This window comes from Schistocerca serialis, chromosome 8 (assembly GCF_023864345.2).
Source record: "Schistocerca serialis cubense isolate TAMUIC-IGC-003099 chromosome 8, iqSchSeri2.2, whole genome shotgun sequence".
Taxonomy (NCBI): domain Eukaryota; kingdom Metazoa; phylum Arthropoda; class Insecta; order Orthoptera; family Acrididae; genus Schistocerca; species Schistocerca serialis.
In genome coordinates, this window is record NC_064645.1 from 169,690,725 (window position 1) to 169,979,082 (window position 288,358).

The following is a 288,358-nucleotide window of genomic DNA, read 5'->3' on the forward strand; positions in this document are numbered from 1 at the left end:
AAGCTTATGACACTGGTTGTTTAGTTTATAGCAAATGTGGTCACAGGGAAATGTTTACAGTTTATTCGTGGATGCAAATCCGGTATAATAATATTTCTCATTTTACCATGAGATGACAGGTAACTTGCTAAAAGATTATTTAAATAGAGCAAAATCGCACTGTTACTTTGACATTATAGTTGTATCTGTATCTTTTATCATGTTTGTAGAATGTCATAATTTGCCTGGGGCAAAAAAATGCATTTGTTGGTTAATTTACTGTCATAGTGGAATGTAATTCTTCCCATATGCCATAATGAAATATTTATCAGTGTGTGCATCTCTAGAGCTGTAGCTAGTGATGAAGCACTTTGATTCAAGTTATAGAGAAGAGTACATTTGACAAATATGAGGCACATCCATACATCAACTTTCCTTGGGGTAGTGAACAGACACAAAACACAATTTGATTGAAAGATTTATTGGAACAGATATAGGAATAGTTGAGCTATTTTTCAGCAGATTCATCAACCAAATTCCCTGTTTCATAGAAGTCTGCCACCTGAGATTGGAACCATTGTGTGAGGACCATGTCTGCCTCTCTGTCAGTCTGAAAATGCTAACTCTAACTGAATACGAATTTCTTGAAGTTCTGGAACAGCTGGAAATCATTGGGAGTGAAGTCCAGGCTGTAGGGTGGGTGATCAAATACATCCCAGTCAAATGTTTCCACGAGCTCTGTTGCCTGTTAAGTCATGTGTGGCAGAGTGTTACCTTGCAGAAAGACATAGCCAGCATTAAGTATCCCATGCTGCTCATTTTGAGTGGCCCGTCACCATTTCCATATTGTTTTGCAGTAATGCTCAGCATTTACCACCTCACCTCTGGTCAGGAATTTTATGAGGAGAACTATCTATCTGTCCCAGAATACTGAACACAGCACTTCCCACTCTGACAGTCTGCTTGAATTTCATCTTGCAGGAGAGCCATTGTAACACTAATGCACTGACTACTGCTTGGCTTCTGAGTTATTGTATGCAGTGCACATCTCATCACCTATGGTGATACAGTCCAGAAACTTGTTGCTGTCATCTTGCTACTACTATAGAAAAGTCAAAACTTCTCTAATGAACATTGCCTCGTGTTCCCTCATGAACATTGCCTTTAACTAACAAATGCGTTGTTTTTTTTTTAGGCAAATTATGACATTCTACAAACATGATAAAAGATACAGATACAACTATCATGTCAAAGTAGCAGTGTGATTTTGTTCTATTTAAAGAAACTTTTAGCAAGTTACCTGTCATTTCTTGTAAAATGAGAAATATTGTTATACCAGATTTGCATCCACGAATAAACTGTAAACATTTCCCTGTGACCATATTTGCTATAAACTAAACAACCAGTGTCATAAGCTTACTTATATTGATTATTCCTTTCATCATATGAAGCATTTCCAATTTAAATAAAAATTAATGTTTAAGGTACCCTCAATTCATTCATGCATTTATCATATTCCACCTGAATCACAATTTCCAGAATACCAGGTGTCTGTCAAGTTACATGATTGTGAAGCGACGATTCTCAGTAATGTGTTCCCACACTTGCTCCACAAGGTCACCTGTAATTATGTGTAGCCTTCTGTTGCAGTCCTCATCATAAACATTGTGGCGACCTGCTGCATAGTCTCTGCATCAATAATGCATCATTTGCTTGCTCATGGTGTTAGGCCCATAGAACTGGCACAGCTGATGATGAATTTCAGTCACCAATATTTTCAAAACTGGAATGCATCTACAAACCTGCAGGAGAGACAAAACATGAAAATGCAAGCGACTGCCACAATCTGGAGACTGGAATAAACAATACTCAAATGTAAATATTATCGAAGTAACTAGTGATACTCCACCTCCATCTGTGCCTGCACCCACTACAAATGTGACGATGTCAAACTAAAAACAGTCACTACTGTGTGCCAGGTCACGGCCATGGAAGATTTGGGGGGCGACTTCAATTTAAATTTATTATTTGACACACCCACTTTGCAAAGGCACAATAATCATGTACCTGACAGAAGTATACAGCAACCATTATTATTCATAAGGTATAATCACGACGAAAACTTGTCTGATGAACTGTTACGAGAGAACATACAATGTCGTTCATCAACCAATGAAATTGTTTTGGCCTCAACTACTGGGGTTGTGGGTAGTGTTCCCACTACTATTATTCTGTACACAGGAGCAGCTGTTAGTTTCTTGTGTTGTGATTTTTACAAGAAAATGTGTAAGTTTGAATCCCTACCAGAGTATCCTGTCAAGAACTGTAAAATTTCAACTGCCGTAGGCAATAAGTCTTCTAGGGTTAAGAAACAGGTATTTGTGACAGTCAAGGTAGGTAATGGAATCGTACAACGGTCATTCCTTGTCATCCAAAATCTGGTCACTAATTGTATTTTAGGTGTAGATATATTGCGCGAGAAGGACAGCACTATTGACTTCTCCCAACGTAAATGTATACTTAAAGATAAGGGCGGTGAAATTTCAATTGACCTGGATACCAGGACTCTGAAGCACGATATATATTGTACAGGGTACAAGATTCAGTTAACACAAGACACTGATGATGTTGACACACAGACACATGCACCTGATGCCGAGTTTGAGGACTTAAAAACTTTAATTAGTAAGAAGTTATCAGAAACAACAGCTGTCACACATGATGAATGTAATGAACTTTATGATTTTTTGTCCAACTACATACAAGTATTTAGCAAACAACCAGGTGTGATCAACACATATATGTATAAAACATAAGTTAACCCTCAAAAGATTTTCTCCCACAAAACCAGTAATGTGCCACTATCCCAATGATCTGCTGTGTGGCACGAGTTGAAACAAATGTTAGAGAAGAAAATTATCGAACCTTCCACGTCACCTTACTGCAGCCATTTACTTGTTGTAAAGAAACCCAACAGGAATATCAGAGATGTTTTGAATGCTCTTGCAATTAATGAGATTATTTTACCTGTTCATATGAAACCTGAGAATTCAGAGGAGCAACTCCCGAAATTTTTAGTTTCTAAGTATTTTTCCATGATAGATCTGACCAATTCATTCTGGCAAGTCACAATCATGGCAGATTCTAGATGGTATACTGCATTTACATTCAGGGGGCAAACCGATCAATTTTGTGTCCTTCCCTTTGGTCTGAACGTCAGTTCAGGCATGTTTATCACCACATTGGATACTGTACTTGGTGAAGAATTGGTGAATCAGTTACTCATTACACTGATGACCTGCTCATAGCTAGTAAGACTTGATCTGAACACATTGATACTTTGCAAAAGATTCTGCATAAATTTGCACAAGCTGGAGTGACAGTGACAACTAATATAAAAAAGTTGAAATTTGCTTGCAGTGATATTAAGTAGCTTGGACATATTATTAATGCTCAGGGTACATGACCTGAGCCAGATAAGTCCACTGACTAGAAAGCAATTGAAATCTTTCCTTGGACTCTGTTCTTTCTTTTGACAATTTTTACCACACCAACTTTTAAACAGCAAACATCTACGGAACCTACTCAAAAAGAATCAGATATGGATATGGTCTGGCCAGTGTCAGAAAGACTTTGATAGTCTTAAGCATGCTTTGATTAACGTAAACATTTTGAATCATCCTGATTTTAACTTAGATTTTTGTATGACATGTGAGGCCTCATCCTATGGCTTAGGCTGTTGTTTGTTTCAAGTTGTAAAGAATGGAGAACAAGAACATGTGAAAATTATCAGTTTTGCGAGCCACACACTTACTGAATGTGAATGCACTTACTCTACCACAGAACTTGAAATGCTCTCTAAAGTGTGGGCCTTTAAGAGATTCAATTATTATTTGTATGGTAAGCACACAAAAATTTATACTGACCACCAAGCTCTCACATTTCGGTTAACTTGTAAGCTTGTACATAACAGACTGTCACGCTGAGCTTTACCTTTGCAAACTATTCCTTTGAAACTGCATATATTAAGGGTAAAGACAACATCATTTCCGATGCTTTGTCTCATCTGCCTCAAGGCTTGAATGAGTGTAATTCTGACCTGGAGAATGTGAATAATTACCAAATACTTCTTATGCTGGATAAGCTATATCATCAGTATTATATCGACTTATGCTGTGGAATGGGAATCCACTGGTCTTCTATCAGGTGATGTACGATCTATGGCAAAAAGCAGTGACATCAGTCTAAATAAACAGTGCAACCAGTGAAAAAATATAAACTGTGCTACGAGCGATCGCACACACGTATCTGTATCAAAATTGCAAACTGTTACATTTAACTGCCACAAGCAATGCTCACCTTTATAATGTTATTGTATGTTTTTGGTCCATGTGACTGTGAACAATGACACATTGTGAAAAGATGTTATATCTGAAACAAAAAGACATTTCAAGTGCAATACTGTGTGGAAGAGACTATCAGCAATTAGAATTTGTAATTTCATGTTAACAAATGTTGTAACTTTAGGATTTTGTATCTGTTTTAAATGTTAAACCATATTTGTGAAATCCATGGTGATAAATGTTGTCTCTGTGGTGTCATGTGCACATGAACACACAGACTGAGTAGAAACTACGAGTCGTGTGATGAAGTCGCTTCGCAACGGCCACACTAGTACTGAACTTTACTGTTATAGGCACATGCACCACATTCTAACATTGAAAATCTGTTCTGTGTAAATATTATGTTATGATATGTGTGTTACATATGATACATATGTGTATGTGTAGACTTATGTATGCAATGAGCTTTAGTGTGAGTTGCTCACCTGCAGGTGTGTCCTTTTGCCCCACAACTCAGTTCAAAGGCATATTTGCATGCTGAGCTTTTATTAGCAGAAAAAGTAATTTTAAGTAATGAAATAAAGAAATAATTTGAGACATAGATATAGTCCATGGCTGTATAAATATTGTATGCAGCTGCTGGAAACATTTGAAGATTTTTGATCGTCACATCATTAGCAAAATAAGAGGCACATTTTGTTTTCTAGGTCTTGTCCAGATCAGACGTATTTTGGCACACCACCATTAATGCTACATTATTTTATTAATACATTCATGAGTTGCAACCATTCGGCACTCATAATTGCATAATGTAAGTGTCATAACTTAAATCGTGTTTTTATTTCAGAGTATACTGTTACTATTAACCTATGTATGTTTTATTTTGTATCTTTAGTCATTGTACGATTCTTGGGTGACTTGGCATGGCAAAAGGTTCCATACTTCTAAGCAAAAAGTCATCCAGCTCAATCCACCATCATCTTCGGGTGCTGTCTTATTACAAAGTCTGATTCTAAACACAGAGAGAAGAAACACGGTTAAAAAATATATGAACTGACCTATAAAAAAAAGCCATGTTCAAGTGCCGAGAGTTAGCATGATATTTAGTATTCATTACTATAATTCAATGTATTGTCTCAGTCCTGAAATGAATGAACCAAAAAAAATTAAAAGCTTTAGCAATGCTTCCAGGAAATGCATGTTGTTTCAGCATTGCCATGAGAGAAGGCATATGCGATGGCTCACATTTTGACCTCCTATAAACCTTCTGCTGTAGTAGACAGACAGAAGAACAAACTTTTTGTCCAGTTAAAGTGGCTCATAAAACAATGATATTTCAATTAGACACTGGTGCATCTGTCTCCCTGATCAATAAAGACACATATGAAAGGATCGGTAGCCCATCACCAAAGGAGCCTACTTCTGTCTTGTCTGCATACAACAGACATGAAATTACAAGTACTTGGAGTGTGCTGTTTGTCGGAAACTTTTCATGTCATTAAAAAATGTGTCTTGTTTCATGCACTTAGTTCTAGGAACAGAATAAACATTTTTGATTTAGACTTATTTGATACGTTCAGTCTCTGCACACAAGACAGTGTGTTACAAATCAGTGTTTCAGTTCCTCATGCTATTGTTTCTGCTTATGTAATAAGAACAGTGAACTGTCTGAACCAGTTTTAGAAAGGGCTGAATATTTTGAAGGAGAGATAACTGTTAAAGACAAAGCGCAACCACAATTTTTTCATGCAGGGCCTGTCCCTCTTGCAATATGTGAGCAAGTTGCTCAGGAAGTGCAACAATGGAAAGACAGTGGGGTTATACAATCCCTTTCTACAAGTCAGTGGGCATTGTCCTTGGTCATTCTCAAAAAGCCATCAGGAAGTTTACATCTGTGTGCTGACAGGGAAAATTCTTTTCCAAGACTGATTTACATGAGGCACACTTACAGTTACTGCTGGATGAGCAATCTAAGCAATATTTTATGATCAACATTCAGCTGGGATTGTTCCAGTTTCAAAGACTGCCTTTTGGAAGTGCTTTGGCTCCTCCAATTTTTCATAGGTTCCTGGAACAATTAAGAGCATAAATCCCTTCATGTACAAACTATCTGAGTGATGTTGTTGTTATGGGTTATACGCCCGCTGAACATTTAGCAAATTTAGACTGCTTGTTTTAAGTTCTTTCTGTGGTTGGTTTAAAGTGCAACATGGAAAAGTGCTCCTGTTTCCACTCAGAACCTGAATATTTAGGACATGTTATAAATGCACAACGTATTCATCCTGCTAATTCACACTTGTCTGTAATTAAAGATCTGTTCGGTCCCTATAACATGGCAATGCTGGAAAAGCGCTTCCTTCAAATAGTCACAAGAACATTAGAATGCATTTCAGTACTAAAGGACATTTATTCAATTGTCATTGTTTGATTCATTTTGATCCAGCTAAACCTGTTGTGTTACCTGTGGACACATCTTCTTAAGGTATTAGAGTTGTGCTCTCTCATACAACTGGTTCATCTAATAGGCTCATTGAAAAACTTGCAACGAAGTGCAGTGCAATTAGAGGTAACTTGAAAAAGAGGCACTCAACATTATCTTTGGTGTTACCAAGTTCCACCAACACTTGAATGGTCAGAAGTTCTTTTTTACCGCAGATCATCAGCCTTTAATGGTTTTGTTCAGTCATTCTAAGCCTGTCCCACCATATTATTCAGTGCAAAAACTGCAATGTTGAGCTCTGATATTATCTAATTATCAGTGTTATCAGTATGAATTGTTGTACAGGCCCAAAACCCAACATTAGAATGCTGACTTGTTGTCTCAGTCAACAGTTGGTAATGACATGGAGTTTGATTCATCAGAGGAATCATGTTACCAAATTGATAACCACGATTTTGAAATTCTTCAAAATTTCCATCTCGATTTTTGGTGTATTGCTGCAGCAACTGCTTCTGATCCAGCCCTTCAGGTATTCCTGTGATATGTGTGCCATGGGTGGCCATGTAGTTTGAAAGAAATTCCCCATCCAGTGACATGTCATTGTTTTCCACATCATTACGCACTATCTACATAGTCAAAAAACAAAGATGATGTGACTTACCAAACGAAAGTGCTGGCAGGTCGAAAGACACACAAACAAACACAAACATACACACAAAATTCAGGCTTTCGCAACAAACTGTTGCCTCATCAGGAAAGAGGGAAGGAGAGGGAAAGACGAAAGGATGTGGGTTTTAAGGGAGAGGGTAAGGAGTCATTCCAATCCCGGGAGTGGAAAGACTTACCTTAGGGGGAAAAAAGGACGGGTATACACTCGCACACACACACACATATCCATCCACACATATACAGACACAAGCAGACATATTTAAATATGTCTGCTTGTGTCTGTATATGTGTAGATGGATATGTGTGTGTGTGCGAGTGTATACCCACCCTTTTTTCCCCCCTCTTTCCTGATGAGGCAACAGTTTGTTGCGAAAGCCTGAATTTTGTGTGTATGTTTGTGTTTGTTTGTGTGTCTTTCGACATGCCAGAGCTTTCGTTTGGTAAGTCACATCATCTTTGTTTTTTGATAAATTTTTCCCACATGGAATGTTTCCCTCTATTATATTAATATCTACATAGTCAGTTATTCTGCTGTTGCATACAGAGAATAATGATGCATGGGTTGTGATTCCTCACTCCTTCCAGTGGAAAGTTTTATCTTTGTTGCACCAAGGTCACTGGGGTTTAGTTTGCACAAAGCAACTCACCTAATTTCATTGACACCCAGATTGAGCAAATGAGCTCCTGTTGTAACATTACTGTAGAACATCAATCAGCTCCATCACAATGCTATCCAGAAAATATCAATGCATCCATATTGATTTCTCAGGTTCATTCTGGAACGTGTGACACTTGTTGGTGGTAGACACATACAATAAATTTCCTTTTGTTCTCCTCACGACATCCACCACTACTGCAAGTATGTTAGTGGCTTTGTCTTCTATTTTTTGTTTCGAAGGTCATTTAGAGGTGCTTGTCTTGGACAATGGACCACAATTCACATCAGCCTATGCTCAAACAGATTATTGCTGCCATCAGTATATGCCTTGTGACTGCTGCTCCTTTTCACACTCAGTCTAATGATGAAGCTGAACAGTTTGTTCAGTCATTCAAAAGTCATATGGAACAACTCTTCTCCTCACACACACGGGGGCAAGTCTTAAAGATTTTCTTTCCATCTACTACTCCTTACCACATGACAGAAAGTCATCAGAAGAATTATTATATGGCCATCATCACATCGTCACTGTACCCTTTTGGATCTTATGCAGCCACTGCAGGAACAAAAAAATTCATTCTGCAGGTCAGACAAAGTCTTAGCCACAGGATGAAGTCTTCTTTAAACTTTTTGTCAAGGAACAGTGTCAGGAGTATGGTGTCATTACATACATCTTGGGATGTTCATCTTACATCATCCAAGGTGCCACTGGGCTGCATCAGCATCACCAGAACCAGCTGCGGTGTTCTTATGTCAGTTATTCGGCTGCAGAATTTTTGCCCACAGACCCAGTACACCACTGGGGTCCGCAGCAACAGACATCTCCACCCCTCCACCAGTAATGGTCGGCACCATACAGAGTGGTGCCAATGCAGATTGACATCACCCCACCACCTCTGTTGCTGAAGTCAGAGGCCTTTCTGCAGTCTGAGTCAATGCTTGTGGAGACACCGCTCCCAGACAGTCACCATACAGCCCCTGGAGTTCCACTTACTATGCATACATCTTGTGGCTGGTTTTTCGGCAAGCAGGATAACAGGGTGCAGACAGGGAGGTGCCATGAGTAACCATTTCACATCCTGTCTCCTCCTCTATGCCCACATTCAGGTCTCTGCCCCTTCTTTGTCACATCACACAGCACTATGCAATGATGGTGCTGAGGTTTGGGGGTGGAAGGTGGTGTCGTCCAAAGAACAAGGTCCCAAGGCAAGGTTGGTACCTTGTGTCAGAACCACAAATAAGCACAGTAGCTGCCAGCTGTAACGAAGAATGAGAGACATCAGCGTAGACATGCTCTCAAGAGTTCCCATATGCCACCACTGGAGCATGCTCACTTACATCAGAGTGGAGTACCATTTAGCCCAGTCTGCAATCACTGAAGACGACAGCATCATTTCAGTAAAAGGGCCACCAGGGTGAGTTATATTAGACAGATGATGTATCAAAGTTTATAATCAACTGTACTCTGATCCTTATGTTATATTGTTGATGGCATTTACTTAAACTTATAGTCTGACTCTTTTGGGTTCATAGACATTTTATTTTTATCTGTTATTGCTTTTATGTTGTAATTTCATATATTGACATGTTCCATGAACTTGGAGATTTGCTCCTCAATTTGGTCCTATGGAACTCGATGTGTAAATAAAATAAATAAATAAACTCTGAGAGAAGACACTATCCTGTACTGCATCAAGTGATCCAATAGCATTCAGTAACAGTAATAAATATACATGACATTCTTGTGTCAAGGGATTGTTGCGAAGTTAAATATTTCATTTGGTTCAAGTTATAATATAGTGATCTAATATTTTGTGTGTGTTGTAGTACCAACTCAGTCTGCACCAAAGTTAAATCTAAGAACCCACAGCTGAGCCGGCAAGTGTTACCTCCTTCAACACAAAACATATTTTACATTGAAGATGATGTTATGGGAACAGGATACGATTATCGGTTGAATGCAATAACTATCCCCATTAAATTCCACATAGAGATATATTTCATAGTTAGTCATAAACGTGTACACTGCTTGAGATACAGAACAGAACTAAAAACTGACATGGAGGCTTGGCAGAGCGTTAAGAGTCCAAAGATGATGTTAATCATAGTCAATACGACCTATCAATGCCACACAGCCAAGCCCCCCCCCCCTCCCCCCCACAGTACGGAGTACCACCCAATAGGCTTGAGTGGAGGTGTAATGTGGGAGTCGGCGTCAGTACTAGTTGTGCGAGGCAGCAGGCGCACGACCGGGATTTTCATCTCGGTTGAGGCAGAGTGTGGAAGTGGAGTGATTGGCGGCAGGTCCACCTCGTAGTCCAGGGGTGGGCAGGAATCCTGCACAAGTGCGGTGCACTTGCTCGTGTGCAGTTAACAGGTGTTCTGCATGCACACAGGGGCAAGCTGACCACCTGCTTCTCTCCCCTCCCCACCATAGCTTGCTTTATTGAATGAAGGAATAAGGTTAGCAGGAGTGCTTGAAAGAAATCATGGTTTGAAAGAGTGCCTATTACATACGATACATTTTATTTAATTGTTACAGATGGGGTTTACAATACATTTAATGTCTGGAACAAAATTTCTACATACAGACAAATGCAAACAGTTACGTAAATTTTCATCACTGATGTTTGCTCTCACAAACGAATGTCGAGCCAAACACTGACATTATCTTCGCAGCTTCACGATGGAGACGAGGAAACTCTTGCTGTGGAAAGTCATGATAAAAGTCTATTACACATATCGCCATAAGGAACTTGTCTCTCAGGTGAGAATTACACTGTAGATCTATTAATTCCATTTGCAAATTGGGATGAATATCATCTACAAAAACAGCAAATGGTTTCGAGAACCATCCAAAAGCTTGGGATAAATATGATATATCCCCAAATTGCTTGAGAAATTCCTCTTTTATTGCACTAAGTATGGAAACATATTCTATTGTCGCACAGTAGACAGAGTAGGGAAATGTACTGCGTTCCCTGATGAGAGCTGTCATTCCCACAGTTTAAGCTTGTTAGTGAAAGCTTGCACCTTTTCAGCCATTTCACAAATTAGCTGATTTTCTCCTTGCAAACTTGTGTCCAATGTATTCATGTGTCCGGTAATGTCCACTAAAAATTCAAGGTCGGTAACCCACTCTGGATCTTCTAACTTGGGATCGTACCTTCCTTTGTCCTTTAAAAACTGATTTATTGGTATTCTCAGCTCAAAAAATCTTTTGAGTGCATTACCACAGCTAAGCTAGCGGCCTTCACTGTGGTATGGTATGTCACCGTACTCTTCCCCAATTTCAGCTAAATATGTGTGAAACTGTGTATGTGTAAGCCCGTGGGATCTCAAATAATTAACTGCCCGAATAACCAATTGCAAGACGTCCTGCAGTTTTACTGCTTTTGCACAGAGTACTTCTTGGTGCAAAATGCAATGGATGCTGTACAATGATTCTTCTGTATGCTGTAGCTTTTTTCTTAGTAATCCAACAAATCCCATTTGTTCCCCATTCATTGCAGGTGCTCCGTCTGTTGTCACTGACACCAAACGTTCCCAATTTAAGCCAGCTGAATCAACAGCTTCTTCAACGGCTTTTAGGATGTCAGCGGTGGTGGTTATGCTTGCTTTTTAAAGATATCATATCTAAAAAATCCTCTGTTATGTGCAGAGCAGTGGCCACACCGCGCACATAAATCACTAATTGCATGGTGTCTGAAATATCTGTGGACTCATCAAGTACGATGGAAAATACAATAAACTCCTGCACTGCACTCATTAATTGACAGTAAACGTCACCTGCCATGGCACTTATTCAATGACTTATGAGCTTGAAACTGATTTGCATTCAGTAGGCAAAGTAAATCAGCAGCGTCACTGATGCACTCCTTTATAAACTCACCTTCAGCAAATGGTTTTCCAGCTATCACTATATTAAGCGCAATCTTAAAACTTGCACGTACCACTGGGCTATCATTGTTGTCCTGAAAAATTGAAAACAGTGCTCCATAAAATTTTAAATCAGTTAGATGAGAGACATGACGAAAGAAAGTCACAGATCTCTCGTGACAACAGCAACTTACATCAGATTCATCTAGTATCGTCAGATCGCTCTTCTTAAGCTCAGTCAATTTCCCCATCCGCTCAGAATCCGACAATAAATTGTACTCGTCCTTGTGAAATTTGTTATAATGGCTTTCAATACTAAACTTCTGCTGAGCAGCGAGAATACTGCCATATATTAAACATTTTGAATTTTCACATTTTCACACAAAGAAAAAATGATTCTCCCATTACTTTTTAAAAGAAAGCAAATTTCCACTTCTCCATTTCCTTGATTCACTCTGCATTTTCCGGTTCTTGAAATACAATGTTCACTACGTAGCAGTCGCTTCGCATCAATGTTCACAGCCTAGCCTGGTACTATACATAACTACACTACCACACTACCGCAATCTGCCGGCTGTCGCCACTGCCCTGGTCGACGATTGCATGCGAACAGCACACATGAGGCGCTGTGCACTCATGAGCCACGGTGATGTTGGGTAAAGGAACAGCTTCCACCCAGTGAGACATGTGGTCGATTGTGGATAGAATATATCTGTGGCCCTCCAACGGTGGTAGTGGACCGATAAGGTCGATATGTACATGACGAAATCTTCCTTGCGGAATGTCAAACTTGCCTAGTGGAGGGAAGGTGTGGCGGGAGATTTTGTTGTGTTGACAGGAGATGCAGCTGACTGCCCAGGTCTGACAGTCCCGTTTAATATTTTTCCAAATAAAATGCTCAGATATGAGCCATGTGGTGGTGCAGACGCCAGGGTGAGCGAGGTTATGTAAGGTGTCAAAGGCTCGCCAGTGCAATGTTGGCAGGAGCAATGGCCGCAGGGTGCCAGTAGAAGAATCGCACCACACCTCGTCGAAAATGCCAAGGAACTTGGCTTTGGTAAACACAAGAGATGTTTGAGGATCTGTGAGGAGAGCTTGGGATTCCTCCTCAGAGACCTGGAGAGCGGGTCAGGTTGGATAAGTCAATGATGCGTGAGACAGTATTGATTTGTGATAAAAAATCAGTGGGGATGTTTTCTGTGCCTTTGATGTAGCGAACGTCTGTTGTGAATTGAGAGATTAAATCAAAGTCGCGGAAACGCCGTGGGGGTAGGCCCTTGGGAGGGTTGCAGAAAGCATCCTCTAGTGGTTTGTGATCAGTAAGGATGAAGAAAGAATGGCCCTTGACGTTGGGGCAAAAGTGTTTGATGGCTTCATTCATCACCAGAAGTTCCCTATCAAAAGCGGAATATTTCTTCTGAGCTGTAGACAGTTTTTTAGAGAAGAAATGAAGGGGAGAAACCATGTCACCTTTGCGTTGCTGTAGTACTGCCCCCACTGCGATGTTGCTGCTGTCCATAGTGATGAACAACTTGGCTGCCAGGTCGGGATGGGCAAGTGTCACGGCGTGAGCTAAGGAAGTTTTTAGAGCCTTGAAGGCGTCCAGCATAGGTTCAGTCCAGCGAACTGGTTTAAGGCCTGAAGTCTGTTTGCCCAAGAGCAAGTCTGTCAGCGGGGCCTGCACAGCAGCGGCAGAAAGCAGATGCCGACAGTAGTAATTTATTGTACCCAAGAATCGTCGGAGTTCTTTGTAAGTAGCTGCAGGCGGCAATGATGTGATGGCCTGCACACAGGATTTGGGAGGCTGTATACCATCTGTGGAGACTGTGTAACCCAAAAATGTGACAGAAGACTGGCGCAGTTGGAATTTGTCCTTGTTGACCTCAACGTCATTGGAGTCAAGGTCTGGAGGACTTTGGATAAATGATTTTCATGTTCCTCAGTCGAGTTGCTGAAAATGAGTATGTCATCCAGATATACAAAGCAAAACTTGAACTGTTGTAAGATTGAGTCGACGAAACATTGTCATGTTTGTGCCACATTTTTCGGGCCGAATGGCATGAAGTTGTATTGGAACAAATAATAGCTGTCTTTGGAACGTCTTCCAGTGCTAAGGGAACCTGGTGATAGGCACGTTTACAGTCAACAACACTGAAGATTGTGGCGCCCAATAACATAAGAGTGAAATTGTTTATGTTTGGCACTGTGTAATTACCCATGATGGTACGAGCTTTTAAGCATCTGTAGTGACTGCACATTCGGAAAGAACCGTCACGTTTGGTGACGAGGTGAATGGGTGAAGACCAGTGCTGTCTGATCGTTGCAGGATACCTGCGTCCAAAAGTTTGTTAATTTGCTGCCGGGCCACACACAACTTAATGGGTTTGAGGCGTCTAACCTTGTGCCTAATACGAGGGCCAGCAGTGGTAACTGTCTTGTGTGTCATTCCGTCAGTGACAGAAGAAACTGAGAACTGCACATGAGACTGAGCAACGTCCTGACGTGAAGTTTTTGCACGAGTGGGGCGCGACAAGGCGTAACTGCTAGCGCAAGTGGGAAAAGGCAGCACGAAAGTCACATGCCAATTACGTGAGCATGGCGTGCGCTTATTTGGAGAAGTCAGTTGCACGCACAATGCGGAGCGTGTCAGGATGCACAGCGACTGTCTGTTGTCAGCCTTGCCTTGCATAACCAGCGCGGGCGAGAGAGGCTTTGGCGTCATGCGGTGAACAGCGATGGCCGCCAAGTCCTGTGGCTGGCACACGAGAGAGGAGGAATGTTTATCAACACACGGGACAGCTGTCTGTGCAGTGAGCATGGTCGTATCATGCACATGACTGTCAGTAGAAGCACTGTTTGAAACACATGGCACTGAACATGGCGAGTGCGCCTGGGTGCGGTGTCCATCGGACGGGAATCTTCACATGCAATTAATGTTTTTGGACTAAACTGCTGAGTGTCCGAGCTGGTGTCTGCTGGAGAAACACAATTAGGTGGTGGCACTGTGGACTGCAATTTCAGCAGCGAGGTACGAGCTGTGATGAGCTCGTTGTTTCAGCTCGTCGTTTTCCCAGCAGAGTTGTGCTGCCAAGTCGTATTCTGACAGTAGGCTAGTGACGCAGGTGACAATGTCGCCCACGATGTCGGAGCACTCGTGTACTAACTCACATGTCACAAGAGAAACAGAACATGGAACATAAGTGCGGGAGCACAGTATCTGAGTGTTAGTGGAATGATGTAGCACTGAGCCCTGCACCACGTTCGGAGAGAGTTTGTAATGTGAAAAAAAAGAAACATACAGAAAATTGGTTCATCAATGTAGTAAGTCCACAGAAAACAGAGAGAAGGAGATAGGCGATCCGTAGCTTTGACAGAGCCTGAGGTTTGTAACGATGACGTTTTGACAGCTTATAGAAGTGACCTCATGGGTGAAAAGGCAGGAGGAGCCAACGATGTGGGTATGATAGACACGTCAGTGCCTGTGTCGACTAGGAAGATGAGCCATGATGAAATGTTGGTCACATATAAATGACCACTCCACCGGGTGGACGGAGTGCAATGTGTGAGGATGCCTGTGAGGTTCCCCACAGGACTCGGTGTCTTCTAGATCCTGTGGTCAGTGTTTGGGTGCTGGCAAGGTAATCAACACTTCTTGGTATCTTTGCTGATAATCTTGTGGTACCAACAATATGGATGAGCTGGATGTGGTAGTGGCGGCGACTGCGGCAGCGGAGGAGGCTTGTCCTCATTGATTTGTTCCAGGATGTATACTGGCACGTATGGTGCATGGGCGATTCTTGAGTGCTCGGATGGAGGATCGAGCGAGCGGATACTGCCAGGCAGTGTAGACACTGCGGAGGTGGAGCAAGCTCTGCCTCTGCCCACATACAGCCAGTAAACAGGAGCAGTTGTGCCAGCCAGTCGTGAGTGGTGTGCTGGTTGGTGTTGTCGCAGCAGTGCATACAGCTGGTCTGCAAGGCGAAGGTGGTACTTCGTACGACAACAGCGTGAGTTTTCTGTGCACATCAGGAACACACACCGTGTGGTCGGACTGTAAATTACTGGTGAAACTTGCTGAAGATCACATTGTTATGGTACAACGTTCCTGGAAGGCGAAGCGCCGTAAGATGTACTCGAGCCCACGTTGTCGAAAAACTGAGCAACAGGTCTGGTGGGTGAGCAATGGGAATTTAGTGCATGAAAATGTCCATCGTTAGTTTGTGAGTGAGGCAAAACCGGAATAGGTTGATAGCATGTGAGTTTTGCATAAATGGTGGCGTTGCACACGGCACGACTGTAACCGACATTGCAGCCCATTGAGAGTCAAAGTACGTGTGCGAATGTAGATCACTTTGAACATTACACGACCAATCAGTAGTTACACAGATCTGAAAATTATCCACTTCACATTTCACATGTTGGCGAGCACAGTCTGGTGACATGAAACCTGAGTCCATTGTTTGAGTTAACGGTGTAGCACTCGACCATTGTAGAACAACAAAGTTTGAGGTTAACTTGGTTGGAGATCATGAATCACTGTCGATTACCGGAGAGCCGGCCATCGGTGAAGGATTGGAGTGGCCTGGTTGTCATAGTTGGGCCTCCAAATCTTCGAACAAAGCATTGGGTGTGGTAGCCATCGCGTCTTGCACATAACCTGTTGATTTACAACACCCGGCACATAAGTCGCAGAAGACATAGAAACTTCGGGGTCACCAGTATGGGAATGGGAAATGATTATCAGCCAAATGCAATGACTATCCCCATTAAATTCTGCATAGAGATATATTTCATAGTTATTCATAAATGTGTACACTGCTCAGCAAAGCAATAAGAGTCCAATTATGGTGTTAATCGTGGTCGTTATGACCTATCGATGCCACAATGTTATAGACTCACTAGTACTTGACGAGTACCTTTCAGTGGTGTGTATTTGCTCTAGAAGTTTATTTTCATTGAGTATCAAATTGTAAAAGCCCATACAAGGGAGGCTAACAAATGTGGTTTTTATCATTGTCAGCACTTTTACTGTCTCTAACTTGTGTCTGTTTCTTTAATCTGTTCACAAAGCTTTAATTACTGGTAACATTCTTTGAATAGATACATTAGAGACTGGAATAACAAGTGGAAGTTCAACCAAGTTTCAAATATTCAAGTTCAAATATATCACTCATTGTGAAAATGAGTAAAAATTTCCTGCCATTTTTCACTAAGATTTGATTTCATATCCAGTTCATAATTTTACCTTCACAGAATTTAGTTATACAACAGTAGTCGCCAAATAATTCTCTCTCATTCACAGTGAAGTTTGTGACACTATATTTCACAAAACTGTACAATTCTTTAATGCTAAATCAGTTGATTGTTTTATTTAGGGTGGTACACTACACTGGCTGAGGTTCCAGAAATGGCTCACACCATTCCTGAATATATCAAATGCAGTTACAATAGAAAGCTGTAATAATATGACTAAATCGATAAGATGTCACTAGTACATCACTTTCCAGCTCAAGAACAGCTGTTTCATTGAGATGCCAAAAATCTCTTGGATTTTCTGGCTTCTAGTTTGTTGAGCAAAATATTTATTTTGTCAGAAACTACAATTGTAGATACAACTTCTTTATCTAAGTACAGAATACAGTTGGAGAAAATACTTAAATGGCCTGAAAGGAATTGAAGGGTGATGAAGGACAGCATATTTTTGAAGAAAAATTCTTCACAGTGATAGGACACTTGTCAAGAGATGGGAAGTAGGATTTTAATGCTTGAAAAACACCGATGACTCTTTCAACAGCTGCTACAAAAAAAAAAAAAAAAAAAAAACATCTATGACCTGGAAGTTTCTTGTATTCTACTTCGACAAAATCACAGAACGATTTTAGTTTTTCAAAACATTTTGCATTAATGTGGAAATGTTGATAGGTTTTACTAGTTATGAACTGTATATCAATGGATAAACTGTCAGCACCAGTTTCAACAGAATTATGCACAATATGAGCTGGATGTACGATAACTATTAAATTATTTTCACTCTTTTCTTGCAACTTAATATGAAGATTGATTTCACCTTTCCTTTTCTTTCCTCCATAATTGGTATTTGTATTGTCAACCAAAATTACTATAATACTATTCTTAAGACTGTTGTTGTTGTTGTGGTCTTCAGTCCTGAGACTGGTTTGATGCAGCTCTCCATGCTACTCTATCCTGTGCAAGCTTTTTCATCTCCCAGTACCTACTGCAACCTACATCCTTCTGAATCTGCTTAGAGTATTCATCTCTTGGTCTCCCTCTACGATTTTTACCCTCCATGTTGCCCTCCAATACTAAATTGGTGATCCCTTGATGCCTCAGAACATGTCCTACCAACCGATCCTCTCTTCTGGTCAAGTTGTGCCACAAACTTCTCTTCTCCCCAATCCTATTCAATACTTCCTCATTAGTTATGTGATCTACCCATCTAATCTTCAGCATTCTTCTGTAGCACCACATTTCGAAAGCTTCTATTCTCTTCTTGTCCAAACTATTTATTGTCCACACTTCACTTCCATACATGGCTACACTCCACACAAATACTTTCAGAAACGACCTCCTGACACTTAAATCTATACTCGATGTTAACACATTTCTCTTCTTCAGAAACGCTTTCCTTGCCATTGCCAGCCTACATTCTATATCCTCTCTACTTCGACCATCATCAGTTATTTTGCTCCCCAAATAGCAAAACTCCTTTACTACTTTAAGTGCCTCATTTCCTAATCTAATTCCCTCAGCATCACCCGACTTAATTAGACTACATTCCATTATCCTTGTTTTGCTTTTGTTGATGTTCATCTTATATCCTCCTTTCAAGACATTGTCCATTCCATTCAACTGCTCTTCCAAGTCCTTTGCTGTCTCTGACAGAATTACAATGTCATCGGCGAACCTCAAAGTTTTTATTTCTTCTCCATGAATTTTAATACCTACTCCGAATTTTTCTTTTGTTTCCTTTACTGCTTGCTCAATATACAGATTGAACAACATCTGGGAGAGGCTACAACCCTGTCTTACTCCCTTCCCAACCACTGCTTCCCTTTCATGTCCCTCGACTCTTATAACTGCTATCTGGTTTCTGTACAAATTGTAAATAGCCTTTCGCTCCCTGTATTTTACCCCTGCCACCTTTAGAATTTGAAAGAGAGTATTCCAGTCAACATTGTCAAAAGCTTTCTCTAAGTCTACAAATGCTAGAAACCTAGGTTTGCCTTTCCTTAATCTTTCTTCTAAGATAAGTCGTAAGGTCAGTATTGCCTCACGTGTTCCAGTGTTTCTACGGAATCCAAACTGATCTTCCCCGAGGTTGGCTTCTACTAGTTTTTCCATTCGTCTGTAAAGAATTCGTGTTAGTATTTTGCAGCTGTGACTTATTAAACTGATAGTTCGGTAATTTTCACATCTGTCAACACCTGCTTTCTTTGGGATTGGAATTATTATATTCTTCTTGAAGTCTGAGGGTATTTCGCCTATTTCATACATCTTGCTCACCAGATGGTAGAGTTTTGTCAGGACTGGCTCTCCCACGGCCGTCAGTAGTTCCAATGGAATATTGTCTACTCCTGGGGCCTTGTTTCGACTCAGGTCTTTCAGTGCTCTGTCAAACTCTTCACACAGTATCATATCTCCCATTTCATCTTCATCCTCTTCCATTTCCATAATACTATCCTCAAGTACATCACCCTTGTATAGACCCTCTATATACTCCTTCCACCTTTCTGCTTTCCCTTCTTTGTTTAGAACTGGGTTTCCATCTGAGCTCTTGATATTCATACAAGTCGTTCTCTTATCTCCAAAGGTCTCTTTAATTTTCCTGTAGGCAGTATCTATCTTACCCCTAGTGAGATAGACCTCTACATCCTTACATTTGTCCTCTAGCCATCCCTGCTTAGCCATTTTGCACTTCCTGTCGAGCTCATTTTTGAGACTGAACTTATCCAATCCCTCAGAGACATACAAAGTCAAATGTTCTGTATTTTCAACACGAAGGTTCATCATCTCCGACATTCTCACTACAATTCCTTTGTCTGGGTGATAAAATCTAACCATTACAGGAACCAGTTTGCAGTCTGTGTGGCTGGAAGAATACATCACCATTGAAGCAAACTGCATTTCTTTCAGTTCCTCCATTATCTGTTCTATCACAAACAGTGCAATCACTTTTGTGATAACTGATCTTGTTTTAGCCTGTGAGCATGACAACTTCTTATTAAACAATAATTTAATTATGTCAGTCATGCAGTCCATCTTTGGTTGTGCATAACAGTGCGATATGTAAATGTGGGTTCTTGCATCGAAAGTTGCTTATCCATATCTGAAACTACCTTCACTAATAAGCATTTATCAGTATTTGTTATCAAAGAGTTGAACAGCAGCACAATTTCATGTTTGGTTGACTTTACATGAGTTACTATGTTTTATGCATCATCTGTTTCCAGTGCTAAATTTTGCTCTACAAACTGTACACTCAGCATTCTCACTGCGTCCTGTAATAAGTGGGAATTCTCACAGAATCTTACTGTTCAGTTTGCACTTATGTTTTCCCACGATTAACACAGGTAATATTAAGATAAATTTTATCAAAGTCACTGCAGCAAACAGTGGAAATGGTATGAAAACATGCGGTTGTTCATTGCAAGAGAATCATTACAATCGAGCTTGACAACTGATACAGTTTAGTTTCCCCTTGTGAATGAAATACAGCCAACATTCCAAACCCGGCAAAAAACATTGAATTAGGACAAATGATCTAAATAAATAAATAAAAATTAAAAAAAAAACACAAGCTAAGATGAAAATCTTGGACAAAGAGGCTTTGGGGATATCATGACATTTTATTAAAATCAGAACTGTTCCAAAAAATTGGAATGAAAGAGAACCCTACTTATGCTGATGAATTATTAAGAAAACTGCTACTTTGAAAAAAGGCTGCTATCGCCTCAGTTTTATTATACCAGGTGCCAAGGAGGGATAGTCAGTATTCAAGTATATGACAGGAATGATCATTTAAAAGAAAAAAGTCTTGTAATCATGGGCTCTAAGCTGCATATGTTAAGAGCTACATATTTTGTAGTATCAAAGATGAACAAGTGCTCATAACTCATAAGTTTTGTTTTGTTTTGGTTTAGGGCACAAAAACAACTAAAGCTATACATGCCCATGTCAAAACTGTAGAACATGAAGACCAAGAGAGGAGTTAAAAGTGACTACACATCAATCCCAATTGACGGAAGGGAAGACAGCTCGAAACAGGGACATGGAGGAAGGTCTATAAAATACACCATAGGGAAATGGAGGTCCAGAACTTAAATAGTCTTTGCCATATTCCTATGATGGATAAAAAGTAAATGTAGTCAACAGCCCATGCCTCGTTCACTGAAATGGCTGATAGCTCATATGTCAATCACAAACAGTTAAAAAAAGGGCATCCTGTTAGCAAACGGTAAACAGTCAAAAGTTGGGTGCAATGTGCACAAAGTTGTGGTGGACCATCACTTAACAAATGCCGATGGCTAAAGAGAGAGTGCCCAATATGCAACCTATTTAAAATGATCTCCTTGCAGCGAGAGGGCTGAGAGAAGGTGGTAGAAGCCACTGCAAGACCCATAGCTTGTTTCCATGAAGGGAGGACAGGTGGTGATGCCAAAGTGACACCATCTGCTGACAGATGGCAACACAGAGCTCATCAGAGGGAATTTAAGAACTAGAAGGCTGACATATAAGGACTGCTGCCTTTGCAGCAATGTCAGCGGCCTCATTTCCTGTTGTACCGACTTGACCAGAACCCCACATAAACATCACAGTGGCTCCATCAAGAATGAGTAAGTGACAGTTTTTCTGGACCCATTGCACTAAGGGATTGATGGTGATCAGCAGACAGAGGCTTTGAAGGGTGCTGAGGGAATCTGAGCAGATGATGCCATTGAAATGTCTGTGTCACCAGATTTACTGCTTGGCTTGATACAGGACAAAGAGCTCTGCTGTAAATACTGAGCAGCGTTCCAGAAGCTGATACGAAAATACGTCGGTGTGAATGATGGAAGCACACCCAATACCACAGTCAGTCTGAGAGCCATCAGTGTACACAAAGGTACTATCAAAAATTCCATGCAAAGGTCATGAAACTGAAGGCAATAGAGCAAGGCTGGAGTAGTGTCGTTAAGAAGAAAATGAAGGCCAAGGTAAACACGGGCCACCGTATGAAGCCAAAGTGGTGAGGGTTTCACACCCACTGGGAAAGTTGCAGGTAGCATGAAGTTAAGCTGCTAGCAAGAGCCAAAAGTGAACTCCAGGAGGTAACAGAGAAGGGGGGTGCTCCCCATACTGGTGATCAAAGGAGTCATCAAAGAAGGAGGCCTTGAATGAATGGCCACGCATGGCAGATAAACGGCATGCATATATGCTAAGGAGAAAGTCACGGCAGTATAACAGCGAACCGGGCTAGGGTAGAAGGCGCCAATGGCAAAATGGATACCACACAAATGGATAGTATCGAAATGGCATAATAGGGATGGACGTACAGATGCATAAACAAAATACCGATAGTCTAGTTTTGACTGGACAAGGGACCAGTACAAATAAAGGAGGGTGGTTTGATCTGTACCCCAGGAAGTACCACTGAGGACACATAGGATATTGAGGGCCCGCACACAGCAGCTGGCAAGTAAGACACATGGTAGGACCAAGAAAGTTTCCTACTGAGCATGAGCCCCAAGAATTTCACAGTTTAAGAGAAGAACAGCAACAGACCCAAGATCTAAATATAGTGGAAGAAAGAAGTTGCACTGCTAGAAATTCATAAAAATGGTTTTGTCAGTGGAAAAATGAGCCACTGTTGATGCTCCATGAGTAGAGATGATCGAGACATTGCTGAAGATAGATGGCAAAATCGTCAACGAAAGGGGAGCCAGAGATTACCAGCAGGACACAGGGGTTAATGGCGACAGCAAATAGGATGACGCTCAGGGTGGAACCCTGAGGCACACTGTTTTTCTGGATAAAGGTGTCCGACAAGGCAGAATCCACACATACCTTGAAAACTCGGTCTTTTAAAAATTCCTGAAGCAAAAGGGGCACAGAAGCCCCATGTGTAGAGAGTATGGATGGTACCAGTCCTCCAGCAGGTGTCATAAGAAAGAGAAACAGCAGTTTTAGTACTGGCTGCTTGCTTTTCAAGAGTTTTGGATATTTTTCTACCTAATTTACAAATTCCTTTTGCAGTAAAGACATTTGCTACCCCAACTTGAGTTACTATGTCAATTTCCCTATCAGCTGTGTCACTGTGTAAAATTTCTTGTTTTCTTTTTGTTTGTAATCATATTATAACTTCTTTTGATCATCTCCACAGCCGAATAGACAGTTCACCTTCAGTGCCGAAGCGGTGCAGGTGGAGCTGTTTACGTCCTCACCACAACATGTGCCTCATGGTTGTTTACTTCACAGTGGTATTTGCACATGTTACAATCAATGATAGAATGGGTAACTCCTACTATGGAACCACACTGAAGTTCACCTTTATGGATGAATATGTGTGACCAAAAGCACTGACTGTTGAACAATTCCTACACGACAAAGTGAAGATCCTCCAGAAGACTTGATTAGAATACACATGACCATTGAAAATAGCATGGTTTATGTGAAAGTGACAAATGAAGTAGCTTGCAACAAAATCTTAGAATGGATGAATGATGGCCTCAGATTCCAGCACTGGACAGCAACACTGGCCCAGTAGTTGTTGAACATGCCAGTCTGGGATTATGCATGATCCGTGTCTTTAAAATTCCATTCGAAATGCTGGTAGAAGATGTGATGGCAGGACTGCATCCTCCAGAAACAGTACTTGGACATATAGCAGACAAATAGGCACACTGCACTACAAACCGATAGAGGTACTCAAAGCACCCTCCGCAACACACCACCAGGGGGCTTGCAGACTATGCATGTAGATGTAGATACCCAGTTTTGAACGGAATGCGGCAAGTCTGCATCGAGCTAAAGAAACATATCCCATCCTACCTCTTCACTGATGGTTGCCGAGCCATAGTCATATATGATGACAGCCAAAGACCTGTTCTGGATGTGATGAAGAAGGGCGTGTGTGAAGTGAACGCCTCCAACACAGAATTACGCAGCTGTGGACTGACAAAGCTTTCCTCCTTCCGGCTATGACATCCCTTCCATACACCTTTGTGGTAGCACTAAGACCCGATGCCTGCACAGCAACTTCTGCATGATTTTCCACAACCTGCAGGGACGGGACGAGATAAGGTCAACCACTTCCTCCCCCAGAGATCACGATGCCAGATGAAGATCTTATGGATGTGAAGGTGACAGGGTTCTCAATGCCATGGCTGTGCCTACTGCCGCCTTCATTCTCAAATGTTGTGACTCCATAGCATCATCCAACTCTGAACCACAACCCCACAGACAAAGCTCAACAAAATTATGCAAGAAGAGCAGGATGATATAGACAGAAGAGTTGGAGACGTACTTCCAGGATGAAACCGTCATGCGTCTACCAGACGTTTCCCAGGAGAAGGACACATACACAGTTGCTGGTACCCACTCCCCTCCTGGGTAGGACAATTTACTCAGTGACTCTGGAACACAACAACACCCAGAAGACCCCCATGGCAACATTTCGCATGCCATCAACAAGGAAACCCTTATGACAACAGATCTTCCTGCGTTAGCGCTAATCGGACTTGACTGCTCCATTTCATGGGCAGACTAGACTGTTCCTGGACCCTCGCCAGATGAAGAAATGCCACAGGCTGCCCTGGTGAACCGGGCATTATCAGGAGACAGACAATGCTTAAGACACCATGACATGTAGACACCACGACATATTTTCTTACCAATATGAGAGCGCACGGCAATGTGGTGCTGATGCAGGCATACAGAATTGCCACCATCAATTTAACTCTGATCAGTTCCTATGTTAAATTTCAATTGTTATGCGACATATTATGAACAGTAGACATTGACATGGCCCTGTTCCTGGAGTTATGGACAGAGACTTAGCCGATTTTTACGGTAATGCTGCATACTTCACACCAGCCACCAATGGAGGCAGTGGAGCAGGAATTATCATACACAATGGCATTGCAGTAGAAGACATCACTTACTTGCAGCCAACACAAGGGCTAACACTAACACTCCATAGGATCAGACTACTGAATGTCTATGCACCATCTGGCACAGACCAATGATGAGGGCACTCATAGTTTTATTCTGAAAAAATTAAATCACTTTTTATGTGATGATATAATCACATAATTATCCGCAGAGATATCAACTATGTTCTCAAGAGGAAGGACCAATATCCAAATTTTACTACCTCTCCCAAACTCCTTTACACAATACTTCAACTCACAGAAAAGTGGCCTTTGACCTTCTGAGATCATAGTGTTTACGTGCACACAATCAACCTCCAATTACAAACAATATGGTGCAGTTGGGGTCAATACACACTTAATTATGCCTACTTACAGAAATTGGAATTTTGATTAATGGTCATGACCACATTGGATTCTTGCGAAAGATGCATCACACAATACTCGTCCATACTTCTGTGGTGGGTATAATGTGTAAAGCCAGCCACATGCCATGCACTGGTCTAGTGTGGCAAGGAATGAAAGCAGTAGCACCAAGACATGGCAGAATTTTATTACCTGATTCTTTAGGATCTTATGGAGCACCCACCAGGTCAAGGTTCATTGCATCAAGGCTAAGATTTTGGCCCTTAATTGGCACCGCTTGCAAGGCATAGTTGTCTGAGTGTGATGCCAAGACAACATCAATGGAGAAATGTCCTCAATGCATCATGTCATCACAAATCTCAGACACTGTCAACAGTCACTGGTCCATTCTTTAGATTTGCCTGACAGCCAGTGGCTGGTATCGCACGTGTACAATGCAACAGCCTTCAAAGCTCACTATCATCACTTCCATCATGAAGAAGACTCTAATATTGAGGCACTTACAGACATACTACAGACAGTCTGGTGAAAGCTTGATGGCTAGGCGGCAGACACTCTTTCAGCAAACATCTTCACTGAAGACACCACAGATCCACTCGCCAAGGGGCTACAATTGATTGCTTAGACCAGATGACCTACTGTCAGAATTTTCAAGGACTTAATGTGCCATAATGTAAAGAAATGCACCAGAAACTACTGTCCCCTGAAATGCCATCACCACCAGAATTTCTGGAAGATCTAATTATTCCAATACCCAAACCCTCTGGAGGCACACAACCTGACAGCTATCAGCAAATCACTTTACTCAATTCAGATTTTAAGATTTTTACAAACCTCCTTGCAATGTTTCTCAGACAGGTCTTGCACCAGGCCCTGTCACATGCACAGATGCCCTTGGGCAATATTCTAATATACAGTCAATGCTATGAGATTATAGATATGTCATCACCACTGCAACAGTCTGTCAACTGCAGGGAGCCATGACTTCCATTGATTTCAATCATACATTCAATAGCATGAACCACCCCTTCTTCACGAAGGTGATAGAACAGATGGCTCTCTCACCAGCCTTTGTCCTCATAATTATGCGGTTACCTAGTGATGCTTCGTTGAGCGTGATGGTTAACTGATGGGTGACGATACCAATATCAATCGCATGGTCAGTCTGACAGGGTTGTCCCGTTTCAACAACCTTGTACACCATCGCACTAGAATGACTTCTCTGTGGCCTGCAACATTGTTTATCAGGGATCACCCTGCAAAGACTCACAAGTGCTGCACCTATGCAGACAACCTTGTCTTTATTGTATGTACCAATTAAGAGGTTCAAGAGGCAACACAGTGGATCGAATGATACAGGAGCGGCGTGGTGTCACCAAATACTGTGTGATGACCATTGGAAGGGGACTACCTGATGATAGTGTGGCTGTGTTGAGGATGGGGGGACTCAGCAACATATAAGAATAGTTTTTACTGAGACAGCCATTGTACCATGGTGATCAGCTTCCAGCATCTACTTCAGAACATCAGGATGGCCATTCAAAGTCAGTAATTGTGAGAAATGGACTTGTTAAGAATGGTGCAGCTTATTAACATTTATATGGCATCCCACATAACACATCATACAAATTTAACCTGTCTCTACAGTGATAGTGTGTTGGATTCAAGCAGTCTTCAGTTATTGTGTTCGTACTGGACACATATTCAAGGTCAAGTGTGACACCCTCACAGTTTCTAAGTGAAGAGAGGGTCTTGCTCCGGTCAGTGTCCATGCATGTGCTACTGATCTTTCCATACGTACAATCTTGAAGTTATAGAATCATAACCTCAACAATATCACTGGACATTTGGTAGAAGAACTCACACAACGCTCTTGTCAACTGTCGATCGCCCTCACCCACAATGCACCAGCGCAATTACATATCACACTTTTCCATGAAGACATTCCTCGTACTATGGCTCCCACTATGTGGACTCTCCACAGGAATGCTGTTGAAGGACATCACCAAGAGGTTAGGTGGCTGGCAGTGTGGCCAATAGCTCATCAACCATACTTCACCACAGAAACAAGTGCCACTTGGTACAACGTCATTACCAGTAAATACCTGACATGATGCAAACTCCATGTCATTGCCCTGGCAGAGAGCCCCCTCTGTCAGAGGTGTAACATGGATGACACAGACAAACACCATCTCCTCTGCAGCATATGGTTGCTTCGTCAGCAGATACTGGCCCTCTGTCTCTGGATCCACACATTATTGTCCCCAGTATGCTCCTCTGTCTGGACAAGACATATTTTCCACCATCAAAGATGCATAGTGTTACCTGGATAAAGGGTATGTCCATCTTTTGTCTCATCAGAAATAGACCCAAGAACGTGATTGATTTTTGGACATTTTTGCTAACACAACACCACATACTGAGACAGCACATTAAATACCAGTCCACTTTTGCTAATTATCTGGGGAGCATTTTTTCCAACCTGCTCCACCGTTGGAATCTCTCTGATGGGCAGGGTTGACAGATGAAACTATATTCTCATGACCATCAAAGGCTTGGTGTTCACTTTCTGAAGGCATTTCCCCAACTGGCGACTTAAAAATGAGTAGTTGTAGATTCATTTTCACACACCAGAAGCATCTCTGAATTATTTTTTCCTGTTTCCCATGTTAAATAAAGGAGTTTTCTAGTATTCTTTTTACACTGAATAACAAGAAAAGACCCACACAAATTTATTTTGCTAGTTACCAGTGTTCTGTAATTTTTAGTCAAAGGATAAAAGTTAATTTAGAAGTAAGTGCTGTTTAATGTAAGAACTATGATTATTATGTTCATATATATAAATTTGTTTTGTTATCAGCATTCCTAACTGAAATATTGTATTTTGTAATGCTGGAACAGCATTCTTGTGAAATTTAATTGCAAAAGTTGCTAACACATGCCTGCATGGTGAAACTTGATTCAGAGGGGTAGGGGGAAAGGTTAGCATCACTATCTTTAGTGCTGAAGGACCCAGGTTCAATTCCTGGTACTGCCTCAGATTTTTCCTGAGTTAGGGAGATCTGGTATTGGGTCCACTCAGACCTTCTGAGGCCAAATGAGGAGCAGCTTGAATAAATAAGCAGCAACATCATCATCGGGATTTATCTACTAGCAATAATGACTGAGGGATTGGTGAAATGCTGACCACTTGTTCCATGATCATAGACTGCATCTCATAGTGCCTTGTAGGCAGCAGATGACCACTCAGAACAGGCCTGACACCTAATCCATGAGTAGTGTTTACATTTGCTATAATCTATTTTCAAGACACTATCCAATCCGTTCAAATGATATACGATGTCCTTTGTCACCTCTAGGAGAATTATAATCTCATTGGCAAGGCTTAAGGATTTTACTTCTTCTAACAGAAATTCAGACAACCTTAAAAACAAATTTATTAACAACAATTCTTTCTCAACAGTTATTAGAAAACACTGTCTTTGAGCCCAGTGCAATTATAACACCAATTAAAAGTTTCATCTCAAGCTCAATGACTAAAAAAAAAGCTTAAAATGTCCAAGGCTGTTTCAAAATGCATGTAGTAACCTTTAAACAAATTTACAATAATAAACTGACAGCAATTCAAACCTAAAAACAGTAGTCAGATAAATCCAATTTAGCCAAAGCACTTGAAATACACAACAAATTACAAATTACAGTGAACCTTCTTATCACAAGTTTTTTACATGCTTTTCTTTTTTTTTGGGGGAGGGGGGGGGGGAGTGCCACAGTTTAAAATTTGTTCATTTACTGTACAGGAGTACCGCACAATTTCAAACAAGTTTAGGTGTAAACCTCTTCAGATGAAAGCCCAATTGACATGTGTGAATTATTCAATCACAAAGGTAATTGCTTAACTCAAGAACAAATCTGCAGCATTAGAGTTCATCTGCTGCTACCTCAGTGGGTTTACGGAGCCATAATCTCGCCATCTTATTTTATTTCACGCATCAGTCTTGTGCACACTTCCTGGCAATACATTACACACATCATTAAATTGGTGTGATAAGACCTGAAACATAAATCAGTTACCACTGGTCCCACACATGCATACAAATAATGGGACACACTAGGGCAAACTCAAAGACAACCTTGTAACATGAACAGTTAAAACAAACAAATGACCAGTCATGAAATAGTGGAACTAATAGCATCCCACAAGAGCAGATGCAGTAACAATTTTGGAAGATGAACAACTAAACACACAGATGGGCAAATACTCAATAATAAGGTTACACAGGTTCACATGGAGTTGTCAGTACTCATGTGTCAATGCAACCAGGGTGCAACGACAGTATAGTGACAGATGTACAGACCTCCAACAGCTGCTTTAATTCCTTCAGGCAACATCAGTATTCTGCATGCAAAATGGGAGCTCCTTTCCAAATTACAGAGTCCCAAACAACGGCCCTCAACTACAACTAGACCGCACTATCATTCCAGCTGCAGCGAAATTATTTTCCAGCACATACATAGACTGCTCCCAGCATAGAGCCCCACTTGCCACCTTCCTTGTGCCACTGCGAACTCAAGACCCCTCCACTGCCTGAGCCATGCCACCTTGCGGACCATGTTTACACCACAAGACTCTCTTGTAAAGAGATTCTACACAATCAGCAATTCCACAAGAGAGGCACAAAGTCAAAAAATACCAAATTTTGCGGAAGGTTTTGATGCACAGCACAACAAACACTAATTACTCCAAAATAATACATTTGACAGATCAAAATGATAAGCACTCCTTGTAAAGGAACAATCTCTGTACTTCTTTAGTATATCAGAGTTTTCTATGGTCATACTATTTTCCTTCCATTAACTCCTATTTCAAATGATACTGTATCATGAATGTCACATAGCAGTTGCTTAATTCAATTGAAGGAATTTGCCAATATCTACTTAAATTGACCCATTTTGTGGACAGAACCTTACAATACGTCGAGATTAATTAATCCACACAAGCTATCTATCAAATGGCAGTGATGTTTCACAGATTATGAAATGAGTTAAAATAACCTTCTAGCTTCCATATGCCCCACTTATCTTAGGAACATGAAAGGTGTCTTGTAAACTCCTGCTGATCTGGTCAAGATAATGACATACCACTCAGATTTCATCATTGTAATACCTAGTTACGAAGGTGGTTTGGAAAGTTCTCAGAATCACCACGAGAGGTCAGTGCTAGCGCAACAAGTTGTTCACATGATATTCATTGGAATGTTGCCTGTAAACACATGCCACATCAGTGCTCTTGGAAGAAAGCTGTGGCAGTGACATGGCTCTGTTGTTGTTCCCGTGTAGTGATTTGCAAAGATGGGAAAAAATCGAGATTCGAACAGTGATTAAGTGCTTTGTAAAGAAAGGTATGAAACCATCAACTGTTGCCAAGTGGACAAATGAATTTAAATTTCGTCGGGAGAGCTTAGATGATGATCCTCACAGTGGGTGTCACTACTCCAGAAATCATAGCAAAAGTGAACAAAACGGTCATGTAGAATCACTGATTGAAAGTACTTGAAATTGCTTGCACTTTCCAGATGTCATCTCAGAGGGTATATCACATTTTAACTGAAGAATTAGAAATGAAGAAATTATCTGCAAGGTGGTTGCCGCGACTCTTGACACTGGATCAAAAACATGTGGCATCGCTGTGGCAAAATTACATGAACTAAGGCATGAATTGTTGCCATGCCCACCTTATTCACCTGATATGGCTCTGCCAGACTTCCATCTCTTCCCAAAACTGAAAATTTTTCTTGGTGAATTAAGATTCACTTCAAATGAAGAACTGACAGCCACAGTTGACAACTATTTTGCAGACCTGGAGGAAACTCATTTTCAAGATGGAATCAAGGCACTGGAACATCATTGGACCAAGTGCATTAATCTACAAGGAGACTACATGGAAAAATAAAAAACATTTCAGTGATGTAAGTACTTTTTTTCTATTCCGTTTCGAGAACTTTTCAAACCACCCTCATATTTTGCATCAACTTTCACACTCTCTTGTATCAGGGCATGGCAAAGCCTTTCTCTGTTATACATTTCCTATTAGTAACGTCTTCTACAAATTACCTTATTGTTCACACTCAAGGATTTTCATTAACTTTGTGAGAAGAAGCAATGTTCATAATAATTATAGTCATATCTTTAAACAACATCATATTCGCCATATCTTTCTATTTATTACAATATAAATTGTTGCAATTATGACCTTAGGTCATTTTCAAGTGGTTGTAACTGCAGTCAATAGATATATTACTAATGAAGACACATATATGTTTCACTATACATCAGTGAAAGATTTGGCTTAAGAATTAACTAAAAATTACTCACATCCAGAAAACACAGAATTAGCCAAAAATTACTCAAGTGCACAAAACCAGAATCAGAAACAGCTCACCTGGCTCCGATTCACTGATGACATCTTCATGACCTGGACAATGGGTGAGGACACCCCATCCACTTTTCTCTTGTCCCTCAACACCTTCCCTCCCATTCGCTTCACCTGTTTCTCCTCAGCCCAACAAGCCATCTTCCTTTATGTCGACCTCCACCTCACAGATGGCTCCATCACTACCTCCTTGCACATGATACCTACCAGTCACCAACAATACCTCCATTTCAGCAGCTGTCACCCATTCCAGACCAATAAGTCCCTTCCAAACAGCCTGTACACTCACGGTTGATGCATATACAGTAATAAGCAGTTCCTCTCCAAATATATTGAGGTTCTTGCTGAGGCAGTCACAGACCAAAATTACCTTCCACATTTTGTTGACAAACAGATCTCCCGCAATTTGTTTCCTCCAGGCACTTACCATTCCCCCCCACCTCCAGTACTCACTCATTGGCCACAAATGAGTGCCCCCTTGTAACTCAGTACCACCCAGGACTGGAGCAACTGAATCACATTCTCCATGAGGGAGTTGTCTACCTCTCATCATGTCCTGAAATGAGAAATATCCTCCACTACCCACAATGGTGTTCCTCCACTCACCCAGCCTACTCAGTATCTTGTCAACTTGTTCTTCCCTAGTCCACCCAAGCCGATGTGGCTGCTAGCTATTCACTGCAATTGGGAGATGATGAGGGTTTTCTGTGTAAGAGTTGTACACGTATGAATGTGTATGTGAGAGGTGGTGGGAGTGGCCCCTCCCACCTACATCTGAGAAGGACTTCGTCTGATAACTTAGTCTACTTTTAAATGTAATTGCACCTGACTGTTGCTCTGTACCTCCTCTTTGTTTAAACTATATTACTGCTTGTATTTTAAAATTAGTTGTATCCTAACACCCCAATACTTCAGATCCATATGTGAGCTGTGGCTACACCACTACAGAACATACAATAATCATTTGATTATAAATATGAACTTGTGATAAAATATTTCACTGTATAAACTGATTTGCTTAATTTTTGGCACAGAAGACCATTGTGATGCTCCCAAGACAGATGCCTGGCTACATTTCATAAAGGTTGATAGTAGGGTCATCTGTTTTTATTTCTATTAGGAGTAACCTTTTAACAACAAAAATACACGGTATAAATAACACACAGAGCCATTCTGGATTTTGCCAGTAATTATTTGTCAATTAATAGGCTGTTTGATTTCAAAGAAAAGAACATATTCTTCAAAAAATTAAATGCTGATTCAAAATCACTGTTCTTTGCTAAATGTGATCATAAAGTAGTGATTACAAATTTCCCTAACACAGTCAGTTAAACGAATGCCTACAGTTTAATAGGCGATCCACATCACATTTGTCCTTCTCTCAGTGAAAATTATGTACCCATGTCTATTGGTAATGCATGCCTGTGCAATGGCTTTCGATGCTGAGGTAAGCTGGTTCGAATCCTGGTGCTAGGAAAAAATTTAGACTGCCAATGTTTGGCAAGGAGTAGATTATGTGCCAGCATTGGGTTTCACCCTCTCCTTTCTCTCGTTATCATCATACAATGGAAAATACAGTATGGAATGTAACAACATTATGAGAAGGAAAGTTGCTACTCATCATATAGCAGAGATGCTGAGTTGCAGATAGGCACAATGAAAAGACTTTCACACTTAAAGTTTTCGGCCAATGGCCCTCATCAACAATAGACACACATACGCATACACACACACACACACACACACACACACACACACACACACACACACACACACACACACACAACTGCAGTCTCAGACAGCCTCAGTTGCCTGAGACTGCAGTCATGTGTGTTAGTTGCATTTGCATGAGTGTGTGTGTGTGTGTGTGTTTATGTGTGTCTATTGTTGATGAAGGCCACTGGCCGGAAGCTTTAAGTGTGAAACTCTTTTTGTTACGTCTATCTGCAACTCAGCATCTCCGCTACATGGTGAGTAGCAACTTTCCTTCTCCTAATATTTTACCATCATATAATATACACACACACACACACACACAAAATACATATGTGTTACAAATATTGTAATGGAGCATATTGCAAATAAATAAACAAAAAAAACATAATTACATTAAGGACCAGAAAATCCACTGGATCCCTTTATCAACAGTCTGGAAGTTGACAAACTGGACTATAGATTTAAGGGTTTAAAAACATTTAAAATAAATGAATTTAGCTTAAAGAAACTAAGTTATGTGAGGAGATCATAAAGAAAATAATGGTGCTACTACAATAAAAACATATAATGATGATTAGTTCAAGAATTCGAGAAAAGTGTTAGCAGACTTGTCCACTCATTTAAATAACAGTTGACAAAGGCGGTCAAAACATATCCAATCATGTCAGCCCTCACCCTATTTTTGAGCACCTATGGTACCACGCCAATTGATGGACGTAGTCCGGTGGAGCTCCTCCATGGGCAACAGCTGTGGACCCTGATCCATTTGCTGACGCCGTCCCCCTCCTGCTCCCACTCCTGGCCCTCTCAGCATTACACCCCCGGTGTCATCGACTATCCAATGGCTTCAAATATTTTTGGCCTGGATGCATTTCAACTGTTTGGCTTTTCAATTTCTGATGAAGTTAAGGTCGTTTCCACAACTGTTCCTTTTCAGGACTTGGAAGATCTGTGCTCCGCTTTTGCGTTGTTGTTTGTGACGGATCTCGGATGTGCTTCCGATTTTCAGGCACACATCACACTTCGGCCAGATGTGCAGCCTCACTTTTTCTGGGCCCAACCCCTTCTGGTGGCCTTATGGCTGGCAGTCAAGCAGGAACTTGATCAGCTCCAGGCCGCTGGTGTTCTGGATCCTGTGACATACAGTGCCTGGAAGACGCCATTGGTGGTCATATGGAAACCCAAAGGGTCCCTTTGGCTATGTGGGGACATTGACGCTACTGTCAGTGCTCAGTTCGTCATAGACACTTACCCCATTCCCCGACAGGAAGACCTTCTCGCCAAGCTTGCCGGGGGAGAGTACTTTTCCTGGCTGAGGCATACCACCAGTTACCATTGGATGCCGATTCCCAGAACATCTTGGTTATCAATATGCCTTTCAGACTGTACAAGTACAAGTGCCTTCCATTTGGTGTCTCTTTGGCACCGGCCATTTCCCAGCAGTTCATGGAGCAGCTTACACAGCCTATCCCCGCCTGCATGAATTATCTGGATGACATCTTGGTCACCAAGCATTCCCACCAGAAACATCTGCAAAACCTCAGTGCCTTATTGCACGCTCTCCAATCTGCAGGTTTACGCTGTCGGCTGGACAAGTGTTGATTTTTTCAGCTGGAAATGGAATACTTAGGCCACTGGCTTAGCAAAGATGGCATTCGCCCTTTGGATCGTAATGTCGCGGCCATTGAGGCCCTTCCTCGTCCCAAGGACTTACCTGAACTCCAGGTGTTTTTGGGCATGGTTACTTATTACTTAAAGTTATTACCCCAGGCTGCTTCCATTGCTCAACCCCTCAATCACTTGTGTCACAAAGGGGTGCCTTTTGATTGGACTCCTGCCTGTGACCAGGTTTTTTTCCATTTAAAGGCGATGCTGAAGTCCGTCCCTTGCCTTACTCCCTTCTCTCTAGACCACCCTTTGGTTGTGGAGGCTGATGCGTTGGCATACGGCATTGGGACTGTCCTCACACATCGGAATGCCGATGGCTCAGAACAACCCATCACTTGTGCATCTAAGACGTTGACCCCAGCACAATGGAACTACTCCCAGATTGCAAAGGAGGCCCTGGCAGTCATGTTCATTGTCCAAAAATTTCACACCTATCTCCTTGGGAGAAAGTTCACCCTCCTGACGGACCATAAACCCATAGTTAGGCTTTCCTGACCCCACTCTCACCTTCCAGAGTGGACGGCTCAACATCTCCAGCGCTGGGCATTATTTTTACGAAATTATGCTTACAGCATCCAGTATAAGCCCACTGCCCACCATGCTAATGCAGACACTTTGTCACGTCTCCCAGCAGGCCCCGATCCTGCATTTGACCAACAGGATGTCCTCTGCTTTCACATCGATTCTGCCTGCTGGGATGAGCTGCACAGTCTGCCTCTTATGGCTGCTCACATTGCCACAGCTACACGAGGTGACCCTATCTTGTGGCAGGTTCTCTGCTACATGGTCCACGGGTACCCTCCTACATTACTCATCGGATGCATACCGACTTCAGCCCCGGGAACCACCTGTCCCGCAGGCTCTCCGTGGTTGATGATGTCCTTCCGTTGGCCACAGAGTCGGATGCCCATTGGATGGTCATCCCTCCAGATTTGCAGCATCAAGTGCTCAGTTTGTTGCACCACGGGCACTGGGGTATGTCCCATATGAAAGTTTAGGCTCACTGCCACGTGTATTGGCCCGGCATTGGTGGCGATATCGACCACCTGGTCCACAGGTGCACTGTTTGTGCGCATCACCAGGCAAGCCCCCCTCAGTCGTTCGCACCCTGGCCTGTGCCTCACCAGCCCTGGGATCGCATCCATCTCAATTTTGCAGGACCGTATTTGGGGTCTGCGTGGTTACTTATCCTTGATGCCTACTCCAAATACCCATATGTCGAACGCATGGCATCCACCACCATGGAGGTCACACTCATGGCCCTGGCCCAGGTTCTTGCCACTGAGGGCCTGCCTCACACACTGGTCTCCAATAATGGCCCCCAATTCACGGCATCCCCCTTCCACGACTTCTGTCAGGCCAACGGCATCAGTGGTAGCCCGCCTTTCCACCCTTCCTCCAATGGCACAGTGGAGAGGCTTGTCTGCACATTTAAACAACAGTTGATGAGGCGGTCGAAACAACTCCAACCATGGCGGCCCTCACCCTATTTTTGAGCACCTATTGCACCACACCAATTGATGGACGTAGTCCGGCGGAGCTCCTCCATGGGCGACACCGCGGACCCTGATCCATTTGCTGATGCCATCCCCCTCCCGCCCCCACTCCCGGCCCTCTCAGCATTATGCCCCAAGTGCGGCCGTGTGGGCCCGCGTGTACATAAGCAAGGTGGGTTGGACGGTCATCATGGCCCATGGGTGGCGTGTGACGTCGGTGCAGTCATCTAAAGGGTTGGAGCACCATCATCATATCCAGCTCTGCCTGCACACCTCCACGGGACTCCCGCTGCCGCCTCCTCCTCATTCACCTCCTCCGAGTACAGACATGGTCCTCAAGTCACAGTCGCTGCTTCCAGTTGCTGCCTCCCTGCGGGCCTGTCACCAGCCTTCCCTGCCCCCACGTGGATCGGCGGCTCCGTCCGCCGCCCCGGCCTCTGGGTCAGTTGTCATGGACATCTCGGACATCCCTTCCTCCCTGCCAACGGCAGTTGATGAGCTAGGGTGTTCTCTCATCTGCCGACCACTGCGGCACTGTACGGGGTGTTTGCCCCCCCAAGCACAAGTTTTAGGGGGGAGGGATCTGGTACTGAGCACTGCGGGTTTTGAATCTGCCCCAGACAGCATGGACCTCGATTATCACTAGAGGTCTCTGCAGCCATCGCGCCATAAGCCGTGGCTGCACACACGTATAATGTGAGGGCGCCACGGTGGAGCACGTGTTCCCTGCTGCCAATAGCGACATACCCTTCCACGTACTTAAGTGCCTGCCTCTCGCTCAGTGAGGCAGTCTGATATTCGCATGAGTTTATCGACATCTTGCCTACAGACAGTGTGTTTACTTTACTTTGTTTCGATGTACGAGTGGACATTGTCGATTTGTGAGGTTTTCTCTTGTGACACTGTTGCTTTTTGTGTGTTGTTGTTGGTAAAGTCTTGCCCAGTCATCTGTCGTTGTTCTTGTCCGTCCTTTCCCATTCGTTTTGTTTGTTCACGGGTCGCTCCCATTTGGTCCCACCACGCTTTTGTTCTCACCCCCCCTCCCCATGGTCACAACAGTTATCATGATCCCTTACTTGAGCTTTCCATCTACTACACCCTTTTTTCTGCAGGTTCTCCCTCTGACTCCCTGGATTTCCATGTAATATCATTTTAGTTATATTCTCATCCAGGCCACATGCCCACCCATCTCAGTTTGAATTACTTCAATATTCTTTGAATAAGTGGATATTTACATATTTTGTACAGTCAGATTTTACCTAGTCCTTCACAGGTTTCAAAGCATCTTCCTCTAATAGGCATCTAGCATTCCAATATCTTTTGATCTTAATGGCAAAGTTTAAAACACTTATAAGTGTTTTATAAATCATTAATTTGGTGATATGAGTTATGGGTGTTGGGGAAAAAGGTTTTTTTAATGCAACATAGGCAACTGGGTGCTATTAATTTCTTATTTCTTACGAGGTGTCATTAGAGATGGCGACAGTTGATCCCTGATATTTAAACTGCACAGGTATCTCAAAAGTATATTTGTCCAATGTTACTGAGGATAGCATGATGTACTTAATTGCTTTCCCAGCAGCCATATATTATATGATTTTCTGTTGGTTGACATTGAGTTCCATGTCCCTACTGGCCTGCAAAAGTGCAATGAATGTCTCTTCCACTGCTTTCCTAGTTCCAAAGAAGTCAGATGTATTTGTTTTCAGTAACAAATTACTAATATTATGAAGTATTATGATACCTATTTACATTGGAAACTTTACAGACAGGAAAGCCATGCCTGCCATGTATCAAGGACGAATATTTTTCCCACATCTGTGTCAGGTATGTGACAAAAATAATCAACAGAAGGTATACAATGGCAAATGTAGAATACAGTTACTATACATTCTGCACAGAAGAAATTCACAGGAATTTGAATTAACAATACTGTGGGAGTACCATGACTACAGGAAAAACTTCTCTGATGGTAATAAAGGCTTTGTCGGTACTCCCTGTGAAAGAAAGTATGAAACTTTAGCTGTCTTAACTGTTGTATGATCTTCTCAATTATTATATGTCAAATAGCTGAATCTCACTTAATCTATGCTGTACGTGTCTGAGCAGAGCTAAAAGAAATATTCTTGTGAACAAAATCAAACATCAGAGTCCCTATTTTATAACAGAATGTCAAACTATGCTGAATTATGTGAAAACAGGAATTTACTGCCTTCTTTCATTTAATATCTTACGTATATCTTGAAGCCATCAAAATCTGAAGAAAGTGTACTACTATAGGTCTACTTCAAGATCTGTAATACACGTTGAATATACTCTCACAAATCTCTCTGGAATTCAGTTAGATGTGATTAATCTTTCAACAAATCACACTGTGGAATTATTGTCACAGCTAAATAAGATTCATCTATGGAGAGTAACATATTGCTTTTAACATGTTGTATTGTAAATATTGTAATGGAGCATGTTGTAAATACAGAAAAACAACATTGCTTCGAATGGAATTTTTAGCTAATGCTGATATCATGAGTACAGACAATGGTATTTTTCAGTTCTCCAAGTACTAGCTTAAATCTCTAACTGCTATTAAAAGTCAGCTAAATTAAACAGATGCTGCTGTTTATAACTACATAATTGTGAAACTTTAATTTGCTGCAGTAAAAGTTTCCTCGTATGAAGGTTGAATGAAAAGTAATGCCTCCACCTTAGTTAATTGGGTTTGGATGGGAATATTTTAATAAATCAGATGTAGAGATAATCCTTAGAATGTGATCTTTAATTACCAATATTCACTTTTCCACATAACCACAGCCAACTCTATACTTTTCTGCCAACAATGAAAAAGTTTTCTGAAGCCGCCACAGAAGAAGTCGAAACTTTGTTTCCGCAATCACAGTCTCACAGTTCTCTCAGTGTCTTCATCAGAAGCACAGTGATGTTCCTGCAGATCATCTTTCATTATCAGGAACATATGGAAACTATGCTAAATCTGGACTGTATGGAGTATGCCACACAGTGGTGAGATTCAGTCGCAGAAGTTCTGCTGTGCTGCCACGTGAAGTGTGTGGGATAGCATTGTCATGCTGCAGGTAAACATTTCCCTTTTCCTTTCAGACCCTTGTTACCTGTCATTTCAGAATTCACAGCGTTGTGATGGAATGCTCTGAATTTATTGTTGTTCCATGATCAAGGAAATAAACATGGATAACACCATCTGCGTCCCAGAACTCTGTGGCCATGATTTTTCCAGCTGCGGGCTGCATCTTGAATTTCTTTTTCTAGGGCGAGTCTTTGTGTTGATATTTCATAGAATGACATTTCGTCTCCAGGTCATAATGGTGTATCCACCTTTCATCTCCTGTCACAAGTGAATGGAGAAGGGCATCACCTTCATTCTCGTAACGCGAGGAGTTCCTGGCAATTTTCAAGTCTGTGCACTTTCATTCCAGGATACCCATCATGCACAGATCTTCCGAGAGCCAAGCAAAGCAATAATGTGACCTACATGTTCTTGTGAAATGCCGATAGTTCTTGCAATTCCTCTCTGAGTGATACGACGATCATCCTGAATCAATCTGTCAACATTTTGCTTGTGCAACTCAGTGGTTGCTGTCACAGGCCATCCAATTCTTTGTTTGTCACGCAGGTCAGATGCTCCCGCCTCAACATCTTTAAACTTACTCGCCCAACGACACACAGTACTCACATGAACACAATCACCATAAACTGCTTTCATTCTCTGATGAATCTCCTTTGGGGTGACACCTTCTGCTGTCAAGAATTCAATGGCTGCACATCGCTTAAATCACATTGTCTGACCATCTGCGCAGGGTTCCATACTTTACACTGTAACAACACAACCGTTCAATGCTAAGGCTTCCTGCCAACTGAAGCTGTAGAGAAGAGGCTATGTAACAAGCCAGTACCTGCCGCATACCAACGCTCCCAACTGTTGAAGAGTTACAAAGGTGGGGGCATTACTTTTCAGTCAACCCTCATACCTATGTCATATAGATGTTGATATAACAAAAATGTTAGACTACTGTTCAAAACAAAATGAAGTTACTTGGCATCATTGGTGAACCATCAAGTTTCTTTCAGAAGATTGACTTTTTTTTACTACTTTCCTTATGTTACTTTCTAGTATGGGGAATAATGTGAATAATCTCCACTGACAATGAAATGTGAAAGCTTGTTTACTTCAATTTTTTCACTTTATTATAATTTATTAATTCTCAAGGGATATTCTTCACTCAGAAAAATGCAATAAGAGTAATATTTTAATGTACATTTTTTAACTTTGTGCAGGATGTCGTTCCAGTGTAGTGAAATTCTAATGCTACCATCCCAAAACCCTGATTGTGGGTTCATCACTGTCCCTGCACAAAGTTATACACAAAGCAACATGGAAGTCTCCACATAAGAACATTTTTAACCAGATGATCATAAGTTGATTGATGCCAGGCACAAGTTGGACCCCTTGGACATCAGGATTCTCAGAGGCCCAAATGTAGTTTCGAGCCATATTCTGCTGTGGATATGACTGAGGGCTAAAATCTCCAATGCATCTAATGGAACCCAAACCAACAGAGAAAAATATAATTTAACAGCTCTAGAATCATCTGCAATTATAGAGCAATAGCAGGAGTATCACATATCATTGGGTTTCTGAAGATGTTACAGCATCGAGGATATGAGGGAAATGACAAAGAATGTGGGGGAGATGTCAGCAAATGAAACACTGAATACTGAGGCAAGGTGCATAAAATTTGCTTAGTCTGATATCGTGTGAGAGATAGGAACAGATGAAAAGAATGTGGCATGCAGAATAGCATTGCAATTCAATTGTACAAGAGCACTAGTGGAACTTTATAAAGAAAAAAGTACGACTGAAGAGAGGATGCATTGACAAAGGAAAGAGGGAGTAGATGAAAGCAAACATCAAAGAACTGGAATAAATGAGGAACCAGATGAGTAAATTTTATATGGAGGTAAATGCTGCCCATAAGCCCTTCAGTCATTAAACTAGCTTGTTAAAGTATGAAACAGGAAAATCATGTGTGAGAAAAGCTATCTGTGGGAATGGCACCACAATTTTGATAAGCTCCTCAGCTCCAGAATGATACCAAGAGGGAAAAAACTATCACTTACAAATTCCCATTCCTCTTACACAGTAATATGAAGTAATTGCAACTACAGTGTGCAAGGAAGTCTCTAAGTGCTTGATGCATAGTTTAAAATTCTTTGAAATTGTTATGTTAATTGCTTTTGAATAAACAAATTGTAAATTATTATCATGGGCACAAGAACAGAAAGTAACTTCTTCTGGATCTGGAGAAGTATCTCACATTGTGAAATGTATGACACTTTAGCATGCTAATGGCCAGCGATGTGTGTATCATATAATCTTTTTAAAAGATGGAAAAATTTATAACAAATTCTGAAGACTGCAGGCTCCATTTGCAAGGCCACGAACACTCAAACAATTCCATCCCACATTAATTGATTGATCCTGTGAAATTATATTTTGTACAAAGATTGTACTGTAATGTAAAACAGGTCAATTAATGCAATGTTATGTGGCAAAAAAGAAGAAAAAGAAACAATACTATAATCAGTATCAGTACAGGATATACAATATTACATTCAAGGTTTCAATAAAAACAACAGTACTGCAGGCAGTATTGTACAAGATATAGTAATACACACATTGGAATACAATTACATCACTTATGTTATAATACATCTTTTACAAAAATTATAGCTCTAGAAATTCATTTAAATTATATACAATATGGTTTATGAGGAACTGTTTTAGTTTCCTCCTGAATACATGAAGATTGTCAATGGCCTTTTCTATACTCAGTGGGAGATTATTGTGAGTTCTTATTCCTGCCTGGATAATTTTTTTTTTTTGTCCTACATTAAGAGTAGCTGAGCCTCTGTGAAGGCTTTGCTTCTGCCTTGTGTTATGACTGTGACTGTCATAGTTTGTCCTGAAAAACCTCTAGTTGTTGATTACAAATGAGTAGATGTACTGACTTGCAAGTGTCAATATTCCAAGTGTCTTGAATAGCTGCCTACAGAATGTCAAACTTGAAACACCATAGGTCAATCTCACAGCTCGTTTATGTATATGAAAAACGTTTTTCACTTTTGCAGCATTTCCCAAGAATATTACATCATATGAGATGGAAAAATGCTAAATATGACAAGATTATTGTCTCCTTATCAAAATAGCACAAAATAGCTCTTGGAGGAAAACGTGCTGAGCTTTTCTTGAACAGGTAATCAATGTGTTAATTCCATCTTAATTTATTAACTATTTGTTAAATCATATGTGTGAAGTTTCATTTATTTTCTGACCACTGAAGCCTTTAAGCTTGTTATTTGCTGTCGGAAATTGTGTTGAATTTGTTTTTGAAAGCTTAATGACAGACTATCTGCTGTGAACCATTTGTATATTTGTTGTGTTATTGCTTCAGTTGTAATTTGCATTGAGGATTCAGCACCCTTGATCAAGATACTATCATCATCAGCAAACATTACTACATTTGCATTTTTATGTACTGATATTGGTAGGTCATTAATGTGCTCTAAGAAGATCAGTGGACCAGGGATTGGGCCTTGGGGAACATTGTATTCAACAGTTGCCCACTCTGATTTTATTGTTTCAGCAGCACCTGTTAGGGCAACCCTGTTTCCTTTACCTGTGTATGGTTCTTGCCAAGCTAATGATTGGTTTTTGATGCCATTGTGAGAAAGTATTGTAGTAATTTGTTTTACACAGTTTCTGATTACACATTTAAGATTTTACAATATATCTTATAGTGTATTTTCTTTGCTTTGTGTGTACTATTCCTCTATCCTGAGTAAAGTTCTCTTTTTCTGACAAATGATATTCTAATCCCATATGTTACCCATTCTTTCTGCCTACTTAGATTTGATTTAGTTTTGTCTTTGGAGGAAACTTGCTTCAAAGTGTTTCAGAAAAAGGTTTAAAAATAAGTAACAGTTTCTTATCCATAATGTCTTCATGGTAGGCTTCTTCCCATAGTTCCTGCTGTAGACTGTTTCTACAAATGTTGGAGGATTCATTGTTTATTATTCTGATACACATAACTTGGTTTTCTCCATAAAATGTTTTTCTGTTCCTGAATTTTAAGATTGTTATTTGACCATCAAGATCAGATTGGCCTTTTACTACAGCCTGTATATTTACATCATAGTACACTGTGGAGTACGGGGAAGCACTGTCAATCACAGGCTTACTGCAGTCATGCACCCATACACATACAAATCCTTCTTGAGAAGGAGTTGAAAGGGTAGAAGTTAAAATAGACATCACTGTTCCTAATTTATACAGTTACTATTGGTTGACAAAAAGCCAATGTTAAAAACGCCACATTAGGAAATTTTACTGTTACTCTTGTAAAGTATTGTACAGACTCTTTCTAACTGAGAATGAAACTTTGGGATATCTCCTACTGGTGCCCTATAGATGATATGATTATGTCGTACTGCTTCTAGAGATTTAGTTTGACTGCCCAGTTTTCACAATCTTATTCAGTGCAGTATTAACTTACACCTACAACCTGTGACCTAAGGGTGTTGTGAATAAAAATTGCAACATCTCCTTTTTTTAAGTTGGTTCTAACTCTCGCAAAAGGATCAGGAATGTCATTAACTTAAGATGAAAATCGATAAGAAAACTGTAACACTCTCGCCAGCCTCCTATTTTATTATTTTGTTCTTCATATACATGCAAAATTAACACGTCTCGTGATCTTGCGAACATTTTCTAAAGATGGCTGAATCTAATAGTGGTCCTACCTCGATTCTAGTCAGAAGCTCACCATACAAGTCCCTACGGATATGCTTTTCTTGATGATGCCACAAACGGAAAACAATTGGACGGTAGTAGTATCGCAGATACAGTGTGCGCTCATTACTAAATCGGCCGATAAACATCTACTCTGATTAAAGCTAACAGCTAATTAATATAAAAGAGACGTTACAAGAGGCCGTAGACGTACAAGAATGAAATGACTAACGAAAATCCTGGCTACAATCTCTGGAAGAAACAAATACGTCCGAATTGTTTAAGTACGTATGAAAAGAATAACGAAGAAAACAACAACAGAGAGGAAAATACGTACATGTGACTGTGCCAAACGTTCACACAGTCACTCCTCTAAACAAGCACAAGCAACAAAAGCTATCAGTTTCGGAGACCCGTATACAGTGACTAACCACCTACGCCGTAGTTATACTACACCCTTAAAACGTATTCACATTAAATGCTTCCATCACTTATGTTCTAAGGAGTCTATCTAACCACTGTGGAAGAATAACATGAACTGTAAAGAATCACGTACCCTCCTTTTTGAACTTCCCTCGTCGGCGCGCAGCAGATGACAGCTACACCAGTGACACCTATCGCCACTGTTTCCAGACACGACCTTCCTGAAGGTGACTATCCCATTCGCGGTCTGTGTTGGTTAGGGCTCGGAAGCAAAGTGTAAGGATGGCATTACCTCAGTCTGATATCGAGAAGAGGAAGCAGATTAGCGTGAGAGGAATAGCACAAGTGGAAACTGTATCTACACTAAAGAAATCGTTTAATCGGCATCTGCATTACACTCTTGTCAAAGACCGAAATGTTTCGACACCAAGGGACTACTATTTTGCTTTAGCCCATTGTGTTAGAGACAATTTAGTCTCAAGATGGATCAGGACACAGCAGTATTATTACGAAAAAGACCCAAAGGTAAGTGTCTTTTTTATGTATGTAATTTAATGTATACTGAAACATGCAAGCGTTGTAGCTTTGTCGTCTGCTTCTAATCCACATTTGTAAATAAACAAACAGCTGATTGTTGTGGGTAAACACCCTTTCTCGTGCCGTAAAAAACTTACATAAATAGCAGCATTAACACTTTCAAAAACTAGGACTGATTTTTTTTTTACTGTATGTTTTCGCTTGTATATACGATTAGCATTGTTCATGAGTAGTTGCAAATGAATATATCTTTCTAGAAAACTACGCAAAAACCCTTCTTTCTTAAGGAAAATAATTAAAAACTGTAGATGTGACATGCAAAAATTTCTGTTCGAATAATTTGATTAAGTTATAACCTAACACCATAGCCTCGAAATTTGTTTCCAACGAAGTCCTCTTTATCATCAAAAAGGAAATGTAGTTGTCAGAAAAAATTCCACTAAAACACAATTTTCAATTTTGTACGCGGTTTTCTAATTGTTGTTAAATGTAAGACAACGTGTTTTTTGCGCTAGATATTGAAATAAAATCTTACAGTACTACATGAATCTCGCGCGCCGGCGATTGTGAAATGATACCAACGTTTGCATTTTCAGATCGGTGATATATTCGCATTATTCTTATTTTTGTGCTAATGTATAGTTCCTTTACCCATCGTTCTAGACTTAAAAATAATTGATATTTTGACTCTTGCTTTCAAGTATTTGTGGTATATTCCGATCTATGTGGTATTAAGCGTAGATAGCTTCGTAAGTGGGCGTACAGAGGACATCTACTGTTACAGTATAAACGCTGTCAATTCATATGATAGCCTCCATTTTTACTGTTTATATTTAAATCCTGTTGATATGTCGTTTATGGAGAACTGCCCAGAGTCGTAAGAAAGGTCATTAGAGAGCATCCCGTCATTAAACGCGGAAGTACCTCCCTGTCCTCGAGGCTTCAAGCGTGAGACTGCCAGTACTTTTCTCAATACTTTACATTTTAATTACAGTCGCCAAGGCAGAGATATAAATTTTTTGGCCTGTAATTTATCGTTGCTAATCAAAACCAAAATGGAACCATTGGAAATGATTGTTCTGTGACGGTATTTGACGAAGGTACTTGTATTATCTATGGTCATTGTTGTACTAGTGAACATCTAAGACTCTACAGCTCACAGTTTTTTTGGAGATCTTATGTGGAATGTTAGAAGAAAGAAGGGATGACGGTTAGAGCTGAAAATTCTTCCAAGGCCACAAGGAACGCAGCACTTAGTTTGGATATGGGTAGGGATAGAAACCCGTGGCGTTGTCAAAGAACCTTCCCGGCATTTGCCTGGACCACGGAAAGCGTTAATCAGGTTGGCTTTACAGGAATATTAACAGCTGTCCTCCTGAATGACACCCAGTGTCATAACAAATTCTCCACTTCGGTCTATAGAGATGTAAAAAATTACGTAAAGCTTGTTTGAAAAAATGTAAGGTCAAATATACAAACGAACGCGACATGAAGCAAGACATCTGGTGAAAGAAGAAAAGCTGCTAACTTATACTATTTAGACGTTGCCCCAATATGCCAATATGTTGTCGATAAATAATGGTCATTAAAAGCTTCGGTTCTATTAAAGAAGCTAAAACACACAACTGATGTGTTAAAGTTTCCGCAATTCTAACGCATAATTTTTTACATGTTCATGTTATTCTGTTGCGGTCGTACGAATACAGGTTTGCGTCTGTTTTACTCCTATACTCTGCAAACCACTGTGAATGCATAGCAGAGGGATACTTCAAATTGTACGACATAGGGCTTCGTTCTATTCCATTCGCGTGTGGAGTGCTTAAACTATGATCGCTAAATCCGGGCGCGCTTAATCATTATGTCTTCGCGGTCCTTGCGGGATGGATTCACGGGGAGTTGTATATTTCTCGATTACTAACTTAATACTGTTCCTTTTTTTTACAAAAAAAAAAAACTCCTTACGTAGGCTTTCGCGGGAGCTTTCCTATGGGTCAAACCTGTGACCATATGTGCTGCCTTTTGCAAATGCCAATCTCCACTGACAGTCATATTTGGCATGGAACCTGCACATTAGGGCTACATTCTAGCATGGGTCGTACGAGTGTTCAGTAAGGAAATTACTTCGTAGGCCCAATGCATTTTTCAAGTGCCCTGTTTGTTAATCGAAGTCTGCCATTTGATTTACCCACGACTGAGCCTGTAAGATGATTCCGTTTCATAACCCTACAAACTGTTCACCCATGTATCTGGATGAGTTGACTGATTCCATTTGTGACTTATTGATATTGTAGTTTTCGTTGTGTGAGGTGTAGAATTTTACATTTTTGAGCATTTAAAGCGAGTAGCCAGTCTTAGCACAATTTTGAAATCTTATCAAGACCTGACTTGAATATTTCTGCGGCTCTTTTCAGACAGTACATCGTTTGGATAACGACGTCATCTGCAAAATAATTGCCAAGTCATTAATATACAGCATCAACAGCATGGATCCAAGTATACTTACATAAAGCGCGCCGGAAGTTATTCTTTATGAAGAGTACATAGTGCGTTCGCCTTCGACCAAGAGATCCTGAGTCCAGTTGCGACAGCGTATAGACACAATAGCGTTGTGCTATGTAATCTCTTTAGAATCTCATACCTGTGAAAAGGGGGAGGCAATTTTGAACTGCCAAGTGCCTGCCAACTGACATTCGCATTAGGGAAACAAGCGGATTAGGACCACTTATCGTTATGGACTAGACCGTTGGTTCTTGTTTATTTTAGACCTTAAATGCCTGGCTATAACCTATGGCAGTGGTTCACAACGTGGGGGATGTTACCCCCTTAGGGGTCAAATGAAACTTTCTAAGGAGTAAAAAATAAAAGATTCTATTCTGTTTCAGTCACGAAACTAAAATATTTTCAAAAGATCCTTACTATTATCACAATTTTGTAAGACTCTAATATTGATTATACAAATTATCAATAATTATTTCTTTTCAATTAGTAGCATTAATACGATTTCTTTTCAATTAGTAGCATTAATACGATATAGGTTACAGGCTCTTTAGATAGTCAACCCACTGCACATCTATGTTATGCTCTGTCCCGTATGTCGCTGATGATAAAAATGAGACATATACGTAACAAATGCGAAATACCTCAAGAAAACGTTTTCTCCATGTTGTACATAGGACCTGCAGGAGTCCAGAAATTGCGCCGAAAGAGATAAATGAATTAATTGACAGCACGACACAGCAGGGCTACTATAGTGCTGTACAGAGTTTTTTTACTAGAGTGATCAGACGGAAAGCAATAACAGCCTGAAGTCGTCTTAATTTCTGCCATTTCAGAAGTAAGGACTGCAGCAACAACGTGATTTACGAACAGTAAGTATACTGCGCACATCTGAACTTGTTTGATTTTAAATGGGTTGCAGTGTGCAGCTCAAGCAAGTTCAAATGGCTCTGAGCCCTATGGGACTTAACTTCTGAGGTCATCAGTCCCCTAGAACTTAGAACTACGTAAACCTAACTAACCTAAGAACATCACATATATCCATGCCCGAGGCAGGATTCGAACCTGCGACCGTAGCGGTGGGCGGTTCCAGACTGTAGCGCTTAGAACCGCTCGGCCACCCCGGCCGGCCCCAACCAAGTGTTGCAATGGAGAGGAATAATGCAGGGGAAGCATGTTTTGTAACAAATATGTATCCTCAGTGTGGATAGTTAGTTTGCTTTTCTGAGAAGGAGTTGTGGGTAGCACTTGCGGTGCACCACACAGAAACTAAATATCATTCATCTTTCATCATTTTAAAAATGTGTTCGAAGAAAAGTCATTGATTCTAAAGTTTAGTTGGGTGCTAATGTTGGTGATTATGAGGGGGAGGGTGGAGGTACTATCTAATGTCTAATTGCACTCAGGGGTAATGGTCGAAGAAAGGTTGGGAGCCACTGACATATAGCCAGCCAGAAGACAATCATTTGTCAACTGACGTGGAATCGGATTCAGGAGAATGTGTGATTAAATCCCCCCCCCCACCTCCCCCAGGCTATCTGGATTTCAAATTGCCTTGGTATCCCAGAGTTACTCAGAGTAAAAGCTGTGATGGGTGCATTCCCTTTCCAGTCTAGACGAGCAATTGTTTCTTCTCTATAGTGATCTCATAGTCCGGCTGACGTTAAACCTTAGTCTTGCTTCCTTTTTCTTTTCAGTTGTAACACATCGCCATTCTAAAATTCAGTTACGTTAATCATCGTAGTCAAAGACAGACACGTATAATATGTGTAATTCTTGTTGAGACTTGCACATGCTGCGAAAGTCGGCAGAAAAGATTTAACATAAGTCCGTATCGTCCATTAGGAGTGGTCGTATTAACATCTCTCCTCACTCCATCATGTATCTCTTGCGAAATTTTTAACACATTTTTTCGCAGCAGTCGTAGTTCACCCCAAATGACTAACTAGCTTCATACGTCCCATTAAAGTAACTTCGTCTGTCTCGACAGTGATGTTGTTTCTGAACAACTGTAGCATACTTCCTCTTTCATGACATAGTGACTGGGTTTCACGTGCATCTACTGTTTTACACATATTGTGTTACAAATTAGAGATCCTTGTATAATGCGTTGCTTCGTCACTTCCGTGGCGCCACCTTATTCACTTTGCTCTCGTACTGCACTTTGTTTTCGGAGCGCATAGGGATCTCCTTATCGGTGTAACAGTTCACAGGTCTATCGCTGTCCAATTTTTTTATGATGTCAGTCTATGATGATTTCTTGTTATTAACAAGGGCAGGGGAGTATCACTAAGGCGTCACCTAGAATATTTGGAAAATTCGTGGAGAAAAAGGTTAATGTGGTTGGAACCAGAAAATAGTCCGACTCGTTACGAAAATAGTATTTTGGGAATTCGATTGTTTTCCTAAGACATAATAACAGTTGCAGTTAAGCTGACCTTGATTGATCCTGCAGAGACAATCTGCTACGCATTGTATCATCTCTGTTTCCAAGGTGCTTAGTTGACGCTCTGCCTTCTCCGTAGTAGGAGTTCCATCATTGTAGGAAACGACATGACGGTGTGATAATCGATCGGTCTCAGGTGTCATTGGTTTGGGTCGCGCGCGCACGTGTGTGTGTGTGTGTGTGTGTGTGTGTGTGTGTGTTATCAGAGACTTTTCAAAACCGAGGTGCAGCATGAAATTTCTGTGTTTCTTCGTATTCACCAGTGTGTCTCTTCATTGCATTCATGTCTACATCTTCGACAGATAGATCCTACGTACAAAAGCATTTTAAAAAAAAATTTGCAGGGTTTTTAGTTCCATTAAGCCATTAAATCTCCTCTCGTGTCTTCAACTGTTTTCGTCGGGGTTAGTCTGAATGCCACGCCCAGTATAAAAGATAAGTTCCAAGCTAAGCCTATAGCTCGCTCAACTTACATAGCGATAATATCAACCTTTCCTCGCAAATGATCTGTTTAACTGTATTCAAAACCAGTTTTTTATTACTTTTTATATCGAGAACTTCCGTCGACTGAAACTTACATTGTTGTAGAAAGCAGATAATTACTTTGGATGGAAATAGTATTGTAGAGCAGCACCTTTCCGAAATCAAAGAACTGTTGAATAACGCATTCATCAAGGTTACATTTGTTGAGAATTTACAGACAGGTTCAAAATAGTTCAAATGGCTCCAAGCACTATGGGACTTAACATCTGAGGTCATCAGTCCCCTAGACTTAGACCTACTTATCTGAGGTCATCAGTCCCCTAGACTTAGACCTACTTAAACCTAACTAACGTAAGGACATCACACACATCCATGCCCGAGGTAGGATTCGAACCTGCGACCGTAGTAGCAGCGCCGTTCTGGACTGAAGCGCCTAGAACCGCTCGGCCACTGCGGCTAGCTTACAGACAGGACATGCGAAATTGTTAACAAGCGAACCGATGTTCGCAGGAGAGCTTCTGTAAAGTTTGGAATGTGGGAGACGAGGTACTGCCAGGAGTAAAGCTGTGAGGACGGGGCGTGAGCGAAAGGCAAAGGTCCCGTGTTCAAGTCTCCGCCCGGCACACAGTTTTAATCTGCCAGGAAGTTTCATATCAGCGCACACTCCGCTGCAGAGTGAAAATCTCATTCTGTGTAAGGCGTTATTATGTGACATCAATTTGAACTTGATGCGCCAAACTGATAGAGAGAAAAATGGTCGAAAGAGACAGACAGACGGATAAAAAATGACGAAAGAATATTTTTTTTCATTTTATACATGGTGATTCACGAAGATATGCAAATATTTTAGTATGATATTCTACAAGTAAAACTAAAGGAAAAAGTTCCGATAAACCTAGGTCCGCAAATGTTTAGTAACGAAGTTACGACCAATAAGAGATTTTTCCTGAAATTTAGCAACTTCGCTAATACAATGCCATCGCAAAACTGTACGAGGTTAAAGTAATGCACAATTTCCGTTTATTTTATTGTTATTGGTCTGATGAATCTAATAAAACAAGTCCCGGATCTGCAGTAGTTTTCGAGAACATCCAGAGAAGCAAAGACGTAATTTCGTAAAATTTTTAATTTATTAAGTACTTGGCTCAAATTGTTTTTTAAATTCCAGTCAATTGCACAGTTTTCAACAGAAGAACATTTGCCATAAATAAACACCATATCGGCGTATTCCTATGTCGTAAATTTGAAAGGCATCCCTATTTCACAAGTAAACTACAACAGTTACTATGTGGTTTCACTTAAATGCACTGTTGTTATTATGTTCTTTCACTGAACAACAATAAAACTAGCACGTTTGAAGGTTAAGAAACGACTGAAACAGCTCACTAATGGTTGCCAATAACGACATAAACATTTCTACATTCTTAATGGAAAGTAAACAAATTTACTTGTAAGTAATCTTTGCTTTTCTAGATGTTCTGGAAAACAACTGCAGATACACGCCTGGGACATGTTTTATTAGATTTACCAGACTAATAACAACAAAATAAATGGAAATCGTGCTTTACTTTAACCTCGTACAGTTTTGCGATGGCTTCATATTGGCCAAGTTGCTAAATTTCAGGAAAAATCTCTTATTAGCCGTAACTTCGTAACCAAACATTTGCGGACCTATGTTAGTATGAACTCTTGTCTTTAGTTTTACTTGTAGAATAACATATCGAAATATTTGCACATCTTCGTGAATCACCCTGTATAATTACGAATTCAGAATTTTCGGATTTTTTTTTTCCTTTACTTGTAATGCGAAGCCTTGCTTCATGCCAAATTTCGTGGTTCTAGGTGAACGGAAAGCACCCTGTAAGTCTTGGCGAGGGAGTTTCCGAATATAAAAATATGTGACGTAAATGGTTATATCTTTTGATTGCATTGACTTAATAGCTCAAAATTTTTACGCCGACGAGCGACTGTAATTCTTAATATACGACATACGAGGGTCACTCCAAAAGAAATTCACGGTATATTTTTTTTAAATCCATCATTTATTCTACATGTTTGAAAGTTTTACAGTGTGTTGATACATCCTTTAGGAACAATATTTTCGTTTCTCCACATAATTTCCATCCCTCTCAACTGCCTTACGCCATCTTGGAACCAGCGCCTGTATATCCGAACGGTAAAATTCTGGACCAACCTTTTGGAGCCACTGTTTGGCAGCGTTCACAAGGGAGTCATCATCTTCAAACCTTGTTCCACGAAGAGAGTCTTTCAGTTTCCCAAAGAGATGATAGTCACATGGAGCCAAGTCAGGACTGTAAGGCGGGTGTTAAAGTGTTGTCCATCCGAGTTTTGTGATCGCTTCCATGGTTTTTTGACTGACATGTGGCCATGCATTGTCGTGCAGCAGCAATACATCCTGCTTTTGCCGATGTGGTCGAACACGACTCAGTCGATCTTGAAGTTTCTTCAGTGTCATCACATATGGATCACAATTTATGGTGGTTCCACTTCGCATGGTATCCAAAAGCAAGAGTCCTTCGGAATCGAAAAACACTGTAGCCATAACTTTTCCAGCAGAAGGTGTGGTTTTGAATTTTTTTTTTTTTTTTTTTTTTTTTTTTTTTTTTTTTTTTTTTTTTTTTTTTTCCCCTTGGGTGAATTTACATGATGCCACTCCATTGATTTCCTCTTCGTCTTTGGTCAAAAATGATGGAGCCATGTTTCATCACCTGTCACAATTCTTCCAAGAAATTCAACTCCACCATTCTCGTACTGTTCCAAATGTTCGCTACATACCGTTTTTCTTGTTTCTTTGTGAGCCACTGTCAACATCCTGGGAACCCACCTGGCACAAACCCTTTTTTAACGCCGACACTTTCAGTATTCTGCAAACACTTCCTTCCCCTATCCCAACGTAGCGTTTCAATTCGTTCACTGTGATGCGTCTGTCAGCACTCAACAATTCGTTAACTCTCTGCACATTGTCTGGAGTGCGTGCAGTACGAGACCTGCCGCTGCGAGGACAATCGTCAATATTGCCGTGCCCGCTTTCATCACGTAACCTGCTTGCCCACCGACTAACTGTACTGTGATCGACAGCAGCATCTCCATACACCGTCTTTCAGCCTCTTTTGGATCTTTCCCACTGTCTCGTTTTCACAGCTCAGGAATTCTATGACAGTACGGTGTTTCTGACGAACGTCAAGTGTAGCAGCCATCTTGAAGACACGCTGTGACGGCGCCACTTACAGGAACAGGTTGAACTAACAAGGAGATGGCACGACCGTGGGGACGGGGATTTGCCCGCAATTTTGTGTGGTGAAAGAGGACCCCTAACACCTCACGTGGTTAAAATATTAGGACGCACTACTCGGAAAATCCCGAGAAAAATCGAACCAAAGTTTCTTAGGTGCCGAATGAGTATAAAATGTTAGTCCATTGCCGAGCCGCAGTTTGGCCTACATGCCGGCACGGTAGCTCAGCGTGTTCGGTCGGAGGGTTAGCAGGCCTCTGTAATAAAAAAACTGAGTTAATGGATGAACAACGAACTGGAACGGGTGTCTTGCGACGTCCGCTCCGAGCAGATGCAACGAACAAAATGAGATTATGAAAAAAAACCATGGTTAGCGTTTGGACAATTATGCCAGAGGTCTCAGGTTCGATTCCTCCTCCAGCACATTTTTTTTCTTCTGTTGCTTGCAAAATTGCAGCGCATTGTTACAGGAGAATCGTGAAATTAATTCCCGGGAAGATTGTATAAAAATTCATTCTATAATTCACCATCAATCGTCGTCACCAATATTTCGAGACATGATTCAATATTCCTGGTTTGCATCAAAATTATCAGAAACTCAAAACATTTTCGTAAATGTTAATGGGGCATGTTTTTGTACAGATTTATTGCAAATGCCCTGTGACTGTAAAAAATCCGTTTTCATATGTTGCGCAAGATGTCGCAAAAACTATTGCTTTGTTTGTTTTTACGATAATTACCATTGCAGTTCTTGTTTATAATTATTATATGTATAAAATTTGAATGTTTCCCAATCGACTTTGTTATTCTGATTAAAACCCATTGTTTCTTCTCATATACTTTACAATAAAAAATGGAAAACCCACTGCCATGAATTGTGTTGTTGGACAAAAAGAAAATAATTTTTATTCAATAATGTAACTAATTTGTTAAAGATAATGCAGGTTTGGAAAACTTTCTGAGTAATTGGTGGAACAACAAAAGAAAATGAAACAGAAGTGCCGGAGGAGGAATCGAACCCGAGTCCTTTGGCGTAAGAGTCCGAGCCCTAAACATTTTTTTTTTTTTACAAAACAAAGTTTTTTACGATACAAATCCATCCTGCCATAGAACAGCTCCAGTAGTACTGAAATAATGTTTATATTTATTTCTAACAGTTTCTGCGCTTTCAAAAATTTGTCCACTCCTTCCACGTTGCAGGGCGTGCATAACTTCTTCGTCACATCTTTCGCCCAGTTCAAGAGAACATTCGTTGATATTTTCGCGATCCATTGATTCATATGGTGTGTAAAATTGCGGGTTTTTTTCTGCGCAAAAAGTTGTGTAAAACACAGCAAGTTAATATCACAGTGTCAATATTCTACAACTTCAAGTTTAAGGTTGTATGGAAAATGCGGAACCTTGATGCCAATATTTCAACTGTATTTTCAAGAACTCTGCGTGCCCTAGAGCCCGGTAATTAAAGATCCTTTCTTCCTTGGATAATTTTTCTTGACGATATGGCTTCATTAAATTTTTGCGAATTGCGAAGACATAATTACCAACAAAAACATACTCCATTAGGCCTATTTCCTGCGAATTTGCAATTCGTTGAGGTTTCTAGGCCAGACGGCGCCTCGGCAATGCGCTAACATTTTATACTCATACGGCACCTAAGAAACTTTGGATCGATTTTTCCCGGGATTTTTCGGGTAGTGCGTCCTAATATTTTAACCACGTGAGGTGTTAGGGGTTCTCCTTCACCACACTAAAATTCGGACAAATCCCCGAACCCACGGTGGTGCCGTCTCCTTGTAAGTTTGAAAACAAGCGGGAATGATGTATCTACACACAGTAAAACTTTTACACATGCAGAATGAAAACTGTATTTTTACAAAAATAGTATGTGTTTCTTTTGGAGTGACCCTCCTACAGTTGAACGTTTCCTGAGAAAAAGGGTTCTTGACAGACACACACACAACTCCTTTTTTCGTTGCACGTGGAGTGCAAGGAGAGGAAGATTTGGAGGTCTGCCCGGTGGTGCAGTGCCAAGCCAGACAGCTGATCGCTCGCCAGGCCCCTGGCACCTGCGTTTTAATTGTGCCGTTTCGCAACACGTGGACGAGTCCTAGTAGAAAAGTGAGCGTCTGCATCTATGACCAGCACCACCAGCCAGTGCGACACGTGACCTATTCCACTTTTTTCGCGATCATTTCCGCGCCTAATCGATGCTCTACCGAGGTGCAAAGCTCATTGTTTGTTTCGAAAGTAAAGCTCTATGTACTGACTTGGCAGAAAATCGTAAGAAATTTTGGTCTTACGTCAAAGCGATAGGTGGATCAAAACAAAATGTCCAGACACTCTGTGACCAAAATGGTACTGAAACAGAGGACGACAGACTAAAGGCCGAAATATTAAATGTATTTCTCCAAAACTGTTTCCCTGAGGAAGACTGCACTGTAGTTCCTTCTCTAGATTGTCGCACAGATGACAAAATGGTAGGTTCGAAATAGACGACAGAGGGATAGAGAAACAATTAAAATCGCTCAAAAGAGGAAAGGCCTCTGGACCTGATGGGGTACCAGTTCGATTTTACACAGAGTACGCGAAGGAACTTGGCCCCCTTCTTGCAGCGGTGTACCGTAGGTCCCTAGAAGAGCGTAGAGTTCCAAAGGATTGGAAAAGGGCCCAGGTCATCCCCGTTTTCAAGAAGGGACGTCGAGCAGATGTGCAGAACTATAGACCTATATCTCTAACGTCGATCAGTTGTAGAATTTTGGAACACGTATTGTGTTCGAGTATAATGACTTTTCTGGAGACTAGAAATCTACTCTGTAGGAATCAGACTGCGTTTCGAAAAAGACGATCGTGTGAAACCCAGCTCGCGCTATTCGTCCACGAGACTCAGAGGGCCATAGACACGGGTGCCCAGGCAGATGCCGTGTTCCTTGACTTCCGCAAGGCGTTCGATACAGTTCCCTACAGTCGTTTAAAGAACAAAATAACAGCATATGGACTATCAGATCTATTGTGTGATTGGATTGAAGAGTTCGTAGATAACAGAACGCAGCATGTCATTCTCAATGGAGAGAAGTCTTCCGAAGTAAGAGTGATTTCAGATGCGCCGCAGGGGAGTGTCGTAGGACCGTTGCTATTCACAATATACATAAATGACCTTGTGGATAACATCGGACGTTCTCTGAGGCTTTTTGCGGATGATGCTGTGGTATATCGAGAGGTTGTAACAATGGAAAATTGTACTGAAATGCAGGAGGACCTGCAACGAATTGACGCATGGTGCAGGGAATGGCAATTGAATCTCAATATAGACAAGTGTAATGTGCTGCGAATACATAGAAACAAAAATTATCATTCAGCTACAATATAGGTCAGCAACTGGAAGCAGTTAATTCCATAAATTATCTGGGAGCAGGCATTAGGAGTGATTTAAAATGGAATGACCATATAAAATTAATCGTCGGTACAGTAGATGCCAGATTCATTGGAAGAATCCTAAGGAAATGCAGTTCGAAAACAAAGGAAGTAGGTTACAGGACACTTGTTCGCCCACTGCTTGAATACTGCTCACCGGTGTGGGATCCGTACCAGATAGGGTTGATAGAAGAGATAGAGAAGATCCAACGGAGAGCAGCGCGCTTTTGCTACAGGATCATTTAGTAATCGTGAAAGCGTTACGGAGATGATAAACTCCAGTGGAAGACTCTGCAGGAGAGACGCTCAGTAGCTCGGTACGGGCTTTTGTTGAAGTTTCGACAACATACCTTCACCGAAGAGTCAGCAGTATATTGCTCCCTCCTACGTATATCTCGCGAAGAGACCATGAGGATAATATCAGAGAAATTAGAGCCCACACAGAAGCATACCGACAATCGTTCTTTCCACGAACAAAAGGAGACTGGAATGGAAGGGAGAACCGATAGAGATACTCAAAGTACCGTCCGCCACACACCGTCAGGTGGCTTGCGGAGCATGGATGAAGATGAAACATTACTGTTACGTGTGTAATTGAACAGTAATTTCCTCTGTTGTTATGACGCTTGGTAAACTGCCCTCAACACGACAGTTGAACACCACGGTGGTTATTAGCCATGGACCTTTTGCGGCAGGTATGTTCTTCCCTTCCTCTAACATTAGAAACGACTTAACGAGCCACTTATAGCGAGGCCTGAAGTTCAATGTGGTCGCAGAACCACTCTTGGGCAAAACATGTTCGTATAAATGTGTTGTGTGTGACAACTTCTTTGAGTCCTCAGTCTTCTGGCTCGCATGATGTGGCCCGCCAAGAATTCTTCTTCTGTGCCAATCTTTACATTTCATATCAACACGTGAAACCTTTGTCCTCAGTTTTTAACTGGTTTTCTTCCAATTTTTGTCGTTCAAATGGCTGTGAGCACTATGCGACTTAACTTCTGAGGTCATCAGTCACCTAGAACTTAGAACTAATTAAGCCTAACTAACCTAAGGACATCACACACATCCAGGCCGAGGCAGGATTCTAACCTGCGACCGTAGCAGTCGCTCGGTTCCAGACTGTAGCGCCTAGAACCGCAAGGCCACTCCGTCCGGGTTTTGTCGTTCTCTACAGCTTCTACCCTCTACAGCTCCCTCTACTGTCTTGAAAGTTATTTCCTGATGTCTTAACACATGCCCTAAGCGCTGTCGGGCGTGGTCGGCACTTGGATGGGTGACCATCCACGCTGCCATGCGCTGTTGCCATTTTTCGGGGTGCACTCAGCCTCGTGATGCCAATTGAGGGGCTACTCGACCGAATAGTTAGCGACTTCGGTCACGAATACCATCATAACGACCGGGAGAGCGGTGTGCTGACCCCGCGCCCGTCGTATCCGCATCCTCCATGAGGATGACACGGCGGTCGGATGGTCCCGGTAGGCCACTCGTGGCCTAAAGACAGAGTGCTTAACACATGTCTTACCATCCTGTCCCTTCTTCTCGTCAGTGTTTTCTATATATTGCTTTCCTTGTCGATTCTACAGCGAACCTCCTCGTTCCTTACCTTATCAAGTCACCTAATTTTCAACATTCGTCTGTAACACCACATCTCAAATGCTTCGATTCTCTTCTATTCTGGTTTTCCCACAGTTCATGTTTCACTACCATGCAATTCTGTGCTCCAAACGTACTTCCTCAGAAATGTGTTCCTCACATTTCATACTAGTAGCCTTCTCTTGGCCTGAAATGCCCTTTTTGGGAGTACTAGTCTGCTTTTTACGTTCTCCTTGCTCCGTCCGTCATAGGTTATTTTGCTGCCTAGGTAGCATAATTTCTTAACTTCATCTGCTTCGTGATCACCAGTTCTGATAAGTTTCTCGCCGTTCTCATGTCTACTACTTCTCTTTACTTTTGTCTTCCTTCGTTTCACTATCGGTCCATATTCTGTACTCGTTAGACTTTTCATTCCATCCAAGAGATCGTGCAATTCTTCTTCACTTTCACTCAGGACAATAAGGTCATCAGTGAATCTTATCATTGATACCCATTTACCTTGAATTTTAGACCCACTCTTGAACTTTCCTTTTATTTCCGTCATTGCTTCTTTGATGTATAGATTGAACACTAGGGGCGAAAGACTACATCCATGGCTTACTCTCTTTCTAATCCGTGCACTTTGTTCTTGGTCATACACTCTTTTGTTCTCTCTTAGTTCTTGGACGTACTATTTATTACTCATCTTTCCGTATAGCTTATCCCTATTTTTCTCTGAATTTTGAACATCTTGCACCATCTGACATTGTCGAACGCTTTTTCCAGGTCGACAAATCCTATGATCGTGTCTCGATTTTTGGCTAGTCTTGCCTCCATTATTAACCGCATCGTCAGAACTGCTTTTCATGTGCCTTTACCTTTCCTAAAGCCAAATTGACCGTCATCTAACAGATCCTCGATTTTCTTTTCCGTTCGTCTGCATATTATACGTGTCAGCAATTTGGATGCATGAGCTGTTAAGCTGACTGTGCTACAATTGTCGCACTTGTCGGCTCTTGTAATCTTCGGAACTGTATGAATAATATCTTTCCGACCGTCTGATGGTATATCGCCAGTCTCGTACAATCTGCACACCGACGTGAATAATCGTTATGTTGCCACTGCCCCCAGTGATTTTAGAAATTCCGGTGGAATGTTGTCAATCCCTTCTGCCTTATTTAAGTCTTCCAGAGCTCTAATAAATTCTAATTTTAATTCTGGATCCCCTATCTATTCCCTGTCGACTCCTGTTCTTCCTCTATCACGGCATCAGACAGACAGACAGAATCACTGAATTTCTTTCGCTTACAAGTTATTCACTGCCACGGATGCGAAGTGAAAAACGTGACTCTTCTTAGCGTCTTCGTGTCGCATGTTAAGACTTCAACGTACAAGGGGACAGCGCCTACTTACTGTCATCGATTTTGTACAAACTTATGGTATAAGCAAGGCTTGACCAGAAATGTGAAAGGAGCGGGAACTCCAGATGGCCAAGCGTTTAGGAAAAAAAAAAAAGCAGTTTTGGTGCTGATTGAACTAGACATGGGCCATATATATATATATATATATATATATATATATATATATATATATATATATATATATATATATATATATTCTCTACGTAGTCGCCGTTCTGACTTAGACTTTTGTCATAGCGTTGTACCAACTTTTCAATAGCCTCATCATAGAAGGCAGCCGCCAGTGCTTTCCGCCAATTCTCCACGCTGGCCTAACCTCGTTGTCTGTGTCAAAATGTTGTCTTCAAAGATAGCGGTTCATGTGACCAGAGATGAAACTCAGGGGGAGACAATTGCGGACTGTATTGTGGGTAATCTAACATTTCCATTTGAAAACGATGCAGGAGCATCTTCATTGCCCCTGCAGAATGCGGCTGAGAATTGTCGTGAAGACGAAACAGCACGACAGTTATGTAATGTTAGCTGCATAGCTTCAGGCGAAATTTCTCACCAGGCCCTCGTACTTGGCGGCAGACACTATTTTCTAGACATCTTTACGCACTCACTGCGAGCTCAGAAATGAGAAGAGCGACGTGATGCTAACTGGGGTTATACTAGAGACACTACTCAGCACATCTGTGCAAAGCTTTATCGGATTTTCATAGTCGTTTCCATTTCGCGACCGATCGGAGCTTACTTTCTGAACGCCCCTCGTATATATATATATATAGCGGATAGAGTACAGAACAGTAACATGAGGACCGTGCGGTCGAGTCCCAATCGAGAAAGGCCTACTAACACCGTCCACGAGGACTCTGGGTACCTTTTCAAGAAGGGATTGTAATTAAAGCATACAGAAATTCCGTTAGTGTCATTTCGACATTCAAGCAGCTTTCCTCAGCTGCTGGCGAATAATAAGTTCACGTGGTTTAGCCTGTAAATCGTCAACCGCAAAATAACAAAAGAATCTTATATATGTTCTCGTGGACGCCTTGCACTGAGGTGACAAAAGTCATGAGATACCTCCTAATATTATGTCGGCGTTTCTTTTGCTCGGCGTAGTGCAGCATGGACTCCATAATTACGAGTGTGTTTCCGGTGCAGGATATTGTGCACGAACTGAGCTCTCGATTATGTCCCATAAATATTCGATGGGATTCATGTCGGGCGATCGAGGTGGCCAAACCATTCGTTAGAATTGTCGGTAATGTTTTTCAAACCAATCGCTAACAATTGTGGCTAGGTGACTTGATGCATTGTCATCCATAAAATTTCCATTGTTGGTTGGGAAACTGAAGTTCATGAATGCAAATGGTCTCCAAGCAGCAGAACATAATCATTTCCAGTCAATGATCGGTTCAGTTGGACCAGAGGGCCCAGTCCATTCCATGTAAACACAACGCACACAATTATGTAGCCACAACCAGCTAACACAGCGCCTTGTTGACAGCTTGGCTCCATGGCTCCGTGAGGTCTGCGCCACAATCGGAAATCGGGACTCATCTGTCCAGGTCACGTTTTTACAATTGTCTACGGTCCAACCGACATGGTCACGAGCCTAGGAGAGGAGCTGAAGGCGACGTAGTGCTGCTAGCAAAGGCACTCGCTTCAGTCGTCTGCTGCCTTAGTCCCTTAACGGCAAATTTCACCGCACTACCCTACAACGGTAAAATAAAAAAAATCTAATTTTACATACATAAGTTGTCGTGGATCATAAGGAAGGGCAAACCTACGTTTCTAGCATTTGCAGACTTGGAGAAAGCTTTTGACAATGTTGACTGGAATACTCTCTTTCAAATTCTGAAGGTGGCAGGGGTAAAATACAAGGAGCGAAAGGCTATTTACAATTTGTACAGAAACCAGATGGCAGTTATAAGAATCGAGGGGCATCAAAGGGAAGCAGTGGTTGGGAAGGGAGTGAGACAGGGTTGTAGCCTCTCCCCGATGTTATTCAATCTGTATATTGAGCAAGCAGTGAAGGAAACAAAAGAAAAATTGGTATTAAAATCCATGGAGAAGAAATAAAAACCTTGAGGTTCGCCGGTGACATTGTAATTCTGTCAGAGACAGCAAAGGACTTGGAAGAGCAGTTGAACGAAATGGACAGTGTCTTGAAAGGAGGATATAAGATGAACATCAGCAAAAGCAAAACGAGGATAATGGAATGTAGTCGAATCAAGTCGGATGATGCTGAGGGCATTAGATTAGGAATTGAGACACTTAAAGTAGAAAAGGAGTTCTGCTATTTGGGGAGCAAAATAACGGATGATGGTCGAAGTAGAGAGGATATAAAATGTAGACTGGCGGTGGCAAGGAAAGTGTTTCTGAAGAAGAGAAATTTGTTAACATCCAGTATTGATTTAAGTGTCAGGAAGTCATTTCTGAAAGTATTTGTATGGAGTGTAGCCATGTATGGAAGTGAAACATGGACGATAAATAGTTTGGACAAGAAGAGAATAGAAGCTTTTGAAATGTTGTGCTACAGAAGAATGATGAAGATTAGATGGGTAGATCACATAACTAATGAGGAAGTATTGAATAGGATTGGGGAGAAGAGAAGTTTGTGGCACAACTTGACTAGAAGAAGGGATCGGTTGGTAGGGCATGTTCTGAGGCATCAAGGGTAAAAATCGTAGAGGGAGACCAAGAGATGAATACACTTAGCAGATTCAGAAGGAAGTAGGTTGCGGTAGGTACTGGGAGATGAAGAGGCTTGCACAGGACAGGGTAGCATGGAGAGCTGCATCAAACCAGTCTCAGGACTGAAGACCACAACAACAACAACAACAACAAGTTATCGTGGACACGTTATAATTCTTCCTTGAAATTTATTTGCAGTGTAACATTTTCCTTTGTCTTTTCTTTCCATGACTTTCATGAAAATGTTAATAAATACAACGTACTGGACAGTATTTCAGTTTATTTGCAGCATAAGTAACGTAAAAATTGGAAAGAAATTGATTCCACATTGGGACTCGAACACACGACCCTCGTCTTAGCGTTGTGAACTCTTGCTACTGCGCCAAGCGCCGCCGCTTGAATATAGCTCGCCCGATCCGCGCCAAAATTGCTTTTCTTTTTTTTTTCTAACGCCTGGCCTTCAGGAGCTCACACTTACGTTGCTATCATTTCCAGCCAAACCCTGCAATCACCATAAATTTGAACAGGCCCCCAAGGTACATCAGATGATATTAATGCCCAGGGGGGATTCTAGAACATTCTGTGTTTCCATAAGATGAAAAAAGGCCTCCCGTTTTTCTTATGCATTGTGTGTGACTACTCAAATGTCTTTCTCTTAAGAGTATCCATGCACTCAAGCACTCCGTCTTCAGGCCACAAGTGGCCCACCGGGACCATCCAACCGCCGTGTCATCCTCAGCTGAGGATGCAGATAGGAGGGGCGTGTGGTCAGCACACCGCTCTCCCGGTCGTTACGATGGTTTTCTTTGACCGGAGCCGGTACTATTCGGTCGAGTAGCTCCTCAATTGGCATCACGAGGCTGAGTGCACCCCGAAAAATGGCAACAGCGCATGGCGGCCCGGATGGTCACCCATCCAAGTGCCGACCACGCCCGACAGCGCTTAACTTCGGTGATCTGACGGGAATCGGTGTATCCACTGCGGCAATGCTGTTGCTAAGAGTATCCATGGCGAACATGAAATTTGTGCAAAGACAGTAGCTGTTTCTTGAAAACGAGGAAGAAAGGCTGTTAATTCCCCTATGGCGTTCATCTCTTTACAAGCCAAATATCTGTGGATTTCTAGCAAATGATGTATGGAACTGTCAGTATGTCCAGCTGTTCGCATTTGGACGTTAAACTGAAAGTTTCCAACTTGATCATATCTGGTTAGTGCCAGTAAGAAGCAGAATGACTAAGACCGCCACAGTCTCGAAGAAAAGACAGCACAAGGATTAAAAGGTCGTTGGGTACGTTTATCGAATCATTCGGATGTTGCAAAATATTGATAACAGCCTACTTCCATTTTAGTTGTACACAGCGATCAGCATCGTGGACTACTTAATGAGTGCGTGCTGAAAAGTAATGCCTCCGAATCTTTTATGTAAAAACTCCTAAAGCTTCTTAAGCAATATAAACTTTATTAAGATTCTAATTTTTATTCTTCGTGTCTATATATTCTCAGTCCACTACCGCAAGAGGGTTCAAAAATGGTTCAAATGTCTCTGACCACTATGGGACTTAACATCTGAGGTCACCAATTCCCTAGACTTGGAACTACTTAAACCTAACTAACCTAAGGACATCACACACATCCATGCCCGAGGCAGCATTCTAACCTGCGACCGTAGCAGCAGCGCGGTTCCGGACTGAAGCGCCTAGAACCCCGGCTGGCCCTTAAGAGAGCTCCGAATTGTAGCGTGTAACATTATGACGTGTAACGTCACTGCCGGCCGGAGTGGCCGAGCCGTTCTAGGCGCTACCACCTGGAACCGCGCGACCGCTACGGTCGCAGGTTCGAATCCTGCCTCGGGCATGGATGTGTGTGATGTCCTTAGGTTAGTTAGGTTTAAGTAGTTCTAAGTTCTAGGGGACTGATGACCTCAGATGTTAAGTCCCATAGTGCTCAGAGCCATTTGAACCATTTTGTAACGTAACTATGCCCACGTGTGAGAAACAGTGTGCCATAACCGAGTTTCGAATTCGGAGAGTTTGTCCACACGTGGAGCACCATCTCCTTCAGCATGGCATTGTGAAACCAAACACGAGCGTTGCGACGTCTGCAACAATCCGACGTCTTGTGTTCAGTGTCATCTATCATCCCCCATACAATTCCTAATTGACCTCATCCGATTTTCATCTGTTTCCAAGACTTAAAAAAAGAAATAATCTCTGAGGACTTAAAAAAACTTTGACTTCACTTTGGTAATGTTGAAGCGGTGCAAGCAGAGGTGAGGTTGTCTCTTCGTCAACAAAGTCGAGCATTCTACAGTGACAGTATCAACAAATTGGTCTGTCGTTGGGAGAAATGTGTAAATATCTAGACGTGAAGAATAAAACTGAAGAATGTTAATAAAGTTCGTTTTATTTGAGATTTTAAAGAATTTTCACATGAAAAGTTCGGAGGTATTACTTTTCAGTACGCCCCCGTGCGTCTGTGTAGTATCTGAGCGAGTAGGTACTTATTTTCAAAAGTTCATTGTTTCAGGAAAGTTGTATGTTGGTTTTGCATTATTTAGGGAATTACGTAATGTAGTTTTCTGGTAGCGAGATATTTCTGAATACTTCGTCTAGAGCTTTATTTGGAAATTTGCCAGCTGGCTCCTTCTACAATAGAAAAGATACTGTTTCTTGCGAAACTTTCCACATGGGACTATGGCAGCATAAGTACCAGATGGTTATAATTAAAGTGCGGCTGCTCACAGAGGTCAAGTGTGAGCTGTAATTATCGTATGGCAGTGAAACTTGAGGAGATATGTTAATGAATTAATGCGGAACCGATTACCACTGGAGAAAGGTTAGTCCCAAATTTGTCAACCAAGTGCAAATTTGGCGCTGTGAATGCAAGAAAGACGTTTAGAAATGTTACCTTTTAATAGCTTAGGAACGAGAGATAGGCAGAAAAGGTCAAACAAGTGAGAAAGGCATAATGTTAATTTTCTTATTAACCCTTATTGCTTGTTAGATGACAGCATAGATGTCATACAATGTTCGGCGCCAGATTTGCACATGTTGGTCAAAACCGAAACCGTTTTTTCTTCAGTACAAATCGGTTTCGCTCTAACACACTTGTATTCGTGTCGAGTTTTGCCGCCATACAAAAATTACAGCCCACACCGGACCTCCGTCAGTAGCTCACTTTAATTTTAGCCACCTGGTATGAAAACCGTACATGAGAAAGACAGATCGGTTCTTGTTGTTCATTGGGTTTCCACAAAGTATGCACATTTCTCTACTTTGTTAAGATGCAGTGTCTGTAAGTTATAGCAGTCATCATTTCTTTGTAATGATATTCGAGTGGGGATATCAAATTGAACGTACGCTTATGCACAACTATACGTAAAGAGCATGAGAGATTTCGCTTCATTAATAATAAAAGAGTTCATCTACGAACGAGACTGCTTATAGAAGCTTTTACCAACAATGCACTAATAAGGAAAGTCAAGTGAATATAAAGAAATGCATGCTTTTCTTTACTTTATATGAATGTTTGAAAGCAATACTGCAGAATCGCATGTGGCAGACGTATGGGGAAAGACCCCTGATGTAACACGGAAAACGTATGTACACATGCGTTTACATACATACTCTGCAAATAAGTGCATGGCGGAAGGTACTTCGCGAAATATTAGCGATTTTCTATTTTATTCCGTTGACGTACTGAGAGAGTGGAAATAAATGTCTACGTACACACCCCAATCTCTTACTTGATTCTCATGATCCTTACGCTGAATGCGGGATCCTGGAAGCCGATTTGTCGCACCGTTTTCTTGGATTACACAGTTTCTAAATTTATCCAACCGGGTTTCATGAGAACTGCTCGACTTTCTTCCAAGGATTCTCTTTTCATTTCCCATAGAATTAGTGTTAAACTTTCGTATGGGCTATGCCGCCCCGTTACGATCCTAGCAGCGCGTGTCGTGTCGTTTGATGTTCGTTGTCATGTCCACTTCATAAGGATTCAAACGCCATGTCAATGCTTTAGAATCAGTTACACTGACGTCTTCCTCTACAGATGCTCTGCAGTTTCCCCGAACCTTCCCAATAAATTTGTCTTCCGTTCGCATTCCCTGATTTATTTTATATGGTCGCGTATTTCATATCGTGTCATACACCGAAATACGTACACTAGTCCTGCAATCGCAAACTGTCAGATTCTTTCTCGCACTTAAAGGTATTATGTTGCATTTATTCACATTTAAAGGGAGCTACCATTTCTTTACGATCGTCCGTCGACGATACAGTGCCGAAGACAACAGCGTAGTGTGCTAAAAACTTTATAGTACATCTGCTAAGACATTCCGCATGATCGTACTTTAATGAGCAGGCGCCTGTGTTTTTACAGTGTCTAGCGCCTTTCGGAAATCCAGCAATACGGAATCCACCTGTTCACTTGAATGTGTTTGTAATATGTCCAAGAAAGCATTCTCAAAGGCAAAATCTGCTCGTGTTCTTAATCCCCCTTCTTATCGCTGTTGTTAAGACCAATAAGATAAAAGAAGTATAATGGCTGTTCACGCAGACGCACATCAACAGCCATTCCTCCCGTATTCTGGTCGTAAACATGATTGGAGGGGGTTATTAATCTGACTGCACATCTGTTTCTTTTTTTTTTTTTTTACCTTGCGGGATGCTTGGTTAACAGTGAGCTCACAGTATCATAAACGTTACCATTGTCCTAAAGAATTTTAAAATTGCTTTGGTCTACTCCATTCGTCTACGGAGAAGGCTGAAAACTGTGAACTTAATTTTTTGTGTCGTATTTTGTGTTGTACCTGCGCTTCACCGCAGATAGTTGGAAAATTACTTTTATTGGTAGATATGTGCATTCCACGGGAAATCTTTGACAAACTGCATACAGTAAACACGGACGGATCTTAATGAAAATGCTAAAATGGCTTACTCTTACGTCGAGCTCAGTCATGTACAGTTTTGCAGAAACCACAGAATTCGGGGTTAAACTGAAGTTTCTTTTGCAGGAAGTATATCACATTTCAGATTTTAGTATCGTCTAGATTCCATCCCGTTTTTTTTTAAAATTATTAGTACTATCGTGACCAGTTTCGTTTCCCATCAATCATCTTCAGGTGTGATTGTAAATGGTACAAGAGTAACTCCTGCAACTCATCAGCAAAATTTGCACTCTTCTTCATAGGATAATAATATTTGCGACTTAGCATGTTAATTTTGTAGATGAATTGGTTGGGTTACTATTGTTAATATGTGCAGCCATTCTTCCGCGGTTGTTACTTCAAAATGTTATATTTAACGTGGTAAATACGAAAAGTTCCATTTTTTGCAAGTGTTTATTTTGTTTCTAACAAAACATGTTTTACCTACCCATACTAGGCATCATCAGTGTTTTTTATTTAACTGTTTTTCATGTATCCGAGTATTCGCCTGTAGACACTAGACACACAGTAGAGGTTTTCAACTGATGGGTCACATTTGTACAATTAACTACTCACAGCTTTTCCCATAGCATACTGTACTTAGCCGTGCTCGCTTGCTGTAGTGTGCAGTCAATTCAACAGCAAGTGAGCAAGGCCATGTGCAGTGTGCCCTGCAGATCATTCTGAACTAATTCTTTTTCGCCCATAGTTAAATATATTAATCAACGCTGTTTATGGTGATCTAGTTGGAAATTAATGGAAATAACCGTAGAAATGGACAGTTTCTCCATGACATGGCAAAAACTCTCCATCGGCCCTCAGACGGTGATGACGACCTCTGTGTGGAAGATACACCATGCCTCAAACAAAAGATCCCTCTGGTCTACGACAGCTGGAAAGAGCGATGTTGTGTTCGTTCTGGTCACAGTGTAACAAAACAGCTGCGACACTTCGTCTCGTGTTTGTTACCCACGCAACACGCTAAGCGGCCAGGAAGTTATACCATCGAGCTCGGTGTGAGCTTGCAAATGCGAATCATAACTGTTTATATTGATATGCAGAATGGGTTTTACAGTCGTAAGCGTCTGTAGCGCAATAAATTGCAACAACAACAACAGCAAGATTTTGTGTGTGTGTGTGTGTGTGTGTGTGTGTGTGTGTGTGTGTGTGTGTGCGTGTACGTGTGTGTGTGTGTGTGTGTGTGAACCGCTACAGTATAAAACAGTTTATTTACGATTGTCTTGTAACCTACAGATAATTACTGAAGAATGTCGTGTTCTTTTAAGAACAAAAAAATTGCTAGTAAACATCAGAAGACCTGACATTTGCAGGAAGACATCGCATATCTACTCTACAACGTGAATTTTTGTTCACCAAAGGTTCAGTCAAATCAATGAATGTGGAACGTAGGAGACCGGCATGGAAGGCGATATCTGCATTATTTAACACACCAATTACGCCACCACAACTGCAAGTGAAGGAAAAACGACACAGACATGGCAATAAAACAACAAAAGCAGCAGAACTGTGTCCCAACACAGGGCAGCCAATTTCACGATTGTTGCTACATCTGAGCCACAAACGGCAAGAATCTTAAAACACATTCGCTTCTGAGACAAAAGTAATTACATTCACAAAAATATTCATGCATTAGAAAGCCGAGTGAAGTGTAAGAATGTGCGAATCATTAGACTTCCTGCGTGTCAACGAAGTGACTTCCACCACAAGAACAAACAACAAAAGCAATATATGCTTCTCATGCAAGAAATGTGAGTTTATTTTCTCTTGCTTTCAGCTGATTGTAATGAAATTATACGCATATTCGAAAGTATTTCTTAACAAATAAGTTGTCGTTAATATAACTGAATCAGTGACTTTAGGCTGTTTTTACATTTTTTTCACTATCATTCACGTCTTCTGATAATTTACTAATGCTTAGAACGCAAAAATGTAATAACTGCTGTGTTAATTAAGTAGAGAAATAATTACAATGACGGTTCCTTTTTCGCCGCTTGGGGCGCTTGAGTCGTATCACCTGTCAGACCGTAATAATTTTTACAGTAGTGAGCGCCGCGGCTGAGTTATGTTAGACTGTGGTGCTGATCATGAGGGTACATTTGCAAGTTCTCGCGTCCTTTAGCCCTAGTGACCTCTTTCGAGCGCAGGACGCAATCTTCACGCATACTCGCGACAGTTAGTGCTCATCGCTGCTATAGTGCCAACAGGCGTCACGTGGTATCTTGATGATCAGCCACTAACTGGCCCGGCGCTGACCCCGTCTCGCAACGAATCGTTTCTCCGGAAGCTAATGAAGGCTGCCTTAACTTGTGGCATGTCTTTCGTACCTGTTCAAACCCACCGCTGTTTCAGCCCGCTTGATTTTCTCACTTCTTTGGGCGGGATGTCGCCAGTCTTTCGACTAGTTTAATGAGTCATACTATGACCCTTGCCAGTGTCTTCATCTCAGAGATGTTCACTGCATATTCCTGTTCTCCGCTTCCGCAGAGAACAACCTTATTTCGTAACAGTTCAATTGATTTTCAACAGTTAACACCACATCCCTGACGCGCGTGTAGAACACCGACTGATACGCTTCCGACCTGACTGTAAGACAAGAGGTGCACAATATTGTCTCAAAAAGGGCGAGTATGATATGAAAAAGGAGATACTGGGCGCTAGTACCACATCTAAAAATAAAATGAAACATGCATTGATGGAGAATGACAAGAAACAGGGAGAAGAAACGGAAGTCATATCTCTTTCCGCCCAAGGGAGCTGTAAACTACCTGTCGGAACATGGTCCGTATCCCACCTACGAGGGTCACTCCAAAAGAAATGAACACAATTTTTTTTAAATCCATCTTTTATTCTACATATTTGAAAGTTTTACAGTGTGTAGATACATCCTTTAGGAACAAATATTTTCATTGAAGCTTCCTGGCAGATTAAAACTGTGTGTCGGACCGAGACTCGAACTCGAGACCTTTGCCATTCTGGGAAATTTTCATTTCTCCACATAATTTCCATCCCGCTCAACTGCCTTACGCCATCTTGGAACCAGCGCCTGTGTTCCCGAGCGGTAAAATTCTGGACTAACCTGTTGGAGCCACTGTTTGGCAGCGTGCATAACAGAGTCATCATCTTCAAACCTTGTTCCACGAAGAGAGTTTTTCACTTTCCCAAAGAGATGATAGTCACATGGAGCCAGGTCAGGACTGTAAAGCGGGTGTTTGTGTTGTCCATCCGAGTTTTGTGATGGCTTCCATGGTTTTTTGACTGACATGTGGCCGTGCATTGTAGTCCTGCTTTTGCCGATGTGGTCGAACACGACTCAGTCGAGCTTGAAGTTTCTCCACTGTCATCACATATGCATCAGAATTTATGGTGGTTCCACTTCGCATAGTGTCCACAAGCAAGAGTCATTCGGAATCGAAAAACACTGTAGCCAAAACTTTTCCAGCAGAAGCTGTGCTTTTGATTTTTTTTTTTTTTCCTTGGGTGAATTTGCAAAATGCCACCCCATAGATTGCCTCTTCGTCTCTGGTGAAAAATGATGGAGCCATGTTTCATCACCTGTCACAATTCTTCCAAGAAATTCATCTCCACCATTCTCGTACTGTTCCAAAAGTTCGCTACATACCGTTTTTGTTTCTTTGTGAGCCACTGTCAACATCCTGGGAACCCACCTGGCACAAACCTTTTTTAACGCCAACACTTTCAGTATTCTGCAAACACTTTCTTCCCCTATCCCAACGTAGCGTTTCAGTTCGTTCACTGTGATGCGTCTGCCAGTAGTCACCAATTCTTTAACTCTCTGCACATTGTCTGGAGTGTGTGCACTACGAATCCTGCCGTTGCGAGGACAATCCTCAATATTGCCGTGCCCGCTTTCATCACGTAACCTGCTTGCCCACCGACTAACTGTACTGCGATCGACAGCAGCATCTCCATACACCTTTTTCCACCTCTTGTGGATGTTTCCCACTGTCTCGTTTTCACAGCAAAGGAATTCTATGACAGCACGTTGCTTCTGACGAGCGTAAAGTGTAGCAACCATCTTGAAGACATGCTGTGACGGTGCCACTCACGGGAACAGGTTGAACTAAGTTTGAAAACAAGCGGGAAGGATGTATCTAGACGCTGTAAAACTTTCACACATGCAGAATGAAAACTGTATTTTTACAAAAATAGTGTGCATTTCTTTTGGAATGACCCTCGTATGTACTGAAAATGCCCCAACCCACCACAGACACTTGTGAATGCAGAGCAATCGGCACCCCGGATCACATTATCTGGCAATGAGTCAGCAGTCTTGGTAATACGCCAGTGTATAAAATAATAAGGAATGAAAAACTGTGACATGAACTGAAATTTCTGACGGCCAAAATATCAGCTTACGAAATGCAAGGCTACATGGTGGAGAGAGAAAAGAAGAGGAGGCCATACGTCATGACAACGAGTCCGTAAGCGCCGAGGAGATGAGCCTAGGGCAGTACTAGGAAGGATTTCCTGAGACCCAACAGCCATTTCGCAGTCTCAGCACTTCGGGTGCCGTGGTCGTACAGCCCATGCGAATCCTGAGCTATGTCTCCATGCGCCAGAGGTTAACCCAGACAAAATGAGGAAATCTAGTTTTGCTTCTGATACCAAGAACAGTAGAGTAGTGTAGTGTAGTGCAGTGGTGCGTAGTCTAGTATTGTATAGTATAGTGTAATTTAGAATTATAAACTACAAAATTTGTGACGTAGCTATGTCGTATAGTACAGTAGACCAGTAGTGTGTGCCTTCCGAATTCCGGATGAGCATACACCTACGTGGCATATGGCCAAAGAGTAGTTTGTAGATTTAGTTATTTTTTGTTTATTTCAGTAGATATTGTAATACATTTTTTCCTTAAACACCCTATCGCTGAGTTATATGAACATATTTGATATTTTATATTAAAATATTGCGTTTTATGCTCATATATACCAATTCATGTGCACCGTTTGGTCTGTTCTTGCAAGTAGGTAACAGGCTAAAAGAAAATAACAAATAGTATTTCACTTTCATGCAGTTCTGTTCTGCAGACGTAAATTCTCAGAAATTTTAATTCTGAAGTTAGGGCCTAGTAGACCTTTCGCCCGAGGAATGGTATCTTTGCCTTTGCGAACCTGTTTCTTATGCCCCCTTGTTTTCGTTCTTTACGCATTATTTCGTTGCCAAAAGAAAGTCATTCGGGGGTGAGGACCAGAGGACACGCCTTGCTGAGCAGCTTCCGAGGCATCCTTCACTACGGTAGGGAGGGTCGTGGGGTCAGCAAACCGTTGTTAGCGTTCCACAACTTGCATCCGCTACTTCTCGTTCCAGTAGTTCAATCCGGCCTCGAGAGGTTGATTGCACTCCGTTCCAGTCCTGCCACTAGGAAAAATACCAATCTGTATCGGGATTGTACTAGATCATCTGCATTGCACGATGAGGCACTAATGGCTGAACTACGGAAGTGGGTACATTTTGCGTGCAAGGTGGTAGAATTCCTTCACTTCATCTCTACGTAGTCACAAATTTTGGTAAGTTTGTCGCTAATCTCGTTTCTGTCACTTCTCAATGATTTGGCTTTCTTTCTTTCTTTTTCTTTACTCTCGATCCATATTCAGTTATCATTAGCCTGTTCATTCCCTTCAACAGGTCCTGTAATTCTTCCTAGCATTCAGCGAGAACAGCAATGCCATCAGCGAATCTTACCAAGATACTTTTTCGAACTGTCACCTCGTTAATCGTAGTTTAATCCTACGCTGTAACATCCCCTAAGTCGGGTACTTTTTACGGTCGATTTCAGCCAGCTGACGAAAACTTGGGCATAACTCGTTTATTGGTTTTGATGGACGATCTATCTTACTGAAATTGCATCGCCTTTGGTAGATATGGTATTCTCCCTTCATTCCACACACCGATGACTCTCATTACCGCTAGGGCTGACCATCTCTCTGTGCTGTTTTAAATAATTATTATACTAGATAATTACCCGTCGTTTCCCGGTTGTTTATCCCTTCATTAGATAGGGAAAGGAATGAAATCGGTGCATATTTTGGAAACAGTTCACTACGTATTCACATCCGCTGCGCTAATTTTATGCAAGCATATTAGCATAGGCAAAGGGTATTCTTCGTTAAAAGATGTCTACTACTACTACTTAACATAGGATCTGATTTGAAGAATAAATTTCTGAGAATATACGCTACGAACACGGAAGTGTATCATGGACGATGGTAAAACCAAAAGAGAAGGGAATCGAAATGTTTTGAGAAGTGGTGTCACAGAAAATCCCTCAAGAATCGGAGATCAATACATGGAAAATACGGACTAGAAGAATGAACTGGATAATAGGGTGTGTGTTAAGTCAGGGAATAACTTCGATGATACCAGAGCGAGCCGCATAGGGCAAAAACACTAAGGCCGACCAGAGGCTGGAATATATCCAAAGCATAATCGAGATCGTTGAGTGCAAGTTTCGGTTTTATAGAGAATAATCTTCGGCACTGACATGTTTCTTGCCTTGCATTTATCGTGAATCTGTCGTCCAGCCCAAAGGCTACACTGACGGAAAAAAAAACGAAAAACTCAGTTGACCCCTGTCTATAAGAAGGGTAAAAGACCGGTCCCGCAGAATTACAGGTCAGTAACCTCAACATCGTTTTGCTGCTGAATTCTTGACTATGTTCCAAGTTCGACTATATAAAATATCCTTCAGGCAGAAAGCTTCTGTCCACAAATCAGCGCGGATTTAGAAAGCATCGCTGGTGCGAAACTCAGCTTGCCTATTTCTCTCACGATATTCTGCGAACAGTGAACGAAGGGCGAGAGACATTCCTAGATTTTTGTTGCCACAGCGCCCCATTGCTGACTGTTAACGAAGGTTCGAGCACACGGAATAGACTCTCAGATATACATTTACAGTTATACTCCGCAAGCCACCCAACGGTGATTGGCTTGAAAACTTCTTAAGAGATAAAACCCCAGTAGCTTGTCATGGACGGCAAGTGTTCATCAGAGACAAGATTATCGCCAGGAGTTCTCCAGGCAAATCTCATAGGACTGCTCTTGTTGAGGACAGGGTCAGCAACCGTCTGCGACTGTTTCCTGATGACGCTGTAATGGCGGGAAATTGTCGTCGTTGAGTGATTGCAAGAGGACATAGGATGACTTAGACAGAATTTCTATTTTGTGTGACAAATGGTAGCTTGCTCCAAGCATAGATAAATCAGAGTTAGTGCAGATGATTAAGAAAAGCAATCCTGTAGTGTTCGAATATAGTATTAATGCAGTACTGCTTACCACACTGACTTCGATTAAATATCTAGGCGTAACGTTGCAAAGCGATATTAAATAAAACGAGCACGTAAGGTTGGCAGTAGCAGGAGAGAGGTTGATATCGGCATATTGGGAAAATTCTACGAAAGTTGTAACTGCTCTATAAAGAAAATCGCATATAGAACACAAGTGCGACCCATTCTCGAGTACTGCTCCATTGTTAGGGTCTGTACCAAGTCGGATTAAAGGCAGACATCGAAGCAATTCGGAGGCTTGCTACTAGGTTTATTACCGGCAGGTTCGCCCAACACGCGAGTATTACATAGATGCTTCATGAACTCAAATGGGAATGCGTGGGATGAAGACGACATTGTTTTCAGGAAGCGCTAATGAGATATACACTCCTGGAAATTGAAATAAGAACACCGTGAATTCATTGTCCTAGGAAGGGGAAACTTTATTGACACATTCCTGGGGTCAGATACATCACATGATCACACTGACAGAACCACAGGCACATAGACACAGGCAACAGAGCATGCACAATGGCGGCACTAGTACAGTGTATATCCACCTTTCGCAGCAATGCAGGCTGCTATTCTCCCATGGAGACGATCGTAGAGATGCTGGATGTAGTCCTGTGGAACGGCTTGCCATGCCATTTCCACCTGGCGCCTCAGTTGGACCAGCGTTCGTGCTGAACGTGCAGACCGCGTGAGACGACGCTTCATCCAGTCCCAAACATGCTCAATGGGGGACAGATCCAGAGATCTTGCTGGCCAGGGTAGTTGACTTACACCTTCTAGAGCACGTTGGGTGGCACGGGATACATGCGGACGTGCATTGTCCTGTTGGAACAGCAAGTTCCCTTGCCGGTCTAGGAATGGTAGAACGATGGGTTCGATGACGGTTTGGATGTACCGTGCACTATTCAGTGTCCCCTCGACGATCACCAGTGGTGTACGGCCAGTGTAGGAGATCGCTCCCCACACCATGATTCCGGGTGTTGGCCCTGTGTGCCTCGGTCGTATGCAGTCCTGATTGTGGCGCTCACCTGCACGGCGCCAAACACGCATACGACCATCATTGGCACCAAGGCACAAGCGACTCTCATCGCTGAAGACGACACGTCTCCATTCGTCCCTCCATTCACGCCTGTCGCGACACCAGTGGAGGCGGGCTGCACGATGTTGGGGCGTGAGCGGAAGACGGCCTAACGGTGTGCGGGACCGTAGCCCAGCTTCATGGAGACGGTTGCGAATGGTCCTCGCCGATACCCCAGGAGCAACAGTGTCCCTAATTTGCTGGGAAGTGGCGGTGCGGTCCCCTACGGCACTGCGTAGGATCCTACGGTCTTGGCGTGCATCCGTGCGTCGCTGCGGTCCGGTCCCAGGTCGACGGGCACGTGCACCTTCCGCCGATCACTGGCGACAACATCGATGTACTGTGGAGACCTCACGCCCCACGTGTTGAGCAATTCGGCGGTACGTCCACCCGGCCTCCCGCATGCCCACTATACGCCCTCGCTCAAAGTCCGTCAACTCCACATACGCTTCACGTCCACGCTGTCGCGGCATGCTACCAGTGTTAAAGACTGCGATGGAGGTCCGTATGCCACGGCAAACTGGCTGACACTGACGGCGGCGGTGCACAAATGCTGCGCAGCTAGCGCCATTCGACGGCCAACACCGCGGTTCCTGGTATGTCCGCTGTGCCGTGCATGTGATCATTGCTTGTACAGACCTCTCGCAGTATCCGGAGCAAGTATGGTGGGTCTGACACACCGGTGTCAATGTGTTCTTGTTTCCATTTCCAGGAGTGTATTAAAGAGGCATTTGCAGCTGCCTGCAGAAAGATTCTACTGCCGCCACCGTACATTTCGCCTAAGATCTAAGAAGACAAGGTAAGAGAAATTAGGACTTGTAAAGCTAGTAATGGTGCAATCTAGCCTCCTCCGTACATGCTATGGTGACTTGCGAAGTACGTATATAAAATTTGATGAGAGGAAGTCGTGGCGAATCGTGTCAAAGCAGTCTTGATGACCCCAAGGGACTATATCCTGATCGTGCACGGTAACATTACGCTGAGGTGTCAAATGTCGTGGATTACCTCCTAATTTCGAGTCGGGTCTTCTGCCCGTCGCAGTATAATTGACGTGGCGTGGACTCAAGAATTCGTTGGAAGTCACCCGCACAAATATCGAGTCATACCGCCTCTACCGCCGTCTGCATTTGCGGAAGTGTTGCCGGTGCAGGATTTTGTGCACGAATTGACTTCTCGATTACGTTCCATAAACGTTCGATGGGTTTATGTCGGTCGATCTGGGTGGCCAGATCATTCGCTGGAATTGTCCAAGTTGTTCTTCAAGCACATAGGCCATTGTCACTCATAAAAATTCCATCGTCCTTCGGAAAAGCCGGCCTGGGTGGCCGAGCGGTTCTAGGCGCTACAGTCAGGAACCGCGTGACCGCTTCCGTCGTAGGTTCGAATCCCACCTCGGGCATGGATGTGTGTGATGTCCTTAGGTTAGTTAGGTTTAAGTAGTTCTAAGTTCTAGGGGACTGATGACCTCAGCAGTTGAGTCCCATAGTGCTCAGAACCATTTGAACCTTCGGGCAAATGAAGTCCATGAATGGCTGCAAATGGTCTTCAGGTAGCCGAAGACAACCATTTCCAGTCAATGACCTGTTCAATTGGGCCAGAGGACTCAGTCCATTGCGTATAAACACAGCCCACGCCATTACGTGGCAGCTTGCACAGTGCTTGTTGACAACTTACGTCTGCACCACACTCAGCTCTTAGCAACCGAAATCGGGACTCAACTGACTAGGCCACTGTTTTCCATTCCTCTAGGGTCCATCCGATATGGGCACGAGCCCAGGAGAGGCGCTGCAGGCGATGTCTTACTTTTAGCAAAGACACTCGCGTCGGTCGTCTGCTACCGTAGCCCATTAATGCCAGATTTACCCGCACTGTCGCAACGGATACGTTCGGCATTGATTTCCGCGGTTATTTCACGCAGTGTTGCTTGTCACAAATCTACGCAAACACCGCTGCTCTCAACCTTCAGTGATGGCCGTCAGCCACTGCGTTGTTCGTGGTGAGAGGTAATATCTGAAATCTCTTATTCTCGGACCACTCTTGACGCTGTGCATCTCGAAATATTGAATTCCCTAACGATTTCCGAAGTGGAATGACCCATCTCCAGCTACCATTCAGCATTCAAAGTCTGTTAATTGGCATCGTGTGGCAGTAATAAAGTTGGAAACCTTTTCACATGATCCACCTGAGTACAAATGACAGCTCCAGCAATGCCCTGCCCTTTTATACCACGTGTAGTTGATACTATCACCATCTGCATAGGGGCATATCGCTATCCCACCACTTTTGTCATCTCATTGTAGGCTGTGGGAGACGGTGCCACACGAACGTGCCCAGAGGCCATTGTGAATGCCAACTTTACGCTTTATTAGTTTTACATGTGCACTGTCTCTCCCATACTTCATATTTTTTCTCCGGTATACCGTGATGACGAGACGTCGCAACCTAATAAGTAAAGCGTTTGGGCGTGGTTGTGCAGACTACCTGTCCACGCGTTCAGGTTCCAGCGGGACCGCACCGAGTCAGCTGTCGGTGGAACACGCGTCGGCGATAACCGTTCCGCAACCCCGTGTAGATAAGCCGGGCTCTGGCGCGGGAGGACTGACCGCCAGTCACTGCCCTGGCACACTGTAGCCTCGTGCTCAGTTGTGCGAGGTGTCCGTGACGTCACGCTCTTACGTCATTCAGTGTAGGCCGACTCTTCGTGTCTTGTCGCGCTCTCGCTGCGTGTGGTGGACGCGGAAATGATTGCACCAGTACAACCGGTTCCATCCAGTTGCCCTCAAACCATCTAATTACTTCCCGCTTATTTTCGATTGGCTCCGTGCAGTGGACTCGGTGACACACTAAACATTAGTCAGCTTCAGCCTAATTATGTCCATTATCGTCAGGTGGAAACACGGCTGCATTGCGTCCACACGAAGTTGTTTGGTTACAGCTGCCCACACACTAAGGTGCCTATGCAAATCTCTTCATTTCTGCATAACTACAGCAACCTACATCCATCTCTACTGACTTACTATAGTCAGGCCTTACTCTTCCTCAGTAATTACGAAATAGACGATTCCTTGACGCCTCAGGACGTCGATCGAGTGATTCCACAGTCAAATCGGCATCCTAACTTGATTCCTGGCGATCCAGACCATTATCGACATTTATACTCCGCAAGTCACCGTACGGTGTGTGGCGGAGGGTACTTTGTGTGTAAGTGTCACTTCCTCCTCCTGTTCCAGTCGCAAATAGTTCGCGGGAAGAACGATTGCTGGTAAGCCTACGTGTAGGCTCGAATCTCTCTAATTTTATCTTCATGGTCTTTTCGCGAAATTTACGTAGAAAAAAGTAATACATTGTTTGACTCATTGAGGAAACTACGCCCTGAGAACTTCAATAGTAAACGCTAACGTGATACAGAACGGATCGCTTGCGGCGTCTGCCATGGAATTGACTAAGCATCTCCGTGACGCTTTCGCTCTTAGTAAATGAACCTGTAACAAAACGTGTTGCTCTTCTTTGGATCTTCTCTGTTTCCCCTATCAGTCCTGTAACGTACGGACGCAATATTCCAGTACTGGTCTAAGAATGTTTTGTAAGTTATCCCTTTCTCGATAGACTAAATTTTCTGAGGACTCTTCCAATGACTCTTTTTGGCATCTATCTTACTCGCGACAGGTTAAGCATACTACTAGATATTTTACGGAAGTAAATGGTTCAGAAATGGTTCAAATGGCTCTGAGCACTATGGGACTTAACTTCTGAGGTCATCAGTCCCCTAGAACTTAGAACTACTTAAACCTAACTAACCTAAGGACATGACACACATCCATGCCCGAGGCAGGACTCGAACCTGCGACCGTAGCGGTCGCGCTTAGAACCGCTCGGCCACACCGGCCGGCTAAGTAAATGCTTCCACTGATTGTTCAGCAATTTTGTAATCATATGGTAAATTGTCTTTCTGTATTTGTATTCGCAGTACATTGCATTAGTTTATGTTGAGAGTTAATTGCCAATCCGTGCTGTCCTCCCGCATTTCGGTACAATTTTCTAGCGTCGTCACGTTTCTGTATGCAACAGCATCATCCCCGAACAGCTTCATGAAACTTCCGACGTTATCTACTAGGTCACTCATATATATTGGAAATTAATGGTGCCTTAACACTGTCCTGGGGCACGTCGGAAGTTATTTTACGTCTGAAGACTACTCTCCGTTCAGAATGACACGCCGTGTTCTGTTAGCTCGAAACTTCACTCAGATGGTCGGGTATTTTATACGTTCGTATTTTGTTCATTAGACGGCAGTGAGAAACTGTGTCGAATGCCTTTTGGCATTCAAATAACAGGGGATCTACCTGGACGCCTGTATGTACTGCTTTCAGTGCCTCGTGGGCAAACAGAGCTACCTGGGCTTCGCACGATCGTTGTTTTCGGAACCCATGTTGGTTCCTGCAGAGGAGATTTTCGGTCTCCAGGCATATCCTAAAGACTTAACTTGTTATGAAATGCGCTGCCTCTTTTTGGAATCAGTCGAAGAAGACTTTGTAAGCTACCTCTTTCGTGATGGATTACACTTCTTCAGGGTTCTGTCAGTGAATCAGTCTGGCGCCTACGTTACCTGCGGTATGTTACCGTTCGCCGCCTGTGGGTCCTCCCGTAACGCGTGTGAGAACATTGTCATTTGACAATAAAGAAGTCCAAGAGCGAAATGCGTTCGTTTACCCGAGTTCAGATTTTTCTGAAGGATGTTACAGTGGCACGGCAAATTTCTTACTTGGTGACGAAAAGGTGCTACCTGTCAGTTACGATATGCTACTGCAATAAAGTAAAGCACCTTCTGTAGCTGCCGTACACTGTGTAGCTCCGAAGATATAATCAATATGTAGGCTCAACTTTAACGGTCGATCGTCGAGGGCGTAAGCGCATTGGTAGCAGTAGCTTTAGTAGTATTCATGTTTATAAAAATTTCCTTATCACGGTCTTGTTTGTTATTGTCGACATAGCAAGCCAAAGATATTCACTTTCTATCAAGTTCCACAGCAATTCATCTTTGGTCCTAATAACATTTAATGTTGGACTAGTTTATGATTTTTCATTAAAAACCACACTCACGAAGCTTCACTTTTAAAGAATAATTGGCTTTTGGACTAGTTCCAACTAACACTTTTCTGTAATTAGTATGACTTTCCGCTTTAAAACTGCATGTAACGTAACTTACAATATCCAGTGACTTTAGCATAGTGGTCCGCCGCAGCTGCGCTTCAAATACAAAGATAATCTTTGTTTATTGATTTACAACTGTCCCTTGAAAACTTATTTCGCCCGTAATTTGATAAACCTTCGTTTCTGCAATGTTATGAATTTAGATTTATCTTTTTTATGCCTGCTAAAGAAAATCTCGGCATCCTAGTCGCCGTGAGGTGTAGTCCATAAAATATTACGTCCGTGCATTCAGTATTCCAAAGATAACATTATCCCGTATAATTTGATCTCCGTTTCATTAAGCTCACTTCAACTTTAAAAAATCAGCTTCACTTAATCCACAATATATTCCACTCTGACTCAGTTCGTAACAATTATCTTCGTATAAATTTATCTACATCCATACTCCGCGAGCCACCTGACGGTGTGTGGCGGACGGTACTTTGAGTACCTCTATCGGTTCTCCCTTCTATTCCAGTTTCGTATTGTTCGTGGAAAGAAAGATTGTCGGTATGCCTCTGTGTGCGCTCTAATCTCTCTTTTATCCTCATTATCTCTTCGCGAGATATACGTAGGAGGGAGCAATACACTGCATGACTCCTCGGTGAACGTATGTTCTCGAAACTTCAACAAAAGCCCGTACAGAGCTACTGAGCGTCTCTCTCGCAGAGTCTTCCACTGGAGTTTATCTATCATCTCCGTAACGCTTTCGCGATTACTAAATGAGCCTGTAACGAAGCGCGCTGCTCTCCGTTGGATCTTCTCTGTCTCTTCTATCAACCCTATCTGGTACGAATACCACACCGGTGAGCAGTATTCAAGCAGTGGGCGAACAAGTGTACTGTAACCTACTTCCTTTGTTTTCGGACTGCATTTCCTTAGGATTCTTCCAATGAATCTGGCATCTGTTTTACCGACGATTAATTTTATATGGTCATTCCATTTTAAATTACTCCTAATGCCTGCTCCCAGATAATTTATGGAATTAACTGCTTCCAGTTGCTGACCTGCTATATTGTAGCTAAATGATAACTTTTCGACTGAAAACTTCAGAATTAATAACTTCACTTTTTATCCACTTCATTACAGTGAAATCGCACAGTTATAAATAGCCACGTATCAAACATTAACAACGTGGATGAGTAAGTTTGCACCAATTCGTGACTAAAGCTGAACATGAACTCTCTCGATCATTACAGTATCAATTCCATACAAAATCTTTTTCTGTTTGTAACATTCTTCTTTTTCCCAATATTACTACCGCAAGGCTGGGCGAGTCGCTTCGGGACGCCTTGTTTGGAACTCGACCGTCGTGGTCACGTTTCTGATGGCCGGTAACTTTGTGACAACGGGAAGACATTTCCTTCCGCTACTGCCACACCCCGGCTTGTATCATGAAATAGAAATAAACACAACCATTTCTTCCAGTATTACAGTTGAAACAACAAAATATAATATTCGTTTTACCATCTCTAAACATTATAACAAACCTACAGCTATTTACATTCCATGTGTCACGTGCGGAAACAGGTTGGTAGTACGGCGCTCCAAACGCTTTATTATCACAATGTTTTGATGTTTTTAATCCTTTAAGTACTTTACTTTTCTTCACAGATAAGAAGAATTTTCTTAAAGTCTTGAAACTAGCTAAAGAATCTGCGCGCTGGAGGTCGAGCCCAGCAAGTACAAAATATTAATAACAATAATAGTGTCGTCGCCGTCATCGTCTGCTTCCTTTCCGTACAGACACTTCGAATTCCGAGCTGATGGAATGTATTAGATGAAGATGTATTTTTGTTCAGGCCTTTCAATTTCAGTCCGTTACACCAAAAATGCTAGTCAGCCACAAAAAACTGTTCATTGCACCACGACGACGTTCAAGGCACCTCCCCTCATCTTCAGATATATAACTTCATTAGTGATCGAATATAAATCGTAGTTTTCCGGACACAATATGATTGTTCCATAATTCAGTCGAACTGCGTTAGACATACAACTTGCGCCAGTAAAGAGTTTCTTTGAGTAAGCGGAGGCAGTTGTCTTTAATTAGTTGTGCTCTCTTTGTGGGACAGATGCTACACACAATAAGTTTTAAGTGCTCATTGTGAAATTTAAGAATTTTTTTCTTCTCAGTGAGCTGTTATTCGCTTGCAGACGAGGGGAAACCCTCTAAAAGTTTCGTGGAGCAGTAGATATGTTGTGCATTTGTTACCATATTGGACAGTCGTCCGAGTAGCTCAGATTCTGTCAGGACGTTATCAATCCGGTGGCAGTGTGCCCTTTGCAAATGATAGAAGAGAGGCTTTTGAAGACCGTGGACGTATTGTAATATTGATAACTGTCAGTGCCTCCAAAACAAACAAGATGATGATGGTGATGTACAGTAATACTCCAGACTTTACTTCTAAAATGACGTATGGTATTCGATGTTGCCACCTACTTTCATTTACATTCCACATTGAAAGCGAGACACGATTTCGTTACCGAGTAGAAGTACGTGGTTGTACTCTGTAATCGCAGAATAGAAATGAAGTGAAAGCAGTCCTTTCATGACAGTACTGGAGAAAGTTGACACGTTCTCGTAGGTCTACCTCTTCACTGGGTTTCGGTGGCTGCAGATACACGACGACTCTATCGTCGATATCAGACAGTGGTGCTTAAATTTTATGGTAGGCCCGACAACCGAAATCCCATCGTAGCTAGAAGTTCCTAATTGCGCCGGAACTAGTGAAAGTTCTTGCATACACAGCAGCCTTTGAATGATGCTCCCGCACTTAAAGTCTATCATACGTACACATCTATTGGTACTTGCGTTAGAAATCATAAGATTTTTATTTTAACCCCAGTTAGTAGTTAGTCTGGTTTGTACAGGTTTCAGACATCCGCCACGTGTTCGGAAATTAATGAAAAATCACTTCAACAGTCTCTCTCTCTCTCTCTCTCTCGCTCTGTGTGTGTGTATGTGTGTGTGTGTGTGTGTGTGTGTGGAATACCATTCTGTTTACCAGAAACGTCATATGTGGGTCATAAACAGTGCCAATAATCGCAGGTGTGCCTCACAAAGTCTGAACACATAGTTTTCTTTTTTAATTTTTTCCTTTTTGCTCTCATTTGGTTCTTGTACATGAAGTTTATTCCCTTCTGTTGTCAAGTGACACTAATCATCCAATGGATAACATCAGAAACTCCCAGGGGCTGTTCCCAGACGATACTGTTGTCTATGGGATGGTTTCCACGTCAGAGGACTGTGGCAAATTCAGGAACACCTGCGGAGCACAAACAATTGATGCAAGTACTGATGACAGTTTACCGTGATTGTAAATTAATGTAACATATTGCAAATAAATAGGGGAAGAGACTGATTATTGTTTGATTACGCTGTTGGTGGTAAACCACTGGGAACGATAACAACCATGAGATACCTCACAGTAGTTCTTCCGGAACGACCGTAAGTGGAATATTCACATAAAACTAATTCTAGGTTAATCAGATGGTAAGCTGTGATTCATTGGGAGAATATCAAGGAACTGTAATGACTTGCAAGCCACATTTTCGACTGAATCTTGAATACTGCTAATCAGTCTGAGATCGATGCGAGGTTGTATAAATAAGAGATAGGAGAGATCCAAAGAAGGGCGGCACGTTTCGTCATGGGATCGTGCAGTGAAAGCAGCGCGATGCGAAGATGCTGAGGAAACCCCAATGGCAGACGCCACAAGAAAGGTGTTGTGTATCATGAAGAGGTTTACTGTCGAAAATCCGATAGTGTACGTTCCAAGACGAGTCGGACAACATATTCGTTCCAAATGTGACTTAAGAAATGATCACGACGAGAAAATGACAGAATTAGAGCTAAAACGTGGGAAAGACGATGGCGTTGATGATATACCAACAGAACTCATCAAGACTACTAGACAACAGCTACATTAAGAACACTTTCATTTCATTTCACACAAGTTATATACGAAAAAGGGTGCTCCAAACAGACTTTTAAAAATGTGTTACAGTGCTAGTACCAAAGACAGCATCTGCAAACAGATGTGAACAATGTATGACACTCAGTTTGATAACACAAGCTTCCACGATCTTGGCCTCTATCATTCTAAAGAGGATCAAAGTCAGAATAGAAGCAGTGATCTGAGGCGACCAGTTTGGCTTTGGAAGAGGTGTAGGCACGCGAGAAGCATACTCGGCTTACGATTAATTCTTGATAAAACACTAAGGAAGCCTCTAAACACATATTGCCATCGTTGATTTAGAAAAAGCATTTGACAGGGTAGACTGGCGACAGATTTTTGAGATGCTGAGAGGGAGTGGCATAAAGTATAAAGACAGAGAAGTACTGCTGAGACTATATAGAGGCGGCTGTGATAAAATGTGAAGAACATCAAGAAGGAGCTGCTATTAAGGAGGGTGTACAAGCCCATTCACGAAACATTCTGAGGCCAACATATGAAGTCAGTGAGAAACTAGAAGCTACAGAAGGAATTACATTTCATTGGAAGAGCAGTTGAACGGAATGGACAGTGTCTTGAAAGGAGGATATAAGATGAACATCTACAAAAGCAAAACGAGAATAATGCAATGCAGTCGAATTAAGTCGGATGATGCTGAGGGAATTAGACTAGGAAATGAAACACTTAAAGCAGTAAAGGAGTTTTGCTGTTTGGAGAGCAAAATAACTGATGGTGGTCGAAGTAGAGAGGATATAGAATGTAGACTGGCAATGGCAAGGAAAGCGTTTCTGAAGAAGAGAAATTTGTTAACATCGAGTATAGATTTAAGTGTCAGGATTTCGTTTCTGAAAGTATTTGTATGGAGTGTAGCCATGTATGGAAGTGAAACGTGGACGATAAATAGTTTGGACAAGAAGAGAGTAGAAGCTTTCGAAATGTGGTGCTACAGAAGACTGCTGAAGGTTAGATGGGTAGGACACATAACTAATGAGGAGTTGTTGAATAGAATTGGGGACAAGAGGAGTTTGTGGCACAACTTAAGTAGAAGAAGGGATCGGTTGATAGGACATGTTCTGAGGCATCAAGGGATCACCAATTTAGTATTGGAGGGCAGCGTGGAGGGTAAAAATCGTTGAGGGAGACCAAGAGTTGAATACACTAAGCAGATTCAGAAGGATGTATGTTGCAGTAGGTACTGGGAGATGAAGAAGTTTGCACAGGATAGAGTAGCATGGAGAGCTGCATCAAACCAGTCTCAGGACTGAAGACCACAACAACAACAATAACAACGGTAAGAAAATAGAGATGATCAGATTTGGTGATGACCTCGCAGTGATAAGTGAAGATTGGGAACAATTGAAGCTTTGCTCTGCCTGATGGAGGCTACCCTCAGTTCTTCTTACATCATCAAAGTTAATAAAGGAAAACAAAAATCTTAGTGGTGAGTAGACAGAACACCGTTGCCCAATGCTCACTTAGCAGTGAGAGACTGGAGACTGTCGAGTCCTTTACCTATCTAGAGTGTAAAATTACGTCAGATGGAAATTCAAGGAAGAACACTGGAAGCCGGATCCACCAGGCAAAAGCTGCTTTTAACGAGAAAAGAAACCTTTTCAGATCTCAGTGAAGACCTCATAAAGAAGTTCGGAGTGTGCTGCTGTGTAGAAGTGAAACATGGACAGACGGAGAAGCAGAAAAACAGACAGTAACAGTCTTGAGATGCGGTGCTACCACAGAACGCTCAAAATTTCCTGCGTTGGCAAGATATCAAACGATGAGATCCTCCACAGAGTGGAGGAAGAAAAACTCTCTCTCTCTTGAAGCACAGAAGGTACACTTGGGTGGGCCATCTACTGAGCCTTGATGATGCCATTAAAATTATCATTGAAGGGACAATAGAAACGAAGTACACAAGAGGCAGACAGAGACTAGAATAGAATGAGATTTTCACTCTGCAGTGGAGTGTGCGCTGAGATGAAACTCCCTGGCAGATTAAAACTGTGTGCCGGACCGTGACTCGAACTCGGGACCTTTGCCTTTTGCGGGCAAATGCTCTACCGACTGAGATACCCAAGCACGACTCACGCCCCGTCCTCACAGCTTTACTTCCGCCAGTACCTCGTCTCCTACCTTCCAAACTTTACAGAAGCTCTTCTGCGAACCTTGCAGGACTAGCACTCCTGAAAGAAAGGAGCCTGAGGGATGTTTCCAGATTGAGATTTTCGCTCTGCAGCGGAGTATGCGCTGATACGAAACATCCTGGCAGATTAAAACTATATGCCGGACCGAGACTCGAACTCGGGACCTTTGCCTTTCGCGGGCAAGTTTGGAAGGTAGGAGACGAAGTACTGGCGGAAGAAAAGCTGTGAGGACAGGGCGTGAGTCGTGCTTGGGTAGCTCAGTCGGTTGAGCACTTGCTCGCGAAAGGCAAAGGTCCCGAGCTAGAGTCTCGGTCCGGCACACAGTTTTAATCTGCCAGGAAGTTTCAGAGACAAGAATACATAAACCAGATCACGGAGGATACCAGCTGCACCACCTGTACTGCTCTCAAGAGGAAGGCGCAAGACAAATCCATGGCGACTGCTGCTAACAAGCCTGGTGTTTGAAGACCTAAGAAGAATATGGGGGCTTAGCGGTAGTCGTTTCTACCGCGCACTATTCGTGAATGTAATAGGGGAAATGGGTCGGGGGATTGATAGTAGTGCCAGAAATACCCACCGCCACATTCCGTTAGTTTACAGAGTGCCCATGTGGATGGTAAAGGGTAGCAGTCCAGAGGGACGCACTTACGACGGTGAGTCAAATGGAAACCTTAAATTTGTAATAACAAATCGAAATTTCGCTCCGTTATCCTCTAAGTTGGTAAGCATGCTACAAACAGCGTGCAGAATGGCCTGTAGGTGGCAGCATAGCGCAGATATCGGTATAAAGATGGCCGCCCTACTTGCGACTTGCACCAGGAAAGAACAGCGCTCTGTTATTCGGTTTTTGCGTAGTGAAGGTGTGAAACCTTTTGAAATTCATCGACGAATGAAGGTTCAGTACGGTGATGCTTGTTTGTCACAGCAGCAAGTCTACGAATGGAGTAGGGAATTCGCAAATGGTGTGACTTCAGTGGAAGATGCTCCTCGTCAGGGTCAGGCACAACGAGTTGTGACTCCACAGAACATTGCAGTAGTTGGAGCCATAGTGAAGGAAAACTGCCGAGTGAGACTGAATGACATTGCAGCATGTTTACAGATTAGTCATGGGTCAGCGCACCACATTACGCATGATGTGCTCCAGTTTCACAAAGTGTTTGCAAGATGGGTGCCACGGCAGCTGACTCCTGAAATGAGAGAACGACGTGTTGATGCTTGTGAAGAACTTCTTCGGCGCTTTGAACGAGAAGGTGATGGCTTCCTTGCAAGAATAGTTACTGGGGACGAAACCTGGGATCACTTCCACCAACCGCAAACGAAGAGAGCGAGCAAGCAATGGCGCCATTCCTCATCACCAAAACCAAAGAAGGGAAGGTTACGCTGACTCTCTTTTAGGACGAAAAGGCGTCATTTTAAGCAATTGCATGGCTAGAGGGACCGCTGTCACCAGTTGATCATACACAGATCTCCTAAAAAAAATCATCTGCGGCCTGCAATCAAATCAAAGCGACGTGGATTGCTGTCAGCAGGTGTCCTTTTGCAACATCACAATGCGAGGCCCCACACTGTCCGTACAACAGTTGCATCAATCACAGTGTGGTGTCACCGCCAGACACCACACTTGCTAGGTGGTAGCCTTTAAATCGGCCGCGGTCCGTTAGTATACGTCGGACCCGCGTGTCGCCACTATCAGTGATTGTAGACCGAGCGCCGCCACACGGCAGGTCTAGAGAGACGTCCTAGCACTCGCCCCAGTTGTACAGCCGACTTTGCTAGCGATGGTTCACTGACAAATTACGCTCTCAATTGCAGAGACGACAGTTTAGCATAGCCTTCAGCTACGTCATTTGCTACGACCTAGCAAGGCGCCATATTCAGTTACTATGTCTTCTGAACAGATAATATTGTGACTCCTGTACCGTCAAGAGCGACGTTCGTCACTAATGGATTAAAGTTAAGTATCAAACTAATTACGTCCGCTTTCTGCATTCTAATTCCTTGTCATGTTCCAGACCTCGAGTCAGTATAGTCCTTCCCTCCTCACCCCAGCCTGCGTGAGCTAAAACGCGTGCATTTCGGCCTCCTCTAGTAATACGGTGTTGGCTCTTCTGCCAACACAACACACAGACCTGCATCTTGAGTGTCTTCCTCATCCACCATAGTCACCAGACCTTGCCCCCAAGTGATTTCCACATGTTTGGACCACTCAGAGACGCAATGGGAGGAAAGAAGTTTTCTGACGAAGAGGTACGCCACGCGGTGCATGAGTGGTTGCGCGGACTATCAAAAGAATTTTTTTCTGAAGGAATTTATGCACTTTGTAAGCGCTGGAAGATTTGCATTGAGCGTGGAGGAGATTATGTTGAAAAATGATACAGCTTTGTGCCAGTTCTGCACAATAAATAATATTTTAAAAAATATTTTAAGGTTTTCATTTGACACACCCTGGTAATAGCAGTTTTGGGCCGTGGGCTGTTGAAATGCCGCCGATGAAGCGACCGAGAGGTGACGGGGAGAGAGCGACCGCTTCGACCTTCAGCGCGCTCGCGATTCGCCGGCTATCCTTGCACTCGTACCGAGCGGTGACCCGCCCGCGGCCGCGGTGGGCAGCTGCCAGCAGTCCGCATTTAGTCGCATTCAAAATAACAGCCGCGCCCGCACCGTATCGCGCTCACATTCGCCGAGCCATCTGACCTCCGCGTGACCTTGGCGCTCCGTAGACCCTCCACCACCTTTGCCGCTGAGGTGGGGTTCAAAGTGCTGGGGAGACAGCTGCAGAGGAGCCAACAACCTTGTGGCAGTGTAGGAGGACCGTAGCGAACTTGGTAGGATCAATTCCGCGCAGTTAATCAGGGACCTCCTCTCGCACCAGCACTAGCTGCTAGTGAACTCATCCTAGGTCTCTGACCTGCGCCTCAGCTTGCGAAGTGTTCCGGGAAGATTTTGGTAGACACACACAGCTGCAGTTGGTGGTGCTTCCATCAAACCGCAAGCAGTCTGAGGAAACGCTGCTGGTACTTTCTCAGTGCTTGCAGCAAACATGAAGAAAGTTATAATAATTGGCAGCTAAATTTCAGTGGAACGCAAGCAACGAACACTGTTACTTTTCATTTTGCTACGCTAACCAACACCTCAAATGCAAGTTTAGCTGATTAATTATTTCACTTCCAATAACTTTTGATCCCATAAAGATTCGAACCTGCAACCGTAGCAGTCGCGCGGTTCCCGACTGAAGCGACTAGAACCGCTCGGTCGCGGCGGCTGGCTATTGCGGCAGACTGGAGTCCAGCAGGATGCTGTTTCAGCAATACCCCAGCCCGGCAGCAGCATTCCACCGTCAGCTCGCTTGTCCGCTTCGCCACGGTTTGTGAAGTCTGCACTGAGAATTATGCCACAACAGACATATAGTCTCCCAGAATTAAATTAAAGAGACTGATGACCTCAGAAGTTAAGTCCCATAGTGCTCAGAGCCAGTTAAATTAAAGAGAGTTCCTCTCTTTCGTTTTCAGGTGATTTCTCTTAATAGTAAGGCAAACATAGGAGCTGGAAACCTCCCCCCCCCCCCCCCCCCCACCACCACCACCACCACCACCCACCTCCTACATACACTCGTACACAAATGACAAACGTTCTCAACTGAGAATCCCTCTGGCACACCACCAACACTCTGGCTATGTGGCTGCATAAGGCCTGACTTTACAATGGCTCACACCTCGAAACAGCCTACTCTACTTTTAAGGGTAGAGAAGAAAACTAGACGGATTGTGACCAGGGGCCATGAAACAAAATCACAGCGATAAATGCATGCACTTTTTTATTTACGTCCACAGTATATTTTCCGCAAGAATAGCAAATCTGTTATTCAGTGACATAACAATTTTGTAGGTTTGACAAGAAATTTTGGAGTAAAAAATGCATTGAATATGGAGAGTTTCGGTCTGTTGTGACGGGCATTGAAAAGGCCGCTGGAGCGCTTACCGCTCTCGACACGGGAAGTTGCTCCGCCGGTTTGAGACTGAAAGTCGTGCATGAGCGGTAGATCGTAGCAAGGTGGCTACAAAACATGTCCTTGTTTATAAAAGTGAGGAACCCGTAGGAGAGCTACTAAATATATAGAACGGACAACATATGCAGCACACATGACATAGATAGGAAGTATGAACATGGTAACTGGACAAAATGTGCAAGGGAACAGAGATGACTCAAAAATAATGGTGAGATTATTTATTAAGTTATTCTGTGGAAGCCTTTTAGGGTTTTAATTGCAATTTTTAAAATCCGCGCCGTTGCTATTTTATCCGCTGTTGCGTGTTTCTTAGAGCTTTTGAAAAATATCATACTGTACTTGGAACGCGAAGTCTGCAACGAACTCGGTCATCGAAATATTATGCGCAAAAACTTAAACGAAGGGTTCGGTGGTAGGAAGTGGTCTCATCTCAGCAGGGATTAGTCTGATTACGGTATCAGTTTTGTTTCCGAATGCACCACAGGCCGAGTAAAAAGTATTTCCATTTGTCCAACCAGAAATATCTGCGTACTATATACATTGAAGCGCCAAAGAAACTGGTATGGGCATGCGTATTCAAATATAGAGTCACGTATACTGGCAGAATACGGCGCTGCGGTCGGCAACGCCTATACAGGGTGTTACAAAAAGGTACGGCCAAACTTTCAGGAAACATTCCTCACACACAAAGAAAGAAAATATGTTATGTGGACATGTGTCCGGAAACGCTTATTTTCCGTGTTAGAGCTCATTTTATTACTTCTCTTCAAATCACATTAATCATGGAATGGAAACACACAGCAACAGGACGTACCAGCGTGACTTCAAACACTTTATTACAGGAAGTGTTAAAAATGTCCTCCATTAGCGAGGATACATGCATCCACCCTCCGTCGCATGGAATCCCTCATGCGCTGATGCAGCCCTGGAGAATGGCGTATTGTATCACAGCCGTCCACAATACGAGCACGAAGAGTCTCTACATTTGGTACCGGGGTTGCGTAGACAAGAGCTTTCAAATGCCACCATAAATGAAAGTCAAGAGGGTTGAGGTCAGGAGAGCGTAGAGGCCATGGAATTGGTCCGCCTCTACCAATACATCGTTCACCGAATCTGTTGTTGAGAAGGGTACGAATACTTCGACTGAAATGTGCAGGAGCTCCATCATGCATGAACCACATGTTGTGTCGTACTTGTAAAGGCACATGTTCTAGCAGCACAAGTAGAGTATCCCGTATGAAATCATGATAACTTGCTCCATTGAGCGTAGGTGGAAGAACATGAGGCCCAATCAAGACATCACCAACAATGCCTGCCCAAACGTTCACAGAAAATCTGTGTTGATGACGTGATTGCACAACTTCGTGCGGATTCTCGTCAGCCCACACATGTTGATTGTGAAAATTTACAATTTGATCACGTTGGAATGAAGCCTCATCCGTAAAGAGAACATTTGCACTGAAATGAGGATTGACACATTGTTGGATGAACCATTCGCAGAATTGTACCCGTGGAGGACAATTAGCTGCTGATAGTGCCTGTGCACGCTGTACATGGTACGGAAACAACTGGTTCTCCCGTAGCACTCTCCATACAGTGACGTGGTCAACGTTACCTTGTACAGCAGCAACTTCTCTGACGCTGACATTAGGGTTATCGACAACTGCACGAAGAATAGCCTCGTCCATTGCAGGTGTCCTCGTCGTTCTAGGTCTTCCCCAGTTGCGAGTCATAGGCTTGAATGTTCCGTGCTCCCTAAGACGCCGATCAATTGCTTCGAACGTCTTCCATTCGGGACACCTTCGTTCTGGAAATCTGTCTCGATACAAACGTACCGCGCACGGCTATTGCCCCGTGCTAATCCATACATCAAATGGGCATCTGCCAACTCCGCATTTGTAAACATTGCACTGACTGCAAAACCACGTTCGTGATGAACACTAACCTGTTGATGCTATGTACTGATGTGCTTGATGCCAGTACTGTAGAGCAATGAGTCGCATGTCAACACAAGCACCGAAGTCAACGTTACCTTCCTTCAATTGGGCCAACTGGCGGTGAATCGAGGAAGTACAGTACATACTGACGAAACTAAAATGAGCTCTAACATGGAAATTAAGCGTTTCCGGACACATGTCCACATAACATCTTTTCTTTATTTGTGTCTGAGGAATGTTTCCTGAAAGTTTGGCCGTACCTTTTTGTAACACCCTGTATAAGACAACAAGCGTCTGGCGCAGTTTTTAGATCGGTTACTGCTGCTACAATGGCAGGTTATCAAGATTTAAGTGAGTTTAAACGTGATGATGTAGTCGGCGCACGAGCGATAGGACACAGCATCTCTGAGGTAGCGATGAGATAGGGATTTTCCCGTAAGGCCACTTCACGAGTGTACCGTGATTATGAGGAATCCGGAGAGACAAAAATCTTAGTTGTCGCTGCGGCCGGGAAAAGATCCTGCAACAACGTGACCAACGACGACTGAAGAGAATCAGTCAACGTGACAGAAGTGTAACCCTTCCGCAAATTGCTGCAGATTTGAACGCTGGGCCATCAACAAGTGTCAGCGAGCCAACCATTCAACGAAACATCATCGACATGGGCTTTCGGAGTCGAAGGTCCACTCGTGTACCCTTGATGACTGCATGGCACAAAGCTTTACGCCTCCCCTGGCCCCATCAACACCGACATTGGACTGTTGATGCCTGGAAACATATTGCCTGGTCGGACTAGTCTCGTTTCAAATTGTATCGAGCGGATGGACATGCACGAGTGTGGAGACAACCTTATGAATCCATGAACCCTACATGTCAGCAGGGGACTGTTCAAGTAATGGTGTGGAGCGTGTGCAGTTGGAGTGTTATGGGACCCCTGCTAAGTCTAAATGCTACTCCGACAGCTGTCACGTGCTAAACAAACTCTCTGATCACCTGCATCCATTCATGTCCATTGTGCATTCTGACGGAGTTCGGCACTTCCAGGAGGACAACGTGACACCCCACACGTCCAGAATTGCTACAGAGTGGCTCCGGAAACACACTTCTGAGTTTTAAATACTTTCGCTGGCCACCAAACTCTCCATACTGTAATATTATTGAGCATATCTGCGATGCTTTGCAACGTGCTGTTCAGAAGAGCTCTCCATACCCTCTTACTCTTACGGATTTATGCACAGCGCTGCAGGATTCGTGGTGTCAGTTCACTCCACCGCCGGCCGTTGTGGCCGAGCGGTTCTAGGCCCTTCAGTCCGGAACTACGCGGCTGCTACGGTCGCAGGTTCGAATCCTGCCTCGGGCATGGATGTGTGTGGTGTCCTTAGGTTAGTTAGTTCTAAGTGTAGGGGACTGATGACCTCAGATGGTTCAAATGGCTCTGAGCACTATGAGACTCAACTTCTGAGGTTATTAGTCCCCTAGAACTTAGAACTAGTTAAACCTAACCAACCAACTGCCCGAGGCAGGATTCGAACCTGCGACCGTAGCGGCCTCGCGGTTCCAGACTGCAGCGCCTAGAACCGCACGGCCACTTCGGCCGGCTGACCTCAGATGTTAAGTCCCATAGTGCATAGAGCCATTTTTTGAGTTCACTCCAACACTACTTCAGACATTAGTCGAGTGTATGCCACGTCGTGTTACGGCACTTCTGCGTGCTCGCGGGGACACTACACGACACTGAGCAGGTGTACCAGTTTCTTTGGCTCTTCAGTGTAAATTGTTCCGTTTTACTGTTTTTGTTCGTGTCTTTGAATTTAAGCAAACTGTAACATGCAATAACTCAAAATTATGCTATTGTGGGTTACCAGTTTCTTCTGCCGACCCCTTCATTTGTCATTTGGGCTAGATGTCAGAAAGTAAACCATTCTGTGCAGAAACTTAATTCTTTTATTTTCATGATAGATGTGCCTCCGTGTGTGGTTTTATTAACTACGTGCATTGGCTTAGAGGCATTAAGTGTGAAGGTGTGATCTGAGATAAGATGGGTGGATGGAGCCTCGTGAAAGAGTGGGTGATGTATGGAGGAAATTGAGCAGAGAGCTGTGGCAGAGCGGACGCTGAGGATGGAGGGGTGCCTGATGGCATGATAGGCTTGCGGCCTACTAGAGATGATCTCAGCCAATTGCGAAGAGGGGACGTGACCTAGCCGAGGCAGCTGGTGAGAACTTCAGCGCAGCAGTAGAACCAGGCGCAAGTAGGTCACGCGTTCGCACGCATCCTGGTTGTTAAGAAGTGCGAAATCTTTTATGAACAGCTAAAACTGTTAAATGCGTAGTGCACATCGACAAGAATTGCAGATAATATAATAGAAAGTCCAGTTTTGATATATGCGCAAGCCTAGTGAATCCGCAACCGGCGCATGCGCTGTGAGTATAAATGGAAGTTGCGTAATATGACAGTGGAGGAACACATATGTTAGGCATCTTGCGTAATAGAATTTGTCAATTGTTCTGTCTTTTTTTTTGCCTTCAAGAACAACTGTGGTCATACGCGCCCAAGGCAAAACTCTAGAACACGAAGACAGAGGAGTTAAAAAACTACTACATGCCAATCCCAATCGACGTAAGACAAGACAGGTAAAAACAGGGACGTGGAGAAAACGCTATAAAATACGCCATAGAGAAACAGAGGTCCAGAACTAAATATTAAATGGCCTTAGCCATATTTCTATGACGGATAAAATGTAAAACGCGGTTGACAGCCTGCGCTTCATTCGCTAAAACGGCCGATAACTCAGAGAGCAAACCCAAGCGAGAACGTAAACGGTTAAAAAATGGGCTTTTCGTCAGGAAATGGCGGACAGTTAAAACTTGGACGCAATGTGCACTAAGTGGTGGGGGAACGCCACTTAGCAAATGGCGATGGCTAAAAAGGCAGTGCCCTATAAGCATCCTAGTTAAAATAACCTCCTCCCGGCGGAAGGGCCGAGAGGAAGTCGTCCAAGTTGCTGGGAGCTTATTCCCATGAAGGGAGAATCAATGGCGATGCCAACGTGACACCACCTCCTGACAGAGGGCAACACAGAGATCATCGGAGGGAATATAGGAACAAGTGGGTTGACGTGCAACGCAGCTAGATGTTTATTCGCACGAAGTAATGGCCGCTATCGACAGGGGATCTCAAGTTGATTCCGTATTTCTAGATTTCCGGAAAGCTTTTGACACCGTTCCTCACAAGCGACTTCTAATCAAGCTGCGGGCCTATGGGGTATCGTCTCAGTTGTGCGATTGGACTCGTGATTTCCTGTCAGGAAGGTCGCAGTTCGTAGTAATATGCGGAAATCAGCGAGTAAAACTGAAGTGATATCAGGTGTTACCCAGGGAAGCGTCCTGGGACCTCTGCTGTTCCTGATCTATATAAATGACCTGGGCGACAATCTGAGCAGTTCTCTTAGGTCGTTCGCAGATGATGCTGTAATTTACCGTCTAGTAAGGTCATCCGAAGACCAGTATCAGTTTCAAAGCGAATTAGAAAAGATTGCTGTATGGAGTGGCAGGTGGCAGTTGACGCTCAATAACGAGAAGTGTGAGGTGATCCACATGAGTTCCAAAAGAAATCCGTTGGAATTCGATTACTCGATAAATAGTACAATTCTCAAGGCTGTCAATTCAACTAAGTACTTGGGTGTAAAAATTACGAACAACTTCAGTTGGAAAGACCATATAGATAATATTGTGGGGAAGGCGAGCCAAAGGTTGCATTTCATTGGCAGGACACTTAGAAGATGCAACAAGTCCACTAAAGAGACAGCTTATACTACACTCGTTCGTCCTCTTTTAGAATATTGCTGCGCGGTGTGGGATCCTTACCAGGTGGGATTGACGGAGGACATCGAAAGGGAGCAAAAAAGGGCAGCTCGTTTTTTATTATCACGTAATAGGGGAGAGAGTGTGGCAGATATGATACGCGAGTTGGGATGAAAGTCATTAAAGCAAAGACTTTTTCGTCGCGGCGAGATCTATTTTCGAGATTTCAGTCACCAACTTTCTCTTCCGAATGCGAAAATATTTTGTTGAGCCCAAACTACATAGGTAGGAATGATCATCAAAATAAAATAAGAGAAATCAGAGCTCGAACAGCAAGGGTTAGGTGTTCGTTTTTCCCGCGCACTGTTCGGGAGTGGAATGGTGGGGGGATAGTATGATTGTGGTTCGATGAACCCTCTGCCAAGCACTTAAATGTGAATTGCAGAGTAATCATGTAGATGTAGACGTACGAGGACTGCAGACTTGGCAGCAGCCTCGTTGTCTGGCAGACCAACATAACTGTCATTACAGTGCAAAAATTGCATCAGCGATACAATCAAGCACCTTCAGATGGAAGCAGATGGCATCGGCTGTTTCGAGGGTATTTCTGCTAAGGAAAAAGTACGAGCCGGCCACTTGAAACACGTTGCCTTTAACTTAAACATAGTACCAATAAAGTAACTGAAAATATTCTGAGGTTTCTTTCACATTCTGTGTGATTCATATCAGTGTATCGCTAAGCATCAAATAGTTGAAGACGTTTGTAATCGTTTTATCTGTTCTAAGCCCTGTATCCCGCGCCAAAACGGGAAACACAAGGGGCATGGATCCGGTCATGGCTTTACGAGTGTACCAAGCGTGATAAACAAAGTAAGAGCCTACAGAATATCAGACCAGCTGTGTGGCTGGATTGAAGAGTTTTTAGCAAACAGAACACAGCATGTTGTTCTTAATGGAGAGACGTTAAAGTAACCTCTGGCGTGCCACAGGGGAATGTTATGGGACCATCGCTTTTCACGATATATATAAATGACCTAGTAGATAGTGTCGGAAGTTCCATGCGGCTTTTCGCGGATGATGTGCTGTAGTATACAGAGAAGTTGCAGCATTAGAAGAAAATTGCAGCGAAATGCAGGAAGATCTGCAACGGATAGGCACTTGGTGCACGGAGTGGCAACTGACCCTTAACATAGACAAATGTAATGTATTGCGAATACATAGAAAGAAGGATCCTTTATTGTATGATTATATGATAGCGGTACAAACACTGGTAGCAGTTACTTCTATAAAATATCTGGGATATGCGTACGGCACGATTTGAAGTGGAATGGTCATATAAAATTAATTGTTGGTAAGGCGGGTACCAGGTTGAGATTAATTGGGAGAGTCCTTAGAAAATGTAGTCCATCAACAAAGGAGGTGGCTTACAAAACACTCGTTCGACCTATACTTGAGTATTGCTCATCAGTGTGGGATCCGTACCAGGTCGGGTTGACGGAGGAGATAGAGAAGATCCAAAGAATAGCAGCACGTTTCGTCACAGGTTTATTTGGTAAGCGTGATAGCGTTACGGAGATGTTTAGCAAACTCAAGTGGCAGACTCTGCAAGAGAGGCGCTCTGCATCGCGGTGTAGCTTGCTGTCCAGGTTTCGAGAGGGTGCGTTTCTGGATGAGGTATCGAATATATTGCTTCATCCTACTTATACTTCCCGAGGAGATCACGAATGTAAAATTAGAGAGATTAGAGCGCGCACGGAGGCTTTCCGGCAGTCGTTCTTCCCGCGAGCCATACGCGACTGGAACAGGAAAGGGAGTTAGTGACAGTGGCACGTAAAGTGCCCTCCGCCACACACCGTTGGGTAGCTTGTGGAGTATAAATGTAGATGTAGATGTAGATGGACCTCATCTAGATTACGTCGACATGTCGTATGGTGGACTTACTAGGCATCTCGTTGAGACACTCGATGTATATCACTACAAAGCATCGCGATTATTCATAAGTTTTAGGATCCATTTTGGCGAATTGACTAGTAATAGAAACAATGGAAGCACCCTTACCCATACGCAGAAAGTACCTCAGCAAGAAATTTATTACGAAACCGCTAAAAAGCGTTGGGAATGACCTGATAAATAAAATTCGCCATCTTACAGTAAGATGCTACACCAGCTTATTTTCAACGCTAGTCAAGTTTGCAGAATCGTAATAACAGTTGCGGCTGCTTTGAGCAATAGTACGGAAAATATCAACCAGGTACTGTACTTGCATATTAATGAAGACTATTGAAAAGGCGGTACAAGACAGTATCACGATCCGAGCTAAGCATTTCGTAATAATATCGGATTCGCTCTCTGCGTTACACACACTAACATCAGTTGGTGAGAAGAAAGGAGGCTCTATTTTCCATACTAAAAAGCCTCTACTGTATTGTAACTACGAAGTAACGGTACAGAAGTAATGCTGACCAAGGGACACACGGGTTTGTGGGGAGTGAGAATACCGACCAACTACGAAGATCGGAGCAAAGAATGGAATACAAGAGAGAATCAGTCCAGCTGGCGATCTAACTGCGTTGTCAGAGACGTGGCCAGACGTGAAGGGAACAAGGGGTGGCAGACAGAAGATCTGTGCAAGGTTTAGACGGATCCACCCACATATACCGCATGCTGTGCTGAGAAGTGTGATACGAAGAGTAACTACACTGGCAAAAGGAAGAAGAGACTGTTCCTCGTAAGCACTGTAAAGCTGATATTCAGCAGCGGCTGCCACCGACTCAACCTAGAATTCTCGTGAAACCGTCACCATACCGCTGCTGTGACATCCAGGACGCCAAACACATAATTATAGTTTGGTTGCCATAGACACAGAAAGGAATCAGTCTGGCTTCTTACGGAAATGATTAAAATGAAACAAGTCCTCGAATGTGTTGACAGTTATAACAACTGTGAATATAAGCATCCATAAAAAAAAAAAATTCGGAGTAGGAATTAAAATCCATGGAGAAGAAATAAAAACTTTGAGGTTCCTTTATGACATTGTAATTCTGTCAGACACAGCAAAGGACCTGGAAGAGCAGCTGAACGGAATGTAGAGTGCCTTGAAAGGAGGATATAAGATGAACATCAACAAAAGCAAAACGAGGATAATGGAATGTAGTCTAATTAAATCTTGTGATGCTGAGGGTATTAGATTAGGAAATGCGACGCTTAAAGTAGTAAATGAGTTTTGCTATTTGGGGAGCAAAATAACTGATGATGGTCGAAGTAAAGAAGATATAAAACGTAGACTGGCAATGGCAAGGAAAGCGTTTCTGAAGAATATAGATTCGTCAGGAAGTCGTTTCTGAAAGTATTTGTATGGAGTGTAGCCATGTATGGAAGTGAAACATGAATGATAAATAGTTTGGACAAGAAGAGAATAGAAGCTTTCGAAATGTGGTGCTACAAAAGAATGCTGAATATTAGATGAGTAGATTACATAACTAATGAGGAGGTATTGAATAGAATTGGGGATAAGAGAAATTTGTGGCACAACTTGACTAGAAGAAGGGATCGGTTGGTAGGACATATTCTGAGGCATCAAGGGATTACCACTTTAGTATTGGAGGGCAGCGCGGAGGGTAAAAATCGTAGACGGAGACCAAGAGATGAATGCATTAAACAGGCTCAGAGGATGTAGGTTGCAGTAGGTACTCGGAGATGAAGAGACTTGCACAGGATAGAGTAGCATGGAGAGCTGCATCAAACCAGTCCCTGGACTGAAGACCACAACAACACAAATTTCTCGTGGAATTCATGTTAACACTTGGCAAGGATATTGTGTTTTAAATTACGTAGGGTTGAAAGGCAGCGGTCGGTAAGCTTAACTTGGATGTGGGGGGGAGTATCCAGAGGCGCCTCTATTCCCCTCCCCCCCTCCCCCCCAAAAAATCCAATATCCTTATGACATCTTTACGTATCAAGACTCGGGACGCCGAACAACTTCCCTGTAGGAAGAAGCGCAGATTCTGCAAGCACCAGTCGTGTGAAAACCCATCTTGCTGTGTTAGTTGGAGAGATCGAGAAGGCTCTATGTACCAGAGCACATATGGGTGTCGTGTTCCGAGACGTATGGGAAGACTTAAGATATAGATCCTCCACACCGTCGCCTAGGAAATAAAGAACATGCTCGCGGAATATCACAACAGTAGTGAGATTGCCTTGGAGAATTAAGAGGAAACAAAATTAACTTCAGCCTTCTCAACGGGAGAACATTGTAAGAAGACCTCTAGAATTGTGACATGAGCGTCACTGTTCACGCCCGCAGTGTGTCCCAAATCTTTAGCAGTGCTGCCAGAGTTGCAGGATCACATCGCTACGATTCTGCTGGTGAGCCGCTATTTGTCTTACTAAACGTCCGACCCAGGGCACGGACCCAATTATAAGTTGCCATTCTTAAGAGCTCAGGGGCAATAAAAATTTGACTTTTAACATTTCGTACAGCTACTGATCTAATTAGATTTTTTTTAAATTCTGTCATAACCTAAGCTTTAAGAGCGATAGTCTTATGTTAAAGATTAACACAATAAATCACATACTACAATTAGAGACTGAGTACATGAAGTGTCGGCAGAAGTGCCAACACCGTGTTTGAGGAAGCCGAAATGCACGCTATAAGCTCACGCAGGCTGGCGTGAGGTCTGAAATAGGATACGTAATGAATGCTATAAAGAAAAGTACGTAGCTGCTGGAATACTTAACTTTAATCCACAATTGGTGAACATTGGTCTTGTTGATACAGTATTATCATCTCAATATAACTTGGTGATGGCGCCTTGCTAGGTCGTAGCAGTTGACTTAGCTGAAGGCTAGGCTAACTATCGTCTCGGCAAATGAGAGCGTAATTCTCAGTGAACCTTTCCTAGCAACGGCGGCTGTACAACTGGGGCGAGTGCTGGTAAGTCTCTCTAGACCTGCCGTGTGGCGGCGCTCGGTCTGCAATCACTGACAGTGGCGACACGCGGGTCCGACGTATACTAATGGACCGCGGCCGATTTAAAGGCTACCACCTAGCAAGTGTGGTGTCTGGCGGTGACACCACAGTACATGTCTTAGAGCCGCGTAAATCATGGCGCGAAAATTACCCAGACTAATGCATCCAGTATTTGAGAATGAGAGGACGTCGCGACTTCCGATAAACTTTTAAACATAATTTTCAACCTTTTCGTAACTTTCACGCGCGTACAGGCTTAGCGTCAATATTTAATACTCGTGTGTAAAGGAATCAGACTCTGAAGGTGTTTCATACGTGGGAGTTACATTCCTTACAGAACTTGGGGATGGTTGAATTACTGGTATCGCCCCAATCCACGTGCTCGCTGTAGGTCAAAGTGCACAGAGATAAGCATGGCTGCAAGAACACCGCCGTTGATCTCTTGAGGCATGGTTAAACGTCACTGGACTGATGAGTCTTTGTTTGATATTGGTTCACGCCGATGACAGAGGGCGGGTAAGACGAAACCGCACGAGGCGGCTTCATATCGATCTCATTGGAAGCGTTATGAAGAACGGCTGCTAGTAACCTTTCTCAGATTACAGTTTGCAATCACCAACAGCAGTAGTTTCAGTGAAGCAGGAAGAAGTATACCTACGTGGAGGTTGTTCACACGTAATGAAATACCCGAGATACGTCTGTCAGTATATCCCGCCCATGAAACACACGAGAATTGACTGTACAATTATACCGGCCAATACAAAAAAAATCAATTACATGAATAATATTATTCGAAGGAAATACATCCCTGAATCTAGATCTAATTTCAGAATTTCTGTACCCGTCCCAGTTTTCATGAAATAATGTTTTATGTTTTTCGTTTTTAAATGCTTGCACCAGCCTATGCACTATAATTGCAAAATGAACGTTCTCACAAGACTTCTTTATGCAAACTGCAGAAAAGACAGATACACAGTCATAGGTAAGATTACTTCCTTCCGTATTTCCTGCGATACTTTGTCTCAAGAACGTCTTTTCATAAGGACCAGCAGTAATGGGACAATACTGTGATTCTCCATTTGCCTTGATGACGCTTTTACATTTGTAAATATCTTGTGAAACCTTTCTTCATTACCATGTTCCTTCAGATGGATGTAGGTTCATCTACATCTACATTTATACTCCACAAGCCACCCAACGGTGTGTGGCGGAGGGCACTTTACGTGCCACTGTCATTACCTCCCTTTCCTGTTCCAGTCGCGTGTGGTTCGCGGGAAGAACGACTGTCTGAAAGCCTCCGTGCGCGCTCTAATCTCTCTAATTTTACATTCGTGATCTCCTCGGGAGGTATAAGTAGGGGGAAGTAATATATTCGATACCTCATCCAGAAACGCACCCTCTCGAAACCTGGCGAGCAAGCTACACCGCGATGCAGAGCGCCTCTCTTGCAGAGTCTGCCACTTGAGTTTGCTAAACATCTCCGTAACGCTATCACGGTTACCAAATAACCCTGTGACGAAACGCGCCGCTCTTCTTTGGATCTTCTCTATCTCCTCCGTCAAACCGATCTGGTACGGATCCCACACTGATGAGCAATACTCAAGTATAGGTCGAACGAGTGTTTTGTAAGCCACCTCCTTTGTTGATGGACTACATTTTCTAAGCACTCTCCCAGAATCTCAACCTGGTACCCGCCTTACCAACAATTAATTTTATATGATCATTCCACTTCAAATCGTTCCGCACGCATACTCCCAGATATTTTACAGAAGTAACTGCTACCAGTGTTTGTTCCGCTATCATATAATCATACAATAAAGGATCCTTCTTTCTATGTATTCGCAATACATTACATTTGTCTATGTTAAGGGTCAGTTGCCACTCCCTGCACCAAGTGCCTATCCGCTGCAGATCTTCCTGCATTTCTGTGCAATTTTCTAATGCTGCAACTTCTCTGTATACTACAGCATCATGCGCGAAAAGCCGCATCGAACTTCCGACACTATCTACTAGGTCATTTATATATATTGTGAAAAGCAATGGTCCCATAACACTCCCCTGTGGCACGCCAGAGGTTACTTTAACGTCTGTAGACGTCTCTCTATTGATAACAACATGCTGTGTTCTGTTTGCTAAAAACTCTTCAATCGAGCCACACAGCTGGTCTGATATTCCGTAGGCTCTTACTTTGTTTATCAGGCGACAGTGCGGAACTGTATCGAACGCCTTCCGGAAGTCAAGAAAAGAAAAAGGTTGCAATGGTAACGCAGAAATGAAGAGGCTTGCACAGGATAGACTCGCATGGGGAGCTGCATCAAACCAGTCTTGGGCCTGAACACATCAACAACGGTTTAAGTCAAACGCTACATCCTAGAAAGTGATTTAATCGCGGTAGTTCTTGTACAGTGTCGCGGTAGTCCTCTACCCTATGACTGCAGAAAAAGTTCTTACAACCAATCTGAAAGACAACCTTGCCATTCTTTCAAATCACTCAACAAACCAAGTTAATGTTCATCAGACATTCATTCCTAAATTTGCAGCCCAAAAAATAATCCTCCCTTTATTTTGGTTTGACTGATACTTGGAATCTTCTCTCGCAAGTACTTAAATACATGTGAAGTTTTGTCTTTTTCACGAATCCCAATTTAATGTGTAGCAGAGATAGACACACATATTTGGAGCCTACAGGACATTGTTTCGTCCAAACAGTAGTTAATTTCGAGCAGGCAACTTTTCCCGTCACAGTACTTTCTTCTGTCTTTGCTGTCCCACTGGCATAGAAAGAGTGTTTTTTGTACCCGAGTTGCAAGCTGAGAAGAATTGAAATTTTCTTAAGATCTGCACATTTGCGTTATACTTGATAAATGTGCGTAGCAATTTAAAGTTCTCTCAAGTCTTCGTCAGATTGACCGCTTGAGCAATTCGGAACTGAAAGAAATGTTTTCCGCGTTGCGAAGAAGAACTGCTTTGACTAACTTTTGGAATCTATGAAGATTTGCCATTCATTTACACCGACATCGTGGCCAAGAGTCTTCATAATGGACGCGATAACATTGCCAAAAAGAAGTCATATATCTTGGAGAAATATTCATAAAAACGCATCATGGCGTTCACAGTTAACAGCCATTTCGTTCCGCGAAGAAAGATTACATCCTTTTAATCGCGAAGGTAAAAGATCACCTTGTTGACTGAGCGAGAGGACGCAGTGGTTAGCACATTGGACTCGCATTCGAGAGGATGACCGTTCAAACCCGCTTCCGGCCATCCTGGTTCAGGTTTTTCGTGATTTTCCTCTAACGCTTCAGGCAAGTGCCGGAATCGTTCCTTTGAAAGGGCGTGGCCGATTTCCTTTCCCCATCCTTCCCTCATCCGATGGGGTCCATGACTTCGCTGTTTGTTGCTTCGACAAATCTTAATTGCGAACAAGTTCGTTGTGACTTCCTAGAGACGAATAGTATGGCTTATTTGGTTCAGAGTGGTCTTGATATGTAGGGTCGGTATGCGTATACTTGGTCACTGTATTAGTCTTCGTATTGGTCCTCACTCACTGTCGTATTCTGTGAGGGCACAGCTATCGGCAGTTCATGTTTGTGATATCCACGACTTAAAAGATTCCGATTTGTGATTTGAGGATTAACTCGGCAGTGCTGTCAAACCGCCTGCACTTCTTGGAGGTAGATTTTCAAGCCGAGAGTCGAGAATGGTAATTCCTTGCGTACAAATGTCAATTATTTTTCGACATTTAAATCTGCAGAACATTTAAGTCACAGAAAACTAACCATTATGCAGCGTTTGGAGGGATTTAGGTAGATAGTGGGATGTGTGTTACAAGAAGACTGAGGTGGACTGTCGGAAACTCATTTCATTCTCCAACTTAGGCCCCACGCCTTTACTAGAAACATCGTTCACATTATCTGTAATAAAACTCCGGCTGACCATTATGATGTACATCCGTTTGTAACCCTGTAGCAATCCGCAGGCGACCATTGCGTTCAGCAAGATACCTATGCACCTCACCATTGCACCCGAAATGTTTAAGGATCACCACGCAAATGAGTGTGCTTTTCTGAGAGAGCTCCCTTTCCGCCCTTCCTCTGTCTTGTCACTTGACCTCATTCCTGCTGAGGACATTTGGCACTTCATTGACAGAGTTGTGAGCGGCGGTTGAGCGTTCATGACCCACGATGACTCACCATCGCTTTCGGTATGTCGTGAAGTCCATAGTGCGGCGTGTCGCTGCCGTCGTGTCTCTAATTTCTAATGAGCTTGAGTCCATTTACCGTTGGAGCAACCAGATACACTGTCTGCCAGTAACTCATCAATCTCCATTGACTCCCACATTTGAACCACTCTGATGTCAACAACAAGAAACATCGTTTCAAACAATTTAAGGCTTTAAAGGTTGAGTACAATCATGGATAAAGCGTGAATTATTTCTTACCGGAAGCAAATCAAATTTTATATACTGGTTGGCAAGTGACTCCATGTGAAATTCGCGAAAGTACACCGCGTAGCCATTGTTGACTGACTTCTGTGATACGCCGTAAATTGACGTGTGGTGTACTTAATTTAGCGAAGACCATGTGGCATTGATGGCATTGTGAAATAATAAACAACATTCTGTAATCCATATTGGATATAGTTAAAGATAGACGATTTTAATCGTCTTAGTTCGGCGTTGGTTTTGAGAGAACTGTTCCCCCGTTAATTTGACTCATTTGCGTGGTAATAACAGTTGGTCCAGACAGTTACCAGTGCCACTCTGCCCTGTAGGCACACGTAAAAGTGAATGTACACTACTGGCCATTAAAATTGCTACACCACGAAGATGACGTGCTACAGACGCGAAATTTAACCGACTGGAAGAAGATGCTGTGATATGAAAATGATTAGCTTTTCAGAGCATTCACACAAGGTTGGCGCCGGTGGCGACACCTACAACGTGCTGACATGAGGAAAGTTTCCAACCGATCTCTCGTACACAAACAGCAGTTGTCTGGCGTTGCCCGGTGAAACGTTATTGTGATGCCTCGTGTAAGGATGAGAAATGCGTACTATCACGTTTCCGACTTTGATAAAGGTCGGATTGTAGCCTATCGCGATTGCGGTTTATCGTATCGCGACATTGCTGCTCGCGTTGGTCGAGATCCAATGACTGTTAGCAGAATATGGAATCTGTGGGTTCAGGAGGGTAATACGGAACGCCGTGCTGGATCACAACGGCCTCGTATCACTAGCAGTAGAGATGACAGACATCTTATCCGCATGGCTGTAACAGATTGTGCAGCCACGTCTCGATCCCTGAGTCAACAGATGGGGACGTTTGCAAGACAACAACCATCTGCACGAGCAGTGGACGACGTTTGCAGCAGCATGGACTATCAGCTCGGAGACGATGGCTGCGGTTACCCTTGACGCTGCATCACAGACAGGAGCGCCTGCGATGGTGTACTCAACGACGAACCTGGGTGCACGAATGGCAAAACGTCATTTTTTCGGATGAATCCAGGGTCTGTTTACAGCATCATGATGATCCCATCCGTGTTTGGCGACATCGCGGTGAACGCACATTGGAAGCGTGTATTCGTCATCCGGCGTGTTGGTATGGGGTGCCATTGGTTACACGTCTCGGTCACTTCTTATTCGCATTGACGGCACTTTGAACAGTGGACGTTACATTTCAGATGTGTTACGACCCGTGGCTCTACCCTTGATCCGATCCCTGCGAAACCCTATATTTCAGAAGGATAATGCACGACCGCATGTTGCGGGGCCTGCACGGATACAGAAAATGTTCGACTGCTGCCCTAGCCAGCACATTCTCCAGATCTCTCACCAATTGAAAACGTCTGGTCAATGGTAGCCGAGCAACTGGCTCGTCACAATACGCCAGTCACTACTCTTGATGAACTGTGGTATCATGTTGAAGCTACATGGGCAGTTGTACCTGTACACGTCATCCAAGCTCTGTTTGACTCGATGCCCGGGCGTATCAAAGCCGTTATTCAAAAAATGGTTCAAATGGCTCTGAGCACTATGGGACTTAACATTTATGGTCATCAGTCCCCTAGAACTTAGAACTACTTAAACCTAACTAACCTAAGGACAGCACACAACACCCAGTCATCACGAGGCAGAGAAAATCCCTGACCCCGCCGGGAATCGAACCCGGGAACCCGAGCGTGGGAAGCGAGAACGCTACCGCACCACCACGAGCTGCGGACAAAGCCGTTATTACGGCCAGAGCTGATTGTTCTGGGTACTGATTTCTCAGGATCTATGCCCCAAATATATTATATTAGAACTGACATGTGATTACATTGCGTGAAAATGTAATCACATGTCAGTTCTAGTATAATATATTTGTCCAATGAATACCCATTTATCATCTGCATTTCTTCCTGGTGTAGCAATTTTAATGGCCAGTAGTGTATTATCACTTTACCTTGCAACTGTACTATTAAACCCAAGAATCGAAAAATATGACAAAAGATTACTCGGAAAGTGCCGCGCGGAGTGGCCGCGTGGTTTGAGGCGCCATGTCACGAATTGCGCTGCCCCTCCCGCTGGAGGTTCGAGTCCTCGCTCGGGCATTGGTGTGTGTGCGCGCGCGCGCGCGCGCGCGCGCGCGTGTGTGTGTGTGTGTGTGTGTGTGTGTGTGTGTGTGTGTGTGTGTTTGTTTTTCTTAGCACAAGTTTAAGTAGTGCGCAAGTCTAGAGACCGATGACCTCAGCAGTTTTGTCCCTTCGGAATTCACACAGATTTGAACATTTTTTACTCGGAAAGTTATTGGTGGCTTCCGTGAACAGCTTACAGTATTTTACCAACGATGAAAATCGTCTAGCATCTCTGGTGACCGCACGGCTCCAGGTCAAAATATATTGCAATCTGGCGTTCAGTTTAGGTATTTAAAGTGTGGTTGATGACCCTTCAAGAATGGACAGTATGTCAGACATTTAACTGTACTTTGCTAAGCGCAGACAGGTTTAGATTAGAGCTTTTAGCTGCGGTGAGTGCATATTTCAGCAGGCATCGCGTACGTGATTTATACTGCTGGCTGGAAGCCATATCTGCCGCTCTAAGCTGGCAGATGCGTGGGGAACGAGGTACGCGTGCTGGCGCGAAGTCTTTGGCAGCTCATTGCTAAGACAGCTAACGGCACTTAGGGTTTTAGCGCAGTGCAGACCTAACTTCCTAGTACATTTCGCACAAACGCTGTACATTCTCTGTTCAGCGAGAAGTGTCATTTTAACTCATGACACCCTAAAAGGTGACAGGCAGATAGACCTGTGACAAATAAAACTCGACAGATAGGACGGTCGATTAAAAAGAATATGTGATACGAGGCTTAAGAATCGTTATACTTATGGGAGCTGTGTCCAGCCAGATATTTTTTTTTTTTCTCTACAACTCTCGCGATGTTCCGTAAGGATGGATAATGGCAGACTGAAGCAGTCCGGTGATAACAATTCGATGTCTGGACGGACTGCCATTTCGACTGAAAATATCGAGATTCTGCTCGACGCGTCGCGGACACAGTTCAAACTGATGTGGTTGTGAACTTGAGAAACATCGTTTATAGCCGCCTTGCGAGTACAGTTCAGGCGTTATGTCTGTGCCCGGTCTGAAGAACTGTTTCAACGTAACAGCAATTTTAATTCCACCTGTTGCTAGCAGTACGGTACGTTGCCAAAGTGTAGTACCAAGTTTACTATTTCAGCTCACTTTCACAAGTATGTATCACCCACGCTTTTGTACGTGTTGCCCACTAAGTAACGTTGTGCAGAGTATATTCCCATTTCTGCCAAAGTATTGGCAATCTAGTTAAATTCTGCGTCACAATTTTTTTGCTGATTTGTAACGAAAAGCTACAGGAGAATGCTGGTGAAACAGTATAAATTTATATATTTATTATACAACATGAGGAAAAATCAATGCAATGAATTGTATCTGCCAACAGGCAAACTCCCCATCGCAACCTCTCCCGTCCCCAGATTTAGTGATAAAATGGCCCAGTGAATATCCCGTCAAAAACTGAACACAGATCAAGCATGATAACAGGAAGAAGGTGTACTGAAGTTTGAGAAAATAAGTGAACGGTCCAAGCTCAAGATATGCAACATCGAGGGGCCAGCAAGTATCTTGGCATCGTGGTTGTGTGATTACGGTATTAGACTGCGAAGTGGGAGATCCGTGTTCAAACTTCCCCTGTGCCCCTGAAATTTGTTTTTCTACGGTCATTAACGTGTCTCTTTCCCTTCTATAGTCTTGGCAATTGTCACACTACACGTTGGCTACAGAATATGAGTTGTGTGGTAAGAATATACAGGGCGTTTCAAAAAGGACTTTACAACTTCGAAAATTCATATAAATTAATTCATAGTACCTACAGAGGCGATTGCAGTGTTAATTTGCAGGGAAATACATAAAGTTTTGTCTTGCGTAGTTCGCTAGTGCCGAATCGCATCGTAAGGAGCGCTAGTGGCAATTGCATTAAAGATTGCTATCTTCACTGGACCCGAGCGTGCTAGCTGTGTGTTTTGAAGATTCTAAGGTTAACTGTAGGATTTGAGGCAGTGAAAATCCACATCAAAGATTGCAACGCGTTTGTGATAGCCCTAAACTGAACGTTTTTTGTGCATTGAGCAAGAACAATGTGTACGGTCCCTTTTTCTCCGTGAGAGAACCATCAACGGGATAACGTACCTGGGTATTTTACAACAATTTTTGATACCACAGATCCATGAGGATGACCAAGAACGAAATGTTTACTTCATGCAAGATGGTGCACCACCCCACTACCTGGCTGAAGTCCGGGATTGTCTCTGCGACCGCTGTCCAGGTCAATGGATTGGCCGTGATGAGCCAACTACATGGCCCCCACGTTCCCCAGATCTGATACCACTCTTTTTTTTTATGGAGAGCCGTCAAGGATATCGTGTTTGTACTTCCTATGCCGGCTTCTCTAGTTGAACTTAGACCAAGAATTTACGTCGCCACTGAACAAATTACACCTGCAGTGCTACAGCGAGGTTGGGAAGAAATTGACTTTCGATGGGATGTGTGCAGGATAACTAGCGGAAGCCACATACAACGTCTTCAGTTTAAGGTAAAAAAAACTTGATGCGTTTCCTTACAAAATAACACTAAACCCAGCTCTGTATCTTCTTTCAATAAATTTACATGAATTTTTAAAGTTGTAAAGTTCTTTTTGAAACACCCTATATTACCGTCACAAGTAAATAAAAAAATGGTTCAAATGGCTCTGAGCACTATGGGACTTAACATCTGTGGTCATCAGTCCCCTAGAACTTAGAACTACTTAAACCCAACTAACCTATGGACATCACACACATCCATGCCCGAGGCAGGATTCGAAACTGCGACCGTAACGGTCGCGCAGTTCCAGACTGAAGCGCATAGAACCGCTCGGCCACACCGGCCGGCGTAGTGAGAGCAGATGAGATACCCCATAGATCTCGCATAGAAAGGAAAAACAACAAAAAAAACGGGCGTGAACTGTTACAATAAAGGAATTCAAGAGTCAAACCTTCCAATATGGAACGCAAGAGTCTTAACATGTGGTATTTATATAGGACAAATAGGAGGTATGTGCGTCTGGAGGTCCGTTCCTTACACCTCGCTGCTGCAAACTGACGGTACACCACGACACAGATGCATATTTGAATACAGCGAACAGTCACGTCAATGACCGGACAGACAGTTCATAATTTTGTGAAAAAAGAAATGACATGGGGCACGAGGGAGATCTGAACACAGGTCTCCCCCCTTCGCAGTCCAACACCGTGACCACATAATATCCACGACGCCACGGTTACTCAAACTCGCTCAATATTACACATGTTGGGCTTGGACCGTTCACTGTTACGATTTTGATGCTTTTTCCGCAGTTCAGTAAACCTTATTCCTGTTTTCATGCTTGATCTGTGTTCAGTTTCTGAAGGGCAATCCAATGGGCCATCTTATCGCTAAGGGGGTGCGGTGTGGATTTTCCCTTCTAAGACTTTTCGAGAACTCATTGTTTCTTTCTTCAATATTGAAGAAATGACGCAGATTTTGTACATTCTTCGTAATATTAGAGCTGCATTTCGTGAGGTTGTTATAATAACAAGCTACCACATTGTTAAGTTTTTAAAAAATAGCTCTTTTGAGGTTGTCATCCTTTTGTGTAACTGTCAGAAAATTACGAGGGGCGTTTGAAAAGTCCTCACAAAGTCCGAGAGATGGCACCACCGGCGCTTATCGAGCTCATGTTTATTTAGTAGCATCAATGGAAAAAACGCACACCAGATTTCAGCCATATTAGTCTATTCCGTTGTGTTTGAAATTCGTATGAATCAAGAAAGTCGAGTGACTGTCAAAAAATGGACGAAAAAGAATTTTGTGTGGTGATTAAACATTACTATATGAAAGGCAAAACGCCTCAGGAGACTAAAGAGAAGCTTGATAAACATTACGGTGACTCAGCACCTTCCATTAGAACAGTTTATAAGTGGTTTCAAAATTTTCAGAGTGGGCATATGGGCACAAGTGATGCTGAACGTTCTGGACGCCTTGTGGAGGTTACGACCCCAGAAATCATTTATAAAATCCGTGATATGGTGATGGATGACAGAAGATTTACGGTGCGTGAGATTGCTAGTGGTGTGGGCATCTCGAATGAAACGGTACATAATACTTTCCATAAACATTTGGACATGAGAAAGGTATCCGCAGGATGAGTTCCGCGATTGCTCACTCTTGACCAAAAACAGAATCGTGTGAAGTGTTGCAAGGATGGTTTGCAGCTGTTCAGGAAGAATCCGCAGGACTTTATGCCTCGTTTCGTCACTGTGGATGAAACATGGATACATTACTATACTCCTGAGACCAAACAGCAATCTAAACAATGGGTTACCAAGGGAGAATCTCCACCAAAAAAAGGCGAAGACCATTCCTTCGGCCTGAAAGGTTATGGCGACTGTCTTTTGGGATTCGCAAGGGATAATCCTCAACGACTATCTGGAGAAGGGTAAAACTATTACAGGTGCATATTATTCATTGTTATTGGACCGTTTGAAAATCGAGCTGCAAGAAAAACGCCGGCGATTGGACCGCAAAAAAGTCCATTCCATCACGACAATGCATCAGCAGTTGTGGTCGCAAAATTAATGGAAATAGGATTCCAACTCGTTTTACATCCCCCCTATTCTCCAGACTTTACTCCCTTGGACTACTATTTGCTTCCCAATTTGAAGAAATGGCTGGCGGGACAAAGATTTTATTCAAACGAGGAGGGGATTGCAGCAACTAATAGATATTTTGCAGACTTGGACAATTCCTGTTATTCGTAAGGGGTCAACAAATTAGAACAACGTTGGACGAAGGAGACCATGTCGAAAAATAAAAAAGGTTTACCCCAAACAAGTAAGTAGTTTTTGTTTTTGCACGGACTTTCCAAACGCCCTTCGTATCTGGCCCAAAGGGTTTGAAGAATGCTGTCTTTTAGTTGAGTCTGGATGATGTTATTACATTAATTAATCTTGTTCTATACACTCCTTGGAGCGGCTATGTTTTTGTATGGTGAGTCAGTTAAGTTAGTGGCGAATTGTCGTCATCTCTTCGGCATCTGTAGTAGAAATGAATTTCCACCATTTCGTGGACTGTAAATCGTGTAGGCTGTGTGAGAAAAGCTAAACCGACGCGCTGTGGGACTGTTTCGTCCACTTAGCGCTGTTCCTGGAGACACGTGCTAGCACCTCACGCACTATGTGCACGTGCCTTGAGCGTGTCAACACGGGCACAGGCGGTCTATTTTGGAGCGATTTGGGTTTGTGTGCGTGACTCACGTCAGCTGAGGTGCGGCGCCACGGCTGCCGCCTGTTTGTCTTGGAACTGAAGGGGAGGAGGAACAGTGGGAGCCCGAAGCAGCAGCTTGCGCCTCTCGACTCTTGGCAGCTCAGTCTGCGCTGCCTCCGCTGCGTTACGCTACCCAGCCGTTCCCCCTGAAAACTTCCTGCTTTTGTTTTTCAGTCGACAGAGGAACGCAGTGACCGTGTCGTACATTATCGAGGGAGAATTTGCAACAACCAGACACCATTTAGGTTACGGAATTTATTTAATTACTAGCTTAGCACTCGCTGCTTCGCTCGCGCAGACTGTGTAATCAGCACAGAATTTTTTTCGTTTTTCTTTAATCGAATCTTTATGTTGTTCAGAAATTGCAACATCTTTTAAACTTTTCACGCCTATTAAGGCCGTATGAGCATGGCGTTTTCCGAATATACTTCTGACCGAAAAGCTATTCTGGTAGCTGGAGTCAGAGGTCTTTGTTAATCCTGCCTTTTGATTTCTTGTGGTGATATTTCCATACAAACTTTCATCCTCTAACACAGATATCAATTTTCATAATTTAGTTTTAATTTAATATAACGAAATAATTTCCTAAATATGTTCGCTCTCTCAGGGGTTGAACCTAAAAAAAAAACACTGAAACATGTATTTTTCTGTTTCTAACCGGAAATCCAAGTACAAATTCTCAGACATGTAGCTGCAAAAATGCTTTCTTAATGAAATATTTCCATAAAAATTTTCATCCCCTATTTTATTCCCTTAACGGTTGAATTTCAAAAATACTGAAGCATGTATTTTTTTATTTCTGATCGAGAATCAAATTTTCTTTAGTTGTAGCATTAAAAATTACCGTAATAGCGACACATCTTCAAAAGACCTCTCATCCCCCTTACGGATGGAATTTCGAAAAATGCCTTACTAAATTTCAAAAAACTCTTAAATGCATTTTTTATTTCTAACAGAGAAGCCAAATTTAGCTTTAAAAATATTTTCATAATGAAATATTTTCATAAAACATTTCAGCCCCTAACGGGTGGAATTTCAAAAATCCGTTCTTAAACAACGCCTATAGTATAATATCAACACCCTCTCCAAATTTCAACTTTCTATCCTTAGTGGTTTTAGCTGGGCGATGATGAGTCAGTCAAACAGACAGTCAATCAGTCAGCGCATCTCCTTTTATATATGAAGCCGGCCGAAGTGGCCGAGCGGTTAAAGGCGCTACAGTTTGGAACCGCACGACCGCTACGGTCGCAGGTTCGAATCCTGCCTCGGGCATGGATGTGTGTGATGTCCTTAGGTTAGTTAGGTTTAAGTAGTTCTAAGTTCTAGGGGACTTATGACCACAGCAGTTGAGTCCCATAGTGCTCAGAGCCATTTTTTTTTTTTTTTTTATATGTATATATGAAGATCTTACCGGTAGCAGTCAACGGCGGTGCACATTTAATGTATTACGCAAAACAAAGAACAGGACTGGTTTTTGTTCTCAACATGCCTAATATCCATCTTTCTTTTTCCCATAAGCGTGGCTAACGAGATAACAACAAAATACGTTGTAAACACAGTTTACATGTCCCTTACACGTGAGTTTACGGCACAACATTTGTCTAACAGAATCCGGAAGTAACAATAATTTTTTTCACATTGTCAACTTGTGCAAAATTTGTTTTTATCTAATATTAGCTTATGTCAATGACAGTCAATAATGCCTGGTTGTTGTCTTACATTAGAATCCATATAAGCATTATCATTTCATTTAAACAGTCTCTGCCAAATACTAATATGTACAGCAACCTTGACATAATTCACAAGTATATTTTTTAGATAGAGAGCACAACACTAGCAACAGTCGACTTGGACTGCTTGAGCAGGCGTGAAGTCTCCCTCATGAATTTTCTGCTCAGGTGACATCCAGTGACTGGCCCACATTCGAACTTCCTGAGCCCTGCTGACTGACCCATTCTTCTGTTACTGTTTCTATACTGACAATACAATACTCCGCGCCTAATTTTATACTGGCAAATTTCAGGAAAAACTTCAGTCATTAGCACGCGTTAGAGATATAATTATGAGGAGCTGAGAATGCTACAGTACACATTGTTAACAGTCGAAGTGTTCGAAGTAAATTAAGGGGTGTCACGACATGCAGTGTCTAGTATATCCTTGCATGGAGTGAAACGCGGTCAAAAAAATGGTTCAAATGGCTCTGAGCACTATGGGACTCAACTGCTGTGGTCATAAGTCCCATAGAACTTAGAACTACTTAAACCTAACTAACCTAAGGACAGCACACAACACCCAGCCATCACGAGGCAGAGAAAATCTCTGACCCCGCCGGGAATCGAACCCGGGAACCCGGGCGTGGGAAGCGAGAACGCTACCGCACGACCACGAGATGCGGGCGAAACGCGGTCAATAAGCATTTCAGACAATAAGAGAATAGAAGCTTTTGAAATGTGGTGGGGACAGAAGACCACAGCTACAAAAACAAAAAAAATTTACTAGCAATTATGATTTATTTTACAGGTTTAATTATTTGTTTATGCTTTTTGATACGGGAGTAACAATTGTTTCTTTAGATATAATTGTCAATATATGCGCCATTCTAGTTCTTAACAAGTTGATCTGTGCTTGTAATGTATTGTGTTAATATATTGCTAGCCACAGTTAAGAACAGGACAAGAATGTGTGATTGTTCAGAATAAAATATCATAACTTGCCCAAAAAAAAAGGGAAGGGGAGTAAAACATTGAACTAATCTACCCTGATCTATGTGACTTGAAGATTGCACAAGTGTACATACCACCAGATATTTAGGGCAACCCCTATCGTTGCAGCCATTACCGACTCCTTTTACCAGCTTGGGAGACTTTAATAGACGCCGTAAATTTTGCGGGTTAGACAAACGACGACGAAAATGGAGAGAAACTACCTACTTCGGGTGAAGGATATGGTTTGACCATATGCTTTGATGGTAAAGAAAACAAATAATTTCGTCCAGCAAGACAAACCGATAAGAATCCTAATTTAGGTGTGATCTTCACAATCAATCAGAATATCTCCTTTGACTGTTTAGAGAAGGCTGTAAACCATTTCCCAGACGGAGCACAAGAATTTAGATGAACTGTATCTCACACTAGAATTTGGAATGGTGATTATGTATTATGTTTCGCCTGTTAGAAAAGAAGTTCACAGAAACTTTATGTACAAAGGGATGTAATGAAACAAGTAATCGGCGTCGAAGATAAACTCGAGGAATTTCACGAAAATGAATTATTTTAAGTTACTGGTAGCAAAATTTAGCGTAGAGTAATACACTACTGGCCATTCAAATTGCTACACCACGAAAATGACGTACTACAGACGCGAAATTTAACCGACAGGAAGAAGGTGATGTGATATGCAAATGATTAGCTTTTCAGAGCATTCACACAATGTTGGCGCCGGTGGCGACACCTACAACGTGCTGACATGAGGAGAGTTTCCAACCGATTTCTCATACACAAACAGCAGTTGACTGGCGTTGCTGGTGAAACGTTGTTGTGAGGACTCGTGTAAGGAGGAGAAATGCGTACCATCACGTTTCTGATATTGATAAAGGTCAGAATGTAACCTATCGCGATTGCGGTTTATCGTATCGTGACATTGCTGCTCGCGTAGGTCGAGATCCAATGACTGTTAGCAGAATATGGAATTGGTGGGTTCAGAAGGGTAATACGGAACAACGTGCTGGATCCAAACGGCCTCGTATCACTAGCAGTCGAGACGACAGGCATCTTATCCGCTTGGCTGTAACGGATCGTGCAGCCACGTCTCAATCCCTGAGTCAACAGATGGGGACGTTTGCAAGACAACAACCATCTGCACGAACAGTTCGACGACGTTTGCAGCAGCATGGGCTATCAGCTCGGAGACCATGGTTGCGGTTACCCTTGACGCTGCATCACAGACAGGAACGCCTGCGATGGTGTACTCAACGACGAACCTGGCTGCACGAATGGCAAAACGTCCTTTTTTCGGATAAATCCAGGTTCTGTTTACAGCATCATGATGGTCCCATCCGTGTTTGGCGACGTCGCGGTGAACGCACATTGGAAGTGTGTATTCTTCATCGCCATACTGGCGTATCACCCGGCGTGATGGTATGGGGTGCCATTGGTTACACGTCTCGGTCACCTCTTGTTCGCATTGACGGCACTTTGAACAGTGGACGTTACATTTGAGATGTGTTACGACCCGTGGCTCTACCCTTCATTCGATCCCTACGATCCAGCAGGATAATGCACTACCGCATGTTGCAGGTCCTGTACGGGCCTTTCTAGATACAGAAAATGTTCGACTGCTGCCATGGCCTGCACATTCTCCAGATCTCTCACCAATTGAAAACGTCTGGTCAATGGTGGCCGAGCAGCCGGCTCGTCACAATACGCCAGTCACTACTGTTGATGATCTGTGGTATCGAGTTGAATCGGCATGGGCAGCTGTACCTGTACACGCCATCCAAGCTCTGTTTGACTCAATGCCCAGGCGTATCAAGGCAGTTATTACGGCCAGAGGTGGTTGTTCTGAGTATTGATTTCTCAGGATCTATGCACCAAAATTGCCTGAAAATGTAATCACATGCCAGTTCTAGTATAATATATTTGTTCAATGAATACCCGTTTATCATCTACATTTCTTCTCGGTGTAGCAATTTTAATGGGCAGTAGTGTAGATGTACTGTCTTCACCTTTCCTTGACTCCTAGCTTTGTACACCTGTTTCGGCATCAAACGAAAAATATTGCACACGCCATGTTGGCAGATTCTGCATTCAGGCAATAACGTCTCTGCAGCAGCATGATCATCGTTACTAAACGAGTTGTGAAATGTCGCAGGAAGTGACTGGCAGTTACACTTGGATGATGCGCAGCGTCACTAGAAATGTGCAGAACCGTCAGTCACCTTGACAGGCCGCCAAGGCCTCGGCCACCGCCAGCTAGCAGGTAGGACACTGTGATGGCACAGCTCAGGGTGCTGGAGGCGGCTTGTACTGCTCGGGCTGTTCTGGCAGCCAGCCAAAGCGAGCAGGCAGCGGCGGCGCCAGAACTCGCTCCTGTCCACCTGCAAGCCATTACGAAACACACGGGCTTTATTTACATTCGGCATACAGAAGACAGCTCCATCGCTGTCAGAGCATCTCCAGTTCTCGATGGACAAACAAAAGCTGTTCATTCCTTGTGCTCCCAGTAGCTTTCCCGAAGGTGATGACATACTGTTCGTACACAGCTGCTTCACACTGCGTTGTGGGAAGTATTTGGTGTTAGTTGTATTTGAGGGGGATTCGTTCTTTCTTACACGTCCACAGGTTGAGCAAGATGGATTTCTGTCTGTGAGGACATGTTATGCCTTTATGTAGCTATAGCATACGCGTCTAAAGCAGCATACACAGCGTATTCCGTAAATACTGCTCTTTCACATACGAGGGGCGTTTGAAAAGTCCGCGCAAAAACCGAGAGATGGCACCACCGGCGCGTATCGAGGTCATTTTTAGTTAGTAGCATCTTTGGAAAGAACGCACACCAGGTTTCAGCCATATTGGTCTATTTCTTTGTGTTTGGCATTTGCGTGAATCAAAGAAGTCGAGTGCTAGTCAAAAAATGGACGAAAAAGAATTTCGTGTGGTTATTAAACATTACTTTATGAAAGGCAAAACGCCTCAGGAGACTGAAGAGAAGCTTGATAAACATTACGGTGACTCTGCAGAACAGTTTATAAGCGGTTTAAAAATTTTCGGAGTGGCCATATGGCCACAAGTGATTCTGGATGTTCTGGACGCCCTGTGGAGGTTACGACTACAGAAATCATTGGTAAAATCCATGATATGGTGATGGATGACAGAAGAGTTAAGGTGCGTGAGATTGCTAGTGCTGTGGAAATCTCGCATGAACGGGTACGTAATATTTTGCATAAACATTTAGCATGAGAAAGCTATCCGCAAGATGGGTTCCGCGATTGCTCACGCTTGACCAAAACTGGAACCGTGTGAGGTGTTGCAAGGATGGTTTGCAGCTGTTTAGGAAGAACCCGCAGGACTTCAAGCGTCGTTTCGTCACTGTGGATGAAACATGGATACGTTACTATACTCCTGAGACCAAACTACAATTTTAACAATGGGTTAACAAGGGAGAATCTCCACCAAAAAGGCGAAGACCATTCCTTCGGCTGGTTATGGCTACTGTCTTTTGAGATTCACAAGGGATAATCCTCATCGACTATCTGGAAAAGGGTAAAACTATTACAGGTGCAAATTATTCATCGTTATTGGACCGTTTGAAAACCGGGCTGCAAGAAAAACGCCGTCGATTGGCCCGCAGAAAAGTCCTTTTCCATCATGACAATGCACGAGCACACACCTCAGACTTGGCTGCCAGGGACTACTATTTGTTCCCCAATTTGAAGAAATTGCTGGTGGGACCAAGATTTTATTGAAACGAGGAGGTGATTGGAGCAACTAATAGCTATTTTGCAGACTTTGACAAATCCTATTATTCGAAAGGGATCGACAAATAAGAACAGCGTTGGACGAAGTGTATAAGTCTAAAATGAGACCATGTTGAAAACTGAAAAAGGTTTACCCCAACCACGTAAGTAGTTTTTATTTTTGCACGGACTTTTCAAACGCCCCTCGTATTATCTGAGACGGAAAATGTGGCATGGTTGCAGGCATTAGTCTGATCAGGAATGGGAAACAGCACAGTAGCTTGTAAGGCCTCAAATTATGTCCTGGCGCTTCCCTATTTAGTTTCTATGCCTCGGGCCTATTACATAAAATTCTCAAGTCTTGGGTAGTGAATATATCTACAGAAGATACAATTAATCGTTACAGCAAAATAACCAGAAACCAGCGTAGACTTTTACTGCGATCTGGGTGCTTAAATTAGAGACACCTCACTGGTAAAAAATTACTTTTCTTTACAGCTATACTCCTTAATATTCCATTTGTAGTACTAAGTATAAAGTACGTCTTAAGCAAATGTATTCTTATAAAATAACTTACTACACACTGTATGCTTGCAAACAGTTAAAAGTATGAAATATGATGATGCTCTCGATCGCAAAAATCGCTAAATTTGTACTAAATATTTATGAATTTTATTAACAGTATCTACTAAATATAATGATACTCTTTTTTTCTAATTAACCTTACAACTGTATAAGAGGTCTTAGATCCTTCTTTCCGCTACCAATAACTAATTTTAATGTTAAATAGCTTCTCACACATAGCGGTATAACAACACTATACCTCCACGTCCTCACGGAGTGTATATCTTTCCTTTGTTTCTCAGCCTGGCAGTAATTCAGCTATATTGTACTTGTCTCGTTCTCGATCACTCACGCCAACTACCGATTATTATTGCTAACGAGATCTTTTTAATCAGTTTAAAGGATATGAATTAAGTATTTCCCTTAACTCCATCACATTAATTTCATAGGACTAACCTTAATCTGAATGTGATTTTGTTTAAGATCTTTGTTCCTTCTTTTATTAATCTGAGAATACAATAAGAGTTGGTAGATACTACGATCTCTGCATGCAAAGTCACTCTTTCCTATTTTTGGTTATATTTTATGTCTGCTATTTGAAAGCTTACTTTTCGTGGTGGAACAAATTATATTTCTCATTAGATTTTATATTCTCAGTATATTACGAAAGCAAGCTAAAAGATCAAGAGGTCAAGGTATGTCTTGGCCTAACATAAGTGAAAAGCTGATAAGGCTATTGTAGGGTAGGTCGTGGTGAGGAGTAATTGTTAAGAAAGAAATTGGATACGTTGCGCCGTTTCAGAGTCAAGTAGCATTGCAGTTAGTCGATCAGGCCATTGCGCGTGCAAATTGAAGCGGCCCGCTGGAGATCCTTAGTTCGGTTTTCTAAAATTCAACAAGAGAGCGATACAGGTATTGGAGGTGGGAAAGTAGTAAGGATCGAATTGGCTCTGAGCACTATGGGACTTAACATCTGAGGTCATCAGTCCAGTAAGGATCGAAACCGAGCCAAAAGCAAAGCAGTCTCCTGCGCTGTTATCAAGCTGTAAGAACAACTGATACTAATTATATTAGGTGGTCCGCTCGAATTTTCGTGCACAACAGCCTGATTTGCTGAATTCAAAGCTAATTAACTGGAAAACGGCGTACGTATCGAATCTTTTTTAACAGTTACTTTCTGCACACTATACCCTCCAACTCCCTTGCAAGCTTTTCAGACTGTTTCCGACCGCCTTGTGTGTATAGCACTGCCCCTTTCGTCATATAAATCAGTCGTTGGCGTTATACGACATCCCTTTTCCCCAAATATAACAAGTTGCGGTGGTAAGCGGAAACTAGATCCGGCCCATGAGTTAAATGGACACCGTATTTTACAAACTATAAGACGCTGTGGACCATAAATCGCAGCTTAATTTTGAAGCAGTTTGTTAAAAAAGTAACACTTTTACAATTTTTATTATTAAATTGCAAAGCCAAACTAAAAAAATTCTTAGTTCATAAAACCGAAATGACCTTGAAAATACCCGAAAATCATCTGAACTTTCTTCTTCTTTCTCTTCGTCGTCATCGTTTTCTTCATGTATAAGATGGTCTTCACTGCCATCGAGAGCGTTACTGACAAAAGTTTTGCACTTTTACTGATAGCGCAAATCACTTTCAATTCAAGTTCACTGGCACCGAAGTCTGCAATGACGCATTATAGGCTGGACAATGTTCAGGCATCGTGATGGCGGAGCGAGAGGGAGACAGTGTCTGCAAACTTGTGAATCCCCGCAACACAACCTAATGTTGCGAGATAGAGAGAGGTTTTCCGCGGCACCGAATATATGGTCGTTTTCAAGACTGGCCGGAATTTTAAATCAAACTGGACATTTTTGTATTAATTTAGAGTAAAAGGCGCACCTGAATTTTGTAGGCAATTTTTCGAAGAAAAATGTGCGTCTTACGGTCCCTAAAGTACGGTACTAACGCTGTTCATTTTAGTATAATGACTCCACATGGCCACGTAGTAAAATGGATAATCCGACTATTAAAACCGAAATGACCTTGAAAATACCCGAAAATCATCTGAACTTTCTTCTTCTTTCTCTTCGTCGTCATCGTTTTCTTCATGTATAAGATGGTCTTCACTGCCATCGAGAGCGTTACTTATTCCGCACTTCTTGAAAGAATTGTCACCAATATCTTCTCTGTCTCTCTAGAACACTACTGTTTTATCCACTGACGCACTTGTTCGATTATAGGTCGTTTCAAAGCTCCCTTCGGCGAGAATTCATTTTGGGTTTCATCCATTTGTTACATTTCTCTCTCATATACGCTTTAAATGGTTTATTTATCGATACATCAAGTGATTGCAATTGTGAAGCAAGTCCTTCCAGAATAACAGCAAGCTCTATATTTCCCTGCCTCAATTTCTCTGTCATAGAATTTTTCAAATGACTACTAAATTGATCTAGCACAAGAAGAGAATTCTTGTTCAATAAAGCACCTTTCCTTCTCTCCCACACCCTGTTAATCATAATTTCATACCAGCCTCGTCCATCCAACCATTGTCATGTTTGTGAACAACACTTGGCGGTATTTCAGAAGGTTTTGGCATGCTAAGTCCGTAACGCTTCGCAAAGCTGTAGCACCAACCAACTCCACCCTTAAAGTCTGTCAAGTTCTACTGTAGCGCTAGCTTACGAACATGTATTTGAATCATTTTTGTATTAATTACAATGCCATTTTGACGGTGTCCTTGAATCCATTTCAATACGTCATCTACTGGTTTTGGGCATTGTATATTCAGTCCTCTATTTGCACATTCAATCTTCCTCTTTTTTCAGTTCTTCAGTAAGCCCGACAATCGCGAATTTTTTTTCTGTTGGTGGAAGGCCGAAACGCCGTTCAGCTGCTCTGTTGCCATGTTCTTCTGCGTACGCTATTCCTGTCAATTTATAGTCCGCATTATATGAATACCATTTTTTCTCCATCACGAAACTAGCTACTGACAAAAGTTTTGCACTTTTACTGATAACGCAAATCACTTTCAATTCAAGTTCACTGGCACCGAAGCCTGCAATGACGCATTATAGGCTGGACAATGTTCAGGCATCGTGATGGCGGAGCGAGAGGGAGACAGTGTCTGCAAACTTGTGAATCCCCGCAACTCATGTTCGTCCTATCGGTGCACTGCTGCTGCCAGTAGACCTAATGTTGCGAGATAGAGAGGTTTTCCGCGGCATCGAATATATGGCGGTTTTCAAGACTGGCCGGAATTTTAAATCAAACACTGGACATTTTTGTATTAATTTAGAGTAAAAGGCGCACCTGAATTTTGCAGGCAATTTTTCGAAAAAAAATGTGCGTCTTACGGTCCGTAAAGTACGGTACTAACGCTGTTCATTTCAGTATAATGACTCCACATGGCCACGCCGTAAAACGGATAATCCAATTATTAAAATTTTGATTGGGTATTAAAAGTATTCACTAAGCGACTCACAGTCCGGTTATACGATAGCAGTTCCTGATTAACAACCAGTTCTGCATTTGAGACTATTCAAAGCATTCAGTGCAAGAACACTTATACCCTTCCAAAAGCTAATAAGACACCTGTCGCTATAGACAGGGCAAGCTACTTCGGAGCGGAAGCCGACCAGGTATTCGTCCGACCAAAACTCCTCCGTACGAACAGCTATTTATACAATTGGAGTTGCTTCGGACTAAAGGACCACTCAATAATCTGTTTTCTCGGTCTATATTCCGTTCATCATAACCACCTTGTATCTATATTACTAAATCGCTGCCGGCCGGTGTGGCTGAGCGGTTCTAGGCACTTCAGTCTGGAACCGCGCGTCCGCTACGGTCGCAGGTTCGAATCCAGCCTCGGGCATGGATGTGTGTGATGTCCTTAGGTTAGTTAGGTTTAAGTAGTTCTAAGTTCTAGGGGACTGATGACCTCAGATGTTGAGTCCCATAGTGCTCAGAGCCATTTGAACCATTTTGAACTAAATCGCTAAGCCAGTGCACTGTCACGCAGGTATCATTGCAGTTTGCCTATCTAAATGCTTCCAGGGACAACAAAAATTTTATTTTCAGTACTTCATATAATTATTGACCGAATTTCGAAAAGTAAAATGCTGCCATAATCTGCTCATTGTGGCCCGGTGACATGGAGCATTGTCATCCATACAAATACCATCGCTGTTTGGGAATATGAAGTACAATAATAGCTGCAAATTGTCTCCAAGTAGCCAAACATAACCATTTCTCCAATTCCACGTAAACACAGCCCGCACCATTATGGAGCCACCACCAGTTTGCACAGTGACTTGTTGATAATCTGGGTGCATGGCTTCGTGCGTCTCCGTCACATTCGAACCCTACCATCACCTCTTACGTACTAAAATCTGGACTGATTTGACCAGGCCACAGTTTTCCAGTTGTCTAGGCCCCAACCGATACGGTAACGAGCCCAGTAGGGGCGCTGCAAGCGATGTCATGACTGGTTCAAATGGCTCTGAGGACTATGGGACTTAACTTCTAAGGTCATCAGTCCCCTAGAACTTAGAACTACGTAAACCTAACGAACCGCTCGGCCACCCCGGCCGGCAGCGATGTCATGCTTAACGCCATTAACGCCAAATTCCATGGCACTGTCCTAACGGATACGTTCGCCGTATGTCCCACATTGATTTCTGCTGTTCTTTTCCGCAGTGTTGCTTGCCTGTTAGCACAGACAACTGCAGGCAAACGCTGCTGCTCTCTGTCATTAAGCGAAGGCCATCTCGGCCACTGCGTTGTCCGTGGTGAGAGGTAATGCCTGAAATTTGGTATTTTCGGCACATTCTTTACATTGTGGATCTCAGAATACTGAATTCCCTAACGATTTCCGAAATGGAACATCGCATGCGTCTAGCCCTAACCACCATTCAGCGTTCAACATCTGTTAATTCCCGTCGTGCGGGCATAATCACGTCGAAAACCTTTTCACGTGAACCACCTGTGTACGGTTCACAAACCTAGGACGCTACTTGTAGAGTAGTGAGTGAGTTCGATCGCCGCTGTTGCAGATTTCCTGCCGAGTCGTACCAGCAAAGCGGGGTCCGTTCGTTCATTCTCTGTGTCCTGTTAGCCCCCCCCCCCCCCCCCCCCCCTCTTTGGCACCTCGTAAAGTTTCATATGGGACCAGTTTGGCGACTTGCCTGAATAGAATCGTCACGCACAATTCCCGCTGCGCGAGTGCTTACCGTTACTTGCGCGGGTCACTGGTCGTCGTAGCTCTTTGTTTGCACTGTTAACCGAGCATACCTGTACATTTCACTAGAGGAGCGAATACTGTAATACACAGAGTGACAAAAATGTTAAACGCCTGCAAGAAATTGTTCGATGTACACGTAATTATTAGACGTACGTACCTTCATCTGCTGTACCTAGTTCGAATTAACTGTGATGACTAGAAATGCTACCATAGTGCATCAGTGTTGCCAGCAAATGACCATGTAATTCCCATCCCCGCTCCTTTAGTCCTTATAGAATCGAACTCCCATGTATAAAACAACTTCAGTTTTCTGTTTGCTTTACAAATCAGTTAAAGTGTTTAACATTTGACATTAAGCATGTAATACCATTAGAACAAGCAAAGACCTATCTATTTTGTGGGACTATAAGCGAGGAAAAAGATCAGACAAGGTTTGAAAGTGTGTGTGTGTGTGTGTGTGTGTGTGTGTGTGTGTGTAGTTTGTTGCAAATCGCTAAGTTCAAAAATGGTTCAAATGGCTCTTAGCACAATGAAACTTAACTTCTGAGGCCATCAGTTCCCTAGAACTTAGAACTACTTAAACCTAACTAATCTAAGGACATTACACACATCCATGCCCGAGGCAGGATTTGAACCTGCGACCGTTGCGGTCGCGCGGTTCCAGACTGTAGCGCCTAGAACCGCTCGGCCACCGCGGGCGGCCAAATCGCTAAGTGCTCTCATTCTCAAATACTGACTGAACATGTTCTAGGTAAATTGCGCGCTGTGAATTAAGCTAACGTAAGACATATACACAGTTTTTAACTTCAGTTCTTCATTTATTGTGTTAAACCTTTAACATAAGTTTGTAGCTCGTAACGGGTAGACTGTGACAGGATTTTAAATTCGGTCAGTAATTATATGAAATACTTAAAATCAAATTCTTGTAGGGTTTCCGGTCGGATCAAACTGTCATCTGAGCACAATATTTCATCGGTCCACCTGGCCGCCATCATCAGGTGAGAAAAGCTACGCTGCTCTCGCCGATAACTGATTCCACTCCTTTTTCTGAAATGTTACAATACAGCATCACCGGTCTATTGCGGTCTAACTGTGTTGGTGAGGCAGTAAATTTATCCACAGGGCAGTGACTGCGTCACTGCAATTCACTTTGGAGGTGTGGCGGTGGGACTTGTAGTCCCGTACCACCCTCTGACGGTGACAGTACTACATGAGTCGGGCAGAAGAATTTAGCCTAACATGGGCAGGTATGATTGGAAAGTATTGGACGTAGAATGGGGGCTAGTCCCGCCAAAGGATGCGTCCGTGGCGGGCGTGCCAGGTCTATCGTTAGCCATGGTCGGAATCCGATTCCTCTAGGATGGTTAGGGGAACCGGATGTCGATGCCAGCGGCGTGGAAGTGTGGTCCCAACGTGGGGTAACCCTTGGACAGTGTCCCGCAAGGCATCCACTTTCTCATAGAGCCGCCGCGCGTTGTTGCGTATGGTCGTCTTTAGGGGGACGATATCCGCTTCCTCGTGGAGAGTGACAATTCTCGTGAGTGGCGGGGCGTGCAGGCTCCACCTGAGCACCTTGTTCTGCAGGCGCTGCAACGTCCGCATCCTGGTGACACTAATCGTGGCCCATGCAGCAGAACCATACGTGAGGGCAGGCAGGATAACTGTTCGGTAAATGCGGAGCTTGGTATGCAGCTTAAGTTCCCTACTGCGGAAGAGTGGGTACAAAGCCCTGATTAGCTTTTGCCCCTTGTTGGCGACATAATCCCGCATGACAGTGGATGAGCAACTTCTGGTCCATCTGGACCCCGAGATAGGTGGTTGTCGGGGACCAAGGCACCTGCACACCTGCAATCGAAATATTGCGGCGGAGGACTGGGCGCCGTTTCGTGAAGTAAACTGCCGTGGTTTTGGCGGCATTGAGAGCTATTTTGTTTGTCCGGCACAAGGTGATGGTGGCGTCCACCTGTCGCTGGAGGCGGGCGACGACGGCGTCAGTAATGCGGCCAGTGGTGTATAGCACTGTGTCGTCAGCGTATTGTGCAAGGTGGCTTTCGGGGATGACCGGCTTATCATTTACATAGATATTAAAAAGGATGCGAGACAGCACCGATTCTTGCGGAGTGCCTGCCGACAGTTGGCGAATGCCAGAACGCATTCCCCGTTGAGCCACACCTCAAACCGGCAGACGATTTCCGCCTTCGCAACATGGTGTGTTACCGCTGTGACCGCCTCGACCACCGTGGTGGAGGCCCAGCTGTATTCCTCAACAAAGCCCTTGCCCATACCCAAGGACTCTCCAGCCAATGGAACACATAGAGGCCACAGCGGTTACCATCTCCACACGCCTTGGTGCGATTACCTTTGCAGCAGCGTATTTGAGCCCAAACAAGCCACTGCTGGAAGCAGACCTCCGCACATTGTCATCCTTCGACAAGCTCATCATTGGGGCGGATCTCAATGCCAAGCACCCAGCTTGGCATTCTCGCGTCTCTAACCCCAAAGGCCGGCTCCTCGTTGACCTGGAGGATGCTTTAGCACTATCAGTCTGTGGCTCCGACGAACCTACCCATATCCCAGTCCGTACTAACTGCCAGCCAGACGTTCTGGATGTGGCCATCTTCAAAAACATCACCGCTCAGTTTTCACTGGAAGTTCTCCACGAACTGGCCTCTGACCATGAGCCAGTACTCTTGCACCTCACCAATGCTGCTCTTTCATTTGATTCCACTCGCAAATGATTGCACCTTTATATACGTCGGACGTGCAACAGCGCATGCGCTAGATACAGTACGCATGCGCTCAATCATTCCTGCTGCCCCCTGGCGCAAAGAGAGTTGCAGCGCCTCCGGTGGTGAATACTGTTGAAAACGATATATCGTTACAAATGATTAGTCATAGCTGGCCGATTCAGATGCCGTTGTTTCTTCAAGTCTGATAAAACAGGATTCCACGTTCTACTTAGCGGGTATCCATTATCACGATTAATGATGTTATCCGCTAGTCTGATTTCCCACCATGCCTCAACTCGCATGATGGGAATCTGTATATTGTACGGTTGAAATCATCGCACCCATGACACTTTCCAGCATTCGTATTCTATCTTTTCGCGACCGCAGAGATCAGAATAAACTTTGCCATCTATGACCAACACGTGTAGCACGTCACATGGCGCATTCTTCGAAAAGTCTCACTTTTATTCCACTATTCTTTTCAAGCGCAACTGAACACTACTTGCCGCGCAGGATTAGCCGAGCGGTCTAGGGCGCTGCAGTCGTGGACTGTGCGGCTGGTCCCGGCGGAGGTTCGAGTCCTCCGTCGGGCATGGGTGGGTGTGTTTGTCTGTAGGATACTTTAGATTAAGTAGTGTGTAAGCTTAGGGACTGATGACCTTATCAGTTAAGTCCCATAAGATTTCACACACATTTGAACATTTGAACACTACTTAGACAAGTTCACAAATCCACAAACAAACAAAAATTCCCTTCTTCACTATTCCGACAGATTAATTTTGGAGTATTAAACGTACAGTAAAGTAACTGTACTCCCCACCTTGAGATCATTACTTCGGTTCACGAAATATTAACAGTGTCAACATTACACTGGACACCATATTAAATGAATGTGTATATCGTTTTGCTTCGTTTGGAATATGGTATTACCACATGGCGAGTGATCTGCTAAGCACTCTGTTTAGAGATACATATATAAAAAGTTATGCGCCGAGGAGGAGAGAAATGAAATTTCGTACAATGAGATATTGTCATTTGATATCAATGACAACAAAATCAAGTAAAATGGCAAACGAAAATGGCAGTATGCGCTCAATGCTGGTGCCCCGGACCTCGGTGCACGCAGTGGTTCGGGAAGGGTGTCATACAGTTATATCCCCCTCTTAGAACGTCTTCATCAGGCTCTCACGTACCCTACATTTTGCACTGGGATGGAGTCGACGTCCGAGCTGGCCCACTAGCGTTCTGTCCGGGACAGGACAGACTCGATCATTTTGCTTTACAGAGAGTACTGCAACAACATCCAAGCGGTTCATGGAGGAACATGCTAGGTTTTGTCCTATTGAAAGATAATCACGATACCCTGTCATTAGGTGTAACACTTGCGGATGCAAGATTTGTTTTGTTTTGTGATTCTTGAGTTTCTCCCGGCGTATTTGATAATCAAAATATCCACGGGTGTACTGCCGGTCTACAGTGTCCAACGGGCACAATATTTCGGCGATCATACATGTCGCCACCCTTCACAGAGGAATGGGGTACTTAAAACTCTAGTACATAGGCCGCGCACTATCTCTGACGCATTTGGAAGAAACACCGGGTGGGAACTGTGTTTTGTCCTCCGAATAAAACTCGTGCACTGGTGGGGAGCGCCAAAGATGACCTCGGTTTGAGGAAGGCCGGCGTGTACCAGATTCCGTGTCAATGTGGCAAGTCGTTTATTGGTCAGACGATGCGTACTGTCGAGGATCGATGCCGTGAACATCAGAGGCACACTCGACTGATGTATCAGAGCAAGTCAGACGCCGTCGCAACCTGTTCCGCCGCGCGACCGTGGCGCGGGGCGCGGACGGCGGAAGGAGCGCGCCGCGGGCGGGGGGTATTTAAATCGGCCGCCGCCGCGACCGAACTCAGTTCCCCCTGAGCAGCCATAGCGTACGAATCTCCGTGCCGGCACGTTCACAGGAGCTCAGTCCGTCAGTTCACATGATGGCGACATGTATGATCGCCGAAATATTGTGCCCGTTGGACACTGTAGACCGGCAGTACACCCGTGGATATTTTGATTGTTTTGTTTTGTTTCGTTTTAGGACGCAAAAAACAATTGAGGTCATAAGCGCCCATATCACGAATAAGTAAAGGAAGGTAAAAGCGACTATACGTTAAGCCCAATCTACGGAAGAAAAGAGAGCTAAAAAGAAAAACGTCCCCTTAGAGAAAGGTCCACAAAATACGTCGTAAGGACAGCGGAGGTCTCTAATCAACGATTAAATGCCCTTAGCCATTACGGATAAAAAGTAAAACGCGATCGGAAGCTTTCTTGGACCTGTTGCATTAAGGGGTTGACTGTGTATCGGACAAAGAGGCTCTGAAGGGCACTGAGAAAATCGGAACAGACGAGACAAAAAGCCTGTGTCGCTGTACTGGGTGGCCTGACAGAAGGCGAAGACCTGTCTTGTCAAGCTCGAGCAATGTTCTGGAAGCCGATACCAAAAATGGTCGGTGCTAATGAAGGCACATCCGACACCACGGCCGGTCTTACGTGCATCAATGTACATGAAGGTGCTATCGCTAAGTTACGTGCGAAGGTCGAGAAACATAACCATAGGAGTACTGTACTTGTGACGTGAATGAAGCCCATGATGGGCCGTCGCGTGAAGACAAGACGGTGAAGGGTTCACACTCATCGGGAATGTGGCAGGTAGTGTGAAGTTAAGCTACCGGAGCAGTAGTCAAAAGTGAACTCCGGGAGGTAACAAAGAAGGCCGCGCCCCATACTAGCGGTCAAGGGAATCATCGAGAAAAGGCGCTTAGGATGGGTGTCTGGGTATGGCAGACAAACGGCATGCGAATCTGCTGAGGAGATGATCACGCCGGTATGACGGTGATAGTTTGGCAACTTCTGCAGAGGGATTCTGGCTGAAAGACGCCAGAGGCCAAACGTATTCCGCGATGGTAGATCGTGTACAGACGACATAAGATGGACGGAGGTGCAGAGAAATAAACGAAACACCCATACTCAGCTTCGAACGAACAAGAGATTGTATAAACGTAAGAGGACAGTCCGATCAGCTCCCCAGGAAGTACTCCTTAGGACACGTAGGACATTGATGGACTGGGTACAGCGTATGGCCAGGTAAGACATGTGGGGAGAACAAAGTTTCCTTTCAAACATGAGCCCCAGGATTTCCGTACTTTCAGCAAATGGAAGAGCAACAGGTCCAAGATATAAAGACAGTGGAAGGAAACCAATTGCTCCGCCAGAAATTCATACAACTTGTTTTGTCAGTGGCAAAGCGAAAGCCTTTCTCGATACTCCACAAGTAAAGACGACCGATACAACGCTGAAGACGCCGCTCAAAGAGACAAGTCCGCGGAGAACTGCAATAGACTGCAAAGTCGTCGACGAAAAGGAAGCTGGAGATGCCTAGCAGGAGACAGGCCATAATGGGTTAATGGCTGTAGCAAGGAGGACGTCGTTCAGGACGGAGCCTTGAGGCACTCCGTTCACCTGGGTAAGACTGTCCAACAAGACCGAACCCACACATATCGGGTAATCTCGGTCTTTTAAAAATTCCTGAAGAAAATGGGAGAGATGGCCTCAGAAGCCCCACCTGTAAAGAGTCTTCCAGCACGTGTAGTAGGCTTTCTCCAAATAAAATAAAATAAAAACGACCAAAGTCTGGTATTTCCGCAGAAAACCGTTCATGAATTGGGTCGACAAAGTGACGACATGGTCAACTACAGAACGGCGCGCACAAAATCCACATTGTGCTGTAGTTAGTAGATTGCGAGATTCAAGCCATCATACCAGCCAACCATGAATCAAACGTTAAGTCACCTTGCAAAGAAAGCTCGTGAGGGAAATGGGGCAGCAGCTAGAAGGAAGATGTTTGTTCTTACTGGGCTTACGTGTAGGTATGACAGTAGCTTCACACCGCCGTTTGGGAAACGTGCCACCTGCCCAAATGCGATTGTATGTATGAAAGAGAAAGTGTTTGCCCGCAAGAGAAAGGTGATGCAACATCTGAATGTGAACATCATCTGGCCCTGTGGCGGAAGATCGAGATGAGGTGAGAGCATGGTAAAGCTCCCTCATAGTAAAGCATTGTAACATTTACGTTTCTGAGAAGAGAAAGGTATCACCCGAGCCTCCTCCACACGTTTACAAGGGAGGAAGACGGGGTGATAGTGGGTGAAGCTCGAAATCTCCGCAAAATAGTGGCCCAAGGTGTCGGAGATAGCAATGTGGCGCATAATGACATCATCTGCTACAAGGGGCCAGAAATCGGGTCCCATAGAGCAAACGGAGGTTGACCGGCACGACGGAAGAGGAAGTGGAACTGTTAAAAGAACTAGTAATGGAAATCTAGCTAGCTTCTTCTCTATCCCGAACAATGCGACGACACTGGGCACACAACTGTTTATAACGAACCATGTTCGCGAAGTCCCCGCGCGCGAATCGCAGCGCAGCGTACCTCAGTCCACCGTGGAACCGGGATACAGCGCGGTGAAGAAGTGAGTGGTGTGGAACATTCTGCAGCAGTAAGGATAACGTTCGTAAGGTGCTCTACCTGGTCATCATAACTGGGGAAATGTGGTTCGCTGAACGCCGCCAGCAAGGAGTAAAGCCTCCAGTCGGCCTTAGAAAGCTGCCAATTATGTTTACACGAAGGTGGTGTAGCAGTCAGCAAACGAACAGTGATGGTAAATATCCTTCATGTAACAGAGAACATACTCGGGCAAGCTGGGCAGTGCAGAAGAGGGGTCTAAATAGGAATAGGTGTGTATGGAGCGAGGGAGCTGACGGTGAATCTGTCTGCAGTTTAAACGTTTTGGCAATAAGAATCGTACTGCCTCGCGCTCTTCAGCTCTGAAGCACGTTTCCAGTTACTGCGCCATTTCACTCCCACACTGTGGCGCACCAGTTATCTGTACTGCAGCAGAACAGTGGCTGCAGGAAAGCCACAACATTTATTCTCTTCTGACAAAGCGCCATTCTTGTTATGCAACGGTCTTCGCGTGTGATGACAGGTGTAAACTCACTTTTTGACGTCCCCTCGTATCTTTATTCTTACATCGCCATGAGAAGCAACTTAGTCCTCACTAACGACGTATCACTTCTTTATTACCGACATATTTATATGTACGAGACTTTTCAAGCAGACGTGTTTATCATACTGCCAGTGTGGCAGTTCACGGCGAGAAGACACCTTCGAAAGCTTGTAACAGTTTCAGTTGTAAGTAGATTTAAGGGACACACCAGCCTGCAGCGACTTAATAACCGGGGCACGTGGTTACATTACTTAGAGTCCCGAAGTACTTCCTTTGGAAAGGACTCTGTTGATTTCCTTCGCAATCCTTGTCTAAATAGCAGCAGTTTGTCCTCCGTCTCTAATGGCACTTCATTGACGGCACGCTTCGTATTTCCTTGTATGGAAACCGAGCGACTGTCGTTCTTACTAGGGCTGTTAATAAAATATCGATATATCGATTTTTTTTTTAAGAAGTCTGATTGCAGTGGGAGGTGCCGATATAAATGGAGCAACAAGATTTTCGATGTGAAGAAATAGCTCAACAGTTGCGTTAGAAAACAATGAAAATGATGAACAAAAAAAAAGGCAAGGTTGAATAAAAATCTCTCGGTGTACATGGCGTGTCAATTCAGAATAAAACTCCCAAGCATTCGACCACTACCTTCATGGTCGTCGTCAGGGCTAAAACTGTTTTAGACCTGACGACGACCATGGAGGTAGTGGTCGAAAGCTTGGAGTTTTATCCTGAATTGACGCGCCATATACACCGAGAGATTTTAATTCAAGAAATACGTCGCGAAAGACTTCGTAGCCAAAAGGCAAGGTTGATCTTCACGTTAAGCGGAGACGTATGATGGGAAAAGCTGACGTATTCGTCGCTCGGCGCTAGCAAAAAAACTGCGATGTTTAGCTTCACCACAAAATTTTGGCACTACAACTGCTATGTCGCTGATGTTACCAGAAACGAAGGGGAGGGGAAAAAAAGGGGGTAGTCGATATGAGGAGTTGCAGACAAATCCGATATGTGACGAAATCGAATGACGGGCCCATCGTACACCTTTTATTGTGCCAGTTACATGCAGTTACCAACGTTAGCAAAGTGGTTATCGCCAAGCGTCAACGTGCATCGTTTCGAAAAAATGGTTCAAATGGCTCTGAGCACTGTGGGACTTAACATCTGAGGTCATCAGTCCCGTAGAACTTAAAACCACTTAAACCTAACTAACATAAGGACATCACACACATCCATGCCCGAGGCAGGATTCGAACCTGCGACCGTAGCGGTCGCGCGGTTCCAGACTGAAGCGCCTAGAACCGATGGGCCACCACGGCCGGGTGCATCGTTTTCCTTTCTATTCTTGCTCTAAGGGGGGTAGACAGGCTGCTAGCTTGTTGATGAACAGAATATCTAATAATAAATCGATACTAAAATACACAGCTCTAAAACAGGCAGTGTATTTACATACAATGTTTAGCCGATATTTTTATAGCCATGTATGTCTTTACTTTTCCGTCGATACATCGCTATGTTTTCTCGATATATCGATAGCCGCCAAAGATGTTTTTTTAAATATCGATAGATCGGATTCCCGATGTTTTATAAAAATATCTATAGTCATAGTTCCTTCTGTGCAAATGACGCCCGTACACACATACAGGGTTATTACAAATGATTGAAGTGATTTCACAGCTCTACAATAACTTTATTATTTGAGATATTTTCACAATGCTTTGCACACACATACAAAAACTAAAAAAGTTTTTTTAGGCATTCACAAATGTTCGATATGTGCCCCTTTAGTGATTCGGCAGACATCAAGCCGATAATCAAGTTCCTCCCACACTCGGCGCAGCATGTCCCCATCAATGAGTTCGAAAGCATCGTTGATGCGAGCTCGAATGCGTGAGGATTCTCTACCGCCCAAATTCTCACATTGTGTCTGTTCACTTCACCATTAAGAAAAAATGTTGCTTCATCACTGAAAACAAGTTTCGCACTGAACGCATCCTCTTCCATGAGCTGTTGCAACCGCGCCGAAAATTCAAAGCGTTTGACTTTGTCATCGGGTGTCAGGGCTTGTAGCAATTGTAAACGGTAAGGCTTCTGCCCCCCCATGAACCATGGACCTTGCCGTTGGTGGGGAGGCTTGCGTGCCTCAGCGATACAGATAGCCGTACCGTAGGTGCAACCACAACGGAGGGGTATCTGTTGAGAGGCCAGACAAACGTGTGGTTCCTGAAGAGGGGCAGTAGCCTTTTCAGTAGTTGCAAGGGCAACAGTCTGGATGATTGACTGATCTGGCCTTGTAACAATAACCAAAACGGCCTTGCTGTGCTGGTACTGCGAACGGCTGAAAGCAAGGGGAAACTACAGCCGTAATTTTTCCCGAGGGCATGCAGCTTTACTGTATGATTACATGATGATGGCGTCCTCTTGGGTAAAATATTCCGGAGGTAAAATAGTCCCCCATTCGGATCTCCGGGCGGGGACTACTCAAGAGGATGTCGTTATCAGGAGAAAGAAAACTGGCATTCTACGGATCGGAGCGTGGAATGTCAGATCCCTTAATCGGGCAGGTAGGTTAGAAAATTTAAAAAGGGAAATGGATAGGTTAAAGTTAGATATAGTGGGAATTAGTGAAGTTCGGTGGCAGGAGGAACAAGACTTCTGGTCAGGTGACTACAGGGTTATAAACACAAAATCAAATAGGGGTAATGCAGGAGTAGGTTTAATAATGAATAGGAAAATAGGCATGCGGGTAAGCTATTACAAACAGCATAGTGAACGCATTATTGTGGCCAAGATAGATACGAAGCACACGCCTACTACAGTAGTACAAGTTTATATGCCAACTAGCTCTGCAGATGACGAAGAAATTGAAGAAATGTATGATGAAATAAAAGAAATTATTCAGATTGTGAAGGGAGACGAAAATTTAATAGTCATGGGTGACTGGAATTCGAGTGTAGGAAATGGGAGAGAAGGAAACATAGTAGGTGAATATGGATTGGGGGACAGAAATGAAAGAGGAAGCCGCCTGGTCGAATTTTGCACAGAGCACAACATAATCATAACTAACACTTGGTTTAAGAATCATGAAAGAAGGTTGTATACATGGAAGAACCCTGGAGATACTAAAAGGTATCAGATAGATTATATAATGGTAGGACAGAGATTTAGGAACCAGGTTTTAAATTGTAAGACATTTCCAGGGGCAGATGTGGACTCTGACCACAATCTATTGGTTATGACCTGTAGATTAAAACTGGATAAACTAAAAGAACCAGAGGTTGTACAGAGATTCAGGGAGAGCATAAGGGAGCAATTGACAGGGATGGGGGAAATAAATACAGTAGAAGAAGAATGGGTAGCTTTGAGGGATGAAGTAGTGAAGGCAGCAGAGGATCAAGTAGGTAAAAAGACGAGGGCTAGTAGAAATCCTTGGGTAACAGAAGAAATATTGAATTTACTTGATGAAAGGAGAAAATATAAAAATGCAGTAAGTGAAACAGGTAAAAAGGAATACAAACGTCTCAAAAATGAGATCGACAGGAAGTGCAAAATGGCTAAGCAGGGATGGCTAGAGGACAAATGTAAGGATGTAGAGGCCTATCTCACTAGGGGTAAGATAGATACCGCCTATAGGAAAATTAAAGAGACCTTTGGAGATAAGAGAACGACTTGTATGAATATCAAGAGCTCAGATGGAAACCCAGTTCTAAGCAAAGAAGGGAAAGCAGAAAGGTGGAAGGAGTATATAGAGGGTTTATACAAGGGCGATGTACTTGAGGACAATATTATGGAAATGAAAGAGGATGTAGATGAAGATGAAATGGGAGATATGATACTGCGTGAAGAGTTTGACAGAGCACTGAAAGACCTGAGTCGAAACAAGGCCCCCGGAGTAGACAATATTCCATTGGAACTACTGACGGCCGTGGGAGAGCCAGTCCTGACAAAACTCTACCATCTGGTGAGCAAGATGTATGAAACAGGCGAAATACCCTCAGACTTCAAGAAGAATATAATAATTCCAATCCCAAAGAAAGCAGGTGTTGGCAGATGTGAAAAATACCGAACTATCAGCTTAATAAGTCACAGCTGCAAAATACTAACACGAATTCTTTACAGACGAATGGAAAAACTAGTAGAAGCCGACCTCGGGGAAGATCAGTTTGGATTCCGTAGAAACACTGGAACACGTGAGGCAATACTGACCTTACGACTTATCTTAGAAGAAAGATTAAGGAAAGGCAAACCTACGTTTCTAGCATTTGTAGACTTAGAGAAAGCTTTTGACAATGTTGACTGGAATACTCTCTTTCAAATTCTAAAGGTGGCAGGGGTAAAATACAGGGAGCGAAAGGCTATTTACAATTTGTACAGAAACCAGATGGCAGTTATAAGAGTCGAGGGACATGAAAGGGAAGCAGTGGTTGGGAAGGGAGTAAGACAGGGTTGTAGCCTCTCCCCGATGTTGTTCAATCTGTATATTGAGCAAGCAGTAAAGGAAACAAAAGAAAAATTCGGAGTAGGTATTAAAATTCATGGAGAAGAAATAAAAACTTTGAGGTTCGCCGATGACATTGTAATTCTGTCAGAGACAGCAAAGGACTTGGAAGAGCAGTTGAATGGAATGGACAGTGTCTTGAAAGGAGGATATAAGATGAACATCAACAAAAGCAAAACAAGGATAATGGAATGTAGTCTAATTAAGTCGGGTGATGCTGAGGGAATTAGATTAGGAAATGAGGCACTTAAAGTAGTAAAGGAGTTTTGCTATTTGGGGAGCAAAATAACTGATGATGGTCGAAGTAGAGAGGATATAAAATGTAGGCTGGCAATGGCAAGGAAAGCGTTTCTGAAGAAGAGAAATTTGTTAACATCCAGTATAGATTTGTCAGGAAGTCATTTCTGAAAGTATTCGTATGGAGTGTAGCCATGTATGGAAGTGAAACATGGACGATAAATAGTTTGGATAAGAAGAGAATAGAAGCTTTCGAAATGTGGTGCTACAGAAGAATGCTGAAGATTAGATGGGTAGATCACATAACTAATGAGGAAGTATTGAATAGGATTGGGGAGAAGAGAAGTTTGTGGCACAACTTGACCAGAAGAAGGGATCGGTTGGTAGGACATGTTCTGAGGCATCAAGGGATCACCAATTTAGTATTGGAGGGCAGCGTGGAGGGTAAAAATCGTAGAGGGAGACCAAGAGATGAATACACTAAGCAGATTCAGAAGGATGTAGGTTGCAGTAGGTACTGGGAGATGAAAAAGCTTGCACAGGATAGAGTAGCATGGAGAGCTGCATAAAACCAGTCTCAGGACTGAAGACCACAACAACAACAACAAGGCTTCTTCTTTAGCCTTTTCCGTAAGATTTTTCAAACCGTCGGCTGTGGTACGTTTGGCTCCCTGCTTGCTTTATTCGTCGACTTCTGCGGGCTACGCGTGAAACTTGCCCGCACGCGTTCAACCGTTTCTTCGCTCACTGCAGGCCGACCCGTTGATTTCCCCTTACAGAGGCATCCCGAAGCTTTAAACTGCTCATACCATCGTCGAATGGAGTTAGCAGTTGGTGGATCTTTGTTGAACTTCGTCCTGAAATTATGACTGACTGATATGAGTGCATTTCAAGCACGACATACGCTTTCTCGGCTCCTGTCGCCATTTTGTCTCACTGCGCTCTCGAGCACTAATGTGCGAGCGCTCTGGTGGCAGAAACCTGAAGTGCGGCTTCAGCCGAACAAAACTTTATGAGTTTTTCTACGTATCTGTAGTGTGTCGTGACCATATGTCAATGATTGGAACTACAGTGAATTTATGAAATCGCTTCAATCATTTGTAATAGCCCTGTACTTTGCACCACACATCGTACGGTGGTTTGCCGCGTACGGATGCGGATATAAAACTTTGATTGCAGTATGACGTCATTCAGTGCTGAAAGAATTCGCTGCTAAGAGACTCATTACGCAAGCAATGGACGTAGCAACAGAGTATCACAGAAGTGTTTGTCGTGCAGACTGCCACAATCGCAGGGAGACGGAAAAGTGAAGTTGCATCAAAAAAACGCGAGTAAGATAGAGTGAGACGGATCTCGCTCGTAATGAGTGAGACGGATCTCGCTCGTAATCTGCGCCCGTCAGAATAGCTGACCTGTTGGGGGCACGGGTCACTGAGAGCGGTTTATTGCGTTTGGGTATTCACGTGGGGAAACGCTGCTCGTCTTAGGATGATAATTCCGTGCGCCATGTCGACACATTAAGACTTTCATAGAATGCTTCCGCACTAGCGATGCAACCGTGCTCCAGTGCACGTGAACTTACCATGTCCTATGGTTGCACGCCGCGCTCAGTATTTAGAAATAACTATTTTAAGGGGAGGTTCCTTTCAGATTACGCTGATACAATATCTCCCTACTTAGCAATCATATACAACCGCTCGCTCACCGATAGCTCTGTACCTACAGATTGGAAAATTGCGCAGGTCGCACCAGCGTTTAAGAAGGGTAGTAGGAGTAATCCATCTAACTACAGACCTATATCATTGACGCCGGTTTGCAGTAGGGTTTTGGAGCATACACTGTATTCAAACATTATGAATCACTTCGAAGGGAACGATCTATTGATACGTAATCAGCATGGTTTCAGAAAACATCGTTCTTGTGCAACGCAGCTAGCTCTTTATTCGCACAAAGTAATGGCCGCTATCGACAGAGGATCTCAAGTTGATTCCGTATTTCTGGATTTCCGGAAAGCTTTTGACACCGTTCCTCACAAGCGACTTCTACCGAGCGAGGTGGCGCAGTGGTTAGCACACTGGACTCGCATTCGGGAGGACGACGGTTCAATCCCGTCTCCGGCCATCCTGATTTAGGTTTTCCGTGATTTCCCTAAATCGCTTCAGGCAAATGCCGGGATGGTTCCTTTGAAAGGGCACGGCCGATTTCCTTCCCCTTCCTTCCTTCACCCGAGCTTGCGCTCCGTCTCTAATGACCTCGTTGTCGACGGGACGTTAAACACTAATCTCCTCCTCCTCCACAAGCGACTTCTAATCAAGCTGCGGGCCTATGGGGTATAGTCTCAGTTGCGCGACTGGATTCGTGATTTCCTGTCAGGAAGGTCGCAGTTCGTAGTAATAGACGGCAAATCATCGAGTAAAACTGAAGTGATATCAGGTGTTCCCCAGGGAAGCGTCCTGGGACCTCTGCTGTTCCTGATCTATATAAATGACCTGGGTGACAATCTGAGCAGTTCTCTTAGGTTGTTAGCAGATGATGCTGTAATTTACCGTCTAGAAAAGATTGCTGTATGGAGAGGCAGGTGGCAGTTGACGCTCAATAACGAAAAGTGTGAGGTGATCCACATGAGTTCCAAAAGAAATCCGTTGGAATTCGATTGCTCGATAAACAGTACAATTCTCAAGGCTGTCAATTCAACTAAGTACTTGGGTGTAAAAATTACGAACAACTTCAGTTGGAAAGACCATATAGATAATATTGTGGGGAAGGCGATCCAAAGGTTGCATTTCATTGGCAGGACACTTAGAAGATGCAACAAGTCCACTAAAGAGACAGCTTACACTACACTCGTTCGTCCTCTGTTAGAATATTGCTGCGCGGTGTGGGATCCTTACCAGGTGGAATTGACGGAGGACATCGAAAGGGTGCAAATAAGGGCAGCTCGTTTTGTATTATCACGTAATAGGGGAGAGAGTGTGGCAGATATGATAAGCGAGTTGGGATGAAAGTTATTAAAGCAAAGATGTTTTTCGTCGCGGCGAGATCTATTTACGAAATTTCAGTCACCAACTTTCTCTTCCGAATGCGAAAATATTTTGTTGAGCCCAACCTACATAGGTAGGAATGATCATCAAAATAAAATAAGAGAAATCAGAGCTCGAACAGAAAGGTTTAGGTGTTCGTTTTTCCCGCGCGCTGTTCGGGAGTGGAATGATAGAGATATAGTATGATTGTGGTTCGATGAACTCTCTGCCAAGCACTTAAAAAGTGAATTGCAGTGTAATCATGTACATGTAGGTGTAGAGGTTTACTATCTTTGGCCCGAAAAAGGCACGTTCTTTGAGAATTTTTTTCTCGGGATGTGTTATGGATATCAATTTCAAATTTGGTCAAAATGTTTATTGATATTTCCTCTACAAACTGGAATTTTTTCGACCGGAAATGTCGAAGAGCAAAGGCGGAAGTGCCGTCGGAACAAAACAAAATTTCGATGTAGACCTCCACGTGCGGTATGTCACAGGTCAGCCGGCTCGTCTGAAATCAAAATTGAGTTGACGTTAGTGAAGTATATAAGATTCTTTAGGAGTTGTACCTCGCTTAAGTGATTTGGACCTTAGGAAACAAAATGGCTGCCTTTTGAAAAAAACAGGGTTTTTTTTCATCGATTTTTCGGCTTCGTCGGCAAGTAAAAATATTTATAGTTTATGGATCGGAATAAAAGTGGTACAACTCCTAGACAATTCAGTTAGCTTCGTCGGAAACAAAAAATCATGCCAATCGGTTCAGTACATTTGAAGTTACCATACCGCGCGATAAAAAGAAAGTAATTTCGAGAAAAACTCCTTTTTGAGTTTTGACTACACATAAATGCAGTATTATGCAACTTACGTTCAATCTGCTATTCCGGGTCCATAAACTAGTCCCTCCTCTTCCTCATAGAGAACGTTCTGCTCGATCTGGACCATCCTACGCTGCTCCAGAGCCGCTCGTACGGCCGGTGACAAGCGGTCTTCGGCCGCTTGAATCCGGCGGTCGTCCAAATTCATGTTGCACTGCGATGAATAGAGTCATAGGGTGACGTCCATCGTTGTCATGGTCTTCAGAATTGCTGAATACCCTTCGTTGAAGCCGGCCGCGGTGGCCGTGCGGTTCTGGGCGCGTCAATCCGGAAACGCGTGACTGCTACGGTCGCAGGTTCGAATCCTGCCTAGGGCATGGGTGTGTGTGATGTCCTTAGGTTAGTTAGGTTTAAGTAGTTCTAAGTTCTAGGGGACTGATGACCTCAGATGTTAAGTCCCATAGTGCTCAGAGCCTTCGTTGAAGCTGCTCACTGCCAGGAAAGTCGCAATCTCCACAGTCGTCGCACCAGAATGCAAATGCTTGGGGGATAACTTCCAAACACAAGCGTTCAGACTTTCATTTGAATTTTGTGTGTTTCCTCCCAAGCACAGGTACAATAACTCGTCCTCTCAGAGGGCGTCGTAGATCTGATGAATCACTTTCTGAACTTTTTTGGAGAGCGGCTGGTCGTGTTGATATTCGTCCCGATGTCCGGTAGCCTCTGCAATGCGCCACTTGGCACCAACTAGTTTCCCCAGCCGGACAATTTTGGTGTTATGGGTGGTCATCCGTCGAACACTTGTGGAAATACGTTGCCCAAATTGCCTGCTTCATCTGTTCCACCGAATTGGAATGCCGTCGGATCGCCAAGCCGTAGTACGTCGTAAGCTCCTTGATCACTTTATCAGTTTTAGTCGTGGGAAAGAGCATAGTATAATTTTCGCGGCTACAAAGTCGAAATTCTCGGAAAAAAAACGCGTGCGTGAAAAAGGCCGATTTCAGGCAGGTGCTTTTTTGTTCAACCGCGAATAACAAACATTTCCGTTCCGTATTCGGAAAAACCGTTTCCGGGGTGGATTCTAAACACTTTTATGGATCCAAAAATGAAATTTAAAAAAAAGATTTTTTGAACCAAAGATAGTAGACCTCCCCTTAATGCACAGACAGCAGGAAAAGCACTTCAAAGCACTTCTAAAGTAATTCAGTACGATTTGAATGGCTGACAATTACGGATTTATCACACCTGAAAAACCATGTTTCTGCTGTGAGAGAGCATTCTGTGTCTGTGTCGCGGTGTCAAATAAACAATCCCTCAGACTCGACGTTCGTACGACGGAGGATATTTTCCTTTTTCCTAGGGTGGCTGGTAGACGGTGCATATTTTTTTTGGGTATTCGTGCGTGTTACCGATTCCCATGTTACACACACGTCGGCAACTGTCCTAGACGTCTTTTGTCAAGTACTCGGGTCGATGGTCAAACCATTACAAATATTTAGAGTCTAGTTGCAGAGTACATCGTAGACTAGTGCTCGTAATACCTGTTACAGACAAGATGAGTCGCTGGAATACCGTGCACAAAAAGGGAATCGACAACCCTCTGGACATGCGGAAATACGCTCACTAACAAAATATTCATGGTCTAGGTTACATACACTACGCATTCAAGAAACTTTCCATTCACTTGTGTAAATATTATCTTATGTAGATTTCCCTCGCTTTTCCTACATCATGCAAGACTAAGTAGGTCACGGAGTAATTCCTTGTTCCAAACCATTGCGACTCCTTTCATCCAGTCTTCTCTGATAGTGCTAGAACTCCCTCTGTAACGATTTCCTTGTTGACGAGACATGAGATTCTCTTTATGTATTTAACACCTTCCATCCTTTTTTGCTAGCATGTGATGCTTCACTACGGTACTTTCTGATCAATAGTATGTGGACACTTGTTAATGGACATCCGTTTGGGATGTGTCCACTATTCGCCCGTATGTTACACGCTTTTGGTGTCATCTCTGAACCTACGTAGAGAAATGTCAGCCCATTCTTCCTCAAGGGCCGAAACCAGAGGAGGTTGTGGTGGTAGACGCTTCGTTCTGGAGTGGAATCGACTCATCCCAAAGATGTTTCATGGGGTCTAGGTCGGGACCGTGGGGGGCCAGTCCATGTCAGGCATGTTACCGTCCAAAAACCGTTGCCTCACAGACCCTGCTTCATGGCAGTATGCCTTGTCATGCTGTTACAATCAGTCATAATCTCTGAGATGTCTCTCTACTGTACTCAGTGCACAATGCTGTAAGATGTGTTCATATCCTTTGGCTTTTGGGAACGGGCGCTGGTAACCTCGTTGTTTGTGCCCTCAAACGCTAATCATCATCATATCCTTTGGCGAGTACATTTAGCGATTTCTTATACTTCACTGTTAGCACTACACGTGATGGCAGGTAACATTCCACAGGCATTCACCAAACCCAAACTCTTCCACCGGATTGCCACAGGATATAGAGCCTGCAGCTCGTGATCTAGTGGCTCGCGTTTCTGCCTCTGGATCACGAGGTCCTCAGTTCGATTCCCGGCCGGGTTGGGGATTTTCTCTGCTCGGGGACTGGGTGTTTGTGTTGTCCTCATCATTTCATCATCATCATTCGTGACGGTGCCTAGACTGGACTGTGAAAAAAAATTGGGACCTTGTACAGGCGCTGATGATCATCACAGGGTATAGAGTGATTCATCACCCGAAATCACTCTCTTTTTCCAGACATCTACTATCTGTTGGTGTCGTTCTTTACACCAGTCGCTTAGCACTGACTACAGAAGTGTGTGGGTTATGAGAAGCTGCTCAACCACTGGGACCCATTCTTTTTAACTCTTCACACAGTCATTGTGGTGGCTGAACAGCTAGTATAACTTTTGAACTCTCGAGTGATCCGTACCGCTTATTTCTTGCGATTTTTGTACAACCACCCTCCGCAGTGTTCAACGGTCCCTGTCCGTCAGTGTATGAGGCTTAGTTGTGGTTGTTTCTTCGAGTTTCCATCTCACAAACAGAATCACCAACTGCTGGCTTAGACAGCTTCATTGGGGTTGAAATGTCGCTGATAGATTTGTTACTCAGGTGACTGACCAGTCCACCATCGAAGTCACTGAGCTCTTCTGACCAACCATCCACAGTTCGTGGTCTAGTGGCTAGCATTGCTGCATCTGGATCACGGGGTCCCGGGTTCGATTTCTGGCTGGGTTAGGGATTTTCTCTGCCCGGTGACTGGGTGTTTGTGTTGTCCTCATCATTTCATCATTATCAGCAGCAGCATTCGTGACAGTGGCTAGATTGGACTGTGTAAAAATTGTACTGTGTACAAATTGGGACATTGTACGGGCGCTGATGACCGCGAAGTTCAGCGCCCCACAAACAGATCATCATCATCATCATCATCATCTTCTTCTGACCAACCCATTCTGCTGTTACTGACCTATTCTCTACTAACCCAATACTCCTCGCCACCATTTTCCCTGGCAGGTCAGCCTCAGGCGACATCTGGTGATCAATTCCGCGTCGCAGGAGAGTGTCCGGATATTTTGGTTAGATAGTGTATATTTTTATCGTTTGTGGCAGAAAATTCGACTGAAGTAAATGCCTCAGCCCAAAAAGAGGAAGACTGGTGCTTGCCTTCTGGAAACAGTCCCCTACGCCTGTGGCTAAGCCATATCTCCACAGTATCCATTCTTCCAGGACTGCTGGTTCCGAAAAAGTGTACAGGAGAACCTATAAGTGGGTCGCAAGGTAGGAGAGGAGGTACCGGCAGAAGCAAAGCTGGGAGAACAGGTAGTGAGTCATGTCTGGATAGCTCAGCCGCTAAGAGCAGTGCTCACGGAAGACAAGGTTCCAGACACGAGTCCCGTCCAGCGCACAGATTTAATCTGCCAGGAGGTTGCAAACTAGCGAAACCCCCGCTGAAGATTTAAAAAACCATTCTGCACTCTGTGTCTTAAATAAAAATGAACTTTCTTTCCCACATAGTATTTTAGGGTCAATGCATTTTAGACGACGTTTTCCCAAAATGCTGTTATGGACAGTCGGGAAAATACCTGTCTTCGGGCTGTCATAACCTCGTATTGATAAAGGCGGGAAAATTTCGTGCACACGATGAAACGAAAAGTAACGCGACATTTGCTGTTTTCAGCGAAATCATGTGAAATAGATACCGCGAAAACAAAAATTCAATAAATCTCAGGACGACAGTGTACTAGCATTCGTAACTGATAGTTATCGACTTTTAAAATCGCGTTTTAACTTCTAATCTCTTCAAGGCTGAGGTTCGTGTATAATCTTAAAATGACGGTTCACTTCCAACGTAACGAACTTAGATGTCACCAGGAAAAAATACGCTGAGTTTGGGAATAAATAAGCGACACGTCTTGAATTGTGGTGACTCCAGTAAAATATTATCTTAAAATAAAAATGTAATTGCTGTTCGTTTCGTTGCGTATTTACCTTCTGTGCAATACGGGAGCAATTGTTTCTATATATGAATCAAAAGTTTCGAGCTCAGTTACCTGGTAATGACACATCATGCGAAAGTTACTTTCATCGTTTAAGTTTTGCACGCAAGTGTACCATACCCTTCCGTCTGATAGCGTCACCTGTATCATGCAGCATTAATCGCCATATTTCTGCCACCACGTCTTGCCATTTCTTGATGTTTTCGATGTGGTTTAATTCAGTCACCCTATTCCTAAATTTTGAAAAAAATGAAGGAATTAATTCCGTGTAAGCCTTCGCCAATTTTGATGAAATTCCGATAACAATAAACCTCACAAACACGGAATTTTATGGTGGTACAGATTACAGTTAAAGCATTAGAACAAAACTCGTACAACATGACAACTTTAAAAAGCCGTACGATCTGAACTATTCCACAGATCCAGCGGTTACTTGACCGACTTTATTTTTTAGGCTGTACCGCAGTGATAAACCCAGAAGCCGAGAAATACTCTAGTATCTCACACATTGCGCCGAAAGTAATGCACGTGTCACTGACAGGAACTCCCCTCTTTCGCTCTCCCAGGGAAGTTGCCTGATGGTAAGGTGCTGTTTTGTGCGCTTTTATGTAAACACTAAAATAATACCGCCAAATAAAGCACAAAGGAAATGTTGAAATCCGTGTATTTCCTTTTCCATACTCAAATTTTATTTGCGTAAAACTGGTTTCTGATTAACTTGGAATATGAAGTAATTTCACTGCAGTAACCAGTACACAATATTTTACTCGCGAACAGTGCGATTTGAGAGCAGCCTATCGATAAATCGACTAAGCCTTTGAGCTGTCAGTGTAGAAAGATTCTGTTCTCTTTTGTAATGATCTCGGATTGCAGTAGGAACTGCGCCGTCACTGTTTTTGGAGTTATTTATTTTTTCTAATACATTCTAATCCTGTATTGTGATTTCCCTAATGCTTGTCCACCACAGAGTCTGCTATCGGATCTTTCTCGTATCTGAACATGTCTGTCGTAAGCATGAGAGAGAGGAAAAGAAGCAGTATTCTAGACAGCTGATTTGAGCATCCTGGTTCGCTGAGAGACTTAACGTTAAGCACAAGACTAGTGGATTGTCAAAGTTTATTGTTGTAGAAATTAAAATATAACCTGACGAAGTATACAAGACAAGCACTATCTGCGACGAGGAAGGGCGTTGCCCAAAAATTCTGTGAGGGTCGTCCTTTAAATGCAGTAGAGAAGAAGAGAATAACGTAGTGCGGCGATGGAACAAACTGCAATTTTCGATTCAAAAAGTCCAATAAGGTTTTCAGAACGGCGGCAATGAATAACTCCAGAGATAAATTACATATCGTGTCATAAGTTTATGGCTAACGGGGTTCAAGCAGCTGCGGTTTATTTTTAAAGTAGCTATCTGATGCAGGGAAGTTGCGTTGACATCCTCAAACTGGCAGGAGAGGTAACAATAAATCACTTGGCAAAAGTATTTACTTCCTGCCTGCACTATGCTTCAATCCCACTATCGTGGAACAAGGCTAAGATTATTTTGATACACAAGAAAGGAAGTATTCACAATATTAAAAACTACCGTCCTATCACCTTCTCTCAATTTTGTACAAAATTTTCACAAAGATCTTGTTAAACCGAATTAGTCCCACCCTAGACTCAGCCCAACCTATAGAACAAGCTGGATTCCGAAGCAATTTTAGCACTATTGACCACATTCTGACCGTTAGTGAAGTGATAAGCAGAGCGAATGAATACCAACTGCCTCTCTGCATTGCCTTTGTTGACTTTGAAAAGGCATTTGACTCCGTTAGCCATGTAGCTGTCCTCCAAGCTTTGAGTGAGCAAGGAGTGGGAGCAGTATACATTGAAGTGCTCAGGAAAATCCACGAGAATTCTTCAGCTTATGTTAACATCGGCGAATCAACTCAAGAATTCCGCATCATGAGGGGTGTCAAGCAAGGCGATCCCATCTCCCCAAAACTGTTCTCTGCTGCATTGGAAATGGCTATGTCAAAGCTGAGCTGGGAAGGTAAGGGAATTAGAATTAATGGAAGAAGGCTTACCAACTTGAGATTTGCTGATGATATTGCCTTACTGGCCAAAGACTTCGCAGAGCTCCAAAACTTTTACAGATCTTGCATCGGAATGTCAGCTGGTTGGCTTGAACATGAAACTTTCCAAAACAAAAGTAATATCCAACAAATGGGTCCCAGCTGGAGATGGGAAAGTCAAGGACAGTCTACTAGAAGAGGTCAGTGAATATGTCTACCTTGGCCAGATTATAAATATGAAGGGAGACATAAGGCCAGAAATCTATCGACGCATCAAGCTTGGCTGGCAAGCATTTGGGAAGAATTCAAAAGTATTCAGATCAAAAATGCCAGTAAATCTAAAGAAAGCAGTATTTGATCAATGCATTCTTCCTGTGATGACGTATGACTGCGAGACATGGACACTGAACTCATTCACAAAAGGGAAACTTAGGACAGCACAGAGAGCCATGGAGAGATCAATGCTGGGCTATACAAGAAAGGACAGGAAAAGGGCAGATGACATCCGGTCTGTGACGAAGGTTATTGACATCTTAGAGAGAGAGTAGGTTCCTTGAAATGGCAGTGGGCTGCCCACGTTGCAAGAAGGAAAGACAACAGATGGACGAAGCTAGTACTGGAGTGGAGTCCGAGAGAGCACCGGAGGCCTAGAGGAAGACCACCAGACAGATGGAACAAAGACATCAAGAAGATCGTTGGTAACACCTGGCAGAGAACTGCCCAAGACCGTCCCACTTGGAGGAGACTGCTGAAAGCCTACCTGAATCCACGACTCGAAGAGGCCACATCATCCAATGATTGAATTGGCTGATGATGATGATGATGATGATGATGATATCTGATATCTGATGCAGACAATAGCATAATACTAACTAAGTAACAGTGCATTCCAAAGGCCTGTGAAGTAGGAACGGTGACAGAAGTGTCGTAGTCAGGGCACTGTGATTTTAAAAAAACTTCATGCCCCCTGTCCACATTTTTTTGCAGTTATATTAGAAAGTGTTTGCGGTGTGTTGTCTGAAAACTGTTGAGATTTGTGGCAAGCTGTAACTATTTAAGAAAATGCCGTGGCCACAAATAAGTTTCGTAGGTATCAGGCGATCATTGGTAAGGAAGAGTACGTTTTTATTTAACAAAGTCGCAAGCGAATTGAGCACATTTAGCAATGGCTGTAAGTCGTGTTAGAAGCTGTGTTTGCTGCGTAAAGTAGGTCAGATCCAAAAATATCTTTGTCACAAGTCGAATTATTAACGTATATCAAACATCGACTGTAACTGAAGCGAAACGGTGTGGTGTGGCTGATGGGCTTGCTGGTGTCGTAACACAGACTTCCGGCGACATAGTGATGTCTGTCTGAAGCAGGTCACTGAATCGGGCGAACAGTCGTCAAAGACGGCTGATGTTCCGTTCAAGACAATACCTGCATGCGAGAATGCTGCTGCGTAATTTCACTTTGCCTTGGACAGGGCAGCGTCAGCACACTCCATTAGAAAGACAAACGAAGAGGGACTATACCTAGGAAGCACGAACGCCACCTGTCGACGGTTAAAACCAGAGATAATAGCTAAGGATGTTCGCAAGGCGAGGACTGCCTAGTAATCGCTGGTGCCTTCTGCACCTCTCAGTTTTAACACAGCTGAATCTCACTCGGAGTTCAAACAAAAGTCTCCATCCTTGTTTAACAGGCCACGGGCTAGTCGAATCTCAGTCTTGGCCTCCTGAACATTGACCTTGTAGTCTGAAATTGGGACGGAAAGTTCCATCTTGTAGTTATCAGTTGGATCAGTAGTGCGGCAGTGCTCTGGAACATCAGACTTATTCGGCTGTTGCGGAAGAATTTATAGTGTATGTTCATAGCTGCGGTCTTCTACGGTCCTCTTGGTCTGATCTAAGTAGCCTATATCAAGCTGCAACTGCGGGGAACACGTTAGACCGCAACGTTGCAGGGGCGTTAGACGTCCTGAAGAGAATATACCAGGTACCTGGTCTTTGACAGAGGACAAAAAATTGACCTCTTTTTGTGTTACCCCAAAAGTCGACCGATATTCGTCGAAATATTCGCTACCTTTGAATGAAAGAGCTAGTCAAATGGTTCAAATGGCTCTGAGCACTATGGGTCTTAACATCTGAGGTCATCAGTCGCCTAGAACTTAGAACTACTTAAACCTAACTAAGGACATCACACACATCCATGCCCGAGGCAGGATTCGAACCTGCGACCGTAGCGGTCGCGCGGTTCCAGACTGAAGCGGCTAAAACGCTCGGCCACAACGGCCTGCAGATCTAATAAAGGAAGGCTTGGAAAGAGGATATTGCTCTTTGTTGATCTTTTAAATTTTCAAATGTAGCAGTAGACTCTGTTGTTGGATTCAGCATAACACTAACGTAGAAAATAAAAGGCTACGTTTCTAACTTGTAGACTGTAGACTCCAGTGAGCTGGATACAACGTATATGCGTGCCTCACAGCTTGCGAGTGAGACAGCATGTCCTACAAGGCCGAAGCTCTCTGATTATCTAAGGCGCACACGAGACGAATTGACATGTCAGAAGCCACGACCCTGAACTTACAGTGCAATCCGAGATAAATGTAAAAGAATACTTTGTGCGTAATATGATATCTCGTATTTTAATATCTGGGGCACATGCTATCGACGAGTTTATCTTGTTTATTCAAGAGTGGTGTCCCGATCGTACGTTTGCATAAGGGAAACGCAGATTTCATTCATAAACCATTGTGTTAAATTTGCATACAAGCCTTTCGGATCCCTTGGGCGCATTATTAGATGAAAGTACTGAACTTACGCAACTGAGAGATCTTTGTGAATACCGCACTACCTGTTACGACTGGCGTCCTTGAGTTTCATAGAGCTTCCGTAAAGGAATCCTGTATCCTCAGTCAGTTTTTTGCTCGTAATTTGTGCCGAAGTGCGTCTGTGGCTATATGCAGGGCCAGTTCTAGTACATTTTTTTTTCTACACAAGTTAGTTATTATTTGGCGCCCCCATTTTCCCTCCTGCACTTCTGCTAATTGTGGTTCGCATTGTATACGTACTTAAGCTTGGGAGCTTCATCTCGGCGTGGTGCCCCAAGTGACGGATGGAGAAAATCAGTCTGGTAGTGAGGTCAGATCAGGATAGGGGATATCAAATAGGGATTAATTTTCCAGCTAACTATAGGTTAGAAATACACCAGTGTGGGACTAGCTCAATGAAACGACAGACAATCAGGGACGGGCGTACAGAAGTGTGTACATCTCTTATCTTCTCTTCTGTTATCAGTAAATATAAGCTGAAATCGCTTGCTCGCATCCGTTTGTATACTCACGCTAATCTCAGGAACTGCCATATGGATTTTGATCCGGTTTTGACCAATATATACACTGACTTACGAGGAAAGTTTTTGTGTATAAGTTATAAATATGTCGTTCAGATTGTCTGAATTATGATTGTTTGAATTATGATTGATTGAAGACTTGCGAGGAAAAACAGGCTAACCCTCAAATGTAAGATCTTAGAGACATGTGTTGTCATCTGTTGCCGGGTACGGGAAGTATCGAAATTGACATTGGTCTCACCCCTAAGTGATATTTAGGGGGTGAGACCAATGTCAATTTTGATACTTCCGTACCCGGCAAAAGATGACAACACTTACCCCTGAGCTTTTACATTTGAGGGTTAGCCCGTTTCTCCGCGCATGTCTTCAGTTACAGTTAGGTTATGAAAATGATGCCAATGCCACCTAGCGAACAGCCGCCGTAAATCGAGAGAGGAGCAATCCCTCGAGAACGCAGCAAACGGGATGTAATTCGCATCTGGCGTGGTGGTCGAGCGCAGGGTTTCCCAAACTGTGTTCCGCAGAACACTGGTGTTCTACAGGAACTGAATATGTGCTCTGCGGAAAAACTTAATATTACAGGGCGTGCCTTCTTTTCAACATTTGGACTGATTATTTTAATTTCATTATGATTTCTGTGTTATTAGTTGTAATTTAAAATTGAAGTAATCACTGAACATACACAATATTTTGTCCTTTTTTTAAATTGTTATTAACCTTCAAAATATACAAGGTGTTCCATCAAACAAAAAGGATTCTCAAAGTGTTGTGTCTGAGGAAAAGTTTTGGAACCCCTCGTCTAGTGGTAGAGAATGTGACTGGAAGCTGAAAGGATGTGGGAGCCAATCCTGGCTGGGTCATTTCTTTCACTCCACCTTTTAACATAGCATTAATTTCAGATTGCCAGTTCTTGCTTTCCTCAAGGTAACCACAGTTCACGCTCTTTCAAATTCTTCGAACGACGTATAGTAAGTTACTCAAGTGTGAAGTAACGTATTAAATATGACCAAATATTTTTAACCAATAGTTTCGCCGCAGCCGTTTGAAAACGGTTGCATAATGGAAATATCGAATCCAAAATGTGTGTTGTTTCATTTTTATGCTACAAGGGCGTTTGCTGAAAAACTACTTCAGCAAATCTACATCGTTTGCATACAGTACGTTCTGCTAGCAGCGCAAAAATGACTCAGCTTTCAGCTTTCTGCCTTCCTTGAATCAAACCTATATGTGGACACGATTTTGTACGTGGAGTGTTGTAACATGACCGAAACATATACATCAAACGTGTTTTTTCTTATTTTTAATTGTGCCACCTCAGCCAGCCACGATATCAAACACACATACATTCACAATTCGCAGACAGTATTTATATTGGTTGTAAACGTATTACTTACATCGCGATACTACAAACGCCCATTCCTTATCGAACCCACATTCGTGCCTCCAGGCAACTTTCCTGCAGTGCGCTGCTTACACCGCGTAAGTTATATGAAAGTAGTGAAATTCAGTTATTAACCCTATTGTTTGACATTTATTCATAACTCGACGCAGTGGCTCACAAACAAGAAACGCTGAACGAGGGCCCTAGATACTTACTGCTACCCGTGCAAAGCCGGGCCGGATATCTAATTTGCACTAACTTGCCCCAGCTAATACCAGCTACGCGAAAGAACGCAGTTACAAATTAAATTAGCTAAAGATACGGGTATCAACTGAACAGTGGAAACTAGGCAAACCTTAAATTCCTATCCATGGCTGGTTGGCTGTCGTTTTATAGCCTAGCTCCACAAGTTATTTCCTACCGGCGATTATTTGGAAAATTTTGCTCGAATCGACGGACTCTGATCTTATCAGGTAGTTTTTGTCTATCCTGTATACTAGACGTGTGGTGAAATAATTCTGAATTTGTTTATGCATTACAATGTTTGGCTATTTTCAGACTAAAAACTGTGATGTAGAAACAGATTCAGAATTCATTTCATCACATATCTAGTATACAAATGTAGTAAGAAACAAAATGCGTATTGTAGACCACCGAAAATTCTTGAAAAATAAAAAAAGCGAAACGTGTGCAGCTGCAGAGACGGGATTTACACGCTACGAAGACAGCATTATTACATTTGACGACTAAGGAATGGCAGAAAATCCATAAAATAGTGAATATTATTTGAGCTGATGCGCCCGCCTCTTATTCTCGTCTGTGTACAGACCATTTGCGTAGACGCTTTGAGCATCAGCAACAAATCAGGACTGGTCTGAAAGTGAACCACAGATCTTTCGGTTTCTGGTATATTTACTCATCGATCCAGCTATATTTTCTAACAAAATTGTATAGAGTGGGTTATAAAAGTTTGTGGTAAGTAAGAATACTGTTCGCCTTGAGTGGCAAAACAACGAAATGCTAAGATGGTTTGCGTGATGGTAACGGTAATACAGAACCTATTTGCAATCGACTCTCAGCTAAGGAATAATCCTCTTGTCTTTTATAGGTGTATTTAAATGTAAATGAAGCTGAGAACATTGCCACTGATAACGTTTCAGGTATTGGGAAGAAAGTTTATGGCACAGCCTGGCGAAAATAAAGGATCTGTTGAGTGGACACACCCTGAAGTATCAAGGAATAGCCAGTTGTCGTTTTCAAAAACTATTTTTAGTTAAGATTTGCGGGATTTTGGGATTTTGCAGTTGTGCCCCACGATACCAGTAAACCAGGTACTCTGTTGGCTGCAGAATAGACATAGTTACAACTGCGGGGTTACTGGCAATTCTTGCAGGTTTCCAAGTAACGTGCATTGTTTCACAGTGGGGTAGGGGAGGGGCATGGAGGCAGTCTCTATTTCGAACGCCCTGCAAGACAATGCAGTCTCCCCAGCCAAGAGACAATGAATTCTTTCCGTTGCGCAATGTTCCGTACTGCGAGTTCGTATCTCCTGAATAACTTTGTGCTCCATGGTGCAGCAAAACGACAGACAAAAGACATTTGACAGGACGAAACACTAGCATTACGATAACTTTCAGCATGTGGGGCAGCTGATGTGACGCTGACTAGGTCAACAAACCTCCGTCGCAACTAGGCTTGCCATCACTTAAATTCCCGACCCCGGAGAAAGGTATCGAAAACTCGCCGACATTTCGGTTAAATCGGATTATTTTCCGAGACACACACAGACCGTCGACAATAAGCTAGCCGATGTACACAGCGTCCCATGTGAGGCGGGGACTTGGGAGGGGAAGATGTTTCCCCGTTTGTCTTTCAGTGCTGTCAACGCCAACTTGCGCATACTTAAAATTTTTTGAAACTGTTCAGAAATCATATTGTAATCGAGGATCATATCACTGTTTGGGCATTGCTAATAGTCAGTGCTGAAAGGTGAAAATTCAGTCGTGAAGAGCTCTATTTTTCGTGTTAATTTGTTCGCTTTCAGAGGCTACAAGCAGATAAAAGCGTATCATATAGCCATAAGCAGCAGATGAGCTACGCATTTTTCTTGTGTACATGAATGAATTGCTGTTAAGTTTTTAATTTATTACTGTTACCGCAGTTTCCTTCTTCTTTAATATAAATGGCAGACAGATCTTTGATATTTTAAAGCAAATGAAGCATTGTACTTCACTGCTACGCCACTTCCTAAAAATATTTCCAGACTAGGGTTGATGCCATTCTGCAAACGGATGTCCGGCGACGACAGAGAGGAACTATCGTTCAGACCAGGTGGGTGCAAATCTTGCACACTGCACGCACACGCGTACCTCAGACCACGACACATGGCAACAAGGACAGTACTCTCAGCAATACTGTACGAATTCTTATGCCATGTGTGTGTTGCTCGTTTCTGCCGGCATTGTTATTATAGTATCACTGATCGCTTTTCCCATTTTCTACAATAACGCAATATTTCAAACCAATGCAAAATACGAATAAAAATTACCCCTTTAAAAAAAAGTTATTGAAAAACATGAAATTTTAGCACTTCTGCTATGGCTAACTGATATTTCGGTTTTTTTACTTGGTTATCACTAAAAATACATCTGTTTTAACCGAGACGAAACAAATACCGAAAAATACAGGTTATTCAGAACTAAAATACCGATACCGGCTTGGACCGTCGGTTTTTCCCATCCCCAGCGCATACGATACTATATTTTTGGCTGCTTTTCGTTGTTCTCAGTAAAGAAGTATAGAAAATAGGGGGTAGGGGAACGTTCAAACGTATTAGCCGCTGGTTTTTCAAAGTAAAAGGAACGAAAGAACCCACACACTAGTCCTCATTTAGTGAATTTAACTAAGATTTCTTAAAACTGTTTATTTGCAATCAATCGAATTTCTCTATAGACAAAGGATGATTAGGATCTAACGTCCCGTCGATATCGAGGTCATCAGAGACGGAGCGCAAACTCTGATTGTTTCAAGCATGAGGAGGGAAATCTGCAGTACCCTTTCAAAGGGACCAACCCGGCATTTACCTGTACAGATTTAGGGAAATGACAGAAAATCTAAATCTCGATGACCCAACACGGATTCGAATCGTCCTCCCGAATGCGAGTCCAATGTCTTAACCAGTGCACCACATCACTCAGTCCCACGAAAACAAAAACAAAAAAGTTTTACTCTGGGCAGTTTAATAAGAAAACCAGGCAGTTTAATAAGAAAACCAGGACGCACCCAAAACTAGGACAAATCTGGGAAACCCGGACGTATGGCAATCCTAGTCACATCAAGATATCATTATAGGACAATATCAAGTTCATTTGGTGAGATTCATTCTCATCTGAGAGATAAAATGAGGGACGGATGGGTGTTCACCTCGTATTCATCGGCAGACCGCTAATCGATGAAGCTGAGAAGATGTATCCATAAAAAAATTTCAGTCGTTCATATTAGACCTTTGAAACATTTTTCTCGCTTGAGGTTCCCGTAAATTTGTTTAGCAACATCTCAGATCAGTGGAGAGGTTCCCACATTTAAATGACTTCCGGTTGGCCGCGGTAGCTGTATCTCCCAGATTCGTCGCCAATTGACGAGGCACTTGGAGTAAGGCAAAGGACATGTTCTCAGGAAGAATGGAGTTAGATTGTCCGGCCGGCCATAGGGGAAAGTTCTCTGTTTCGTGGTACATTTTTAAATAGCTATTTTGGCGAAACTGTGAAATCAAAATTTTCAGATCTGCGTAGCACACATTTCTTGGTACTTGTAACATAAATCTTCAGGTGACACGTAAGTCGTGTTTGTAAGGAGTAGCCGGCCTCTGTGGCCGAGCGGTTCTAGGCGCTTCAGTCCGGAACCGCGCTGCTGCTACGGTCGCAGGTTCGAATCCTGCCTCGGGCATGGATGTGTGTGATGTCCTTAGGTTAGTTAGGTTTACGTAGTTCTAAGTCTAGGGGACTGATGACCTCAGACGTTAAGTCCCATAGTGCTTGGATCCATTTGATTTTTGTAAGGAGTAGTAGATCTTACAGTCAAAGAGTCCAATTTGGTCCTTCGGATAAGGGGTTCCTAATGCCGAGTTGTAAATACGAACTGAAAGTTCAGTTGAAGGAAACAAACATATGTTTCAAAAACTTTCGAAGTTATTAAAAGATCAGTTAGATTATTTTAACATCGCAAAATATCTTCGTATGTACAAAAATCTGTTTTTCGTAGTACACATATGTTCTCCCATCATTTTATTCATTACCCTCCATGGAAGAGGTTCCTTGCACCCTCCTATCCTCCGGATGTTTCTTCAGAAGGATGTGTATAATTGAACGCTTCTGCAAAGGAAGGTCACCGTTTACAAGCTTACGAATGATGAGTAGTGCATTGTCACATACAAAGGTTGATTTTCCTTCGCACACTCCATTTATTCTCAAGTGTGCAACACAAGATGCTATTTCGATAAACATAAAAGCAATTGATACCCACAAGCTTGCTGCAGTTACTGTACCCACTACGCTACCGCAACTGTGTAGATTTGGTGGTATTTTTATAAAGATCCTATACCATATTTTTCAAATTTATTAAAAAGAAGGTGAAAAATCAAGCGTTTCGATATTTCACTTTTACAGGAGAAATTGAGAGTATTTACAAACCAAGCTGACATGTACCGATGAGAACTGTCCATAATGTCGTCCAAGAACTGTTCGGAGGAAATAACTGTACACTGAGATTTGAAATAATAAGTACATGGCGTAAGCATTCAGCTTACTGACAGCAAAACTATTGCTGTTGTTAATGCTGCAGAAAATCTTAAAATTTCATTAGTGCTAGTATAACATAAAATATCTTATACATAATTAGAGTCAGGGATTTTCTCTGCCTCGTGATGACTGGGTGTTGTGTGATGTCCTTAGGTTAGTTAGGTTTAAGTAGTTCTAAGTTCCAGGGGACTGATGACCATAGCTGTTAAGTCCCATAGTGCTCAGAGCCATTTGAACCATTTGAACATAACTAGAGCCTACTTCCAATAACGTAACAACACCCGTAAATGTGTCTTATGACCGCTGACCAATTACCGCGCTTGTTTGTTTGCATCGGGATTGTTTATACGTAGAAGAGTTACTTACACAGTGACCGTCATGTAAAATTTAATTTTTTGTTGTATACTTCAGCTGCATGTCACAGAAGCAGTGTTGCCAACTCTAAAAAACCCGAGTCGCTAGATTCAATATCAAAAGTCGCTAGAAAGTCGCCAAAACTGATTTTACTAGGGGTGTACTGAAAATTTCGTGCTGTGAATGGTGCAATAAGCCAGTGGGGGAGGGGGGGGGGAATAAAATATTAATAAAAACTCTCATACGTAATTGCTATATTGTCTTAATTAAATGACGCATCGCTTGCAACAACATATATATATATATATAAAATACGCTAACGTTTAATTAAACTTGTTATCATAACTGACGCAACACATAAATTGTTGTTTCAATCACAGTAGTCAAATATACTAGAAATATACAACTATATTTCTAACAAAAGAAAGCAAGAAAACAAATTAAGTTACAAAATATATACATACCGGTATGTCAGCTATTCATCGTCGTCACTCAGAAGATCGAATAACTCTTCTGTTTCATGCTCTGACAGAACTGTAGTTGATGTAGAGCGTTGAACGTCGCTCAACAGATAATGCAGTTCGACTGGTTTTGTCGCAAAGGGGTAACTTTTGTTCGTTCCAACAAGCTCCAATACGTCTGACGGTATGTCAAAAGATGCACAATCTTTTATTTTGTTTCTTCAGCTGGTCTCTCAATATGATCAAAGCATTAATTGTCTTTAACGATAATCTGTTACGTTGTTCAGTTTTTATAATGTTCATAGAACTGAATATTCTTTCCATTTCTGCATTTTAATGCGGTAGGCATAGAACAGTCATTGCTAGCTGTGAAATCAAAGAAAAAGGATTCTCCCCTGCGGCATTTTTATACTGCAAAATCTCACTCCAAAATAAAATAGTGTTAGTAGTGTTATTCCACCTAATGAAGTTGATATTATGCCATTCTTGCAGCATACCGTCTATGAAATCGCTACTAAAACCCAGTTCTTTGGCTACATCCGCTACAGCATTATTTTTATTCACTTTTAGTGTTTCTTCAACATTCAGCACTGACATTTTTTTCAGGATCGTAACTTTACTTGGCAGTCTTTGTTGAATTTCTTTTATGAGTTTCAGGCTAAACTGAATGCATCTCTTCTTCAAATAAACTTTATTTTCTTCAGACAAACTTGACTCAGACAATTTCTATAGTTAAAATCTTAGTTTTGTTAATGAAAATACTGGCCCAAAATAGTTTTGAGTCGTCAGTGCTCCAAAAGTCGCCAGATAAGTCGCTAAATAATTTTTGTCGCTAAAATGTTTTTTTTTTTTTTTTTGTCGCTAAGACGAAGGCAAAAGTCGCCATTTCTAGCGACAAAGTCGCTAAATTGGCAACGCTGCACAGAAGTGGTATCAGTACCGGTTTCGACATATTATATATTTATTCTCAGGTCTGTTCAAAAAGAGAGTAAAAGAGGAGAAACTAAATTATAAAACTAACATACAAACTAACTTCTATACACAACCCTAATTACTTGAATACTTTACATATTAACTCGTTCCACTGAAAAGGCCCAAAGAACCGCTCAGAGTGTAAACATAACTTTGCTGTGATTGTTGGAACCGAAGGCTGCCACTGAGTACGCAATAATGCAGTAAAACTTCGTCAACACGAATACGAAGGAACCGAAAAATCAGTTCATGTTAAGAAAATTCGTGTTAAGTGAAAAACACAGATTTCAATAAGTATACACGTACAGCAGTACACTAATGTGTAATACACTACACTATCAATCACGTTATTGTAGACTTATAATACTATAAAATGATTGTAAAATCCAAGTACTCACAAATTATGTACGTTACTTTCTTGGAAAAAATTCGGTCATGGTTCGCTGACGCTCATGGGAACGATAATATGTTGTAATTTCACAACCAATTGTAATGGTAGCGTCCGTAAACCCAGCAGTGACGTCGGATGTTGAAGCGAACCGTTCTAAACAGTCCAAGTCTGTAAACATCTCCTGACGGATAGGTGGGATGGTATCTGTATTCCTTTCTTCTTCACTTTCTTCTGGTGGCCCTTCTTGCACCTCGTTCACAGCTTTTGGCACATCCGATTCCACAGAAGCACATACGGCAACATCGTCGTGTACGCTAATGAATTCTTCGAAACTAATCCCAGGGTTCGCAACGTCCTGCAGAACTGTCCATTCATCAGGTGAAGGGGCATCGTCTAATTCGTGGACGTCTTCAGTGTTGCTATGTCTCCAAGCTCTGTTAGAGCACTCCCCTATATGATGTGGCGATACTGAGTTCCAGGCTGCTGCGATGGCTTTTATTGCCTCAAGCAGATTCCAATTTGGGGTTGCACTAGTATTTTCAGCAGCACGAATTGCAGCTCTTACAAGTCGCTTACGATAAGCTCTCTTTATGAGAGAGATTATGCCTTGATCCTAAGGCTAACGGCGGCTTGTGGCGTTGAGTGGAAAAAACTGAACCTTTATGTTGGATAGGTTCAGATCATGAACGTTTTGGGCTGTACATATGTCCAATGTAAGAAGAACATGTCTATTCTGAGCAACCATTCGACTGTTGAAACGAAGAAGCCACTTGCGAAATGATGTGCCATCAATCCAAGCTTTCTTGTGGTGAGAGTAGATGCAAGGTAATGTGTCCGTATTTATGTTTTTAAAACGACGTGGTTTCTCGGATTTACCGTTAACCCAGGGGCGAAACTTCTCACTGCCGTCAGCATTACAGCACAGTACAACAGTCACACGTTGTTTGCTTCGTGCTCCACCGTGACACTTATCACCTTTTATCCCCAGGGTGTGATTTGGAAAAAAGATTGTAGAAAAATCCAGTTTCATCCATGTTAAACACATCACACGAGGCATACTTTTCCGTCACTCGGTTGAATTCGTGCAACCCACTGTTCACACTTTCTTCATCAACTTTATTTGCTTCACCAGACATTTGTACAGATGAAACTGAATGTCTCTTTTGGATCCGATACAACCAACCAGCAGAACAACGGAAGTCTTCGATGCCCATATCTTTAGCAATATCATTTGCTTTTGACTGAATCACAGGGCCAGTTGAAGGTATGTTAGATGCACGCATATGATTGAACCATTCTAGCAGCAATGCCTCGATGTCTTCATACTTGGCAGTACGAAGTCGTTTAGATTTGTTTCCAGAACCTGATGCCGCAGCATTAATAATTTTTTCTCGATTTTTAATAATCGTAGATAACGTAGATTTAGGTATTCCAAACTGCTCTGCAATTGCTGTTTTCTTGGTACCACCGTCCACTTCATCTAGAATCTTAAGCTTTAATTGTACATTCAGAGTTGTCTGTTACCTCTTTGCCATTTTCTCGTGCTGCGGTACCGTTTGTAACTGTAGTTTTTATTCAGTACTCCAACTCGATACGGCTACGACTAACAGAACACCTGTCAAATCTGGCACTGAGTACATTCCTAAATGCTGCTGCACACATTATTGAATGTCTTACAATGTACAGCATACGCTGATTGCTGAGGTGATAATCCGACCTACAATACGTTAAAAACGAGTCAACAATATGTATAATTAGCTTTGTAGCTACATTTCCTACATTCATTCCGGAAAAAAAATTACGCTTTAGAATACTCTAAGGTCGGAAGTTTGTGTTACAGTGAAATTTAATTACGCTAGGAACTGAAACAGAGTTCGTAATTCGCCTTAACCGAAATTCGTGTTAACAGATAAAACATACCATAAGAACTAATGTATTCCTGGCGGGACCAATATTTTTGTCGCGTTAACCGCGAGGTCGTCTTATGCGAGTTCGCGCTAACGAGGTTATACTGTATAAAGTTGGCAACTTAAATCGCAGTACAAGATTAAGATCATTCACAGTGTAATACCGATTGTGGGGGAAAAACCCTCAGTGTGTGGAAACTAATGTAATTGTTCAACTACTGGTGTAAATAAGCTAGACGTCCAATAGAAGCAGGACAGATGACACCCTCCTGCACTCCGATTCGCTGCTCGCTGATCCCATACAGGCAGCCCAAATTTAAGCCGTATACGTGTTGCATGTCATACTCCAATCTCGGCGCACTTCCTGTTCGCTGGCCGTGGACAACAGACTGTAACATAACAGCGTGTAACTAGCCTATAACAGATAACAGCTTGTAACTAGCCTTGCTGGTGACTCTCTTGACTCGATCCCTACAAATCTTTTATGAATTTAGATCGTCGTGTATCGCTGCAGCGACACGCTTCAGGCAGAGCAGCCGAGTATCGGCGTAAGATGTATGAGGCCGTAAGTGAAAGTGGTTGCGCGGTCAGTGAACTGAACTGGGACCACGTATCGCATTGCAGGCGCCGTCCCACATCCCGTGAGTAGCAACGGCTCCTGCTAATGGGTGCAGCGCCGAGGCCACCGCCGTCGTATCTAGAACACCCGCGCCGCCTCCGCTACGAATAATTTACTGAGTTGATTACGAGACGTGTTAAGTAATGCAGCGGACTACCGAAACCAGTTCCCAAAATTGGTACGAGGGCTGTTCAGCAATCATTGTCTCATACACACGGATCAAAATGTCCAGACACTCTGCGACCAAAATGGTACTGAAACAGAGGATGACAGACTAAAGGCCGAAATACTAAATGTCTTTTTCCAAAGCTGTTTCACAGAGGAAGACTGCACTGTAGTTCCTTCTCTAGATTGTCGCACAGATGACAAAATGGTAGATACCGAAATAGATGACAGGCGGATAGAAAAGCAACTAAAATCGCTCAAAAGAGGAAAGGCCGCTGGACCTGATACGATACCAGTTCGATTTTACACTGAGTACGCGGAGGAACTTGGCCCCCTTCTTGCAGCGGTGTACCGTAGGTCTCTAGAAGAGCGTAGCGTTCCAAATGATTGGAGAAGGGCACAGGTCATCTCCGTTTTCAAGAAGTGACGTCGAACAGATGTGCAGAGCCATAGACCTATCTCTATCTCTAACGTCGATCAGTTGTAGAATTTTGGAACACGTATTATGTTAGAGTATTATGACTTTTCTGGACATTATAAATCTACTCTGTAGGAATCAGCATGGGTTTCGAAAAAGACGACCGTGTAAAACCCAGCTCGCGCTATTCGTCCACGAGACTCAGAGGGCCACAGACACGGGTTCCCAGGTAGATACCGTGTTTCTTGATTTCCGCAAGGCATTCGATACAATTCCCCACAGTCGTTTAATGAACAAAGTAAGAGCATATGGACTATCAGACCAATTTTGTGATTGGATTGAAGAGTTCCTAGATAACAGAACGCAGCATGTCATTCTCAATGGAGAAAAGTCTTCTGAAGAGTGATTTCAGGTGTGCCGCAGGCGAGTGTCGTAGGACCGTTGCTATTCACAATATACATAAATGACCTTGTGGATAACATCGGAAGTTCACTGAGGCTTTTTGCGGATGATGCTGTATTATATCGAGAGGTTGTAACAATGGAAAATTGTACTGAAATGCACGAGGATCTGCAACGAATTGACGCATGGTGTAGGGAATGGCAATTGAATCTCAATGTAGACAAGTGTAATGTGCTGCGAATACATAGAAAGAAAGAAAGATTCTTTATCATTTAGTTACAATATAGCAGGTCAGCAACTGGAAGCAGTTAATTCCATAAATTATCTGGGAGTAGGCATTAGGAGTGATTTAAAATGGAATGATCATATAAAGTTGATCGTCGGTAAGGCAGATGCCAGACTGAGATTCATTGGAAGAATCCTAAGGAAGTGCAATCCTCCGAAAACAAAGGAAGTAGGTTACAGTACACTTGTTCGCCCACTGCTTGAATATTGCTCACCAGTTTGGGATCCGTATCAGATAGGGTTGATGGAAGAGATGGAGAAGAGCCAACGGAGAGCAGTGCGCTTCGCTACAGGATCATTTAGTAACCGCAAAAGTGTTACGTAGATGATAAACTCCAGTGGAAGACTCTGCAGGAGAGACGCTCAGTAGCTCGGTACGGGCTTTTGTTAAAGTTTCGAGAACATACCTTCACTGAGGAGACAAGCAGTATATTGCTCCTTCCTTAGTATATCTCGTGAAGAAACCATGGGGATAAAATCAGAGAGATTAGAGCTCACACAGAGGCATACCGACAATCTTTCTTTCCACAAGCAATACGAGAATGGAATAGAAGGGAGAACTGACAGAGGTACTCAAAGTACCCTCCGCCACACACTGACAGGTGGCTTGTGGAGTAAGGATGTAGATGTTGATGTACTGTTACGAAAATCCAGCGAAGGATTAGGGAGCGAATTCCGGTAGACCAAGGAATTTTAGCTAAAAATATGACTACAGCAACAGTTGTATTTTTAGCTGGCGCATACACTGAGGGGACAAAAATCATGGGATAGCAATATGCACACATATACATGGCGGTAGTATTGCATACACAAATATAAAAGGGCAGTGCAATCGCAGAGCTCTCATTTGTTTTCAGGTGATTCAGGTGAAAAGGTTTCAGACGTGATTATGGCTGCACGACGGGAATTAAGACTTTGAATGGGGAATGGGAGCTAAACGCATAGGACATTCCATTTTGGAAATCATTACGGAATTCCATATTCAGAGATCAGCAGTGTCAAAAACGCACCGAGAATACCAGGTTTCAGGCATTACCTCTCACCATGGACAACGCAGTGGTCGATGGCTTTCACTTAACAACCAAGAGCAGTGACATTTGCATACAGTTGTCCATGCTAAGAGACAAGCAACACTGCATGAAATAACTGCAGAACTCAATGTGGGATGTACAATGGATGTATCTGTTAGGACAGTGCAGCTCATATTTGGCACTAATGGACTATGGTAGCAGATGACTGTTGCGGGTGCCTTTGCTAACAGCACGAAATCACCTGCAGCGCCTCTCCTGGGCTTTTGACCATATCGGTTGGACTCTAGTCAGCTGGAAAACTGTGGTCTGGTCATGTGTGTCTCAATATTAGTTGGTTAGAGCTGATGGTAGGAATCGAATGCAGCTCAGACCCCACGAAGCCATGGGTCGAAGTTGTCGACAACGCACTGTGCGAGCTGGTAGTGGCTCCATAATGATGTGGACTGTGTTTATGAGGAATATATTGAGTCCTCTGGTCCAACTCAACCAATCATTGGCTGGAAATGGTTATGTTTGCCTACTTGGATACCATTTGCAGCCATTCATGTACTTCATGTTCAAAATCCAATGTGCCATGTCACCAGGCCACAATTGCTAGTGACTGGTTAGAAGAATATTGTGGACAATTTGAACGAATGATTTGGCCACCCAGTTCACCTGTCGTGTCTCCCATCCAACACTTATGGAACATAATCGAGAAATCATTTTGTGCATGAAGTCTTGCACTGGCAACAGTTTCACAAATATAAAGGTAGCGTAGCTCAATATTTCTGCAGGGAATGTCCAATGACTCGCTGAATTTATGCCACGTCCAATTGTTGCACTACATCGGGCAAAAGGACGTCCGACATGATATTAGGTGGTGTGCCATGGCTGTTGTCACCTCATGGTGTGCCATGACTATTGTCGCATCAGTGTAATGCTGTTCTGTTTATTTCACTTAATTTTGATAGGACTACTGTGCATGTGGGAAGAGATTATAATTAAAAATTTAAACTACTACATCCACCAGTCCACCAGCTTTTCCCAATCGTATGTGGTAAACGCAGTACGTCAGTTCCCCATGTACCTCAGTGTGTGGAGCGGAATAAAATTTTTTGTAAAATGTGATATCATTAGTGAAAACTGAATTTTTACTGAGACAAATATTTTAGAACTTGTGTTTTTGCCAAATGATGTGCCAGGCTCTTGTGGTTACCTGCTGTATCAGGTATATGCTAGTTGGTGTGAAGCCACAATTAGAAGAAGAAAAATCCTCCAGGTTTTCAAACTATTTCTTAACATAATTTTGATGAAGCCCACTAATTGTGTTATGTGTGATGCTGCTTTGATTCTCCTAATTGTGATCCTTGGGTTTCATTCAGAAATGTTCCAAACCAGTCTTTTCTTGCTAGACATTCTGTTTTAGAAAATCTATGAGGAGTTACTGTGAATTCCAAGGCTGCAGTACTGTCCATGTACTGTGAGCAGACTGCATTGCCTAACAGTTTTATCCACTTGATGAGGGTTGCCTGCTACTCATAAGTGAAATTAGTTTTTTGTCATAATTGAAATATTACAATTTTTGTTTAGTTTTTTATCCTCAAGTCGGGTGCTGAAAAGGCCTTTGAACATTCTTCTAGTATCATTTACTGAATTTTTTTCTATAAATTTTGAATGAATTTTATTGTTCGCTCTTTTCAGCTCCCCATAATGGTCTGCCTTCTTGATTTCCTTGGCATCTGCAACAGACCATCATATTGTAGTTTTAGCTTGCAAAGGAAGCATTTTTAAAATTGTGTAAGGTCAGCATTACAAGCAGTGTAGCACAGCTTGGGTTTCTTTTGAAAGGAACCATCCCAGCATTTGCCTAGAGCAATTTAGGGATATTACAGAAAACCTAAATCTGGATAGCCAGATGCGGGTCTGAACTGTCGTCCTCCGGAATGCGAGTCCAGTGTGGCCTTGTTTGAGGCACTCAGTTCTTGCTATACTGTATTCTCCAAAAGTTACCAGAAAATTTTGGAAATTAATATATATAAAAAATATAAATACTTTTTGTAAGATCTTTGGCTATGCCTGAAGTGCAGACAGTGTGCAAAGGAGGCTAATTATAAAATATTGATGTATCTCACCATAGCATATTGTTCTAGTGTGTGGAACCCACAGCAAATAGTACTAACTGGGAATATTGAATGTATTCAAAGAATGGCAGCACAAATGGTCACAGGGTTCTTTGACTTGTGGGAGAGCATCACAGAGATTCTGAAAAAACTGAAATGGTGGATGCTTGAAGACAGATGGAAATTTTTACATTAATGCCAACTTACTATGCATCACAAAGAAAAAATTCTGGAAAGGGTGGCTTTTCTGAACATAGGTGGAAACAACACAAAGACACAGCAACCTCCCCATTTACACGTTCGCATGCAGCTGTAGTCTGCAGATCTGTGTTCACAATCTTAGAGCTAGCACTCATAATGGTGACTGCACACTTTGATTTTATACCATATAAGTTGTCAAAGTTGTGGAAGTTTGTTGCTATTATACTTCTTGAATCAATTGGATGACCTAGTTCTCTGTAAAAATTTTGGACAAGTACTTTTCAAATGATGAATTTATCTGATTTGCAATTCATTGTATAAAATGTTTTAATACAATAATGATATATTGTTATTATATTTAAAATCTTAGGCATCAAGTTATATTTGAGGGAGTGTGGGAGGGAGGGGGGAGGGGAGGTGCAGTAACAAATTCTCACATTACCCTCACCCCCACCCTCCCCACAACCAAACCCCTAGGTATATGATTACTGTATTTTTATTACTAAGGAACTGAAGTTTAACCCGCTGCTTTAAATACAATTGAATGTGTGTGATGATTCCATTTCACTTCACTTCAGTGCAAATTGATACAGCCAGATTGACTTCACTGGGATTTGTTGATATTGCAGTCATATGACACTACGTTTTTCATTGTGAAGCTCACAGTTTTACAGTTCTGAACATTTACTCGTAAAGCAAATTGGCACTCTTGCAAAGCCTGGGATTACTATTATGTACAGGGTCATTAATATAAAAATGAAAAGCAAGAGTTCCATTGTATTTCCCTGGGATGTGCTTGATGTTACTTCTACATCTCTGGCTGATTCTCAATCCAACATAACATGCTGTCATCCATACCCAATAAATTTTTAATCCAGTCACAAGTTCTGTTTCATATCCCATATGATCATACTTTTTTTTAGCAAACAGTGGAAACTGAATCAAATTCTTTGAGAGGTCAAGAAGTACTACATCTGCCTGACTGTCTTGATCCACAACTTTTAGGATGTCAAGTGAGAGTAGGGTTTCTGATGACCAGTGTTTTCAAAATAGATGCTGATTGACATCAATGAGTATCTATGAGTGATGCAAATTGGTGCCAATTTGAAATTTGAATCTTAATTCCTGCTTTTCATTAGCAGTAATCTTAACCATTAGGTGATCTGAGTATGACTCCAGGCCTGACTCAAGCTTCCATAGTCACAGATTTCCCTGCCATTACTTTTGAACAAACAGAGATCATAGTGCATAGTATACAGTCTTACTTGCACATTACAATAGGGTCAGCAATGAAATGTATTTGGCTCAGCCAGTCACACTTCAGTGACATCATTTCGATTAACTGCATCCATTTCATGTTAGTGAATTCAGATCATGTGGTATTATCTGAAAAGTTCTCAAGTCAGATGGATTATTCTGCTACAGTAGAAAATTTCTGAAAACTTTTTTCCAACATTTATCAAAAGAATAAAACTTGCAGAATCATTAGAAAGGTCAGGTTTAAAAAAAAAAAAAAAAAAAGAGAGAGAGAGAGAGAGAGAGAGAGAGAGAGAGAGAGAGAGAGAGAGAGAGAGAGACAGAGAGATAGCTGCTCCACAATTGTTAGCAAGTAACAGATACCTTAAGTAGCCCTTCCTCTCTTTTTACAGAGCAGTTCATTACATTATTGTGTAAATAAATTAATGTAAGGAAACATTTGACTTTAACACTGGTGAACACTAAATGTGTGCAAAACTTCATAAAATGGTTTTGCCGCCATTAACTTCAACTAGTATCTACTTGAAATTATACTACATCCCTCCCTACTTTGTCTCCTTTACAAGTGAGGAAGAGCACATGTCTTCCCGCAGCAATTTTGTAGATAGATCAGTCCTTTCGCATAATATATATTTACAACATGTAACTGGTATATGCTTCTCAGTACAAAGCCATCTTGCCAGTGATGACTTTCTTTTAGTTCTGAAGTGACCTGTTATCCTGTTTATGTTGTCTGGAAATATAGACAACAAGGGCATGACAAGCTTCATACCTCAATTTATTACACTGAAGTATTTGATCAATAGTCTGTCGCTCTGAAGTGAGATGCAATATACTGGTGTCAGCAGTTTCTTTTCTATTTTTCCCCAGTTTTAAATTTACTGCAGTTCATTCAACTTTGTGTTGAAAACAACTAAACAGAATTCCTATCTTGGAAGCCTAGTGGATCTTCATGGGGCTGTATGTTGTATGCCTGCAAAAGCTTCACCGTAGCACACACAAATGAGGAATGTCATGTATCACATTTTTCAATATACTTTTATATATTTATTTGATAATTCATTGTAAATTTAAATTGGCTACTATCATATGTATCATGTACCAAAATAAGTATGGAAACTGCCTAGGAATACTGTCTAATAGGCCAACTTGCCAGACTAATTGTTGTTAATGTAGCACATCTTTCTTACTGACTTGTCTTACTAACAAGCACATAACACATTGCATGATGCAAGCAGAGTAATACTGTTAAAGAAAGTAATGAAAATTATAATATTTTTCACTCATAATCAATTTAATTAATTTTTAAAATGTATTGAGTTTTCTTGAGTCACATCAAAACCTCTTATATAAATTCATCATTATTTTGCAACTAGAAATTGATGATATTCCAGCACATCCATCTGTACTCCCAAGAGCTTTAGGAATCATTCCTTTAGAAGCAAATCTATGTTGGGTTACTGCAATGGTAACAATGAGTTAAGTCAACCAATTCTGTTTGGCTCCATGTTGTGTATGAATTGGGTACCACTGACAGATATGATCCATATAGAGTTAATACCATACTGAAATCTGTTGCTTTATAAACTTACTTTACTGTTGTCTGGCTGATTTTCCTGCCAGTTACATTATACATGGACATACATATACAAAATAAATATAAATTGTGTCATAAACTTAAAGTGTTAATGTAAATATTAACATAGAAATTTTTTTGCAGAGGATATACTACCTCTCACTGGAATATTATATGGGCCGTTCCCTTCAGAACACGATGATTAACCTTGGCATACAGAATGCATGTGATGAGGCAATGTATCAGGTAAGAATAACTTCATGTGCGCATTTTATTACACAAAAGGGGATATAATGTTTTATTCTTACTTTGTTTTCTGTTGCTGTAGAATAAAGAAAAGTAATGTTATTCTTGCAGCTGGGGTTAGATATAGAAGAGTTAGAGGAACTTGAGGAAGATGCTGGTTTGGGTAATGGAGGCCTGGGGCGCCTTGCCGCATGTTTCTTGGACTCGATGGCAACACTTGGGCTTGCTGCTTATGGATATGGAATTCGATATGAGTATGGTATATTTGCTCAAAAAATCAAGAATGGAGAACAGGTTGGCTGATATTTTATTTAATTTTTTTTGGCAGTTGGCACTAATGTTAAAATGTTTTGTAAACATTTGCTTGTTTAGAAATCACCTCATTTATGAAGTAAAACATGTTGTGTTGAATACCGCTAAAAAAGCCTTCTTTTGAGAAACCACATTTGTTTACTTTATCCACCACTTAGTAAGTATGAGAGAATATAAAGATGAATGAAATGGAGACTGTGAGTACTATTGGAGATATAGATGGGGCTCAAATGAGTTTTGCTGTTTACACTCCAATACTCCTCCTCAAAGTTCCTATGTCTCTCCCACCTTTATTCAAATGCACCCTCTACTGAATATTAGTGTGATCTGAATTCAGGTTAATGATCTAAATATGAAACAGTTATGAAACTTTTACTCCTAGTTCCTTGTTACTAAAAGATTCATCTTGTTAATCCAAGAAGACAATCAGTAACATCTGGCTTCAAAATAACTGTCTGGATCATCTCCAGCTGTGGCTATTTGATATAATGTCATGCTCTTCCTCACAAACCCCAGAAATGGGAACTTCACTACTAGGGCTTACATATACAAAAAATAAAAGTTGAATCTATGGCATACAGTATTAATAAAATTTTATTTTTTGGGAAAAAGAGAGATAGGAAGGAGAGGATTACAGGTACTGGATGAAAGGAGGAATCACTCCCTGGATAAGGAGAAAAAGAAAGATGTGGGAAGGAATCAGAAGGTAATGTATACAAAGAGCCAAAATTTAAACTGCAGAGTACTACTGGTAACAAACTATTGATAACTGACAGATCGAAGATGGGAGATGAAATAAAATGCATTAAGAGGTAGATAATGGTAATGAGAAATAATGTCGGGAAAAAACATCATAAAACTATGGGGGGATTAAACTGTGTGGAGTTAATAAATTATGCTATTAGGCAGGCAGAAGGAATGTTTAAAAGCAGAATGAAACAGGAAAACCAAAGAAGCAGGGAATTAGTTTAAATTAAAATACATTAGCTCTCGCAGTCCAGCTAAAGGTAAAGTTACAATTTCTGCAGCTCAGAGGCCCTTGTACTTGGAAGTAGAATCCAAATATCCAGATGATGACAGTGTAGTAAGTGGGCTGTCCTAGCTGTCACATTCTGTAACATGATTAATGATGGGATGTTGAGTGCCCTTGATGACTGCATATGTTGTTCTGAGGCAGGCACCTTGTTTATATGTTCAGATAGCAAAATAATAAAATCCTAATTTTTACTTTGTGGTTGGGGGAAAGGATAGGATTCAAAAGACATAGTTCTGAGGGGAAAGACATAATGGTAGTGGACACTGACTAAGGTACAGTTCCAAAACATGTTATTTTTCAAATTTTTCTTGATTTCTAGGCTCTCTAGTTCTTGAACTGATACAAGTTGGAAGACTTTGGGCTGCTAATGTTTAAAGTGCAACAGCTGTTAGTGAATGTCATATTTTGTTGTCTGTTTGGTTGGTTCAAAATAAAGGGTGAAAAATTCTGAATCAATTGTGGGCAGCTACTTGGGGAATGAGGGTCACAAACAAAATGAGATGTAAGTCACTTTTGCTTCAGTAGATGCTTGATATGGAGTACTAATAAGTGCAGTACCAGCACTATGTGAAGAGGGCAAAGTATGTGCCTCCCACACTTCTCTTCTGATAGCAATAGCCATTACGCTGAGTATAGCATTCTTCCATTGCCTCCACACCCAATTCTTTTGGCAACTATGGATAGCTTAACAAATAGCAGGGATTCAGTTTTATTATCTCACCTAGTAATTCTCAACATACATCTCACCATTGTTTGCTGACTAAAATTCAGTTTTTAATGATTTTTCCATATCTCTATGTAAGAAGCAAACACTGGTAGAAGTGTAACTGTTAAACAGTAAAACAATACTGAAGACTGTATGGGGTAGTGTAGAGTGAAATCAATTAAGTAGGCATGCCATGGGCTTCATTATTAAAAATTGTTGTTAACACAAAATATTACATTCTTTTTTTGCACACTGATAATGTGTTCATCAGGTTGAAGAGCCAGATGACTGGTTAAGATTTGGAAATCCATGGGAGAAGGCACGACCGGAATACATGCTACCAGTGAACTTCTATGGGAGAGTGGAAGATACTCCCCAGGGCAAGAAATGGGTTGATACACAGGTTTGTTTTTGACATAATTCTTTATTTTATATATTGCTTTAAAGCAGACTACTTAATAATTTTTGTAATTAAGTAAGTTTATTTAGTCATTTGTTGTCGCTCTTGGACTATATTTCTTTAATTGACTATTGCAGGAATTAATGTCAATAAATACTGTTAATTTCTAATTGCCTTGATCTTTCAATATCCATTTGACTTCAATTACAAAGATTTGTTAAAAAGTAAAGAGCAGTTAAGAATTTGAGAATTGACCAGTCATTTCTTGTTATCGGCATCACTTTCCATACTAGCAAAGTCCCCATCCACACAGTGCTGTAGGAAGTTATTACATTCCTTGCTACCCATCCTGAAGTGACTTTTGTGTACATCTTGTTTGAATCCACAGAAGGATCTCTCAGTGAAAATTCTGTAAGCTACCATTTCTCTTCATTCTTCTTTCCTGTGTTCCATTATAAATTATCTAAAATACAAAACGTTCTGTATCTTTGCAGTAAAATATTTTTGTTTATTATTATTTATCCACTTCAAGTTTATTTACATAACATTCCCCACGCTAATGACAAATCCTGTAGAGTCTTGCTATGGTATACACTTATTTCTCCAACTTTCTCTCTTGCCATAACTTTTTCACATAACAGCAAAGAGGTGAGTGTCCACCTCACAGCAGATGGTAAAAGAGAAGCAATACATGCAACTCAGAAGTTTGCTGGAACAATTTATACAATGCACCTTCCACAACAAGTAAACTAACACATTATGTAAAATAAGGTAAAGGCAACTACTCACTGTAGCTGATGGATGCATGGAGCACTGCTACACATAGCAGAAAACAACATTCACAGTAGTTTCGAGCACTAACTATTTTTGCAGCAAGAATACACTCACATGCCCAACCATACCGACATGCCCACATACATTCCCATGGCCATGGTGAGTGTCCATTTTCTGTTATGTGCTCCACATATCGATTCACTATAGGTGAGTGGTTGAATTTCCCTTATTTTACATATTTTTGTATATAGAAATTGCCATTATTGTTACATTTGCAGGCTGATCAGCACACATTCTTTCTGCACATTATTCACAAATGAAACTGGGAAGTGAGGGCAAAATGATCATTGTACTCTACATGCCCTCCCCCCTGCGGGTTCGGGGGTTAGAATAGGCCGGCGGTATTCCTGCCTGTCGTAAGAGGCGACTAAAAGGAGTCTCAACTGTTTCGGCCTTTAATGTGATGGTCCCCATTAGGGTTTGACCTCCATTTTTCCAAATTCAACAGAAGTACGAGCCTTTTGGGGAAGGACACCTTACGTGGTGCACCATCAGTCCTCTGTGCCCTAAGACCTTGGCACTCTTTATCGTCTGGGTGTCGTAACTGCACCCTCCATCCCTCATTTTGGGCATACACACCTGATGGATTGTGTAAATTGCGCCCTTAGTGCGTCATCATCTGCACCCACGATCACTATGGACTGCCCATGGCACCCAAAATCCAGCACGGTAGCCAGCTCGTTGTGGTGGGGTCGTCATGTACCCTCTAGGTTGTAGCCCCCTGACAACACAGGGATCGTACTGCCGATGCCTGAGCTGACGCCTCCCCACGTATGCCAAGGAGTAGATGCCCATCTCTCTGGGGCATCAGGTCTCCCGGCAACGGCCATCCTGCCAGGTGGCCTTTGCTGTGGCTGGGTGGCGCCCATGGGGAGAGCCCCTGGTCGGAGTGGGTGGCATCGGGGCGGATACCTCGCAATGAAGCGGGTAAAATCTCAATCCGGTGGTCGCATGACCACCAACGTCTCTAAGCACGGTAAAGTAGACTTTAACGCTGTGGCATATAACCCCAAATCATTCCCTTCCCTAGCCACGCCCTGGGAGGGACGCAGGGTTGCGGACAGACAGGAACCATATTCACCGCGATACCTTGTGTGCAGCAGAACTGATGGGGATTCATTTTTGGGGACTAAGCCTCAGTTCTTTGTGACCCATCTTGAAGATAAGTTCGGGGAAGTGGCCTCTCTTTCCAAAATGCGGAGCGGGGCCATTTTGATACAAGCAGTTTCCTCTGCACAGTCAAGGGCGTTACTCGCCTGTGAGAAGCTTGGTGACATACCTGTTAACGTCACTCCCCATAAGTCACTAAATTTGGTCCAGGGGATTATCTTTCATAAAGATCTTCTGCTACAGTCTGATGACGAGCTACGGGAGAACCTGGCACAACGAGGTGTACACTTCGTTCGTCGTATCTTTAGGGGACCCAAGGATAATAGGATCGCTACCGGTGCTTTCATCGTGGCCTTTGAGGGCGACTGGTTGCCTGAGAAGGTCAAGGTCATGATCTACCGGTGCGATGTCAAGCCCTATGTCCCGCCCCCTATGCGATGCTTCCAGTGCTGGAAATTCGGACACATGTCCTCCAGATGCACTGCCAGCCCCACGTGTCGCGATTGTGGACGACCTTCGCATCCAAATGCTCCATGTGCTCCGCCTCCCACCTGCGTTAACTGTGGGGAGCATCATTCTCCCTGCTCGCCAGACTGTGCAGTCTACCAACGAGAGCGGAAGATACAAGAAATTAAGACCCTGGACCATTTAACCTACCAAGAGGCGAGGAAGAAATTAGAACGGCTCAACCCCACACCTATGTTGAGGAGTTATGCTGCTGTGACACTGCCGGCACCAGTTCCTGCCAAGACTCCTTTCACAGTTGGCCCACCGAACAGTCACGTTTCGCCTGCCCCACCACCGGTGGGGGCCACTCTCTCTTCCACTGCTCCCAAAACACCCAGTTTGGGAGCAGTGTGCCCCGAACAACCGGGGACGTCAGTCCCCACCTCTCAGCCGGAGCGGCGACAGCCCTCTCCGGCTGCTCAGCCGGGGACGCAACAGCCTCCTCCGGCCTCACTTGTTCGGAAGGGATCCCTTGGGGGAGTCCCTTCCAAGGACTTCCCCAGTGTCTCACGAGACACTAGCGAGTAGCTGAAGAAGCCACCAGCTGCTGGTCGAAGGGCTTCACGCTCTTCGTCTGTTCCTGATAATGCATCAGGAAAGCCATCCCAGCATGTAAACCCTCCTCCGAAAGTCAAGAGAGAGAAGAGGAAGCTCTCTAAGAAGGATCAGGACCCAGTGGTTCCCACACCACCGCTTCCTGTCAGCTCAGCCTCTGAGGATGAGGTCGAGCTCTTTGCGTCCCCTGATGACCTAGATCTCGCCGTCTCCTCAGGAACGATGGACGTAGCGACATCCGTCCCTTAGTCGATGGCAGCCTGTGACCCTGTGACGTAATTTGCCTTTTCAGTGCCTGCATGCCCCTACAGGACACGCTTTGTACAATCCTCCAGTGGAATTGTGGCGGTTATTTTAGCCATCTACCTGAGTTACGTCAGCTTCTAAGCATGACACCTGTTTTCTGCATTGCCCTCCAGGAAACCTGGTTCCCGGCAATGTGGACCCCTGTCCTTCGTGGTTACAGGGGTTATTACTGTAACCGTAGCACTTACAATTGTGTGTCAGGTGGAGCCTGCGTGTATGTCCTTACCTCTGTATATAGCGCTCCTGTGCCCCTTCAAACATCATTGGAAGCTGTGGCTGCGTGTGTAAGGACTACCCTGGACATAACCATCTGCAGTGTCTATCTCCCTCCAGGTGGTACAGTCTCCCTGACTGAATTGGCCGCACTTGTCACCCAACTTCCCACGCCTTTTCTTCTCCTGGGGGATTTTAACGCCCACAATCCCCTGTGGGGTGGAACGAAGATTACTGGCCGAGGCAGAGATGTCGAGAATCTCCTCTCCCAACTCAACCTCTGCCTGTTAAACATTGGCGCCGCCACACATTTCAGTGTGGCGCATGGCACGTTTTCGGCCATAGATCTGTCGTTGTGCAGCCCAGGGCTTGTACCATCGGTCCACTGGAGAGTCCATGACAACTTGTGTGGTAGTGACCATTTTCCCATCTTCCTTTCACTACCCCATCGTCGATCCCATGAACGCCTGCCTAGATGGGCATTTAGCAAGGCAAACTGGGAAACGTTCTCCTCTGCTGCCACTGTTGCATCTCTCCCCCATGGTACCATCGATGTGGCGGTTGAGACACTGACTGCAGCGATTGTTTCCGCTGCGGAACGTACCATTCCTCGTTCGTTAGGGTGCCCCCGGCGAAAGTCAGTGCCTTGGTGGTCTCCGGAGGTCGCTGAAGCCATTAAAGAACGTCGGCGGGCTCTTCAGCGACATAAGCGGCACCCGTCTTTGGAGAACCTCATTTTCTTCAAACGTCTCCGTGCTCAGGCACGGCGGCTCATCAAGAGGCGGAAACAGGAGTGTTGGGAGAGGTACGTTTCCACCATTGGTTCCCGTACTTCACCCTCCCAGGTGTGGATGAAGATTTGGCGCCTCTTTGGAGTGCAGCACTCTACAGGTGTCCCAGGGCTTACCATCAATGGGGCGGTATCCACCGATGCTGATGCAATCGCCGAGCATTTCGCACAGCACTATGTTCGGGCCTCTGCGTCGGGGAATTACCCGCCTGCATTTCGCGCGCTTAAATGCCGGGAGGAAGGCAAACGGCTTTCTTTTGCTTCTCGCCACCCTGAGACGTATAACGCCCCATTTAGTTTGTGGGAACTCCAAAGCGCCCTGGTACAGTGCCCCGATACAGCCTCTGGGCCAGATGGCGTCCACAATCAGATGCTCAAACACCTGTCCCCAGACTGTCAGCGATGTGTTCTTGCCATCTTCAACCGCATATGGGGCGATGGTGTCTTTCCGTCGCAGTGGCGAGAAAGTACCATCATTCCGGTGCTGAAACCTGGTAAGGACACGCTTACTGTGGATAGCTATCGGCCCATCAGCTTGACAAATACTCTGTGCAAGCTACTGGAACGTATGGTGAGTCAACGGCTGTGTTGGCTGCTCGAGTCTCGAGGTCTTCTGGCTCAGTGCCAGAGCGGCTTCTGTCAGGGCCGTTCCACCGCCGATACTTTGGTCTTCCTTGAGTCTGCAATCCGCACTGCTTTTTCCAGGCGCCAACACCTCGTCTCTGTCTTTTTCGACCTCTCCAGAGCATATGACACGACGTGGCGGCACCATATACTTGCCACGTTGCACGGGTGGGGTCTCCGGGGCTCTCTCCCCATTTTTATTCAGAATTTTTTATCTGTTCGGACATTCTGCGTTTTAATTGGCACATCCCATAGCTCACTTCATATCCAGGAGACCAGCGTTCCACAGGGCTCTGTATTGAGCGTGCCCCTTTTCCTTGTGGCCATTAATGGCCTTGCAGCAGCAGTAGGGTCGTCTGTCTCACCCACGTTATATGCTGACAATTTCTGCATCTCCTTTAGCTCCACGGCTACGGGAGTCGCCGAACGCAGGCTGCAAGTAGCCGTTCGAGGCAGCATCATGGGCTCTGACTCATGGTTTTCAGTTCTCTGCAGCCAAGACTCGGGTTATGCACTTCTGCAGGCGTCGGACGGTCCACCCTCATCCTGAACTTTACCTCGACAGCCACCTGCTTGAAGTGGTGGACACTTGCCGCTTCTTAGGACTCGTCTTTGATGCCCGGTTCACATGGGTTCCTCATATTACTCAGCTGAAGCAAAAGTGCTGGCGGCACCTCAACGCCCTCCGCTGCCTGAGCCACACATCTTGGGGTGCGGGTTGCTGCACGCTGTTGCGATTATACAGAGCCCTTGTGCAGTCCAGGCTTGATTATGGGAGCCTGGCCTATGGGTCTGCATCACCCTCAGTGTTGAAGTTGTTAGACCCCGTACACCACTGTGGGGTTCAGCTTGCAACTGACGCTTTTCGTACGAGCCCCGTGGATAGTCTACTGGTGGAGGCCGGGGTTCCCCCGCTGTGGATTCGCCGCCATCGACTGCTCGCCGACTATGCTGTCCACGTGCATTGCTCGCTGGGCCATCCCAATCGTCGCCTGCTTTTCCCTGCCATGGTCCTCCATCTGTCCGAACGGCGACCTCGGTATGGGCTTTCCATAGCTGTCCACGTCCGGTCCCTGCTGTTGGAACTGGGGTCATTCCCTCTTCTGCCTCCCTTACGGGTCCGTGTACCTACGCCTCCCTGGTGTTTGCCCTGGCTGTCCGTCCGTCTGGACTTGGCACAGGGACCCAAGGACTCGGTTCCGCCTGTGGCCCTCTGTCGCCGTTTTCTTGCGCTCCTCGCCTCATTTTCGGGCTGTGAGACTGTCTACACTGATGGTTCCCTGGTTGATGGTCGCACTGCCTACGCTTTTGCTCACGCTGCACATGTTGATCAGCGCTCCTTGCCGGCTGGCTGCAGTATTTTTACTGCAGAGCTGGTGGCCATATTGCGCGCTCTTGAGCACATGCGTTCCTGCTCAGGTATGTCCATCGTCATCTGCAGTGACTCCCTGAGCAGCCTCCAGGCCATCGACCGCTGCTATGCCTCTTCTCCTCTGGTGTCCTCTATTCAGGAGTCTGTTTCTGCCATTACCCGTTCTGGTCGTTCGGTGGTCTTTGTTTGGATGCCAGGTCACGTTGGCATCCCGGGGAACGAACATGTTGACAGGCTGGCCAAAGGGGCGATCGACGCCCCAGCTTTGGAGATCGGCCTCACGGCTTGAGAACAGCAGCTGGTGTTGCGCCGTAAGGTGCTTGGGATGTGGACTGCTGAGTGGCGTGGCATGACATCTCCGAGTAAACTGCGGGCTGTTAAGGAGACGACCGATGTGTGATGGTCCTCCTTGCGGGTCTCTCGCAAGGAGTCTGTTGTCCTGTGCCGGCTGCGCATTGGGCACACATGGATGACGCACGGCCACCTATTGCGACGTGAGGACCCACCTTTATGTTGCTGCGGCTCCGTTTTTGACAGTGGTCCACATTTTATTGCACTGTCCACTTTTAGCTGTGCTCAGGCAATTGTACGCACTGCCTGACTCGCTCCCTGCCCTTTTAACAGATGACTCAGCTATGGCTGACTTAGTTTTACGTTTTATTCGGGCAGGGGGTTTTTCTCGTTTAATCTGAGTGTTTCTGTTTTATTTGATTGTGTTGTGTTGATTCTGGCCTTTGGCCTACGGTTTTAAACTCAGTTTTTAATGTGTTTTCGGTGGTTGGCTTTTCCTTTTTTTTGTTCCTATGGCCGGCCAACCACCGTCGCACTCCGTGTGATTTTATTTCGTTTTGTCTGGTCCTTGCCTACATTTCTTTTGTTCTGTGTCGTCTGTCTCCTATTCTGTTGACCATTTTTTATTCTCTGTGGGTATTTTTCGTATTTTGGAAAAAGGGACCGATGACCTCTGCAGTTTGGTCCCTTTCATTCTTAAACCAACCACCACCTCTACATGCCCTCCACCCCAAACTGTAAGACAGCTTGTGAAGTGAATATGTAAGTTTGTAATGCAGTTCAACAATTTTGTTTCAGATTGTGTTTGCAATGCCATATGACAGTCCAATTCCAGGATATGGTAACAATGTGGTCAATACTTTGAGACTGTGGTCAGCAAAGTCACCTGTTGAATTTAACCTCAAATTTTGTAAGTGTTGTGAATTGTGATTTATGTTTGACCAAAATAAATTATTTATGTTTCAAATAGGGCACATTTTTCTTTTCTTTTTCAGTCAATGATGGTGATTATATTCAGGCTGTATTGGACAGAAACCTTGCAGAAAATATTTCACGTGTGTTGTACCCCAACGATAATTTCTTTGAGGGTAAAGAACTAAGACTGAAACAAGAGTATTTCATGTGTGCTGCAACCCTTCAGGTAACAGCTGTGAAATTTTATGCTGATTTTGGTGGATGTGAGAAGTGATTTTTGATAATGTGGTATTTTTGACAGGACATAATACGTCGTTTCAAGGCCTCTAAATTTGGCAGCCGTGATGCTGTGAGAACCTCATTTGATCAATTTCCAGAGAAGGTTGCAATACAACTAAATGACACTCATCCATCAATGGCTATTCCAGAGTTGCAACGAATTCTTGTGGATGTTGAAGGTTTACCTTGGGAGAAGGTATTATGCTGTGATTTCTTCTCATCTGTGACTTCGTAATTGTTTTCAGAAGTGTTTGACAAAAATTATCTCATGGAAGACAATAGATATAACTTCAATACTCATTTAAGATTTTTAATAACTTTAAAGTCCCTATAATGCTTTCCCGACTGCAGATTATCTGATATAATGGTCCCTAGATGTAAGTTTCCTGAGATTGTTGTAAAAATGATGTAGATTTGTATGAAGGCACAGAAATTTATGTATGTATATAATGAAACACTGTTTCCTTAGGCTTGGGATATTGTGGTACGTACCTGTGCATACACAAACCACACTGTGCTACCTGAAGCTCTGGAGAGGTGGCCTGTGCATATGATTGAAAGAATTTTGCCACGGCACATGCAGATCATCTACCACATCAATCATCTCCATCTTGAGGTAAGCTAAATGCTTAATCAGCATATCAAAATAGTGGTTTGATATGACTTTGACACTGATATACTTGATTTTGAGAGCCGTATTCATACAGCTGAGGGATGACTTTTTAAAGGAGATTTAAGTCTGAGCACTATTCCTGATAAAAATCGGTCGAATTATAGCAGTCAAATTAAGTTTGCCCTTAAATACAAAGGAAAAAGAAACATTTTACTTCTATCATATTGTGTTGTAAAAACATGTAAAGGAGAGCTTCACTGATATACTTTTCAAACAAAGTAGAGCAGTGATTTTGCTTGGCATGGATTTTACAAGTCCTTCATTGGTTTCCAGAAGTATGTGGTACCGGATGTCTACTGATTGGTCACTAAATTACAGCAAATTGCAGGACGGTGGTTTGTGGCCATGCAGCAGGTGCCCGACATGTGTTCCAATGTCCACAGGTCAGTGGCATTTGCTGGTTAAGACATAAATATGAGTTCACTATCATGCTCCTTGAGCCACTGCAGCACGATTCTAGTCTTGTATTGTGGAGAGTTATCCTACTGGAAGATGTCATTGCCTTCAGAGAAGACTTCAGTCATGAAGGGGTGCAGGCGGTCCACAATAATATTCATGTTGTTCATTGCTGTCATGGTGTCTTTGAGTAATACCACAGGTCCCATAGAAGCACAACTCAGTGAACCCCATAGCACAAGTCTGCTCTTGCCGGCCTGCGTCTGTGGCACAATGCACCTTTCCAGCAGCCATTTGACTGGATGATGGTGTGTAAGGGCCCAACCATCAACCTGTTGTATCAAGAAATGCAATTCATTCAACAGGTAACAGATTTCAATTGATCCATGATGAAAACTCAGTGATGCTGTGCCCACTGCAATCGTAACTGATGATGATGTTGGGTGAGCACAGGAACATGTAGGGGTCATGTGACGTGGACCTCCATGTTCAACAATGGTCTTTGAATGGTGTCTTCCTGCACTAGCATTGTATTCTGTCATCAGATCTGCCACAGACCAGTGCGTGTCCTGGATTACACAGTGGCGGATCCTCCGACCTCTGCATTTTGTGATGAAATGTGGACATCAAACAGCCTATGCGTTATTCCATTATCCTTCAACCGATTTCCTTAGGTATTCACGACAGTAGTACACAAACTGTCGACCAGCTTTGCCATTTCAGAGAGTCTCATTTCCAGCTGCTGTGTCACAACAATGTGCCTTTTGTCAAGACCACTTAAGTCAGTGGATTTTTCCCCCCAGGGGGCTCACCACTCTTTGGTGAGTTCGTACTTGGTTACCATGGGCGCAAGCCTTTGCAGTACCTCTTCCCTTTCTGTGCTGCATGTCTATCCTTCTGATATCCTTTTTCCCCTCTCCTGGGGAACATGTCTGGGATGTTTTTGGGAATGTATTCTGATGTTTCGATAGCCTGGCATTAGAATGGTCCCTCATCTTTTTTTTTTTCTTTCTTTCTTTCTTCATTGCCCATATCATACTTTTCCTCCACTTTGGTGTTTGAGGTTCCTTTGTTTCTTCCTCCCTGTGTGTTTCTGAAGGGAGACCCACATGCTTGATGCATAACTGGTGACTGGGTAACGCATAATTCCCAGCCCCGGGTTAACAGGTAGGGTTCACACGTACCCCCGGTGCAGGCCAGGCTCACGGAGGGATGACTGACTGACTGAGCTGTGATGTTTCCAAATTGCCCATTGGTACCTCTGTCAGAAGTTCAGAAGGTGTGACCAGAGGTGTGAACAATCATATAAGGTGGGTGAGCCCACATCCGAAAGGAGCCCCAGTTGGAAGGAGCATGCCATCAGAGACACTGGCAATAATGGGGGACTTTTTCGCAGTGAGTCACTCGCCTTCATCTCAGTCTGTGTCTACTAAATGTAAACAGACTGAGGCTAGAGATTCAAAGACTCTCCCTGTCGCACCTCGGTTCCTCGCGGCATCACGTACTGAAGGAGGTAAGTCCTTTGCTACAGTTAGTACTTTTATTATTCAGAATTGCTGGCTCTTTGAAATCTTGCTCTCATCGACATAATAGGACTTTGCTTTTGGAAGCCAAGTTAATTTTCAATCCTAACAAGTGCTTACAGCTTCCCTCCTACAAAGGTACCCTGTTGTGTAGAGCTCCATCAAATGTTGAAGTCTTCACGTGGTATTATTTACCCTCGGCTGCTTGGTGGTCTCTGATTATGGAACCAGTGCAGTGCATTGGGTAATGAAAACGGTTGATGCCATCTAAGTTCCTATGCACACTCTTTTTCTCACTTTTGACTGAGTAGTGCTTCTATCAAAGATCAAAGCAGGCTACGAAGTCATCACAGTCTGACTGTACATTCCAAATCTGATGCATTGCTACCAGTGTCCATGTTACAACCACACTTGAATGTTATCTAAAAACACTGCCAAATGTGTTACTTGTGGTAGGGTTGACCACTAGGGCGATTGCCTTCCTTCTCCCCACTGTATCAATTATAATGGAGACCATGCCACCTCAACCTGAGAATGTCCCATTATCTCAGTGAGTGGACTGTACAGGAGGTGTGGCTGAAGGAAAAAGTCCCTTTCCCTGTCGCTTGCAAATTGTTGGTTAGTCAAAAAGCCCTGTGTTTTACCATCCGGCACTTACAGTGGCATTCTTGCTATGCATTGCTCCACGAAGGACATGGCCACACAGACTTGCAACTTCAAATTCAGCACTGCAGTTATCAAATAGCCCAGTATCACTGTAGCATCCCTGTCTGCTTCTCCTACAACTGCACACGAAGCCACCAGGTCTATGCCCTTGGCATCGAAATCCCATGCTTCACAACCGGAGGGCTACAAAAGGATGGAAGGAACACTTATGCAGTGACTTCTTACATTCCTTCAGCCAACAGGCATCTGAGTCTTCATCTGCCAATCACAAAGGCTCAAAAAAATCAAAGAAAGACAAACAGTCTTCTCCTTTGCCAACACAGAGACCCCCCTTAAACAGTGTTGTCGCGTGATACCCTCACCTGGCAGATCCCCATTTCATTGGTGCGCACTGCCAACCATTTTTCTGTCCTGGAATCTGCAGCCTGACTCAAAGAGAATGCTGATGACTCTGTAGATCTCCTCCAGCCTCTGCACTTTGTAGCAGTGCGTCTTCAAAGGCTGTCACTCGGCAACTAATGAGGTACAACCCTTCATTGTTTTCCACCTCCACTTTCTCCATCATGACTCTCCTCCAATAACATGTTTGGAGCCTTAAATCCAACAAGGAGGAATTACAGATGCTCTTGGAATCACAGGGTCCATTCATTTTCTACCTCCAGGGAACAAGCTCTGGGGAATTAACCTATCTCCAGTGGTGTGCCATCCTCCTCCCAGCCCTCTTGCCACAAGGAGATCATTTCAGACAGTTATATTGGGGTCTGTCATTTTAGCCATTGCCACTTGTTAAGCGGTGCTCGCCTACCACTTTCTGCTCATCGAAATCAACCTTTGACAGTTTGCCATTTTGTGACCGAATGCCCTCTTCTTAACCATTTACATTTTAATGTCTGTTTGCCGTCTTGAGTTATTGGCTGTTTCAGCGAACAACGCATAGACTGTCAACTGTATTTTACTTTTTATCCGTCATAGTTTGGAACCTCCATTGTCTCTATGGCATATTTTGTGAAGATACTCAAAGAGAGAGTCCTTTTTCTTAGCTCTCTTTCCTTCCATTGATTGGTTTTAGCTCCTTTTTTGTATTAGTGTTGTAAGGTTCTAACATGGGCACATATGACTTTAATTGTTTTTGCACCCTAAAATGAAACAAAACCGAATCAGTGGATTTCTGCATTTGTGGCACATATCTTAGCTATAATGACTGCCCAATTGTCTCCGTTCTGCTTACATTCTTTCGTTATTGTGCCGCATGTCCGCAACACCACCAGGAGGCATTCAGCCTCACAGTGGGCAGTGGTCATAATATTTTGTCTCATCAGTGTAAACCTGTCAAATTTCCCCTAAATTTTACAGAAAATGTATCATTTCAGTCTTTCTCATAAACAAAAGTTTCTTCAGTCTAGTCAGCATTGCAGCAGCTATCTCTCAAATTGTTGTTTTAAAAAATATATCAACTGTAACACTATTAGAAAATTTATAAAAGGCAATGACTATTCACATAATGCACCAACACCTCTATAGGCTCCTCTCCCCTCACTGACAAAGGAACTATTAGTTCCAATGACTCCTGTAGTCTGCCACTTCTACTTACATGTATTTATCGACAGTAAACACATTTTTCCATTTGAAATTACATACTAGTCAGTCATTCTGTCTCATAATTTATTAGTTTTTTTTTTTTTTTTTTTTTTTTTTTTTTTTAGTTGAATTTCCCTTCAGTACTGCTACAGAGTTCTCTCTGGCAGGGATAATTTTAGTTCTTCATTGAATGAAACCAGCTCACCTTTATAAATAAAGGTTATGATGTCTCGGACTTTTATGTGCAACTAAGGTTTTCATTGTGAATGAAAAAATCACAAACTGATTTTTGACTATTGCATCATCAGGTACAAAGATACATATGAGGTGCAGTGAAATTTTGTTGGATCAGAGATTTGAAATTAATGCATCTACAGAGTATCTCCATTACCAGAGATGAAAAATTTTAATCTTAGATTTAGGAATAAAACAAGAGGGATTGCTTAAGTGTAAATGCAATTTAAGATTATTTAACTAAGATAAAACATATGACAAATTAATTAATAAACTACGGACAAATTACAACAGTTGTACACAGAAGAAAATAATTGAACAATAAACTTTGGTAACATGTTCCAGAAAGTATGAGGATACTATGTAGATGCACTAATTAAAAATCCTCGAGCCAACAAAATTTCACTGCACCACGTACTTCTCTATGTACCTGAAGATGACATAACATCCGAAAACTAGTTTGTGAACAGATAATAAATATTGTAAAACATTACACCAGTGTTACGTGTTTTCATTCATAATGTATAAAATAATCTAACAGTCGATCAGTGGAACTTAGGTTTTTGTTAAACCTCAGTCAGATTTGTGTTGGTGCATAGCAGAGAGAAAAAGGTGGAGCTATAATGCAAGGAAGAGTGATAAAACAGGGAAAACTCTTTGTAATCCCTTCTGGTGTCAAGTCTGTCTCTATACCAAAGCAGTTCTGTTGTAGCTGTCACAGAGATTTTATATCACTTCAAAAAACTCAAGCATAAATTTCACTTACGTCGAGATAGCTATTTACTTCATATTTATATCTTATCTATTCCCTCCTGTTTCCCCATCGAAGAATGCAGTACTCAGCAGTTTACTCAGGAGATGAAATCTGTAGTAATCTCCTGCCTCCGTTTATGACTTAGAAACATGAACAACAGTTCACTTTTTGTAACACTGGAACTGCACTGTATTGCAGTTAGAAGGCATTGAATCCACACAGATTAACTGCCAAACCATACAGTTCCCATGCACAGTAATACATTCATTTTTCAATTCAACATCCAAGTTAATAATTCAAAAGGAATGGAATTCATGAGGCATGATCTTGCATCTCGGTAGGAAAGGGAAGGGTAAATTGGCCAGGATGATAGCAAAATAATTTGGGGGGGGGGCGGGGGGGGGGGGGGGACACTGAAACTCATGAAAGTACCTCTTTTTCAGGCTAAGATCACTATCCAATGATCCAACATTGAATGAAATTAAGCTTAATGAGAAGCTCAGAAAGGCAGGTATTAGATATGTTAAAATATCACAAAATTCTCATAAAAGTGCAGTGAAAAATAATGTTAGTATATGGCATTAGAATATCAGGAGATAAAGACCACTTATCTTCCCCATTCTGTTATTCTCTTCCAGTTCTTTGCACTTTTCATGTAGGAAAATATTCTTTTCTCTTCTAGTTAACTTCTGAAACTCTACATTTTTATTTTTAGATAATATTTCTCACACTGGAGTACTTCAGGGACTGGAGATTAATTACATATTAAAACCAACAGTTGGACCACGATTTCATTTGTCTTTCATTGGCTGTAAAGGCCCAGTGCCAATTTTAAGGGTTGTGTGGAGTGTGAGAAGCATGTGCTATGGTTAGTGTAATAATATATTCTCAGCCGCTAAGGGAACAATGCGTAGGGGGCTAAAGAACCTCTCTAAATTCTCCAAATAATACTGGTTTAAAAACTTTGTAAGCTGGTTTTAGTGGTATAATTTCTATCTATCTTAAAGTGTGACAATTCTTGTTTTTTCAACATTTCTGGGACACTCTCCCAGACCTGGGACCATTCGCGCTACCCGTTCATGTAGATTCAGTATCATTTGCTACTCCTATTTGGGTTTTGCAAACAGTATCCTTTGTAGACTACCGTATTTACTCGAATCTAAGCAGCACTCGAATCTAAGCCGCACCTGAAAAAAGAGACTCGAAATCAAGGAAAAAAATTTTCCCGAATCTAAGCCGCACCTGAAATTTGAGACTCGGAATTCAAGGGGAAAGAAAAGTTTTAGGCCGCACCCCCAAATCGAAACAAAGTTGGTCCATTGTAATATGAGACACAATTTAGGTCGAATGAATGACGATACAGCTACAGTAGTTTGGTTCGAGTCGTAAGCTTAGCAGTTAAGCTTTACCAGGTAGCCATTACTATGCGTCAGACGCTCCGTCCGTATTTATACGGGTACCCTTCCTTTTTCATGTGCTTCATCTGGTTTGAATTGATTGTTTATTTTTATTTGATCTGATAAGTGCCATTCTCTTTGTTATAGATGTTTACGTCACTCTAAGCTGAAAATGCATTACTGTACAGTGTCATGCATTGTTTGTCGCATATTGATAATGAGTGTTTACGACCTGTAGCCACTGGTGGCATGACTTGCTTTTGTGCGCGCTACTGCCGCTTACAATAATAATAAAAAAAAAAAGAGAGAGGAATTGTCTCATAAGGGAAACAATGACAAGGGACTGTTGTTTGTTGTTACTTACACTGCTGCTTTCTTTGATAATGATCAACAAGAACCAAATAATAGACTGCGTATGATAGAAGATGTTCTGAACGAGAGTTTAGAGAAAAATTTTCTCCGTTTGAAAATATTTGCAAATGCCTCTTTAGTACATTACATTCTGCACAGAAATTAGCCATCTTAGATTTAAAAATCAATTGCCGTGCTTCATTTCTGACTGTATCACTATTAGGCATAAGAATAATACAAATATAAACATGACATGATATGTATATTTTTCCGCGTTTACTGTTGTCTCCCTCTAGTTTCATAGTTTATTAGGCAGACAGGATTTAAATAAGATAGCAGCAAACACGAAAGAATACATGGCAAAATGTTTATATTCGTATTATTCTTATGATGAAGAGAATAGTGCATGTGATTCACAATTCATAAAAGTTCTTATTAGCAACCATCTCTTCTCACAGGTAGGAAAAAATTCAGAACATAGAGTTGGCCATATTGACAAACATCCCAAACAGCCTTGCCAGTTGGATTTTCGTAGTACATTGAAATGCTGCTGCATTCGAAGATGAACACTACAGAATTTGTATTTACTTCGTTGGATAATGTATGAAAATGCAGTGGTCGAAACTCGGGGTGGAGAAAAAAAAGCTAGTCTTCCACCTTTTCTTTAAATTTATTTACAGACGCAGAGGTTTTGGCGTCAGTATTTATCTTTGTGCCTGCAAAGCATGCCTGTGTAGCGCTACATATATTCGACGGCATAAGTTAGTTGTGGCGGCACCTACCAACATTTTTCAGAACTTCCACTCACTTTGCACTCGACTCTAAGCCACAGGCGGTTTTTTGGATTACAAAAACCGGAAAAAAAGTGCGGCTTAAATTTGAGTAAATACGGTAACAGCATTTTCCCGGTATCCTGCCAATGATTCAAAGTCTGCCATCTGCCTAATATAACTGAATCTAAATGACCATACCATTTCATATCTCTAGAAACTGTTGTTCCCAAGTATGTAAAAGTTGACTACAGTTGTGACTCATGGATACAACCACACATATGCGAACACACCAACCTGCAGCTACAGGCAGGGAACCAAGTAGCAGCTGGGATGGAAAGGTAATGGAAGGTACGATAGAGGAGGGAGACAGGGGGCACTCAACAGAACTAACAAAATTAGAGCTGAAATAATGTATGATCCTGAGGAAGTTCTCAGTGTCACTGCAATTGTGGGGTAGTGTTCTTTTCCTTTACACTGGAAAAATGTTATATCTTCAAAATTAATTAAACATGTGTGTTGTGTTTGTCTTTGTACCCCACATCAAAACAACTATGTTTGCTCGTTGTTTCCATGCTGGAAGTTCCTTTTTTGTATAACTTTAAATTTGTTTTGACCTGACATATACTGCTAATTTATTGTTGAAAATTAATGAGGAATACTACACATCTGTCAAAGTGCAGAAATTCATGCCAGATGCTGATGGAGTTGAGTTCTGCAAGTCAAATACTCTGTTCACCTGTGCCAATCCCTACTCAGCATTAGAAACTGAAATTGGTCAGAAATAACTCATCTATTTCACTGTGCACGTATATAAAAATAATTTTGTTTTATTTATTGTACTTTCTAAGTTTATTCACATGTCTCTCAATTCCTATTATTTACAGGAGGTTGGCAAGAAGTACCCTGGAGACCTAGACAAACTACGACGTATGTCTCTGATTGAAGAACATGGTGAAAAGAGGGTCAACATGGCACATCTTTGCATTGTTGGTTCACATGCTGTAAATGGAGTTGCAGCTATTCATTCAGACATTCTGAAGAAAGATGTGTAAGAACCTGTAATTCTATATAACATTTATGTTATTATGGGACCTTATGATAAGCACACAACGTTAGTATTGTATGCTGTGCAAAATTAATACGGACATACTGATAGTAAGTTTATGCACAACTGAGTTTCATAGTAAAAGGTTAATTTCCATTTCATTTCATTCCAGGAAAAAATAAGCACAGGCATAATATCAAATGTTTGTCGTTTACATTTTTTTTAATTTGAGAAGATGGGACCTGGATAAACTGAAAGAACCAGAGGTTGTAGAGAGCTTCAGTGAGAGCATTAGGGAACGATTTACAAGAATGGGGGAAAGAAATACAGTAGAAGAAGAATGGGTAACTTTGAGACACGAAATAATGAAGGTAGCAGAGGATCAAGTAGGTAAAAAGTCGAGGGCTAATAGATATCCTTGGGTAACAGAAGAGAAATTGAATTTAATTGATGAAAAGAGAAAATATAAAAATGCAGTAAATGAAGCAGGCAAAAAGGAATACAAACGTCTCAAAAATGAGAGTGACAGGAAGTGCAAAATGGGTAAGCAGGGATGGCTAGAGGACAAATATAAGGCTGTAGAGGTACATATCACTAGGGGTAAGATAGATACTGCCTACAGGAAAATTAAAGAGACCTTTGGAGAAGAGAGAACCACTTGCATGAATATCGAGAGCTCAGATGGAAACCCACTTCTAAGCAAAGAAGGGAAAGCAGAAAGGTGGAAGAAGTATATAGAGGGTCTATACAAGGGCGATGTTCTCGAGGATAATATTATAGAAATAGAAGAGAATGTAAATGAAGATGAACTAGGAGATATGATACTGCGCGAAGAGTTTGACAGAGCACTGAAAGACCTGAGTCAAAACAAGGCCCCGGTAGTAGACAACATTCCATTAGAACTACTTACAGCCTTGGGAGAGGCAGGCCTAACAAAACACTACCATCTAGTGAGCAAGATGTACGAGACAGACAAAATACCCTCAGACTTCAAGAAGAATATAATAATTCCAATCCTAAAGAAAGCAGGTGTTGACATATGTGAAAATTACCAAACTATCAGTTTAATAAGCCACGGTTGCGAAATACTAACATGAATTATTTACAGACGAATGGAAAAACTGGTAGAAGCCGACCTCGGGGAAGATCAGTTTTGATTCTGTAGAAATTTTGGAACACGTGAGGCAATACTGACCCTATGACTTATCTTAGAAAATAGATTAAGGAAAGGCAAAGCTACGTCTCTAGCATTTGTAGACCTGGATAAAGCTTTTGACAATGTTGACTGGAATACTCTCTTTCAAATTCTGAAGGTGCGAGGGGTAAAAATACAGGGAGCGAAAGGCTATTTACAATTTGTGCAGAAACCAGATGGCAGTTGTAAGAGTCGAAGGGCATGAAAGGGAAGCAGTGGTTGGGAAGGGAGTGAGACAGAGTTGTAGCCTCTCCCCGATGTTATTCAATCTGTATATTGAGCAAGCAGTAAAGGAAACAAAAGAAAAATTTGGAGTAGGAATTAAAATCCATGGAGAAGAAATAAAAATTTTTAGGTTCGCCGATGACATTGTAATTCTGTCAGGGACAGCAAGGGGACTTGGAAGAGCAGCTGAATGGAATGGACAGTGTCTTGAAAGAAGGATATAAGATGAACATCAACAAAAGCAAAACAAGGATAATGGAATGTTGTCGAATTAAATTGGGTGATGCTGCAGGAATTAGATTAGGAAATGAGACAATTAAAGTAATAAATGAGTTTTGCTATGTGGGGAGCAAAATAACTGATGATGGTCGAAGTACAGAGGCTATAAAATGTAGACTGGCAACGGCGAGGAAAGTGTTTCTGAAGAAGAGAAATTTGTTGACGTCGAGTATTGATCTAAGTATCAGGAAGTCATTTATGAAAGTATTTGTATGGTGTGTAGCCATGTATGGACATGAAACGTGGACGATAACTAGTTTAGACAAGAAGAGAATAGAAGCTTTCAACATGTGGTGCTACAGAAGAATGCTGAATATTAGATGGGTAGATAACATAACTAATGAGGAGGTATTGAATAGAATTCGGGAGAAGAGTAGTTTGTGGCACAACTTGACTAGAAGAAGGGATCGGTTGGTAGGACATGTTCTGAGGCATCAAGGGATCACCAATTTAGTATTGGAGGGCAGCGTGGAGGGACACCAAGAGATGAATACACTAAACAGATTCAGAAGGATGTAGGTTGCAGTAAGTACTGGGGGATGAAAAACCTTGCACAGGATAGAGTAGCATGGGGATCTGCATCAAACCAGTCTCTGGACTGAAGACCACAACAACAACAACAACAACAACAACAACAACAACATTTTTTTCAAATGTAGTAAAATTTGTGCAGAAGTTACAAATACAGATAATTACTAGGTGTACCTAATTTTAGTTTTTAAGATTCATAGAGGTAGTTCCTTTAACAAAATTTGTTATTTTGTTACAGGTTCCATGACTTTTATGAGATGACGCCTCATAAGTTTCAGAACAAGACAAATGGAATAACCCCTAGAAGATGGTTGCTGCTCTGCAACCCTGGACTGGCTGATCTCATTGCAGAGGTAAACTTAATGCTTAAGTGGGTACCATGCGTCTACATCTACATCCACACCCCGCAAGCCACCTGACGGTGGTGGCGGAGGGTACTTTGAGTACCTCTATCAGTTCTCCCCTCTATTCCAGTCTCGTATTGTTCGTGGAAAGAAAGATTGTCGGTATGCCTCTCTGTGGGCTCTAATCTCTCTGATTTTATCCTCATGGTCTCTTTGCGAGATATACGTAGGAGGGAGCAATATACAGTTTGACTCCTCGGTGAAGGTATGTTCTCGAAACTTCAACAAAAGCCCATACTGAGCTACTGAGCATCTCTCCTGCAAAGTCTTCCACTGGAGTTCATCTATCATCTCCGTAATGCTTTCGCGATTACTAAATGATCCTGTAACAAAGCGCGCTGCTCTCCGTTGGATCTTCTCTATCTCTTCTATCAACCCTATCTGGTACAGATCCCACACCGGTGAGCAGTATTCAAGCAGTGGGCGAACAAATGTACTGTAACCTACTTACTTTGTTTTCGGACTGCATTTCCTTAGGATTCTTCGAATGAATCTCAGTCTGGCATCTGTTTTACCGACGATTAATTTTATATGGTCGTTCCATTTTAAATCACTCCTAATGCCTACTCCCAGATAATTTATGGAATTAACTGCTTCCAGTTGCTGACCTGCTATATTGTAGCTAAATGATAAAGGAGCTTTCTTTCTATGTATTCACAGCACATTACACTTGTCTACATTGAGATTCGATTGCCATTCCCTGCACCATGTGTCAATTCATTGCAGATCCTCCTGCATTTGAGTACAATTTTCCATTGTTACAACGTCTCGATATACCACAGCATCATCTGCAAAAAGCCTCAGTGAACTTCCGATGTTATCCACGAGGTCATTTATGTATATTGTGAATAGCAACGGTCCTACGACACTCCCCTGCGGCACACCTGAAGTCACTCTTACTTCGGAAGACATCTCTCCATTGAGAATGACATGCTGCATTCTGTTATCTAGGAACTCTTCAATCCAATCACACACTTGGTCTGATAGTCCATATGCTTTTACTTTGTTCATTAAACGACTGTGGGGAACTGTATCGAATGCCTTGCGGAAGTCAAGAAACACCGCATGCACCTGGGAACCCGTGTCTATGGCCCTCTTGAGTCTCGTGGACAAATAGCGCAAGCTGGGTTTCACACGATCGTTTTTTTCGAAACCCATGCTGATTCCTACAGAGTAGATTTCTAGTCTCCAGAAAAGTCATTATACTCGAACATAATACGTGTTCCAAAATTCTCCAGAAAAGGTAAATGAGTCAATTTGTAGTGACACTGCTTCATATACCTGCTATTATTGTGGGTCAAACTCAAAAGCTCAAAAAAGAAAACTTTCAACCATTGTGGGTGTGGAATACTCTGCCTGTGATGAATAAGAATGTTTAGAAATGACTACTAAATTTTTTTTATTTCACCGTTACTGTTTCAGGGCACCTGATGACTTGTCATTAGATGGTATAAAGTTCTTAACAGTGTTTGTAGCATTGTGGGGAATGTAGGGTGGTGGAAGACAGGAAAATTGAAACAAGTAAGCATTGAATGTGGCAAAGTATGGGATTGGTGCATAAGTTCATATTGTTATTCCGTAAGTTTAATAAACACAACAGATACACATAACAGAGACTTTAGCCATCAATAATATATTCTCCTTCTATTTACAATAGTATGCCAACGTTGGGGTAACTTTTTGATTCCGTGACTGTAGAAATCACGTGGTTTTGAGGCTATGAACTTGAGTCATGTTTGGAGCCCATTTTCATCCAGAGAGGAAGTTCCTTGAAGGTTGTTTGATAGTGTGTGGAAAAAGGTGAAAATCTGAGAGCACAAGATCAGATGAATAAGGTGGGTGCGAATGACTTCATACCTCAACTCCTGTATAGTGTTCTTTGTCAGTCTAGCAGCATGCAGGTGGGCATTATCATGGAGTAGCATCACTTCGTACAGCTTTTCCTTATGTCAGCATAAAGACACCATTTCTTGTCACCAGTAATGATACGAGATAGGAATGGTCAGTTTTGTTGATGAGCCAATTGATGATAACCAAGCAGACGTGCACATATGGTCACCTGCTGGTTTTTGTGATTTCAGCATGGCGGAATGATCACAGTTCTTCATATTTGCCGGTTCTTGAGTACAATGACATTTATCATTGTGGATTATGCCTTTAAACACTCTTCATCAAACCCAAAGGTCTTCCTGAATGTGGAGAGCCACTAATGTCAAAACAAACCTCCTTACAACAAGAAAACCATTTTCTTCCTGTGCTCTGTCCAATACAAAGCACAACTGTTCCTGGCTGCCTTCACTGCTGTCACTCCTCTATTGAAATCAAACAGAAGGATATGTTCAGAATGTTCAGATTTCTCCCCTTGGCACTCCATTTTATAGTGTCCACAGCTCCGCTCGCTATCCCAAAGTGACGAAATGACAATATGTAAACTCAAGCAACCAGCACACCAACATGAAAAACAAAAATGCTACGAACTTATGTACCAACTTAATATCTGGAGTTACGTACATCATAAGGTTGATTTGACAGTATTACTTACAGTATTGCTGTATTACTATAAGTATTTTCATCAGTAAGTAACACCACCCTTATGACTAAATAATTCTGGATACTTTGCCACATTCAGTGTTTGCTCTTGTAAGCCCTCCGGGGATATAAATATATCACTCAGTATAATTGCACATCATCTGATAGGCATGGTGTGGAAGGATACATTTGCCCACTTCACACCACATGTCAAAACACTCACATTGGATTCAATGACTGCTGTGAACCACCATGGTTTCACTTGTCAACCAACTGACGTTTACAGCAAACTCTCTGGAGTATCTATTGATGATGACGTTGCTTGGTCTTCATTGATGTCTGTAGTTGACATTTGTCTAGCCCGCAGACTTGTCAGTCTGTCTAATGTGAGATTATGTCTAATTGAAGCTTGTGTTTTCAGTAAACAAACTGACGGCGTAAGGGTGCACCAAAAGCGTGGTTTGTATCTGAGTGTTTACAGCTGAACCTGGAGACAGTGATCGCCAATACTGATGTTCAGTACTGTACTGAACACCAGGTAGCCATCTCCAGAAGTATTTGGTTTTGATCAAACAATGGAAAATCCAGGATGAAATGTAACAACACGAGAGAAGGAAAGTTGCTACTCACCATATAGCGGAGATGCTGAGTCACGATAGGCACAGTAAAAAGATTCACACAATCATAGCTTTTGGCCATTAAGGCCTATGTCAGCAGTAGACACACATACACACATGCGCACACACATACACTCATGCAAGCGCAACTTGCACACACGTCTGCAGTCTCAGAGAGCTGAAACTACACTGCGAGCAGCAGCACCAGTGCATGATGGGAGTGGCGACTGGGTGGGGGTAAGGATGAGGCTGGGGCGGGGAGGGGGAGGGATAGTATGGTGGGAGTGGCGGACAGTGAAGTGAAGTGTTGCAGTTTAGACGGAGGGTAGGAGAGAAGGTGGGGAGGGGGTAAGTAGCGAAAAGGAGAGAAATAAAAATAAAAGAAATTAAATAAAAGAAAATAAATTAGTTTTGTGTATTTCCAGAAAAAGCTGGAACTGTTACTTCAGTGATTTAATTGTAAATAAGTCGTGATTAATAAAAACTGTTGTTGAAGCAGCAGACATGCAACCCATACTTACTTCAATTTTTGTCTTTCCTGGCACAGCTGCATGACAACCTCCCACAATGTTACAATCAGTCATTAAGAACTGTGTTCCAGTTGATGAAAAGTAGCTAAGTGGGTTGAAATTGGTAATGGTAAAATGAGAAAATTTGTGTCACCATAAAAAGTGAATTGTCAAAGTCAGTTAAAGCTCTTAAAAAAAAATAATAAAAAAATTAAAAAAACAGTAACTGTCACCACTGTCTTGAGCGAATTTGCTGCTGTGTGGGGATGGTGTTTGGGCAGAGATAAGTGAAACTTATTTTACTGGAGATTATTTTGATTTCTTATTTTTGTGTTAGATGTGTCCAGAATTAAAACTTAACGTGCACATGACTCTTCCTTAAAATGTTTATCGTATCTAAGTAATTGTAGAAGTTTTAATGCAGTTATTCTAACACTAAGACTTTTGTTGTGCTGTGTAAATTGACATTGTTACATTAAATGCTGCATGAATATTTTAAAAAAATGTCATGATGGAAAATTTGATTGTACAATTATTTTCTCAACGTCATATAGATTTAAAGCAATGAGTATTTATTTATTTCTACGGTCGCAGGTTCGAATCCTGCCTCGGGCATGGATGTGTGTGATGTCCTTAGATTAGTTAGGTTTAAGTAGTTCTAAGGGACTGATGACCTCAGATGTTAAGTCCCATAGTGCTCAGAGCCATTTTAACCATTTATTTATTTATTCTTTAGAAAATTGGTGAAGACTGGATTGTGCATTTGGAGCAACTGCAGAAACTAAAAGCATTTTCAAAGGATGCAACATTCCAGCGAGCTGTCATGAAGGTCAAACAGGAGAACAAGCTTAAACTGGCCCAACTGTTAGAAAAAGAGTATAATGTGAAAGTAAATCCTGCTTCAATGTTTGACATTCAGGTATTGTTAAAAGAACACATGAAGTTTCAGTTCAGCAACAAAAATATTTTTACCTTCTCTTGTCACACACGCCTACTATTTTGTTTCTATAGGTGAAGAGAATCCATGAATACAAGCGCCAGTTGCTAAATTGCCTTCATATAATAACAATGTACAATAGAATTAAAAGGAACCCTAATGTCAAGATCTCACCTCGTACTATTATGATTGGTGGCAAGGTAAGCAGTCAATGAAAAACATCTACTTTTCTATTGTTGATTATGCGTATTGTTAGTCTGTTATAACATTAATATTTCTTCTGTGTAAACTAACAGTGATCACAACTGATTTCCAGCCATAACTTGTTTTGTTCACAATGGTCATTTGTCAAGGTAGCTCCATTATTTCTCTGTGAAATGTTAATGAGTGTCTTGTTAATGCAAAGGGAAAAATTAGTGCAACATTGTATGATTATGCCTGTCAGACATCTGTTTCCCACTGCTTCTCACTTCTTGGTCCTAATGTGGTTGTGAAAATATCTTGACCATGCACGCTTAACTTAGTTTTTAGTATTCTTTTATAATATTTCATCCCATTTCCCTGTCAGGCCACTAAAATATAATTTGATACATTCTTCCACATAAATTGCTTTCTTGTACAGATGTTAGATACGCTGGGATATTACCCTAATGCACTTGCCATAAATAATCTTCTCACTCATTTAAAACTTTCACATTGAGGTGTCTTCATAAACTAGTAACTAAGTCTTACGTCTGTTTTCACAGGTAACAGCATAATCTCCCCCTTTTCACTTTCTCTCTATTTGCTTCATTATATTTATCATATAAATATGAGCTAACTGGAATTATCAAATTAGTTTCAATTGTTACCCCACAACATGGCTCACTCTTTAGTCAGTTGCCTGATGAGCAAGATCTGTGTATGTTGACAAAGGTTTAATTGATAAATTGGCTGTTAACAAACTTAAATGATCATGAGGAATGTCAGATAATCCTTACGAAATGGACAAAAAATCAGCAGAAACCTCTGCACCTCCTCCAAAATATGGTACTTATGTATAGACCTGATATGCCTACTAAAGTACTGGTATGGTTAATTTGGGTTGTGCTGTTTGAACTCACTAAAAAACCAACTTACACTAAATATTTCTTGGATGTGACAAAAGCTGGCCACACGAGTAGATTTTAGTGATGGGCCACAGACATTTGCGGCAGTTTCTGTGCATTAGTGGAGTCACAATCTTGAGATTGTTACCTGCAGTACTGGAAAGTGCTGATTCGTCTTTCAGTAGATACACACACACACGGGCAGAGTTTTACAGTGGGCCTCATTCAGCCAAGTCCGTAAGTTTTTGGCAAGCCAGTGGCCGACACACTACTCTGACAGATGACGCGTTCATGCTACCCTGCAATCTTTCTCACATAGTTTCTTTAAAATGATGTTATATAGTGCACTCATTTGCGATCGCATGCACCAGCAATAAAGCTAGAATGAAATACTCGTAATGCCCCTCATGTCTCACAAATGGTTTGAGATATCAAAATGGGATTTTGGCAAATGATAGCAAGCAAAGAGGAGAGTATGTTGCCATAAGGTAAACAAGTGGAACTTTCTTATCTACCGCAATGTACAATTAACGGCAGACTTCTGCACTAGAATGACGTAATTTTTTGAGGGTCATCAATAGTTGGTGAAGTGTGAGTTAGTGTGGCTGTGCAACAATGTAAATGAAGAAATTACACTTGTATACTTATACCAAGATTTTGACCTGATTTGTCCTCATTTCCTCATTTAATAAACCACTGTTTCAGCGTTCTACCACAATTGCAATCACATTAGCATGTTAGCGACGTGACACTGTGTAAACCCTGCCTTCTTTTTGTCAAAAGAAGCAAATTTTAACTTGCCAACCAGAGACAAGTAGGTGATACTCGAAATTTGCCACAAATGAGTGCTTGGTTTCTAGGTGATAGCAAGCTTTAGTTACTACAAGTAAAGTAAAGAGGATAGGCCCAAGACCACATATCTTGTCTGTGAAAACTGACACATGAACAATACACGAACAAAAATGTAAAGAAATAGGCTGTACAGAGAGATGGTTGGAATACTTCTATACGATACTCAAAGTGCCAAATGCGGAATACCCCACAAAACTGCAAGCAGAAAACTGGACAGATGTACCTAAGTAAAATAAACACCCTTTGCAATGAACTCTTTTTAGATGCAGACAGCAAGCCAAATTGTAAATATGTTTCTCTAAAAACCACTGATGATGCTTTATTTTAGTAAAACAAGGTGCATTTGGTGACAGAAATTCACATTTTATTATAGTTGCAAAGGCGGATTTAAAACGCCTTCAGTAATTTTAGAAATAATCTCAGAAAGGTTTGGTGTCTTGAAAGAGGCGTAAAAGGGGGGTGGTTTGAGTTGTGTAAACCAACACTATAGTGAGTGCCTATAAAATGTTGCTTGTACAATGTTCATTATGGAAGGCTATTACGCATAAGTATATTATGTCCATTTTTTACTGGTATTATAAATTACTGTACTTCCAAAGGAGCCAAATGATGGATGAGTGCCACAGTTTTCTTCCTAACATCATCTTTACTTTCCCTTGAAGGTATAAACTATTTTAAAGTGCTTAAATGTACAAGAAATAATAAGACGCCTATAAAACACCACACTGTACAATGTGATTGCAGTAAGACACAGTTGCGATCCCTAAAATCAGTTGCCTGTGGGCAAATTGGAGAGACTAGTTTGGTTGGGCAGGGACTGCACCTTAGAGTGAAATGACGGGTCTGATTTCAGTGGGCCAGACCCAGCAGATATATTTACAGAACTGGCCCGTCACAGAAATCTGCTTGTATGCAACCAGCTAAAATGGGAGGGGCAATTCACCGCAGACTGAAAGAACACAGAAAAATATTTTGTTCAAAGAATGTAGAATCTCATAACAATGCCTACGATGAGAACAGCTCTTCAAAGTGTTACTTTATCATGAGTTCGATATCAGCCAGTACTGCATATTACAGTCCACATTTCCAGAAACAAAATCAAATATATGATTCAGGCATGAGGACATTTCGTTGTTCATCTAATAGAATACAATGAATTGTCTGTTGAAGTTGAAATCAAATCTGACTGTGAAGTTATCTGGACATGAGTAACCAGCCTTAGTGAACTCATTTTAATAATTGGATGCTTTTACTGGCCACCAGATTCTAGTGTAAGAGTTGCAGAACCATTCAAAGGAAGTCCACACTAAATGATTAATGGAAAATCTCATATAAGATGTGAAACAAATACTAACAAAGAGATAGAGGGTCTGGCCAGTACTTACCTCAGCTCAGTACAGCCGATAGATACACACAAAACAGAACTGAAAATTTACATTCCTAGCTTTCGGAACTTTGTTCCTTCATCAGGGAGGAGAGAGGGGAAAAAAGGGAAGAAGGGAAAGTGGATTCAGTTACTCACAACCCAGGTTATGAAGCAACAGGAAAAGGTAAACCTTTGGTTTACCTTTTCCTGTTGCTTCATAACCTGGGTTGTGAGTAACTGAATCCACTTTCCCTTCTTCCCTTTTTTCCCCTCTCTCCTCCCTGATGAAGGAACAAAGTTCCGAAAGCTAGGAATGTAAATTTTCAGTTCTGTTTTGTGTGTATCTATCGGAAGTCCACACTAAGTAGCACATAAATACCCCAATCATGCAATATTAGTTGGAGATAAATTTAACATATAGAGAATAACTGGGATGCCAGTGGATTCACTTCAGATGGTACACACAGAGAGTCTTGTGAAATAGTTCTGAATACATTTTCAAAAAACACTCTTCAGCAGTTAGTTCGATAACCCATATGAAATGGAAATATTTTAGACCTCGTAGTTATAATCAGACCTGACCTTACTGACATTGTGAGGCAAGGATTAGTGATTGTGATATCATCATAGCAAAAATGTGAGTTAAAATTAATAAGTCCATCAAGAAGCGTAGGAGAGTATTTACGGTACAAAGAGCAGATAAGCAGTTCTTGGTGTCCTGCTTGGATAGTGAAGAGACATGATTTAGTTTCAGTATGATACATGTAAAGGAATTATGAGCAAACTTTAAATCGAATGTAAGTCTCACCCTGGAGAAACATGTAGTTAGTAAGAGGATTAAGGATGGAAAAGACTCAGTGTTGTTAGCAATAAAATGTGGAAAACAAGAAATATTTTTTTACTCTCGGGTAAAAAAAGAATGTGGAAATGTCAAGAGGCAAAGGTTGGCAGAAATTTGTGCATCTGTAAAAGATTAATGCACAAGGCACACAACTACTTTCACCACCATGCTTTGGCAAAGGATCTTTCTGAGAACCTGAGAAGATTCTGGTCCTGCATAAAATCGTTAAGCAGGCTGAGGGTTTGTCACTCGGCAACCAGTCTTGTGCAACAGAAGGCAATAAAAGGAAACCTGAAGTTTTAAATTTAATGTTCAAAAAATCATTCACAGAGGAGGATCACATTAACATACTATCATTTGGCCATCACACAGATTTCCATATATAGGAAATAGAAATAGGCATCCCTGACATTGAGAGTCAACTGAAAGACTTGAAAACAAATAACTCCACAGGTCTGGATATAATTCCAGTTTGGTTTTACAGAGAATACTAAACAGCTTTAGTCCCTTACTTAGTTTCCATTTATCAGGAATCTCTCACCCAGCACAAATTCCCAAGCGAATGGAAAAAAATGCCAGCGATTCCTGTATATAAGGAGGATTTGAAAATGGAGCCACAAAATTAGACTCATGTGCTTAGCATCAGTACACTACAGAATTATTGAACATATTCTAAGATCAAATATAATAATTCTGTCCACAAATCAGCACAGATTTAGAAAGTATTTTATTGAAACCAAAAACAAACACACAAACTGGCCAACAGATGGTGCTGGACAGCAACACATCAGTGAGGCCGCATGAGAATCATGTCTAAAATGAGCTGTCATGAGAAACACCTGTTGGAAAATACAACTTTTATGCAGAATGATACTCCACCCCATATTCCTACATGTGTGAAAGATCTCTTGTGCATATCGTTTGTTGAGGCTTGCATGCTGGGCTGCCATGTCCATCATGCTTGAGCTCCCAGGCCCCAGGCCTCAATCTGTGTTATTATTGGTTGTGGAGCTGCCTGAAGTTGCAAGTGCACCGCGATCGTCCAACCTTACTAGGGATGTTAACAAGACAACATCTAATGGAAATAACTCACCATACCTGCTGATATGCTATAGAGTACTGTTCACAACATTGTCCCTCAACTACAGGTATTGTTAATGAATGTTGGTGAAATGTTAAGCATTTGTTATAAGGAACAACATCTTTGCTACATATTAATTGTTGTGCTAATTATTGCTTTTGTATCATCTGAAGTGCCATCTCTTGGCTGTTTCATGTACATTTTTGGTTTTAATAAAACCCCATATCATTTCAAGCATGTGTGTCAATTTTTACCTCTGTACCTACATTATTGTGTGAAGAATTGAATTTTCAAATATTAATGAACTTTTGGGTCACCCTATATATAAATTATCTGAGGACAGGATGAGGAGCAATCTGTGTGTCCCTTTCCAAATAATGCTGTAGCATATGGGAAAGTATTGTTGAATGGGTGTAGAAGGATACAAGATGACAGACAGAATTTCTATTTCGTGTGATGAATGGCAGCTTGCTGTAAATGTAGAAAAATCTAATTTAATGAACGAGTAGGAAAAACAATCCTATAATGCTGAAATACAGTACTAGTGGCATCCTGCTTGACAAAGTCATGACAATTAAATATCTAGATGTAATGTTGCAAAGTGATATGAAATAAAATGAGCACATAAGGACAGTAGTAGGGAAGATGAATGGTCAGCTTTGGTTTATTTGGAGAATTTAAGGAATGTGTAGCTCATCTACAAAGGAGACGACTTACAGAGCACTTGTGCAACACTCTTGAGCATTGCTTGAGTGTTGGGGACCCCACCAGATTGTATTAAAGGGAGACATGGAAGCAATTCAGAAGCAAGCTGCTAGATTTGTTACCAGTAGGTTCTATCAACATGTGAGAGTTGGGGGATGCATTGTGAACTCAAATTGGAATCCTTGGAGAGAATACAATATTCTCTTTATGAAGCACTGTTGAGAAAGTTTAGAGAACAGCCATTTGCAGTTGACTGCAGAATGATTCTATGGCCACCAACATTTATTTCGCTTAAGGACCATGAAGACAAAGGCAGGAAAAATTAGGGCTCATGTGGAGGCATAGGAAATCAAGCATCTCCTGATTGAGTCCTGGAAATTTGATGATAACATTTGAATTCACCCTGCATATAGTTTCATAAATAAGGGAGCCGGCATACCATTCTTCACAGGGCTTTCAAGAAACCACCTAGAAACTAGCCAAAGACTGGCAGTGCACCATACCAGTAGTTTTTCACATTTTGAATGCCATGCCTACTCCAGATATGTTTCTGTCAGTTGTACAAATAAACCCATATTAACCTGCAGTAGTTGCACAATGTTTAGTACCATCTGGTGTTAAATACAAATTTAAAAGTGCAAATCAACAAAGTAAATGAGAATATGCTGTTTACTATGTTTGATTTTAATGTACTAAGTACATACCTTTTATAAAAGTATATTTTTTTCTGTCCAGTTCCACTGAAATACTAAGTCTCCAAATATCTTACAATATTTGTGTGGCTAGGAAAAAGATGTTTAATAATATCATAAACAGGATGAAAGGCACACATTGGTTACAACAGTTCTTTCAGTTTACACAGTTCAGTCATAGTCTTCTGTTTTTTAAAGATTCTGAACAAATAACACATGCATGTTCCAAACACAGATATTTACTCATTAGCAGCAGCTGTACCTGGTAGGTCTGTTCTTTCTCCAGTCACAGTATACACAATGTCCTTTCTTTTTGTTACCATAGTTGGTGGGCCTTGCTTTCACCAAGCGAGGTGGCGCAGTGGTTAGCACACTGGACTCGCATTCGGGAGGACGACAGTTCAATCCCATCTCCAGCCATCCTGATTTAGGTTTTCCGTGATTTCCCTAAATCGTTTCAGGCAAATGCCGGGATGGTTCCTTTGAAAGGGCACAGCCAATTTCCTTCCCCCATCATTCCCTAACCCGAGCTTGTGCTCCATCTCTAATGACCTCGTTGTCGACGGGACATTAAAAAACACTAACCTAACCAAACCTAACCTTGCTTTCACCCCAATTTGGAAAATTTTGCAAATCCTTGAAGGAATATTAGACAGTATGGTACTCGTGGCAGCTTTGATTCACATGTGTTCTGTAACAAGCTCATAAGACAACTGGTGCAGAAAATCTCTTTGTGGAGTGCAGCTAGCTGGGTTGTTGGCAGCATGAATCACTAAAGAAATGATGCCTCCAGCACTGAGTAATGAATAAAATATGACCATAGGCCATCAGCAAGTGTGTCTTGCACAATTTTAGACAGCACACAACTTGTCACACATGTCTATACCCCCTTTCGTCTTGTTACACATGACTATCATTTCTGCTTTGCCTGTCTCTTCATCAGCACTCTCATCATGGTGCAGACCGGATAACTGTAAAAGATTTTTGCCTTTCTTAGGAGTATATGTTACAAGACTGCAAGATTTTCTGAAGGCAAACATATTTGAATCCACTGGATGCTTTACTTGGCTTTGTGAATTCACGTGGCAATTCCTTTTTGTTTTTTCATGTGGTTCCTGGTAAATGTAGCCAAAAACCTTTTTTCAGTGTTTCAACCAGCTGAAGATTGGTAAACCAGTTATCCAATGTGATATTCCTGTGAATTCCTTTGATGGAGGTAGACAGTCTCTGAGCTACAGAGACTTACATAATATGGCCCCTCTGGTTTTGTTTCAACATATATTTCCATATCAAGGGCATAATACATTTTGGCCTCAGAAAGTGCAAATATTTTTACTGTGTATTTGTTCGACTTGCGGGGTATATACAGTCTAAACCGACAATTGCCTCAAAATGCCTCTAACTTCTCCTAGATTGTGAGGTATTCAAAGGGATTGCATGCTGTTTTGCAATTCTAGACAAAAATATCAAAAGGTTTCGTATTGGAGCTAACTTGTCATATTTCAGTCTTTTGTCTCTTGTCAACTTGTTGTCAAATTGCCGACAGCTGAGAAGGAAGCAAAATCTAGACAGTGACATGGTGACCCTGAAAATTTCTACCTCTGTGCCATCAATCTTTCATAGATTGTCTGCATTTGGATGGTTAGCCTTCATCATTCCAGCCAAATGCAGTAAACCTATTGGAGCTTGAACTTCACTTGCACTCATAGCATTGCAGTCCCTGTCTCTGGAAAATTTACCCTTCTGGGGCTCAATAAAAAGCCTTTTTTTTCTGCTATTGTGCTGATAATATCGTCAGTAAAAAAATGCTTCCAAATTTCAGTTGGCATTTTCAGGTGTTTTAGAGTAGACTTTACACCAGGAACATGAATTATGATATTTTCGGACCTGGTTCTAACATTTTTTGGAAGGTTCATGTTTATTCCATTTTGTAACCTGATCTTTTCCAACATACAATCGATCATTTTTGATATTGTCAATAGTGTCTTCGCCATCAGACACCTCGTGTTCTGTATCAGAATTTTCAGGTTGCTCCTATGCCTTATCTACACTTTCTTCACATCCATCATCAAAGTCACATTCATGATCACTCTCTGCCAAAACCTCAGCAAGCAAGTTTCTAATTCTTTCAGACTTTTTCATATGCAGCCATTCTGCAAAATAAATAAATAAAGTAAGTAACTAACCTGAACCTAACAAAACAATGTAACTAACAGAAAGTAACACTGCAATAATAAGAAACCCCTTGAAAATTAACAATATTATGACAATAGTAGCATACCTTTTACTATTACTCAGGTAACACCATTGCTTGCACGGGACTGTGAGTCCGTAATTGTCAACCATTCCACCACCACTGCTCCAGTCCAAATGACACAAAGGAGTAACATAGTACTGTTGATTGTAGGAAGGTTCATGGATCAAGTGATTCTTAGGTCCAACGAGATTAAAAGGAAAGAAAAAAAAAATCATCCTTATGGACTGTCAGTCCACACACAACTACTGCAGGGTTAAATAACCAGACTTTTCAGAAGGGCTCTGATTCCGATAATACAGCAATGGTTCTTGTTCATTTGTTTATTTTGGATAAAAAATTTACTGTTTCAACTGGCAGACAAACCTGTACATTTTTTATTTACGTGTATGTCACATCTATGCAAAAATCTTGAGCTTTCTCCATCTTCATCAGGAGCAATTGAATATTGTGACTGCTGTCACATTGACCATTTCCAGCACACTGACATATCAGTTCTGTAACATTTGTATCAAGGATGAAGACCAGCAGTACACTGTTTGCTGTACAATATAGCTGTGAGATATAACTAACATGTATGGTGCACCTCAAAGAACTGAATAATTAAAATATTTAGCAAGAACAGGCATTTCCATTTAATCCTGGATGCTGTCAGTGGCATCATCTATTACTGTACTTTAAATATAGCACTACAATACAGCCAGTTTAGTCTTTAGAGCTGTCAGCGAACTTTAAATGCAATCTTTAATGCTGTCAGCCAACTTTAAACTGTATATTCTGATGATGCTCTTGTACATTTGAAGAGTGAAAAAAGTGCAGCTTGTGGCTGTTATTAAAAACTTAATTAAAACATGGGCAACGTATTTTATGAATCTGATACTTATGTAAATCGTGTTATTTGAAGTACACTGGTGTCCAAAATTGAAGCACAAATGGAAACTTTGCAAGGTTGCATTTACTTTGCCAGAAAAGAGTTTAAATAGATGACAGTAAAGTAGAAACTGTGTAAAGAATACAGAACGTAAACAATTGCAATATGCATAACGGTAGACAAAAATGTTCCTCGTTTTTTCCAACTTAACAGCATTCCTCACACGTTCCAGCAACTGATTGATGTGCTCAGTATGGAGTGTGACCACCTCTGGCAGCAACATAGGCCCGACAATGATGGGACATGCAGTGAATGATGTCATCAATCGCATGTTGAGGCAATAACCCGCATTCTTCCTGCAGAGTTGCTTGCAAGTCTTGGGGAGTGGTTGGTGTATGCTGACATGATGTAACCTGTCTCCACAGTGTATCCCAAACATGCTCTATGGGATTCAAATCGGAAGAGCTATCAAGCCATGCTACACATTCAATATGTCCAATTTCCAACACAACATCAGCCACCTGTGCTCAATGAGGTTGAGCATTATTGTCCATCAGTACAAAGTCGGGGCTCACAGCACCTCATAACAGCAGCACATGAGGTTCCAAGATCTCATAACGATACTTGACAGCAGTTAAACCTTGTCGATTCACCCGTACAATTTCCTCAAGACCTGTTCGAGTGGTAAACATAATCCCTTCCCATGCCATTATGGACTCTCCTCGATATCAGTTTGTTTCCACAAAGTTTGGGTCTCAAAATAGTGTTCCACATTCCTATTAGAGGCGAATCTATTGAGAATCACTCTCCAGACCATATCAGGACTCACCTGTGAAAGAACATTTGCTCATTCTTCAACCGTACAGGTGGCATGTTGACAACTCCCCTCTAGATGTTCCCTCCTGAGAAGACAGGTCAAAGGTACACTCACAGCAAGTCTCCAACAATAAAGGCCACTCTACCAAAGCTTTCTCTACACGTATGCCTCGATCCAACATGTCCAGAAAATGCTGCGAGATCAGATCCCAGTTGTTGCACAGTACTAAGGTGGTACCGTTGTGCCCTTACAACCAAGTAACGGTCCTCTCTTTCTGATGTCACACATGGTCAGCCCTGCCCGGGTCTTTGGGATACAATTTTCGTCTCTCAAAACTGTCGCCACATCCAAGAAACAACAGAACTATTCACATTAAGCCATTGGTCCAAATCAGTTTGCAACTGTCCTACTTCCTTTCTTCCTATGGCTTTCCAATGGAGAGAGTCTGGTAGGTGTCTTTCCTTTACCATCCTGCACCATCTGTGACTTAGTACATTGTGAATGTGGACAGGTACTACCCCATTTGACGGGTGCCCTGTTGTCATCGCTCGCATGGTTATCCGTTGACCAGAGTGCCATCTTCGGTGCAGAACATGATTGTAAGGACATTTGTTGATAGTTGGTATGATTATATCATGACTTGGGCACAGAACAGGGAAATAGTGGTTTGTTGCTTCAATTTTGGACACCAATGTATATTTATTAGTCATGTTTGAAACATAAATGGGCAACACAACATTTACAATTACAGCTTCTGCTTAGTTATATCATTTACACCCAGTGTCCATCTATATGAATGACATCATTTTCACAAATGAAATATTTGCACTAAAGCCATTACTTCATGTGTGTAAACAAATAGTTTATTACACTTATGTGGTATGTGCTGATAAAAGAATGGGGAAGCTCTGAGGTACACATTCCTAGAAATATAACTTCTCTATGATGTATTTCTTTGTTCAAATATGAACCTGAGAAAGATACCAAATGGGAAAAAGAAGATTTATTTCTGCGCAGTTCATAAGATCTTTAAAAAAAAGGCATTGAACATGAAACCAAAAGAGTATGTAAACTGTTCCATCTTGTGAACTCTGCTTTTGTTTGTTTTTCATAGGCTGCTCCAGGTTATTATATGGCAAAGAAGATTATCAAACTAATATGCAGTGTTGGTAATATTGTGAACAATGATCCTGTTATTGGTGACAAACTGAAAGTGATCTTCCTGGAGAATTATAGGGTGACTCTGGCAGAAAGAATAATGCCAGCAGCAGATCTGAGTGAACAAATCTCCACAGCAGGCACTGAAGCTTCAGGAACCGGGAACATGAAGTTCATGGTGAGTGTAGACAAAGTACAAACAATACACCTACCCCAGTATGACTGATTAAGTATAAAGAATGAAGTTCGAAAATGACTAATAGAAAGCTTTTATTTTCTCATTATGTCAACCCTAATGAATTCTCACACTTGATGAGCATGACTTTTGCCTTTTAGATTGTATTAGGAGGTTTCATTGAACTGTATGAGTAAATATCAAATTATAGTGCAAGTGGCAATCATGCCAATTTTTAATAGCATAACCAGAGTGTATACGACCCGGGACAACCGGGAGATCTGGGAAAAACCTGGGAATTTTTCATTGTTTTAGTTTTCAGTTAAATTTTTGTGATTTTGACTGGTAAGAACCAATACTCTAACAAAGGATATTACTGTATCCCGCTACTGCAGAATAATACTGCAGCAACAAAACGTGTACAAGAGAGAGAAAAAAAAAAAAAAAAAAAAAAAAAACGAAAATAAAACTTAAGTTGCAAAGGAAATGTGCCACATACAACAACAAAACAGTGCTCATACAAGTGTCTGCCTACAGCCTAGTGTGTCAAAGGCTTTAGGAAGACTGCAATGCTTCATAACAACAAATTGCCTCCAATGAGCGTGATGTGACAACTGTTTAAATTAGATTCTTTTGAGCAGTTGCAGGCGGGCTCTTGCACATGCGCAGTTGAGTCGCATATGAGTAGTACCTTCTCCCGCTTCTGGTTACAGAAGTGTGGCTGAGCGCCACTACTTAATATTGCCCCAGTTGGGAAATAATAGTAAATCTGGGGTTGATGCACAGAGCAGTCTGAATTGTGATGGGGAGGTGGGTCGTTTCCACGCGACCTGTGTTTACGTTCAGTGATTTTGTTGTTTCCTCTTCGTTTTTGCTCTCACGTTAAATGATAACAAAACGGATTTTTGTGGCTGGGAGCTATCAAATGAATTAAAATACGTTCACATAATTACGGAAGGCCAAAATATGTTATTAGTTTCAGATATTATTTCCACCTTTCTGACCGTCAAGCTTAACCGCCTTGCAGAACAATGAAGTTCTTTTGCTGGTTTGCTAAAGAGATTTAGCTTTCATTAATCTTTTCTGCTGAGGCATTCAATTTATTTGAAATGAAGTATTTAATTTCACACTATTGGCTAGTTTCAATTGTTTGCCACATTTCAAGTGCATGTATGGCTTTATGCCATAATAAAGAACCAAACATGAGATAATACAGTACTGGTACTCCAAGAAAATTTGCATACAAATATGCATTTTAAGCTGAATTATGCGTTTTAGTATGGTTCACGAAATTCCGATGCTCTTGAAGTATCCTCTGATGTCGTGTTTCTTTTATGACATAACGTAAGATCTTTTAATGTTTTACACGTACGAACATATATATGGGCTTTCTGCGTCATCGTAGCTGTGCAAGTGCGGTGACGCCTGTTAATTGGCGCTCTCTTGCAACTGCTGAAACGAACCTATTTCTAACAGGTCGCGGGAAAATATTGTGAATGCGAGTTTCGTTTTCTAAAGTGCCGGGAAATTCTACGTTGGTATATAAAACCATAAACATTCAAAGGATTGATGAGTTTTACAGTGCCGAGGAATAACTTCACACGGAAAAAGTGTATTTTCACCCGGGAGAAAGTGTATTTTTAACCGGGAAATCCAGGAATGATCCGGGAATTTTTTTTCCTGTCCACGTATACACCCTGATAACGTACAGCTGGCCACAGCACAGTTAATTCAAGTAGTTCTATACCAAGATGTAACCAGAACAGTGAATAACTGAATAATGATTCACATGTTTCAGAGTGTAAAATATCTTTTCACCATCACTAATACATTTCTATTCAAACTCACCATTGAATTTTATCCATAAACAGCTGTAAAGTTGTATGTTTGTGTTAAAGTAGGCCAAAATAAATTATTACATTGTGTACTATTTTCATTTTCTAGTTGAATGGTGCTCTCACAATTGGCACATTAGATGGTGCAAATGTAGAAATGGCAGAAGAGATGGGCCGTGATAATATTTTCATCTTTGGCATGACTGTTGATGAAGTAGAAGAACTGAAGAAGCGTGGCTACAATGCTTACGATTACTACAATAGTAACCCTGAAATTAGGCAGTGTATTGATCAGATACAGAATGGTTTCTTCAGCCCGGGCAACCCTGATGAGTTCAGAGATGTTGCTGACATGCTAATGAAGTATGACAGGTTCTATTTGTTAGCTGACTATGAAGCATATATTAAGTGCCAAGAAAAAGTTGGTGAAGTGTACCAGGTATGTGACAGGCTTGATACACTTGAAAATCTCTTCAAGATGAAGATACTACGTATGAAAACTTAACGTATCATGACTGTAAATCTATGTTTGTCAGATTATCATTGTCACCATTGTTGTTAATTCACTGTTCTGTTCCCAGAACCAGAGCAAGTGGACAGAAATGGCAATAAACAATATTGCTTCGTCTGGGAAGTTCTCAAGTGACCGCACAATAGCAGAATATGCAAGAGAAATCTGGGGTGTGGAACCCAGTTGGGAGAAGCTTCCAGCACCGCACGAACCACGTGAAGAGGATGCTGCCAAAGAAGCGCCCTCCAAACAAGCTAAGAAGTAGAATGGCTGCCTCTGAAAAGACCATTTCTGTGTGGCACACTCTGCTGCTGTGTGCAAGAAATGTTTAGTGCGCTTACTGTAAAGAAAAGAACATTTCTTTGCTGGGCAGGTCTGCCACTGAAAGACTCTTGTGTGTATAAGAGTGCTGACATCATGTAAATACATTGTGCTATTTTCAGAAATAAAAGTAAACTAAATTTAATTTTATTTTTATTTATTTTCGCATATATCAGTAGCGTGTTTTAACAGGCTGGCTGGGCATTAAAATTTGGAGTGTGTAGAAAGAATGTTTTAAGCTGTCTTCCTCTTACAGTACAACCAATGACAAATTTAATTATCAACTGAATTTTTTAAACAAATATTCAGTATTTTAATATAGTACTTGTATTATTACTGCTCACTGCCAGTATAAGCTCCATGAAATTCAGCCTGCACATGTAAATAATACAATCTTCATCACAATATGAAATAAATGTAATTTTAGGAAACTTCTTGTATTAAATTAGATAAAAACTTACATACAGAACAAATTTTTTCCAACAACTCTGTTCAGAAAAGTAATTAGTGGTATGCTACAAACTGATACATTTCATTTCTGTGGGGGGTGTTTTTTATATTCCGGTGAAAATATACTGTTTCATGTAGGTATGGCAGCTTAATAATATATTCTAACACTGGAAAATCCAGGTAGGATCGTAACAGTAGTATGAAAAGGAATTCTGATGTTGTTTTAGAGAAATTGTCTACTCATATGTTCTATGAGAAATTAGTGCAATCAAGCTCTTCCAGTTTTCATTTGATGGTCATTAATGTATAGCAGAAAATTTCAGGTTTTTGAAAATTTTACCCTCTAATCCTTCCATTGGCAATACAATGTCTTAACTACAACAAAAGTGATCCTCCTTTTGCTGAAGCTCATTAGTAAAATTGGGACTACTGCTGCTCAAGCATTTTACAAACCCAGTACAAAGTATGGCTTGGTGTAAAAACACATGAAGTAAGTAAAAGGTTTGAATGCATACTTTGTTATGATTGTCATTGTAATCGCAATATCCACAAGACAGTGGATGTAGTGCTCATTATTGTCCTCTCCCCCCCCCCCCCTTTCCATATGAAACCTTGAGCAGATACTAGTATGCAACAGTGGCCCAGTGCATAGCCTAAGCTCCAACCCTGACAACTTAGGCAACTTTGTAACTGCATTAAAAACTAGATTTATAATTCATATTGCTGAAGTTTTATGCCATTCCATTGTAGTTATCCCATTCCAAATCATGGCATCAACTATGTAAACCATCTTCATCTGTTTTTCCTTTATACTATTCTGTCTTCCACTGTTTCTTAACATTTTGCTTCAATTAAAGAAAATATTGTTCACCTCATACCATAAATTTTCATACTGGTTATTTGATCTTATTTTCAATTCACTATAACGTATGGTAGTACTGGAGATAACATAACTGTACGTACTGAATGTAAATGAAGTCATCCTGTAATACATTCAGACATGTGGAACTATTTTATAACAATTAACTTATTCCTTATTTTATTGGGTTTTTGCATGTTAGTAATTTATGACTTGCGTGAATGCATGCTTCTGTTGTACATTTAAGTTATAATACTAATTTTTGTATTTGCTGTATGGAAAAGAGATCTGAATAAAAACATAAAACCAGCATTTGTGTTGTACAAAGGGTCAGTTCAGTTTGCTCATCTAGTGAACATGTATTTTTCAAATAGGACTTCATATGTGCTGCACCAGATGCAGTAAGTAGTTTCACCAGAGTGAATGTAAGAGGGAATCTAGGGAGGCCCTCTCCTAAAACTGCTGGACTTATAGTAGGAATAAACTTTAATAGTCAAGCAGGAAGAGAGAATATGTGCCCTTCAGGCACAGTTAGAGGAAGCCCGACAAGAACTGAAGAGGCTATGGAGCAGGAGGGTGGAGAAGTAGGAACTGGCAGTTAGGCTATTGTAAGAGAACATGCTCAGACAGTTTCATTTTGAATGCTGAGTAATAGATTTATCCAACTTTCAGTCATATGGACAGGAGTGTCCTGTAGTTACCGGCGTCACCATTTGATGGTGCCAGTAGAGATATCCATAGGTCTGACTACACTAAACATGGTCTGCACCTGAACAGGGGGAAAGGATGGTGGGCGAAGCCAGTAAGTGACAGTATAGCAGGTGGATTTGGGCTCACTCAAGGCCAAGGCCTGTTGATAATGTGTACAAGGACCAGTATTTTATGTGAATTCAGACAGGAAGTATAACTGCTTGAAGAATTTTCCTTTAATTATGAAAGAAAGTTCAATAAATGGGGAATGCAAATCAGAAGGTGGAGTGAGAGTATTTCCTTAAAATATTAGGGGAATTAAAAGCAAAGTAGATAAATTGCTTGTATATATTGACACTTACATTATTTGTATCTCATCGTTATTTACGTAGCAAAGAAATGCTACGGCTTCCTTTGGGGATGTGCATGATATTTGATTTCTTTAAAAGGTGTTCATTGCAGAAGAGAGGTGTGGCCATTTATGCCAAATGTTCTCTCTCATGTTACAAAAATGAGTTAACCTATCAAGACATTGCAATGACCAAATACTTAAAAGTTGTGCAGCAGAGAAATTTTTAAGGAAGAAAGTTTCTCATTCCAGGCCTCTGTAGCTTCGTCCATTTTAGACTACAGGGTTTTCCTCTCCAGACTTCACACATCACAATGCTCAGTTCTAAAGAAAGTCATGATTTTAATTTTTTGTGGTGATTTCAATATAAGTTTTCTGACTGAGTCTCTAGAGGAAAGATTGTTAGTGAATTTACTTGGATCTCACAACCCACTACAGACAGTATAGTTTCCAAATAAAGTTCAGGAAATAGCAGCACTATCGGATAATATCTTCATAGATTGTTTTCTAGTTGATGAACATTGTGAGGAAAGTTAAAAATAGCATGTTACAACAGAATGTGTAGGTAGTATTACCAAAAGGAATCAACCCAGAGTCATGTTTCAAAGTAGTAAACAGAAGATTTAGATATATAAATCCATTTGCAATGTAAACATCTAAAGGCAGCTTCAAGGGACTAATTTTGCAAAAAGTCTATCACACACACAATTTGAACAACAAATATAATGCATTCCTTCAAGCCTTTATCACTCTCCGTAACACCTCTTTCATACTAAACGAAGAGCAGGCACATATGTAGTAATAATGAACTGATTTGTATAACTAATGGCATTAGAATATCATGTAGGAGGAAATGGGAGCTGTATCATATTATGACAGAAAGTTGGAACCTAGTAAGAGAATTCCACAACAGACAGTATCTTGAAGTGCTGAGGAATGTCATCAGACAGGTTAAAATTATGCATTATGCCAAGAGAACAAGGAGCTCTCGGAACAAAATTGAGTTGTGCAGTGGAATTTTAAAGGGTTAATTTTTTTGAAACCCCTATAGTTGCACATTGCAATGCAGAAGTTTGAAATTTGGTTCAAAGGTGCATACAACCTTCTTCTGTAATGGTGCAAGAGGTGTAGCATTCTGCAGTGTCAACCTTGGACTTACTGACGTTTCAAACAAGTGTTGACACATGTGAAAAAAGGCTGGATCTCGGCAGTTTCTTGTGAGGTGTAAGATTGGTTAAAGATGTCACATTGGTACCAAATTTCACCACAATTCTTCCAAATGCCACTGTGGACATGTTACATGATGAGAAGTTCATCATAGCCCCTATCAACCACATTTAACCCCTTCTCTTGGCACCTCTACATTGGAGGTCAGAACCAAGATACCCAGTGTTGAAATCGTGCAGTTTTCTCAGGCGCGGCCTAGGAAAACATTTCAGACACACTGCAGCTCATAATCCACATGAAATGGCATCAGGGAGTGCTATAAAGGGTGTCAATGAAACCACCACTTCCCTTGGGGCATTGATTCCCACACATCTCGTTTGCAGCTCGTGGTCGTGCAGTAGCGTTCTCGCTTCCCACGCTCGGGTTCCCGGGTTCGATTCCCAGTGGGGTCAGGGATTTTCTGTGCCTTGTGATGACTGGGTGTTGTGTGATGTCCTTAGGTTAGTTAGGTTTAAGTAGTTCTAAGTTCTAGGGGACTGATGACCATAGATGTTAAGTCCCATAGTGCTTAGAGCCATTTGAACCCACACATCTCATGGTAAAAAAACAACAGTTTGCAGTGCGATGAGCAACAGGACAATGTTCCTGACAACTTTCAACACTGCTGGCACCCCCAGGCAATTCAAACCTTTACCAAGGACATTGTGGAGTCGCAGTCCCACTGAACGTTAGCTGACCCCTTTGGAGTGTGGTGCAACCACAATTTTTTCTCTGGTACACAGGGTGGGACCACTAGGATCCTTCAAAACCAATCAATAAAGTATGAACATGATCAAAAGCAGCAAAAGGTGTCTATATATTTGCAGCTTCCTCATTTCGCACCCTCGTGTGACGTCATCAGGCTTGAATAAAGTGGCAAAGGGTCCGCCCAAGATACCTCACTTTGGCAACACCCTCGGTGCATCTGTGCACCTTTGTTGGGCACTTTAAAAATATCCTTGTACCGAGACAGCCGTTCACAAATTCCTTGGTGCTGGCGTGACAGGCAACCATTTGACACAGCACGGCTGAGTGGCGACACATCACTGAACTATCACCTGCTGGCAGCATGCAAAATCTAAGGGGTCTGGAAAGGGATGCCAGTCATACTGGCACCTTGAAATTGGTGAATGGTGGTCTGTGTCTAGGGATATTTGTAAAGAGCCCAATAAAGGTGCTTGGGTGGCCCCAAAGGTGTTGCTGAACTGTGGGATTTTAGAGTGATAGAGTATAAACACCCTTTGCTGCTTCAGATCAGATTCAACTTTCACTGAACACTTTTTAAGGGTCCCTAGAGGCTCCACCTGTACACCATAGCAAAAATTTTCACCACTCTCTCGAAAGGAGTGTGATCATGTTCACTTGTGTTGCAGGCCCACAATGTCCTTAGAGAAGTGTTGAAGAGTTTGGGAGGAGGGGGGGGGGGGGGGGGCAGTATCAAAGATTATCAAGAATGTCATCCTGTTGCTCGTCGCACTGCAAACTGTTGCTTTTTACTGTGAAATGTGTGGGAATCGACACACCAAGGTAAGGGAGGGGATGATTTAATTGATACCCTGTATGCTGCTTCCTGAGGCCCTTTCATGTCAAATTTGAGCAGTGGTGTGTTTGAAATGTTTTCCTTCATCACCAATAATAAAACTGTGTGATTTGGTTGCTGGGTATCGTGGTTCTGTCCTCTATTGCTGAGGTGTCAAATGGAGGGTTGAAGTTTGTATAAGAGGGGATGTGATGACATTCCCATTGTGGACACAACCACAGTAGCATTGGGCAGAATTGTGGTGAAATTTAGTGCCTCATCTTACATATCGCATGAACTGCTGAGCTCTGGCCTTTTTTTCACATACATCGACATCTTGCTGTTTGAAGCATCAATGAGTCGGAGAGTGACACTGCAGGGTGCCAAGCATTTTCACCATTACTGAGGAAGGCTGTAGGGCCCTTTGAACAAAATTTCAAACTGATACATCACAGTGGGAAACAACAACTAGTTTTCGGAAAAGTGGCACTTTATTTGGGTTGCACAGTGCATATGGACACTTATGAAAGAGGTACCAGGGCAGAATGTGCATGCTCAATGTATCACACCTCTTGTGTGAGCATTAAACTGTTACTGACTCACCAGAGTTGTTACTTCTTGTCAACAGTCGTCAAGTCAAACCAATATTTTATTGGTACAGGTAAATACTCTCCTGGAAATTGAAATAAGAACACCGTGAATTCATTGTCCCAGGAAGGGGAAACTTTATTGACACATTCCTGGGGTCAGATACATCACATGATCACACTGACAGAACCACAGGCACATAGACACAGGCAACAGAGCATGCACAATGTCGGCACTAGTACAGTGTATATCCACCTTTCGCAGCAATGCAGGCTGCTATTCTCCCATGGAGACGATCGTAGAGATGCTGGATGTAGTCCTGTGGAACGGCTTGCCATGCCATTTCCACCTGGCGCCTCAGTTGGACCAGCGTTCGTGCTGGACATGCAGACCGCGTGAGACGACGCTTCATCCAGTCCCAAACATGCTCAATGGGGGACAGATCCGGAGATCTTGCTGGCCAGGGTAGTTGACTTACACCTTCTAGAGCACGTTGGGTGGCACGGGATACATGCGGACGTGCATTGTCCTGTTGGAACAGCAAGTTCTCTTGCCGGTCTAGGAATGGTAGAACGATGGGTTCGATGACGGTTTGGATGTACCGTGCACTATTCAGTGTCCCCTCGACGATCACCAGTGGTGTACGGCCAGTGTAGGAGATCGCTCCCCACACCATGATGCCGGGTGTTGGCCCTGTGTGCCTCGGTCGTATGCAGTCCTGATTGTGGCGCTCACCTGCACGGCGCCAAACACGCATACGACCATCATTGGCACCAAGGCAGAAGCGACTCTCATCGCTGAAGACGACACGTCTCCATTCGTCCCTCCATTCACGCCTGTCGCGACACCACTGGAGGCGGGCTGCACGATGTTGGGGCATGAGCGGAAGACGGCCTAACGGTGTGCGGGACCGTAGCCCAGCTTCATGGAGACGGTTGCGAATGGTCCTAGCCGATACCCCAGGAGCAACAGTGTCCCTAATTTGCTGGGAAGTGGCGGTGCGGTCCCCTACGGCACTGCGTAGGATCCTACGGTCTTGGCGTGCATCCGTGCGTCGCTGCGGTCCGGTCCCAGGTCGACGGGCACGTGCACCTTCCGCCGACCACTGGCGACAACATCGATGTACTGTGGAGACCTCACGCCCCACGTGTTGAGCAATTCGGCGGTACGTCCACCCGGCCTCCCGCATGCCCACTATACGCCCTCGCTCAAAGTCCGTCAACTGCACATACGGTTCACGTCCACGCTGTCGCGGCATGCTACCAGTGTTAAAGACTGCGATGGAGCTCCGTATGCCACGGCAAACTGGCTGACACTGACGGCGGCGGTGCACAAACGCTGTGCAGCTAGCGCCATTCGACGGCCAACACCGCGGTTCCTGGTGTGTCCGCTGTGCCGTGCGTGTGATCATTGCTTGTACAGCCCTCTCGCAGTGTCCGGAGCAAGTATGGTGGGTCTGACACACCGGTGTCAATGTGTTCTTTTTTCCATTTCCAGGAGTGTACATTGAACTCTTGAAAGCTGGTGTTGCAAGACAACTACATCACATGCAGCTACAGGAAACTGAATCAGTTACTATGGTATTAAAGAGTAAAGATTCCCATGGGTATGATGGAATTTCAAGTAGTGTATGAAGATCAGTACACCATCCATTAGTTCTGTACTGTCACCTGTGCGATGTGTCTTTCATGTGTGGTCAGTTTCCTTACAGACGGAAATACTTGTCAGTGAAACCACTTTCTAGGAAAAGTGAAAGAGACAACATAGATAGTTAGCAGCCCATTTCTTTGCAACCAGTGTTTTGAAAAGTTTTTGAGAAATCATAGAATAGGAGGGTAGTGATAAATCTCGGTATATATAATTTACTGTCAGACCATCGCTTTGGCCTCAGGAAAGGAATATCGACAGAAAATACTAGTTCGTTATTAATATTGTCTGTATGAGACACTAGCAGGGCTAAATAATAGAGATTTTCTTTAAGAAAAGCATTTCATTGTGTGGACCAGATAACACTTTCCCATAACTAGAACATTATGGGATTATGGAAGAGGTCAACAGTGGTTCACTTAATATCTAAATGTAGGAAGCAGGAGGTTGTCCACCAATGTTGACAAATGGGGGAGAGGTTTGGGTCTGACTAGTCATGTAAACTGGGCGAAAAGGGGGGGGGGGGGGGGGTTGCCACAGTGTTCTTTTTGGGTTGATTGCTTTTCACGGTAAATATCATTGATTGCCCTTAAATGTGACTGCTTAACTGCTACAAAAGTATCATGTTCGAGATCTAACACATATGAGAATGAGTTCCTCTGTCTCTGACACCGAAATATGAAGGTTTGTTTACTTTCACTCTATTACCATGTGTGGTATTATATTTTGGGACAACCCTTGCATTCACCAGGGGTGCCCGCAGTTTTTCATGTCATTCAGTCAGTCTCTTCTCTCTCTCTCTCTCTCTCTCTCTCTCTCTCTCTCTCTCATAAACACACACACAGGGTGCCTTTCCTAAGAGCCATCAGGCACTCTCTGGGGTTCGGTAGGTATTTGCAATATTGTTTTTGCATTGTTTCGCAGGGGTCATGTCCATATGATGCCAACAGTCAATGGAAAGCAATGGTTTCTTTCTCATTTTAAACAAAATTATTTTTAAAGTGGAGTTTTACATGCCCATTTGATAGAGTAGTCCCATATTAATCTAGTCGATATTTGTTTTATCAGCATCAGTCAACAGAGATGGTAAAACACAAAGAGTAAACAGTACTGTCGCAGTGACAGAACCATACAGCCCAGAAATTCTCTGCTGAAGAATTGATTATTCTTTGTGTTAATACATCTTGATTAAACAAGTGTGGTACTAGACTTATACAAGACAGTTTTATCAAATGGGCATTTAAAAATTTGCTTTAAAAATTATATTCTTCATAATGGGAAACAGACATTTTCCATCAACAATGGGTGTCACATGAAAGATATGATGAGCAATATTCATTTGGGTTGCCACCAACTACACAATGCCAAAATCAAATTGCAAATACGGTCAAAACACCAGAGAAAATGGGGCTAATGACTATTAGGAGAGACAAATATTAAAACCTATTTTTACATTCCAAGATTTTACATTTTCCCATCATTTACATTATTTTCAGTTGGTTCTATTGTAAGCCCTATTCCTTCAATAAACTGTTTTCCCAGAATTTAAAATTGTAAAGCACATTTTAATCTTTATTTTGCATAATATATACTGCAAATGCAGTGAACACTGTTGGATTTAAATTAACAGTTCAGAGAAAAACACAGGACATTACAGTCAACAAGTTAATAAAAATTGCTTTCATTGCAGTGAAAGATTGGTGGAATGCAGCTAACATTAATGTTCTACAATTACACAGTGTAGTATCTTTGAATTATTGTTTCAAGTGGTATCACCCTAGTTTAGAGGAAGCATATCTGGAGCATGCTGCTCCAAACAAGATACAGAAGCTGCAAGTGCTACAGAACATAGCCTGTTGGTGAGCATAGAGCTTCCAAGTGCCCGTCTTTCAGCTTTTGTGGTCATGTCCAGCCAAATGCGTACAAGTCCTGCCCATTGCTTTTGTTCGGTTTTTTAGTAGTGTTACAAAGAATGCTCAACTAAGGGCTGTTCCAAGCGAACAATGTGACTGCAAGGAATAATGAGGAGGTATACTATAAGGGAAGTTGCTACTCACCGTATAGCGGAGACGCTGAGTCACAGACAGGCACAACAAAAAGACACTCACAATTAAAGCTTTCGGTCATTAAGGTCTCCGTCAACAAATATATATATATATATATATATATATATATATATATATATATATATATATATATATATATATATATATATATATATATATATATAAAAACAAAGATGATGTGACTTACCAAATGAAAGTGCTGGCAGGTCGACAGACACACAAACAAACACAAACATACACACAAAATTCTAGCTTTCGCAACCAACGGTTGCTTCGTCAGGAAAGAGGGAAGGAGAAGGAAAGATGAAAGGATGTGGGTTTTAAGGGAGAGGGTAAGGAGTCATTCCAGTCCCAGGAGCGGAAAGACCTACCTTGGGGGAAAAAAGGACAGGTATACACTCGCACACACACATATCCATCCGCACATACACAGACACAAGCAGACATTTGTAAAGACAAAGAGTTCGGGCAGAGATGTCAGTCGAGGTGGAAGTACAGAGGCAAAGATGTTGAAAGACAGGTGAGGTATGAGCAGCAGCAACTTGAAATTAGCGGAGGTTGAGGCCTGGCGGATAACGAGAGGAGAGGATATACTGAAGGGCAAGTTCCCATCTCCGGAGTTCTGACAGGTTGGTGTTAGTGGGAAGTATCCAGATAACCCGGACGGTGTAACACTGTGCCAAGATGTGCTGGCCGTGCACCAAGGCATGTTTAGCCACAGGGTGATCCTCATTACCAACAAACACTGTCTGCCTGTGTCCATTCATGCGAATGGACAGTTTGTTGCTGGTCATTCCCACATAGAAAGCTTCACAGTGTAGGCAGGCCAGTTGGTAAATCACGTGGGTGCTTTCACACGTGGCTCTGCCTTTGATCGTGTACACCTTCCGGGTTACAGGACTGGAGTAGGTGGTGGTGGGAGGGTGCATGGGACAGGTTTTACAGCGGGGGCGGTTACAAGGGTAGGAGCCAGTGGGTAGGGAAGGTGGTTTGGGGATTTCATAGGGATGAACTAAGAGGTTACGAAGGTTAGGTGGACGGCGGAAAGACACTCTTGGTGGAGTGGGGAGGATTTCATGAAGGATGGATCTCATTTCAGGGCAGGATTTGAGGAAGTCGTATCCCTGCTGGAGAGCCACATTCAGAGTCTGATCTAGTCCCGGAAAGTATCCTGTCACAAGTGGGGCACTTTTGTGGTTCTTCTGTGGGAGGTTCTGGGTTTGAACTCCAGAATTTCCTCTCCAACCTCAACTCCTTTGGTTCCATCAGATTCACCTGGTCCTACTCAAAATCCCATGCCACTTTCCTTGACGTTGACCTCCACCTGTCCAATGGCCAGCTTCACACGTCCGTCCACATCAAACCCACCAACAAGCAACAGTACCTCCATTATGACAGCTGCCACCCATTCCACATCAAATGATCCCTTCCCTACAGCCTAGGTCTTCGTGGCAAACGAATCTGTTCCAGTCCGGAATCCCTCAACCATTACACCAACAACCTGAAAACAGCTTTCGCATCCCGCAACTCCCCTCCCAACCTGGTACAGAAGCAAATAACCAGAGCCACTTCCTCATCTCCTCAAACCCAGAACCTCGCACAGAAGAACCCCAAAAGTGCCCCACTTGTGACAGGATACTTTCCGGGACTGGATCAGACTCTGAATGTGGCTCTCCAGCAGGGATACGACTTCCTCAAATCCTGCCCTGAAATGAGATCCATCCTTCAAGAAATCCTCCCCACTCCACCAAGAGTGTCTTTCCGCCATCCACCTAACCTTCGTAACCTCTTAGTTCATCCCTATGAAATCCCCAAACCACCTTCCCTACCCTCTGGCTCCTACCCTTGTAACCGCCCCCAATGTAAAACCTGTCCCATGCACCCTCCCACCACCACCTACTCCAGTCCTGTAACCCAGAAGGTGTACACGATCAAAGGCAGAGCCACGTGTGAAAGCACCCACATGATTTACCAACTAACCTGCCTACACTGTGAAGCTTTCTATGTGGGAATGACCAGCAACAAACTGTCCATTCGCATGAATGGACACAGGCAGACAGTGTTTGTTGGTAATGAGGATCACCCTGTGGCTAAACATGCCTTGGTGCACGGCCAGCACATCTTGGCACAGTGTTACACCGTCCGGGTTATCTGGATACTTCCCACTAACACCAACCTGTCAGAACTCCGGAGATGGGAACTTGCCCTTCAGTATTTCCTCTCTTCTCGTTATCCGCCAGGCCTCAATCTCTGCTAATTTCATGTTGCCGCCGCTCATACCTCACCTGTCTTTCAACAACATCTTTGCCTCTTTACTTCTGCCCGACTGACATCTCTGCCCAAACTCTTTGCCTTTACAAATGTCTGCTTGTGTCTGTGTATGTGCGGATGGATATGTGTGTGTGCGAGTGTATACCTGTCCTTTTTTCCCCCCTAAGGTAAGTCTTTCCGCTCCTGGGATTGGAATGACTCCTTACCCTCTCCCTTAAAACCCGCATCCTTTCGTCTTTCCCTCTCCTTCCTTCTTTCCTGATGAGGCAACAGTTTGTTGCGAAAGCTTGAATTTTGTGTGTATGTTTGTGTTTGTTTGTGTGTCTATCGACCTGCCAGCACTTTCGTTCGGTAAGTCACATCATCTGTGTTTTTAGATATATTTTTCCCACGTGGAATGTTTCCCTCTATTTTATATATATATATATATATATATATATATATATATATATATATATATATATATATATATATATATATATATAGAGAGAGAGAGAGAGAGAGAGAGAGAGAGAGAGAGAGAGAGAGAGAGAGAGACACACACACACACACACACACACACACACACACACACACACACACGAACACACGACTGCAGTCTCAGGCAATAAAAAACACTGCTAGCAGCAGCACAAGTGCATGACAGGAGTGGCGACTTGGGAGGGGGTGGGGGCGGGGGGTAAGGAGGAGGCTGGGGTTGGGAGGGGAAGGATTAGTATAGTGGGGAGTGGGGGGCGGGGGCGAATAGGAGGAAACGAGAGAAATAAAAAGACTGGGTGTGATGGTGGAATGACGGCTGTGTAGTGCTGGAATGGGAAGGGCCTGAGGCATTGAAATGAAGGATATCATGTTTGGCAGTGTATTCAGCAACAGGGTGGTCCACTTGTTTCTCTGGCCACAGTTTGTTAGTGGCCATTCATGCAGACAGACAGCTTGTTGGTTGTCATGCCTACATAGAAGACAGCACAGTAGTTGCAGCTTTGCTTGTAGACCACATGACTGGTTTCATATGTAGCCCTACCTTTGACGGGATAGGTGATGTTAGTGACCAGACTGGAGTAGGTGGTGGTGGGAGGATGTATGAGACAGGTCTTGCATATAGGTCTATTACAGGGGTATGAGCCACGAGGTGAGGGATTGGGAGCAGGGGTTGTGTAAGGATGGACGAGTATATCGTGTAGGTTCGGTGGATGCCGGAATACCACTATGGGAGGGGTGGGAAGGATAGTGGGCAGGACATTTCTCATTTCAGGGTATGATGAGAGGTAATTGAAACCCTTGCAGAGAATGTAATTCAGTTGCTCCAGTCCTGGGTGGTACTGAGTTGTGAGGGAAATGCTCCTCTGAGGCCAGATGGTGGGACTTTGGGAGGTGATGGGAGACAAAAGATAAGGAATGGGAGATTTGTTTTTGTATAAGGTTGGGAGGATAATTACGGTCAGTGAAGGCTTCAGTGAGACCCTCAGTATATTTCGAGCAGGACTGCTTGTCACTGCAGATGCGACAACCACAGGTGGCTAGGCTGTACGGAACTTCTTGGTATGGAATTGGTGGCAGCTGTCGAAGTGGAGGTATTGCTGGTGGATAGTAAGTTTGATATGGATGATGGTACTGATGCAGCCATCATCAGGTCAACATCTAGTAAGGTGGCTTGTTGGGTTGAGTAGGACCAGGTGAAGCAAATGGTGGAGAAGTTGTTGAGGTTCTGGAGGAATGTGGATAGGGTGGCCTCACCTTCCATCCAGATAGCAAAGATGTCATCAATGAACCTGAACCAGGTGAGGGGTTTAGGATTCTGGGTTTTTAGGAAGGATTCCTCTAGATGGCCCATGAACAGGTTGGCATAGGATGGTGTCATGCTGGTGCCCATAGCGGTGCAACAGATTTGTTTATAGGTAATGCCTTCAAAGGAGAAGTAAGTGTGGGTGAGGCTATAGTTGGTCATGGCGACTGAGAAGGAGGTTGTTGGTTCGGAATCTGTTGGGCATTGGGGAAAGTAGTTTTCAATAGCGGTAAGGCCGTGAGCATTAGGAATGTTAGTGTACAGGAAGGTGACATCAATAGTGATGAGCAGGGCACGTTGTGGTAAACGGACCGCAACTGTGGAGAGTCGGTGGATGAAATGGTTGGTAATTTTTATATAGGAGGGTAGGTACTGCGTAGTAGGTTGAAGGTATTGGTCAATAAGGGCAGAGATTCTGTCAGTGGGGGCACAGTAACCAGCAACAATGGGGCATGCTGGCTTATTAGGTTTATGGATTTTAGGGAGGTTGTAGAAGGTAGGAGTACAGGGAGTGGTAGGGGTGAGTAGAGATGGACTCTGGGGAGAGGCTCTGGGATGGTGCTGAGGATTTGAGGACTGGCAGGAGACCCTGCTGGATTACTGGAACAGGGTCACTGTGGCAAGGTTTGTTGGTGGAAGTATCTGACAGCTGGCGGAGTCCTTCTGCCAGGTAATCCTTGCGGTTCAAAACAACAGTGGTGCAACCTTTGCCCACAGGTAAGATTATAAGGTCATGGTGAACTGTGGTTCTTTCTGTGGATGTAAGATTATTTTGTATGTTGAGGGGTTTGGGGAATGATGGTGATTCCTTAGTACTATATTAATCATAAGCCGATAAGCCATAAATAGAGCTTTGCTGTTTCATGTTAAAATTGATTGTGAGGAAAGAAACAAAATAGCACATTAGTCTATATAATTTTTTGTTTAAAATTATACAGAGGGTGTTTCTAAAATGAATGTAAAAAATATTGAGGGCTAGTACAGTGGAACATAACAAGCAACTTTCACATAATGACCCAGACCTGTATTCCTTAGTGTTCAGTGCCAGGCAACATTTAACAGCATTGTGTACCAGTGGGAAGGTAGGCATACAATCTGCCATCTGAGTCAATATCAAGGTAAAAGAGGGGGGGGGCTGACATTTTATGACCTTTATTTGCAAACAGTTACAAAAACTATTTGAAATTATGCCCTTCTGCTTGAATGTATTCTATGCAGCAATACATGAATGATTGTCACACCATTTCGAGCACAAACATCCCATGGCAGAGTGGTGATTGCATCAGATGCTGCCATAATTTGTGCTATCAGCTCTTCATCCATATTGACAGGTATTTTGTAAACAACAAATTTCATGTGTCCCAAAGAAAAAAATCGAGGGGCATCAAGTTGGGGGAACATACTGACCTCACCAAAAGTATCATCCAAATGATTTTGCATCACATGAGTGAAATGCACCAAGCTCTATTATCTTGGTACTACATGTACTTGAATGTTGAGTGGGACATGTTTCAAAAACTCAGGTAGTGTTTCCCTTAAGAAGATTAAGCACCTGTTTGCATTCAGTCACTGGCGGAGCAGGTATGGACCAATTAGATTATTGCCTACCAAACCAGCCCAAATATTAACACTGAAGTGCTCTTGGTGACCACAAAGGTGGTGTGCGGGTTTTCCCATGCTCACATATTTTGATTGCAGCTGTTGAACATACCTACACCTTCCTTTGCAAAGGATGCCTCTTCCATTCAAAAGTACAAATTGTAAGAATTCAGGTTGAATGGCACACTTCTTCAAAAACCAGTGGCAGAAGTCAATGTGATGTGGAAAATCTTCAAGGTTAAGAGCTTGAACTTTCTGGAGGATGTAGCAGTGCAAATAGGCCATGGAATGTCTTACACCCATTTCTCAAGTAACTCTACGTGTGCTTGTTGAGAGCATCAAACTCTGGTATACCCACTGTGTGTTGATTACTGCATCCACCCAGCCTTTGCATCAGTGTCACAAAATGATTGCATCAGGTCTCAATGTATGCCTTAAATGCACATGCACTATTCCAGTACCTTGTCAGTGGGCAACTCATCTGAAGTGCACCTGTCTTTCTCATAGACCTGTGGGTGGTGGTGATAAGCCTGGATCTGTCACTTGATGAGTCAGAAACCACTGAACATACATCCATTGAGCAGAGATAGCATTTCCATCTACCACTGTAAGCACAAAGCGTATCTGCCCTTTCCTTCTGAGAAAAGTGCTCAATTTTCTGGCCACTCATCACAATATCAAACACAAGAGCATTCCCATTTGTTGACACACTGTGCAGTGTTCACAGGTGCCGCCTTTTGTGCAACATCATATCAATCAGGCATTTGCGCTGCCAAATGCAGTGCAGTCACATCTCAGCAAATTTCAGAATAAATTCTGTGTCGTTGTCCACCTGGAATAGCTACTATCATTTCGATTTGGATGATGGGCTGTATGCCTACCTTCCCAGCAGCATGCAATGCAGTTAACTGAAGCCTATCGCTGAATGCAAGGGATGCGAGTATGGGTTGCTGCTATGTGAAAGTTACTCCTTATGACCCATTCTACCAGCCTCTCTTTTTTTTGCATTCATTTTAGAAACCTGTATAATGAGAAAGAGCATATATGGGGGAAACAAACTGCCTTTGGTTTAAATTCCCTGACATTATAGTTAAAACTTACAGATAAAGAAAACTAAATTGCATCGCACAGTATTTTCATTTTATCATTGTTGGTTTTAACTGAAAACCTAAATTATTGTTTAAAAGGTATATAGCATTATATATGTGAATGTTTATTAGTGTATTGTGTAAAAATTTGAGGTAAATCAGCCAATAACTTTTCAAGATTATCACCAACAGTCTTTCCATGTATATGATGATATATGTAGTGACAAGAAATAATAATTGTTGTGGATCTATTACACACTATTAGCACTATATTTTCATGACACAACATTTTTTATGCCAAAATCTGGAAGGAGTGAGCTGAAAAGAAAAATACAGACCTACAAAGATGAGCTGGATGACAAGAAAACGCAGATAAGTACAACTACAAAATTGTAATACTTTCTGAGTACTACACAAACTCATCAGTAGTAATAAAGTAATTTGATGCTCAGGATATTAGTGAGATACTGCATATTATTTGTGCACTTTATCACTGTTTAAATAAAACAGTCGTCTCATTCGTAATGACAATATGTGCTATTCGGAAATGCCACTGTGACTGTCCATATTACTAGTGCTGCCACCTGACTTCTATTTACTGTGTTAACAAGTGCTGCCATCCGATGGTTATCATTGTGTTACTCAGACTAGCGATCCTCAGACAACACCAATTCAGGAACATCTGACTATGAGCCGACACAGCCGTATACTTTTGAATACTGTGACAGACTGTACGTGGCAGACAACAATTCGGAAGCACAATTACATGGCTTAATATGGAAATGCACAAGAGGAAGATTGAGCATTATGTGCTTCACTGCAGAAGTTTAAAGGTTGTCAGTCACTGCAGAACTTGCAGATTATAAGCACTATAAAGAGAGACTACAAGATGTTCTGGACTGGCTCACCAAACCAGGTGAGGGATCCATGACCTGTTAGATGATGATGATGAGGCAGACATTTGAAAAGGTAAAGCTTATACAGACATCACCCAACACACTGTTTCTCAAATGTCACATGAAATAAACAGCTTGTAAAATCTGCAGCAATCTTAAACATTACCAATATCCCCATGGTACAATCTGTAACAATGGGTGTTCCTTCAACTTCAATAATACTTCTGCTGATCAGGCTTGAGCCCTTTCTTGGTGATCTGGAGACATGGGCACAGTCCTGGAAACAATTTGATGAGCCAGACGACAAGGACATATTGCTAACTACCATCAATAAACTAATATTTTTTTCGTGGTTATCTGGATGCAGAGTTGAAGCATTTAGTAGTTTTGCAGTGACAGCTGAGGCATGTGCAGAAATGAAGAGCATCCCCTAGTCTTGATATGGCAACATGGAGCAGATAATTCAGGCACATCTAGATTACATACAAGCCACAAAACCCAGTCAGCGGCCACCCCAGAGGAACTCAGTTCGACATCATTGATTGTCAGTGATGTAATCAAGCTCTCCAGGCCCTTGGGGAAGACATGAATGGGTACAGGCAAGCCCTTATGCCAAAAATTCTTGGCACTTTTATGGATGACATATGCCGCTGCTGGACAATTCTTGCCAAGCATAATGGGATATGATGCAGATGCAGTGACCCCTTCCCATTTTCTGATTGCAGAGATACTCTTAACAATTCCAACAGGACCATAGCATATGTCAAACACAAACTGAGCAATAGAATTCTGCCTAACTGAGACAGCAATTTTGTGACAGCTTTTGGAAACACTGGACAAAACAATACCTGTTGGAGCTAAGGAACTTTCATGAACAGCTAGGATGGCTCATCAAATTCCATCCTGGGGACATTAGTCTGACACAAGAGGACATGTGCCCATGACACATATGGAGAAAGGCTAGAACACAGAGACTGTGATCATGATTTTTATTGGTCCCTTAAATTACTTTTTGTACAGGTATGTATTTGTAATATAAGACACATCATTTTGCTTACCTCTAGACAATACACATATAATAGCCTACACAGTAATAACATACAACAGCTTGCACAATATGTATATAATGCTAAATGATTTACACCAGAGTAAAAAATACATTTTTGTGAATCTTATGTTGTACATGTAACAATATTATGAAAAGGAAAGTTGCTATTCATCATATAGCAGATATGCCGAGTCGAAGATAGGCACAACAAAAATAAATCTTTCGAAAGCCTTCATCAATTGCCTGAGACTGCAGTTTTTGTGTGTGTGTGTGTGTGTGTGTGTGTGTGTGTGTGTGTGTGTGTGTGTGTGTGTGTGTAGTTTTGACGAAGGCCTTACGGGCTGAAAGCTTTATTTGCAACAGTCTTTTTCTTGTCCCTCTCTGCGACTCAGCATCTCCACTATATGGTGAGTAGCAACTTTCCTTAACATAATATTGATAGATTCTATCCTGCATTTTCTGCACATGTACTCACACACTGTAGGATTCTTCTTTCAAAAACTTTTGTACAGATGCAGGGAACATTGTCTCAGTTTTGAGGTTTTTAAGTCCCTTGGTAATTATTGTATCAATTTTATATCAGCATATATAGGTCATTTTTCAAAAATTTGAAATCTGTATGAAATGCACCACAATTGTTTTCTGTCCCTTGTGTTATGAGTATGAACAGTCTCATTGAACTCCAGTCTTGCAGGGTCTCATAATGCAGTCGTAATGTTCCTGAATACATACCCTGATGGAAACGTCAAATTGTTAAGTTCTTTGAAACAGTTTCTACAAGAACCTATTTTGCTTCTTTTTCAGTGCAATTCGAATGCCTTTCTTCTGAAGTTTGAATATTCTTTTCATTCCTGAGATGGTTGAGTTCCCCCATACTATGATATCCTACTGCATGTATGGTTCAAAAAGTTTACCATAGTCAGTGCACAAGAGGTCTTGACATGCATATTGAGCCATTTATTTCATTACAACAAGTATCACTGAGCTTAGCTTGTTGGATACAGTATTTATCTGCTGCTTCCAATTTGGCTCACTGGCTATTGCTATGCCTAAATACTTAACTGAAGTTACTTCTTCTAGTTTTTTTTTTTCTAGAAAAACTTCCATGTGTTCTTCCTTTTGTTTAGTGTTGAAAACCTGGTACACAAGTTTTTTTTTTTTTTTTTTTCAGATTAATAATTGACTCATTGTCCATGAGCCATTGTGCTGTGTTATTGGCTGACATGAAAGTGTTTTTCTCAAGTGCCTCGAAGTTGTCAGAAAGATTTAGCACAGTCATATCACCTGCATACAGTATCTTATTTTCATTTTCATATGTCTGTACATTAGTTACGAATACATTGAAAAGGATAGGTCTCATAACAGATTCTTGAGGCACCCCATACTTAATGCTTCTAACTTCTGATCTGTTTGAGTTGTTAACGGTTACATATAGTGTATTGTTACTGAGATATGGTGTTATCCAATATGTTACTTGTCCAAGAACATCAGTATTCTCTAGATGCTTTGGATAAGTCAACAAAAACCCCAGACACTACCATCCAGTTGTCTAAGGCCTGTACAATAAATTCTGTTAATGTTTCAATTGCTGTTTCAGTTGATTTTCTTTTCTAGTATCCATGCTGTGCTGGAGTTGGTATATTATGCTTTTCCAGGTAAGCAGTTAGTCGGTCGAGCATTAGCATTTCTAATAGTTTTGAGAAGCCCAATAATAAGGACATTGGTCGGTAGTTATTAGGATCATCATCTTTTCCCTTTTTGTATACAGGTACTATTTTAATTAATTTAGGTTAATCAGGAAATAGTCCTTCTTGGAATGAGCAGTTAACAATATTCAGTAGTGGCATAGTTATTTCTGCTGCCACTTGCTTGATTAGGTAGTTGACACTTCACTGTGTCCAGCAGACTTTTTTCCCTTAAACTTTTTTACAACCTCTGTCACTTCCTCTTTAGATACCAGTTTCAGGAACATTTAACGGGTTGGCTTATCTTTCACTGTTCTGTGATGAATTCCTTAGTTATTACTTGCATGTTTTAGGTTTTCTATTGTATCTATGGAGTTATTGTATGTCATTGACAATTTCTGTTTTGTCTGTAATGATTTTCTTACATACTTTCATACTTTCTATTTCATTTGTTTTCTGTGTGTATTTTTTTGTTGCTCCTCTCAGTGCTAATTACATCCCAGGCTGTTTTCATTTTATTTGTTGATTTTCAAATAATCTCATTAACTGATTTGCCTTTGTACTGTCTATACTACTTCTCAACTTTGTAGGTTTAGCAATTTCCCTCTGTTTCATCATTCTTAAGGTAGCCTTCTCTTTTATTATTTTCTTCATGATCCACTGCTTGTCTTGGAGGGTTTTTCTTTTCCTCCTGGTTTTTGGAAATGTTGAAGAAATGTGTTAAGATACTTTGAAAAGCATTGTATTTTTCATCTGTTCCCTGAACTTGAAGAATGTCTGTTCAGTGTTCTTTTCTCAACATTACTTTACATATGTTGATGTTTTGTTGGTTGAAAAGCCTAGTATCTCTTTCTACATTTTATCTTCTGTTTGTAAGTTTAGATTTCCATATACTTCACATAGGTGCCCAAAATGATCAGGAAGTCCTATTTGTAGAGCCTGTGTTGTATATTCATTGCTATCTATATTAGAGGTAATGATATCAGTAATTGACTCAGTTTCTAAAGTTACTCTTGTAGGTTCCATTACATTTGCCTTTATGTTATATTGTATTAGCATCACCTCCTTTTCCTATATCAATGCTAAAATCACCACATATTACATAATCTTCCGTCTTGTATTTTTTTCTAGTAGAGGGGACATTTTTTGAGGAAAGTATTTATTTTGCCAATGGTGATTGATACACACAGAATACTCTTAACTTGTTATGCACAGTACCTGTAATTTCAAAATCATTTTATTTACTTTTGGGTAAATTTTTGTATGTATCATTCATACTGCTATTATAATTCTCAGCCATTTTAACAAATGTTACTACTCCTCCACCCTTATACAGATTTCTGCAGCTACAGTTTGCAAGAACATAATCTTTTATAGTAAAACTGCGTATTTCATTCTCTTTTAACTCATGTTCACTTAGACACATTATGTCTGGGCATGTTCCAGTTGTCAGTACTTCTACTTCCTATTTTTTATTGCTCATGCTTCGTGTATTTTGATGCAGAATTCTGAGCTTTATTTTTTTCCTTAATGATAAAATTCTCACTCTCTGTTTGATTCTCACATTCATATTTCTTGCCACTAATATTTAACTTCCACTTTTTCTTCCCTTGACTGTACCATAAAAAATCACTGGTCAAATGTTGAGATGCCATCCTCTTTCTTACTGAAGTTCTTGTAGGCCCCATTTCAGGTGAGTTTTCTTTTTTTCTTTGTGTAACTGCTGCTTGCTACTACTGATCAGCTTTGTTGGGTTTTATTTATTTATTTTTGAGCTTAGTTCCAGTAACATATGATCTTCTTCTACAGATGATTCTGTGTGTTTATATACTGTCTCCATTTCTGTTGAGAGAGCACTGCCCAGGAGAGATAAAAAGATAAGAACAAAAAATTTGAGCACACCAGAGGGTCATTCGAATAGTTGTCCTGTGCAGTTCTTCATACCTCTACAGGTCGACGAAGCTGGGGAGGAAGTCACAGGGTGAGATACCTGTTACAAGTGAGAGACTATCTGATTATGCTTTGGAGAAGTATCTCTGACTTGTGATATTTGTAGCCCTGTGATGAGAAATAAAGTTTATTGTGGATCTACTACACACTGTTATTGCTATATTTCACAATGCAACATTATGTATATACATATATTACAAACAGCATATGTCCATCCAGATATTTATTAGAGTATTGGGTTAAAGCTTTAAGTAAGGCTAAGAACTTTTTGAACCATTTGGTAACCAATTTTAACAAAGCCTTGTCTTTATAGAGAAGTATAGAATAGTAATGCTCCGAGTTTGTTGATGCATCAACTTTCTTTCTTTATGAGCTACACATTGTTCACAATTAATAAAGTCTTGAATATTCTGGCTACAGGAAAATAAATTTAGTTTCGCATTTTTGTCATACAGATACCATACTGTACTTAATTTTTCAAAGATTATGTCATTTTTAAGATTTCACTTGATATTTTACATGTTTGTGTTAAAAATCCATTTATGACACTCAATTTCATTATTGCTGTGTTGGCAAGAATACACAATGCATGTGCCTCTAGGGGAAATGTCATAATATTGCTCTAGAACAGGGGTGGTGAAGAAGTCAGCTTGCAAGCAGTGTCCTGACACAAGTGCCATAGCACTCATACTGGCTGGCACATTCTCCCCACCATCATGCCATGCTGTCCAAGTACAAGCAGGGGGAAGAGGGGGGGAAACTCCAAAAATGCTGTATTTAAATGGCAGTGCAGTCACACTGTGCACAACTTGGTTTTTTATGTCACATTTCCCAATAACATAGGTTAAAAACATAACAAACTTTTGGATCATTTAATTATTTCTGGTGTGCTGAAGACATTATATAATTTTTATCTGGTATAAACTGTCATCATACAGACAGACAGAAAATTTCATAGATTTCTGCACTGAGGTTACCACATAATACTGACTTATTTAGTTCCATCATTGAAAAAAACGTCTTTCACATACACATATGTAGGACAAAATATTGTCACACTTTTGCAACTTCATTGTGAAGTTGTAGAAACACTACCCAAGGAAAGCAATGGACAGTTTTAGTGTTAAAGGGATTTGTCTTTAAAATGGTAATTACCTTGCAGATCAGTCAGTTACATCTGCTTATGCACAAGGGCAATTTCAACTGACACAAAAAAAGATTTGGAAATAATTCTTGTAATTCTTTCAAGACCACAATGGAATCTTCAGATCTCATGTTTTCTTCAACAGAAGTTATCTTAGGGAACTGTATACTTTACAAAATGATTTCCATTTGAATGCATTCCTATCAAATCAGAACAAAGCTGTTTCTCACATTGCAATGTCTTGGTATGGGCAGTGTGCACTATGTTCACTTAAATGCAAGGTCTGCAATCCATTCCAAATGTTCTAATTTTCATTCTTGAACTCATTTCTCCTTCATAAATTCAACCATAGGGAGCTTTAAACAAAAAAATAGTTCCAGGTGTTCCGCTTGACTTAACCAGTATGAGAAAGGCACGCGTTTTAGCTCACGCAGGCTGGCGTGAGGTCTGGAACAGGTCAAGGAAATGAGACGAACAAAAAACGTACGTAGCTGCTGGAATACTTAACTTTAATCCATAATTGGTGAACATCGCTCTTGACGGTACATGTTTTACAGCATCAATAGTAACTGGTAATGGCGCCTTGTTAGGTCGTAGCAAATGACGTAGCTGAAGGCTATGCTAACTATCGTCTCGGCAAATGAGAGCGTATTTTGTCAGTGAACCATCACTAGCAAAGTGCGCTGTACAACTGGGGGGAGTGCTAGGAAATCTCTCTAGACCTGCCGTGTGGCGGCGCTCGGTCTGCAATCACTGATAGTGGCGACACGCGGGTCTGACGTATACTAACGGACTGCGGTCGATTTAAAGGCTACCACCTAGCAAGTGTGGTGTCTGACGGTGACACCACATTCCTCCCCCACAAATTGTCACACAGTGGTGTTATAAGGCTTCCGCCCACCGTGGGGAGGACCCCATGTTGACGTATGCGACGAGGTGGGGAGCCTAACAACAGGCGAGGCTGTGCCACCCGCACCCTGCCATTCGGTCCGAGGAGAGCTAGGAAACGCCTGAAAACCTGCTCCAGGGTGCACGCCAACATGCAGTGTATGTGCCCACAGAGAGACTGGAGGGGCCGAAGGGTCGACCTCCATCGGGCCGGGGCACCCGACGGGCGAAGACGCCATAAGGTCCGGAGCGGGCAAGAGGTCCATGGCGGAGGACAACTGGTCACGGGAAGTGATTGGCGGCGCGTGACTCAGGGAGGCGCCCAGCGGTTGCAGCGACGCATCTACTGCGGGCGTTGCCGGCGGGAGAACAGGCGGTGGCGGCGGCGGCAGCAGCGCGCCGCCATGGGGCAAATTGGAAGGCAGCGTCGGTAACACCTGGGGCTGAGGCGAGCCAGTAGATGGGTCCCCCGGGCGCTGACCGGACGGCCCCGTTGCTGAAAGCAGATGGGGAGCGGCAGATCCCGAGCAAGTTGTTTCGTTCTGATTATACCCCAATGTCCTTGGTGGAGAAACCGTAAAACAGAGGACTGTAATGAACGTGGGACCACGACTCTGGACTGATCATTATCAGAACGCAACAGCAAAACACCGCGTCGTACAAAAAGTCTCTCCTTGTGAGCAAAAAAATCGGCGAACCAACGGATCCTCAATCCGTGACTTTGACAAGGGCTATTGTGTGGCAACAAAACGCAGAACGGTAGCAAGGACAGGGTCGGCAGCTGTGGCTGTAGCTACATGACGAAAATCAATCGGAAACGATTCGACCACGTCATCGATTTCCGCATCAATGAACATGCAAGCAAGTTCTTAAGAATTGAATGCTCTATCCTCAGCAACAGGCAAACGGGACTACGCATCGGCGTTTCCGTGCTTAGCAGGGGACCGATACAAGACATCGTAGCGGTACTGCGAGAGGAAAATAGACCAGCGAATGAATTTCTGCGCTGTACGTGGAGGGACAGGCTTGTTCATATGAAAAAGCGATGTCAAAGGTTTGTGGTCTGTGATGATAGTAAAGTGACGACCATACAAGAAATCATGAAACTTAGTAACACCAAATACGAGAGCCAACGCTTCTTTCTCAATCTGTGAATAATTTCTTTGCGCAGACGAGAGCAATTTGGATGCAAAGGCAATATGGCGATCGTGCGATCCATCTTCGTGCGCAAGCACAGCACCGATCCCGAAATCCGATGCATCCACCATCAACAAAAGGGGCTTCTGGGGATCGAATGGCGTAAGGCAAGTAGTGGAAAGCAACGCCAATTTCAACTGGCGAAAGGCGCGATCGCATTCCGTCGTCCAGATGAACGAAACACCTTTACGGTGTAAGCGATGAAGCGGAGCTGAAAGGGAAGAGGCGTGGCACACATAGCGATGATAATAATTGATTTTTCCCAGCACACTCTGTAGCTGCTTCAAATTCTGTGGCGAAGGCAAGTCTTGTATGGCACGGAGATGCTCTGGACTGGGATGTATGCCTTGGGCATTGAGTACATGTCCCAGATATGGCAAATCACGAGCAAAATACACACATTTATCCTTTCGCAAGCAAAGAACACTTTGCCGCAAGACCTGAAATAATGTTCTGAGATTGGCTAAATGTTCTTCTTCCGTTTGTCCGGAGATCACAATATCGTCCAGATAGTTTGCTGCAGTAGGGACCGACACACAAACAGTGTGTAGATATTGCTGAAACAAAGCAGGGGCGGATGCACACCCGAATGGCAGTCGTTTGAATCGGTACAAACCAAGATGCGTGTTAACCACCGAAACGCGCTGGGATTCTTCGTCCACCGGTATTTGCAAGTACGCATCTGCTAGGTCCAACTTCGAAAAATATTTACGGGGGCACAGTTTGTCGAAAAGATCTTCCGGGCGGGGTAAAGGAAAAGTTGCAGTCACTAGTTGTGGATTCACTGTTGCCTTGAAGTCCACACAAAGTCTCAATTTTCCTGAAGGTTTTTGCAAAATTACTAAGGGTGATGCCCAGAGAGAATCCTGCACATGTTCAATTACACCTTGTGATTCCAAATCGTGTAATGTTTTTGCGACCTCATCACGCAATGCGTGGGGAACATTGCGCGCTCTGAAAAATTTCGATTGCGCATTGACTTTCAGTTCCAAATGTGCTTTATAGTTCTTAGCGCAATCAAGGCCCAGCGCAAAAATATCTGCAAATTCTTCACATAGACGAGAAACACTGTATGAAGGCACAGTCTGGTTCACTGATAGGACCAGATTGACTATAGACAAGTTAAACAACTGAAATAAATCGAAACCAAACAAGTTCACTGCAGAAGAAGAATGAAGGACGTGCAATGACACAAGTTTTGTTTGTCCTTTGTATGTTGCAAGAAGGCTGCACTGTCCTAACACAGGGAGCCCGTGACCTGATTATGCTGTTAGCTTAACATTTGCGGCACGCAACGGAGGTGTGCCCAGCTGTTTGTACATGTCTTGATTGATCAGTGAAACTGCAGCTCCGGTATCAAGCTGGAATGGTATCACTTTGCTGTTAATGTCCAACTCTACAAAAAGTTTATTGTCCTGCTGACGACAAGAGCGACTGTCTCGTGAAACGTGAACCAACAGTGGTACAAAATCACTTGCGACATGACGGGATTTCCGGCAATGTCGACGCACACTATTTGTGGGACGAAAACAGTCACTGTTACAGAGAGTGGCACTGGGCGGTGTGGAATGAACTACATGAATTTCCATGGGCGAAGTTTCACGAGCCGGAGTATCCTTGGTTCGATTCCGATTCCGGCGCGAAGCAAAGGGCCTGGAATGGTTGTGAGTGTCCGATCTGAGCTTTTTCTGGCAAACACTCTGAACATGTCCTTTTTTATTACAGAAAAAGCAAATAGCCTGGCGTGACGGGCAATTCTCACGCGAATGTCTAGTAGCACACTGCGGGCATGATTTTAGCACTGCATGTGCTTGCCTGTGCGGCACATGTGGCTGAGAGCCTGGTGGCACCTGCACAGACGGGCGCGAGGGCTGTTTACTGTTCCGTGTAGCGCACCCGGCGGGCCGGTTAATGTGACACACAGCTGGTGAAGTTTCAAATGATTCCTGTGCAAAGTCAAGAGTGTCCTGCTGATCCAATATGTCCATCACTTGTTGAAGGGAGGGATTGACTAGTTTCAAAATCTGTTCCCTTATACGAACATCAGAAACGTTCTGTGCAATTGCATCACGTACCATAGTATCTGAATAAGGGAGTCCACATTGACACTCAAAAGCACAATCCCTAGTAAGGCCTTGCAAGGTTGCAACCCACTCCCGATTAGTTTGACCGGCCGTACTTTTGTACGAAAGGAGGTATACCTTTGTGCAACGACATTGACTGATTCTTTGAAATATGCATCTAATGCAGACAAAATTTCGTTGTAGGACAGAGTTGCTACGTCACGTCGGGGATATAATTTCACTATCACACGGTACATTTGGACACCTACGTTGGAAAGGAGAAAAGGCTGCCGCTCATTGCCTTGAATTCTGTAAGCGGCGAGATGGAATCCAAATTGGCGTGACCATTCCGTCCAGCTTTCCAGTGCAGCATCAAAAGGTCGAAAAGGTGGTGCAACTGCATGTTGCGGCTGCGGTAGCGGTGGAGAGGCAGCTGCCGCATCGTTTTGCATGGCACGTTGACCCTGGACGAGCTGTCCAAGGGCATCCAGTAAGGCCTGTGTCTGCTGAGTCTGCAAGCAATAAAATTCGGACAGTACATCTGGAGATTGTGGCGAAGCCATTACACAAGTAAATCAGGGCAGTATAGTTACGAACGTGGTTTGGCCTCATCGCCAAAATGTTGTGGATGGGCAAGACAGCCAACCCACTATGAGAGCAAGCCGAAAGGCACGCGTTTTAGCTCACGCAGGCTGGCGTGAGGTCTGGAACAGGTCAAGGAAATGAGATGAACAAAAAACGTATGTAGCTGCTGGAATACTTAACTTTAATCCATAATTGGTGAACATCGCTCTTGACAGTACATGTTTTACAGCATCAATAGTAACTGGTAATGGCGCCTTGTTAGGTTGTAGCAAATGACGTAGCTGAAGGCTATGCTAACTATCGTCTCGGCAAATGAGAGCGTATTTTGTCAGTGAACCATCGCTAGCAAAGTCAGCTGTACAACTGGGGCGAGTGCTAGGAAATCTCTCTAGACCTGCCGTGTGGCGGCGCTCGGTCTGCAATCACTGATAGTGGCGACACGCGTGTCTGACGTATACTAACGGACTGCGGCCGATTTAAAGGCTACACCTAGCAAGTGTGGTGTCTGGCGGTGACACCACATAATATATAAAATCTTCATACTCCTCATTCACTTCCATCAAAAACAATTGCAATTGACACTGGAATAATGTGTTCGTCTTCAAAAATTTTATTATTCATACCACCAATTTAATCACATGCTCTGTGCCTGCAATTTAGCACAAAGTGTTTCTTGATGCACAGAACAGTGAACCCCATCTGTTGATCATTATAATTTTTTGCTCTTTGATTGTCAACTAAATGTGTAAACTCTTTTTGCTTGGTATTGTAATGTCTTTTCATAGCAAATTTGCAGTACATGTCACTTATGTGACTGCGTAATATCTATTGAGAAATCTCACCTTTCTCTTCTGTCATTCCCATTTATTTTCAAAGGCTTGTGATGATAGATCACCAAATCACCTCTTTTCATGCAAACAGCTACTGGACCTGTTATGTCCTTCATACCATGAACATATAGTGAGGGATAAATAGTGCTGATACCACAATTCTGCTGAGCTGAAGAGAGTTGTGCTGACCGAAAAATGCCACATTGCTATAATCAATGGAAAGTCATGCTGTTCTAGGCACTTCCAAGAAGAACTAAGTAAAGCCAAGACAGGTTGGGCCTTGTCCAGCACACCCAAGGATGTAGCCAAAGCACAGATGTTGCCAAAGGGCAGAGAGGGTGTTCCAGAGTGTCAAGATCCTCCTATCACCTAAATGACATCATACATGGAGTAGCTACTCTGTAGTGAAACTGAAAGATATTTTGATTTTCAATCATATGATGAAAAACGGATGTGCACTATCAATAGTCAACAAGGCCATAAATAGATTGAAATCATCTATCTATTGATAGCACTATTGGCTATCACCTGTTACTAATTTAGCCAAGATAAACTGCTGCACATTATTGGCCTTGTGTGAGATCAGTTGTCGTTTTGTTAATCAGTTCAGTTCATACTAGCAGTTGAATTTAATGTATGTGCTGCAGTTAACTGTTTTTGTGCTGTTTGCTGTTGTTATAGTATCTAGTTATGGATATGTTTGTAACAGGAAAGTAGAAGGAAACCGATTCTGATTCGTTCACTATTGTTACAGTAAGTTAAAAATATGTAGGCACTAATAATGCAGGAAGTCATTTCTGAAAGTATTTGTATGGAGTGTAGCCATGTATGGAAGTGAAACGTTGATGATAAATAGTTTAGACAAGAAGAGAATAGAAGCTTTCGAAATGTGGTGCTACAGAAGAATGCTGAAGATTAGATGTTGTAGATCACATAACTAATGAGGAGGTATTGATTAGAATTGGAGAGAAGATAAATTTGTGGCACAACTTGACTAGAAGAAGGGATTGGTTGGTAGGGCATATTCTGAGGTATCAAGGGATCACCAATTTAGTATTGGAGGGCACCGTGGAGGGTAAAGATCGTAGAGGGAGACCAAGAGATGAATACACTAAACAGATTCAGAAGGATGTAGGTTGCAGTAGGTACTGGGAGATGAAGAAGCTTGCACAGGGTAGAGTATCATGGAGAGATGCATCAAACCAGTCTCTGGACTGAAGACCACAACAACTATAATAGCCTAATTATCTATCTAGAGCAATTTTATGTTAGCACTGGAGTTGTTATTTTGAGATTGGTAGAACTTTCAGGTTGCAATATTTCAGTATTTCAAAAGGCAAAGGTGTGATAAACATCATTAAAAATAACATTAAATCAATATCAATGCAGAAAAATATAGATCATGCAGGATATGGTGGCTGACGTGCAGTGGCCAGTTTTGATCCAAAGGACTGGGCGATTTTATTAATTTGTTCAGAAGGTGGGGGTGAAAAGTGTTTGCCACCTTTCAGCCAGATGGTGATTACAGAATTGACGCACTGTGCAAAATTCAAAAAAGTTTGCAAGGAAAAATAGGGCTCGCTATGATTTTGTGTTTGGTCTGTATTACATAATATTTTGCTGAATATGAAATTTAGCTAAGATATTGAATTTTTCTTTAGACTTTGATGGAGATCACTGTCTATCACCAATCTCAAGAAAATTGATCTGGTGTAGTGGACTCATTTATGATCGCACTGCACCAGAGATAAACCCAGAGTGAAATATCCAAAGCATTCCTTATATTTCATAAACAGTTTGAGATACTGAAGTGAGATTTTGGCAAATGATAGCACACAAAGAGGAGAGTATTTTTCCATATGGTTATTATGCAAAACTTTGTTACCTACTGTGTTATTCCACCAACTACAGACTTTTTCGATGAAAAAATGTAATTATTAAGGACCATCGATAGCTGGTGAAACAAGAAAGGGTATGGGTGTTGGAACAATGTAAGTGAAGTCATTACACATTCTTTTTGTACAGAGGATGTGCTTTTTTGTAAGATGCTGACGTTAATTTTTCTCAGTTCTTCACTTAATAAACTTACTAAACCACTATTTCAGAATTCTCTCGCAGTTGCATCTGCACAACATTTTACTGAGGTGAGACTGTGTACACTTCACTGAGTTTTGTCAAAAGAAGCAAATCTTAACATGGTAACAAGAGAAATGTGTAGGTTTTAATCAAAATTCCCCACTCGTGACACTTCTTTGAAAGTTACAAATTGTTAACAATCCACACAAAAGCAAGTTGCTGCATTTATGATGGAATACTTTTTATGTACCAACAAAAGAAGAGGTGACAGATCTTTTCGAATGGTCACCAGAGAAGTACGAGTGAGAAGGGGTCCTGCTTAACATTTACAAAAATGTGAATGTAGATTTCAGTTGAGAACAGCACTTCCCTTCCCGTGCAGGGCATTTCCCTTACAGTGCCTACCCACAGCCTCCACCATAACGACCCACCCAACAATGCCCTGCCATCTGTGCATCTACCAGCCATGGTACTGCGTGCACTGCAAAGACAATTTTCACTCTTGCTGATTAATGGACATTTAATTTTTTCAAACTTGTTCATTAACTCATTTGGCAGAAGAAATACACTTTTGGCAAGTGTACTTACAAATTCCCATTGCCACACTATTACCATAACCTACATCCTGAACAAAGTGCATGGGTGTGACAGTTAAGTCGGTCCACAAATTCCCATTTCACTGGTGACCCCAATATGATCACTAGGCTAAATAAGTGGTGACGAACTTTCATTCGTGTGAGTGCAAGTGATCTAACACTAATGTCCTTGCATATGAAGAGTGAGTTTGTGAACAAACCATCGTGAACTAGATGCTAAAGCGAGATGATGACTTTAGAAGAACTGCAAAAAGACAATAGACAGTATACAATAGACAACAGATGAGCTGCTAGTGTGCAACCAGAAACTAGGAGTGGCTACAGGCACTCTTCACGTGTGTGGTTTCTGCTCACCCAAGAACAGCTGAGGAAAACTTCCATGCTCAAGGTGCAGCCACACTGATACCTCCCACTGTTACAGGAATGGTGGCAAGCAAAGGATATGTGTTGGTTGGGCTGCCACCCATTTGGTTCAGGCAAATGGAGGCATTTTTTCTGAGCAACATTGCCTGCGACCTTGCCAAATTCAGACATGTCATGAGCTGGCTAGATCAAGACTATGTGGCTGAAGAGCAGGACATAATCACTGCCTCACCAATGCACTCTTCATATGAGTAACTAAAAGAGGAGTTAATCTAGCGAATTTTATTGTTGCAGTGCCAAGAGGAATGTGGCAGCAGGTGGTCATCTCAGTTCCTGCAGTCTTGCACTGTCTAACATGGTCCTGGACTCACTGTTGTGTGCTATCTGGATGCACAGCCTTTCAGCACAAGTGCAATAAGTCATTGCTGTGCAAACAGAAATGCAGCTAGATGCCACATGAACTTGGCTGATCCAGTATCACAGTTGTGGCAGCCCACAATGCCATAGCCATACTGGCAAATTTGACTCTCTGATGACACACATCTCCCACATTCACCAGAACAGACGCCGACCTGCCCCACATTGTTCAGAACTTGGCTGCACAGGTGGCAGCACTTAGCACAAAGATCAACTGGTTGGCACACTCATGGACAGAGGGCAGAAGGTGCTGTAGTCGCAGCAGATCCTGATACCACCAATGTGGCTCGCTCAACCAGCAGTGTGGTACCAACTGTTCTGGTGGTATGCCGACAACACTAGAGCAGCAGCCGAGTGGATTTTGCTGGTATCATTCCTGGTTTGGCAATGAAGCAACAGAATGCTGGCCTCCCTGCTCACACCCAAATGTCAGCTGCAACTGGGTCTTCTCACACATAGCTGCAGTGCAATATCCAGGCATCTGTTGAAACGGAATGGGCTGGCAGTATGATGTACCTTCTTGACACAGGTTCCAATCTGTCTGTTTTGTCTTAATCTACACTAAGAGACCACCAGAAGGCTGAGGCACTGTCTCTTACTGTGGCAAAGAATTCAACATAAAAATGTGTGGCACTTATCACCGAAATTTGGACCTTGGACTGTGCCACACATTCCTGTGGATGTTTACTGTGGCTGATGTCAAAGAACCAACCCGGGTGCGGATATTTCCTCAGTCATTACAACTTATTAGCCAACATCGCGAATACCATGCTGATGGATTCAACAACAAATTTGAAAATAGAGGGACAGTGACAGCCGGCCACATTCTTCAGGGTTAAAAAAAATTGTAAATTCGTGGTAATGTCCTATGGGACCAAACTGCTGAGGTCATCAGTCCCCACAGAGTTAAACAAAAAAAAAAAAAGTCCCGGAGTCCCTGGATCATATGGAGACATGTTGGACAAATTTCCAGAGCTCAGTTGCCTGCCTGGTGTACCAAGGAATGTTAAACAGTCCACCATATCGTGCCTACGCCCAGCCCACCCATCTCACGGCATCCACATAAACTTGAGCCAGAGTGACTCACTGTAGAAAAGGCTGAGGTCAAGACCATGTTACATCAGACCATCATGCAGCCCATTGTCCTCTGCCTTGCACTTAGTGCCAAAGAAAGATAATTCATGGCACCCATGAGGAGACTATCATGCCTTAAATGCACGAATGGTGCTGGACCAATATCTGGTACTGCAGCTGTAGGATTTTAGCCAAGCCTTGGCAGGCAAAGTTATATTTAGCAAAACTGACTGCACAAAGTCATTCATGCAGATCCCTATGACTCCTGAAACAGCAGACATCACACATGATGTTTGGTCTTTGGAATACTGTCCAGACTTGGCAGCATTTGCTGGATGGCATCACACAATGCTTAATGTTGTTTAATGTACATTATGACATCCTTATCTACTCGAAGTCACCCAGACTCCACCGCTGCCACCTAACAACCATCTTTCAGCAACTGAGCGAGGCTGGCATTGTCACTAACCCCTCAAAAAGTACATTTGGTGTCACGAAAATTGAGTTTCTAGCCAGTTAATCATTCCTATCCGATCCATGCCACTACCAGGCAAGGTACAGGCAATCTTGAATGTGCTGTGCCCGCAGATGGACAGTCTTATGCCGCTATCTTGGCATGATAAATTTTTATTGGCGCCATCTACCTAAAGCTGCTGCAGTGCAGGAACCCCTGACTGCAGCCCTATGAGCCGCTACCTCAAAGGGAAGGATTACTGTTAACTAGACAGATGCAATGGAGAGAAGCTTTATTAAGTCCAAATGAAGCCTCACAGAAGTGACTCTGCTTCCTCACCTGGTGCAAGATTCTGAAACGGCCATGGTTGTGAATGCTAACCAGAGAGCCATAGGTGCAGTACTTCAATAATGTGTCGGTGGCAGCCACTCAATTTCTTGACACGAAAGCTTTCAGAGTCACAGCGTCATGAATTTCCTATGATCATGAGTTGTTTGCAGTGTCTGAGGCAGTAAAATACTTGTGTCCATTGGCAGAAGCTCGTCCCTTCATAATTTTCACCGACACAAGCCCCTAACTCATGCATTTTGGAACAATAATACCAAGTGTATGCTGCACCACTTCTGGCAATTGGAGCATGTGTCGCAATTCTCCATGGAAAATAGCCATATTTCTGGAATTGACGACATCATCGCCGACTGCTTGTTCTGCACTTGTGCCATTATCTCACCTCATGTGAACTTTGAGGATGTTGCCCAAGAACAGGAGAACAGCTAACAACAGAACTGCCTCAGCCATGACACCTTATGCAGCCTACATCTAGAGCTATTGGCCATTTCCAGATCTGCCCATAAACTTTAGTGCAACATTTCAACAGGCACACACCGCCCATTTCTCCTGGAGAAATTCAGGCACAGTGCCTTTGAACATATCCACAGACTGTCACACCCTGGCATCAATGCTCCTGAGTGGCCATGAGTTTTGTCTGGTCAGGACTAAGGGAAGACTGCCATGAATGGTCACACACCTGCAGTGTATGCTAACATGCCAAAGTTGGGAGGCATACCCATGTACTGCTCAGTGCCTTTCCCAACATGACACGCCAATTTGCACACATCCATGTTGACATCATGGGACTGCTACTCTGTCCCAAGGCAAGCATTGTCTATTGACAATGGTAGACTTCTTCCCATGCTGGATGTAGGCAATGCCCAAAGCAGACATCACTGCCCAGACTGTCACCACCACCTTAATCGACATCTGGTTGGCATGCCTCGGCTGCCTCAGTTTGACTGCGTGCTGTTCACACAAGTCATCTGACTGTGTAGCATGCAGTTACACAGATCTACCAGCTACGGAGTGGTGTCTAATGGCATGGTCAAGCAGCTGCATCGAATATTGATAGCTGTCCTAACTTGCCGACGCCACCCAGATGGATGCACTGCCACTGGTACTGCTCAGCCTCAAGAAACACTGAAAGAAGAGATTGGCACTTCACCTACCAACCTTCTGTACAGACAATCTCTCCTCATCTCTGGTGATTTTATGGAGAAGATACCATCACCATTTGACATGTAGGCTCCTCCACTGGCAGAAAGTCTGTGCACACCCACATGGCCTGTCTCCGACTGCACGCACCGACATGGCATGGCACTGGCAAAGGGTTCGTACATGCCAGCCTACAGTGCTGTACACACATCATGCTTATTACTGACACAGCACAGCCACCATTTTGGTCGCTGTACTCGGGTCCACACCACATCATCACCTGCGGCGAGAGAACCCTCGACATCGAGGACAACAGCAAATCAACCAAAGTGTCAACTGACTGAGTGCAGCCTTGACTACTCCTGCTGCCATTCACTGCTTTGACCCAGCAGAAGATCTGTTAACAAACAAATGCTTCCTTCACCACCAGTCAGACAGAACCCACAAACATGACGTAATGATGGATGCATGCAGCGAGCTGTCATCGCGCCACCAAGTGCGCCACACCCGCAGTCCACCTTGCCCAGCTAGCCAGCACAGCCACCCATGCCGTGCTCACCACAAGTGTCTGGACCACCCCCACTGAAGATGCCAGCAGATTACATCACAGGCTCCAACTGCCATGTGTTATTCACGTCTGTGTTGTGTCATAACACCCCAGCCGTCACCTTCTGTAGACACCCTGTCTGCAGTGAGCCATGTCATCAGCACATCATCTCCAGTCAGGCTGCAGAAACCAGCTCCCACATTACTGGTTGCTTGTCCATTAAAGACCCAGACTCGCACTCATGTCCCTTTGCCTCTGCAACATCAGGAGTTGAAGCTGGATTAACTTCCATGCTGGCTTCCTGTGTCCTTCCTATCTACCTCCAGGCTTGTCCATCACAGTTCCAGGAATTGCGTTCATGTGCCGTGTGCTGTCACCATACTCGTGTGAGTATAGATACTCTGCGGGATCTCCATACCTCCACTGTGCCAAAGCATTGAGTCTGGACTGAATCCCATGCCATGCTCATGCAACCAAGTATGTCTGATAACTTTGAACAGTGGAACTCATGAATGCGTCATTTTGTTATCAGTGTTTCTCTCAAGTGACATCTTTTCATGAACCCACAGCCTGTGCTGTATGCCACTACTGTCACTAGCCAGCTGCACGAGGGCACACCCACTGTGCACCCGTATGCTGACATCACATGCCACTGCCCAGTCACTGCTGACCGCCCCACCTCCATCATGCTTGCGCCAATGTCATAATGAAGCATGTGAAACCCAAACATCTGTCACACAAGCTGGACACCTGCACTTTATCACAGTTTCTGAGCTCTGCTCTCCAAGAGGGGATCGGTGTGGCAGCCTTGCTGCAAAAATGCATGAACAGATCAGAGCTACTCACGGTCAGCCCAAGTTAGCTGCATCAGATATCCATTACCATGCATACCTGCCAACAGGTAAAATTGTGGCAACATGTGGCATGCATCAGCAGAAAAAGCAACAGGTAGTGTGAACTGAGCCACCGTACAATACAGACGCATTTTTCAAGATCTGTAACTTTAGTCTGTGGACATTGTAGGTTGAGCTTAATGTGAGCTCCACTCCCCACAGATGCATAAAGAAGTTTATTTGGCACTCTCCATTTATTTCCACCTTCACTTTATGATGTCCACAAAATACATGGCACCCCACAGTCCCAAGAAAAGGGTTCGTTTCATTCCGACGACGACCTCGTCACTGAGTGTACTCTCTACAGGATGAGTGTTCAAGAGGAATTGTTATGCAAAGACAATTTTTGTGATTGCCTGTTAATGGAAATTTCAATATGATTTCATTTTTGTCACTTTTTCATGTATTCATTTGACAGAGTAAGCACATTTTCAGCAAGTGTACTTATCTGTTCCCTTTGCGATGCCATTACCATGGCCTACATTCTGAACAAAGTGTGTGGGTGTGACAGTTAAGTTGGCTCACTGCACAGCTGACCTGTAAGCAGTAATACCCAGACGTTCCTCCATCATGGCCAAATGGAGACCCACAATGAGGACCCTTTCAATGTCTGTCAGCTGCTGATAATGCTGTCTCACACCGGTATGTGGCACATATGTGGCCTTCACAGTGATCACTCAACATCAGATGCCTCTTCACACTCCTTATATGCCCTACCAGGCCTGGAAACAACACTAAACGTGAACAACATTAATGAATTCTGGTGGACGTTCAACTGTACTAGTCACAGAGAATTGCAATTCCTAATCATCTGCATACCTGCCAATGGTGTGTAGAATTATGAAATCACAATGATATCTGACTATGTCTTTTGGGTGCTGCACAACTTTTGCTAGGCATTGTATATTTTGTCATGGGAATTGTTCACTGACAGGAAAAAAACACAACACCAAGGAATTATGTGACGTAAATGAAAGTTAGTAGGCATGTTTCTACATCTGAAAGGTGATGTCTGTTGAGATTTCATACAAGTCACATGAGAGTAGTGCCAGTAGTACCACTATGAGGATACAAGTCAGGTTTGCTTCAACTTATGCTGTAACAGTCATGAACATTAGTTACCTTTGAGACTGGATGCGGTGAGTTAATACTAGTCAAGATAGCCTTTAAGGTGACAAAGACGTCATTATCAACACCTCACTGAATTTGAACAAGGTCGTGTAATAAGGCTAAGAGAAGCTAGTTGTTACTTCTGCAATACTGCAGAGAGACTATGCAGGAATGTAGTCACTGTACACGATTGCTGCAACGTAGTCAGGAAAATGTATGGTTGCAAGAAAACCAGAGTCCAGATGGCCACATGGCACTACCAAGAAGGAAGATGTTCCTTTTCAGCATGTGGCTCGGTTGAATCATACTGCATCTGCAGCAGTGGTTGGCACCACAGTGACACAATGAACCATTACAAATTGCTTATTTCAAGGACAGCTCAAAGCCAGACAGCCTGTAGTGTGAATTCCATTGGCCCCAAAGCACTGTCATTTGCAGCTTCAGTGGTGTCAAGTGAGAGCTCATTGGAGTGTAGGGTGGAGGTCTGTTGTATTGGTTCTACCTCAGTGCCAGTGAGGGCAGTGTGTTGGGCAGGAGGAGACCAGTTGGGGGCCTGCAACCAAACTGTGTGTGCTAGACACAGTGGATCTACACCTGAAAATCTGGTATGGGGTGTAATTTTCTATGACAGCAGGAGCACTCTTGTGTTTATTCCATGCATCTTAATGGGAGATTCCATCTGTTGTGCTGCCATGCATGAACTGCACTCCAAAGAGTGTTTTCCAACAGGATAACACTCTCCCACATACTGCTGTTGTAACCCAACTTCCTCTACAAAGTGTCGCCATGTTGCTCTGACCTGTTCAATCACCAGATCTGTCTCCAAGCAAGCACATATGGGAGATCATTGGATGTCAACTTCAGCCTGATCCACAACCAGCATTAACCTGTATTGACCAACCACTTGCAACAGGCTTGGAACTCCATCCCACAAACTGACATCCAGCACTTGTACAACACAATGAATGCATGTTTTGCATTCAACATTCTGCTGGTTACACTGCTTATTAAAGTATCAGCATTTCACAGTTGCAATGACTTATCTTACATTTACATTAACTTGTGATCTTGCAGTGTTAATCACTTAAATATGTAACCTAGAGAAATGTAGTCCCAAAATTCCATTACTCTTCTACATCTACATCTATACTCTGCAAGCCACCTTACGGTGTGTGGCGGAGGGTACTTATTGTACCACTATCTGATCCCCCCTTCCCTGTTCCATTCACGAATTGTGCGTGGAAAGAACGACTGCTTGTAAGTCTCCGTATTTGCTCTAATTTCTCGGATCTTTTCGTTGTGATCATTACGCGAGATATATGTGGGCGGTAGTAATATGTTGCCCATCTCTTCCCGGAATGTGCTCTCTCGTAATTTCGATAATAAACCTCTCCGTATTGCGTAACGCCTTTCTTGAAGTGTCCGCCACTGGAGCTTGTTCAGCATCTCCGTAACGCTCTCGCGCTGACTAAATGTCCCCATGACGAATCGCGCTGCTTTTCGCTGGATCATGTCTATCTCTTCTATTAATCCAACCTGGTAAGGGTCCCATACTGATGAGCAATACTCAAGAATCGGACGAACAAGCGTTTTGTAAGCTACTTCTTTCGTCGATGAGTCACATTTTCTTAGAATTCTTCCTATGAATCTCAACCTGGCGCCTGCTTTTCCCACTATTTGTTTTATGTGATCATTCCACTTCAGATCGCTCCGGATAGTAACTCCTAAGTATTTTACGGTCGTTACCGCTTCCAATGATTTACCACCTATGGCATAATCGTACTGGAATGGATTTCTGCCCCTATGTATGCGCATTATATTACATTTATCTACGTTTAGGGAAAGCTGCCAGCTGTCGCACCATGCATTAATCCTCTGCAGGTCCTCCTGGAGTACGTGCGAGTCTTCTGATGTTGCTACTTTCTTGTAGACAACCGTGTCATCTGCAAATAGCCTCACGGAGCTACCGATGTTGTCAACTAAGTCATTTATGTATATTGTAAACAATAAAGGTCCTATCACGCTTCCCTGCGGTACTCCCGAAATTACCTCTACATCTGCAGATTTTGAACCGTTAAGAATGACATGTTGTGTTCTTTCTTCTAGGAAATCCTGAATCCAATCACAAACCTGGTCCGATATTCCGTAAGCTCGTATTTTTTTCACTAAACGTAAGTGCGGAACCGTATCAAATGCCTTCCTGAAGTCCAGGAATACGGCATCAATCTGCTCGCCAGTGTCTACGGCACTGTGAATTTCTTGGGCAAATAGGGCGAGCTGAGTTTCACATGATCTCTGTTTGCGGAATCCATGTTGGTTATGATGAAGGAGATTTGTATTATCTAAGAACGTCATAATACGAGAACACAAAACGTGTTCCATTATTCTACAACAGATTGACGTAAGCGAAATAGGCCTATAATTATTCGCATCTGATTTATGACCCTTCTTGAAAATGGGAACGACCTGCGCTTTCTTCCAGTCGCTAGGTACTTTACGTTCTTCCAGCGATCTACGACAAATTGCTGATAGAAAGGGGGCAAGTTCTTTAGCATAATCACTGTAGAATCTTAAGGGTATCTCGTCTGGTCCGGATGCTTTTCTGCTACTAAGTGATAGCAGTTGTTTTTCAATTCCGATATCGTTTATTTCAATATTTTCCATTTTGGCGTCCGTGCGACGGCTGAAGTCAGGGACCGTGTTACGATTTTCCGCAGTGAAACAGTTTCGGAACACTGAATTCAGTATTTCTGCCTTTCTTCGGTCGTCCTCTGTTTCGGTTCCATCGTGGTCAACGAGTGACTGAATAGGGGATTTAGATCCGCTTACCGATTTTACATATGACCAAAACTTTTTAGGGTTCTTGTTTAGATTGTTTGCCAATGTTTTATGTTCGAATTCGTTGAATGCTTCTCTCATTGCTCTCTTTACGCTCTTTTTCGCTTCGTTCAGCTTTTCCTTATCAGCTATGATTCGACTACTCTTAAACCTATGATGAAGCTTTCTTTGTTTCCGTAGTACCTTTCGTACATGATTGTTATACCACGGTGGATCTTTCCCCTCGCTTTGGACCTTAGTCGGTACGAACTTATCTAAGGCGTACTGGACGATGTTTCTGAATTTTTTCCATTTTTGTTCCACATCCTCTTCCTCAGAAATGAACGTTTGATGGTGGTCACTCAGATATTCTGCGATTTGTGCCCTATCACTCTTGTTAAGCAAATATATTTTCCTTCCTTTCTTGGCATTTCTTATTACACTTGTAGTCATTGATGCAACCACTGACTTATGATCACTGATACCCTCTTCTACATTCACGGAGTCGAAAAGTTCCGGTCTATTTGTTGCTATGAGGTCTAAAACGTTAGCTTCACGAGTTGGTTCTCTAACTATCTGCTCGAAGTAATTCTCGGACAAGGCAGTCAGGATAATGTCACAAGAGTCTCTGTCCCTGGCTCCAGTTCTGATTGTGTGACTATCCCATTCTATACCTGGTAGATTGAAGTCTCCCCCTATTACAATAGTATGATCACGAAACTTCTTCACGACGTTCTGCAGGTTCTCTCTGAGGCGCTCAACTACTACGGTTGCTGATGCAGGTGGTCTATAGAAGCATCCGACTATCATATCTGACCCACCTTTGATACTTAACTTAACCCAGATTATTTCACATTCGCATTCGCTAATAACTTCACTGGATATTATTGAATTCTTTACTGCTATAAATACTCCTCCACCATTGGCGTTTATCCTATCCTTGCGGTATATATTCCATTCTGTGTCTAGGATTTCGTTACTGTTCACTTCCGGTTTTAACCAACTTTCTGTTCCTAATACTATATGCGCACTATTTCCTTCAATAAGAGATACTAATTCAGGAACCTTGCCCTGGATACTCCTGCAGTTTACCAATATTACGTTAACTTTTCCTGTTTTTGGTCTCTGAGGACGGACATTCTTTATCAACGATGATAATGTCCTCTCTGGTAAGCCGTCAGGTATTTTATCGTTTCGCCCAAGGGGGGGTCCCTCTAACCTAAAAAACCCCCGTGTGCACGCCACACGTACTCTGCTACCCTAGTAGCTGCTTCCGGTGTGTAGTGCACGCCTGACCTGTCTAGGGGGGCCCTACAGTTCTCCACCCAATAACGGAGGTCGATGAATTTGCAACCATTATAGTCGCAGAGTCGTCTGAGCCTCTGGTTTAGACCCTCCACACGGCTCCAAACCAGAGGACCGCGATCGACTCTGGGCACTATGCTGCAGATATTAAGCTCAGCTTGCACTCCACGTGCGATGCTGGTTGTCTTCACCAAATCAGCCAGCCGCCGGAAGGAACCAAGGATGGCCTCAGAACCCAAGCGGCAGGCGTCATTCGTTCCGACATGTGCTACTATCTGCAGCCGGTCACACCCAGTGCGTTCAATAGCTGCCGGAAGGGCCTCCTCCACATTACGGACGAGACCCCCCGGCAAGCACACCGAGTGCACACTGGCATTCTTCCCCGACCTACCCGCTATTTTCCTGAGGGGCTCCATAACCCGCCTAACGTTGGAGCTCCCTATAACTAATAGGCCCGCCCTCTGTGACTGTCGGGACCTTGCCGGAGAATCGGCCACTGGCCCAACAGGCGAGGCACCCTGTGGTGGCTCGGAAACGATGTCATCACCACTAGGAAGCACCCCGTACCTGTTGGAAAGGGGTAAGGCAGCTGCAACGCGGCCAGATCCCACCTTCGCCTTTCGGCCAGGCACGCGCGAGCCCACCACTGTCCGCCATTCACCCTGGAGTGATGGCTGACCGGTAAGATGCTCACTGCCGGAAGACGCAGCGACATCAGGGGTTCCATGTGATTCCAAGGCCACCGAAGTAGGCATAGGTCTCACCACAGTTGCCCCAACGCCACTACGAGCCGACGCCTGCGCCTCGAGCTCGATGAGCCTAACAGACAAAGCCTCCACCTGCCCCCGAAGAGTGGCCAATTCTCCTTGCGTCCGCTCACAACAACCACAGCCCCTACACATGACTATGTTTACCCTACTCTATACGGTGACAAATTCCCAAGATAATCTTCTGATGAGCTACTCTGATAATCAAGAAACACTCACTGAAATACGAGACGCGAAAACTACGCTAGGTTTTCCCAGAAAAACTATTTAAAAGCTAAGCGCAGCAAATAAGTACAAAAACGCTTTATACAAACAGTACTCGCTGCTGCTGGTGCTGTCGCTCTGGCTGTCACAAGACAACTGCTGATTCAAGTGACTAGTGGCTAACGGCCGCGAAATAAACAAAAGACGGTTTTAGGGCGCTTTCTGTTCTAAACGATCAAGAAAACACTAAGAAATCTAACACGAAAACTACGTAAAGTTTTATCAAGAACTGTTAGTTACTATGCAGAGCAGATAAACACAAATAGAACCCCTTCCTTAGTGGAAGGTCGTAAACAAAATGCAAAATAAACGCTTTATACAAACAGTACTCGCTGCTGCTGTCGCTCTGGCTGTCACAAGACAACTGCTGATTCAGGTGACTAGTGGATAACGGCCGCGAAACAAACAAAAGACGGTTTTAGGGCGCTTTCTGTTCTAAACGATCAAGAAAACACTAAGAAATCTAACACGAAAACTACGTAAAGTTTTATCAAGAACTGTTAGTTACTATGCAGAGCAGATAAACACAAATAGAACCCCTTCCTTAGTGGAAGGTCGTAAACAAAATGCAAAATAAACGCTTTATACAAACAGTACTCGCTGCTGCTGGTGCTGTCGCTCTGGCTGTCACAAGACAACTCTTCATGAATTATTTTCTGGTTCCATAATTTGTTTGTCAGTGTAGTTGATTTTATTGACTCAAACAAAATGAACTGTAATATTTATTCAGTGAGTGCTAGATGGAAAAAGATAAACATGTGTATAATACTTCTTTAATCATTGTGCAGCAGGTTTCATTTTGAACGGGCTTCCAGCGGAACTGAAAAAAAAGATCTATAAGTCCCAAGTGTTTAAATCCGAGTTGAAAAGTTTCCTTGTGATGCACCGCTACTGTTTTGTACTAAAGTTCCTCGCAGTGTTCTACTGTGTTTTATTAATTCTTTAATTCAATGTTTATAAATTTTTAGTCAGCATTTTGTAAACTATGTGAACTTGAGTTACATAGTCCCACGAAACCTGATACATAAATCATAAATAAAGTAAGCAGGCTGTGTGAAATCACACCTATCGGGAAGGGGGGGGGGGGGTTATATTCATGGGAAGTACGTTCACAGTCTAATACATACAGCTGTGACACTGCCTGTTGCAAAAGTTGTTACTGCTTGACAACTGGATCGACACTAGCACTCCAAATGGTGAGAAAGCAGACAGTCATATTCATCGTAAGGATGTTTTTAATTATTTTCTATTTAATTATTGAAATAGTTGTTATGTTTTTGCATTTCATATGTTAGTAAATTACCATGAAACATGAATTATCATGAAATACAGCCGAATCACACTGGTTCACTTACATAAGGTACAACATAGTTGTACAACAATAGTTTAACAAAGAGACTTCAGTGATGACAACATTAGTGTGTTTAATTTTATACTGTCAAGGGAAACATGGGGCGATGTCTTTAGTAAAACTGGAGTAAATAGCATGTTCGACAGTTTCCACAATGTACACCTTCATTACTTTCATGCAGTGTTTCCAATGAAGAAAAGGAGGATTAAGATAGTAAAAAATAAATGTTGGGTAACGAAAGGCATTAAACTTCCAGTAGAAAGAAAAAAATTTTTCACTGTCTTATTAAGCACAAAAATACTACTCAAGAATTCAGAAATTATGTGAAAAAATACAACGAAATATTCAGCAAGGTAATAAAAGAAGCCAAAAACGAAAAAATGATGAGTACATCTCAATTGCAAACAATAAAATGAAAGCTGTATGGAAGGTTATTAGAGCAGAAACTGGTACAGAACAGTCAACTTCACAAAATATCTTTCTTCAAATTGAAAATAACAGACACTCAGATCCAAAAGACGTAGCTGAAAAGTTTAACATGTACTTTACTAATATAGCAAAGCAGTTAATCGAAAATCAGTATGACGATGGACCTACATGCTTACCAAATTATTTAAATGCTAGTGTTAAGTCTATGTTCCTTCAAACAGTCATGGAAACAGAGGTGAAACAAACAATAAGGGCACTCAAAAACAAATATTCATGTGGACTGGATGATGTGCCAGACAATGTCTTTAAAAAGTCATCTGATAATGTATTAAAACCTCTAATATATATATATATATATATATATATATATATATATATATATATATATATATAATAGAGGGAAACATTCCACGTGGGAAAAATATATCTAAAAAGAAAGATGATGAAACTTACCAAACAAAAGCGCTGGCAGGTCGATAGACACACAAACAAACACAAACATACACACAAAATTCTAGCTTTCGCAACCAATGGTTGCCTCGTCAGGAAAGAGGGAAGGAGAAGGAAAGACAAAAGGATATGGGTTTTAAGGGAGAGGGTAAGGAGTCATTCCAATCCCGGGAGTGGAAAGACTTACCTTAGGGGGAAAAAAGGACAGGTATACACTCGCACACACACACACATATCCATCCACACATACACAGACACAAGCAGACATTTGTAAAGGCAAAGAGTTTGGGCATTTTTTGGGCAGAGATGTCAGTCGGGGCGGATGTACAGAGGCAAAGATGAAGTTGAAAGACAGGTGAGGTATGAGCGGCGGCAAATTGAAATTAGAAATTAGCGGAGATTGAGGCCTGGCGGATAGCGAGAAGAAAGGATATGCTGAAGGGCAAGTTCCCATCTCCGGAGTTCTGACAGGTTGGTGTTAGTGGGAAGTATCCAGATAACCCGGACGGTGTAACACTGTGCCAAGATGTGCTGGCCGTGCACCAAGGCATGTTTAGCCACCGGGTGATCCTCATTACCAACAAACACTGTCTGCCTGTGTCCATTCATGCGAATGGACAGTTTGTTGCTGGTCATTCCCACATAGAACGCTTCACAGTGTAGGCAGGTCAGTTGGTAAATCACGTGGGTGCTTTCACACGTGGCTCTGCCTTTGATCGTGTACACCTTCCGGGTTACAGGACTGGAATAGGTGGTGGTGGGAGGGTGCATGGGACAGGTTTTACACCGGGGGCGGTTACAGGGGTAGGAGCCAGAGGGTAGGGAAGGTGGTTTGGGGATTTCATAGGGATGAACTAAGAGGTTGCGAAGGTTAGGTGGACGGCGGAAAGACACTCTTGGTGGAGTGGGGAGGATTTCATGAAGGATGGATCTCATTTCAGGGCAGGATTTGAGGAAGTCGTATCCCTGCTGGAGAGCCACATTCAGAATCTGATCCAGTCCCGGAAAGTATCCTGTCACAAGTGGGGCACTTTTGGGGTTCTTCTGTGGAAGGTTCCGGGTTTGAGGAGATGAGGATGTGGCTCTGGTTATTTGCTTCTGTACCAGGTCGGGAGGGTAGTTACGGGATGCAAAAGCTGTTTTCAGGTTGTTGGTGTAATGGTTCAAGGATTCCGGACTGGAGCAGATTCGTTTGCCACGAAGACCTAGGCTGTAGGGAAGGGACCGTTTGATGTGGAATGGGTGGCAGCTGTCATAATGGAGGTACTGTTGCTTGTTGGTGGGTTTAATGTGGACGGACGTGTGAAGCTGGCCATTGGACAGGTGGAGGTCAACGTCAAGGAAAGTGGCATGGGATTTGGAGTAGGACCAGGTGAATCTGATGGAACCAAAGGAGTTGAGGTTGGAGAGGAAATTCTGGAGTTCTTCTTCACTGTGAGTCCAGATCACGAAAATGTCATCAATAAATCTGTACCAAACTTCGGGTTGGCAGGCCTGGGTAACCAGGAAGGCTTCCTCTAAGCGACCCATGAATAGGTTGGCATACGAGGGGGCCATCCTGGTACCCATGGCTGTTCCCTTTAATTGTTGGTATGTCTGGCCTTCAAAAGTGAAGAAGTTGTGGGTCAGGATGAAGCTGGCTAAGGTAATGAGGAAAGAGGTTTTAGGTAGGGCGGCAGGTGATCGGCGTGAAAGGAAGTGCTCCATCGCAGCGAGGCCCTGGACATGCGGAATATTTGTGTATAAGGAAGTGGCATCAATGGTTACAAGGATGGTTTCCGGGGGTAACAGACTGGGTAGGGATTCCAGGCGTTTGAGAAAGTGGTTGGTGTCTTTGATGAAGGATGGGAGACTGCATGTAATGGGTTGAAGGTGTTGATCTACGTAGGCAGAGATGCGTTCGGTGGGGGCTTGGTAACCAGCTACAATGGGACGGCCGGGATGATTGGGTTTGTGAATTTTGGGAAGAAGGTAGAAGGTAGGGGTGCGGGGTGTTGGTGGGGTCAGGAGGTTGATGGAGTCGGGTGAAAGGTTTTGTAGGGGGCCTAAGGTTCTGAGGATTCCTTGAAGCTCCGCCTGGACATCAGGAATGGGATTGCCTTGGCAAACTTTGTAAGTAGTGTTGTCTGAAAGCTGACGCAGTCCCTCAGCCACATACTCCCGACGATCAAGTACCACAGTTGTGGAACCCTTGTCCGCCGGAAGAATGACGATGGATCGGTCAGCCTTCAGATCACGGATAGCCTGGGCTTCAGCAGTGGTGATGTTGGGAGTAGGATTAAGGTTTTTTAAAAAGGATTGAGAGGCAAGGCTGGAAGTCAGAAATTCCTGGAAGGTTAGGAGAGGGTGATTTTGAGGAAGAGGAGGTGGGTCCCGCTGTGACGGAGGACGGAACTGTTCCAGGCATGGTTCAATTTGGATAGTGTCTTGGGGAGACTTCCAGCCTTGCCTCTCAATCCTTTTTAAAAAACCTTAATCCTACTCCCAACATCACCACTGCTGAAGCCCAGGCTATCCGTGATCTGAAGGCTGACCGATCCATCGTCATTTTTCCGGCGGACAAGGGTTCCACAACTGTGGTACTTGATCGTCGGGAGTATGTGGCTGAGGGACTGCGTCAGCTTTCAGACAACACTACTTACAAAGTTTGCCAAGGCAATCCCATTCCTGATGTCCAGGCGGAGCTTCAAGGAATCCTCAGAACCTTAGGCCCCCTACAAAACCTTTCACCCGACTCCATCAACCTCCTGACCCCACCAACACCCCGCACCCCTACCTTCTACCTTCTTCCCAAAATTCACAAACCCAATCATCCCGGCCGTCCCATTGTAGCTGGTTACCAAGCCCCCACCGAACGCATCTCTGCCTACGTAGATCAACACCTTCAACCCATTACATGCAGTCTCCCATCCTTCATCAAAGACACCAACCACTTTCTCAAACGCCTGGAATCCCTACCCAGTCTGTTACCCCCGGAAACCATCCTTGTAACCATTGATGCCACTTCCTTATACACAAATATTCCGCATGTCCAGGGCCTCGCTGCGATGGAGCACTTCCTTTCACGCCGATCACCTGCCGCCCTACCTAAAACCTCTTTCCTCATTACCTTAGCCAGCTTCATCCTGACCCACAACTTCTTCACTTTTGAAGGCCAGACATACCAACAATTAAAGGGAACAGCCATGGGTACCAGGATGGCCCCCTCGTATGCCAACCTATTCATGGGTCGCTTAGAGGAAGCCTTCCTGGTTACCCAGGCCTGCCAACCCGAAGTTTGGTACAGATTTATTGATGACATTTTCGTGATCTGGACTCACAGTGAAGAAGAACTCCAGAATTTCCTCTCCAACCTCAACTCCTTTGGTTCCATCAGATTCACCTGGTCCTACTCCAAATCCCATGCCACTTTCCTTGACGTTGACCTCCACCTGTCCAATGGCCAGCTTCACACGTCCGTCCACATTAAACCCACCAACAAGCAACAGTACCTCCATTATGACAGCTGCCACCCATTCCACATCAAACGGTCCCTTCCCTACAGCCTAGGTCTTCGTGGCAAACGAATCTGCTCCAGTCCGGAATCCTTGAACCATTACACCAACAACCTGAAAACAGCTTTTGCATCCCGTAACTACCCTCCCGACCTGGTACAGAAGCAAATAACCAGAGCCACATCCTCATCTCCTCAAACCCGGAACCTTCCACAGAAGAACCCCAAAAGTGCCCCACTTGTGACAGGATACTTTCCGGGACTGGATCAGATTCTGAATGTGGCTCTCCAGCAGGGATACGACTTCCTCAAATCCTGCCCTGAAATGAGATCCATCCTTCATGAAATCCTCCCCACTCCACCAAGAGTGTCTTTCCGCCGTCCACCTAACCTTCGCAACCTCTTAGTTCATCCCTATGAAATCCCCAAACCACCTTCCCTACCCTCTGGCTCCTACCCCTGTAACCGCCCCCGGTGTAAAACCTGTCCCATGCACCCTCCCACCACCACCTATTCCAGTCCTGTAACCCGGAAGGTGTACACGATCAAAGGCAGAGCCACGTGTGAAAGCACCCACGTGATTTACCAACTGACCTGCCTACACTGTGAAGCGTTCTATGTGGGAATGACCAGCAACAAACTGTCCATTCGCATGAATGGACACAGGCAGACAGTGTTTGTTGGTAATGAGGATCACCCGGTGGCTAAACATGCCTTGGTGCACGGCCAGCACATCTTGGCACAGTGTTACACCGTCCGGGTTATCTGGATACTTCCCACTAACACCAACCTGTCAGAACTCCGGAGATGGGAACTTGCCCTTCAGCATATCCTTTCTTCTCGCTATCCGCCAGGCCTCAATCTCCGCTAATTTCTAATTTCAATTTGCCGCCGCTCATACCTCACCTGTCTTTCAACTTCATCTTTGCCTCTGTACATCCGCCCCGACTGACATCTCTGCCCAAAAAATGCCCAAACTCTTTGCCTTTACAAATGTCTGCTTGTGTCTGTGTATGTGTGGATGGATATGTGTGTGTGTGTGTGTGCGAGTGTATACCTGTCCTTTTTTCCCCCTAAGGTAAGTCTTTCCGCTCCCGGGATTGGAATGACTCCTTACCCTCTCCCTTAAAACCCATATCCTTTTGTCTTTCCTTCTCCTTCCCTCTTTCCTGACGAGGCAACCATTGGTTGCGAAAGCTAGAATTTTGTGTGTATGTTTGTGTTTGTTTGTGTGTCTATCGACCTGCCAGCGCTTTTGTTTGGTAAGTTTCATCATCTTTCTTTTTAGATATATATATATATATATATATATATATACACTCCTGGAAATGGAAAAAAGAACACATTGACACCGGTGTGTCAGACCCACCATACTTGCTCCGGACACTGTGAGAGGGCTGTACAAGCAATGATCACACGCACGGCACAGCGGACACACCAGGAACCGCGGTGTTGGCCGTCGAATGGCGCTAGCTGCGCAGCATTTGTGCACCGCCGCCGTCAGTGTCAGCCAGTTTGCCGTGGCATACGGAGCTCCATCGCAGTCTTTAACACTGGTAGCATGCCGCGACAGCGTGGACGTGAACCGTATGTGCAGTTGACGGACTTTGAGTGAGGGCGTATAGTGGGCATGTGGGAGGCCGGGTGGACGTACCGCCGAATTGCTCAACACGTGGGGCCTGAGGTCTCCACAGTACATCGATGTTGTCGCCAGTGGTCGACGGAAGGTGCACGTGCCCGTCGACCTGGGACCGGACCGCAGCGGCGCACGGATGCACGCCAAGACCGTAGGATCCTACGCAGTGCCGTAGGGGACCGCACCGCCACTTCCCAGCAAATTAGGGACACTGTTGCTCCTGGGGTATCGGCGAGGACCATTCGCAACCGTCTCCATGAAGCTGGGCTACGGTCCCGCACACCGTTAGGCCGTCTTCCGCTCACGCCCCAACATCGTGCAGCCCGCCTCCAGTGGTGTCGCGACAGGCGTGAATGGAGGGACGAATGGAGACGTGTCGTCTTCAGCGATGAGAGTCGCTTCTGCCTTGGTGCCAATGATGGTCGTATGCGTGTTTGGCGCCGTGCAGGTGAGCGCCACAATCAGGACTGCATACGACCGAGGCACACAGGGCCAACACCCGGCATCATGGTGTGGGGAGCGATCTCCTACACTGGCCGTACACCACTGGTGATCGTCGAGGGGACACTGAATAGTGCACGGTACATCCAAACCGTCATCGAACCCATCGTTCTACCATTCCTAGACCGGCAAGGGAACTTGCTGTTCCAACAGGACAATGCACGTCCGCTTGTATCCCGTGCCACCCAACGTGCTCTAGAAGGTGTAAGTCAACTACCCTGGCCAGCAAGATCTCCGGATCTGTCCCCCATTGAGCATGTTTGGGACTGGATGAAGCGTCGTCTCACGCGGTCTGCACGTCCAGCACGAACGCTGGTCCAACTGAGGCGCCAGGTGGAAATGGCATGGCAAGCCGTTCCACAGGACTACATCCAGCATCTCTACGATCGTCTCCATGGGAGAATAGCAGCCTGCATTGCTGCGAAAGGTGGATATACACTGTACTAGTGCTGACATTGTGCATGCTCTGTTGCCTGTGTCTATGTGCCTGTGGTTCTGTCAGTGTGATCATGTGATGTATCTGACCCCAGGAATGTGTCAATAAAGTTTCCCCTTCCTGGGACAATGAATTCACGGTGTTCTTATTTCAATTTCCAGGAGTGTATATATATATATATATATATATATATATATATATATATATATATATATATATATATATATATATATTAAACAACTCCTTATCAACTGGAATCTTTCCCAATAGCTAAAACTGGCTAAAGTAACTCCACTGTTCAAAAAGGGGACTGTGAAAATGTTAATAATTATCTTCCAGTATCCCAACTCAGTGTTTTCTCCAAAATATTTGAGAAAATTTTCTGCAATAGACTACTAAGCTACATTACAAAAAATTCATTACTCTCAGCAAATCAACATGCATTCAGTAAATCAAAGTCTACAACAACAGCAATGTATGAGTACATAGAAGGTGTGCTTAAAGCACTGGATGACAGAAAAGATGCTACTGGTATCTTTCTGGACCTTTCAAAAGCGTTCGACATAATTGGCCATGACTTCCTCATTCACAAATTAGATCAAAAAGGTGTCCGAGGAATCCCAAATCAGTGGATAAGATCTTACCTAGAAAACAGGCAGCAAGTGGTGGTTTTAAGGCATGATGACATTTCAGTACAAGGAAATACTATCACAACAACACATGTCTCCAGTAAATCAACAATAAAGTACGAAGTACCACAAGGTTCTGTCCTAGGACCTCTACTGTTCCTCCTTTATATTGATGATATAAATGACTTTATTAAATTGGGAAAACTAATCTTATTTGCTGATGACACCAGCATATTAATAACAGCTGCTGACAAAATCTCATTGGAAGTAGAAACAGATACTGTAATGTCCCAAATTACTAGCTGGTTTCAAAAAGATAAAATTATAATCAATAAAGAAAAAATTGTCTTTATGAATTTCCACTCTTCTCCACATATTCAAAACTTTGTTACAGTACCATACCTTGAAAATACGTTACTGAGCTCGGTTACTGACACTAAGGTTCTAGGTCTATGGGTACAAGATAATTTAAAATGGGACTGTCATATAAAAGAACTTGAGAAAAACTTTCAAAAGCTTGTTATGCTCTGCGTGTGTTAAATAAAAGTACAAGCAAGTCAACAGTTATTCAGGCGTATTAAGCATATTTCCATGCACTACGTCAATATGGGCTAATCTTCTGGGGAAATTCAAACACCATCATAAAGATCTTTAGGATGCAGAAAAGAGCAATCAGGGCTATCTGCAACCTAAGAAAACTGGAAACATGTAGACCACGTTTCATCCAGATGAAAATAATGAGTCTGCCAAGCCTTTACTTATATGAGTGTATCCTGTTCGCAAATGAGTATCTTTTAAACCAAACTGGATATCTTCAACAAAATAAGCATATACACAGTCACAACACAAGAAACACAAATAATATCCACATGTCATAGTGTAGAACAGCACTGTACCAAAAAAGTGTATCACAGATAACAGTTCAGCCATATAACAGCCTACCCAGTGGTTTAAAATCGCAGCAACATAAAAAAAAAAAAATTTAAAGATAATCTTAAGTCATTTCTAGTGGAAAAATGTTTTTACTCTGTAAAAGAATTTCTAAATTACAAAAAATAGCCTTGTAAACAATGTTTATGTAATAATGGTTAAATTCAAATTGCTATATTTGTCACTTGTAATTTATGATTGTTATCTGTAATTAATTTTGTCATGCTCTCTGTCTGTCTGTGTGTGTGTGTGTGTGTGTGTGTGTGTGTGTGTGTGTGTGTGTGTGTGTTTTCTGCTCCTTTTGCAATTTTGAGTTGTCCTATATTCAATGTACTGTTTAAGTATGTAAGGAATCAAATGGACCAATAAGTAAATGAAAGAACATCTTCATGAAGAAATACTTTCAAGTATGTGTATATTACCAACTTATTCTTCTGAAAGTGAGAGAATATAAACACACATTTGTTACAAGAGAACCATGTATTTCAATAGTCTATTATTAGCTTCATAGGCACTTTTCTTGGAACTTAGACTTTTTTGTGGGGTCTAATGATTTGCCTATTCTTGTACTTCACTCGACTTTCTAATACATGGATATTGTTGTAAATGTTACTACTTTTGATTCAAAAGCATGTGTGTTGTAGATTCTAGGTGCCTGTCACTCACATTTCACAATCGTCAAATTGGTTTATTCTGTGTTGGAAAACTGTTTTATTGATTTTGACAATTTATAATCCCATCTGTGCAGTTTTCCCTTAAGCTACAGTTGTGCTCACTTATTTTATATGTTAAATTATGAAGATGTAACATTTCATATAGGTTTCTTATGTTCCACATTCACTGATTTAACTGAAGATGGAGCGAATAGAACTCTGCTTTGTTGGGTAGATTTATGGCGGCTTCCTGTAAAAGATCAAGTCTTTTGATGTTTACTAGCAGCTTTTTTGTTATTAAAGGAAAACAATATTATTCAGTAAACCTGTGTATGTTACAAAAGAATCTTAAATAAACTGTCCTGTAATGTACCATTTCGTATTTCCCAAGGTCCTTAGGAAACTAAATAATGACAGATGTGGCTTCATTTCATAGTTATTGTCAATTGTTATGGCACTGCATACACTCACTATTGTAAAAACTATGTTACAAATCAATATAAACTTTAGCGTTCGAACTCATCTGATATCGTATTCATAAGTGCCACTTGCTGGCAGCTTGGGGTGCTGCTGTCACCGTTGGTAACAAAAACCAGACGGAATGTCACGGTTGTTGTGTTAGACTGTGGTATCTTAATAACTATGTGCTGAAATCTACTGTAGCACAAACATACATTTACACACTTGAGCAACACATGGTTTATTCAAAAACAGGCCACACAAAGCCACATGACCAAAGGCAAAATATTACACACTTGCACAGCCAACAGCAGAATACAAAGATACAGAACTCAGTCATTAAATAATTCAAAGATGAAAAAATACATCAACAATATCCTTTATTTAATAACTTGCAGACTCCAATAATATTACACAAATACTGAACTCTAACTGAAAACAATGGTTTCGTTAATATATCAAGTTGTCATTTGGTGTCCACTTTTGAGACTGTAATTTCAGCAGCACTAACTAACTCATAAACAAGGAAGTGTCTTATACAGAAATGCTTCATTTGGTGATGAAATTCAAGATTCTGGGCAAGCTGGATAGCAGTTTTGTTGTCAGTCTGTAAATTTGGTGTTGCTTTCAACTGACCTAGTTTTGTGAAAAGCTTCTTCATCCGTACTATCTCTTGAGCAGCTTCACTAGCAACTACAGTCTCAGCTTTTTTATTTATTTATTTATTCATCCGTGGAACAGTAAATATTGTATGGATGTCGTCAGATTACAACACATGAGCACACATACATTTACAATTAAACAGGTTTCTCATATTTTGTGTAGTTTTTATAACTAGTCATACACATATTTATAATTACATAATATTTTGGCGATAATGTCATACGTTGCTAATAATCTACATCTACACTCCTGGAAATGGAAAAAAGAACACATTGACACCGGTGTGGCAGACCCACCATACTTGCTCCGGACACTGCGAGAGGGCTGTACAAGCAATGATCACACGCACGGCACAGCGGACACACCAGGAACCGCGGTGTTGGCCGTCGAATGGCGCTAGCTGCGCAGCATTTGTGGACCGCCGCCGTCAGTGTCAGCCAGTTTGCCGTGGCATACGGAGCTCCATCGCAGTCTTTAACACTGGTAGCATGCCGCGACAGCGTGGCCGTGAACCGTATGTGCAGTTGACGGACTTTGAGCGAGGGCGTATAGTGGGCATGCGGGAGGCCGGGTGGACGTACCGCCGAATTGCTCAACACGTGGGGCGTGAAGTCTCCACAGTACATCGATGTTGTCGCCAGTGGTCGGCGGAAGGTGCACGTGCCCGTCGACCTGGGACCGGACCGCAGTGACGCACGGATGCACGCCAAGACCGTAGGATCCTACGCAGTGCCGTAGGGGACCGCACCGCCACTTCCCAGCAAATTAGGGACACTGTTGCTCCTGGGGTATCAGCGAGGACCATTCGCAACCGTCTCCATGAAGCTGGGCTACGGTCCCGCACACCGTTAGGCCGTCTTCCACGCACGCTCCAACATCGTGCAGCCCGACTCCAGTGGTGTCGCGACAGGCGTGAATGGAGGGACGAATGGAGACGTGTCGTCTTCAGCGATGAGAGTCGCTTCTGCCTTGGTGCCAATGATGGTCGTATGCGTGTTTGGCGCCGTGCAGGTGAGCGCCACAATCAGGACTGCATGCGACCGAGGCACACAGGGCCAACACCCGGCATCATGGTGTGGGGAGCGATCTCCTACACTGGCCGTACACCACTGGTGATCGTCGAGGGGACACTGAATAGTGCACGGTACATCCAAACCGTCATCGAACCCATCGTTCTACCATTCCTAGACCGGCAAGAGAACTTGCTGTTCCAACAGGACAATGCACGTCCGCATGTATCCCGTGCCACCCAACGTGCTCTAGAAGGTGTAAGTCAACTACCCTGGCCAGCAAGATCTCCGGATCTGTCCCTCATTGAGCATGTGTGGGACTGGATGAAGCGTCGTCTCACCAGGTCTGCACGTCCAGCACGAACGCTGGTCCAACTGAGGCACCAGGTGGAAATGGCATGGCAAGCCGTTCCACAGGACTACATCCAGCATCTCTACGATCGTCTCCATGGGAGAATAGCAGCCTGCATTGCTGCGAAAGGTGGATATACACTGTACTAGTGCTGACATTGTGCATGCTCTGTTGCCTGTGTCTATGTGCCTGTGGTTCTGTCAGTGTGATCATGTGATGTATCTGACCCCAGGAATGTGTCAATAAAGTTTCCCCTTCCTGGGACAATGAATTCACGGTGTTCTTATTTCAATTTCCAGGAGTGTATGTTAAATATTCTTTTACAGTATAACAACTTTTACTTACTAAAAAGGTTTTAAGCTTTTGTCTGAAAGTGAGGGGCTCATTTATTTCTTTAATTTCTTGTGGTAATTTGTTATACAGTTTTATCCCATTATAAAATATACTTTTTTGCATCTTTGCCTTGTTCTTTCTATCTCGATGGAGGTGGTGACAAGCTCTTGTTTCATGGTCATGTATTAGGCTGTTTGTGTTGTACATGTTGAGATTTTTCTTAATGAACATTATGTTCTGAAAGATATACTCACAAGAAACAGTTAGAATTCCTAGCTTTCTAAATAATTCTAGACAGAGGGCCCTGTTGTTGCTATTTGTTATTATCCTTATGGCTCTTTTTTGTACTTTGAACACAGTTTGTATGTTACTGGCACTTGTTCCCCAAAACATGATCCCATAGCTGAGGACTGAGTGTAGATATCCGTAATATGTTATTTTAAGACAGGTATTATTGCATACCGGTGCAAGGATTCTAAGAGTATAGCATGCTGTGGATAATTTCTTTGCCAAAATGTTGGCATGGTTTGTCCATTTCAGTTGGCTGTCTACATTCACCCCTAAGAATTTGGTACTTGTTACACATTCTAATTCATTATTATTAACTTTTATTCTAGTGGCATTATGTTTTTTGTTCAATTGGGAGTTAATATAGTTAGTTTTCTTTACATTTAGGGTTACTTTATTTTTTAATGACCAGTTGTGGACATCATTGAGAGCCTCGTTTGCTCTTTCTGACAGTTGTGTTGGATTTTCACCTGTTATTACTATGTTGCTGTCATCAGCAAAAAGTATTTTTTCGCCATATCTGATACTTTGTGGGAAGTCGTTAATGTATATAAGAAACTATATTGGGCCTAATTCACTTCCCTGTGGGACGCCTATATTCACATTTTCTGGGTCAGGCAGGTGTTTTATAAGGGAATTGTTTGAAACTTGTGATATCTCAACTCATTGAACTCTGTTTTCCAAGTATGATTTGAACCACTTCTTTGTCACACCTCTTATTCCTGTTTGCCCTAATTTATGAAGTAAGATTTTGTGGTCAACTGTATCAAAGGCCTTGGACAAGTCTAAAAAGATACCACTTACATTTTTACCTTTGTCCAGTGCTTCTAAAATTACTTTAGTGAACTGTGCTATAGCATATTGTGTGCCTTTTCCGGGCCTAAAACCAAATTGGTCATTGGAAAGAAGATTATATTTATTCAGGTAATTTAGCAGTCTCTTTTTGACTAGTATTTCTATTATTTTAGAAATGATAGACAGTATAGAGATCGGCCTGTAGTTCTCTACATTTTCCACATCTCCGTTTTTAAGGATAGGTATAACTTTTGCTTGTTTTAGGTACTCCGGAAAGTATCCAGATTCGAAAGATTCATTAATTATGTCTGTTAATGGGCCCTTTATGGAATCTATACAATCTTTAATTACGCAGACTGGGATTTCATCAAGTCCTACTGAAGTTTTATTTTTTAGTTGGTGTACTACTAGTGCCACTTCCCTTTCTGTAGTTGGCAAGAGCACCATTGAGTTTGTTGGCTGGTTCTGAGTAGGTAAATCATACGTATCTGGAAATTTCTGCTGTAATTTTTTTGCAATACTACTGAAATATGAGTTTACAAAATCAGCTAATTTTTTAAGGTTACCTACTGGTACATCTTTGTTTTTAATATGTGAATTGAGGTCCTTTTTAGCAGAGTTAGATGTTTCCTGTTTGATGATGTTCCAGGCTGCTTTGCTCTTGTTTTCAGCTTCAAGTAATATTTTGTTGTTTGAAAGTTTTTTTGCAGCTAGCAACACCTTTCTGTAAATTTTCCTGTACTTTTTGTAGGATTGCAGAACTTCTGCGTTAGATTGATTATTTTTTATGGAGTTGAGAAATCTAAGAGTTTCTGAGGATTTTTTGATACCTGTAGTCACCCACTGATTTCTCTTTGTAGTTTTAATTTGATAAAGAGTTTTGGGAAACATCTCTTCAAATCTGAGTTTGAAAATTGACATGAACTTGATAAATTTCTGATTTGCGTTGGTTTCTGCATAGACTTCCCTCCAATCTTCATATTCTAGCTGGGATTTAAACTGATGCAGGGCTGATTTGGGAAACATTCTTTTGTATGTACAAAGTTTAGGAGGAGTTTCTACATGAATGTTAGTTTTTAAGATCTGGCAGAGGTGGTCTGCTACGAACAGGTTTTGGACAACAATATGACATTTTTTACTACCAATATCTGTAGCTACATGACCTATAGATGAGGAGGATTCTTTCGTTATTCTAGTTGGACAATTAACAAGGGAGGATATTCCATAACAGCTTAGAATATTCACATATATGTTGCTAGCCTTATCAGGCTTCATCATATTAACGTTTACGTCACCACAGATAATTACATTTGCTTATGGTCCAGAAACCTTGTCTAAGCTTTGATTCAGTTTTGAGAAGAATATATCAATGTCTCCACTGGGAGAGCAGTACACACAAAATATGACTAATTTTTTTGCTATGCCAGGTCCTATTATTTCAACAGTGGAAAGTTCGAAATGTTTGTCCTCACCTAGATCTAAAAGATCATATCTTACTTTAAATGACATACCTTTTTTTACATAGATACATGAACCTCCACCATTCATTGAGATTCTGCTATAGTAACATGCAAGGTCAAATGAGGCTTTGATTGTGGATATGGCAACAAAAGATTGCCTTTGACTAGTGCAGGAGATTGATGCCCCTGAATACAGACAAAAGAACACCAGATGTTGAGTGGCCTGCGCCATCACCATCTTGATCACACAATTTGTTGAACCTCTCAGATATTGTAGAATCCTCTTCACTCTCACAACATCACAGTCCGTTGGTTTTTCCACATTTCTAGATACCAAACTGACAGCATACACAACATCAGGGCATGTCCCACACATCTGAAACATTAGTGATCTGACAGCTTGCCTGTATGGAAAGTTATCAGGACTTCCTTATGCATCACTGTCCTTTATAACTAGAGTAGATACAGCCTTGCCGTTATTGATGTCAAAACGCTTGAATATCTTGACTGTGTAATGAGACTGACTTACATGAACAGATCCACCTCCTTGTTGGTCAATTTTCAGAAATAAGAAAAGTGATGCACGTGTTGAAGTAATTTTGAACTCTTCTCTGAAATCACTGATAAATTCTTGAAGTTCCTGTTCACTGTGAGCTGCAATCAAACCACCATCAACATAAAGCGTAAGGAATATTTTATTAGAGCCTTTCTGTCTCATGAAAAGACAAGTATCAGCTTCACTCCTCTGGAAGCCAATTTTAGTGAAATGATTATTGAACTTTTCAGTCCAGCAACGAGGAGCCATATAGACTTTTCTTCAAGCGACATGCTCTCCCAGGCCAGTCACCATTTCCTTCAGATTACTGCTTGTATGTGGTTTCTTTGAAATCACTGTAAGGAAAAGCTGTTGAATTGTCACTCTCAGTATCAATAATGGTCTGGTCATCAGTCCGAGGTGTTGGATCCCAATGTTTAAAAGTAGTTACAGGAGAAGTTAAAAGATTTTAGTGGCCTCTTGTAATCTAATGAGTTTGCACTCATCTTCACAATAAATTCTGTAACCTTCAGTGTGATGATATTCAATAAGAATTCCTTTCACTGCTTTCCAATCAATCTCCCTTCTCCGATGTTTTGGAACACGAGCACAGGAGGTGGAGCCTATCACCCGAAAATGTTTCAGTCTTGGCTTCTTGCTATACCACAGTTCATATGGAGATGTTTCTGTAATATTGGAAGGCCCTGTTCGCTTCAGGATGTAGGTTGCAGTATTCACCATCTCTGCCCAAAGCTTTTGTGGAATATCTCCATGTGCATGTATTATGGCTCTGGCAGTTTCGACAACTGTGTGGTACTCTCTTTCATTGCATCCATTCTGTTCTGGAGTGTACAGCATTATGAGGCAGTGAATTATAGCTACCTTCTTTCAGAAGAATATCTTTGACTTCTTTATTATCAAATTCTGTTCCATTTTCACTCAGAAGTTCCTTGATGGTATGTCCAGCAGGTTTTGCTTCAGCTATGAACTGACATAACTTACCTGCAACTCCAGATTTTTGTTTGATGACACACTGCCCTAAACTTTGTATAAGGATTTTTAAAAAGTGCAAAATACTGATATCCTGTCACTGAACTCTGAAAGACACATAAGACTGTGCGAATAAGCTCACCAATTTCCAAGACCTCTTCCTGGTGCCAAATGGTACATAGTGAGCCTTGCTACAAATACAGCCTTTACACAGTTCACTGGCCATTTACGAATTGATATTCAGCTCACTGTTAAGTACAGCCTTCACATGGCTTGTTTTGGTGTGCAAATCTTTCATGATAAAGCTGCAAAAGATTGTCTCTGCTAGTGACACTGACTTCACTGAGGGAGCTGGGTTTCACATTTCGCACAGCCAGTTTCAAAAAGTCTCCAGAGCAATCATGGGCACCTACCAATCTAGTGATACAATCAACACTGACTTTACACATTTCTGCAGTTAATATGAATTTACTTTCTGGATGTTTGTCCTGTGCTGCAAGGATAGAGAATAGATTCTCGTGAATCTGAGGTACATACCACGTGCCATTTTCACCCAACTGCTGCTTCATTGTCAATTGTTTCTTTTCCAGTTGCTTTAATTGTGCCACCATTAGATGTATTTACTGAGTATTTTGTTGAAAACAGCTCAAAAATCTTGAAACAACTTCAATGATTTGTTATGTGACTTGTTGCACCATTGTCTATGTATCATTCATCATTTTTGCAGTCAGCGTTCATCCTAGAGGATGTAACAATAAAAAGTATCACGTTTGTATCTGTGTTAGTTGGTTTTTGGAGGTTTGCCATCAGCTGCCTGTTTTCTGCACACTTAAATTGTATGGTTGGTTTTCTCGCATTAATTTCATATTTTTCTTTTTCTCCATTGGGTTTATCTGCTGAGATGACTGCCTTGATGAATCTGCAGTGAGAGCATCTTGTTTACTAAAATCATTCTCCTTTGTCCTCAACGCTTTTCTCATACGCACACAATTGATTTGTAAGATTGTCAATTGCTCTGTTGTCTCTAGACATTAGCAGCCAACTAGATTTGATGGAAAATAGTCATCTGATAGTAGCATGCCTAATATTTTGCAAATCAAAAACAAATTGGGCATTTCTGTATTATTTACTGTCTCCTTAGCCATTTCCTATTTCAGTTCACTGAACAGTTTTTCAATTTTGAAATATGTGTTGCAATATTGTCTTCAGAAGCCTTTTTGTAACTAAATAACTGCAAACAAATGTTGTGAACTTTGTCTTGTGCAGTTCTGACCACACTTCATAAGCTGTATGCAAAAACATTATTTTCTGCAAAGTTTCTTCCACCATATTTGAAGTTAAAACAAGTAATGTGTTGCTGCCTGCTTTATTGAAGCCTTCTAATGCACTTTTCTGCATTGCCCTTTGCTCAGCAATCACAATTTCAGAAATTACATTTGGATTTTCACTAACCTGCCTTCCACAACAACCAGTGTGCCAGGAATTTTTTGTGGACAAATATTTATTTTGTATTTCCAAGTATACCAGTTCATTTTTCCTTCCAGAAGTCCAATGTTGATAATTTTTGTGGAATCCACCATTGGTTGCATGGAATCAATAATCACACAAATAAAATAATCAGCTTCATGGAGATAACTTTAAGAAACTTGTAGCAGAGAGTTATGTTTTCATTTTCGAGCAAGTGTACTTCTAACATGCACTTGGGCTCATAACTGGCTGAGATTTACTGTGCCACAAACAAACTTTTACACATTTGAAAAAACACATGAAGAAAAACTAATCTTTACACGCTTGAGCAACACATGCTTTATTCAAAAAACGTGCCACACAAAGGCACATGACCAAAAGGTAAAAGATTAACTACCAGTTGCTGAATAAAAAGATACAAAGTTCAGTTATTAAATAATCCAAAGACGGAAAAACACAACACTGCAAAATGGGCAAATGGAAGACATTTTTCCCCTGAGGTTCCATATCTCATTAACATATGGAAGATTTGCAAGAAACAAAAATACTATCCAGACAGCTTATTTTTGTTCTTAACTGATCAACTTTATGTTCATGATGCAACATTACCCTAAAGAAAGTTTAGGACTTTAGCAAGGGTGTACCCAGGACCTGAACTAGGGGGGAGTGGGGGGGGGGGGGGGGGGGGGGGGGGGGGGAGGGGGGGGGGGGGCAGGTCATACTAGTCTCAGGAAACAAGGATTCGAGACAACTTACAGCACTTCTTATTAAATAAAACAGTAAACCAGTGAAAAACTGCTTTTAATAAAAATTTTAAATACAAGAATGCACTTGTACAATCCGAGAAAACATGCAGCATTTCTTATTAAATAAAACAGTAAACTAGTGAAAAACTGCGAATATCTTCTGGGGGGGGGGGGGGGGGGGGGGCAGCTGCTCCCCCCTGCCCCTCGCTGGGTATGCCCATGGACTTTAGTACGTCATTGTTAGAGTACTATTAAAAATAATTCTTTGACTGAGAATTAATAAGGCTTTCTCAGGAAGCAGAATCAGCATGTCTCAAAAACTATTACATTTTTCACTACTTATTAAAAGGAGTTGATCAATTAAATATTTCTTTATACACAAGAAGTAGCAATGGAGAAAAAGTGAACACACACACAAATTTTAAAATTTTTGTCTTGGAACTGGATATTACATTAAGCAAATAAGCAATAAATATTTTATACATCCACACTTAACAAAGATTCTTAACTACACTATGAAAACTGTGGCAGAAATTAATTGAGAACATCAACTGCTCGTATGCCTGAGCAAGCTGTTAGTAATCCAATCTCATCTTAACAATTCATAAGGGAAGAAATTAAAATAAATGTGGAGTTTCTACTATGACATCTAATTCTTAACATTTTTAATCAGATTTTCAAAGTACGTACAGTGTAGTAGAATCGATTTGAATCAAGTTATGAACTTAGAACAGAATGTGATATTTATGTATAAGAACTGAGTGCTTTGGATGCTGTTTTGTGATGTTTGCTTATTGTATGTACTCTGAAGAAAATATACCTGTATAATAAATTGAAGGAAACTCAGTACAATTAATAGTGTTTATTCAGAGGTATTACGTAGTATACCTAAATTGGTGACCCAATACTGTGCGAGTTTGCCGTGTTCTTTAGGTCTTCAGAGCAGGATAATGGATTCCATCACACACAAAATCATAAGTCTGAGCCTCTGCCCATGGCCACAACACTGTTTCATCAAGTCCTAGGGATGCCAACAGAAATTTTAACATTAAGTTGCCTGTTTTTTGACCTTCAAGGCCAAAATCATGGCTTACCCAGGCTGATGTTAATTTTAGATTGCATGACCTCATGTCAGACTCAGCCCAGTTCACTTTGGTCATTTCATAGTTGGATCTTAATGTAGTTCAACAAGTTGATGATCCTCTGCACCTGCAGTCTCTCAGTGTTTAAAGAGACAGTGCTCAACACTTTGTTTTCATGCCAGAAGTTTGCCTACAGAAAATTGTTGACAGTGCAACATATGCGGGTAATTTCTCATCTCAAATTCTTTGCTCACTTTGCATGCTCACAGGAAACGAACTGCTGACTGATGCTTTGTTAAAGATCTTTTGGATGTGCAGGCTCCCACAGAATGTCAGAGAGCTTCTATTGGCTGTCGCTGATCTGTTTATTGATGAATTGGATAAGAAAGCTGATGCAATTTCTATTGCACGTGCTGGCAGGAACAATTGTGCTGTCATTAAAGATGCTATGGGTGGTAGCCCCGAACAGCACATGAATGCTGTGGACCATGTAAATGCATGCCTGTTACAGAAAACACCGACGGAATGAGCTATTGAGTGTTTGGTAAATGATCTTGCACACCTAAATGTCAAATCAAACAGACAGAATATCAAATCTACTGCTTATGTAAGAAACAAGTTTCAATGTACTCACATGTGGTGTTGGTATCATAAGCTTTCGGGGTGGCAGCAAGGTAATGTACTAAAAACAACTCATACCCACACTCAACCAATAAGCATGCGCTCAACGATCTTGTTTACAGCACCTACAATACTGCTCTGATGCTGTAGTTACTGATGCTGATTCTGCAAGACTGTTCATTAAATGTAAGTTACCACAAGCTGTTTTAAAAAGGTTATTAAAATGCCTATTTTAATGAAAGCCAGAACTGAAAGTCATTAATTTGATAACCTTTTGTAAACAAACATTAACATTGGCCTTGGAAAATGATTTTTTGCCTACTTCAACTTTCATTGTTGCCAATGTTCCTGGACATATTATTGGTGCTGATTTCTTCAAACTTTTTCTCTGATACCAGAATTGGTGAAGTGACTCATGAAATGACCTTCATGTGCTCAGCTGAATATCATGTTGGGTCATGCATGATGTCTGTGTCATGGACCACGCAAAAATTTCCACACCAACCACCTCTCCTACAATGGTACAATGCATCTCGGAACTGCATTCATGCGCATGCAGAATGCACACAGGTGGGTCACACAAGAAGAGATCGCCTTCTCCTGGATGCATCATGGTGCAAATTTCAGAATTGGATGTACAATGCTCCACACTGATGGCTCAAACTGAGAAACGTTTGGAAATGTGGCATGAAGGAAATGATGCAATGACCTGTTTACAACGACAAAATCAACACTTGTTAGATCAGACAAGGCATGGGTGTATAGCCTTGGAGTGGAAATACTGGAAATTACAAAAGTTATATGAGGTGGCTGATGTTCAGATCAAAGACTTACCGTCCAACCCCCCTCTCTCACCCGAGACTGACCATGCAGTGGGTAATGACACTGGCCAGCTGTTGCTGAAGAATTTTTGAGTCCTGACCAACTCAATGCCCACAATGGAGAGGAATTGCCATTCTACTCTCCCTTACATCAAAACTACACCAGGACTGTTGGTACTTAATGGACCTCTTTGCCTGCCTCCACAAAAGCTGCATGCTGCTCAGAAAGAGTTCTACATCTACATCTACATCTACATTGATACTCCGCAAGCCACCCAACGGTGTGTGGCGGAGGGCACTTTACGTGCCACTGTCATTACCTCCCTTTCCTGTTCCAGTCGCGTATGGTTCGCGGGAAGAACGACTGTCTGAAAGCCTCCGTGCGCGCTCGAATCTCTCTAATTTTACATTCGTGATCTCCTCGGGAGGTATAAGTAGGGGGAAGCAATATATTCGATACCTCATCCAGAAACGCACCCTCTCGAAACCTGGCGAGCAAGCTACACCGCGATGCAGAGCGCCTCTCTTGCAGAGTCTGCCACTTGAGTCTATTAAACATCTCCGTAATGCTATCACGGTTACCAAATAACCCGGTGACGAAACGCGCCGCTCTTCTTTGGATCTTCTCTATCTCCTCCGTCAACCCGACCTGGTACGGATCCCACACTGATGAGCAATACTCAAGTATAGGTCGAACGAGTGTTTTGTAAGCCACCTCCTTTGTTGATGGACTACATTTTCTAAGCACTCTCCCAATGAATCTCAACCTGGTACCCGCCTTACCAACAATTCATTTTATATGATCATTCCACTTCAAATCGTTCCGTACGCATACTCCCAGATATTTTACAGAAGTAACTGCTACCAGTGTTTGTTCCGCTATCATATAATCATACAATAAAGGGTCCTTCTTTCTATGTATTCGCAATACATTACATTTGTCTATGTTAAGGGTCAGTTGCCACTCCCTGCACCAAGTGCCTATCCGCTGCAGATCTTCCTGTATTTCGCTACAATATTCTAATGCAGCAACTTCTCTGTATACTACAGCATCATCCGCGAAAAGCCGCATGGAACTTCCGACACTATCTACTAAGTCATTTATATATATTGTGAAAAGCAATAGTCCCATAACACTCCCCTGTGGCACGCCAGAGGTTACTTTAACGTCTGTAGACGTCTCTCCATTGATAACAACATGCTGTGTTCTGTTTGCTAAAAACTCTTCAATCCAGCCACACAGCTGGTCTGATATTCCGTAGGCTCTTACTTTGTTTATCAGGCGACAGTGCGGAACTGTATCGAACGCCTTCCGGAAGTCAAGAAAAATAGCATCTACCTGGGAGCCTGTATCTAATATTTTCTGGGTCTCATGAACAAATAAGGCGAGTTGGGTCTCACACGATCGCTGTTTCCGGAATCCATGTTGATTCCTACATAGTAGATTCTGGGTTTCCAGAAATGACATGATACGCGAGCAAAAAACATGTTCTAAAATTCTACAAGAGATCGACGTAAGAGATATAGGTCTATAGTTTTGCGCATCTGCTCGATGACCCTTCTTGAAGACTGGGACTATCTGTGCTCTTTTCCAATCATTTGGAACCCTCCGTTCCTCTAGAGACTTGCGGTACACGGCTGTTAGAAGGGGGGCAAGTTCTTTCGCATACTCTGTGTAGAATCGAATTGGTATCCCGTCAGGTCCAGTGGACTTTCCTCTATTGAGTGATTCCAGTTGCTTTTCTATTCCTTGGACACTTATTTCGATGTCAGCCATTTTTTCGTTTGTGCGAGGATTTAGAGGAGAAACTGCAGTGCGGTCTTCCTCTGTGAAACAGCTTTGGAAAAAGGTGTTTAGTATTTCAGCTTTACGCATGTCATCCTCTGTTTCAATGCCATCATCATCCTGTAGTGTCTGGATATGCTGTTTCGAGCCACTTACTGATTTAACGTAAGGCCAGAACTTCCTAGGATTTTCTGTCAAGTCGGTACATAGAATTTTACTTTTGAATTCAATGAACGCTTCACGCATAGCCCTCCTTACGCTAACTTTGACATCGTTTAGCTTCTGTTTGTCTGAGAGGTTTTGGCTGCATTTAAACTTGGAGTGGAGCTCTCTTTGCTTTCGCAGTAGTTTCCTAACTTTGTTGTTGTACCACGGTGGGTTTTTCCCGTCCCTCACAGTTTTACTCGGCACGTACCTGTCTAAAACGCATTTTACGATTGCCTTGAACTTTTTCCATAAACACTAAACATTGTCAGTGTCGGAACAGAAATTTTCGTTTTGATCTGTTAGGTAGTCTGAAATCTGCCTTCTATTACTCTTGCTAAACAGATAAACCTTCCTCCCTTTTTTTATATTCCTATTAACTTCCATATTCAGGGATGCTGCAACGGCCTTATGATCACTGATTCCCTGTTCTGTACATAAGGAGTCGAAAAGTTCGGGTCTGTTTGTTATCAGTAGGTCCAAGATGTTATCTCCACGAGTCGGTTCTCTGTTTAATTGCTCGAGGTAATTTTCGGATAGTGCACTCAGTATAATGTCACTCGATGCTCTGTCCCTACCACCCGTCCTAAACATCTGAGTGTCCCAGTCTATATCTCGTAAATTGAAATCTCCACCTAAGACTATAACATGCTGAGAAAATGTATGTGAAATGTATTCCAAATTTCCTCTCAGTTGTTCTGCCACTAATGCTGCTGAGTCGGGAGGTCGGTAAAAGGAGCCAATTATTAACCTAGTTCGGTTGTTTAGTGTAACCTCCACCCGTAATAATTCACAGGAACTATCCACTTCTACTTCACTACAGGATAAACTACTACTAACAGCGACGAACACTCCACCACCGGTTGCATGCAATCTATCCTTTCTAAACACCGTCTGTACCTTTGTAAAAATTTCGGCAGAATTTATCTCTGGCTTAAGCCAGCTTTCTGTACCTATAACGATTTCAGCTTCGGTGCTTTCTATCAGCGCTTGAAGTTCCGGTACTTTACCAACGCAGCTTCGACAGTTGACAATTACAATACCGATTGCTGCTTGGTCCCCGCATGTCCTGACTTTGCCCCACACCCGTTGAGGCTGTTGCCCTTTCTGTACTTGCCCAAGGCCACCTAACCTAAAAAACCGCCCAGCCCACGCCACACAACCCCTGCTACCCGTGTAGCCGCTTGTTGCGTGTAGTGGACTCCTGACCTATCCAGCGGAACCCGAAACCCCACCACCCTATGGCGCAAGTCGAGGAATCTGCAGCCCACACGGTCGCAGAACCGTCTCAGCCTCTGATTCAGACCCTCCACTCGGCTCTGTACCAAAGGTCCGCAGTCAGTCCTGTCGACGATGCTGCAGATGGTGAGCTCTGCTTTCATCCCGCTAGCGAGACTGGCAGTCTTCACCAAATCAGATAGCCGCCGGAAGCCAGAGAGGATTTCCTCCGATCCATAGCGACACACATCATTGGTGCCGACATGAGCGACCACCCGCAGATGGGTGCACCCTGTACCCTTCATGGCATCCGGAAGGACCCTTTCCACATCTGGAATGACTCCCCCCCCCGGTATGCACACTGAGTGCACATTGGTTTTCTTCCCCTCTCTTGCTGCCATTTCCCTAAGGGGCCCCATTACGCGCCTGACGTTGGAGCTCCCAACTACCAGTAAGCCCACCCTCTGCGACTGCCCGGATCTTGCAGACTGTGGGGCAACCTCTGGAACAGGACAAGCAGCCATGTCAGGCCGAAGATCAGTATCGGCCTGAGACAGAGCCTGAAACCGGTTCGTCAGACAAACTGGAGAGGCTTTCCGTTCAGCCCTCCGGAATGTCTTTCGCCCCCTGCCACACCTTGAAACGACCTCCCACTCTACCACAGGTGAGGGATCAGCCTCAATGCGGGCATTATCCCGGGCAACCACAGTCGTAGTCCGATCAGGGGATGCGTGGGACGAGCTGGCCGTCCCCGACAAACCCCCATCCGGACCCCCACAGTGATGCCCATTGGCAACAGCCTCAAGCTGTGTGACCGAAGCCAACACTGCCTGAAGCTGGGAGCGAAGGGATGCCAACTCAGCCTGCATCCGAACACAGCAGTTGCAGTCCCTATCCATGGTAAAAACTGTTTTGCAAAGAACGTCTGAACTAATCTACAGAGAGCGCAAACAAATCGACAAAATTTAAACGGTTATTAAAATACAAGATTGCCTAGTAAATGCAGTAATGCTGCTACTTGCGCACTGCTGACACTGCTCGGCGGCGGAAGGAGACTACGCGAATTTACACTATTCAGGTACTAAAACGCGATGCTACAACTCTCAAATACTATAATACGCCCAAAATTTATGAATTAAACAATGCAAGTACCAAAAACACGCAAAGAAATTAAGAATTAAACTATGTAACAAATGAGTGAGCTAGGAGTATACGACTTGCTGCTGCAGCTGCTTATCCAACGGCGGCAGGGAGCACACTGGGTGGTTAGTGATGGTTCTGCTTCTGCGCCTAGGAGTGCTTACCGGTAGTCTTCTCCCTTAAACATGGTCAGAAAAAAAGGTGGAAACTGGAGAATCTGTCATGATTACAGAGGTTTGAATTCTCATACAATCCCCAATAGGTACCCTGTCCCTAGTGTATCTGACTTTACCAGTAACTTGTTGGGTGCACATTTTTTTACTGTTCTTGGCTGTGCTAAGGCTTTGCACAGACTCCTATGGCCCGAAGGCAAAATGAAGACTGCTGTTACTACACCTCTTGCATTACTTGAACACTATGTTATGTCTTTTGGACTGTGTAATGCAGCTTGAACATGGCAATGGTTCATGTATAAAGCTCTTCAGGGTTTTCCATTTGTTTTTTTCTATTTCGACTGATAAATTTTCTGCTACATGTGAAGACCATTTTAAAACATTTACATATTGTACTCTGAAAGTTGGAGGACAATAGTATCATAATTATTGCTGATAAGTGTATTTTCATGAAGAAAAAAATACCTTTCTTAGGCTACAAGGTGTGTAACAGAGGCATTTCTCCTAAACCCAATAAGGTTTCTGATATTCAAAACATGCCTCTCCCTGAGACTTTTGAAGGGCACTGCCATATGTTACGCACATTAAATTATTATCACAAACACCTTCCCTTGCTGTTAGAGGTACAAGAGCCTCTTAGTAGCCTTGTAAATTGAAAGCACGTTTCTGGAAACAGAAAGATTTCTTAGAATGATAGAGCAGTTAAAGCTTTTGAGGACTTAAAATCAAAACTTGCTCAGGTTTCTTTGCTGGCTCACCCTGTAGCTTCTGTTCTTGTTGCTCTTTTTGTTCACACTAGTCAAGTTGCTGTGGGTGCCACATTGCAACAACATACTTCTCAAACATGGCAACCTCCGGCTTACTTTTCTAAGAATTTGGCAATACAGCAACAGCCTCAGGGTGCTTTTGAAGGAGAGCTGCTAGCCATTTTTCCTGTTGAAAAACATTTTCATACTTGGTTTAAAGGTCAGATTTTTAATATATATACTGAGCACAAATCCTTAACTTCTATTTTAAAAAAACGTTACAAAGCTAAATTCTCCATGACAGGAACACCAAGCTGATTTTACAGCTCAATTCTCTAAGATGTTCAGCATATTTCTGGGCAGGACAACATGGTGTCACACTGTTTGTCTCACAATTGTGTCGTGAGTACTGTTATTGATTGGGTAAAAGTGACTACACATCAGGACACAGACCCACTCTCCCTCTAGTACCAGCTTTTCCTGGAAAGTGGCATTCAAATTTTTTTGGTTAATTTCACCCTTTGGCTCACCCAGGGGCAAGAGTGACTGTGTGTTTAGTTACAAAGTTGTCTGACCTGAGATATGGAAGTGTTGCTGCAGTTCAGTGAGGGAATGCATCAAATGCAAATCATACAATATTAGTAGACATATGGTTGCTTCTATTGCTGATTTTCCCCACTGCTTCCAGGGTTTTTGTCATATGCACATCAACATTGTTGGCCACCTGTCCCCTTTTGAAGGATACCATTTCTTGGTCATGATAATTAATTGATTTACTCATTGGCTATAGGTTGTACCTGTTTAGGATATTTCTGCAATGTCTATTGCTCGTGTTTTAGTATCCTGCAGGTCATTACATCAGATAGTAGACATCAATTTGCTTGCCAGTTATTCACAGAACTATTGCATATTTGACCTTAAAAACAGCATTCGCATGCCGTCCAGTATCTTGGATCTTGGCATTGCCTTTAGCTTTATTGGGATTGTGTGCTAGTATTGAGGATGACATGCAATGTTCTCCAACACAGCTGGTTGATGACTAATCAATAAATATACCTCGTGATATTTTTCACCATCTAAATTTACTTCCTTGCATACCAGGGAGTTTGTTGATTTCCTAAATAAACTACAAAAGCTCATGGAAAGTCCGGTTCCCAAAAACCCTACTGCAAACAGGACCCAACCTGAAACTTCCTGGCAGATTAAAACTGTGTGCCCGACCGAGACTCGAACTCGGGACCTTTGCCTTTCGCGGGCAAGTGCTCTACCAACTGAGCTACCGAAGCACGACTCACGTCCGGTACTCACAGCTTTACTTCCGCCAGTTGTGAGTACCGGACGTGAGTCGTGCTTCGGTAGCTCAGTTGGTAGAGCACTTGCCCGCGAAAGGCAAAGGTCCCGAGTTCGAGTCTCGGTCGGGCACACAGTTTTAATCTGCCAGGAAGTTTCATATCAGCGCACACTCCGCTGCAGAGTGAAAATCTCATTCTAGGACCCAACCTGTTTGCACATAAGGATTTCTACATCTACGTAGGTACTCTGCAAGCCACCGTATGGTGCATGGCGGAGGATGTGTCACTATGTTTGGCTTTGGTTATGTGATGATACTGTCAAACCTCCCCTTACCCCTCACTATTCGGCCATTTCAGGGTCGTACAGCATGACGACGCAATGTTTATGACTGACAGAAATGATAAACCAGATGCATTCTCAACTGATCACATAAAGCCTGCCTATTATGATGGAAATTAGGGAACTGGTCCTGTGTTGACCAAGGACAACAACAGTCTGCATCAAACTCCTTCACTTGTAAGTCTACCTCCTGTTATTCGGATTCTTTCAGGTGGAGAAGTATTTAGGTACCAGCAGGATCCAGGGGCTCTTGGTTTTACAAAGATTTCTTGAAACTTTTAATTTTTGCTCTGTTTCTATGCATATTGTTAGACAAGCTACAGTTCTCCCTAGAACAGGGTGGCAGGCCGGGGGGCTAACATGGCAGAATTGATTTGAATCAAGTTGTGAACTTAAAATAGAATGTGATAACCATGTGTAAGCACCAAGTTCTTTGGATACTATTTTATGATTTATCCTCACTGTATGTGCTCTGAAGAAAGTAAATAATAAATAAAAAAAAAAGTTCAGTATTTTCCATAGTGTTTAATCAGTGGTGTTGCGTAGTATACCTAAAACAGCATCTTGCATGAAGAACCCACCAAACAGGATGTCTGAACACAAAAAGCCTGCAGTCATTTCTGTGTGTTGGAGTTCGACAAAAACAAGTGCGCTACAGCTGCGCAATGGATGTTTAGAACCAAGTACAGTAAGAAACCACCAACAAGGAAGGTCCTTAACCGTTGGCACAATAAAATCGTTATGGCGGGTTGCTTGTGCCCAGCAAAGAGAGGCAGACATCCCAGTATGAGTGAAGAGAATGTGGAGCACATACGAGAGACATTAATAAGGAGTCCAAAGAAATAGGTGCGTTGTGCATCCCATGAACTCGAAATGGCTCCAATGACAGTGCAGAAAGTCCTGCAACAGAAGCTGTCTATGAAACCATTCAAATTGGAGCTAGTGTAGAAGCTCAATGATCATGACAAAGACAAGCGTTTTGAGTTTTGTTCAATAAGCATGGGGATGGTATTGTTTGTTGCTTAATTTTTAGTGATGAAGCCATGTTTCACATTAATGGGAAAGTGAACAGGCATAATTGTCGAATCTGGGGTACAAAGCATCCACGCAAATGCATTGAATTTGATTGCGATTCCCCCCAAAGGTAAATGTTTTTTGTGCCTTGTCATATTGAAAACTGTATGGGCCATTCTTCTTTGCCAAGAACACTGTCACTAGATATTCCTACTTGGACACATTGCAACAAAGGCTGATGCCTCAAATGCAATCAGACTCTCCATTCATCTTTCAGCAGGATGGGGATCCACCACATTTTCATTGTAAAGCTCATGGTTACCTGAACACGGAGCTGCTGCATCAATGGATCGGCCATGCTACAGAAGGGGACAGCTGTTTCATGAAATGGCCTCCCCGATCAAAAGATCTCGCTTCGAGCAACTTTTTTTCTGTGGGAAAACATTAAAGATCTGGTGTAGGTACCGCCTCCACCATGTGATGTAGCAGATTTCCGGGAGAGAATACGGAAAGTGACTGCCACAGTCGACGATGCCATGCTGGGATGGGTATGGCAAGAATTCGATTACCATATTGACATCTGCCGGGTCACTCATGGTTAGCATATCGAATGTTTGTAAAAAAGACTTTCAGAGTTTCTCTTCCAAATGCAATATGTATGATATATGTACAATGTTTAGTTCTTGTGCAATAAATAATTGAAAATGTTAATGGACTTTATGTACACCCTGTATTACAAAAATTTCTTGGGATTACAAGAGATTTGTTTGTTTGTTTGTTTATTTATTTATTTATTTATTTATTTATTTATCACATGGCTTTTTGAAAGACTGAAAAAATACATAGTGTGTAGAGCATATATTTACAATACAAAAATTTTGTATACATCTAGAGAATTTATGTAATCTATCAACTTTGAAGTCACCAGCAGGAAGTCTTCTGGTCTACCATCATATGATCTTGTGGGCATTCTTCTGTGATGTTTCTGATAGTCTGCGTTTCTCCACAAACAGAAAGTGGAGATGGTTGGTTACCCCATATATTATGTTGTTGTACAGTCCACGCAACAGTAATGTTCAACTCATCTTCTACCGATATATTTTTATCATCGATGATCTTCTTGTACTCATTTGTGAAAGCATTTATGCAGTGTAGCTGAGGGGTTGGAATCTGACTTAGAATTGGCATCCATTCCATAACACCAACCATCATCCTCCTGACATTATTTGGTTGGACATCTATCTTTGGTGCATATGGGCTGCTTAGCCAATATTCAGCAGTTGAGAAGACTTGACCCAGGGCAGAAAAACATAAGGTGGGTGCTGACACTCCCCATGTTGTACACATAGCTTTTGAATGATGCTGGTATTGTTTTCAACTTTTGGTTCCTTTTTTTGGAAGCTCCCTGAAAGATAGAGGCCTATCAAGGTTTACACAGGTAATTTGGTGCTTTGTTATGAGTCTGTATAGTGTTTTCAAACTGTGTGTCTAGTTTCCCCTCCAGCAAGAAAGCTCCATTTTTGGTGGAGTTAGTTTGGAGTCTCCATTTGCAAAAGTAATTTCCCACTACATCTAAGTCCTTCATTAGGATTTCTTATGAATGTTCAATTGAAGAGCAAATACCCAGTCATCAGCATAATCCAGCTATCTTGATTTTGTTTTTGGCATGTCTGCAATGTACAAGGTGATGAGAAGTGGAGCAATGATTGTAGTAGACCATATTTTCATTTTCTTTGGGAGCTGATGTTGGATTCTGTGACTAGTTGGACCAGCTGGCCATTTAACATACTGTCAATTATGCAAGCAATTGGTCTGCAAGGAAAGAAAATCTTGTGATTTCCTGACCACATGACACATTCTATGTATTTCAGGAGAGGTCCTGTAATATTATATATTGCTATGTATCTACTGAAAGCTTCAACCAATGCCCTTTTTGTAACCACGTATATTTCAATTAACATCTGCCTACCTACAGATTTAGGCCTGCCTTTCTACATTTTGTGCAGTAGCCACTATTTATAAGAAGCTTCACAATATATAGTCTGTGTACCAAAGGGACAGAGATTTTTGCTGTCTTTAACTATTTCAATACTTAATATTTTTCTAGATCTTCAATGTGGTCAAATAGTCCCTTGATATTTGTTGCTTGAATTGAATTAAATTATTGTAGCTCCTGCTTGAGAAATGATGGAATTTCCTCCTCCATCCTTTTCTGCTTATTTCTATAGCTCTTTGATCCACAACTACATTATGACTGCTGATCCCAGTCTCTAGATAAAGATACTCAGAGAGGTAAGGTATGTTTCTTGCAGACAATTTTTTCCCCCACCATAGATAGGGAATTACACATGTTGTAGGGGCAGCATATGGCTGCTTGGTCTGCCACCAGACCATATTTTGTAAACTAGCACTGTTACTTGCCAGCAGTTACTAGCAGCCACCACCTGATGATGTCTAGCAGTTGTCTCAAAGAAATGCTACAGGCTTTACAAGACATTGTCCGGAGAGTCATATATTGAATATATTGATCAGGAAAGCCGGAAGCCATATGTTAGATAATTTTCACAAAAAGCTTGGATTGTAGTTTTACAATAACTTTTGTCTCATCCATCACTTAGTGAACATTAATTTTTTTTCTGATCTGTTGTGGACTCGTTAAGATCACCTCTATTCTGATATAGCCTATTAGCTGATACATTAGTGAATGAAGGTTCTCTCTGAAGTTTTG

At 42.5% G+C, this 288,358-nt stretch overlaps 1 protein-coding gene and 1 pseudogene across 1 annotated transcript; one reads left to right on the forward strand and one right to left on the reverse strand.

The window, feature by feature from the left end:
* The first annotated feature begins 45,264 nt into the window (after positions 1 to 45,264).
* Positions 45,265 to 213,160, forward strand: LOC126417187 (glycogen phosphorylase). The gene is made up of 15 exons (XM_050085089.1): positions 45,265 to 45,565; positions 171,481 to 171,582; positions 171,694 to 171,876; positions 173,908 to 174,039; positions 181,437 to 181,548; positions 181,634 to 181,779; positions 181,855 to 182,028; positions 182,302 to 182,448; positions 191,062 to 191,225; positions 193,691 to 193,805; positions 198,248 to 198,430; positions 198,523 to 198,648; positions 210,130 to 210,351; positions 212,293 to 212,622; positions 212,765 to 213,160. The coding sequence occupies exons 1-15, from the start codon at positions 45,323 to 45,325 to the stop codon at positions 212,957 to 212,959; spliced, it is 2,574 nt and encodes an 857-aa protein (XP_049941046.1). The 5' UTR covers positions 45,265 to 45,322; the 3' UTR covers positions 212,960 to 213,160.
* Positions 64,218 to 64,335, reverse strand: LOC126417421 (5S ribosomal RNA; annotated as a pseudogene).
* Positions 213,161 to 288,358: the final 75,198 nt, after the last annotated feature.

Coding starts and splice junctions, on each gene's coding strand:
- LOC126417187 (XM_050085089.1), top strand. CDS start 45,323: ATGGCATTACCTCAGTCTGATATCGAGAAGAGGAAGCAGATTAGCGTG. Junction 181,780..181,854: donor TGTGTGCTGCAACCCTTCAG/GTAACAGCTGTG, acceptor TATTTTTGACAG/GACATAATACGTCGTTTCAA. Junction 182,449..191,061: donor TCAATCATCTCCATCTTGAG/GTAAGCTAAATG, acceptor TATTATTTACAG/GAGGTTGGCAAGAAGTACCC.